We start from the raw sequence: 220,927 nt of genomic DNA, 5'->3' as shown, positions 1-220,927 counted from the left end.
TCAAATTAAACAGCGAAAAGCCTATTAAAGCTGTTATAAAAAATTCCCCAAAACACAGACCCTGAAGTTATCAAACAGGAGCTAATTAAAAAGGAACTCCCTGTTTTAAAAGTACGTCAACTTACTTCTGTAAGAAATGGAAGCATAGTTAAATTGCTGTTTTTCCAAGTAGAGTGCAAACGCTCCTTAGAATGGAAAAGAGTCTACAACGTCAAAAAACTTCGGGGTTTAGATGTATTCATTGCGACATACAAATCTAAATCGGGACTCGTGCAGTACCATAAATGTCAAAGATTTGAACACGCACGGGAACTTTGTCACTATACAGGGCGATGCATGAAGTGTGCAAAGCAACAGGAAACATACACCTGCACCCAGAAAAAAGAGGATCAAAAGCCTGCAGCTTGTGCGCTCTGTGGTGGAGATCCGTCTTTAACTCAGCATTTTCTTCCAACTTCCAAATCCTTTATCTTAAACAATAAATTAAAAGAAGATCTACTTAACCTCTGGAAACAGCAATGGACATTAGAAAACACAGGTAAAAGAACTTTCCTATTCCTACCTGTACCCTCAAGAAAATTATTATCCTCTAATAGAGCAATCACCATTGTTCTCACCTCACATGATCCTTTTCCAGAATATCTTAAGAGATTCAGTCTCCATCACTCAAACCTTTGCATCTGCAGACAGATTGGCACTTTTGATCACTACCTCTTTAACTACGAAATCACAAAGGATCTCCACCTCAAGCCATTTACCACATCAGCACAACTCTGGTTCATACAAACACTAAAAAGCAACTTCCTTCGCAATAAATTTCAAAATATCATAAACTATTTATCCATCAACTATGAAAATTTAAAAGTTCCATAAAAATGATTGAAAAAGGGGATTCTGATCTAATTAACAATATTGTTAAACTATGGACTTCTACATGTATAGAATTATACAAAATATGGACTTTTACAAGATATGGACTTTTACAAGATATGGACTTCTACAAGATATGGACTTCTACATATGGACATGCTACATATGGACATTGTTTCACTCTCTTCAAGACATGGATTTCTACATATAATTATATGGATTTCTACATAGACTTTATATTTTTATTTTATTACGTTATTAATTTTACTGCATATAAACATTCTATGTACGGAAATTCTACATATGAACATTCTTCTACATTCTACAAGATATGGACTTCTACATATATTTATATGTTGACTTCTACATAGACTTTATATTTATATTTTATTTCAATTTTTAGTTGAAAGTTATATTATGTATTCAACCCTTTTAATTACTTATACTTTGTACATTAACCAATTGTAACGTAATATGTACACTAAATTGTTTTAATAAATACTGCTCAGCTGCTGATGGTGGATAGTACCCATCAATAGAGCATACAAACCGAAAGTCCAAATGATGGTGCGGTTGCTCTATTGATGGTTTTCTATCTTCTGTGGTGATCATGCTGCTTCGTATAAGGGTTATACACCTAAGAATATTCTTAAAGCCATAGAAGCAGCCAAAGCTAAAAAAAGAAGCTTCGGAAAAAGCAAATTTTTGCCTTGCGGATCGGAATTTGAATTTCCTTCCTTACCAATACTAAAGAACAAATTATCCCATACACCTCATCAGCACGGTTTAAGAAAAAGACAGAAACGTAAAAAGAAATGATATATCCTTTTTTACCTGGATAAAAATAAAAGCCAAAGAATTTTTCGTTAAATTTAAAACTGCAAAGTCCATTACGGACAAATTCGAAGTCGAATAGCGAGATTTGATTAGTTTTCGAATCTCGACCTGGAATTCTAGTTTTACTAAAGTAAAAAATTCCACAAAAGGAATTTTAAAAAGTTTTCTCAGCTACTTATCCCACCTTACTCATCCTCATATAGCTTGTATATACTCATCGGAACTTGCAAACAACTTATTGTACATATTTTTACTATATTTAATCAAGAACTTATTTTATTTTACTCATATTATGATTTTTTGAACTTTATTTGTCAAAAATATGGACTTTGTTTATCTATTACTATTTTGAACTTATGTATTCAAGAGTAAGCTTTCATCGTATTGATCTTCACAAAGCCACGCTTACAAGTTCGTGTTTTTCATTTTTCATAATCTTAATTTAATGTGTACAAATCATTTATTATTTTAAAAACATTTTACTAATTTTACTCATCTTGCAAAGAATTAACTTTATTTAACACACTGGCAGAGCCAAAAAGGACTTAGTAAATTTGTGCTATTATTTTAACTTAATGTATTTTACTGTATTACTATTATTTTAACTTAGTGTATTTTACTGTATTACTATTATTTTAACTTAGTGTATTACTTTTAGTGTACTTTATTACCTAATGAACTTTCATCTTCATATTTCCGTCTTCGTGCGACGATGTAACGATGTACTAGTGTACATCATATTTTTCAGACACAGCAAATGTTAATATGCTATTAATATGTAATATACTGGTTAAAACTCTCTTTATAGTTGTGTACCAGAAGTCAATAAATGATTCTCGATTGTTTCTTTTTCTTTTAAGAATAAGTAATTAAACTTTACCACTAATAAACGCATCTCTCGTTTTTTATTACGTTAATTCTGCACATATAACCTTAATTTGCTCCGAAGTAGCATCGTAATTCAAATTATTAAACTGTAAAATAATTAGTTATTAACATTTAACGTAGTGTGAGATAAAGTGAATTTATTTATATTTTCTATTTTCCGAGAAGTCATGCGAGAACCTCAAAAGTATCACAACATTTTCTTCATATCGTTCTTTCTTTTGACAAGAGATTTAAACAATATTCGAAAGATTATATTTAAATTGCCCAGTCAGTTACGCTGCTAAACTCAAATTTAATCTATCTATCAAAAAAACCTTCACCGAGGTGAAAAGTCTTGAAGCAATATAATTCCAATCAATTTCTGTCTGAAAATGGAGCTTTTGTGACATCATGCTTATGTTTGGCTCACAGCCGATATTAGCAATGGATAGTGGCTATTTTAAAATAATAAAACTGAAGCATGCCTGCTGTATTTTTAGAAAGAATTAGGAGATCTGTTATCGGTGTGAAATACAAAAGCAGGATACTTCTTAGAGTATCCAGTCAGAATACGTGGCTGCCTAATATTTGGCAGTATAGATCTAATGTTATTTAAAATAATGTTTGTATGTTATTAAGCAATTAGCCTTTGTATTATTTGCAGCAAAGCATTTTCTGAGTAAAAAGATATTTAGGACTGGTCAGTGCGCAATGTCTGAGGATTCTTATCTCCAGCGCACGAGACTCTCTGTCAAAAATATGCTGTTTTTAAATATTTTATGACTGTTGTATCGTGTTTATGTGGCATAAGCGCCAAGAACGTGATATTTAAAAATAACAAAGAAAACGAACAAAACGTTTAAAAAAAGAAAAAAAAAAGGGGGGAGGGTTTGAAAAGCCATCTTAGTAAGAAAACTGAGTACTGATATGATTAGCTGAGAAAAAACTGAAAAGAAAGGAAAAATGTATGCCAACACTTGACGATGCATCGGGAATTTTAAAAGTATACTGCTATGCAGGTGTAAAATTGTTTTTTAATTTTGCAGTTGAACTCTATATGCCGTAAGTAGTAAGAAGAAAGCGATGCTTAATTATAAAGTAAAAAAGACAAAAAAAAAAAAAAAAAAGTTAGTAAGAATGAGTGTGACAGCGGTCTGGTAGACTGCAGAGTAAAAAACCTTAACAAACCCTTTTGGGCGACCGTTAAAATCTGAAACCTTTCAGATTTTTATTTTTATTTTTATTTTTATTTTCTTAATTATATTTTATTTTTAATTAAAGCATAACTTAATGACACTTTTTACAACGCCAGTTCTACTTGATTTAAATTAAGAAGTATTTTAGAAATGTTCTGTATACATAAATGAAAACAGTTCCATCCCATTTTCTTTTGGAAATATAAAGGTTCTTCTGATTAAAATTTTTTTAGAGATTAGGTGACGATATGCTAGATAGTCATTTATATACTTCTACAAGGAAAAACCCTTAAGTGACAGAAATGCAAACAAACAAACAGCTGAATAGAAACGAAGTATCATGTTAACAGCTTCCGGCATTAGAGAAAGCTTGGAGTTTTACCGCAACACGTCAGTCTCGTATAGCAGCATTTTTCATTGACACACCTCCAGCCCTTGACCTGAAAACACTGATTTAACAAAGCTTCAGTCGGAGTTTCCTTTTTCACCTTCGAGTTTCGATGCATGTACATTACATTACAAGTTTCATGAAGAATTAATTAACTTTCATACACATTCCTTTCAGAGGAATCAATTGTCCCGCTTTTCCAGTTCTTATTTTTAAGTGCCAACTTTTATGCTAGGCTCAGAGCCAATTATGAGTCTTTCAAGCGCGTGTGCTCTAAATCTTAGTAACTTAGGTCCATTAACCTAGTTTTGATGCAGATGGAATTGAAAAGTCCACCTACGGGATCTAATTATGTATTTCTTATGAGACAAATTAGGATAGATTTTTCAGTATAAAAATCTTGGTTATTGTAAAATTTTAAATTATATTATAATTATAATTACTATTACTTTGCTACATGTGAACGAAAGCTTACTACGCTATACTATAATCTGCAAATATAAATCTTAACCAGATTTGGTAATTCGCATTTTTTGATAAGCTATTTTACATAAAGTTAAAAAAAGGTACTTAATATTATAATTTTAAGCAGAATTTCGAGAAAAGAAAATTGAAGATATTATAAGATTTATTAAAAACTGGAAAAGTATTAAATCAAAATATAACTTATTTTTATCGGGTTGGGTTAATTTTACTGTTTTGATAGATTGCAGTGTATGAAGGGTAAAATACGAATATTAAAGATAGAGTTAAATTTACACGTAATTTTATCTCTGTTTGTATCTAATCTTTTTGTGAATTAGGGTAAAATACGGGATGTGTCAATTTATCTTTCTTTGTCTCTAATATTTAATTGTAAATTAATGTTGTAAGGTTTATCCTAAGTTTTTAACAGTTAATTTTTAGTTAAAGCCACTTCTTATCTTTCTTAATTTCAGCTTACAATTTCCTGCCTGAACGTGTATTCAGAATCGTGGAAAAATGCAAATGAAGGAAAAGCAAGTATTTAAAGTTGAAGTTCTACTGACTTCATTAGAGAGCCAGAGATTCTGACCAGCGCGCGTTCGCATTTCAGGTTAAAATTTTCTCTAAGCTATTTCTACGCTCAGCAGTATTTCAGACCCTTGATTGCTTTGCCGTTTAGTTAGCGTTAAGGGGCCGACTCCTGTAGAATTTTGATAGCTTCGGCTATATCTTTTTAGTTAAGTTTTATTTCTTAGCATTCTTGAGTTCAACCCAAGGAGAGGCTTTTCTGTATGTCCCTGAGAGAGGACCGTCTGTGAACTTTATTTTGAGCAATAAAGCGTAATTAACCCTTCCTGAGTATCTGTTCTCTGTCTACGAAACTAAAGCAATTATTCGCTTACCAGTTCTCAACGTTCCACACATTTAGCTGTAAATTATAGGTTAGAACATTACAACCTAATGTCTCTACAGTTAAACACAAACTCTCTACACTGGCGCCCGAACTAAAAAAGGTGGAGGATGATGATTCTCCACTATCAGGATTTGGCGATTGGGTCCCATAATCCCCACTCGCTCTTTAAAAGGGGAAGTATATAAGATATTTTTCCCGCCTTCTTAGCATACCTTCGCGGTGTAGTGGTCAACACGCTCGACGCGAATTCGAGAGGTCAGTGGTTCGAGTCCCGGTGAGGGCATTGTTCATTTACCCCATCTCCTGCTTTCAAAAACTCCTAATGTTTCTACAAGATAAAATACGGGATGTATAAATTTATCTTTCTTTGTGTCTAACCTTTAACTGTCTGTTTCTTATTTTCCGTATTTGTAAGTTTTAATTAAGTTCTTTCATTTTATTTCACTATGGTCAAAATTTTGTCATCGATTTTAAACCTATTTTCTGATAATCTATCTAGTTCAAATTTTGTTCACACACTGTTTGTAGATGGCTCGCAATTCGGTGAAGCAACTTTTCAAAATTCGATTTTTAATTTTTTTTATTTAATGTTTAAGTGACTTTCCGCACATATCTTCATGTAACGGACAAGCTAAAAATGTCGGAATTTTCCAGTTTGCAGCATCAAATACAGAGCAAAAAGGTCTTTTATGTGAAGTCATTCTTGGTCATATAATACTAAAATTAAAATCACCGGATACACTTATATACAAATTAGATTAGAACATTAACCAAACTACAAGAAAATACAACTAGTATTCAAATAATACATCTAAGAATTATTACTTTCAGTTCACTTAAATTTCGTCTTGGCGGTTTTGATTTAAAATATGCTATTTTTAGCAATCACTTTATCTTATATTCAATCATATATGATTATGAATATTACAATATTTAAAAAATCAGTTTTTATAGAGCTCTAACTGAAAGTGCATAGCACGAAAACCCTTTTTTTAAATATATATTTAATTTCAAGATAAATATAAATAAAATATCTAATACAAATAAAAAAAATGTAAAAAGTCTTAAAGGTTTCAGATTTTAAAGGGACGTTATTCAACATTTTGTGTGTTACCTTTATTTATTTAAATATCATGTCCTTTGCACTTAAACCATAATATTCAGTTCAAGAGCAATATCGTGAATTTCCGATACACAGTCCCACCCGTTAGGCATGAAAATGTTTTTTCTGTTATACAACGCTGCCATTGCTCGCTTTTAAATCCTTGAGTTTTTTAATCAAAAATTCGTTAAAGTTAATCAAAAATACGAAATCGATAATAAAACAAATTTCAAATTCCGAATTTGAGCTTCCAGATGCCCCTATTCGGTAGAAGATTACGTTATTCAAAATTTGATAGCTCTAGGTATCGCTGTTTTACCCAATGGGAGAAACATACATATATTTATGCAGATTCTTCATTATTTAATTTCTTTAAATATAACACATGGCGATGACATTTGGTGGCAACAATATGAAATGTGAAACAGCGCTTTTAGTGAATCAACGCAAATGCCAAAACGAAATTAGCTATCTTTCAGGGAAAAATGGCCCCTTTGGACTAATAAAATGAAATATCTAAGATAAAGTAAATACAAAATCTATAAAATCAATACGAAATATCTAACACAAAGAAATAATTCATAAAATAAAATATCTAATGCAGATTTGACTTAAAAAAGGTGTGTTAATAAATATTTCGTAAAGAGCTCAGGAAGTTAAGATTTTTGGGACAGTTAAAAACCATCGTTTCGGTGGAGCGTAAAGCTTGGCCTGCACACTGTCTAGTCACACATGTATATGCCTCTACCAAACACTAAATAAAAATTGAACTGAAAAATAATATTTTTATTACTTTTCTCTCTTTAAAACTGATCATTCAGTCGTAAAATACGAAAAGGAGGAATTCGTGTAATTCAAAAACAGTGTAACGAAACTTAGCCGTTACGGTCCTATTCTTTCATGAATCGTCATGCCTCCAGAGGAAATACTTGTAAGGGATGTCTCGTGTGAATGTAGGAAGCGCAGGTAGGTATCTATTAACTTCAAAGAAAGTAGTACAAGGAGATGAAAAGAACATCTGTTTTAGTGCTTTGAACATTATGTTTCTACATCATTTTTATTTTCCTTTTCGAACCAGATATATAATGTATTAGCTTCTATTGTGCTGCGCATTTCTGTTGAACGATTCTACAACTACGGACTCCTTTCTGAGGAAAATGTTTAATATTATAGCATACAAATTTATAGTGACGTAAAATACTCATTTACTTGTTAGAATAGAGTATATCTTCGATTCTAAAAAGTACCATTTTTAAAGCACAAATTACACTGCCTGTTAGAATAGAAGATATTTCTGACTAAGTAATTACGACGAAAAAATAATTTTTTTCCAAAATATTAATTTAAATAATTATACTATTGCTTCCTTAAAATCGCATAATCAAGAAAAACGTAAACAAAATTGCCTAATTTAATTCAAGGAAATTGTTTAAAAAACCAGTGTATGAACAATATATTTATCGATTTTTAATTTTTGGAGTTTTTTTTTTTTTTAGCTTGAAATAAAGAAAACATGTAAAATAAGAAATAAAAATGTTCCCGTGCATGATAAAGTGATTTTTTTAAATCATTGTGATGCGTTTCTTTTGAATATTCCAGCCTAGAAATATGACGGGCACAAGAAATAAAAACCGCAACCACACTCCGTAATTTTGACGGAGCGAGAAGAAAGGGGCCATCGAAGTCAGTTATTAGAAATATGTGCTAAATGTATTTAAATGTTTTCTTTCATTTCTTTTATTTGCTTAAAACCAAAGTAATTTTTTTCTCATTTTAGCAGTACTGAAATTGAGATATATCTCTGACAGTCAATGACCCTTTAGAGTAGGAGAAAGATTGGTAATGTTCATGATGCCGATTTGACAGTAAGAAAGCTTTCTATTAGATGTTTCTCCTGCTTTACGAAAATAAAGCGTTCTTGTGAAACCCTTTTTGAGCAGAAATAACGTGATATGAAGAGGAGATTAAATCAATACTGGTTTACAAAAAAACTTGTTTAACGGATTTCCAAGACGTTTAAAAATCCGTATCTTAAATTATACCAAATACCGCTTGAATACTACAAATAAAAATAGTAAAATAAATATACATATCGAATATGTAAATGACTTGTAGGTCACTCCCCTCCACACATACACAGTACAACCTGTGACGGTAGTGTGCGAAGCTGAGACATCGCAGATTAGATTATGGAAAATAGGGAGAATGATAGAAAGAGAATCGTTGTTTACACCCGACTTGTGTTACGTCAACTATGTCAAGCTCTTTGCCTTGCATGAAAGTGATGTGAGAAGCTCGAAAATACGAATGTTTGCTTTGCAGATTTGATTGACATTTTTCGGTCATAAAATAGGCATGCAAAAAGTTTTTAAGGGTATTTCATAATTAATATCATACTTTCCTTCTATCAATTCAGAAAATTAGTGCCGAGCGATACTTTAGTTTTTTAATAAACAAATAAATAAATAAATTGTGTTACCTTTATTTATTAAATATCATGTTCTTCGCACTTAAAATATAAATTTCAGTTCAATAGCAATGTCGCAAAATAATTTTAAAATGAGCCTATCTTTAGAATTTCCGATACACAGTTCCGCGTGCTGGAGATAAAAAGGTTCCCCTCCCCCCGTAGATTGTTGCCATTGCTCGTTTTCAAATTATTGTGTTTGTTACTCAAAAATTCGTAAAAGGTTTTCAAAATATGAAATCGATAATAAAACAAATTCCAAATTTCAAATTTGGGCTTCCACATGCCCATATTCGCAGTAGGATTACGTCATTCAAAATTCGATGCTCTTATGTACCGTTGTTTTATCACAATGCGAGAAATATAGTATATACTGTTGCGTTTTTCTTTTCGGACACCAGTTGTTATGTTATTTTCTTCCTTCACGTTCGTACGGGGTTCGCGAGAATTTGGAGTGAATAACTACCCGCGATACACTGCGAGACTCTTACGGCACACTCGAAGATCCACTCGGCACTCGCTGCCCGGCTGTCAACTCGATCGACTCCGCACGGACTGACTCGCTAGACGAGACACCAACTCGATACTAACTATCTCGCACTCTAGACGAGGCACACACTCTCACTCGAATTCGAATTTTATAATATTTTATTTTTACTTTTATTTTATTCGAGGAGAGATGTAATTTGTTTTCCAATCAAGCAATATGTTCGATGGCCAGTATAAATGAAATTAAAAAAAATTACTCATATCCAGATTAGAACTCTTAGACTGGAAGGTATAATTGCTAAGATGTAATTGTTCCTTTACAGAGTACATATGCAATATGTATTTGCATCTTGTAAGAGACATGATGAAAAATGGACAAGTACAATAATGCGTTTATGAACTACATATTGTTGCCTTTTTCTCTTTCTTCACGTTCGTACGGGGTTCGTAGATTTGGAGTGAATAACGACGACACTTGAAGTATCAAAACACACTTTATTTAGCGAATATTAATCAGGACAGCTCCAAAATCACGTAACAGTTGTCGAAGAACTGCTATAAACACGCTGGAACAATCAGCGATACATCCTTCAGGTTATCAGGTTATAACGGTGGAGACAGCTTCTCTGCAAAGCACCAGAGTACAGCTTCCGACTCTGCTTGGTCGTTCTCGGAACTCCACGTACTCTCAAGACTTTCCACGCTGCAACTCGCGATGCACTCGACGTACAGAGCACAGTTCCCGACTCTTCGGTTCAGTAGTTCGCGGAGCTCAACACGCTCTCTCGACATGATGCACTAACCGCGATACACTGCGAGACTCTTTCGGCGCACTCGAAGACCCACTCGGCACTCGTTGCCCGGCTGTCAACTCGATCGACTAAGCATGGACTGACTCGCTAGACGCGACACCAACTCAATACTAACTAACACGCACTCTTGATGAGGCGCTCCCTCTCGCCCTCTCGACGAGGTACACTCTCTGTCAGTTCGCTAGGCGAGACACGCACTAACTGACTGCGGAGCAGAAGGATTTATATAGCTTTCAACTTTTGTTCGAGAACATTCTGGGCTAAACCGGTAAGAATTCGTTTCAGAAGGTTCTCCATCTGTCCAGAAACCTAGTCGCCTAATCCTGGGTGCGGAGAATCATCATCCACGACCCTTTTTAGTTCGGGCGCCACTGTAGAGACATTAGGCTATTTTTAGGAAGCAGGTAAGAGGAAAAATTAGCAACCGCCTTCGCCGGGAATCGAACCACGAACCTCTGGAATACCGGCCTAGCGTGCGGAACCACTACACCACGAAGGCACGCCGATAAGGTGGGAGAAATACCTTATATACTCCCCCTTTTAAAGGGCGACTGAGATTTTTAGGGGGCGCAATCGCCAAATCCTAGGAAAGGAGAATCATCATGCAACACCCTTTTAGTTCGGGCGCTACTGTAGAGTCAACAGGATTTTTTTGGAGGCCACAGAGATGAAAAATTAGCAAAGCTTTCGCCGGGAATCGAACCCAGGACCTCTGGAATACCGGAGCACATTAAGAAGGTGGGAGAAATACCTTATAAGTTCATCAAGTACCATCCAATTGACAGCATTTTGCTGAAAAACAATTGGAGGGTGGGGTCTTCTGGGCTAAGAAGCTATTATTAGTTTCTTCACCATCACTTAAGTGTTGAAATTTATTTTCGTGGGTGACATCCATAGGTTCTGCGATCCCTGGACTTTTAGCAGTTTTCTTAGACGTAATCCCTTTTTCAGTAGTTTCCTGAAAATGTTCAAGCGTTTTCGTATCTGCTCGAATTTCCTTTTTCTTGGGAGTTTCCACACAAATTTCAGCATCTTTAACTTCGGAACTCTTCAATTTTTAACGGAACTCTTCAATTCTTCGATAACGTTATTAACTCCTTTACTCTGCACTAGTCTCACCAGTTCATCAAAAATGGAAGAGCTCGTAACTTCTCTCAGCTGCTCCACGCTTTTCTTTTCTGCGCTGGTAAGATGGCTGTGACAGCTGCTTGGCTTTTCCTTTTTTTTTTTTTTTTTTTTTTTACTTTTTTTTTAAACTCTTGGTGATTTTAGTAAATCTTCTCTTTTATCATTTACGTTATACTATAACGTTCAGATCCAACATAATCGCTTAGATCGCTCTCATCTTAGCCGGGAGACCTAAAAAAGAATATTTTTAATTAGTGAAACTCAAAGGTTACACTACAGCAATGTTAATCGCAATCTGGATCGGATAAGGCAAAAATTGCGTGCGTACACCAGCTCAGCTCAAATCGGAATCTGTTCGTGGGGCCCACAGTCAGGGCGTTTATATTCAAACGTTGCGCTCACGTCACCCATCTTAGGTTGACGTCATCGTTGATGCTTTCCAGATCAGTGAAAATCATACGAGCTGCTTTATAAAAAATAAATATTAATATTTCTGCACATTTTCAATTTTGAAATCACGTCACCGTTGTTGCGTTTCGGCTATCAGTTCTTACTAAAACTGTTAAATCGTGTCTTGTTTGTTTTTAGAAAAGTTTTGAACCTTCCAGAAAAGTGTAGAACCTTTAAAGCAGAATTTCAGTGCGCATTCTACCAGTTTTTCGTGACTCTTCCGAAGCTCTTTTTAGAAAAATGGCATAACCGGTAACGAAGAACCGGTACGAAGTCTTACTAAAACCGTTACATGGTGCTCTGTTAGTTCTACAACTTTATACGAACTTTGAAAAATTCTGCCTTGAACCGAAATAAAAGGAAAATATCACTGTCTACCTGAGATTTCGAAAAAACTATTCCATTCCCACATATGAAATCTATCCACCCTGCGCAAAAGAGCGGGCGGTGTCAAGTACTTCCGCTAGTAAATTTATATTTGTATTTTATGGTTGTTTTAAAGTCATGAATATTAATTGATACAATTTCGTGCAATCTGCACGTGTTGTATTTTAAAAAAGTTGACACAGTTTTGCATACTTAAAAACTGCTTTTTCTGCTTTTTGTAGGAAATTTGAGCATAAAATTTATATTTTCCACTGTTTTCAGTTCAATGGAATTAAAATGTTTCTTAAAAACACTGAGTTTAAAATGTATGCAAGTCGATTGTCCTTTTCTCAATGATTGCTCAAGCTGAACCATGATCCTGACTGAAATCTTTCTTTTTTTGCAGACAGATGATGAAGGGGAAAATGTCTTGCAATGACGTTTGATCTTAAGTAATCCGGTCTGTTTTTTTGATAACTCTGCCAAAGGCGAAGAACTAATGATTCATTTCTCTGATGTGTCGTACCAGTTTCTCTGATAATAACTTAGTTTATAAACTGGAATATAATCCTGGTTAGTAAATTCTGGAAAACACTTTATTTGGGCATATATATAAGAAAATTCCTTGTTCTTTCTCTCTATTTCTAAGAGATTGTGATTAGTAAATTTAATCCTGATATTTTTTTATTCGAAATAGAAACTATAATTAACTATATTTTAAAAAACTAACTTTAGTTCTATGCATTTATTGGCGTTTTCACCATAAGTAAAATAATCCCGTGAGCCATGACAGATTTTTAAATTTGAATTTTAATGCAAATTCTTTATCAGAGTCTTACAATTGGAAATAATTACACATATCACCTTTTAAAAATTTAAGTAAAATTTTAAAGATTGCAATCCGTAAACAGTTGATTGCGTATGCAACTCAAAAAGGATTTTACCATAAAAAATTTTTGAATATTGAAAAAGTAAAGAAATGTAAAATGTAATAAATAAGTTATAAGGATTTATGTTTATTTATCTAACAGTTAAATCTTGAGTTAAACTTTCTTTCCTGTCCTTTCTGAATTTCGCCTTACAACTTCCGGCCAGAATGTAATTTTTAGAATCACGTTTGAATGCAAATTTCAGAAGAGCCATTTTAACCGCGAAGTTCTACTGTCTTCGTCAGAGAGAACCAGAGATTCTGGCTAGCACGCGTCTGCCTTTTTAGGCTACTCTCTCTAAAGCTATTATTATACTCGGACGTACTTTAGGCCCTTGATAACTTCGAAGTAATTAGCGTTAACGCTGTTAGAAGCTCGATAGCTTCGACTATATCTTTTTAGTTAAGATTAGTTTAGTTCTTAGCCTCTTAAGTTCAAGCCCGAGTGTCGACTTATTGTACAACTCCAAGACGGAGTTCTGTTACACCTTATTGGAAGAATAAAGGGTTATTTCACCCTTCTTACTTGTTGTTTTCTATCCCACGAACTCAAGCGATTATTCGCTTATTAGTTCTTAAGATTCTTCACATTCAACCGTAACTTAGAAGTACACAGTACAGAATCTTACAAAGTAAATAATTCTTTGCTAGCTTCGTAACATACAGTGTTAGAAGTATCTGTCATTAATTACAACAAAGGTGAAAGTTCGTGAAAGTTTCAATATATCAATTAGGCATATTATCAAGAGATGTAAGATATGAACCGCCTAACGATTATAGTGGTTAGAGAAGCTGACTGCCGTACCGAAGGGTCCGGAGAAAGCATTGATGTTTGTAAATGCCTAGTATCTATGAGGCATGGGGGCACACTAAATATGCGGCGATCCGAAAGTACTCTGGAGAGGTTGATGGTACGGAAAGAGGACATTTCCCGCTGGGGTGCTATCCTTTAGAAAATTCGTACTGTCAGCTGTATGTGCCCAAGGCTCTCGCCAAAGAGGAGCAAACTTGCCTCATTGCCACGATGAATTTCTTTGGTCTGCTCTGACTTCGAACAAGCGAGATTAGTCACAACAACAATAACAACAATAAAGATATGAATTATTAGGATCTGCATTTATTGCTTTTAATTTTATCGGCTGTTAATTAGCAACAGCCTGACTGAATTTGGAAGAAAAAGACATTCTGATAACCGACTTTGAGAGACGGCTTGTTGAAGATAAATTAAAGGCCTTGTGTTTCGTAAGTTGGCAACATTCCTTAGGACTGCTTCTAAATTTTCTTCCGTAAGAATCCAAAGAATGATTATGTGCCTCGATTTTATTTTGATAGGACAAGATTTTGTATGTTATGGAAAGCTCGAAGGAGTTGTAACGATATTGTAATAAAAGTGGTCTATATAAAATAAGAAAATAATCATAATTGTAAAATCATAATTGTAAAATAAAATTTGCAGTATATAAAACTAGTTGAAAAGATTGCCTTCTAAATTAAATTTCTTGCTTTCTTGTTTGGGTCTTTGGAAGTGTTTCCGAAGGTAGAAAATTTAAGGGATTTAACGGTTTATGATGCATATTCTCAAGTACTGCAATGGGCAAAAAAAGATGAACAAACATATTATACAAAAGAAATCATAGATATTATTAGGTTTTTTGGAGAGAATAAATATAAGAAATCAACTATGAATTTGGCTATTTGAACTATTTGAAGCATGGATTTTCTACTTACCAAGTGAATATGTTAATCAATCGAAAAACCACACGTGGGATAATACAATAATGCTTTATAACCACGCTTTGAAGAGAAGAATAAAAGAAAAGCAGAAGGAACATGGAAAGAATTAAAGAAAAACTATGGTGAGAGTAAAACCCTTGAAACAAATTAATTTCTAAGGAAATTATATACAGTTAAAATTTTTAAAAAATCTAATAAGCTGTAAAAATCAGCAAACAGAAGTTTTGAAACTGTAGATAAATTAAAAGAAATCTGTGAAACAGATAATAGATGCTGCACTGTAGCATAAACATTAACGAATTTGTCGAAAAGCTATTAAAATCCTTTAGTAAAATCCCATACTTGCCCAGGAGAGGAATTAAAGCTCAAATATTCAAAAACGAAGCTAATTTGTGACTTAAAAAATTAAGAAAGTGCAGAAATAAAGTTACAGCAGCTTTGGCAACAAATCTGAGCACAAAACTTAGAAATTAAGATTGTAAACCGGAAATGCCTAGATGAAACTATACTGAAGTCCCATTATTCGTGATAATTAATGTGTTATGTATGATTGTGCAAGAATAATCAGAAAACATGGTCTTTAAAGTGCAATTACAAACACATAAAAATTAATTCTCGAAAGTTCCGACATTAAATAGGATTTAATTAATGTAACGCAGTATGCTAATAATGTAATTCGTGTAAACTCTCTTTTGACCATTGGCACATCGATTGTAAAATTCTGCATCGAGAAGGATTTCTGTAAAAATGACTACATATATTTTGAGCTTTCTTTCGAAAAAAAATCTATTGCACAATTCTGTTTGAAAAGTTCTCGGGAAAATGTGACACACAAGAAATTTGCTATATCTGAAGTCGATTGTCAGATGGAGTTAGCATATATTCTTTCTGGAAGAAATGCGTGCAGTTACATCCTCTCAAATCGCCGTACTTCGTAATGTGGTGCAAATAAAATAAGTATTTCAGCATATCTGCTCAAAACGTGATTTTCAGACTGCCCTCCCCCCCGCCAGGTATCAGATCTCAGGTTGTTTGCTGTTATCATGACGGCTCTACGGAATCACCGTTTTCAAGCAGATCAGACTATTCCAAACGATGCAACAGCTAGTCTATGGCAACTAGCTATCTCTCTAGTGGCCAGCCTATGGCAACGGTTAATAAACTAAACGATGCAACGGCAGATGCCAAAGTACATACGTATATACGATCTGTTAATGCTTTCAAGGATGTCCGAAGTGCTAGAGCATTTGTGTTATTTCGATGGATGCTATTTTCGTAGACAACTAAAAAGTAATTTGCTATATTTAGATGGGAATGAACGTTTTCCTCAATCGTTTTTAGTACAGGGATATTTCTTATTTGAGAGCCGTGTTGATGTTTTTTCCTACAACATAGCAATTACTATCCAACACATTATGCCATTAAATTCGATGTCGATTAATTCACATTTGCTACCATCAAGTCGATATGTTCTAGATATTCTTTCTGTTTCCCTTTCATCTTCACTTACTTCTTCATACTTTTTTATTCGTTCCTCTTGGAACAGTACATAACATTGCTTTATCTCATAAAAATCCTGTAATCTTCGTCGTTCTTTTCTTTCTGCATTCATAGTGCTGCATTTTCTTCACTTACATTTTCAAACGATTAAACAACAGCAATAATTTCAACGAAGCTTGATATTATTAACTCTTTTATACGAAGAACTTACGATACTAGAACTAATATTTTTAATAACGTGAATTAGCGTCAAGCTTTTAATTTCGTTCGCAGCCTTAACAATGAGATTCGTGTATAAAAAATTTTCAATTTCTCCTAAAAATCAAGAATTTTCAACTTCTAATAAAAGTTTGAGAATAATTTTTGAATAAATTTGTAAAATGGATAATCTGTACCACATATATAGCGCAATGTAGAAAAGCAGGAGACATTGAAAAATCCTTCTAGATTAGAAAGAATTATAAATAAAGAGGAAAAATCGAAAATAATTACAAATTCAAGTATGATAAAATCTTGAATAATGTACACTGCACAAAAAAGGGGGGACAGTTCTATATCTTTCCTTCTGGATCGATTGACGAAATTCAAATTGCGTTTTTCATGTCTCGAAAGCGCGACTTATATATATCAGATTTATTATATAGCATTATTCTAATATAGGTATTATGACACAAAATCGGACTTTTTCTGAAATGTCATGTTTCTCCATATTTCGATTCTACTGCTCAAATTATGCGTAAATATTAAATTTTGTAAATTTTGGTGCGAAATTTACGGAAAAATTAAAATTTATTTTGGCGTGTTTTTTTTTTTTTTTTTAATTCTTTTTAGTTTTGGGCAAGAATAATTTACTTGGCGAACTTCTTAATTTATAACAACCTATTTTCCTTTTCTTTTTGTGATTGTAAACAAGCAGAAGAAAGTCATCGTTCATAACTTTCAAATAATTTTAACACGTATTATCGTTTGGCGTTATTATCGCTCAAAAAAGATGTCAAATTTCAAAACTCTCCAATATGTAAATTCATGCTATGCAACGTAGCAACGCCTGGCGACGCCCCTAGTGGGTCTTATGAAGTGCAATTATCCGGATATATTAGTGCGACTGGACAATACCCACATTGCCCTGTGGTTAAACAATGTGTGTCCATTACACTTCATTATATGTATACCCATATTTATTCATTGCCGATAGTTAGAGTGTTAAAGAAAAGAAAGAAATATCCGATTCAAGTGGATGGCAGGATCAATCAAATTAATAACAGATAAAGTTTTTGATTAAATCTTTTTTATTACGTTAAAAAATGTGAATGTGTCATCATGTTAGTGAATCCAGAGCCTAAAACAGAGTCTTTATTTTGAATAATGAAATGGATCTGATTCAAACAAATTTAAAGGGAGACATTGACACCTAAATTTCCGCATTTGGGAAATGAAATCTTAGAAGTCTTGTTTTAAGATATTTTAATGCTTTCTCAACTGGAACGTAAATAAGCAGTGATTTAGAATATAAATAAATTAAAAGCTGCTTTTTCTCTCAAGTTTCTGTTACGCTGAAGCAGAAATTTTTTTGAAACTGTAATTCATTAAAATAGGTGATTACCTTATTACTTTTCCTTGTTTGAATTATCCAGCTTCATTGCGTTTAAATAGTAGGCGAAACGTCTGTTCAGATACGAAATTTGCTTTTTATTCTTTTATTTACAACTCTTTTAAACCGTCTTTAACACTCTTAAAACAGTTCGACTCTTGTCAAGAATGCTACTCATAAAATAGTATCAGATTCAAATATATTTAACAACATCATATTAAATTCATACATGAAAAAACATTTTTTCTGTCTACGATTTTTCAACTAGATTCTTTCTATATATTTTCGCTCAACGATAATTATGTGTAGACTTTAGTGATTTTAGCAACTATCCGAAGTGTCTAAACTTCTTGTAGACGTTAAGCGAATTACTGCTAAGTAACAACTGAAATTTGGGAAGGGTATAAAAAAAGCACACCTTTGCACACCTCAACTAATCACTTGTGGCGAAATAATAATGAAGTTGACAATAGGTGAAATGTAAAATTTAAATTAAAATAAAATAGTACCCAAAGACTACATAATCAATTTAACCCGAAGTTGGCTCAAAATTTGACCAACGTGGAATTCAACTATCGATAATTATAATGCAAGGCGGAAAACAGGAACTCTACTCTAAGACAACAACCTAGTAACATGGCCACTAGAGGCAGAAACGCTCTGTCTTACTCTCTAAAAACTTTACCTTAAATACACGCGAGCTAATTTGCATTCTTGTGGGAAAAAGGAAGGGAGAAGTGACAGTACAGATCCAAAACATAAAATAACTGCTTAATTAACATAATGGAACCTCATACTTAACACTTACTTCATTTCTACAAAAGAAAAATTGTTTACTAGTTTGCCTTCATGTTTTCTTGTTCGTTATTGTCCCATATCATGATTCGTCTTACCCTGTTGATTATAAGAAAAGAACAGAAAAAAAGACAGCTTTTTTTTCCATGCAGTGCATGAGAATTGTACTCAAAAGGCGGAAAACTATATACGTATGCAGATCATATTGTGATACATTGGGTGTTGAAATCAACAAATAATAATATATTAAGCTGTATGTTTAACATACTTACACGCGCTTCGGATGCCATTTAGATGCATATTAAAAGACTTCCTGCTTATTGAAATTCTCTGCATGTTGATGAAATCAATCAGAGCGGTAAATCTTTGAATCCTGCACGTACACTCCTAATGAATTGTTTTTAACTGTGAAAGCTTTCTAGTAGTAAATACTTTCTTTTTACTTTCCTTTCTACTAACAGGTTTTTGTTCTTTCCAGAAGCGAAGCAAAGCTGTTTCTCCTAACATGAAAATACAATAAGATGATGCTATGATATTCATCTTCCTCTGTTTTCTTACTGTATTCTGCACTGCTTTAAATTGTATTCTTGAAGTATGTAAGCTTCTCTAATATTATAAAACTCAAAGATTTTGTATTAAAAACCATCAGCAAGCATCGTAAAAAGAGTTAGAGATTCAGTAGCCCACATGGTTACATTATGAGCCATTTTTATTTCTATTCTAAAAAAGAAGTTGTTTCAATGAATAATAAAAATGAAGTGCTGATGTTACAACAAACAAAAACTTAATTGTCATTGCCTGTCAAATAAACTATCAAGATTTTATTATTTAACTTTTCCCTTCCGAGAAAAGTCTCGATTGACTTTGTACTCAAATTCAAATGGTCGTAATATGAAAATGTTCTATATACATACAACTGTACAAAAATACAGTGAAAATTTTCAGATCTTTAAATTAATTGAGAGAATCCCAAAATCAAGAACGGAAATAACTCAAAAGACAAAAGAAGGAGATTCTGCATTATTATTATTATTCAGTATTGCCAAGATAATATGTTAAATCAGTATCATTTTGCGATAAATTAAATCAATCCATTGTGCAAAACAAGGCTTCACTCTTACTGGCAAATACGTTCGTAAAAATTCTTAACATTGCCTCATAAGATCTTATTTTATGCTGTCTGAAATTTAAACTTAATCCAGCTGAAGTTCTACGTAGTGTAAATGTAAGACAGTTTCCCTTAGAAAGTCCTTCACGAAAGCATCCTTTTCTTTAATTAGATACCCTGGATGCATTGCCATATTTTAGTAAAAAACTAAAAAATAAGCATCTGCTGTTCCTCCAGGAATTCGAGCTTGGAGAACATCTCTTCCAATATGCAGACTCCCACATACTCATCACATACTCATCCCACATACTCATCTCGCTTACATATGTATATGGTGAATGTGCTAGCCAGGGCATGCCTTACTTTATTCGAGGCCCTGGGAGAAATTATTTTTCGACGGTCTCTTCTAAAAACCAAAAATAAAGAAATCTTGATAGAATATTTCGTAAAAGAATTTTTTGGTTATCTTGAAAAATTTTAATTAGTAGTCAAAGCGTCCCACTGCATTTAGTGGCCTGGACAATTGTCTAACATCCCTTCCCCCTTAAAGCCACTACTGTTATCAGTTAGGGAAACTGTTTAATTGTCTGCAAAACACTTTACTCTGGTTATATGTAGAACAGCATTACAGTATTTTATTGAAATAACTCATTTTTACAAGGTGCAGAAAGAGCAATAACTCGAGTGGATGAAAGAGATTAATGTATGCATTGTTCATCAAGATGTCTAGACCAGGGGTTCTCAACCGGTGGTACGCAAGAGAAAAATGGGTGGTACGCACAAAGAAGCAAAGTATTTTTAACTATTAAATTCAAAAATTAAAACCCCAACATCCTGTTTGAGTTTCTTCTCTAACACTTGTAAATGTACGCGATCTGAGCTTTGTACAAGGGTTGTGGTTCGTAGTAGCACTTTGTAGTGGTGATACTAAAGATTTTCAACTTTTGTTTAGATGACATGCGTTAGTCAAAAGATTGAGAACCGCTGGTCTGGACAATTACCATGCTTGATTGTGAATTGTAATTTATGCACCCTGTGTAAAAAGCTTTGTGCAGATCGTGCAAGATGCTTGCAAGTTTAGTGATGGAAATTAACCCTGACCATTTCTATTTTGGACATCTTAAAAATATAGCCACTATATCTAAGCATATTAGAATCTCAGCACAGAACATTATAGCGAAACTTTGCTCATTCAGTGAAATTATATTGGCATTTCTATTGTAACTAGCCTTAACACTGTAAAGATAAGAAGAGCAAATTAATTAAAGGGAAATATGATCTTAATATCGCTTCCAGAATGAAGCTCACATTGTTATTACACTGTTAATTATTCTTGGATTCGAAACTTTGCAACCCTAGTTGCTGCCGAATGGTGAAAATCGCCACACACTTATAGAGACATTAGGTATATTTTTGGAAGCAAGAAAAATGGAAAATAGCAACCGCCTTCTCTGGGAATCGAACCACGGACTTTTGGAATACCGGCCCTAAGTGCAGAACCACTACACCACGAAGGCACACTAGAAAAGCGGGAGAAATACCCCTTTTTATAGGACGACTAGGGTTTTTAGGGAACCTAGTCGCCTAATCCTGGGTGCGGAGAATCATCATCCACAACCCTGTTTAGTTCGGGCGCCACTGTAGAGACATTAGATTATATTTAGGAAGCAGGTAAGATGAAAAATTAGCAACCGCCTTCGCCGGGAATCGAACCACGGACCTCTGGAATACCGGTCCAGCATGCAGAACCACTACACCACGAAGGCACGCCAAGAATGTCGGAGAAATACCTTATACACTGACTGTTCAAACGAGCTGACTACTTGTGACTTTCCGTGGTTTTTCCAAGTGTAATACCAATATGAGCTAAATTCCTGTTGGAAGCCTAAAAGTAAGAACCCTTCGCTTGAGCAGACAGCCCTTGTGTTTACATTGACCATAATGTAAATAACCCAATCTAACCGTATACTACACGCATTCTAACAACCAGTACTTTAATTTTTAAAATAGCGTTACAGGTATAACAGTTTCAAAATGTGCTCTTGTGTGTTAGTCATCTAAGCAAAAAAATTAAATTATCTTTCCGCGGCTTATTGCAATGATGATGTATTTTCAAAACAAGTGGGTATCTAGACATAAAAAAGATGATTAACCTACAACCTTGTAAAGACATTAGGATTTTTTGGAAGCAAGAGAGATGAAAAAATAGCAAACGCCTTCGCCGGGAATTGAACCACGTACCTCTGGAACATCGGCCCAGCGTGCAGAACCACTACACCACGAAAGCACGCTAGAAAGGCGGAAGAAATGTCTTATAACCTTAATGATACAACAATAGACTTAGAATTTTATAGAGCGATGATATGTGTAACTGTAAATTCCACAGAAAAAAGTGTCTAATGATCTACTTTTTATTTAATGAATTAATTAAATGATTTAAAATTAATGATTTAATTATATGATTAAATAAAATTTCATTAGTTAGTTAGAACTCATATTACTTGAGTGTAGAAAGCATAAGGCTTGTTAGTTTGGTTTGGTTTGATAGAATATAACGAAGCACACTAGGGCATTCTGCCTGAGGGGCAGGATGCCTTCATGGAGAACGTTCTATGGGAAACTGATTCGTATGCATGTTACACATGGGGAAAACCACTGAAACGGCCATGTAGTAAGCCCGTTCGGCTGGAATGGAACCCAAGTCGGAACTCCCAGTGTTCAACGCTTTTACCGCTCGGTCACCTGGTGGGCCACCATAAGTTGAGAGTTTATTTTAAAACAGTTTATTTATGCCTTCTGCTATTTCTCTGAAAGCGCAGAGTCCTATCATCTTTATTTGTTTCTTTTTAGAGGAACGCTCTTAAGCTATGAGTAAATTATTTATGGTTCAGTTTTGGAAATTGTGTTAATCATTCGAATGAAAAACTTTTGCATTATTATGAAAACCAATATGATTCCTTCGAATTTCAATACATTATTGTTAAAATCAGTTTGGTATAGTTATAATAATAAATAAAAATCGGAAGAGATTCCTTGTTTTTTCTGACTGAACAATTAAATAAAATGAGGTAAAAAAAGGTGCTTTTATAAAACAAGCTTTTATTTAAAATTCATAACTTACTTACTTTAATTACTTTATAATTTATATTATTAAAGTAAGTTATTACTCATAACTTACTTTAATTATTTTTTTCTCTGAGTGAACTAAGAAAAAAATAATTTATTGTACAGTTTCTTTGTTTGGAACAAGAGATTAAATTGTGGGGTTTTATTTTATTTTCCTATCAATTAAGGTTTAGTTTAGAAACAGCCTTTCCTTTACTCTCTCATTTTCCTGCTTATGCATGTGAAATGAGTTGGTAAAAGCTCTCAAGGGTCGAAGAACTCTTCCATGATGAATGATGATCCACAAACCACGACCCACTACAAAGCGTGTTCTGCCTTTCTGCCACATTGTTGGTTACTAGTTAAAGCGTGCTAGCGAATAGTCGCTTTATAGTTTTAGTAGTTTCTAGCATTAAAGTAAATTTTAATTTAACTAGAACACTATAAAATATTTAATCTATTTACAAAATTAATCTTATATCACGAATATTAAAACAGTGAGTACCCTTGATAAATTTGTAACCGTAATGGCTTTTTTGACAACGTATTTCTGTTAATAAATCTCTTATTTAAGCTTCCTTAATTACAAAGCGATATTTTTGATAGACCTAAGTAACTATTAGAAACATTTTTCTGTTGAAATGTTAGAGTAACGTATCAAAAAGGAAATTTTAAATTTTTATTTGTCGAATTTTTAATATAAATTACAGATCTCTAAAATTTTCAAAATTTCACTCTTTCCAACACGATAACAGCGCCAAATTTTCCTTATACAGTAAATACGCTTCCTTTGCATTAGCTTTTCATAATAATTTTCAGTTCAGATTTTTAAAAATCTGTTTTTATAAATCATTAGAACTGAAAACCTTTCATCAAAATGGAATACGTGTGATATTTGATAAATTTTACATATTTCGCTTTGATTATATTAAAATTTTATCAAAATATGTTTGCATTATTGAATTTGCAACGGGGTGTATAGTGAAAAGTTTTTTTATATTAATTCTTTGCAGGTTTATGACATTCATTACATTAAAATTTAAATTACGAGAAGTAAAATTGCAAAGAAAATGTTCCATTTACTACAATATACTTTCTACGTTATTTTTACCGCAATGAATAATTTTCACTCACACTTTTGAGAGTGTTACAGTTTTCTGAGAGGCTACTATTTTCGCCCCTGGGAGCTCGGATCGAACTACCAGCATTTAGCGTTCTTATCCAATCGACAACTGGCGGTCTAATCATTAAAGAGATCTTATATGTTAAAATTACAAAAAAAACTTATTATTAACATTGATATTTTATACAGATTTCAAAGATTATTTTAAGATTATTTTTACTTCTTGTTCCTAAGTTCCTGAAATATCTTAAACGAAAAACTACCCTTTTCTTATCTTTAGTCTTTTCGTAACGCGATCGATCAGTGATTTAATGGTTTTTTTAAACATTAATAATTCATTTTAATTTTTATTTTTCAATTGCTGAGAAGGTTTCGAGGGTTCTTTTTTTCCATTTGGAATGTAAGCATGAGCCAGTTCACTTTATTAGATAGTCCTTTAAATTAGTCCTCTATAAAGACTTTCTTCCCATGATATGGCTTAGTATTCTTTCTCATAAACAAATACTTCAATACCTTATAGCAGCAGTTCTCAGCCTTTCGACTAACGCGTACCATTTTAAACAAACATTGAAAAACTTACAAAGTTGTACTACCACTACTACCAAAATACTACTTTGTAGTACTACCACTACAAAGTACTACTACCACCACCACTCTTGAACAAAGATCAGATTGCATAAATTTACGAGTGTTAGAGAAAAAACTCAATCAGAATATTGGGGTTTTAATTTTTGAATTTAATAGTTAAAAATACTTTGCTTCTTTGCGTACCACCTACTTTTCTCTTGCGTACCATCAGTGGTACGCGTACCACCGGTTAAACTCCTGCCATATAGTGATCAAATAATGTTTGACTGGATCTTTTAAATTATGGTAAAACTCACTAGAGCTATATGTGTAAGAACAGAGATGCCTTTGTGAAGGACATTCTAAGAAAAATTGTCTCGAATTTATATTACACACAAGGAGAAACAAGAAAAAATTATGCAACTAGCCATTTCACCAGGAAGCCTGGGTCAAACTATCAGTGTTCAAGAAGTCTTATCTTGTTGGCTGCAAGTGGGCTAGTCATGGTATGCGTTATTTAATGCTGGAATTATAGACTCTGCAAAATATCCTTAGAAAAGCAGAAACAGCATAGAAATGTCTATTTCATAATGTTACACGTTCAGTATATTCCTAATCTCATAACGGCAGCAATCTGTCACGCATATGCATTACTTGCTTTCATGATTTGACTAGATGAAAATCAAATCCGTAAGAAGTAAAGCCGATCAAGAAAAAAAATTTCTCTAATTACAACCTGTCTTCGAATGATATGTGACATTCGATATCCCCATAATGCGTAAGAGAAAAACTGATGTCATTGGACGAGAACTGAACTTCAGGTACGCCAGCACTTTTCTAAGTAAGAACAGAATGGGCATGGCTTCCAAGAAATAGGGTGTAACAATCTAGGTCATCCTTTCAAGGCTAGATAGTTTCAAATTTGCGTACCAGTTCCCAAGCCCTGAACTTTGACAGCGGCCAACTAAAGCCAGTTTTTCCCAAATACCATGCTTTCATTTCATTCATAAATATTATTTACAATAAAAAATAACAATAAGTAATAATATAAATGAAAGAAATTATGAACTGAGCGCTTCTTAAATAATTTATCACAGAGATTTTTATTAGCTATATTATAAGCGATTGCTGAGGAAATGTATTTAAATTATTTCTGGGTATTAGTCCAAAGGGGCAATTTGCCCTCAAGGACTACACATTTTCGTTTTGGCCTTTTGCGTTGATTCACTATAAATGTCCGATTCACTTTTCAAATCGTTGCCACCAAATATATTTATTAATTCAAATTGTTGCCCTTTGTTATATTTAAAGAAATTAAATAATGAAGAATCTGCTTAAATGTATGTACGTTCTCGCATTGTGATAAAACACAGGTACCTAGAGCTGCCCAATTTTGAATAACGTACGTTTCCACCCGAATATATAGCATCTGGAAGCCCGAATTTGGAATTTGTATTATTATTGATTTCATATTTTGTAAAACTTAACGAATTTTTGACTAACAAGCTCAACGATTTAAAAGCGAGCAATGGCAAAATTCTACGGGGGGGGGGAATTCTTTTTATCTCCAGCGCGCGAAACTGTTTATAGGAAATTCTAAAGATATGCTCATTTTAAAATTATTTTGCGATATTACAGTTGAACTGAATTTTATGGTTGAAGGGCGAAGAACATGATATATAATAAAGGTAACACACATAACGTTAAAAAACGCCCCTTTGGACGTAATTTAGAATCGGAAACCATTCAGATTTTTTTTTTTTATTATTATTAATATTTCTTTGCATTTCAAGGTTTTTCGAAGTATTTTATACTATAAAATGTTTTCCAGAGTACGTCATCAATGTATGAAGTCTTCTATTCGAAATGTTTGTAGAAAAATCATGTAATTTGTCAACAAGTAAATTTTGGCTGTTAGAAGGCATTAGTGTACTTTTTGTAGAAGTGGCGTCATCCGACACACCGTTCTTTATACTGTTTTTCAAGCCATTTTCAAGCTTTTAATTTACATTCAGGTAGAGATAAAACTATTTATGAAACTTGGCGCAATATCACAATATTAAAAGAAGGGTGTTGGCAAACAACTATCTTGTTTTCCAAATTTCTCACGTTGTGACCCACCGATCTCATTTATGAATATAATTATACAGAATCAACGCTTAAGATAATTCAGCGCACCCAAAACTTCTAGACGTCCAGATATAAGATGTATGAATATAAGTTGGCGACCCAGTATACAGAAAGAGTATACTTGATCCGTTCTACTTCTAGGAAAGAATAACTCTTAAGATAACAATTTTTTATATTTCCCAAACTGAACTGGCCTACTACTATTTGTCATGGATTTTTAAAATAAAAAAGTATAACAATCAAAGACTTTAGAAGAAGAAGGAGGAGGATTTCATATAGTGTAAATAAAATTATTTATTTTCAGTTTTATAGTGTTAAGACTTATGTAACGCATAAAAATTATTTTTAGCATTTATGAGAATAATTATTAAAATATAACGTTGTTCATAAATAAGATAAAGTATTCTTCCTTTGAAGCATTAAATGACAGCAAATTAAACTGATAATTTTAGTAAAAATCTTGGCGACAAAATTTAAATTGTTGTGTTCTACAAATTCTTATTCGAGTCGAAAAACATGTCAAAAATAAATCAAAAAGTATGTAATCTGCTATAATAGATGTCTCTTTTGAAAATAAGAAAAATAAAATTTAGTATATGTTAAAGCACATGCGCGCTATTTGCCTGAGGATAATGATAATGATGCCTTTGTGATGGACATTTCTTCATTTTTTGTGACGGACATTTTCTGGTTCATATTCACCTTAAACAAATGGAAAAATTTCGAAAACGATTGTCAAAGAGAATCAAGATTTAAACAATTAGTTTAAATCTTGATTTAAACTAATTGTTTACAGGTTGATCTTGATTTAAACTAATTGTTACAGGACTGTACACAGGTTTTTTTCTTTCGGTACAAATTCACATATAATGTAAGCTAAACAAATAATTGCAGTTTTATATATTTATTACATACATTTATTTAAAAAGTTTGATGTGGATAGCTCATGACTTGTACTTACTCAACTGAATTTTACGACCTATTAAATTATACACAATTTTTGCTGCACTTCATTTTAACTTGTTTCCTCGAATTATTCTAATTTAATTAAAGGATCCCTCAAGGCAAGTTGAAAATGACATAACATATTGCAAATTTTGAAATTAAATATCTCGGTCAATTTTCGGAAAGGGAGATCAAACTTCTTATAATTTTATTTTTTCGTAACGAGTATAAAACATTCCCAAATATACGTATATGAACTGGGAGACTGCATTAAAAGTTAGACTTCCCTATTGGTTGAGAATTATTATTTTCTTAAATTTTAAATTGCCAAAACATGAATATTTCCGTCATTTAAAACAATTCTGTGATTAGAAGTATATGACCACCATCAACGCTTACGAAAATAAAGACCAAGTAAGAACTTTCAGATCAGGTAAGAAGATGGATACACACACACACATATATATACTCTTAAGACATACACATCATAACAACAACAACAAAAAAAAAAAAAAAAAAAAAAAAAAAAAAAAAAAAAGAGGCACCAAGAAGGAGTTATTCGAATGGGACGAAAATCGGTAGAAGTGATGTACATGTACAGAAAAACAAATGATTACAGTTTTAAAAAAATTGGATGATTTATTGAAGTGATAGAGCTTCACAAAGTGAAAAAGTCAGTAACGCGTTTATCCACCTCTGGCCCTTATGCAAGCAGTTATTCGGCTTGGCATCGATTGCTAGAGGCTGCGGATGTCATCCTGAGAAATATAGTGCCAAATTCTGTCCAACTGGCTCGTTAGATCGTCAACATCACGGGATGGTTGGAGGGCCCTGACCAAAATGCTCCAAACGTGCTCAATAGGAGAGAGATCCGTTGACCTTGCTGGCCTGGCGTGACATGAAGGGAAACATAACTGGCCTTAGAACTTTGTCGACGTACCGCTGTGCTGTAAGGTTGCGACGGATGACAACCAAAGGAGTCCTACTATGAAATGAAATGGCACCCCAGACCATCACTCCTGGTTGTCGGCCTGTCTGCCGGAAGACAGTCAAGTTGGTATCACACCGCTGTCCGGGATGTCTCCAGGCTCGCCTTCGCTGGTCATCGAGGCTTAGTTCAAAGCGGGACTCAATCACTGAAGACTATTCTACTCCAGTCAGTGACATTCCAGTGCGAATGAGCCCGACACTACTGCAAACGGGCTTCACGTTGTACAGAGGTCAATGGTAGTTGGCGCAAGAGCACCGTGACCTCAGCCCCCTTTCTGTGAGCCGTCTATGAGTGGTCTTTGCGGTCACTGAAGCACTAGTTGCACGTACAGTCGATGATAATGATGCATCTGGGGCTGTGAGTGCCGCTCTGACGATTGCTCGGCCTTCACGTTCTGTTGTTTCTCTAGGTCTACCGCTTCTTTCTTGACGCTGTATGCGGCCATGGTTCACCCATTCCTATCAACATCGTCTAATAGTGGCATCGCTCCTGCGCTGATAAGACCAAACGGCTTTTTTGAGCCCAACAACCTCTCTCAAATTCTGACACCTGCGCATATCGCTCGCGCACCAGTATGCGAGGCATAATTACTCTCTACCAGAGTACACGGAATTAAAATTCTTGAAGAATTTATGACCTGGAATCGTAATTTCTCCTTTTAAATATCCTACCAGTTGCGCAGATCAGATGCGCTGTAGCGACAACCGTTCATTCATTGGCAGCCAAAATGTAAAATTTTGCACCGTCGAAACCTGTATGCATATCAATCTGTGTCTAGTTTGCTTTATATCTTCTCGGTGCGTCGTTTTTTTTTTTTTTTTTTCCTTTTTTTTTTTTTTCTAAGAGTGTATATATACATTGTTGTACCTTAAATGTTGTGATAAACTTCTGGGGAAGGAACGGGACATCGTAAGGATTAAGAATTACATAGGAACCCATGCCCAGAAACGTCATTGTACGCCGCCAAGGGCTGCTATACAGGAGAGTGCTAGTGGAAAGTGAGGATTGCCTCATTCGAGCGATAGGAACCATATGAAGAGCATGGGACGCTATACTAACGGAAAGCTTGTAGACATGCACTTAGTGTATGGAATAGTTGAGGGTAATGTACTATTCCATTCCTCAATTATATCCTCAACTATCCCATACATGCGTCTAGCGGTATGGAATAGTTGAGCTATACGCTGTACGCATTTGAACGCTTCCCCGACAGACATCCACCACACCACAGTTTGTTTGCAAGTTTGCATCAAAATGTGTTAGACTACGGGAGTTTTTATGCCGGGGAGCTATTAAAAGTGCAGTGTATCATGCTCCTGTTTTGTCTGAAATAGATCTCGTGGCAAGTCTTGCCTACGCAGCTGCTACAATCAAAGAAACTCCCGGTGTGTTTGAACATGTCCGGCAATCAATGGTCCGTCAGTGTCACCCGTCTTTGACATCTGATAGTACAAACTTCGAGCATCTGTTGTAACATTCAAGCTGTCGAAACACCATTTGTATTCAAATCCAATAAATGTTTCAAATTAATCACTATCTTGTTTTCTTTAGCATCTTCTACCTCTGCTACTACTTACCCCTGACATTTCCGGGCATGAGTTCTTATGCAATTCTTAATCTTTATGATGTGCCCTACCTCCCCCAGAAGTTTGTCGCAACATTTACGGGACACCCTGTATATATATGTGTAATGATTTAATGCGTAGGTGGAATCAGCTTACAGTCGTCATGTTCGGGGGTTGAATGCATACTGACGAAGGTAACAAAACTGGATTTTTGTAAATCACCAATCTTTATTTTCGTACATCAGTGAATCTTTTCTTAGTAGATACGATAGTTAGACAATTTTTCTTCCAGCACACCCCTGATCATTTTATTGAACCTTTAAGCATAGGGTTGAGAACCCGGGTTCTCAACCCTATGCCCGCGGGCACCACGGCGCCCGCCGATCGTTTAACGTGTGCCCGCCGCTGTGCGATCTCAATAAAAATGTTTTAGTTTTTAATAAAATTCTATGCGAAAGTTTTCTCATTTTTAATGAAATAGAAATTGCGTGCAACACAGATACCAGCACAAAGCGAAATGCGACTGATCTCTTTTTTTTAATTTTTCTGCATGTATTATTAACTCTATCCAACTAAAAATTCACATTGAAAACGTAAATGGTGCCCACCGTCCAACACAGATTCTAGAATGTGCTCTTAGTGACAAAAAGGTTGGGAACCCCTGTTCTAGTAGATCATAAGCAACTATAATAATTTTTATACAAGTTATATCATCTTAGAATAAGAACAAAGGAGGGCATAGCGAGGGAGAGACATTTGCATGGCGGAAGCTAGGAAAAGGAATGGCGTAGTTATTGTGCCACGAGTATTTATACTAAATCTGATGTATAAGAACAGCTAATCTGTGATTGGCTAATTTTAGGTTGTTATATAACATGGAAGGATCTCGAATTTGGGAGAACAGATGAATTTAGGGGAAGAGCACCAAATCTAGAATGATTAATTTTGAAGTCGCCAATTATTTTTAAAGCAGCTATCGTATTTTGTTGTATCTTACATATATATATGCAGTAAAAAGGAATATGTACAACTAGATGTTATAGCAGTCTCATGCTCAAAATTTCAATGCTCTACGGCTAATAATTTTTAAGTTATACGAGATACATATATACGTACAGACATCATGAAAGAAATCCCTTTTGAATCTATTTTGAAAAAAAAAAGAGTCATTTATTCTGTGTATACATACAGATGTCACGTAAAAAAAAATCGTCTAACTAGATTTTGAGAACAGTCAAAATGGATATTTCCGTTGAAATACGATGTCTAAAATATTTTCGGGATTACGATATTTCTTTTACTTCGTACGAGGAAATAAAATGATAAATAAAACGTTTGCTCAGAAAATTTCGGACTCTTTCTCTTTGTTTTCATACTTTGTTTACATCCTCTTTTAAAATTTTCTTCATACTCTGTTACTGTTTCTAGCATTCTCTCTGTTCTCATTAGTGAAGATTTAACCGTTTTATCTTTTTCCATTGGTGTGCTGGAAAAAAATTGTCTTCGTTTTCTATCATCAATGAAATAAGACAATGTATTGAATATTCAGAGTTTAAATTCATTGGATGCTCTATTTATTAGCTTTTCAGTGAAACTGTAATTAATTCCAGCCAGACCCGCAAATAAAACGAAATTAAATATTTTATTTTATTCTTTAACACTATTTATCCTTTATTAAATAATTTATTAAATTTATAAATCTCAAAATTAGCCAAAACAGCAATCTTATTGCAGCTCAAACAGCAGAATACTTGTTCCTCCTGATGTCTGATTTGCTATTCGATCGCTCTTGAAATCGATTGATTTTATTCAAAAATCTACGCCAAAATAGGGTTACTGTTTTGCCTCATTTTGAGTTTTACACTGACGTGCTTCTCTTCTAATTTTTATGTATCTCTTTACATTTTACTGAATTTGTGAATGAAGTCGTTTGCCAGATTCGTTGAGGTGGCCGGCAATCGGATGGATGGAAATGGGGATGCCGTAAGCTCATGCTGCTAGGTGTCTCAGTGTCTCTCGTAGTGTGGTTTACAGACTATGGAATCAGTTTGAATCCGAGGATTCAGTGTCTAATGTGTCTAATGACGTGTTCCAGACAGACCTAGAGTTACACTTGCGGGGAGACCATTATTTAGCTCTTTCAGACAGAAGGAGGAGTAACATTACTGTGACTCAGCTGATGGCAGATGATTTAGTGGCAACAAGAACCTGAGGACAAGAACCCCTTGACCTGAGGACACAGTGGTGCCCTTTTATGTTGGGCAAGAGAATACGTCTCCTGGACCTGTCGACAATGGCCGTCTTTTCTCTTCACAGACAAATCCAGGTTCACATTGGAGAGGGATTCAGGTCATCAGCTGATCTAGAGGGAACAACGCACCAGAAACAATCAATCACTCTGTGGAAATACGCAGTTACAGAGGTGGTGGAATAATGTTTTGGGCTGGGATCTCTCTCGGTAATCACACGGACTTGCAGGTGTTCCATGGAGGAATTTTGACCGGTGTGAGATATTGAGACGAGATCCTTAACCAATATTGCCTGCGCATATGCTGCTGCTATTGGGCCTGGATTTCTTTTGATGGATGACAATGCTCGACCGCACCGAGCTTGGGTTGCTGAAGAATTTTTGAGGTTCACTGTATGGAACGGATGGAATGGTCAGCTCAATCCTGAGACTTGAATCGGACAAAGCATCTTTGGGACCACCTTGGGGAACAGGTTACTATATTAAATCCTATTCCAAGGTCGTTAGATGAGCTTGAACAAGGATTATATGAGGTTTCTGGTCGTTACTTCTCATTTCACTAACCGACAACTTAATAGGCAGCACAGAACATAGCTGCCGCCAATGTATTGCAGCTAGGGGTGGACACATGTTTTATTAGAACTCAGATTTGTAATGTTACCGCCACATTTTTCTTCATAAAACTGTAATGTACTGTTTCTCCAAGACTGGTTTTCTCTGTCAAGAATACAATATTTTGTTGTAATCATGTTTATGTTGAATTTTAGGAACATCCTATGCCGCATTTATTAAAGAACTATTTACTGAACATTTCTTGTTTCTATGTTTTTCATTCTCAAATTAGACACAAAAAAACATGCTATTCGTTAACTTTTGGAGGGCAGTGTACTTCATCAAGGTGAGCAAGGGCGATAGCGCTATCAAGAAGTCGGAAAAATTCTCTGGACACCGGTGCTCGTGACGCTGCTTTGTTACCTGATATCACTGGCTTAAAAACATGAAACTTCTGTATGATCATGTATAGAGTCTCGTTCTTTTTGGTAGCATAAACTAAGGAGCTCTAAAAGACTGTATGAGAAATTATGCCCAGGTCTTAATAGAAAGTTAGAAGAAGAGTGTAAACCCTTTATTCATTCAAGATAATTGCATAGTTGGCCTCATTCGGGCGTACATAAAACCAACACTTCGGGCTTAACTGAAAACACATAACGTTGAATTTGAAATAAAAATGTATTAAACTTAGCCTTACGGCTCCCAGGATAAATGAGCAGGAAGACTCTGACTCGTAGAAGTCGGCGGAAGAAAACTTAATGGCTAGAAGCACGCAACGCCACATAATTAGTTCGCTAATAATTCAAAATAGCAACCGTAGCCTTCAAGCAGGCATAACACAGTCTAAAATCACTTTCCCAAACTTTCCCTTAAATAGAAACTTCTTTCTACCTCATCTGAATACGCACGCACTAGCTTATTAGCTTTCTAGAAAACGTGGGTGAAAACGAGACTGAAAGGGAAGTTGCTTTAACTACAAATTTTAACTGTTAGTAAAACTAAATAAATTCTCACACTTGCATTTTCAAAATTTAACATACGTGACTTTCTTTCTCATCGGTTTAAAAATAGCTTCTAAATTATCTTCTTGATCCCAAAGAATTTGACAAATAGCATTGCATAATCATATCTCAATGCAACTAGTTCTATAATAATTGCTATCTATACATGCCAGAGATTTTCCGTAAGTAAAAGACAATTCTTTCTGTATCTCAAATCCTGAAATCTGTCCTTAAAAATATTGTGAACAACTAAATAACTGAAAACTATATAATTTTCTGGAAGAACAGTTCCCTTTTTTTTCCTTTCGAGAACTGTGAATTTTTATGTGCTACCCGAAAGGATAGCTCATAAAAATGTGCTGGACCACATGCGGTTCACGGGCTACGGGATTGAGAATGGATACAATAGATAGTGATTCTCTTCGATATTATTGTTGGGTGTTTTTCTATAGTTTGAAAAGTTGACTTTACACTGCCTCTCAGCCTTAATCATTTTACAGATGCGAAGAATTGGTAACAGTATTTCTGATAATCTGTTCCATGAAATAGTAATTGATGACACATATTTTCTCAAATTTTATAGATAGGGAAAACCTTTTGCTGTATGGAGTAAATTTTAATGCCAATGATGAAACCATTTTTATAAAATTCTTTATCATATTTTGAGGCATTTTGTAAATGGAAATGCATTTCTATGTTCAGTAATTGAGGAAATAAGCCTCTAGCCTCTTTTTCGAACGCCATTCATACACTAGTCTTAATAGCTTCATATTCAAAATCATAATTTTTAACACTATTTTTATTAACGATATTTATCAATCTTCATTTTCTAAATGTACAATGCAAAGGTTTCCAGGATCTATGACTAAATAATGTAATAAACTCGAAAAATTTCTTAACTTTGAGAATGTAAACAAGATGAACTAGTCATATAAGATACTATTTTTACATTTTAACACGACTCGGGATGATGTTCTTGCTTCCATTTTTCATGAAGCATATGCAATGTCACTGATTTAAACATAAAAAATCTGTTGAATAATATATGCTTATCTTATGGAATTATGTTTGTAACTTGCTCATCACCTGTACGCTTTTAAGATAGGAATCCACAGAACAATAAGGTACATATTTTTTGAACGTTTAATAAGGAAGGAAAATTTAAAAAAAATAGGAAGTTCTTGCTTTTAGATAGTTTTGAAAGAGACAAATAATCGAAGTCCACTTTATTGCATTTCTTGCAAAAGTATTGTAAATTGTAATTAATAATTTACAAAGATTTTCAAGAAAAAATAATTTATATGAAAGGAGTTATTATGAATAATTACAACTTACTTTAAAATAATTTTCAAATTTGGATTGCAATTTCTTTTACAGAGCGACTAGCCTGTCACAAATTTGACGTAAAATTTTGATATGTTTGCTTTCGGTTTCTATTTTCAGTTTGTGATAATATCCTGCCCGTTTTTAATGTCATCCGATTCACATGCATTTTTACTTATGCTGCATATTATGCTTCTCAGATCTTTTTTACTTCCTTGTACGAAGTAAAAAGGAAGTATTGTAATCGCGAAAAGTTTCAGGCAGCATATTTCACCGAAAATATCCACTTTGACCGTTTTCGAATGCAATTTAACGATGTTTTTGCGTGATATCTGTACGTAAGGACAGAATAAAATACTCTTTTCCTTCCAAAAAATTATAAAACTGCTTTAAAATTAATTCTGAAGAGAATTTTTCGTGGCGACTGTACGAACGTATGTACGTACGTGCGTGCGTACGTACGTATCTCGCATAACTCAAAAACGAGCAGCCTCAGGACGTTGAAATTTTGTATATAGGACTGCTATAACATGTAGATGTGCACCTTGTATTTTGGTTGCAATCGGCCGCACCAAACGTATATAAATATATTTATATATATATCCACTCTATTACTCGGCTCAGTGATCTCAGTTTCTTTACTCTTATATGTTTGTAAATTGTACACTTTTTGCTTTAAAAATGATTGAATTATGTTGTTTTTATTTTCCGGTTAAGGATTTATTATTTATTTAGTAAATCTGTATGCAATATTTTTAGAATTATCAGCAATTTTAAAGTTGTTTAATTGTCGCTAAGCCTGTTTTTAATGGCGGCCATTGATGTTTACATTTGAAACAGGAGACTAGTGGATTTGTTGCCAATTAGAGAAACTTAGCTTCGCAACAACAAAGATAACGCCTTCATTTATTATTGCCAATTAAATCATGCTTAATTCTTTCTGGAATTTTTTCGAGGAAATAAGCGTTTGAGATTTACTTCGTAATTTTTAATATAGATATTTTGAGTTTTTATGTATTTTTGCCTTCTCGCGAAGTGAGAACTGAATTAATTAAATGAGAAATACTCAATCGTCTGTGAAAATCTGTTTCTTTTTTGCTTTGTTTGCTTAATTTCTTTTATACATAGTTCTAGCTCTATTATAGTATTTGAATAGAACATGTGGCAACGATTAGATAATTCTTTAAATTATATACATTTTGTGCATTCTGAGTTATAATATGAATGAAATATAATACTGTTAATTAAACCTAGCGCCAGAGTGTCGCTATGGTAAACAAAGTGAATTTTAAAGAATGCATTTATTCTATTGTGGTTTATGCGCTGTCGGCGAAGTAGGTTTAATTCAATCTAACAAGTTTAAATAAAATGCAAGAAAAAATGCGTATAATTTAATATTCCGTACAAGGAAGTCATGTGGTGTACACATCAGATTTTTTTACTATATTAAAGTGCTCTTTCTGCTAAAGCTATGATCTAGTATTTGAATGTAAAATACGAAATTTCAGTTTGTTTTTGAAGAGAAGTCATCCACCTCAGTTTTTATTTCCTCACAACACAGCAAAATCTGCACCCGACTTCTTTACACTTTCTATCAAATTTTTGGCTTACACTGAGAAATTACTACTGCGCTGCACCTAAATCTCAGCGTCGAACCTAGAACCACAACAGAGCTGCAAGATTGGGTTAAGATAGCATTTTAAATCAGGCCTTCGAGATAATCATTGCAGTTATACACTGTACGTTTGCTTTTTTCGAGAATAAAAGCATCATTTCACTACACTGACCTTGTCCGCAATCGCGGTATTGTTGTTTCTAATTCTTTTCTTCTTGAATCTGACTCCAAATCAGGTCAACGAATGTTATCATGCCAAGCGGGAAAGGATATTTGCACTGTGCCATACGGACGAGACTTAAGTGACTGAGCCCCATGTATAGTAATCAAGAAACGTAAAATTATAAAATAAAAATCTGAAAGTTTTTAGATTTTAAATTACATCCAAAAGGGCGTTTTTTTAACATTTTGTGTGTTACATTTATTTATTAAATCTTACGATCTTCGCACTTGAACCAGAAAATTCAGTTCAACAGCAATATCGCAAAATAGTTTTAAAATGGAGCATATCTTTAACATTTCCGATACGGCAGTCTCACACGCCTGGAGATAAAAATGTTTTTTTCTGTATAACGTTGCTATTGCTCGCTTTGAAATTCTTAAGCTTGTTCATCAAAAATTCATTGAAGATTTACAAAATATGAAATCGATAATAAAACAAATTACAAATTTCAAATTTGAGTTTCCACATGCCCATATTCGCAGTAGGATTACGTCATTCAAAATTCGATGGCTCTAGGTACCACTGTTTTAGCGCAATGTGAGAAATATACATGCATTTATGCAGATTTTTCATTTTTTAATTTCTTCAAATATAATGCAGGACTCTAATATTTGGTGGCAACAGTTTGAAAAGTGAAATGGACATTTTCAGTGAACCAACGCAAAATTGCAATAGTCTTTTAGGGACAAAGCCCCTTTGGACTAATAATGTACACTAAAATAAAATTAAATGAACGAAATTTTAAACATATATAAACTAAATTAAAACTATAGTTAAGTAAAAAATTAAAACAGTTAATTTGTCTGAAGAAGAATGTCCAAAGAAGTTAGTTTGTCTTGGGGTTATTGGCCGAATTATGATGTTATTCAAAGAGTGAAAAATATCGGAGCCAAACTCTGAAGGACTCCGCTTGATTTTAAGCCTTGCATACGTATTCTGACCTCCCCCCTCCTCCAAAAAATTCCGTGATACTTGAAAGAAATGAAATTTCACATATTGTTATTTGAAGCCACGAGCTAGAGTTTGTGATAATTTAAAATACATATAATCTTTATTATATGCGGCTTAAGTGTCTGTTTATCGCCGATAGTTTATTGGTTGCTTGCGTAACTGTACTAGCCGATGGGGTGAAGTTGCCACGGCATTCAAATAGTCCATATACACTGATACCATGCATGCAATTATCATTGTTTTAATTAAATTATCATGGTATTTAAGAACATTTAAATGTTTTTAATTCATACAATTGTTGCTTGTTATTCGTTTAACCATATTTACGTATGAATTATCTAGAAACTTGCAAACGTTGAGAAATTAAAGAAGACGAAACCAACTAACAATTTGTGCGTAGTACATCTCATCAGGTAGGTTTACCCAAACTCCTCTGCTAAATATCCTTTCGCGTAAAGAGTTTAAAATTTTGCCCGATTTTATTCCGACATTGTATTTTAAACTGAATTTTCAGCTGAACGCAAACTGAGCGTGCCAGGGAGAACGTGAACATTTCTTTGCATTAGCAATCATTTGTTTTTGAAATGGTTTACAACTGAAAACAAATTGAGCGTGTAAGGGGGTACGTGAACATTTGTTTGCATTAGCAATCATCTGTTTATAATCAATTTATAATCTTCAATTTATAATATCTAGAACAGTGATCATTTCGTATGACCACTGGGCTTTCTAGTTTGTGATAATACAGCTCTCACGGTTAAGAATTCAGTGAAACAATTTCAGAATTTTCGAATAGCAGCACCTACCTTTTCCCTACCTAGATTAATACATAAATAGCGTTGAAATGGTACAAATAAGACGAAAATTGCTGGCGAAAACATTTGCAAAGAAGAGCACTGTAAAGAACCGATGACAATAAGACAAGTAACAACCATTGCAAAACAAGTCATCTGTCTACTTTGTCTGTCTGTCATCACAGTCTCCAGCGCATACTTTCAATTATAATATGTGAAATTTCATTTCCATTGGTTAAGAGGATAGGCCGCTAGGGGCTTATAATATCGGGCAAATATTTTTGGCTAGTACCGAACATTTCATCTGCTTACAAAGGCACATAGCTCCACGCACCTTAATACTTTTCTATAAATTGTGAAAACTGTGTTTCTGAATCTTGAAATTATTAACTAGGAATGAATTTTAGTTAACGAATTTAATTATTTAATTCTCTGTTTACTTCAAAATCCATTTTTTAATATTCACTTAATAATCAGATATTCCTCTTCTCGTCTGTTTTTACATGTTATCTTCTGTCTTCCAATTTAATCACTAGAGGGCGCTACATAATAGCAATGCAAGTTGTTAAAGTGACTTTTTGGCAAAGTAGACGTTAGTGCAGTGTAGTAACAAACAGCCATAGTGGCTGTCGATGAACACGAAAGGAAAATATCAGATGGTACGTGGAGGGTAATATGTAACAAGAAATCCCCCTGTTTCCTGGCAAAATATTGTTATTTTCAAATAGCAGAAAATTGGATTGACGTTTCTGAGTATATCTGCTTATGGCCAAAGAGAGACAAATAAAAAATAAACAAGTAAAAAAACAAAGCAAAAATTTCTCATTTAGAAAAGAATGTATGCAAAATTATGCGCTTGTAATTTAAAGAATGCCAAAGAGAAACAAAGCCCATTAATGAGCTGGTGCCATCTGGTGGTAAAATAAGGATTTATATTAATGTTAATATTCTAAACGAATTCGCATTGAGCTTGCATGGAAAACTGTTGTTTGTTTATATACGTAGTTCTCATGTCCGGTCCAAAAAAATGCGAGGTCTAGTAGAAGGCTTTCGTATAAGAACTTCACATACATGAAAAGAAAAAAATATTAAAAAAAATCAGTATTTTATTTGGAGATATTGTGCTTTTTAAATACATTGAGTATAACGAAACACGTGAAATTTAAACCAATGAAACAAAAAAATGGTAATTTAAATACAAACTACATGAAAATAAGAATATTGCTTTGGCACCAACTGATAACGTAAATTTTTAAAGTGTATTACAAAAAAAATTTTCAACGATTTTTTTTTTTTTTTTTTTTTTAGTTGAGAATTCATTAATAATATCATGATAATTTAATGATAATTTAATTGGCTATATTTTTTCCTCTAAATTCTGATCCAAAGGATGCAATAAAAAGATACGTTCTTAACTTTTTTTTTCATAGAATTTTTTATTATGTTCCCACTAGAAAAGGATTTTTCTGCAAATGAAACGTCAATGCAGTTTTGAAAACTATAATTACATTTAGACGCAATTAGTTGATTTTTTTTTTTTTTACGTAAATTTTGCATAAGTTTCAAAATTGTATTTCTGAGAGACAATACTTGGCGATAAACTTTGATTTCGTTAAATCTGTAGACGAAATCCATATAATCTATCAAGAATACATTTTATAATACTCAAACTGTCATCATTTCATTTTTGAATGTTGTAAAAATTATATAAAAACCAAATAAAGTGTGATGCTCATGAGAAATTTCGAATTCTTTCTTTTTTAAAAGATGTAATTAACTATTAATTATAACTAAAAATCACTGAAAACAGAAATATTCATTTTTAGGTGAAATTAATAGATTAATTTCTTCCTAAGAAATGGCTTTGTTTTTTCCTTGTTCGGCTACTTGTGATGCTATTCAATTCCTGCAGCAATTTTTTTTTGGTCTAAAAGAAAAATTTTTTTTTGGTTTGTTTTTTTAAATCACAATTTACTATAGACTTCATTTTTTAATAGTATTAATTTTTTTAAAAAAAGTTAATAGGCTTTTAAGCGTGAATTTGTAGCATTTATTAGAACTTTAAAATAATTATTGATTTATTCATTCTATCCTGCCTCCCATTAATCTGAACTGTAACACTTACTGCAGTTTCCATTGTAAGAAATTCCACTAAAGCTCGTAGTGATTCATTTTCCTTTGCCGCAATAAGCTTTCCAAAATCTATAAACTCAGTTTGGAAGGCCAAGTGCTTGCCTAGAATTAGTTTCAGTTGATCTAATGCAAAATGGTATCAAGAGATGAAGAAAAAGATATTTGAAAATGAAATATATCGTATTATTAGTTTTTGTTCATTTTTCTTGTAAAGCTTGTCTTGATCTGATTTTAATTATACAGTTTACCTTTCAGCTGTCTTCAAAACACTATACCACATATAACCCATTCCACATATAACCATTCAAATTTTGTCCTGTTATATCTAAATTTAATTTCCCTCAGATAGTATATATGATTTCTTTCACAATTATTAATGACATAGCTTAGTTATTGCTAGACAAATTAAAGAACTAGCACCTTGATTTAATTTTCTATCAAGACTGGAATGTGACGACATTTGGTACCGTATAACTTTACCTAAGTTGTTTTTGAATTATTCTACGTTAAAGAAATAAAAAAGACGGTTTAAAATTTTGAATTTTATTACGGAAGCATCAAGAGAAATCCCTCTTCCTTCTGGCAAAACCTAAGGTAATAGACATTAGAGATTCCAGAAACACTGATTTTCACCACTACCCAATACAAGACGAAGGGGAAAAAAAAGCATAAACAACCCCCCTCAAAATAAAACACCATTGCCGTCAATATAATAAACACCGATAGTAAATTAATATAATTTCGAAAATCCACTTGTAATAAATATTAAATAATTTTTTTTTAAAGTAGAAACTAAATATTTAAAAAATTGGCAATACTCAGTAATAATTACGGTTATTAAGGAAAAAAATTACAATTAAAGACTTACTTGCCCACTTAGAGTCGAATAGATAAAACTGCTGAACTTCTGTAGCTCGAGTTTGGTTTAAATCCAGCCTTTGTGGGCCAAATGTGCATTTAACTGTTTTTCCAAGACTTATTTTCTCTTATAAATATTTCATAAGCCAGGTTTTCCGGAAGTAGATATTGCCTTATTTAGGTTATATGAGTATGACAAAGCCTCGAGGATGATCTGCTTAAGAGTAACGATGCCATCGTGGAGGACTTTCTCATGGAAGTTGGTTTGCACTCACGTTACACATGAAAAAAACTACGAAAACCAACCATGCAGCCAGCCCGTTCGGCTGGGTCTGAACACAGCCAGGTCAAACTACCGGTATTCAGCGGTCTTGATCACTCAGTCACCGGGAAGCCCTTTAAGCAGATAACATTTACATGATTTTCCTTTAAGAGTGAGCCAACCAAAATAAAAACTTAGTTAAATATCAGCGATTTAATGTAAAACAAATAAATAATTTATTGTATACTTTATATAATTTTTAACTCGTTACTACAGCTTAGTATTTATATATGACATAGAATGATAAATAATAGCAATAGGCTGAAACTAATAGCCTCTTGAAACAAGTCAGTGTAAAATTTTATATATGGTATCTGCGTAGAATTTGAAGTTGCCAGAAGAAAAAAAGATAAATAAAACTTTGCAATCAAAAATTGTAACTATACACACGAAACTGAGTTAAAAAGAGCTACGAAACTGAGTTAACTCAATTTCGAATCCCTGAGAATGTGCTGCCTGTATAGCTTTGTTAACCCAAAGCACAGCTCTTTCCAAGCCAAACTGCGTGCTGATAAACAGAAAATTGCGGCAATTATTTGCTCGCATGCTACTTTAAACGCTGTATTTCGTGTCCGATTATTCTTTTCTATTTTGTCAATCATATTTTATAATTTTACATTTTTTTCCTGTTTTATACATTGTTATATTCAATGCTTGTAAACGATTTCTTATGTTTCATGATATCTTAACCTAGAGTTTAAATGTTCCATCTCGCTAAATTTGTTTATATCAATAGTCTTCAAAATTCAGTATTTAGAAAGTTCCTGGAGTTCAAAGCAATTTTTGTAGAGGTTTCTTAAGCTAAAACCAAAGTTCGGAAGAACATTTGAGTACATGGGCCTCAAAAACTAAACATAGATAATAATTACTTAAATAATATTTTGGTACTTTCTTACTAAAGCGGCCACCTACGTAAAATTATTATGGAATTATTGCTTTTATGTATTTTGTTTTTTCCACACAAAGCAATGTTTATATAAATTTCCAATGCTTTTCCAACATTTACTTTTCTGAGGAGCGCAATGGTCATCCCTTCTCCTGAAAAAAAAAAAAAAAAAATGTGTAGTTTTATAGGTTTTATGATGAAACGCAATTTACAAACCCCTAATTTAAATATAAAAAAAAAGCGGCTGAAGTGAAGACTTTGCAAGCACGACTCAGTGTTACCATTTTTTTCTTATGAATGTAAACGATCTTCTGTTTTGATATTCCTCGTCTGTTACTTTCTTTTGGCAATGACTTTTAAAAAATTCCTGTAATCTACATTTCACAAAACTGTAGTAGTATTTTGTCAAACCAGTTTGCGCTAGAGCATTCTAACTTTCAATTACAATTTCGACAAAAGCCTGGATTATTAATGCTGAAATTTTAATTTTACTTATTTGAGGCCCTCTAGACTCAGAGTTATTATGATCGTTGAATACAAGTAGTCTGCCCCGGGTTCAAGCCCAGGCAAATGGGATAGTAGCATAGTTGGTTTTCATGTTTTTCCCCATGTGTAACATGAATAGGAACTAGTTTTCCTTAACCACTTGCGCTACGACTAAACTTCACTGTTGCGGTGCCGTGCGCTACAATATAACAAGCGGTAAAGTGTCTCATTTACGCCGCTCCGCGCCTGCCAGTGCAATCCAGAGCTGTAACTCGAGAAATAAACAATTTCGTTGTTAGGCGACGTGTGCACCACGTTATTTTCATTTTTGCGATACATGCCTATCGACGTGGTGTTCAAGTCGCTCGCGGTTTGAGACAAAAGCATCTCGACGTGCGTGGCACGTCCTCTTAGGGCAAGTGGTTAAAGAGTCCTTCATAAAGGCATGTCTTCGTTAGGCAGATAATTCTAGTTTACTTTACCTTATTCAAATAACCTAATGTTTTTCTTGTTTGCTAAACAAAACAGATTTTCACTAGTTTCCCTATTTTCAGGAATCTATGGTTGTTCATATAAAGAAGCAGTTACTTGCTGTTCAATAGAACGGGAATCATCTTGATTTCGATTCTTTCTTTCTTATCTTCAAATAACTGAAATTAGAGTTAATTAGAACATAAGTAGCAACCTCTTACTTCCAATCAGACCAGAGCTTGCTCTTTGACGGTCACTGATGTTGAAAGAAATAGTTTCATTTATAACTGCGAGTGTTGCAGTTCCCCACATTGTAGTATTAAAAAAAAAAAAAAAAAAAAAAAAAAAAAAAAAAATTCACAATAGCTTTCCCTGCTTTTCATTTATCTTTCTTTTCAATGTATCCCGAAAGCGGCTGAGTGGTTGAAATCGCTTAATACTGGAAGTTCCAATTTGTAACGTGTATACGATCCACGATACGATATACGATCGTGGATACGATCAAGTTTATACGATCCAGTTTCCTTTAGAAAGTCCTTCACGAAGGCATCCCTTCCCTTAGGCAGGTAACTTTAGTGTGCTTTGCTGATATCAAATAAACCAAACCAAGCCAAACTGGGAACTCGGCATGGGTTCAATACCAGGCGAACCAGCTGCTTGAATGGTTAATTTTCATGGTTTTCCCCATGTGTAACATTTAATGTGAGTCAGTTTTCCTCAGAAAGGCCCTGCACGGAAGCCTCCTTCCTCCTAGGCAGATACATTTACTTTGCCATATTTAAATAATTTAAAAATTTTTCATAATCACTCAAAAAAATTTTTTTTCTGTATCTATCTTTATTAGTGGTTTTATTTTAATCTTTATTGGTGGTTTTACTGAATGTTTAAAAAATATTTAAAAAAATATTACTACTATCTAAATAAAAAAATAAAAAAGATTTCTAATAAAAAGGAAATGACATATAGACATCTTTATTACTTTTTATCCGGACTAAACGTTTTTATTAGCTCATTATTTTATACCACAACTAAGAAAAATAGCCTTATACCTTATACATATGCGAAAATGCATTTGTGAGCTGTCACGACTGCGACGGCGTGCGTAGCATTTTAACATATGCAATGTCCAAGGAGTTTGCAGAGTAAAAATTTCGGACAAGAGGAGGTCAGATTAACCAATGATGAAATGATTCATTTTTGAATTTCGCAAATGACATAGATCTTACATAGCTACCTGATCTTGATGAACGTGTAGCCATATGCCACTCGCATCATTTGCAACAGTTTTTAGGCCGCCCTGCAGTTCCCCAGGGCTACTGCTCTACTTCCTCCTTCTCAGTTCATGACAGAATGCCATTTCAACAGAGAAATTTATTTTACTTATTAATATTTGATTTTAAATACTGCATTTCAAATAATAAATAAAACTGAAAATGAAATCCTTTTTTTTTTTTTTTTTTGGTGCCATAGATATCTATAAAATTTTAATCACATTTAAAAAGTAAGTAACGTTGGCACGCTTATTAATATATAAATTATTACTATATTTAACTAATATGATTATGGAAACGTTTCTGATAATTTCGTATCACTTACATTATGCCTAAATTTCAGTCCGTTTTAAGCATTTTTTACAGCGTTAGTCTACCGACCTCTGACTTCGAACAATTCCCTTCGAAGACCGTAGAACCTCTCTTTCTGTCTATCTATCTCAGCGGGGGTATTCTTAAGTGCTTGAGAATGAAATTCTACAAGAAAGAGATATTTCAGAATGAATAAAATTCAAGAAATAATCTCGCCTTGTATATGTTCATCCTAAGAATCGATTATCAAGGGGTTCTGAAAAAGCACTTCGAAATTTTGGAAAATCGCAAAACAGACATTCATGGCCAAATACCTTCCTTTCTTAACACATTTTTATCTGTCAATCTACAGAAGATGTTTACGTATTTTTAGAACGATTTCGGGGACGCTTAATTAATGTTTAAAATGTAAAGCGTATTTTTAGTGCATAGTGATTTCGATGATAGAAGGACTTAACGTAAACTTTTCCAGAACTATTGACTTCTATTCATTTTTCACCATTTTCCAGACTCCTTCAATCGTGGTGGGTTTGCACTTAGAAAGAGCTCTTTTCAAGGCACAATAGTCGAAAGGTGAAACTTCAGGAAACTTCTTGGGAATATGTTGAAAATGTATGCATGCAATACTTGTTTCAGTCTTCATTTTTCAAGGAATGCAGTGGTACTTTTCAAAGTATGACTTAATGTTTGATCTTGATGAAGCTTCAAACTTTGAAAGTCACTGGGATGAAGAAATTGAATTTCTCAATAAATAGCGGACATAAAACTTTCTCTTGATAACATGTTAAGTTGACTTAACATTTTTTCACACTCTTCTTGGTTTTAATTTCCCATTGTAAGAGAATCGTACGATAATCTTAAACCACTTACTGAAACTTTCTTTACATTGAGGGAAGCAAGTTTGTATAATATGTTTTCTTCGTTTTCGACAATTAAACAGACCTTTTTCTGTTGCAGTCATTTACATCCATGCTTCTTACAGTTCACCCATGTAGTCGATACACCCATGCTTCTTAAAGCGTAACAACGTATTTCCATTTATCTCCTGTTAAATACTTTTCGCCCAGGTTGTTTCTATACACTTTTCTGCGTTGTTCTGACGTCGCATGCTTTGACAAAAGTAGGTGAACATTATGTTCTTTAGCTTTTCTAAGTTGTAAATCTATTATTATTATTATTTTAGTTATTACTGCTACATATGTATTTAAAGACTCTGCAATTAATTTCTACATCAGCGAATTTTATGTTATTAACAGTGATGTAACTTTAGAAACTTTAGAAGCAATACGTTCCTTTTTTGGGTATTCATTGGAGTCTTCTATCTAGTATGTAGACGTAATGTTTGATATTTTTTTCCCTCTCCTAATTATAATGTTGCTTATTTCGCACTCAGAAGTTTTAATACCATGAATTTCACTACCTTTTCGAATTACGAAATAGGAATATTTCTCTTTGGAAAGCGCAATAACATAGCTTTCAATCCCCAGTTTATTTACATGCGACATTTTGAAAGGAGAATAAATTTAAAAGTAGTGACGATATTTTTCATTTCATATAATAAGCTGTTATCAGAAAATTTTATTCCAAAACATTTGCTTTCTTCAATTCTTTATCCAAATCATTCTAAAACTGTGTAAATACCTTCTGTACGACGTTTCCGTAGCTAATTTTTCTGTCAGTGTGTTTCTTTATGTAGGCAGATTCCTGCATTATGTTTTAGAAACTTCAAGATTTTAACATTGAAAGACATTACTTGTTAGATCAAAGCAAAAGGGCTCAAGAAATTGGCTTCCTACAATGATGAATAGCGGCAATAACAATTTTTTTGTGACTTAAATAAACTTTGGAAGCACGCAGACAGAGATCAAGCGGCTATTGTAACTGAGGATCACCAGAGACCTCAAGTTTCAGAGGGCATCTAACCTTACTATCATCCGATGATACAAGATTTTAATTATAAAATCTTAAGAAAGTTAATAAATGTAATTCCTTTTTACGAGCGGTGGAAACCGATAAAGTTAGATACTAAAATAGATAATAAATTCGTTAATTTGTTGTACAAAAAAGAAACAAATCAAGAAAAAAAATTATATTTAAAAATTTTCACGTTCCCTTTTACTTTCCTTACTCTTGAAAATTACCTCTTGAAATTGTCTTAAAGTGGCCGTCTCGTGACTCCACATCATTTTGGGCTTCTGTAAAAGTGATCATGTTCGAGAATATCTTTACTTAATTATCTTCTGGAAAACTCGTGCCAGCGCGATAACCGATGTAAAAGATTTCTAGCATGTTTTGCACATTTGTGAGCGCCGTTGAAGATCACGTGTTGACAATTCTAGAGACATAATAGTAGCAAGTAATTTGCAGTATTGGAAGAAATTATATATATCACAATTCTGCTTACATGGTTTTTAAATCTTGAGGGGCATTTTCTTAATATGGTGAGCAGTTTTGTTTTATGTATTTTAAGAATTTTTCATCTGAGGACTTCTCTAATTCATTAATGCTCTATATTTGCGATAACGTTCGCTGATAAATATCGGATGGCCCACGATAAACCGAACCAAAGCAAATGAAGCTTTCCATATTCGGATCAATTTATCTTGAGCCGCTCGATATAAACATTTCTAATTTGTTTGAATGCCTTCCAGTATGAGATACCTTTTCTGTTTAATTACAATTTGCAAAACGTACCAAGTTACGAAGCTGTTTGTTTCAGGGAAATAATTTCCAGATATCATATTAATATAGCTATTATAATTTAGCTTCCTTTAATAATAGCTGAAAGACATCTTCATTCAGTTTGTGATAAATACAGCTCGGGAAAATAAATGAAACTATCATCTATTTACTCTCCATATGATTTTTCATTTGTCTTCCGTATTACAACAACGCAATTCTTTTTAAAGTAATACATACCAAGTGTTTCAGAATTATTATTTAGAAATGTGCATGGAGGTCCTGAACACCATAAGAGGTCACAAACATACAGGAACATAGGATCGCAAAGGCAATCCCTACTTGCAGGATTGCGCTGTACGTCGGAAGAAAGTCTGGCTAAAATGAAGCGACAAAAAACGTTTATGGAGTTACATGAAAAGCCAATTCACAGAAATACAGGCATTATTAACACGAAGTTTTTTAACGTATTTTACTTTCAAGTATTTTGTATTTCATGTTACCTAAAAAATCCTACAGCAAAGTTTAGGAATGAAATTATTAAATCACTTATAACAATATTTAAACTAAGCAGTTATTCAATGAGACGAAAATCGATGGAACCGTAAGTGTGTGTGTGTGTGTGTGTATTGTGAATACGGCAAAGCACACTAGGGCTATCTGCCTAAGGGGGGGGATGCCTTCGTGGAGGACTTTCTAAGGGAAACTGGCTCATATACATGGGGAAAAACACGAAAACGCCCATTCAGTCAGCACGTTCGCGGGATTCGAACCTCGGACCAAACTACCAGTGTTCAGCGATTTTACCGCTCGGCCGCTGGTGGGCAATGGAACAGTGAGCTTTACATTTTTGGCTTCACTCAACATGTGAGTAACTAGGAAAGAGAAATTGAAATTAAGCCTAGTAGTTGCTTAAAATATTAAGATTATGTTTCAAAGTGTTTTTCCTTTCGAACAAATTATCTTGTTCCGCAAAGCTTCAGCAAAATCTTTAGATTAACAGTTACAGTAAAGTAAGCTCATAAAAAATTATTATCTTTCTAAAAAAGCTCAGATTTTCCTTAAAATGTATTTCAAAAATGGAAAATATTAAGTAGCGAAGAATAATTTAATTTGATTAATTAAATTAGTTACCGGATAAAATGTAGTGTATAGTGAAGGTACGAGCTTTGTCAACTGAGTACTCATCTAATACCTTGTCGGTTACATTATAAGGTATTTTTTACCTACTTAACTCGGGCCTTCGTAGTGTAGCAGGGTAGCACATTCGACAATTCGACAAGTAATCGGGAGGTCCAGAGATCGAATCCTGACTAGGGCATTGCACATTTTTCAGTCTCCAGCATCGAGGAACCTTATGACTCTACAACTCGTTCAGTTAGCTGCAATTCTCTTCGTCTAAATACAAGGAATGTTAGGTGAGGAGTCAACTTATTTGCGATTAAAACACTAGTTTCTTAACTAGAAAACTCAGCAAAAATGCTACTGAGTTCATTATCAAGTACTTACTTGGAGAATCCTTAGGTTATATTAATGTCAGGAAAGTGAAGAAATCCGCAGTGTCCACCTTGGGATTCGAAATCCGGACCTTATAAATAAGCGTCAAGCGTGCTTCTACTTATACCACGAAAACATGCGGGAAGGAGGGAGAAAATACTTCTCCGAGGACTATTCGAAAATTACGGATTCATAGTTTATTTTTAAATTATACTTATACTTACTAAATCCGAGTTATGCTGAAAGTGGCGTGTTCCTCATCGAAAAATTGAACAAAGTGTCATTCTAAACAACTTCCTCCACAAAAATATCGGTGATTTTATAGTATTCTATTCGTAGAGTCATTAGTCATTTTTGAAGCAGGAGACGGGAAAAATGTGCAGTGCACTCGCCGGAACTCGACCCTGAAACTCTCGAATACGCGTCGAGTATGCTTCCAATTACACACCACAAAGGCATGCGAAAAAGAGGCAGTAAATACCTTATAAACTGAGTTGACAACAGAAATGACTGATTTAACAAAATATATACCTTATATGTTAATCAGATTAATCACATCACAGATTAATAAAGTAATTAATCATCACGGCTATACTATCACAGAGGATCATTACGATGTTATATTGCATGAAATCAACCTCAGGTTTTTCTCAGGCATCCAAAACTTATGAAGAGACATGTTGAATGACTATTTCAGCTCACATGCTGTTCAAAAGATGGCAGACTTTCAGTGAACTGCAGTATGAAATCCTTTTCGCATCTGCCATTGTAGAATCATCAAAATTTTTAAAGTAGGAAACACGAAAAATGAGCAATGTCCAGGCCGGGACTCGAACCTGAACCTCTCGAATACTCGCCCTGTGTGCTACCGTTACACCACGAAGGCATGCAGAAAGGAGAGAAAAAATGCCTTATATACTCCCACTTTTAAAGGGCGACTGGGGATTAGGGGACCCAATCCTCAAATCCTGGTGGTGAAGAATCATCTACCACCTTTTATTTCGGGCGTCACAGTAGAGTAATTAGCACTTTTATAGTAGGAAACGCGAAAAATGAGCAGTACCCTCGCCGGGACAAGGACTTCTCGAATACGCGCGAGTGCGATACCGTTACACCACGAAAGCATGCAAAAAGATGAGAGAAAATACCTTATATCATAATTCATTTCCCATTTGTTGTCACGTATTCCACCATCTTAATCGCTTCTTAGACACAAAAGTACTTGCTGATGAGAAAAAGGTCCAGCATACAGTTTACAACTTCTTCGCATCACAGACTTCTGACTTCTTTCCCCAAATAATCTACTAATTGGCAAAATAACGACAAAAGTGTGTGATGCCGAGGCAGATAACATTTGGAAAACCAATTACTGTTCATTTCATTTAAGTGAATCAAAAAGGAAAGGAAAAATCCAATAATTAAGAACCTGTAAACAACACCACGATGCAGGTTTCACAGAAATGCACAGAAAGGCAAGGGATTATGAAATAATTTACTACCGTAACATTTACGTTTTTCATCAGGTTGTCTTAAGTTGTGTCATAAATTTCCTACAGTGACGCAGCATAGTTCGGAATTTAAGTGATTTTAAATGCAGAACTAGATTTTAAAATTTGAAATCTTCAATGTGAAAGGCTATCATTCACGAAAATGGCCCTCAAAAGCAGCACGAACTATGCCCCTCATCGAAGAGGATTCAGTTGTAAGTCTTGTATGTGATAGAGAATAACGTTTTTTCAGTATGAGAAATAACTTCAACCGATTTTTTTACACATGTGACTTCAAGTAGCCTCACGACGCAAAGTCACAAGATGTAAGGTATGGAGACCTTGATGCCCATTCGTGCGGGAAACGAGGACCTTATACGATCATCGTCAAATTTCAATGTTAGCAGGTGCAGAGTTTACCATGGAGCACTTATCTTTCTTGGAAGGAGAAAATAACGCTTCCTCTTAAAAGCTTAACCTTCCATGATATGATCATGGGTTAGGGTTCGAATGCACGGGTGTTTGTAAGTGTATAGTGTTTGTGTGGCATAAAGTCACTCAAAATATTGTCGAGCTGAAAGTCCTGTCGAGTGTTTGATGGTTGGGGAACAGGATTGAAAGACCTTCAGATTGGTAGAGTGGGCTCCATCAAAACTGGAACAAGAAACTGTACAGTTAGTGAGGTGGGACTATTGTTATGAGACCATTTGGTTAAATTCTGGTGTCTCACCTACTTCTTTCTGCTCTGTTGCGCAGCATAACGCTCAACTGCGATAGAAACAGTTTTAAATGTACTTCTGCAGACTTCCCTCAAAAAAGAAAAGAGTGAATGACACAGAGAATTGCATCAAGATTTCACATTTAGATGAAGCAAAGGTTTTTCCAGAATTACCTGTTGGTTTTTTTTCACCCACGTGCTATAGATGTATACATTTACAATTCCATTCAGCAAAAAATGTATTTCATCAGTCCGCAGAACGTTTGATCACCAATCCGCATTGTTTTCTAACTGTTCAAAATCTCAATTTGCCAATTCATGATGTATCTGGAAATAGATTGGTTTCAGTTCCTGCACTAGTTTGATTTTGTAAGCATTATCTTGAGGATGGTCCTTATCTTTCATCATACAGTTCCGTTGGAAATGCCACTTTTTGGGACCACCAAAATGCCGCTTGTCAGTGAAAAAATGTTCAAATGTTAATGTTTGGCAATAAAACGTTTTCATTATTAAAAAAAAGAAAGAATGCATCGCTATGTTTTCTGTAAAATCCACATCATACTGCTGTTTATAACAGGGGCTCTCAGGGGTCTAACAGGGATTCAAACTTTCTGCCTCAATCATTTATTTCGCCATTGCTAAAAAATAATTCCCTCTTCTTTTCCAAAACTCGAGAAATAAATATATACATTTATCTAGATTTAAACATTTCTTTAACATGTTACATAAATTAAACAACAAAAAGTTTAGAAAATGCTAATAAAGAACAAAACGTAAATAAAAATAGTTTTTTAAATTCATAAACTAAACTAAATGCTTAAAAATCTGTAGACATTTATATCTTTTTTAATTAACCAATTTTATTTAATTTTACGTTCTTTCCTATAAGCCTTCATTCCTTAATTGTCAGTGGCAGAATATTTAAATTTGATAGCGCTCGTGAAGAAATGCAAATTCTAGCTTGAGGAGAAAAAGTTAAAATATCGAGTTGTAGAAGAGAGAGTTGGGCTATTGCCGTCACCTCTGTAGCGTGACCTTCTTATTTCCGCAGTTATTGCTGGTTTAACGCTTTTACTCTGCTGCCACTAGATTTCGACGTGGTTTTAAATAACATGAGTTTCTGAGTCCTGTAGCTTAAGTTCTACTACTTGTTAATGTCTTCGGATTTTCAGTTTAGTTCTTGTTATTTCAGTTGCAGCGCGAGTGAGGCATAGTGTGTTAGCATCAAGTTGACACATTGTGAATTTTAAAGAGTTTAATAAAGGGTGCTTTTAAGCCTTCTTCAGTGTTGTTCCTACACTCACTACACGTACAGTTGTCACTTGGAAGATAAGCAAGTGGTTTCTGCAAGTTAAATAAAACCTTGATGCAAGCTTCCCTAAAACTATGAAATTACTCCCAGGAGAGCAATTCGCTCTGGTTGAGAAGCCCTGGTCTGTACTGTAACTAATAATAAAAAAAACAATTTTATTTACAGCCACGTATTTTATAATGTAAATACCATTAGGCTCTAAGAAATTACTGCGATCATATCATTTACTAAGACAAAACCTGTAGCGTGAATCAGTGCAACTCAGGTTTTCAAGCTGAGTTTCTTGCCTTAAAAGCATCGATCCAGCCTTTTTCCCAGGCTCACTGTTTTTACTGTTAATGGTTGTTTCAGGCATTCACTGCAAGCTCTATGTTGCTCCTCTGCATTAAGAAAATGCTTTGCACTTTTATGTCGGATGACATAAATGTTTTTTATATTGGGTTCAAGTACGTACTGGTTTCCAGATCAAGAGATCAGCTTGTTCAACTTGTAACAACTTCTTTCACATGTTCTTTTTTTTTTTTTTTTTTCTTTCCCTCTTCTCAAAGGAGGAGGCTTGCCATCTTTTTCTCTCCAAATAACAAGAAAGATACTATTCCTCAGACATTGGCAGAAGTCTTCATATACTGAGGCCAAAAATCTGAGAACTCGAGTTCCTCCCTCATTCTGTTCTTAACAGTGCTGGTCCATTTACAACAAGTCTAAAGCGCTTCGAATTTCAAGATTCTTGCAAGTACGGTAAGATTTGAGGAATCTTACTATTATATCTTCGACTGCCCACTTACTTTCTGTGTCCATCTATGGAAAACAAGTAATGTTTGCTGCAGTAACTAGGCCATAAACGACTTTAATAATAAAGAACTTAGCACGATTAAAATAAATGCTGAACGATGAGAAAAAATGCTCATCGTTCAGATTTGTTTAAGACCTAATAGTGTTTCTTCGCTTACGTTTACATACGCGAATATTAATGTATTGCAGGTTTTTAACCATAGCTTATAACTTTTGTAATTGTATTTATAGGTCATATACATATTATAGTAGTTAGATATATCCTATTACAGTAGATGCCGTTTGACGTGACAACGTTCGTCTACGGCTATTTTTATGATATTTATCGAATGATAAGATTAAAAAATAAGAAAAAATACCCTTCAATACAGCAATGAAATTTAACTAATTTAATATCAGTTCAGCAAGAAACATATAATTAAATAGTTTCGCAGAAACTTAATTAGGAAAATGCGAAATTTTTTTTATGATCTGTTCATAATAACTTTAAAGCAATAGTTCATTTATGAATTGCTCACAACATTTCTGGAAATGATTTGATGCGAACGTAAAATTTTAAGCAGGCCAAAAAAAGTCTTAATTTGGCTTATACGTTTTAAGGAGCTATATGTTTTTTTTTAAAGAGTAAGAGGGGAGAAACAATCTACAGAATATTTTTTTCTCTTGGAGAAGAGAGACCTGTGTCTGATTATTTTCAAAATCAGTAGAACCGTTAAAAATCTAAGCCAGAATTATTTGACAACATTTTGCTGAGGTCTGTCAATTTTTCTAGTCCATTTTGAGACTGTGCTCAAGTTAAAAAATTATTCGATGATAATTTGATAATATGAACCAACTTGTTGATAAGCCTCATACTTTCCATCTACAAACGGAAGGGACTTCGGCAATTTGTTGGCAATATCCGAATGTTAACATAACCGAGATCATATTAAGCAGCATCTACGGTACATACTATACTGCAATTATCTTTCCTTTTTATGTTTCGCTATTATATCTTGTGTTATATGCCGCCAGATCTGTCTTGTGTTGGACATACAATATTCTTGCTATATGTACAAACAGAAACACAAATAATGCTGTAGAATCGTACTCTCTTTGGCCATATAAATTCTAAGAGATCTTACTAAGGAACCTGAGGACATCTAGCACATGTATAAATGATAATAACACAGAAGAGTAAAAATAACCCTTTGTTATTATCAACTATGAACAAAAAGGCAAGTACCTCGTGCTTTACAATAACACCGACCATTTGCGGTGGAACTTAAGAATCGTTATACAATAAATTCAACTCTAAACAGCAGTGCTGGACTAGCACTTTAAGTTAAGGTATAAGGTTTTTTTCCCACTTTCCAAGCGTCCTTCGTGGTGTAGTGGTTCTGCACACAGAGCCGGTATTCCAGAGGTCCGTGGTTCGATTCCCGGCGAAGGCGTTGTTAATGTTTCATCTCTCCGGCCTCCAAAAAATATCCTAAGGCTCTACAAAGGGTAACTAGGTTTGTTCGACAACCTACCCGTGGTGATAATTATTTAAATGGCCAAAAAAAGGCGTCTCAGCGACACCCCGTAGCAACAAGGACAGTGTGATACTTCTTTGGCGAAATGAAGCAACTCCAATGATGGAACACAGCAATAACTTTTATTTAACACTCAAAAATGGCGACATACAAACAAGAAGAGAAAACATATTCTATAAACTTATTAAAAAAATAATTACATGCTTCGTGCGAGAAAATGCATGCAGCTCTCGAGCCTGCATTTCAATATTGCCAGTAATCTGTACATTATTTATTATTCATCTATTTCAAATGCACGAGAGATTAATAACGATATTAAAGCTGTTACAACAGACTCGTAACGTGCGCTGGCTAGCGAAAACACGCTTTGAATAAACTCTAAGATTCACCCATTTAAATACTCATTTTACATAACTTTAAATTATCATCCTGGGGAGGAAATGCAAGGGTAAGTTGAGGAGTTCAGAAAAGATAACAAAAATTTGAGTAATTGGTTAATTGAACTAAGGGAAACCCTACAACGCATTGTCTTATATCTGACTTATTTCTTAAATCGTCTTCATATTTTAAATTATATTCTGATATCTCTGTCATACTACTGCTCTTGTTCCTGTATTTGTTAAACACAGTGGTGATTATCGTCTGATATGCCAATTGCAATCAGATATAATTCTGCATTCTGCCGGTTAAGCTTTCTTTCAGTAAACCTTTTTTATTGCACTTATTTATGTTATGAATATATGTGACCATCAGCTTTATATTGTATTATATCAGCTTTGTACTGCATTATACTACTGTGTTGCATAGTATACTGCCACAAATGTTGGTATTTCACAAAAACATTTTATACAAAAATATCTTATCTCCTGATGTATAAAGACTTGTGTTTGATCGCCCTTGAAATCAACGAAGTTGCATTCGAAGTCCATGCGAAACTAAAGTGTTTCTTAGTCAAATTCTATTTTGTTTTACATTAACGTGTTTTCTTTCCAGTTTGATCTTTACATCTGCTTCCATATGCCTATTACACGGTCAGCTCTGTAATAGTTTTCTCATTGAGTCTACGCATTCTCCCCATTGTCTAGATATAGAATCATACACGCTCAAAAACATGGCAGCTATCTAGTCAGAGACAAGATGAATAGTATACTGCTCCAAGTGAACAAATTTGCTATTAAATGATAGGCAGCCTGTACATGGCTCTATACTGATTCTTAGCAATGCGTTTCTCTAAAATTAAAAATTAAACATTGTGGATTGTTATGCAAACTAAATCCATATTTTAAATTTCCAATCTCTTATATAACGTATCTGTACCTTCCAAAGGCAGATTGAAGATGTAGTTTTTTACTTCCTTGTACGAAGTAAAAATGAAGTATTGTAATCGCAAAAAGTTTCAGGCAGCATATTTCAACGAAATCCCATTTTGACCTCTTTCAAATGCAATTTAACGATGTATTTCCGTGATATCTGCATGTAAGGACAGAATAAAACACTCTTTTCCTCCAAAATAATTATAAAACTGCTTTAAAATGAATTCTGATGAGAAGTTTTCGTGTCTTCTGTACGAACGTATGTACGTACGTACGTACGTATCTCGCATAACTCAAAAACGAGTAGCCTCAGAACGTTGAAATTTTGTATATAGGACTGCTATAACATGTAGATGTGCACCTCGTATTTTGTTTGAAATCGGCCGCACCAAACGTATATAAATATATTTATATATATATACACTCTGTTACCCGGATCAGTGATCTCAGTTTCTTTACTCTTATATGTTTGTAAATTGTACAGTTTTTGCTTTAAAAATGATTGAATTATGTTTTTCTTATCTTCCGGTTAAGGTTTTTATGCCTTTAGTAAATCTGTATGCAGTATTTTTAGAATTATCAACAATTTTAAAATTGTTTAAGTGCCGCTAAGCCTAATTTGATGGCGGCCATTGCTCTTGTTTATATTTGAAACAGCAGGATAGCGGATTTGTTGCCAATCTAGAGAAACTTAGCTTCGCAACAACAAAGATAACGACTTCATTTATTATTTAAATCATGCTTAATCCTTTCTGGAATTTTTTTGAGGAAATAAGCGTTTAAGATTTACTTCCTAATTTTTAATACAGATATTTTGCGTTTTTATGTATGTTTAAATTAGCATCCTGGGGAGGAAATGCAAGGGTAAGTTGAGGAGTTCAGAAAAGTGCGCTGGCTAGCGAAAACACGCTTTGAATAAACTCTAAGATTTAAGCTTGTTTTGCCTTGTCGCGAAGTGAAAACTGAATTAATTAAATGAGAAATACTCAATCGTCTGTGAAAAACTGTTTGTTTTTTGTTTTGTTTGCTTAATTTCTTTTATACGTAGTTCTAGCTTTATTATAGTATTTGAATAGAACATGTGGCAACGATTAGATAATTCTTTAAATGATATAAATTTTGTGCATTCTGAGTTATAATATAAACGAAATATAATACTGTTAAGTAAACCTAGCGCCAGAGTGTCGCTATGGTAAACAAAGTGAATTTTAAAGAATGCATTTATTCTATTGTGGTTTATGCGCTGTCGGCGAAGTAGGTTTAATTCAGTCTAATAAGTTTAAATGGAATGCAAGAAAAAATGCGTATAATTTAATATTCTGTACAAGGAAGTCATGTGGTGTACACATCAGAATTTTTTACTACGTTATCTTGCTTTTCGTCAACGAAGCATTTTAATTCTTCAACCCTCCGTTCTACAATTCAGTTTTTACCGATACGCTGCTATGCCGCAAAACCTCCTGAGTATCACGTTTCTTTTGGATTACAACTTCTATTTTAAATATACTCTCATCTTCAGCATTATAATATCAGCATTTTGTGCAATAAAAATTGCGCACCATCAAGAAGGAATGGCTCGTGCATCATAAAGAATTTTTTGTCTTAGAGATGAAGTAAGATGCGTCTTAGTCTGTCAAGTATAGTCAAAACTGTCAATATAATGTCTTATTTAACGATGCAAGACGTCGTCTTGTAAACCCTGAGAAAAATTCCAGGTACACGTTTTTGGATATATTGTTTCTTACTTGCAGCATAGTATCAGCAATTAAGTTTGTTATTTATTATTTAAATATCAGTAAGAAAGTAGATCACTATGCCGTAGTATTATGCGGGTTCAGATTTCAGTGCCGTCAATAGGAAAAGGTTGGAAGATTCTTCACTAATTATCAACTGAGCTTACGTTTTATTCAAACTTACCTTTTCACGCTATCGGTATTTTAGTTTATCTTGTACTTGGTTAAGATAGTGAAATGAATTTTTTTGTGATGTACTTGCCATTTGTCAGAGCACAACACCCATAAAGCGGAAAAACGGTTTTCCTTGCCTCCAATCCTTCCTCCCCCTCCCCCTTTTTTTTTTTTTTTTTTTTGAAAAGAGAGACAAAACTAGACTCAAAGGCAGGAAAGTAGATGGGAGATACGTCGGGAATATTCAGATTCTTAATGACTTCAATTCGGAATAATTTCATCATGCTTTGTTATTTCAGGAGAGATTTAGTAAAGAAGAGAAATTTGGAGGAATCATTCTTCCATAGCTAGGTGCATTATTCTGTGCGATTTAAATGTGATTTTTAAGCATTACCTACAAAATATCTGACGCTGAGACAGAGCAACACTTTAACAGAGAAATAATGCATTCGCTTTGAATTACCTCACTGAAAATTATTTTAGTTATTTTTGTTTTAGTCGATACTTTTCCTTATGCAAAGACACGTGTAGGTACAGCTTCCGTGCACAAATTTAGATTATTTAGCAATAGGAAAAAGAATATTTGTATTATTTCCCTGCGTAATTCTTTGAACATTCTCATCATTCCTAAACCGCACCTGTAAACTGGGTAAAACTGGTTCGATGAGTTTTCAAAGGCAACTGGCGATTGAAATCTTTAATCGAACTAATGCTTAATGAGACAAACTGAAGGTGAATACTAATCATAAACTATATTCACTTTTGCTTATTTGATGCCATTTCTGATGTCTAAAGAGTGTTTATGGCTGGAAATAGGTCATTAAGATAATGGTGTCAGGATCTCTTAAGGCAATAAATTAGTGGTTAACGACATTGAGCCATTTAATTTATAATCAAAACATGAAGACTTAGTATTGTGTCGTAATGTCGTTGAGAATTGTGTACTGCCGTGAAGATGCTTGTTTCTGGAGATGATGTGACCGCATGTTGATGTTAACGAAAGAGTTTTGAAATAAGTATGTAGAATTTATTTCATCGTGTAAGTAAAGATACAAAAAGTTTCTAAATTGTTAGAGTCCATTCCACACAAAACTTTTTATTTTAAACAAAAATTATGAAAAATAACTGTTCACCTATAATTAATTTCTCTCCTCTTAAAAACTATTTGAATCCGAGATTACATTTCAGGGTTTAATATTCAAATTCCATAACCGTTGGATAGAAAAACCAAGGTTTCCATCGAATGGTTTTGGCAAAATAGAAACCCGAAATAAATAATTAGCTATTTATTATCCTTTCAATATAATAGCCAGCTTCCAGAGTTTCTTCAAGATATTTTTAAAACTATTTCATTTTACGTCTATACAAAGTATATGGAACGAATTCATCAATCATTTTTTCTAATTTGATTTTTTTTTTTTATTTCGTTGGTAGACTCCATATCTCTGTTTCTCTGCAATATTTTCAGCTAATTTACAGTGTGAAGGTAATAGACCCTTTGCTTACATTGCTTACCTGAAAATATTGTTACGGATTTTGTATTTATTTAGCTATTTTTAGTAGAATTGTAATTAAATTGTTTTATTTCCTCGTGCAATGCAGCGCATGACGAGTTTCAAGAGAGAGCTACGCCGAAAAAGTAAAAATACAGTAGCAAGCAAGTTTAATAAATAGATATCTCGTAATTTATATTTAAATTGAATAAATGCAATTGTGTGTTAGCTGTAAATGTAATTCTTTTCTTTTGCTTTCCAGAAATCTCGATAAAATAAAAATCACCAGAATGTTCTCGTTCATGATTAAAAAGTTTTAAAAAGCCGGAGGGAAACACCTCAGTTCAGTTGTTTATTTATTGCTGTTATTGGTTGTAGCTAATTCGCGCTGAGATCGGATTAGCTTTCTCTGAGATTTGAATTGAGTTCTATTTAATGTTTTAGTAGTTTAAAATATAACTACTGCGTGATATTGTACGAATATCTTCGAGGAAAATTTCAGCAATTTATTTTGTTTCTTGTGATAAGAATAAATGTTATTGACTTTTATCGGACTTGTGCATTCTATTTATTACGAACCCATAAGCACACAACAATATTATATGTCGAGTTTGTTAGCCTTTTTTTATTCAAAAAGAAAATGATTCAATGCAGGGAATGTCATAAATCTCGTATCATAGGAATTAATCGTCAGCCTATTCAAAGACTCTAGAAAACTCATCAAGAAGCTGTTGAGTTGCTGCCATGAGTCCAAGACATGACACCGTTTGATTTTTATCGTTGAAGTCACTTTAAAGTCATGGTTTATGCCGAGAAGACTGCTAATTTAAAGAACTTAGGAGGGGAAAAATATCTGATCTGGAAGAACTTGGGAGAAAGGATCTCTTTTGCTAATCATCGGAGTGATCCAACATGAGTTGCAGAACATGTGTTATTTGAGTGAAAGCATCAGCCTGTTCTAAGTGTGGAGTGAAAGATGGAGATTCAGTGAAACTTAACATGACATGTGGACTTACGCAAATCCTGTCGTATAATAGCTTTCTGAAGATCTTCCTAAGGAAACTGGCTTTTATTTACGTTGCACGTAACAAGAGTGACGAAAACCTCATGCACCCAACCCATAGAATAGCACTGAGTGGGACGGGCAAATTTTGTTTCAGTTATTGCTTGTAAATGGCATTAACTCTCAGGTGTAGGTCATCTTTTCATCAACTATGGGCAGCTATCAGTGCTTTCAGAAAACAGTAAACACCAAATATTTTAAATTTTATTTATTTCAAATAATTGAATGAAATAATTTCGAACGGTGTTAAGATACTCTTTGAAAATCCAATGAAGTGAATATCGAAACGAAATAATTAAAGTGATGTGGTCCCTCGCATGAGTTTATTATTTTATTTATTTTCATTTTTAGTTCAATGGAGCAATTTGCCCAGAAGGACTATTAATTTCATTCTGGCATTTCGATTCACAACAAGCATTGTTTCAATTTTTAAATTGTTGGCACCCAATATTATCGATCTGCATTATGTTTAAAGAAATTCAATAATGAAGAATCTGCATCAATGTATATATGTTTCTCGCACTGTCATTAAACAAGGGTACCTGGAGCCATCCGATTTTGAATGACGTAATCCTACTGCGGATATGGGTATCTGGAAGACCAAATTTTAAATTTGGGATTGGTTTTATTATGGATATAATATTGTAAAACTTTAACGAATTTTGTAAAACTTCAAAGCGAGCAATGGCAATGTTGTACAGAAAAAAAATTTTTATCTCCAGCGCGAGAGACTGTGTATCAGAAATTCTAAAGATATGTTCATTTTAAAATTACTTTGCGATATTGCTCTTGAACTGAATTTTATGGTTTACGTGCGAAGAACCTGATATTTGATAAATAAAGGTAATACACAAAATGTTAACAAAACGCCTCTTTGGACATAATATTTTTTTTTATTTATATTTTCTAATTATTCTACAAAACAGGGAAAAAACAAATGTGGCCATAAAAAGAGTCACTAGCCACGTGCGTCTTTCGCAGGCAAGTGTGCGGCTCTTATGCAGATAAAATACATGTACGGAATGTGGTCAATTAAAAGTGCACGATGTCCACAAGAATGTAATTCATTTATTTCATTTCTTTTTACAAAGTTATCAGGCATCTCTTTCCATTAGAAACCTGTTTCATTGCTTTTAAAATGATATACATATGGACTTGTGGCTTTTGAAAAATCTATTTGCGGCTCTGGAACATTCTTGAGTTCCAACACGCGGCTTTACTGACATGGAGTTTGTCCGCTCCGCTCCTGGTTTATAACATGTATTTTAAAATTTGTTTAAAGATGAAATACGTAAATTGCATCAATTATTTTAAAGATTTAATGTAATTTACAAGGGGTTTATAATATTCATTTATAATGTAGGCTTTTGTTGGTTTTACAACGTGGAGAAATTTATTACGACTGTAATAATGCCCAATTGAGTTGACGATTTTTTGTTTGCTGATCAGAGTGTTCTACTGTTGTCAAATATTCCAATAATAACGAATTTAAATTTTTTGAAACGAAATAGTGAATGCAATTCTTTTCCGAAAGGACCACAAATAAGATATACTTGTAAGAATTATGTTAATTTTATTAACAGTTAAATTTTTATTAACAGTTAAAAAAGTTATTTAAAAGTTAACAGTTTAAAACAGTTAAATTAAAAGTTAAAGTTCCTTTCCTGTCAAATTCTTAACTTCAACTTACTACTTTCGGCCAGAACGTATTTTTGGAATCTTGTTGAATATTTAATGAGGAGGAGCGGTATAAACCACGAAGTTACTTACTGAGTCAGAGAGAATCAGAGTTTCTGATTTACGCGCGTCTGCCTTTTTGGCCACTCTCTCTCTCAAAGCTGTTATTACACTCGGCCGTACTTAGGCCCTTGCTAAGCTTCGTAGTCAAATAAGTTAAGGGGGCCAACTCGTTTTGAACCTTGATAGCTTCGGCTATACTTCTTTAGTTAATCTTAGTTTTAGTTTAATTCTCAGTCTTTTAAGTTCAAGTCCAAGTGCGGGCTTTGCTTGTACACTCCCAGGCGGAGTTTTGTTGAATCTTATTGGAATAATAAAGGGTTAGTTACCCTTCTATCTTATTATTTCTTGTCATCGAACTAAAGCGATTATTCGCTTATCAATTCTTAGATTCTTCACTTCCAACATTAACTTAGAATTCCAAAGTGAGGAACTCTACATACTATTTAAACACATTCTAATAATTTCTCTTCAAACATTTTTTAACATAAGCATAAATTATTTTTTAACATTTTAATGTAAACCATAACATAATAAAAAACCTCTTATTTAATTATATACTGTTTCATAAGTTAGTTTAATATTTTCTTCAATTCTGAAATATACAGGGATAAACTGTAGTTAAAACTATTACTACCTATTTATAAGTTATTGATAGGCCTTAATAGTACATCAAAGTAATTTCTGACTTTGCTGTTACACATTTTTCTAGTATATCATTACTTCTTTCGGATTTTTAAGAAAATGTTATAGTGTTGGACTAGTTCAGCAAATGGCCTTAGAGTTTGGAAATGATGTGAAATTTTATAAAGATGCATAATTTCTCAATAACCAAAGAATTGAAGCATTTCTTCCAAGAAATGTATTAATGTAACTTGCAAAGTTTATGCATTAAAAACTACAGTCACTGTGGCTTATACAGATGATGCATTTATAACAAGCTATGTAGCTATGTATATTCTACAAGTTAACTGATAAGCTAATAAGATTTTACTTTTATTCATTTGGAGAAGGAGTTTGTTTTGTGACGCTTCATAGACAAATACTGAAAGAAAGAAAGTGTGCTCGGAAATAAGGGTTTCGATGAAGATGAAACGCATGTGTTCTGGGAAACAGACATAGCAATGGAAATTTTTAGGTTAAAAGATAGACTATATCTTCATAAATGACATTTAAATTTAAGAAGAAAAATGAGAAATATAAAAACACTAGAGGAATAACTACAGGAAAACGAAGTATGTTTATGCAGAGATGATATTAGTTAACACAGAACAGCTTTCTAGATCATTATGTCATTCACATCACAAGAGTGATTAATCTCTTCAGGAAAGAAAAAATGCCAAAGAAAATCAAGTTAACGGAGGCTGAAAGCATCAAGGGCAAAGAAACGTTGGGTTCATCGTAATTTTAAAATTGTTTTCTTAGCCAAAAAAACTGTCATACAGCTTAATTTATTATCGCTATGTCATGTATTATCTCACCATCATGATGTCATGCATTATCTCACCATCGTACATTATTAAAGGGAAAATTAATTTAAGTCTAAGACTATTTAGAAGGTTATTCTGTAAGTCCTCGCAAATTACTAAACTAGATCAAAACGTACTAAACAAGCATTGCCCAAATGATATTCTGCAGAATTCAGGGATTCTTTGCAGCCAAAAATGCGGTTTTCAAAAAATAAAAATTAAAAATTACATATTGAAAGTTAAAAGAAATGTAAAGTTATTTTATACATGACAGCTGAGAACATATTTCAGACATATTGGTTTTACTTCTCAACTTTTATACTCGAATATCATTGTAACAGGAATCGAAAACTTTTATATTACATCATGATCGTATATTACCGCATCCTCCTATCTAAATATGCATAAATTGATTCAAGCATTATCAGGATAGATAGAGAAGTTAATTTTGGCAATGCAAAGTTGCGCTTTTAGCAGCTTTCCATTTAAGAAGCTATACCGATATAATAAACGCCATACACGAGTATTGTTACAAAACTAGTTCAAAAAACTGCTTTCAAGATTTTGCATCTACGGCATATTTAACTTTTCTGCATGCATCTAGGAGCCCTATTTGCTAGTAAGATTACAAAATGCGGCGATATGCTGTCTCTGTCTTTGGAATAATAAATTACCAATGGAGGTGTCGAACTATGGACCGCGGCGTAGAAGTCATACCGTAAGGCAAATGAAAAAGATGTATCTGTGCATTCGTTGCCGATTTGAATCTGTTTCCTGGTGCAAGTGCTGACTGGTTACCGAGGTCGCTCCATCATAATCCATTAATATGATGGGAATGGAAATGTTGTAGCCTTCGTTGACCTTGTTTAAGTCTCGTAACGTCATTTGTATTTGGTAAAAAGAATAACCTGTTGTAAGCGAAGGTGGTTTCGGATTTGTTATTAGCGATGTTAACCGATATATGGCACAGTGAAAGTCGATGTTCTTTGCTGCTCAGCTAGTATCGAAGTTCGAACTAGGACCTTTTCGACCTTGACATGAGTACTTAAATGATCAAGTAAAAAGTGCACTTAGGCCTCAAGCAAAACGGAAGTTTTTTTTTTCTTTCCGGAAAGTGAAGTTGCCTCAACTATATTAGTAGTGTTCATGAGTATTTACCTTATAAGTCGCAATATAAAGGCCGAAGTCAAACAGTGTAGCCATTAAAAAGTATGAGATGGCATCCACTGATATCATAAAAGCAACAACGTTCCTAACAGTGTGTTACCATTTGGAATTATAAAATTTATTTCACGACTAGTAACAGAAGATTTTAGCGATCTAATATGTTAGCTGTTCGATTTCAGAATGATCATCCACCAATCATTCCTGTAGCTTCTCTGATATCGTCTTCAACCACAATGAATCAAAATACTTAAAATACAAAGAAATTAAAAGCCATGTTTATTCAGTTTCTTAAAATGTATGAGTCATAGCAAATACACAGAACGCTGTGAAGGAATTGTAAAATGCTTCTTGCTAGCAAGAACTGTACCTTCGCTCAGAGGAGAGAATTAATTGTTCTTTTAGAGTGCTTTGAAAGCCCACTAGCTAACCTCAGCTTCTTTGCATTTGATACTTGATTTTTAATTTGTTGCTGATATTAGTAATGTTGTTAATTATTATAAAGCTTTTCGTAAAGTATTAATAAATGCAATGAGTTCAATATTGTATTTGTTCATAAGCTAGAACACACTACACAAACAGCTATCCCAGCGGTGATCTGATGGGACATGGACCCTCAGCTCCATCCACCTGGGGTAAACAACGTTAGACGCCACATGCACGCCATACCCTACCGTGCAACAAAAATACCAACTTGGCATGTCTAAGAATTGGGGCCGCAGCTCTCCAACGCAAAGATCAACCTCAACAAAGCACAGAGCTCACAGAGACACCCACAATGCGGTCAGTCGCGATGACCAGTTGCATCTTTTAGTATTGCATTAAAAATACTGTCAAGGAGCTGAGGAGCCTTTTCAATGACCAATCAGCGCTTGCAATAGAAAAACGCATTCGGATGTTGGCAGCATAGATGCTTTTTTACATCTGACATACGATGTTTGACTTTCCGCTTCAAGATCAGTGACCAATCCTAAGGATTGCGAGGAAGCTTATCGTTGAACTTACCTAATGAATGACGTCTTGACACAGCAAAGTGACTAACGTCAGATATAGTATAACTATTTCAATGGTTACTGCTCATATATCAACAGCCGAGAGACAAGTAGAGGATTATGGAAATCTTATGCAAGATGACGAATTTCTTCTTGGCGTTAGAAGTATCCCTCTGACTGAAGACACCAAACTAGCTCCATGGGAATTCTCGAAAAGCTGGATTAATTGGTTCTATATTTTTATCAATTTTTTGCATTTGAGCTATCCGCTTTGTAAGTACTTCAGGGATTCCTCTATCTCAAACAAACTATGAAAGAGCTTCATGTCTGATTGATAAACGATGTACCGAACTAAAGTTAGATATCGCTGCTATAGGCGTGTTTTTGCCTGTAAAGAAATTAACTTTTCTTAACATAAATCTATGATAAAATATCAAGTGTCTATGACACAATAGATAAAATAGTTATTAAAGCCTACGTTTCGTAATTGTAATATGCAAAATTAAGGTGTGGAGTAGAAATGAATTCTGGAACCTCTATGGACAAAAACATTAATTACAATTTCAGTAATAAAAGATCATTAAATTTTTAAGTTTTCAGATCTCAGTCAAAGGGTAACTACATTAAACGGTTTTACAAAGCATTAATGCACAATTTAGTTCAAACGTGAAAAATAAGACTGCCCGCTTCAGACTAAGCCAAATGACATCGGGAAGCCAAATTTGGAATTTGGAATTAGTTTTATTACCTATTGCATATTTTGTAAAACTTTTGTAAACGAATTTTTGATTAACAAACACAAAGACTTCAAAGTGAGCAATGCCAATACTGTATGAAAAGAAAAATTTTTAATCTCCAGCATGCCAGACTGTGTATCGGAAATTCTAAAGATATGGTAGCGCAAAGGGCGTTAGCCCAGAAGGGCTATTAATTTCGTTTTGGCATTTTGTGTTGAAAACTTTAAATGCCCGTTTCACTTTCAAATTATCGAATTCATATTATCGCTCTGTGTTACATTTAAAGAAATTAAATAATGAAGAATCTGCATAACTGTATGCATGTTTCTCGCATTGTGATAAAACCACGATATCTAGAGTCTTCACATTTTGAATAACGTAATCATCCACCGAATATGGGCGTCTGGAAGCCCTAATTTGTAATCTGGAATTTGTTTTATTATCGATTTCGTATTATGTAATACTTTAGTGAATTTTTGATTAAGAAACTCAACGATTTCAAAGCGAGAACATGGCAGCATTGTACGGAAAAAAAAAAAAAAAAAAAAAAACATTTTATCTCCAGCGCGCAAGACTGTGTATCGGAAATTCTAAAGACATGCTCATTTAAAAATTATTTTGTGATATTTCTATTGAATTGAATTTTATGATTTAAGTGCGAAGAACATGATATTTAATAAATAAAGGTAACACACAAAACGTTAAAAAATGCCCCTTTGGGCGTTATATAACATCTGAAAGCTTTCAGGTCCCCCCTCCTAATTTTTTAAAACTATTCTTTTTTAAATATGTTTGTGTATCTATCTGTTCTCCATCTGTTGTTCTCCCTGCTGGAATATTTTTTTCCCCTTTTTAACTTTATTATTAGCATCAGTTTCTCCGAACTTACGCAAAATAAAATGCAACAAAAAAATCACATTTTTTTAAACATATTTTTAGAATTCCTGATACTGTGTTAAGTATTGCCATACATTTTTTAGCCTAATCAATGTTAAACTCTCAAACCTCACTTATGCGTCGATTTATTGTTGCCAGCTTCACTTTTAAAATAAGTAGTCGCTTGAGCTATCTGCTGCTCAAAATAGTTTACTGAAAACAAAAAAATCTAATATGCTTTTAATGGCTTCTGCTGGTGTTCATTTTACTGGCCCATCTGGTAATTAGTAAGAGAGATAAAGAACTGCGTTTGTTGCTTTTAAATCGTTTTTTTTTCTGATTAATAAATAGAAGATTAAATTTCAAAGAAAAACTATATTTCTTCCGCTTTATCAAATGGCAACAAACAGGTGTGTGAAAGTTAAAAATATTTTCTGTCGACTTCGGTTTGGAATGGTATACTTCCCGGGTTGCCTGAGCGCGAAGCACTATCCCTGTCGAATAAATTGTTTTTTACAAATTATATCAGTTTAAAGAATATTAATCATGATAAATCCTGAATCCAAAAAAGAAATTAGAAGTTTCATAAAGTTAACGTTTTGAGAATAGATATAAATAATAAAAGCAAGCAAAGCAGTTAACAATTGCTGCCCTTAAGATCATATTTACATTACGGATCCCCCTGGAGTGTTTTAGATTACGAGCACCATATATATCATAATCGTAATTGTTAATACTTTCCTTATTAATTAAAGAAGATTTCTCAAGAAATTTCTTGACTAGCTTATGGTATCTACATCTAAGCTGCACAGTGTTTAATTCTTATTTTGTTGTTAGGAATATACCAAGGTGCATGTCATATTTGTCGGAGACAATATTTTGTGAAATCTGTAATTGTTTTCCATTAGAGCGGCTTGAATATATGCCTAGGAAGGACAGCCATAACATAACATGGGATGCGTAAAGGTTTTGTAAATGAGTAGTTTGTTATCAGGAGAAAGAACGCTATTTCGAACAATAAAGATGAAGAGTCTAGCTTTACGCGCTCGAAACTTCTGCATTTTGTATCCGATATCTCTAAAACTCCAAATAAATTGTTAAATATTGAATGAACGCTTCTAATATTCGCTCTATTAGCTCTTTAAAAAATAGTACATGATGATAACATTTGGTCGCTGCATTTGAAATGTGATGCGGGCAAAAAGTGAGGTTTGAATGTTTTTCGCATTGACGGTACCTAGAGCTATCGAATTTTGAATAACGTAATCCTCCAGCCAAACATGGGCACCTGGAAGCCCAAATTTTGAATTTCGAATTTATTTTATTATCTATTTCATATTTTATAAAACTTGAAAATAATTTTGATCAACAAACTCAACGATTTCAAAGCGAGCACACGGAAAAAAAAAAAAAAAAAAAAAAAAACATTTGTATCTCCATCGCGCGAGTCTGTCTACCGAAAATTCTAAAGATATGCTGTTTTTAAATATTTTATGATATCGCTGTTGAATCAAGTTTTATGTGGTTAAGTGCGAAGAAAATCATATTTAATAAATAAAAGTAACAAACAAAACGTTAAAAAAGCACTCCTTTGGGTGCAATATAAAATCTGAACTCTTTCAGATTTTTTAAAAAATTCTTGTTATTTATTTTTCTTCCTTGAGAAGGTAAATTAAATTTTCCTAAAATCTGAACATTTAAGCATGGTATTTTGGAAAGCTTAAATAGTCCTAGCATAATTTTCTTAGTTTAAACTTCATGTTTACTTATAATTTAAATTTGACTGAAAAACAATAACGTGTTAAATTTGATATAGCTGAATTCAAAGATAATGCATTCGAATTGTCTAAAGTGTTATAACAGCAGAGACTTAATAGGTTTGTGAAATATTCAGCAGACAACGAATAATTGATTAAGATTTAAATAGTTCTGGAACTATGGGCCACGTAAACATAACTGATTTCAGCTGCTTGCCAAATAAAAGAACTATAAATAACATTTTAAATACAGGAAGAACTGGGCTCTTGATATTACAATTCGCTTTCAATGATAGTGCAAGACACTTGGAAGAACTTAACGCTACCACCGCACTGTCCTTGGATGCTAAAATAAGGCGTGGTTAATAAGTGTTGCTACTTGATTCTATTTTTGAGTGTTATATCACTTAAGGGTTCTTCAGTTCTTAAAAGTGTTCGGTGGAATATCAAATAAAGTGTGATAAAAGGCAGAAGTGACAAAATATTAAGGCTGTTGCTTAAAATACAAAGTTAAACTAGAATGTGCTATCTTTAGTCAATTTTTAATGGATCAGAGTGATATCTCTAAGTTTTTAAAAAACGTTCTTTATGCAGTTTCATTTACGGATATCTCCTCTTTCTGTGGGAGCAGTTATTCTAGTTTAACTTCAGTTTTATTTTACTCTCTTATTTCCATAAAAGATTAGATAGGAATGTTTAGTGAAAAAAAGGCTCAGTTAGGAAAGTTTACGCAAATAATGTGTTTTGCAGTAGTTTGTATATCTGCATACTTTAATGAACATACTAGCCTTTAAAATTGGGGAACAAAAAGGAAAAAATATCTTCTACTGTCGTAGATTTCAAATAAAGTTGAACTAAGTTTGAAAGTAAAGTGACATAAATTTGATTCTGTAGCAGCATGCAATTTTGGATTAATCTAAATAGAATTTTTTTTTGCTTAATTTTACATTTTACATTGAAGTATTTCCCATCTATATGCCCTGCTAACCATTACAATTGTTATACTATGAGGTAAGCACACAGCAAACCTAAAATTTGCATTAAAAGCAAAAAATTTCTAGGATATACAAATGATTGGCAGTTCACGGTACAGACAATAAATCACATTACAAACACGAATAATGGCATCTCAAAATAGTATAGAAAGACGGTTTGAAAAGAAGATTTTTAAATTATGAAAAGCAGCATTTACTGCTTGTTTGTTTGTGTTGGAAGTCATGTTATACCTTACGTAAAAAGAAGGAACTCGCAGTGCTTCAGAGTTCGATTATTAGAGAATCGCAACCTACCGAAACTTCGAATCATTATACAGTTGCCACTGCTATGCTCGTTGACATGTAAGCAAGAATAATGAGCTGTGGTATCATCGGGATTCGAGCCATGGGTCTTGCAAACTAGCGGGCACCAACGTTCTAAATTTTTGCAAATGCGAACGTTACCAACTGAAAAACATTTTTTAAGATACTCGCCGGATCCTTGTGCGGCCTTCCGGCGTGTTGCGATCTAAATAGTTGATGTAGTTGGACTATATCCACATTACCTACGATTAATCATTGGATATCCACTGTTCTTTAGTCTGCCCCTCTTCGGGGGTTGACTCAGGCGAAAGCCTAGGAAGTACTGGTTAGGATCTGTACTTAGGCAGTCTCAACCACGGGGGCATAATAACAGACTTCACAGAAGGCCTGAGGGCTCTCGGGACAGAGTAAGGCTCGGCAGGGACCGTACTGGTACTGCCTTGTGTCTGCCCTTGCTCTGTGAGTTCGCAACATTATAGACTGATCAAGTGGCGGAGCAGCACTAAATTCCGATTGGCTCCTATTAGGCAGCATTAGGACGGAAGCTGTCCCCCGTTTCATCAGCGTTGTACCTGACCTTATTACTCACACCACAAGAGTATGCAAGAGAGAATGCGATAATTTCTTACAAAAAAAAATCTGAATTTGAAAAGAAAACGCAGGGAAAAGAAAAGATTTTTACAATGAGATACATTCTGCAAGAAAAGGAAAGGAAGATTGCCTTTCTTTGTTTACATTAATTATACATGAGTCACGTGATCTCTGAGGTCATCTATCTTATTTGCTTACATTAGTTGTACATAAGTAACGTGATCTGTGAGGTCATCGGAATGTATCTCATTGGAATATGTTTAAAGTTGAGTTTCAGTTTTATTGAACAGCAAAAGTTTGATTTTTATGAGTTCGCAAAAGAAGTGATGTGTTCATTTAAGGAGTAAAATGCTTATGTTAATTTTTTATTTATTTAATTATTTTTCTCTTTTTTTCCTTTCCTGCTCTTTTTTTAGCCCAAAAGGGACGTTAGTCCAGAACGGGATATTAGTCTCGAAGCGGCATTTTACTTCGGACCATTTAACTGCCTTGTGTCACTTTTCAAGTTGTTGCCACCAAATATTATCACTCTGTGTTATATTTAAATAATGAAGAATCTGCATGAATGTATATATGTTTCTCTCATTGTAAAAAAACTACGGTACCAAGAGCTATCAAATTTTGAATAACCCGAATATGGGCAACTGGAAGCCCATATTTTAATTTCGAATTTTTTTATAATTTTTTAAATTTTTTTTTTTTTGTAAAATTTTAACGAATTTTTGATTAAAAAACTCACCGTTTTAAAGCCAGAGGAAACACTGTTATACCAGAGGAAACACTGTACGAAATGAAGCATTTTTATGTCTAGCGTGCGAGACTGTCTGTCGTAAATTCTTAAGATATGCTGTTTTAAATATTTTAAGCTTAAAGGGGCATTAGCCCAAATTCTCAAAATGTGCATGTGTGTGTAACTGAATAAAAGGCGACTTTGGATGTAAAATTAAATTTAAAAGCTTTCAGATTTTTTAACTATATTGACACTGCAATTTATTTAAAATTATTTTAACAATTTATTTTTAATCTTCTTTCGCAGTGTATGTTTACACTCGCACATATTTGCCGAAGTTTTGGATCTCGCGGTTTATAATAAAATGTTGTATATTAACTTAATTATTTTTTATGCTTTTCCATAGTTCATTTAAACAAACAATAAATAGTATAGTCCGTATAACACACCACGTGTCCGGACTTTTTGTCAAACTAGAAAATAAACACATTAACTTTTAAAAAGAAAACCTCCTGTAATATAAGTACTGTGTACAGGACAGAGAAAACTATTTAAGAGATTTATATATATATATTTTACACTTTGTGTTCAGTTATAACGTATTTAAATATTTCATGTTGTTCTGTGCTCAAAACATATTATAAAAATATTTAATAACAATGAATCTTAATATACTTACAAAATAAATGAATCTTACGACTAAATGAAAACTATCAAATATATTATTTTCATTTCCAATAACTGAAGTTCTCAAATGATCGTGACCTGAAGACTGTAAAACGTTTAACTCACATTCATGCATGTGTAGCATTCGTAAAATGATTCACAAATTACATGAAAACGATTACTTTATCGTCATTTCTTCCTTTTAATTATAGTACATGCGTCCCATTTACAGTGATTTCTTGGAAGTTATGTTTATTCATCTCGAGAGTTGTCGGACATGAAAGATTTATGTGATCCTTTGACCGGCAAACGAGAACGAAACGATTTGACCAGTTTCGAAATTTATATTAATGGATCATTTAAAGTTATAATAAGTAACGAATGAAGAAGATGGCTGATTATGTATCTATGGTTTAAAGAACAAGATAAGTAGCGCGGTGGAATTAATTTTTCGTTTGTTTATTAGGTCAGTATTACAAAGGCAGGTCAAGAATTCTTAATGCTAGTAAGTGATGTAATGTTATACATGGCTGTAAAGAATAACTGAGAGCAAGAGATGGTTCAGAAAAAATGCGTAGTCATGGTTAAGAATGAAAACTGATGCAGCGATATTCCATTGATTGTGTAATGTAGGTGACATATTTGAAAGGAGTTATTTGTACTCTCATTTAATAAAGAAATTTGTTAATTTTTCAACACGTAGTTGGGTATTTATTTCTGTGGATTGCTTGTGTATGAGCTTGGATCAAATATTCTCTCAAATGAAAGGTTTTTGGCTTTGCTAGCGCGCGAAATACGCTAATCGAAAATTAAAAATACCTGAGAGAAATTTCTTTCCAAGCGTTTTGTACAAATTAAATTTTAATTGCCTTACATGGTGTTATAATATTTTTGCCCACCAACGGCCGGTCGGTAAAGTTGCTGAACACTGGTAGTTCGATCCGATTTTTGAATCCCGCGAACGGGCTGCCTAGCATGGACGGTTTCGTGGTTTTTTCCATGTGTAACATTTATACCAGCCAATTTCCTTTAGAAAGTCCTCCACGAAGGCATTCCCTCCCCTTAGGCAGAGAGCCGTCGAGACTTTGCTATAATCACATAAACCATACGAAGCCATTAATTTTCTGATGTTCCATGCAATAAAGCTGTAAATAAGAAAGTTACAAGTCGTTATAATATCAGGATATGTTGATAGACTACCTATGCTAATATTCAAAAGGAGAATAACGTTTGAAGAAAAGTTTTCGGTGAAATTTTATACTCATATGCCAAAGAGGTAGTGGAGGAAAAGAAAAAGGAACTGTAAAAAATTTTGTTGTTTAAATATTCTAAAGGTTTGCAGAAAAAAATTTCCTTAAGCATTTGTATCAGAATTATTCGTTCGATGTTAGAAACACAGCAGTGATCCCCTCCCTATCAAGCCCCTTCGACGTGATATAAAATCTGAAAGATTTCAGATTCCCCCCTTCTCTCACGTTAGCTCATTCTCCAGGAAGTTCTAAGGCCGAGACATGATTTTTTAAAATGAGGTTTAGGATCAAATATTCTTAAATGTTTTCCACTTAAGGAGATTGTCATTAAATCTGGAATATATTGCGTAGTCAATTAAGGTCTTGTTTCCTTCACCCTCCAAAAGAAAACTAAATAACCGGATTTCATCCCATCGTCGTGATGTTAAAAAGTTTGATCGCCAACAGTTTATTTGTTGAAAACAGGGGGTATATAGCATCTATCTAAATTTTAGGCTATCTACGTCGTGTCTGACCTAACTTTACTTTAATGAAACCAAATGAGACCTTAATTCTCATAAAGAAAACGACTGGCGTAAGTCAAAACATATTTATGACACGAAAAGAATTTGTTTCTGTTGGAATAAATAAACAAGCAAACAAGGCGTAAAAGGAGTTGTAATTTAGAGATAAATTTTAAAAAGGGGCCTACGTGAACCCTTGAGAGCTTACTACAGCTCACCACTGGAAGATAAAAAAATTCCATACACAACGAGGGATCCTTGTAGCATACAGTTTCTCTCTAACGGGTTTGAACTATTAAACATATTTCAAGACTCCCAGCCTTTTTGATCTTCTAAGGTATATTTAAATTGAACTTTCAAGGATATATATTTACAAGAAATTTTTTTAATGTTAATGATTCTTCTTCTCTTTTTTGCACAGCGTGTGTGTATGAATGAGTTCATTTTGTAATTTTGAATTATTATATTTGATGAAAGTGAAAAATGTATTCCGTATATTTTAAGAGATATTTAATTTATTAATTTTTTGAAAAAACAAAGTTTAAACTACATGAAATGAAAAAAAGAAGCATTATACAGTGGAGAAGATTTTTAAATTTAAATGAAACGTAACAGAACAATAAAAAGGAAAAGAACATTAAGGGCTCGGTAGCCGCACGTTGCTCCATATAATCAAATGAGATTTCTCTTCCTTAACAACTAGTAATAGAAAAGATCCGAAAGACTCTGTCGTTGGATGGGTGACAGCTGTTTTCGCAAAGAATTATGATCCACTCATTTCCATCCAATCATAATCCATCACAAAGCCAAAATTTTACATTAAAACCATGTAGAAGAGTTTTACATACGCTCATTCAGTAGAAATTGTTTTCTAGAGGAAAATATTTAAAAAGAGCTTTAAGGAGTTCTGTAAATTATTAGTTCCATATTACACTATTTATTAAGATTTATAAAGTAAAAATAAGCAAATATAAATTGCAGATTTGTAATTAAAAAAATGAAAGAAAAGAAGAAAAATCTGAAGGCGTTCAGATTTTATATCACGCCCAAAAGGTCGTTTTTGTAACGTTTTGTGTATTACCTTTATTTATTAAATATTATGTTCTTCGAACTTAAAACACATAAAATTCAATTCAACAGCAGTATCACAAAATACTTAAAAACAACATATCTTTAGAATTTCCGATACACAGGAGATAAAAATATTTTTTCCCGTACAGTGATGCCATTACTCGCTTTGAAATCGTTGAGTTCTTTAATCAAAAATTCGCTAAACTTTTACAAAATTAAAAATAGATAATAAAACAAATTCGGGGTCCCAAGAGCCCATGTTCGCTTGGAGGACTACGTTATTTGATTGGCTGTAGGCACTGTTGTTTTTTAACAATTCGAGAAACATTCATGCATTCATGCATGCATGCAGATTCTTCATTATTTAGTTTCTTTAAATATAATACATGGCGCTAATATTTGGTAGCAACAGTTTGAAAAGTAAATGAAAGCAAAATGCCGTTTTGAAATTAATAAACCTTCTGGGCTAACGCCGTTTGGGCTGAAAAGCATTAAATCTAAATCAGGGGTTTCTAGTCACAGATGTCTATGGTACGGAGGTTTGCGAGATGGAGCTTTGAAAGTCATGAAGGATAAATGTTTTGTATTTTTGAAAGAAATGTCATGGAACGAAAGAAACAGGTAATCTTAAAAGTATGTATTTTAGTATTATTTCAAATAAACCCTATTATAAATGGCATATTATCTGCTGTTCCTTAAAATATTTTGAACTTATTTTTTTTAACTATACAAAAGGCATTTTTGGATTATTTGCGTTTTGCAGTAGCCATTCTTAGCACGGAAAATCAGTAGATCATTTGAGGCATATTGCTCTTTAAGTAACAATGTTTTCACTAAGAATAATTATAATAAAGGTATTAATTAAAATTAATATAATAATTTTATTTTATAAAGATAAATGTCTAGGCAAACTTATGTTTATTAATTTACTTATCAGTTTAAACTATTCATGGGTCAAGTTTCAAAATTTTGGTAAATATAATCTGTAAAAAGATTCATCACTACTGATATCTTTTAATTCTTTTTTAATAATCGATAACGTATCGAAATAGTAATTCATTCACATTATGAGAATTTAACCTTTAAACCATACTCTAAAAGATGATAAAATGCAAAATGCACTTCGTAAAATAAATAAATAATAAAAGTCAAAAGATTTAAATTCTAAAATAAAAAAAAAGTAAAATAATAATAATAATAATAATAATAAAAGTAAACAAACGTTTTTCTGAATAAAGTTCATTTAATCAAATTCATCAAAAGTAGCTTCGCGATTTTCGAAATCAGCTGGAAACTGATAAATCAGAGAAAGCTTCATTCAAACCAATATCTGATCTTTCAGCGACGTTCGTACACTGGAGATAAAAAAGACTTCCCTGGTGTTTCTTTTATCACAACAATCAACGCAGTTCAGCTTCCTCATTTACACGTCCCGGCTTTTTTTTATAAAATTCTCCATTCATTCTTGTAAAATAAGGCGGCAAAGCAGAAGTAATTCCGCAAACCGCCGGTAGAGGGCCTGGCTATAAGGAATTCATTCTTCCATCCGCTGGGAATAGCATGGAGAAGCATATGGTTTCTTACGTTAAAACTTCTTTTGGATGAGAAAGGCATAAAGCGTTCCCTTCGGGTCCTTTAAGAAATTATATTTTATATTTGATTTGAAATTTTAATAATTTCCTATATCTTTGCAAATTTATTATTCTTTCTGAAGAAGAGTAATTTTATTGAGGGAAAATCACTACAAACACACTTTAGAGGAAATGTGAAAACAACTGAATAAAATCATAACAGATTTTCTGTATAGTGCTATTTACGACTTATAAAAGGTAAGAAAATTTTATATTTTATTTGGACTTTTTTTTCAACTGTTTATCATTATTCAATTATTGCTATGCAATAGATCTGTTTTCTAGTTTGCTTCATCTTGAGGCAAGTAACTTAAGGCTGTTCATTTATTTACAAAATTTTAATCTCTTTATAAATTAAAGTAATATGAAAAATAAAACTTTGTTTAACATCATTTGTACGAAATTAGGTTATGCCTTTTATTTTACACAAATAAAAAATAATTCGTTTATTTAATTTAATACGATAAAAAATTAAAGCAAGATTTAACTTTTGAATCTCCTTAAGAATAATTTATGGGTAAATAATATATTAAAATAAATAATAATAGTAAAAAATAATTTTACTGCTTTACTTTTATGCAAATAACTTCATTGTTTAATTTTATCAAAAAATGTTTTAGATAATATTATTAATTAAGTTGATTAGTTTAATTATTATAATAATTAATTATTTTAATTTATTTAAAGTAAGTAATTATTTTAATTAGTTGATATTCTGATTATCCGGATGAGCTAGGATGCCTATTTATTATTCCTGTTATCTGGAGTTTTACTGCATTTGTAGATTTTCGTTGACAGCTTTTGAGCCTAGTCTTTAGCATTTACTTAGCAGAAGGTTCTTGCCATGATTAATGGTAAGCTGTGCTAGACTAGTTTGTTTACCTTTCTTTAAAACGCGCTTATCGTGAGCTTTTTATATGTCAGTATACAACAAATGTGTAAAAAAGTATAAAAGATCTGTTGGCCACTATTCTTTAACTGTGGTTCGGTAAATTACTTTATAATAAGAATTATCATTTGCTTAAATTAAAACGTATGGTATGGATAGGCATATGGCCAAAGTGAAGATTTTATTTATTAAGAATGCGCATTTACATGCTCCTGACGCAATCACACTTCTCGAAGAATAGTTCAATTTCCGTATGATAAATAAAATTAACAAAAACCACTGAAATAATCTTTGCGATTTCACCTTCCAGTTAAAATAATAATGTGAATTTATAATTGTTTCTTTCATTTGATTTAATGTCTGTATACATGCTGAATACATCCTCTATACATATTTCATTTGATTTAATTTCTGTATACTTATTGAATACATTATGTTTACATATTTCATTTGATTTAATTTCTGTATACATTTTACTTACGCGCTATAGTCAGTATGCAAGCTGTAAATCAGTTACTGTATATATCTATACTTGTATTTCGCAATATGATAGTCACTGGCATCATCATCGATATTTCATCAATATCTCAGTTATATACGAACGAGAGAAAGAAGTTATTTCGTAACAGTTTACGAAGTTCTCGTGAAAACTTGTTTTGATGATGGCATTTTTAATTTTATGAGCTATTATGCTTAGTTTTCAAGAATGCGCGTGTACTATCTACATGCCTAGTGGATATACAATGTTTCGAATCTCCCGCGCTGTGGCGCTATTATAGAGTGATGTTTTTGGTAGAGAATCACTACCATATATACCTTTTTAACGATTAAAAATTCTGAAATTAAATGTCTGTTGTTAATTAAAAAAGTCATAAGTAGATGAATTAAAACTTAAGTAATAAAATAAATTAAAGTAAATTAAATTATTTTTTGAATTAGTTTTGATTCGCATCCAGATACTTTTCGGAATGTGGCTCTGTTGGTAATTCCTTCGTCTGCACCTCGAAAAAGACCAAGACGTTTCAAATATTTTTAATTATTATTACTAATTATTTATTTAATATTTTAAGGATATTGTTTTATTGATTTGATTTTGTTTTTAATTCTGTAGGTAAGTTTGCTACTAAAAGATCTAGTTTATGTTTATTACCTCTTAATTATTTAATTAATTTCGCTGAAGTTTGCGCGACTTTGATAATAATAATTTTTTTTTTCAATTTCAAACCTATAATATATATATATATATATATATATATATATATAAGTAATTAGTAGATGTTTCTCAGACACTCATTTAGAAAACAAGTAATGAATCAATGAAAGATGAAGTTTCTGTGTTATGACTTATTTCACTTGTCTGACAATAACATCAGAAAAAGTCCACGAAATTCATTGTGGCGAGGAGTGAAAGATTGCGTCTATCGTTGGTAAGTGCCTTGAGCACCATTTTGGTGACAGCACAACTTCGCGCAGCTGCCCCCCCCCCAATTTTGATGGAGAACAACCCTAGGGAGGGACGGCTCCGAGGGTTACCCACATATTTTCCCTTACCCTCAACCTCTCAAAAGAACATTCGGCTCACCGCATATTTAGTGTGCCCCCAATGCCGCACGGATATTATAAATTTACAGACATCGATCCCTTCTCCAGGATTCGAATCCGGGCTCATTGGTACCGCAGTAGGCTCCCCTAACCGCTATGAAATTTCTAAAATTAAAAAATGAAATTTTTGGAATTTTATGTTTACTTGCTTTTACCCTACATATATGAAATATTTTAGTTCTTGACAAATGCGAATAACTTGCACGAACATAAATAAAAGCAAATTGTAGGTTGTTAAATAATATATAAATGTAGCATAGGTTGTTAATATAGTAAATGTTCTTTATGCTAGTAGAATAATGCTGCGCACTAATTTAAACCAAGATACACGACAGAGATAATGGAGCAATGCTAGTCTAACATGCTTGTTCTAAAGTTACACATACACACTTATACACATAAGTAATGATTTGTGATAATGAAGAAGATAAATGTTGAAGTCATGTAGAGATGGGACTAGAAACTTGCAGTTGTGGCAAATTTAAATATTCCAATTTTATTGCAGCTGACATTTACAGCCGCAATAAATTTGGCAAAATAAATACCTGATCTTGGAGAACAATGTAAGTGCTTAGATGTAATTTTGAAGACAGCATGCAGCGGAAGTGCTAACCTGCTAAAGAAGACGAAAACAAGTGCGATAAGTAGATCAGAATGATTCAATTCCTATTTCTATATTTTTAAATTTTCTAATTAATTACTCTTTAAAATTATTTTTGGCTGTCAGAGTTTCAGTTTTTCAAAGTCCATCTACATCGCTAGCCTTATGTAAAAGTTATATCATGGCTATTACTTTTGAATAACTTGACGCAATTTAAAGAAGTTATATGGTCTGGCCTTCTTAGATTGCATAAAATTAGACCAGAACCCTAAAAGATAAATGGTGAATAGCCACTATGTCTTGTAAGTGTCACAGAGATTGAGAAAGGGTGTAAGAGACCTTTTACTTTACTTAAATAAAGTTTAACAGTCGGCACAAACTCGTGCCTACAGAAACTGACTTCAGCTTTAAATCAGAGATGATGGATGAATTAAAACTAATGACATTAAGTATAGCCTAGCGGCTTCACAATACGACTAGCGCGCAAGCTGGCTCTGACCGAAGTTGGCGTAAACAAGCGTAATGAAAAGAATAACTCAACGCCGCAGAATGATAAACGAGAGAATAAAAGTTCAGCGACGTGGCCTTCAAGCAGGCAGAACACACTCTGATTTAACCCTTCAGAACCTTCCTTTAAATATCTTCTTGTTTCTACATAATTTGAATAACGCGTGAGCTAGAAATTTACATTCTGACAACGAAATTGAAACAAGGCTGATAGAAAAGGCATTAACATAAAATAACGTATAAATATAAATATTAAATGATACTCTATAAAATTTTTAATAAGCAATTACTATTATTAAGATAGGAAGGAAAAATATCGAAATTAAAGTAGAGCTTAAGAGACTATTTAAAATAAAATTGGTATTTTGTTTTACATACTTTTATTTTACATATATATATGTATGTTTGTCGTAAAGTGGGAACACTGAGACGTAGAAAAATAGAAATAGTGATTGCACATTATAAAATTATGAGGGTACACTTTTATGTTTTAGAAACTATTTATTTACAATCTTAGAATGTATAATCACAGAGAACTGCAATACCAGCATAGTTCTATTTTTATATCTGTATCCAAAGTGTTGCCAATTACAAGTTACTAAATATTAAATGTTACCATTTACAAATTATTAAATATTACATCTTCCGTTTTTAAAAGAGTTCAAAAGTTTTAACAGTCTAAAATCAGTCCAAATACCTGGCCGGCTTTCTAATCAGTCTCCCATTTCTAGTTCTTAGCTCACCGTTCCTTGTTTCTGAGTTAGCAGAGTTTGGTAGTTGATCTTCTAAACTTTGCCCTTGAGAATATCTGGAATCATATCCTTTTACATCTATTTTCTGTGTATTAACTCCTTGTTCTGTTCCTCTGATATTCTCATCAACAGCTGAACTGTTTTCTCTAATATCTTTTCTATTTCTTCTCAATGATGATCCACCTGATCTAAGTATATATGATCTAGGCGTCTTATGCACTTCTTCTACAACTGCTGGTTTCCAGCGATTATCTTGATATACCCGAACACAATCTCCTTTATTTAGCAATGGTAATGTTTTTGTATGACGATCATAATATGACTTCTGTTTAGTTCTTTCTTGGTTGATTTTTTCTTTTACATTTCTCACAACTTGAGGTTTAAGTAATTCTTCAGATGTAGGAAGAATCGTTCTTTTTCTTCTACTCATAAGTCGTTGAGCTGGTGATCCTAGCATCTCATTTGTTGGAGTGTTCCTATGAGCTAACAAAGCTAAATAAGGGTCAGCATGATCTGCTTGAGCTTTCTTTAACAATTTCTTCGCCATTTGTACTGAACGCTCTGCTAATCCGTTCGACTGTGGATGGTATGGACTGCTTGTTATATGTTTAAATTGGTATTTCTTTTCAAATTCTGAAGATTCTTTACTTGCAAACTGAGGTCCATTATCAGATATCACTATCAATGATATACCGTATCTTGCAAAATGAGATTTCATGTAACTGATCACTGTCTGACTTCGAGTATCCGGTAGTTTGGAGATTTCAAAAAAGTTGGAATAGTAATCTACAATTAATAAATATACATCTTTGTTAATCTCAAATAAATCTGTCGCAACTTTATACCAAGGTAAATTGGGAATTTCATGTGGTATCATAGGCTCTCTTATGTTTTTGTTCTGGTATTCATTACATATAGAACATTTTGAAATTTTATCTTCTATCTGCTTGTTCATAAGTGGCCAAAACAAAACATCTCTAGCTCTTTTCTTACTTTTTCTATACCAAAATGACCCTCATGAATTAAATTTAACATTTCCTTTTGCATAGATAAAGGAATAATTACCCTTCCTCCTTTGAAAAATAAGTCATTTTCCATTGTCAACTCATCTCTGTAGTCCCAAAATACTTTGACTTCAGGTTCTACCTGATGTTTCCTTTCTGGCCACCCTCTCAGAATATATTTCTTTAAGCACTGTAGTGTAGCATCACATTCACTTTCTTTCTTCAATTCATAAATTTTGTCATCAGATGCTGGAATCAGTGTACAAATTTCTGTATCTTCATCATTATCTTCTTCTGTTGTATTCAAATATGCTCTACTCAAAGTGTCTGCTATTAATAAGTCTTTCCCCTTTTTGTATCGTACATCTAGATCATATTTTTGTAAATTTAACAGCATTCTTTGCAATCACTGTGGTGCTTTAAAAAGAGGTTTCTTAGTTATGCTTTCTAATGGTCGATGATCAGTTTCAACTGTAATACGTTTGCCATATATATATTGATGAAATTTAGAACATCCAAAAGTAATAGCTAAAAGCTCTTTTTCTATCTGAGCATAATTTTTCTGACTTTTTGTTAGAGCTCTGGAAGCATAAGCAATTGGTTGGTTTTCTTGTAGTAAAACAGCACCTAATCCTTCAGAACTTGCATCTACTGAAAGAGTTACATCCTTATTAACATCATAGAATTTTAATACGGGTGCTTTTGCAATCAGTTCTTTAAGTGTTTCGAAAGCTTTTTGATGCTTTTCAGTCCAGTGCCAGAGGACATTTTTCTCAAGTAACTGTCTTAATGGTGCAGTAATAGTAGTTAAGTTAGGAATAAATTTGGCTAAATAATTAATCATTCCCAAAAATCTTTGTAGCGAAGGCACATCTGTAGGTTCTGGCATTTTAACAATTGCTTCCACTTTAGAAAAATCAGGTTTTAGTCCATTTTCACTTAACTCGTGCCCTATATAATTCACACGATGAACTTTTATTTTACATTTAGCCTTATTGAACTTCAAATTATTTTCTCGTGCTCTCTGGAGTACTTTTTTAAGTCGTAGCTCATGTTCCTTTTCATTAGATCCCCATATTAAGATATCATCTATAATACATTCAACGCCTTCTAGACCTTCTATTATTTGGCTTAATTTTCTTTAGCAAATTTCTGGAGCTGAACATATGCCAAAAGGTAATCTTTTAAATTTGTATCTGCCAAAAGGTGTATTGAATGTACACAAATTACTACTTTCTTCGTCAAGCTGGATTTGCCAAAAAGCACTATTAGCATCTAAAACAGAAAATATTTTTGCGTTAGGCATTCTAGTGACAACTTCGTCAATGGTTAAAATCGGATAATGTTCTCGTTTTATAGCTTTATTTAAATCTCTAGGATCTAAACATATTCTTATTTTGTTCGGTTTGACAACTGTGACCATTGAATTTACCCATTCAGTTGGTTCTCTTACTTTCTCAATAACATTTAAATTTTCCATTCTTTGTAATTCTTTCTTAACTTTATCACGTATAGTTATGGGTATTTTTCTTGGAGGATGAATGACTGGTGTTACATCTTGTTTTAACTGGATTTTATATTCTCCATTCAAACAACCTAATCCTTCAAATACATCTTTGTATTCCTCCAGTACGTCTTCAGTGTAAACAGACATTACTTTCTGAATCAAACCTAGTTGCAAACATGATTTTAATCCTAATATAGAAGGTACTTGTCTGCATATGTCAATAACTTGGAATTCCACAAGATAATTATTTTTTCCATATTGCCAGTTAAGTACTATTTTTCCTAAAGTATCCATTTTATTCCCAGAAAATGTAACTAATCTTTTAATTTCAGACTTCTGTATCGGAACATTTAGCAATTTCAGTTTGCTTTTAGAAATAACATTGCACATTGCTCCAGTATCTAACTGCAAATTTAGTTCACTTTTATTTACATTAACGTCAACAGTCCATTTCTCTTCCTTGTTATCTGCATTAAGGTTTAATGTGCCAACATAAAATTCTAACTCTTTCTCAGAGTCATGATTTATTAATTTAATTTGTCTATCTTTTTTGTTTACTTTGACTGCTTCATTTTTTATTATATAGCTTTTACACTGACTCGCGAAATAATTTGCCTTTTTACATTTATGACAGATTTTTCCATATGCTGGACACATTCGATACTCATGAGATGTTCCACATTTAGAACAAACTTTTGTCTTTTGTTTATTGGTATTTACCTCTTTGGAGGTATTCTTATTATATTTACTTAGTTTCTTTTTCACTAAGTTTACAGCAGTTTCCTCATCCTTTATGATTTTCATTTGATGTGCACTTATTTCAGAAGATCTGCATATATCAAGAGCTTTTTCTAATGTTAATTCTGTTTCATGTAACAATCTTGCTCTCACTATATCATCTTTAATACCACAAACAATTTTATCCTTTATTAAACTATCCGTTAATTGTGCAAACTCGCATGTTCTAGCTTTATTTCGAAGATCAGTTACGTATTCATCTATGGTTTCTGACGCGGTTTGATTTCTAGTAAAGAATAAATGTCTTTCATATGTAATATTTTTCTTAGGAATACAATATTCTGTAAATTTTGTTTTAATTTCACTTAATTTAATTTCTTTACCCTCTTCTATAGGAAATATATTATATATTTCAAGACCACGAATTCCTATTACATGAAGAAAAGTATTAACTCTTACCTTCTCTTCTTGATTATGTAATCCACTAGCTACTTCATATATTTCAAATGATTGCAGCCATCTCTGCCAATTCGAAGCTAGATTTCCATCAAATTTCATCGGCTCTGGTGGTTTTAAATTTTCCATTTTGAAAGCAAAACACTCCTGACACCATATAAAATTATGAGGTACACTTTTATTTTTTAGAAACTATTTATTTACAATCTTAGAATGTATAATCACAGAGAACTGCAATACCAGCATAGTTCTATTTTTATATCTGTATCCAAAGTGTTGCCAATTACAAGTTACTAAATATTAAATGTTACCATTTACAAATTATTAAATATTACACACATCACATAGACAGGGCAGATTGCAGATTCCTATTGAAGAGGAAGAATTTTGATTGCGTAGAATGATAATCCATAATGAATAGGCAACTTGGCAGTCGAGGCTGATTAAACCTTTATTTCAATTGACATTTGTGGCCACGATTTACTTGGCACTCTAATCCTGCCTATTTCCATATCATTTACATTTTTGATACTATTGCGATTGCGAAATAACGTCCAAGCAGCACAGAAGTTGAAGCTAAAAATGCGCATGTATCCAATATGGTAGTCTGTTAAAAGAAAGGTTTCGGTTTAGATGAGAAAGTTTCAATTCTCAGAGTTTAGGCTCCTAGTTAGTTACGTCGTCAGCGTTACGCAAGCAATACAACATTCATTGATCTAGAAATGACGCAATCCAGAAATGTTGTTAATTTTTTTAGAATAAAGAGAAAACAACCAAACTAAAAAATAGGAATTAAAAAACTATTACTAAATTAAGTTATAAAGCTGATTTACATATGTTTATCTTACACGCACGCTCGCACACACACATACATATATATAAATCACGGCAATGCCAAAATACATAAAAACTCAAAATATCTTTATTAAAAATTGAAAAAAATAGAAAAATATAAAACACCAAATATAGTTAAAACAATTAAAAAAATTTTACAATTAAAATTAGTTTCTACGCAAAAAAGCAATGCGGCCAGCGGGCAAATTCTTCGCTGCACAAAACTGAACGTTTACTTATATACGTTTCTTGTTATATATACAGAAATAATGTATTTAAATCCATTTTTTTTCTGCTCTGAACAATATTTCATTATGTTCCTTTCTTGATATATTCGTATAGAGACATTTTATTAATAAATCCTGGTAATAAATTTAGAGAAACAGTATATGTTTTATTTTCAGTTATTCCTCGTAAGCTGCGGGAAGATTATTATAACTCATGTGCCTTTGACTTCAACTGCTATATAACGAGAAAATTATAAAAAGGAAATTTGCACCTAAATGTTTTCCTAGGAGAATATCCATTTCACGTGATAAACGAGCTCAAATTCACCATATGATACTAGAAAGCATCAAGTCGTATCCTGAAACCGTTACTTGGGCATATCTTTGTGAATTATGGTTACCAAACAATTATGTGACATCCGGTTGGCATAGCAACCGAAAATTGTTCAAATGCTAGTAATAGTGGTAATAGAGTATTGTAATATTAAAATGCCTTAGTACAGTAAGATTTCATTTTTCCGGAATTCAAGCTTTTCTGATTGCTCATTTTTCTTTCAAAGCCAAATAAAACTAAACTTATTGTCCATTTTTTTATCTGCTTCTTTATTATTTTATCTAAATAAAATGAAAGGTCAAAACCGAGCAACATATAGTATATTTCTAAGAAGATGTTGAGTTAATTTAGGTCTATATGTGTTATATGGTTATTGTTTTACAACATAAAATAATTTATTGGGAAGCAATATGCCACTTGCTTTCTTACCATTTTATTAAGCAACATATTTCCATCAACATACACCGTTTAGTAAGCCTTATAACTGTATAAAATAGAAAACAAGTTGCATTATATGTACGCCTATTGTTCATTTTAGCACAAAGGAGCTTTAACCCAGAAGGGCTATTTGTCTCGAAACGGCATTTTGCGTCGAATCACTAAAAGCGTTGAATCACTTTTCAAATTGTTGCCATCAAATATTATCGTCCTGTATTACATATAGAAATTAAAAAAGGAAAATCTGCTTAAATGTACTTTTATTATGTTTAAATATTGAAGAAATAGCATCATAATAATTAACAAAAAATTAATTCGGATAAGGTGCCACATTCTGCTTGAATTATGAATGCATATTGTGCATGTACACTGCAAAAAAAAGGGGGGACTGTTCTATATCTCTCGTTCTACTGGACCGATTGACGAAATTCAAATTGCGTTTTTCGTATCTCGAAAGCGCGACTTAGGATATGTATTAGATTTAGGAATTTTGACACAAAATCGGAATTTTCCTGAAATGAGATGCCATTTTTTTTTCCATATTTCGATTCTACGACTAAAATTATGCCAAACTGCCAAGTAATATAAAAATCGCACGGGCAGTTTTTAAAAAATTAGCTCTTAAAATTTTAGCTCCTCCATGTTATTTGAATTTGATACATATTTATTAATATCTCTTTTTTTTATTAAACTTACTTGATTCCTTCTTCCAGAATTCGAAATTTACGCTTAATCCAAATATAATTCGCAAATTTTTTATGATTTATTTTTTAAATTTGTAATTTTAAATATTTTTTTATAAATTTTTCGAATAACATTTTGGATTATGACCTATACAATTTTTAACATCAAAATTAAATGTATTTCTAGGCACACCTGCAAAGAATTGGAGTTTTTCTAAGAGATATGTGAATTTACATATTGGAGAGTTTTGAAATTTGGCATCTTTTTTTGAGCGATAATAAAGATATTATAATTCATAATTTCAAATAATTTTAACAAAGTACCTATTAACGATAATAGGTACTTTGTTAAAATTATTTGAAATTATGAATGATGACTTTTTTCCCTCTCGTCTACGAGGAAAAAAAGAAAAGGAAACTGGATTGCTATAAATTAAGAAATTCGCCAAATAAATTATTCTTGGCGAAAACTGAAAAAATACGCCGAGATAAATTTTTTAATTTCTCCGTAAGATTTTACAAAATTTAATTTTTAGGTATATTTTGAGTCACTGATTCGAAATATGGGGAAAAAAGGGCATGTCATTTCAGAAAAAGTCCGATTGTGTCAAAATACTTATTTTAGAACAATGCTATATATAAATCTTATACACATCTTAAGTCGCGCTTTCGAGGCATGAAAAACGCAATTTGAATATCGTCAATCGGCCCACATTCAGTCTTCATCAAAATTGCACTTAACAAATGATAAATTGTTTCTCATCACATATTTACTGCCCTCTCCTTTTTTTCCCGCAATGTACATTCCCTAAACACTCTTCGTTGCAACTACAGTTACTTTTGTAACACGTAAGGTATGTTTTATTTTTTATCAGAACTCAGTGAATACCAAATATAGCAATGAGATATAAACATATTCTCAGTCGGCTTTGATTATTTGCATTTTACAAAATAATACATAAATTAAGACCACATCGAAAATTATTATTTCATCAAAACTCCAAATATGACTTTAAAAAAATGTTCGATAAACTGCGATAGCTATTTTGACTTATTTAAAATTTGCTTTAATATAAATTCGACAAATGAACTTTTTTGGAGCCAGGTTAAATTTAGAGTTTTATTTTAAATTCAAATAAATCTAGAAAGACTTCTATGATTTTTTTTACAAAATTTGGTATTTAGTAGGGATTACAAAGTGTAAAGAAAATCGCAGGTTATAAAAATACGTAAGTTAGAACAATGTAATATGTAAAATTAATCTCTATATATAGTGTACACCGCTCTCTCGAAGCATGAAAACTGCAAGTTCTTAATCGGTGCCTAGAGAGAGATATGGAATTGTCTCAATGTTTTGCTTGCTGTGCATGTACGTAATCGATAAAGTAAAGTAAAAGAATTTTTATTCATTACATACGGTTTATTATTTTAACAGAATTCCACACGATACTATATTCAAGCTATCAAAATATAAGTGAGAATTTTAAAAGCGAAAACAAAAGCAGGAAAAAGGGTAAGAAAAGTTATCACAAAAAATGTAAAGGCATATCAGCGTCAATAAGTGAAGAGAAAAGAAATGGCTGAACATCTGGATCATGTATAATAGAAGAGAAACTAGAAAAATAAAAGTAAAAATGAAGATCAACAAAACTCAACTAAAATGAACAGTTAAAATTCGTGTATCATGCAAAAGAAATAGCAATACCTTCAACAACATCTATCAATACTTGAAAAAAAAAAGGGGGGAACTGTAGATCAGACTACAATAGAAATGAAAAAAGAAAGCAAAAATGATACCAAACAACAGCAATTAAAAAAAAAAACTCTGAAATCTTCATATATCTATGTGGCCAAAACATTTTCCTCCATTATACAAGAATTCATAATTAAAAACAAACCACTACAAACTATTAAAATATATTTTATGGTACAAAAGCTGTAGAGACATTAGGATTTTTTTGGAGACCGGAGAGATGAAAAATTAGCAACCACCTTCGCCGGGAATCGAACCACGTACCTCTGAAATACCGAATCAGTTTTCTGACCACTACACCACGAAGGCATGCTAGGAAGGCGGGGAGAAGTACCTTATATACTCCCCCTTTTATAGGAAGACGAGTTTTTAGGGGACCCAGTCGCAAAATCCTGGGTGAGGAGAATCATCATCCAACACCCTTTTAGTTCGGGCGCCACTGTAGAGACATTAGGATTTTTTTGGAGGCCGGAGAGATGAAAAATTAGCAACCGCCTTCGCCGGGAATCGAACCTCGGACCTCTGAAATACCGGCTTATTGTGCTGACCACTACACCATGAAGGCATGCTAGGAAGGCGGGAGAAATACCTTACAAAGAAAACGGTGAAAAAATTGAAAGTGAATGACTGGTAAATAATGAATAACGTAAATATTTTTTTAAATAAAAGTTATGAAAATTTTTAATATTTAAGTAAATATTTTTTTTTTTTTTCATTTAGATACAGTATTTCATTGAAGCTACTGAGATTGGAAAGCTAATTCAACAAAGGGACTGCTCAGTGGAATATAAGAACCCCATAGCAACATTCTAATAATATAAGAAGTTCTATACACGACCATGTTGATAGAAATACTGAAATTCTTTATTTGAAAGAAAAATATATACATATTTATATTGGATAAAGATGTTTCAAAACATGATTACAACTGTAAAATTTTAAGGGAAACATTCACTTACATTTCATGGTGATAGATATTCTTTCGATTTATCAACTGAATCTTGTAGGGGCTGCATTGGAGTATTAAAGTTTTTAGCTGAATTCTGATGAATTTTTATCATCTCGTACAAACCGCATCTCAAAAGGGAAAGAAAATATGAATAATTTATAATTGACGATATGTGATGAGAAATGTCATGATAAATTGAAATTATTAACAAAAAAAAAATTCTGACCATTTTAAAAATATTTGTTAAGAAGTCAAAGTATTGCTCCATAATAGCTTATTTCACTGCTGATATAATGCATTTATTATCATATTGCGTTATAATTTAGAGAATGATCAATGCCTGGAAAGTTTCTTTGGCATCTTATCAATGTATTCCCATAATGATGTTGTAGAGACATTAGGTATTTTTGGAAGCAGGCAAGATGAAAAATTAGCAACGCCTTCGCCGGGAATCGAACCGCGCACTCACGCGCTGAGCGTGCAGAGCACTACACCACGAAGGCTCGTTAAGAAGACGAGAGAAATACCTTATAACGCATCACTAAAAGCAGTAGTAGATGAGCTAGGGATTAGTTGCAACGATTTTTGGAAGAATGTTTATACTTTTAAATGTTTTTACGATTGCTTGATTATAAATGCTGTTTTTTTCACAGCATAACTAATCATATGCATAAAATAAAGGTGTGGCAAATTTGTCGATTTTTAGCACAAGAAATATTTATCAGAACCATTCGTCTGTTACAATGTGCCCTGTACATAGGGCTAAGAATAACAGTAACAATAAAAATGACATTATTTCAATTATTACTTAGTGTAGTTGTAGTTTATGGTAAAAGAAAGATAAAATTATTTAACATAAATAACATTCAGTCTTCATCAAAATTCCAACTAACAAAAACAAATGATAAATTGTGTCGTGAAAGTGTCAGTTTCCTTTTGCGTCGCCCTTTGTTAGACAGTTTCCGAGATGAAGCCTTACGAACAAGTCTAATCTTTGATGGTGAAAATATGATTTTTCTCTTTTGGGGAAAAACTAGACAGAATAAAGTAATCTGCATGTTAACATTTAAAGAAGAAGGTCTATTTACGTGAATCAAAATTTCGGGGCATGTTGTAATATGTTACAACTTTCTCTATCGTATGATTTTGGACGTTTTTGTTGATTTATAAAAAAATATTCCGATTAGTAAAAATATTACAGCAGCATTTTAAAACTTACTACATAGAGAAAATAAACAAGTTAAACGATTTCTAAAAAGGTCAGTTAACTTACTTTATATCAAGATTTACGAAATATGCCTTCCCCCATTAACTGGTTAAGACGAAGCATGTGCATATAACCTCTTACTACCCGTTTCATAGGGATATACTACCCGTTTCATAGGGTCTGCGCTTACGTAATAATGCCCGTCATAAAAATCATGCTTAGCGAAAATTATGATAAAAAATTTTAAAAACCGCTGCGTAACGTACGGGTTACTACTTATCCCTGTTAACAACTTGTCCCTAGCTTCCCTACTGCACCAGTTAAATTTATGAGATATATATACTGCAGAGGTCTAAATTACTTTCATGCAAGAAACATAGTTGGACAATATAAATGTCGGCAAACTAGAATTAAAGAATGTAATGAAATAATCCATGCATTTTGTGCTTTGCGCAGCGCATCCATTTAATTTGGCTGGAAACACCACTGCTCAGTGGTAACGGCAAACTATATTTCAATTTAGTTGAAAAAAATATTACATACTTTTTTCTGCTCCGCAATGTGCAGATGTATTAAAAGAATTCCGAAATAAATCTAGTGAAATTCAAAATGCCTTGTGTCTTTGTTCTCAAGATGAATCACAAAACCCGTCCTTTAAGCTGAAGCAAAAAAAAAAAAAAAAAAAAAAAAAAAAAATTAGTTTGCTTTGATGATTATTTCCCATCCCAACGGCCATACACTTTTCTGTTGAGCATTCATGAAAAAAGCAGAATCTATATTCCATATATCATTTAGTTGTCTCCATGACTGACACCATTGTCCAAACTGTGTCACAGAAGTTCCCCGATTTTATACACTCAAGAACAGGGGTGTTCTGTTCAAATGAGATAGGGAACATCCCTAGAGATGGATTCGACGGTCTCTCATCTATCTTCTTATGTCAACAACCCTCTCAAAAGGGCTTTCTGCTCTTCGATATTTTGAGTGCTTTCATGCGGCAAAGACACTACACATGTACAAGGATTCATGTCTTCTCCAAGATTCGTGCCCAAGCCCAACGATACAGCATCCAGCAGCGCTAACCACTACGGGGGAAAATGCTGACAAAGATAAATGCAACCAACAAATTCAAACGAGATCTGTTTGCTCTCCCTGAAGGTCGAGGGGGGCCAGCAACCCTCGGCGTTCTCGCTAAGGCCTGGCAGCTCCTTTTGGTACATGGATTGTCTTCACAAGACCAGACTATTCGAAGGTCCGTTCAAGCTCGGCAGGAGCCATACGTGTACTGCCAATTCTGTCTCTGCTTGTGTGATCGCTACATATTTGATTTTCAAAGACTCTTCTCGGTAGTTTCGTCTCCGCTGGCCAGCTCAGGGGACTGACTTTGTTTGAAGTTGTCTTAGTTTCATTTGGTGACCAGTTTCGGCTTGGTCACCAAACTCTTGCGTTCATATAACCTGGCCGTGTTTATTGTCACCCAGACCTGACCAGGTTTTAACGTTCATATAACCAGAAGTGTTCATTGTAGCCACCATGGATCGCCTCTAGATGTTGAGGCGTCACTCCAAGTTAAGGGCTGTTCTGCAGCTAGGTCAAGAAGTCTATACCTTTTTTGTACTGTGTAAGTTTGTTACAAAAGGCATTGCAATACGTACATGATTTAAAGAGTAAATAACTGAATATGAATAAAACTGAAAATGAGTTACTTCCGACATCAAATTTTACTCTAATACTGAAGAAAGACCTAAAAAATGGAAACCATTTCTTAATGAAAATTTAATTGCTGAAACAAATAAATACATTCTGTATATTATTTGTGACAAAATTTGTAGTAAAACTTATACAAAATACAAAAAATATCAAAAAATTAACAAAATAATTCACGATTTTTTTATAGAATTTTAAGTTTTGTGTAATCCGATATATTTCTAATCAATAGATTATACAAATGAAATAAAAAAGTTTACTTCAATGACAATAATGTTGAAGAGTTGAATACTGGGCTGCCACAATTTATTTTAATGGGGAGAAAACAAAATCTGCGAAGTCCATACGATATGTATCACTTCATTAAAATAAAGCCCTGCATCTTTCTTCTTTTTTCGCTCACCAACGGCCGAGCGGTAAAGTCGCTGAACACTGATAGTTCGGTCCGAGGTTCGAATCCCGCGAACGGGCTGGCTGCATGGGTGTTTTCGTAGTTTTCCCCATGTGTAACGTGTATACGAGCCAGTTTCCCTTAGAAAGCCCTCCACGAAGACATCCCTGCCCTTAGGCAGATAGCCCTAGTGTGCTTTGCCATAATTAAATACACCACACCACACCTTTCTTTTTTCCTAATATTGAAATATTTTTAAGAATTCACTTAAATATGTCTAAGCAATACAACAAGAAAAGATGAATTAAAAGTTATATAAGAGATTCAATAATAAGGGAGAAAAGTCTAATGTCCGAATAATATTTGCTATATAAAAAGATACTCTCAAACAAATACATTACGAAGATTTAACGATCATTTCTCTGAATTAAAATTTCGGAAATGAAAATATATTATTAATCAAACTTCTGATCTTATTAATCAAATTTATAAAACGAAAATCGGCAAATATAAATTTTTTAAAGATTGATTAATGGCTAATTATATTCTATAATTCTCTTATTATGTATTGAGTACAACAAAGGTTTCTGGTATAAAATGTATACCAGAAATTCTTGACAATGAGTATAATAAAAGCACTTATAACACTAATACAATAGAAATCTTTTATAAATTATTGTACAGTAAAGTCTTTAATCCGGACGTCCATAATCCAGAATGATCTATAATCCGGACCTCAAAGTTACAAACTTTCTGCGCATGCGTAGATTTTACGCATGCGCATACCTTTACGCATGCACATAATACTGTTATACATGCGCATATGCGTTTACGCATGCGCGTTTAATGTATAATGGAGGTATAAGCTAGGCTAAAATTATCTAATTATCTATTTCAGTTAATGTTGCAGATTGCGTTGTATCCGGCTTATTATTTTTTGCAGACTGTTAGAGCAATTTTATAATAAGTAAGCTTGAACTTTCGATTATGTCAGAAAGAGTTTTCGATTCTGGAGCTGCCACAGGATCTACAAAGCGAAAGCATGTTTCGATGTACCGCTTCTGATAGTGAAGAAAGTGACAGAGAGGTTATCGAAATTCCGGAAGCGGTACATCGAAACATGCTTTCGCTTTGTTTATTTTGATTGACAAGTTAGTCGGTATTCTCGACACAGCAATTACGGGACTTGAACAGTGGAACTGAACAAGAAATTATATCTGTTTATAGAATTAAAGAGAAAGTATTAGCACAAAAAACGAAGCAACTTAAACAACTTACATTGAAAGAAATGTTTAATAAAGTAAACAAATAAATATTAAGCTTTTTTATGTAAGTTTTGATACCCTTTAGATCATAATTGCTCTTTATTTCATAAATTACGTTTTCATATTTTTAATTTTATAATATCTGCATGCCATCCTACCAGATTTAAATTGATGATCTATAATCCGGAATCGCCGAAGTCCCGACGAGTCCGGAGTAAAGACTTTGTAATGTATTAGTTATTAATGATGCTATATATTCAATTCTACGACTTCTTGTTGCAATAGTAGGTTTCAGTTTTTCATCAGTTCTAGCTGTTGAAGAATTAAAAGCAAGGATCGTATTTAGTTTATTATCGACGTGAATTTCATTTTATTCACAGAGATACAGCTTTCATATTATCTTAAGTTTAAACGTAGCGATTTTTGTTGTGTCTTTAAATTTTCTTTTGAGGCTCAGTATACGACTAATTTAAAGGTAATTTTACTTGGTTGTGGATTTGTGAAGAAATACGTAAGTGATGGATTGGAAAATCAGTTGAACGAAAATAACATTTCTGCCATGTGTAGATGCGACAAAAGGACTGAGTGTTCTAATTCGGCTTTGCAGTTCTGCCATAAATGTTGAACAGGATGATTGATTATTTAAGGATCATAGCATCAACATATCAACGGTTTGATTATTTAAGGATCGTAGCATCAACATATCAACGGTCATACTAATTGACTTGACATAAACTGATTCAGCAGATGAATTAATAATGACAGATGTCAGAAATGTATGATGTCAGAAATGAGTTAAAACAAAACAGTTTTAAGTCATTTCTGACAGTTATAAAAATAAGAAGTAACTAAACAGAAATAAGTCTGTCTAGTTGCTATTTTAATGTTCTGTTAACTGTCGGAACAGCGCGACCATTTTCATCAGTCAAGTGCTGTGTTCCTACTTTGTCTGTATTACATTAGGTTTGTTAGGTTAATTGATTAAAGCAAAACAGCTCGACAGCTATCTGCCTGTAGGATGGAATGCCTTCGCGTAGGACGTTTTAAGGTAAATTGACTCTTATGCACGTTACGCTATAAGGTATTTCTCCCTACTTCTTGGCATGCCTTCGTGGTGTGATGGTCTGCACACTCAGCGCGTATTTGAGAAGTCCGTGGTTCGATTCCCGGTGAAGGCGTTTGCTCATTTTTCATCCTTCCGGCCTCGAAATAATCTAATGTCTCTACAACGCATGGAGAAAATCAATCATGCAACTGGCCCTTTCGCCAGGATTTGATCCTAAGTTGAACTACTAGTATTCAACGACTTTACCTCTCGCTGCTGACGGGCGTATGCATTGCCTATGCGTGTTTGTATCCATTACGTATTTTTATATAAAATACAGCTTTGGTCAAAAGTATTAGACACATAACATTGCATTTCATTTGGAATAATTCTGAGATAAATAAAAACCGGGCATCTATCATTCAATATAAGACTTATTTATTGACATATTTAACATTTAATGTTCCACTTTTCGCTTTGTGTGCAGCAGCAGTTTTGCTCGGCATACTAGCCACTAGTTTACGACTCTCTTTCACATTCATGCCATTCCAAACTTTCTCAGCAGTTTGAAGGGTAACTTTGGATGTTACTGTATATTGGCGTATCTTTCACTTTAAAACAATCATCATTTGATTTAAAAAATCGTTTATTTCCCTCACCTTTGTAATATCGAGTTAAGATCAGGGGACCAGTTTAAAGTATCCCTATTACTAAGAAGATCATGAAAAATCCAGTGCATTGGAATCGCCGATTTGTGGTGTGGTGCGTTACCATGCTGAAATTTAACGCAGTGCACGTTTGCTTTACCGAGTAATTTACAGAAATATGATTTTATGGTCGTTTCAAGAACACTGATGCATTTTTAGCTATACATATGGCCTTCAAAAATGGTCATTTTTGTTACAGATCTGATCCAATACATTCCTAGATCATAATACTGCTTTCTACATGTTTACAGTGGGAACTGCATTCTATGTATTCTTCACCCTTTTATTCGTCTCACATAAAACTCACTCGGTGTACCAGCAGCACCTGAAAATCAAAGAGAAAATGATACTATTTGAGAAATTAGTTTATAACCAAAAACATTTTGGCCATGCTTGAAAGATTATTTTTATGTGAAACAGAATTAAAACAAAGCTTACCTGAATGATCAGTTCAACAGAAAATGTAATATTTGACCATTCTTTCTGCATGTAAAATGGAGGAAAGACATTAAGATAGAAGAAAGGAAAATTTAACGAAGATTAAATGAAAAGAATATTGAAGGAAAGAGAGTAACGAAGAAAAGAAGAACCAAAGAGAAGAACTTCTTGAAGAAGAACGAGGGAATAAGTTTCAAACGTTTTTTACTAAGGACAAATTTCGACATTTCATAAAGAATTACTTACAAAGATACACTTCATGAAGGACTATAAAGTACTACTTTAAGATTTTTATTTTTACTAATTTTTTTATATGGCACTATATGGCAATGTAAAAACCTTTGATTTATTAATAAATACTAGATAAGGGCGGACGTGGGCAGAACCGATTAACCGTAATGGTAGAGGGAATGGTGCCCACGTCCTCCGTTACTAATAGTATCATTCTTCTTGCAAAAAATTCTGGTGAATTAATTAGATTGATTCCGTTATTATCTGTTAAAAATAATTATAATGAACTTTCTAGTGACGATTGTCTCCATAAGACGAACACGTTAAGAAACAGTCAGTGTTTTTGAAAGCATACATAAAAATAACTATCGTTGAACATCATGTTTTAGTAACGACCAAAATATTATGGAAGGGTGGGTAGCCTGTTAGAGAAGATTCACTATAATTTTATTAAAACACTTATGTTAAACTTTACTAGTCATTTGTTGTATATTTTTGGTATTAAAATAGGGGAGCCGCAGTTTCGTTGCTTTGAAAATAAGTGAAACTAAAAATAAGCATTGTGTAAAAAATACAATTAAGATATTGCTATGTGAATTTTGTCTCTTCCTGAAATTCAATATTCTACGTAAAATTAAATTGATTAACTTATCAAAAACATAGTTTAGAAATATTAAAAATCATCAGCTAAGCAAAATGAAAACTCATCTAAACAATTTTAACTCAAGAAAGACAGTGCTTTTCATCTAAAAAAATGACTTTCCGAGCAGAAGATGAAAGAGGAAATCGAAGGGAGAAAGCAGAAGGACAAATCGGCACGATTTCGAGCTGAGGATGAAAGGTGAAAAAATGAATCGGTATGAAGCAGCTAACTATTACCATTATAAAATATTGCAGATAGAAGCTAAATAAATATTTTTTCTCCAAAAATACTTATAGAAAGATTCATTTGAAAGAGTAAAGTGCCCGACCGCAACACTGTCTGAAGATTTAGAAGTAGTCAGCTATAAACAACTAGTGTTAGTAGCATGCAACATTGTTAGCAAGTAATTCTGAAGCATTGTTAGCAACTTAACAATACATCAGAGTTTAATTCCAGTTTCCGCCTTTTATTGGGCCGAATTCCTGTAATTCAGATTACAGGAAAAATGAATCATTACTTCAGAAATATTTGCTTCATAAAGAATTCAACCACGCCCGATATGATTGTATGCAGATGACTTTGAGATCAAACATTTATATGCTTATACTGCATCTGTGCATTTAATTTGAAAGCGTAGATGATTGATATCGAGGACCAGTGCTTAAATTAAATTTATCCTTAATAGATTTATTATGTTTTTTTTTATCTCAGTGCTTTTAACTTTCCTTCTGAAGGTATTCATATTCATTAAGTGGCTTACAAAATCGCTGTGAACAAGTAGAAGCACATAAAATGCCCTTTAAAAAAATCGTATAAATTGAACAAGTGGCTGGGTGATTGGTTTTTGCCTTTTGTGTATGCATATGTATGAGTGTGTGAGTGCAGTAAAGAGAGAGTCCCCCCCTTTTAACGCTACCACTACACTGTGTTCTATCCTTTGTGAAATTTACACACGTTATATTGAATTCCGAGTTTCACCCTTTTAACGCTACCACTACACTATGTCCTATCCTTTGTGAAATTTACACACGTTATATTGAATTCCGAGTTTCACGGATGTTTAATTCGCACTTAAAGAAAATGGCATACTTGTTCTTTGGGACAGGTGGAATCCATTTTTCTGCATTAATTGGAGGAAAACATGGAATTTACTTGTAAATTCAACCATTTTCGTTTCTTCCTTACCGTAGAGATTAAGAAATCTGATGACGAATATCATACAGACGCTTTTCGTAAACCATTTCATGTCTCGCCCACCAGCGGCCGAGCGGTAAAATCGCTGAACACTGGTAGTTCGGTCCGAGGTTCGAATCGCGCGAACGGGCTGGCTGCATGGGCGTTTTCGTGGTTTTCCCCATGTGTAACGTGTATACGAGCCAGTTTCCCTTAGAAAGTCCTCCACGAAAGGCATCCCTCCCCTTAGGCAGATAGCCCTAGTGTGCTTTGCCGTATTCTCAATACACCAACACCCAACACCATTTCATGTCTCACTGTTCCCACACGCAGGTATTGCTCATCCATACCGATAAAAAATTGCGACCTATTACGCATTTGCTTGCTGTGCTGCCTTTATGCTCCATTCTGGCCACTTTATCAGAAGAATTTAATATTCTGAAAGGTATTACTGTTTCTTTTAGATTTATTGCAGACCATCTTAAAATCCCTTGTACCAATACACAAGCCTTCTGCAAGTTTATTTAAAACAGCGTCATATGGTGGCATGAATCGCACAGATTGTCACCAAGGTTGCAGAACTTGGACAAAGCATAGCCGACCTATGCCTCGTTACATAATTTTTTTAACATTTCTTTTCTTTTTTTTCAGATGGTTTAATAGGATTATTGCCTAGAGTTTATATTCACTCAGTTTGTTTTTAGAAGCTTAACACTTTGTATTACTATTCTGCCTCGATGTCTCGCAATATACGTTTGTAAATTTCTGTAAGTTTGTAAAGTGTACTATTGTAAGTGTATGTTCTGCTGTAAAATAATTTGAGTATCAGAAATAATGTAATAACTGTGTAAGTTATGTAATTATGTCCTGAGGCACAACGGCAACAAAATCTTATAATGTTATCTGACGCATCTTCTAACTCTAAATATGCGGAGAACTCTAGAAAATATTACCTAGCCTCTTGTTAGAATGATGGCGTCTCCGTCTTCTATTAACTTAGTTTTCTTTCTACTGTCAGTGAATGACATTGCATATAATAAATTTTCTAATCCTTCATCATCCCATTTAATACTTCAAATTAAAGTCCAGCTCCTTTCATTTGTTTCCCAGTCGCTCCTAAACTCAATCTTCTTTGGACTAAAAAGACAAAGCTGTAACTAACCTAATTACAATAACAATATCTACAACAAAGCTGGAAAAGGAAATAACATATGACTGACTACATTAAGAATAAAAGTTTTTTAATTTAGTTGCTGGATGCCGATTGCATTAACTGTCTAGCCTGCCAATATCGACTGTATAGGTTTTCTTCCTTCAACGAGGGACATTTTAGCAAATAATCTCTGTCCATCTCAAAATTCTGGTTGCTCAAAGGGACTGTCATATATAATTCGGTACTGATGTTTAGCGAGACAATCATGTCCTATCTGGAAACGGAACGCCGAAACTGCGATGGATCCAGAAGAGTGCGGGATATTGTAAAGTGAATCTCCTCTTTTCATTCATAACTTCTTCAAGTAATTTAACATCAAAATTTTTCGTCAGTTTATTTTTTACTCTTCTTTTCTTCGATATAAATGGTACCTCATTATTATTTGATTGCAAAATTTCGGTTCCCTTTTCCATAAAATTCATTCCTAGTTATTTCAACATGAGCCATGATCCACTATAAGACAACAGTCATCCCTTTTGAGGAGAGAAGAAAAAGAATCTTCTGCAAGATTAAATAATTTTTGATTCTGCAACATTATATACAAAAATCGTTTGAATGGCTGAAAGTTTGAAGCGACCTAGAAGTAAGGAATTTATTTCAATGAAGCCCCACTGGCTCAAAATGTTCCGAGAATGGGTACCATATGTAGACGCTGCGTTCGTTTTTTTTTTTTTTTTTTTTTTTTTTTTTTCTTTGGTTGTATAAACGACCATGCAGCTTATTTGTTTATGTTTTATTCCAAAACTGTCAGCTCATGTTGCAGTGCCTTACAAATTTTGGTGTAGTGCTAAGTTAACAACGACGGATTTTTTCCAACTTTTATCTAAATTAAGAAAAACTTACATTACTCCCTCCCTGAATTTAAAATATGTGGTGTACAGAAAGACTTCATAAATAAATTTCTGTGCTAACTTAATGTATAAATTCATTTCAGTTCGGAATATTTATGTTTACATATTTCAATTTTGCATGTATGGGTTCTTCAATAAATTAATGCAGTCTTCATTTAGTTTAGAAGAAAAGATTTCTACTAAACTAAATTAAAATTGCATATTACATTTTGCCTTGCTTGGCTAAGGAAATATTTGTGATTTTTAACAGTATTACTCCCTCCCTGAATTTAAAATATGTGTTGTGCAGAAAGAATTCATAAATAAATTTCTGTGCTACCTTAATGTATAAATTCATTTCAATTCGGAATATTTATATTTACATATTTCAATTTTGCATCAATAAATTAATGCAGTCTTAATTTAGTTTAGAAGAAAAGGTTTCTACTAAACTAACTTAAAATTGCATATTACATTTTGCCTTGTTTGGATAAGGAAATATTTGTGATTTTTAACAGTATTTGTCAAGTAATTTTCTGAAAATTTCTAGTTACATTTTTTTATCTTGAACTAGAGAAGCAGTAACTAACCTCAAGTCAATATTTGACTTAGTTGAACATATTTTAATCTTTTTATTTATTTTTTTTTTAGTTTTAAAAAGTGTCGTATTGAATTATGCTTTAAAAAACTGCAACAGAAACCACGATATGTAGTAAAATTTATGGGACTGATTATTTGTGAAACAAGATACGAGCTATTAAAATGGGACGCTGTGATGTATGATTAAGGATTAAAAAACCATTTGCGAGCGGAAATCACTGCAACATTGCGTCACAGAATGAGTCTCATGAGTCTAAAGATTAGTTGAGAGGTTTAACCACTCAGGCCATGTCTAATTCTCACATTCCTTAACGATAACTGATTGTAAAAAATGGCAAACCAGTCCTTAAATTGTTAGCCTGCCATCTTAGTACTCTTATGGTTGCGAATCCAAGTACAATTCTTGAAACTGGGAATTTCATCTAAACATTTTACATAAAATGTAGCCAGAAAATGCTTTTCCTGTAGGTTATAAGATGTCCTTGTGGGAATTTTAAAAACAAATGTGTGAATTAATTGTATTTTGTAAATAAGATAAAAATAGAGAACGCAGTGTCAGCTTATTTTGACTCCCAAACTGAAAGGTAAATGAGCTCACCAGTGGCCTACGACAAAAACGTTTAAACACTGATGATTTCTGGAGAATCTAGATGTTATATAACATTTTCATGGCATTCTGTCATATATCAGATAAATACTAACCAGTTTCTTTCAGCAAGGCATGAAAGTATTCCTTCCTTTAAGCTGTTGAGGCTTCCAGGCTTTCTCTAATTAATTATTTTTTACGGAAATTAAAGCAGCGTTTGTGTTATCCAAGCATGTGATGTCAGTTAAATGTGCTTAAATCATAAATTAATTACGTTTTAATGCAATAATAATAAATTTATTTGAATATGTATAATTAGTCCAAAGGGCCTTTGTCCCTGAAGGACTATTGTTTTCGTTTTGCGATTTTGCGTTGAAGCACTATAAATGACCGTTTCACTTTTCAAACTGTTGCCACCAAATGTTAGAATCCTGCATTACATTCGAAGAAATTAAATAATGAAAAATCTGCATAAATGTAGGTATCTTTCTCACATGTGATAAAATAACGGTACATAGAGACATCGAATTTTTAATGACGTAATCTTATTGCCAATATGGGCATGTGGAAGCCCAAATTTGAAACTTGGAATTTGTTTTATGATCGATTTCATATTTTGTAAAACTTTAATGAATTTTTGGGTAATGAACTCAACGATTTGAAAGCGAGCAATGGCAACAATCTACGGGTGGGGGGAACCTTTTTATCTCCAGCGCAAGGAACTGTGTATCGGAAATTCTAAAGATAGGCTCGTCTTAAAATTATTTTGCGACATTGCCATTGAACTGAAATTTATGGTTTAAGTGCGAAGAACATGATATTTAATAAATAAAGGTAACACACGAAACGTTAAAAAAACGCCCCTTTTGAACATAATTTAAAATCTGAAACCTTTCATATTTTTTTTAATTTGTGTTTTTTTTTTATTTTTTTAATAAAAGAAACGAAAAAGAATTTATACCTGAATATTTCTTTCTGGATAGTCCTCTACTAGTTGTCTACCTATATCTTTGATAAACGTTAAAAAAAGTCCCCTTGGACGTAATTTAAAATCTGAAACCTTTCAGATTTTTTTAAATGATGTATTCCTTTTTTTATTTTTTTAAATTATTTTGTTAGTACGTAATTAACGTCGCAGAAAATTTTTAAATGAAATACTAAATGGTTGATACTGTTTTTGTAGCATTAAACCATTGGATTAAAGCTAATTAAGGAAAATACTTCAGTCATATTCTATAATACATTTTTCCACAGATGTAAATAGAAATCCAGGAAAAAAAAAAAACCCACAACGCCGTCGTATAAATACTAAAGGCTCCTTGTCCGGAATCGAGAGCACTGTCTACCCGGTACGAAACTGTTGAACAATCCTCTTTAATTCCTATTTAAATTTAGAAACATGGGATATTTAAAACGCTTGAATAATTCCAAATAGAAATGTTTCTTTATTTGTATTTATTAGCTATGCAGTTGTTTATTAAACGGGCTCGAGTGTATGCCAGGCTGTCCAAATCCTATACTTAAGAGAGTTAATTTATATTATTGCATCCATTTTATTAATTTTAATATAAAATTTAATTTGGAATTCAAAATTACCTCTTGCTTATTCCTGACCCCTTATTCCAGAATTATGCAGTATTTATATAGTAGTACATAGTAGCAGAATTTAAAAATACCATAGCATTTATAGTAGCCGAATTTATAATTATGTAGTAGTTATAAAGTAATATATGGTCGCAGAATACTTTAGAATTATATAGTAGTGTATAGTAACAGATTACATTAGAATTACCAAGTTGTTATATAGTATTATATACTATCAGAATACATTATAATTATATATCAGTTATATAATAGTATATAGTAGCAAATTACTTTACAACTATATTGTAGTTATATAGTAGTATATAGTAGCAGAATACTTTAGAATTATACTGTAGTTATATAGTAGCTAGATAGAAGTTATATGATAGTAGAATTACATTGCAATTACTATGTAATAAAATATAATTACTATGTAATAGAATAATGTAATATAATAATTACTACGTAATAGACTAAAAATAGTAGTAGAATTACATAGTAATTCCGCTACTGCATTCTATTACATAGTAATTCTATAATAAATAGTATTATATGGTATTTATTTTAATGGGCGGAAACATTATATGCTAACTATATTGAAATTTTTAAATGCCAGTCATTGCAATAATTAATGTTGGCATATCCTCTGAATAATGATCTGGACATCAATTCCTAATACTACATAGATAATTTGTGTTTGTGCTTGGCGTATTCGAGCAAACTAGAAATGAATTTGAAGAACTAATCTGCTGTTATTATATCGTGCAATCAGTACTTCAAAGCGTAAGAAAACGAACGTTTCCTCCATCCTCATGCCTTAAATAGAAACTACATTCTTGCGTTCCTTGTAAACTTGCGTTTGCTGCCCTGGTGATCCCAGTCGAAGCTTTCGTAAGATGATATTTGATCCGGTTTACAATTCATTCAGTTTGATTAATTTGTCTATTTTTCATGAATATTTCAAGCTCATATACATACGTCGCAGTACATTTTTAGCGTTTTATACATAGCAATAAAACGTAGCCATTAAAATTTACAGTAGTGAAACAATCTTCATAAAAATTCAGAACAAAGGAGAAAGGGAACTTTTAAATTTTGCCTAAATTTCTAAACAGAGGAACTTCTGTATAAAATTTAGAAATAAAAAAGAATAAAATTAATACAGTATAAAAAATTCTGAAAGGCTTTCAGATATTACCCCCAAATGGATGTTTTATTCCTTTACAAACATATACACGTTCTGAGAGCTAACGTCACACTCGGCTAAAAATATTTAAAATCAGCATATCTTTAGAATTTTCGATCGATTCACAAGAAGTCTCGCGCGCTAAAGGTTAAAAAGTTTTATTCCCTACAGTGTTTCCACTACTCGCTTTGAAATTGTTGAGTTTGTTAATATGCAAAATATGAAATAGACCCTCCAATAAGACAAATTCCAGATTCGGGCTTCCAGGTCCCCACGTTCGGGTGAAGGACTGTGTTATTGAAAATTTGATGACTCTAGGTACTATTGGTGGTGGTGGTGGTGGTGGTGTATTTAATTATGGCAAAGCACACTAGGGCTATCTGCCTAAGGGGAGGGATGCCTTTCGTGGAGGACTTTCTAAGGGAAACTGGCTCGTATACACGTTACACATGGGGAAAACCACGAAAACACCCATGCAGCCAGCCCGTTCGCGGGATTCGAACCTCGGACCGAACTACCAGTGTTCAGCGACATTACCGCTCGGCCGCTGGTGGGCCTAGGTACTATTGTTTTTTCACAATGGGAGAAATATACATACTTCCATGTAGATTCTTCATTACTTAGTTTCTTTAAATATAATACAGGCCGTTAATATTTGGCGGCAACAATTTGAAAAGAGATTCAGACATTTAAAGTGATTCAAAGCAAAATGTCGTTTAGAGACTAATAGCCCTTCTAGACTAACGCCCATTTGGGCTAAAACTTTGGTTTCATATTAGTCCTATGTGATTCAAAGTATGCCTTGACTTGTCCACTACGCCTACAGTGGGCCCGGGAACATAGAGATTGGATCATAGATAAATTTCTGGTCGGATAAATCACAATTTGTCATTCAATCATATCCACGGTCGTGTAAGGGTACGCCATCTTCCAGACGAACAGTTAAATATTTGAATTTCTTTAGTGCCAACTATAGCCTAAAGTCCTGCTTCAGTACTAAGTTATACCTTAGTACCGAATTACCGCTATAAGGAATTAACAAATTCCTCTGCGTACTGTCACTTTGTAAATGGCTATCATATTACCGTTCAGCTGGAAGACCTGAATTCAAATCCTGTCGAGGATACAATTAATTTAAGAAAGTTAAAACTCCTAAAAAACCCAATGGTCAATAAAATGACGCTCGAGTGGTAAGCTGTAGAACATCTGGATTTGATATAATGAGTCTCTTGCCTCTCTCCAGTTGGCTTTTAAATAAGAGAAGGTGTAAGGAATTCTTACGGCACGCATTCTCTGTGCATGCTCTCGTGATTAAATGGTCAGCTAGTGATTAGAAAATACGTGAATCAAATCTCAGCAAGGGCACATACGGCATTTCTCGTTTTTTGCTCAAAAAATTGTAAAAGTCTCTGTATCGCTATAAAAATTATTTATTTTATATTTGAATAATTTAATGTGTTAAGGGGATCAAAGCAGTTGCTACGACAAAGCATTAGAGTTGTTTATAATTTAAGGAAAATCTTCATGGAACACTTTCTAATATTTATAAAGAAAAGAAGGTCGGATGAATCACGATTTGTCATTCATCATATCCATGGTCGTGTCAGGATACGCCATCTTCCAGGCGAACAGTTGCTTCCTCCTGTACAACAGGACATACACAGGCTGGTGGTGGCAATATTATGCTTTAGGGGACGTTTTTCATGTGTGGCTCTCTGACCATTAATTGTGGTAGAACAGACTAAAGCTGTGGGCTATCTGAACATAACTGCGGATCAGTTGCACCCTTACATGGCGTCTGTCTTCCCAACTGGAAATGGAATCATCCAACAGGCTAACTTCCCATGTTACAAGCCTCGAATTATGTTGGAATGGTTCGAGGAGCATAAGAATGAATTCCAAGTAATGTTCTGGCCACCTAATGCGCCGGATCGTAACTCGATAGAGTACATTTGGGATGTCATGGAGCAGCAGCTTAGAGGCCAAATACCGCCATGTCGGAATATCTGTGTGATCGCTGCTTAGACATTTGGTACAATCTTTCTCCAGTCATCTACCAAGAACCTGTGGCATCCATGCCAAGGCGAGTTGCAGCTGTTTTGCAGGCCAAGGTTCTCAGTTTGTTTGGTCAAAAACTGAAACTGAGAATCTCAGTTTGTTTCACCAAAAACTGAAAAGATTCGAATGATTCTAAAAGATTAAAAAATGAGAATATGCAGTTAATTTAATTACGGCTGTATGGTGTAATATTTCTTGAAAAACGAGTCAACTCCTACGGTCTCGGGGTATACAGTAGCCTCAGTGTCTCGGTAATATTGAAATACTTGTGAAATTTCGATTCCTTGATAATATTGCAAATACGGGCAATATTTTAACCATAATTATCGTCTCACCAGATTAATAACATCTATTTTAAAGCATTCATATTTCTATGCTAAAATGTTTTCAAAGGATGCAACTGGGAGTTTACCTTAAATAATTGTATTGCCGATGACTAACGCATCAAATGTTATAGTTTGAGTGACAAAATCTAATCAATTAGTAATTCAATCTCAAGGTTCCAAACCTTTAATTGAAAGATTGATTTTTATATATACTTGCGTCGCTACTTTTGTAGCAACTTTTGGTCAAGTAATCGGTAATATCAGAATAGTAGGTTTATTTGAAAAATAGTATTGTATTAAAATATTAATTAGTTTGCAGCCCATGCTGAAATAATGTAAAATTCAATAGACTGTGGTCAGATTTTTCGAAGTTGAGAAATTTTGAAATATTAGATTAATATTTAATTAAAATAGTTTAAAATAAAAGAGAAACGCCTAATTTGCATTCTCTTGCTATATATATAATATTAGCTTATTTTTTTGAGGCAAAAGGTAAGCACATAACCATTGAAATTTTTTGAACCATTGAAATTGAGATCCACTGAAATTTTAATAGTGGTTAGTGTAAGTTGCCTCATCCATTTTCAGTTTATTCAAGGTTACTGACGTGTTCCGCAGACTTTAATGCTTATTTAATAATACATTCACATTTGGAATGTGTTTCTAATACTATACCTAAAAAAAGATTCTTATGAGCAATTTAAAACTGCTTTCACTTCTTATATTACTTTTCATTTTTCTTCTCATTATAAACCAATTTTGGGGAATTTCGAGAATATTTCATAACAGCTCTTTGCTTGAAGAGTCTATTGTGCCTTACTGATTTTAATAAGCAATCTCACAGTGGAGGAAAACCCTGACATACAAGTGAAATTAATAATCTTGCAAAGCCTTTAAATTTTTGTAAGCAGTTTACATTTCTTTGAGCAATTTTGTCTCTCTTTCATTTCTTTTGTGCCATCTCATTTTAGAAAAACCCGAGATTACTCACTGAGAATCGCTCACTAAATAAGTATGCATTATGAGGAAGAGTGGGTGTAATTTTATTTTATTAACTGCTTTAACAACACAGAATTTAGTGCTTGACGATCGCCTACTCCCATTCTGTTTGATAAGAGAGATATTTCTCAAGGGATTTAATTCACCTGCAGTGAAAAGTACCAAACAAAATTGAAGATCTGGAAATCGTAAGTTTTTTATGAAGTTGATTCATATTAAGATAAATTTATTATGAAGCATGAATTTTAAAAAATCAAACGCTTTCAGTCTGACCAGTTTTAAAAGTCAAACCTTTTCGCTATCAAAATCAAGTTATGTTTTGTATTATTAAAAAAATTCTTCATACTTTAACAAAGCAGTAAGCTATAACACCGTGTTGCACAAATGCCGTTCACGCTTGATTCCCAGAGAGCTTCCCCTCCCCCAAGCAGTCCGATATACGGAACTCTGATCTACTGAGTAACTGAGCTTACCCATTCAAACTGGCTTGAACTCTCGACAAGCGTCAGCTCTTGATAGCCATAATAATAATTGAATAAGCCATAATAATAATAATCTTGAAGCCATAATAATAATAACGTCTCCTGCATCATGAAAACCTATTAAATCTACATATTTAATAGACATGTTTAATTGACTTTTAACGTTACTTTTTTACATTGACTTTTTAAATTTAAAATGCCTTAACGTGCATGCGCTTTTTATTGAAAACATTTTTTGGAACTGGAAGTATATATATATATACAAGACCAACGACTAGAAATATTTCTTAAAGACATTTCTACTTTTAAATTCAATAAAAATGCATTAATATTAAAAATATCCCTCATCCGTTTTCTTACAAATAATAACCATCTTAATTTTATGCTGTTTATTTTGATTATTTCTTGTGAGAAAAATAACTTCGAGAAGTGCAAATTAAAAATTTCCATCTGTGTACTGATGTCTAAAAACATCCCCAGGAATAGGTGAATGAAGTTTTGATGCCTAAATAAAATATCAAATCATTCATACGATTTTTATAGTGTTTACAATAATCATATCGAAAATTACGAGCAAAAGTACTTTTTAAGAAAAATATTACCACTCTAAATTTCGTCACATATGCATTTGGTATTTTCGTTCGTTACCAAATTCGTACTGTTTGTATTCTTATGCCACCAAATGCTATTTTTCTCAGTAAACACTTTAATCATGTTTCTAGGTTATGTTTGAGATAATTCATTTCCAACTGCTTTGTTTACGCTAATCTTGTTTGCGAGATGTTTCTTTAAGAAGAGCTGAAGAATTAAACATGTTGACGTATACAGCGGGAAGAATACAGTTTGGGTGCAGTGCAGACAGAAAATTTTAATTTCCAACATTCAGATCACAGTTTTACGCTATGTATCGGTAGAAAAAAAAGGGATCTGAAGTTAATTATTTTGTTTTATAATTTGTTAGTAAGAACCACATTTTAAAGTAAGAAATGCAATGATTACTACCTTTTCGATTTTGAATTTTTCTTTCAAAACTTAGAGCAAAATAAATTTCAGTGTTTTTTGAATCGCTTATTAAACATCATGTATCAAAGTAAAAGAAATATTTTGATAATTTGTTAAATTAATGATTTTTATCTTTTATTATTAATAAAATTGTTTCTTTGATTCTCCTTAGACGGATATCTTCCGTGCAGAGATCTATCTCCAGGATGCTGATATTTTTCTTCTGGACACTTTTGATGACGTCATCTAGTCATATTCTTCTAATTAATGGTTAGTAATTTTTACATATAATTAAAATAAAATAAATATAATTAAAAAAATCTAAGAATTTTTAAATTTGCGCAACATTTCTTTAAACACCGTTATAATAGAAATTCAAACAAATTATGCTCACCGTATGATTGAATAGTTTAATATTTGAACCAGCATGTTAATTCATCAAGACATTTCACTTGCTTAGGAAAGCAGATACTGAAAGAAATTTATCCATTGTATAGAATTTTTTATGTAAAAGCTTTTAATTGTATTGATAATATTTTTTTTAAATAATTATTTTGATTTTAAAATTTAATTTGATTTATTTAAGTAAAATATTCTTTGTTCGTATTACAATCAATTTCTTACAGAAATTGTGTAATATAAATAGTCTGTTTCAGAATTTCAACGAAATTTATATCCTGTAACTTAAAATATAGGGTAAAGTGCTGGTTAAATTTTCAAGCAGTAATTAATTAATGTATCTTAGAAAACTAAATCTTTAGTGTTATTTCAATCTAATACACATAACAACTTTTCTTCCATTGTACAAATAAAAATTTAAGCTTTCATTTTCTGAAAATTAATTAATTTTTAAAAAATAAATAAAATTTAATGTATTTTATACTTTTCAAGCATTTTATAAAACAGCAAATCGCATACTATTTTTAACTTATCCTCAGTATTTAAACGAAAACATCTTTCTTTAAGGAAATTTTAAATCATTAAGATCTATGAATCTTCTAAACCAATTTACTTTTTGTTTAAGAATAATTACAATGTTTTTAAAGGAAACTTTTCAAGCACATTAAGTTTTTTTTTTTATCTATTATGTAAACTATAGGTGCACGCGTAACGGAAGATAGCATCGTTACAAGAAAATTATTTTAAATGCATTCTAATTTTATTAATTTCCTTCTATAAAAAGCACACAGAAATACTGACGTTAATAACAGTAATAATCAAAGTATTACAATTCGGCTTACAGTTCATCATTTGAATGTCTATACCCGATAGTATTTTTAGTTTTATACGTAGCATTTATTTTCAAATATCCTGATGTGGACAGCACATGACTTCCTTGTACGGCCTATTAAATTACACGCATTTTTTGCTGCACTTCATTTAAACTTATTTCCTCGAATTTCATTAAAGATATATTTTTCATACAATCGATTCATTTTTCAATTCGCGGCAAGGCAAAAATACATAACAACTCAAAACATCTTTATTAAAAACTGTAAAATACAGAAAAACCTAAAACACTAAGTTCAGTAAAAACAGTTTAAAAAACAATTTTTGCACAAAAACAAAAATTTTGCCAACGGCAGAAAGATGAAATTTTCGATGCACAAAAAGATAACTTTTGGTCCTACTGGGCAAAAGATACTGAAGTAGTGCACCAACTGACTTAATTAACTTACTAATAAAAGTTTCAAATGTAAACAAAAGCCATAGCCGCCATGTTAGGCTTAGCGTCATTTACACTAATTCTACATTTATTGCATGTTAACCAAAGCCTTAAAAACCTTAACTAGAATATAAGAAAAACATAATTCAATCCCATTTAATTGGTAATTCTACATTTATTGCATGTTAACCAAAGCCTTAAAACCTTAAGTAGAATATAAGAAAAACATAATTCAATCCCATTTAAAGCAAAAAGTGCACGATTTACCAACATATAAAAATAAAAAAACAGAGCTTTCCAAGCAAGGTGGTTATGCATATATATATATATATATATATATATATACATGCGTTTAGTGGGGCTATTGCAACAAAAGAGGGAGGTGTACAACTAGATATTATAGCAGTTCCATATGCAAAATTTCATAGTTCTATGACTAGTTTTTGAGTTATGCGAGATATATATACATACATACTCACAGTTGTCATGAAAAAAAATCCCTTCTGAATCCATTACAAATCCATTTTGCAATTCTTTCTGCCCATACGTACAGATGTCACACAACAGAAATCGTTCAAATGAAATCGATGGCATTAAAAATGGATGTTTTCGTTGAAATGTGATACCTGAACCTTTTTGCGATTGCAATACTTTCTGTACTTCGTATAAGGCAGTACCAAGGGAAATGTGCCGCCGTTGTTAAAGCTATAGATTGTATTATGAGATAGTGATAAACAGGGTCGTCAAAAAAATTTCAGGTTTTGAAAAGATATTTTAATATTTTAGATATTAAAATGCTTGGAAATACCCGAAATTTAAATTTAACATCTAAAGATCTTTGCTTCATTCGTCGCTCTTTATATCCAGAAATGTACTCGCTTTCGTCCGCGATTTGCAAAGTTTTAAGATTGTTAATAGCTGCAGCTGATATGGCGTTTTTGCTTATTGTGAGGGCAAGACTTTTTCCTCCTTCTGTAAGAGAAGATAAAATACAGGAAATCAGGTGAATTGAAAGGGTTACAGCCGAAAACATCGCGGACGAAAACGTCGTGGAGAAAACAACGCAAAGCAAAAACATCGTGCTACAAAACATCGTGGGAGAAAAAATCGCAAAGAGAAAACATAGCAGTTCTGAAACATCGTGGTACAAAACATCGTCTTCGAAAATAAAGCGGTTCAAAAACTTCGCAGTTTAAAAACATCGTCATCGAAAATATCGTGGTAAAAAATAAAGTATCTTCAAATCATCGCATGACGATAACATCGCAGACATGCTTTTTTTAGGCTTTAATAACTGTAAATGGATATTCTCATAATGATTTGTGAGCGCAAAATGGAAAAAAGATAATTTTTACTTTAATATTTTTATTAACTAATAAATGTTTGCTGAGAAAATAAAAAGAAAACTTAAGCATAGAAAATTAATGCAACTTATAGCACTTAATAGAATTTTAAACCGACATAGTTAACTAACAAAGGCCATTAATAAATAATTTTTTATAAAGTTTTTACTGGTAAATTTTCATGAAAAGTATAATCTATAAGTTGCATTTAATTTTCTATGCTTAAGTTTCCTTCTGACGTTTTCGGCAAAAATTTATTACTTAATAAAAGAATGTGAAAGTAAAAATTATCCTTCTTCACATCTTGCGCTCACAAATCATTATGGGAATATCCATTTATTAAAACCTGAAAAAAGCATGTCTGCAATGTTATCGTCATTCGATGATTTGTAGACACTTTATTTTTTACCACGATATTTTCGACGACGATGTATTTAAACTGCGAAGTTTTTGAACCGCTTTATTTTCGACGACGATGTTTTGTACCACAATGTTTTAGAACTGCGATGTTTTCTCCCACGATATTTTGTAGCACGACGTTTTTGCCTTACATTGTTTTCTCCGCGACGTTTTCGTCCGCGATGTTTTTGCCGCGATGTTATCGGCGGACACCAATTGAAAGTTAATAATACGGCAGAAGGACGACTATAGAACCATTTATAAATAAAACGTATTACTAGTAACCTAATTAATATTACTAATAAGCTAAATGAAATTTACTTGTTAATAATTATAGGGTTAATTTTGATATTTTTAAAATTACCCTACCTGAAATAAACAATAATTATTGCATAATAGGTAAAGACTGATGCAAATTAACTCACTCACATGCTACTTTGCAAGAAAGTGAAAACTCTGCTCTGTTAAACTGCATTCCAACTTCATTTGACCGCCTCTAAATAACACTCGTGGCATGTGGTGAGATGTTTTACAAATTTGCTATTTTCAAAAAATTGTGCAACTAAAATTTTTGTCTATGGGATTTTTCGAAATTTCCTTGTGCTACTTTTTGCGACTTTAAAATTTATTAATATGTCATAAAACGTTTATATTTTAAAATAATGTATCAACTAAAAATAATTATAATAAGTAAATAAACAATTTATTTAAGCTTAAATAGAAGCTGAGATAATCAAAATCTGATTAAGTTAAATAAGTCAGTTAAGCAGAACGCACAATTCAATGAAAATAATTAACAATTAAAATGAAACAAAAAATAATGAATTAGAAAACGAACCTGCCAATTCAAAAAATTAGTACAAAACCGCTGACAATCCAAATTTTAGGAAGCATTTAACAATGGCTATGAAAAAAATTAATTTAAAAATAAAAATCTAAGCTAAGAATAATTAAAAGTAAAAAATGAATGTTTAAAAAATGATAATTAGCTCTGTAATTTTTAAATTATGGTCAAAATTAAGATACGTAATTAAAATGACCAAAAATGGAATTACAGCTCGTAACTTTCGAAACCAATGAAGACTGAATTTGTGATGACGGCAGAGGTCATATGAACATACGTAACTATGACGTCACCAAAATCATGTGATATCTGACGTCATGTGCTAGTTTTTTGCGACTCTTCGATTATTCTTCTGCTACTTTAGCTGAAACATTTATGGCAACAAAACTGCAAAAGTCCATAGAATGAGTATATGATGAAAAGAAAACTTCTTTTTTTAAGAACTAAACATTTTTACTTATATTGTTTAGGTTAGGTTTTGTTTTAGACATATTAAACTCTTAAGTTTGTTACCAGAGGCGGTTTGAATGAATAACGCATTTTCTATTAATAGTTAGATTTTCTGTAGTTCTAGAACGTGCAGAGACTCACCTTCTTTGAAGCATAAGCAAAGTCGAGACCCAAGATGGATCTAAGCGACAAAGACAGCGTAAGAAAAGAAACGTAAGAACAAACGTAAAACCGTAAAAACAAAGAAACGTAAGAAGGGTGTAAAAGATTTTTTTATTAAGCACTCAAAGAATTTAACAGTAGGTACTTCTTGTGCTTACAAACCAGCCAGCATTTATGGCATAACTCAAAAGTAAGAAATTTCAAATTAAACTAAGTTAAATCTTAAGATAGCCCAAAGGCTACACAGAATGGATTATCGCGCAGGTTAACTCAAACCTATACTGGCGTGGCGAGCACTGTTGTCAAGAATAAAGCAACACCGAAGACAGACTGCTATAATAGAAATTCAGTTAGTAACGTGGCTTTCAGCAGGCGGAACACGTTGTGACTAAACAATCTAGAACCTTACTTTAAATATTATCTCTTTCTACATCATTTGAATACGCGCAAAGTAAAATTAGCGTTCTGGCAGCAAAACAGAAAAGGAGAATGACAGTAAATATGCTCATAAAATAACTGTTATATAAAAATAAATAAACCCTTTTAAACTCATTAGTTAAAAGTTAAAAAAAAAATTACATAAAGAATTGAGATGAAACTCAATTCTACAATTTTTATACAATAATTTATGACTGAACACAGCGAAGTTGAAAAATGAATTTTAATTGTGACTAGAATTCTCTAGATATTTTTAAATTGCGACCATACTGACTGTGCTTCATTCGATAAATAATATTAATACTTTGTGAGATTTTGTGAGACTTAAAAATGTTTCACGATTTTTCACGTGTAATCCCAGACAAGAAGTTTATTTTTAAATAGCGCACCATAAGGGCACATCATGAAACTTGTATAGCTCTACAAACTGAAAGTAGATCAAAACTAAATGTGGAAATACAAACAAATTTACTCGTAGTACTAAATCTCTCTTTGTTTCAGCCGATTATAACATTTGCGTCTTCTGTGTGGGTAGCTGAAATCCAGATTAATAGTAATCAGTTGCAAATTTTACACAATAAAGCGAACCAACCAGACTCACATGCCTCTTGTTTGCGCTGATAAGTCAGCTCAAAGTAGATCTAAAAATCCAACACATTGATAATGACTTACTTATGCAAATAAATGTTAAGAATTTATTAAAATTACGAGACTGACGCCTGTCTAATTATCATTACCATCGATAAATGTTGTATAATTCTTAATTTCAACAACGCAAACCCTTTCTGCCATTTTTAACTATGGAAGATGATATTCATCGTTTTGCCTAAAACCAATGTTTTAAATGTATTTGATATCACCTCAAGAGTTTCCTAAGAGGCTAGTTAATGGTATGCGAAAGAGGCTTTTAAACTTTTAGATCTTGGGCCGACAAAGACCTTCAGACCTATCGAAACAAATTTTTTGTTGATACACACACTTAGCTATTATGCTGCTTCTTTCTTCAAACGTTCTGTCTGAAGTGGCATCTTTTTCCATGTACAATTACAATTTAATAATTTTGAAAACATCATCTTAAATATATTTTAGCTCAGCTGTTGCCTCGGGCTAAAATAATCATTCATTTTTGTAACATATACAGTATTACAAATAGTATTACGATATTAAAATAATTTGAATCAAAATATATGCTACATAGTTAAGTAACAATTTCTAAATAATTTCTTTCTTTGAAATTAATAACAGAAACCTTTGCTATCAGCGAAATGAAATTCTTTCGTTGGAATATATTTTCTAGATAAATATTTTCTAGATAAATATTTTCTAGATAAATATTTTCTAGATAAATACTGTAACTTTATGACTGTTGTGTAAGAGAAGTTAAAGGGAAATTAAATGCATTATTATTTAATAACAAAATAAACGATGCATTACAAATAATAAAATAAATTCAATATCTTTAATTTCAATAAAAGTTAGTTTAAATAATTTGCAAGTTCTATGTTTTCCTTGGGTATTCTAGATCAAAATTTGGATTAAAATGCACAACGCTGTAATTATTAGCACTCAATGTCTATAACTAATGACCGAATGCACCCTTACCCCAGGGTTATTAGCAATGATAACAATATTTCAGTTTACTATACAGGGTGTTTCATATAGAATGGGGCAAAAAGAAAGCATACTTATGAATGCCATAATTACTTTATTTTGATAAATCAAATTTACAGTGAAACTGTAGTTATCCAAGTTTCCGTAAATGTCCTATGTGTGCCTGTCCAGTGACACAGCAAGTTTATATGTGGTATTTCAGTTCCCGGACAGCAAAGCAATGGCATATCGTTTGATTCAGCACGACCAATCCGGCAATGGGATAAACTATCATTTAGATACTGGTGTAAGTTTTGATGCCAATATTGTGAGCACCATCTTGCTGGAGAATGAGACTAGGAACCGCTTCCTCCAACTGAGGGAAGAACAACTCTGATAGCACATCTTGCTAAATGCAACCCGCTAATCGATTTTTCTATGAAGAAATAAAAGACCAAAAACACAGCTGTTGGAAATGGCGCAGACAACGTTTACCTTTGGAGAATTACGTTTATGTTCCATTACACCTTGTGAATTTTCCGTGCCCTAGACCGTAAATTATAGCGATTAAGTTTGCCAGAAACGTGAACAACGTCTTCATATGTAAAAATAAGCATATTCGCGAAACCATATATCTCCAGCCCTTCTTGGAAATTCGCACACGAAACTTTACGCAACGGTTTGTCGGAAGGTTTTTAACGCTTGCACCATCATAGCATAGCCGAAAGTTGCATAGCCAAAATGGTAGGCGTTTTCGTTTCCAACGCCACACCTTTACACTGAATTTAAAACTCGCCCAGGGCGTTGATTTTGTGGGACTTAAAAATGCTTCACGATTTTTTTTCAACTACTTTGGTTTGGGCTGCTGTTCGTCCTGGCCTTTCTTATACAAGCAGTTCGTGTCCTGAAACTGCTTCACCCATCGTTCGATGTTGTGACGATGCGGTGGTTCTTAACCAAATCTCTTGCGAAAATGTCTTTGAACTACCATAAAAGATGATATTTTGGCGTATTACAAATCATAATACGCTTTCGCTTGCATGGATGGCGCCATTTTGATTGCCTTCAGTGGAGATTTCTTAATCGGAAGATATTTTCTTGTTGCCAAATAAAACTTGTATAATTGCAGCTTCAAAATTAATTTATTCCGCTAAGTAAATCAATTACAGAATTGTAGTATACTATTCTATTTTTTGCCTCATTCAATATGAGTTACCCTGTATTTTACCCTGAGCTCTTAAAATCCACACATTTCGTTTATACTACAGATACCTTACTATATACATTCTACAGTAATATAACAAGTCTCAGTATAGTACCTCCTTTTAATATAACATATCTCTTTTTAGAAATACAAATTGTCCACATGACCTCGACACGGTTTCTGCATAGCTGAATGTGACGCCAAGTTCGTTTATTCTTGTTATTTAGCAGTCATAAAGCCATTTTCTGGAAGGCTTTGCAAAACAGTATTTTTGAATTCATGGTTTATTAAACAGCCGTGCCAATGTGCAGATTTTTTGTTGAAACTAACCTAAAGGAAAGAATATTTATTTTCGTTAATATTACTCGTTTTGAAGACTTGTTATATACGATGTTAATAATTAAAAAAACAAGTGCAACTAAATAGCAGAAGTATTCAGGGCCAATGCCAAAACCGGTGCTTCTCGTTGCTGCTGCGCCAGACGCAAAGTATTAGAAATTAGAGAGGCAAAGAGCGGCAGGGTTTAGAAACCGTAAGGACAACAACAACAGCCCCCAAAAACAAACACACTGCTCCCCCCAAAAAAAAACTTTTGAAGTTCACTGGTTTCTAAAAATTAAGCAATAAATTGAAAAATCACAATAAATCGACTAAAAATAATTCGAAATTCATGACATTTGGATATGTTACAAATAAAAGAAAGCCACATCGAGTAGCATTATACCAAGAAGTTGCGCTACCATTGCTTTGCATAATTGCGATATAGCTTAAAACCAGTAGTTTAGCCTATAATCTCCAGTCAACGAACGACGGTATATTCAACAAATTCGAGACAGTCAAAAGTGTTAAAATGAGTTCGAGGCGACATTTGTCAGTAGAATTGCGATATACAGCCATAAGCTGATTAGGAGCAAGTCATCGACCGTCTGACGTTGCAAGATGGCTAAATGTCGAACGTTCCGTGTAAGCTCCTTATGTAACTAATTTCTAACTCTCGAAGTCCTATCGAAGGTAGGCCCAGAGTTATCGTTTCTGCTGGTGACCCATATTTGCGAATTAGTAGAATATCGCAACAGTACTGCAACTCCATTCTCAGCTTAGATCCGTGCTTGTTTTTGGTACAGGAAGGGCAGTATCAGTCTCGACAGTACCCAAAAGGCTACATGGAAGAGGTATGTATGGTAGACGATCGGCATTGTTCGTCCCACCTACCTCCTGCTGGCGAAGGGTGCGTTTGAATTTGCCACGTAGTGGTATAAACTGGACTGAAAATCAGTGGTGCTCTGTTCCATTCACTGATGATTTCCCGCTTTTCTTTACAGAGTGATTTTCGATGTATTTATATATGGAGAGAAGCAAACAATCGATATCTTCCGCTTAAGATAACGGAAAAAGGATACCTATTCAGGAGGTAATGTTCTTGTATGAGGAGGAGTATCTTTAGATGAGAGCACAGACCTGTATGCTATCGCATGAAATTATTAATGCTCAGAGGTACAGAAATGACATAGTGAATTTTATTGTTCGTTCGTATGCTACTGCAATTGGCAATACCTTCACTTGGCAAGCAGATGATGGCCGCCCTTACCTGCTCGCCTCGAAAACGAATTTATTGAAGAAAGAATTGGAAATGGAACGGCCAACACGTTTTCCTGACCTTAATCGCACTGAGTATGTGTGAACATTCTTAAGAAGCGTGCTAGAGTTTAGTGAGAAAACTATGAGAATCGTTGTCAGAACTGCATTGCTGTTTGGGTGATTATACTCACTAAATGAGAAATTATTTTGTATTTAATTTTTTTTGTGTGTGTCCGAATTTATTATATTTTATGCTCCTGTTGATATCACAAAATGCAGATCTGTATAACATTTTCTAGTGTTTTTAAATTACGAATAGTATAATAAATATTATCATCAGGTTTTCTCCAATTTGTTTGGACTTTTTGAGTTAACATTAGTTTTCCTTTTCGTTCTTAACTCTTGAAAACTGGCGTATTATAGGTTTGGTTGTAGCATGCAATATTTGTCCCATTTGAAGGAAGAGAAGATTGTTGCAATAAGCGGCATTTTTTCATGATTCAGTTTCTTCGTAGAATATTAAAATTTTAATTTTCTCAGTTACGTAACAAAACGGAATGGAACTCGTTTGTCACTTTATCAACTGATTACTTCAGTACTCCTAAGTTAAAAAAATTCGCGGATGAAGTTTATGGGCTGTTTGAATTATAAAAGCATATAACCTAGCCATCTTCAAAGTATCATGAATCAGAGCACACATACATACCCCAGCGCTTCTGATATTTCTGGTATGAAACATAGAATGTTTCTTTCGAAATCTCTGATAAACTAAACATTGCTTTGTTTTGTATAGCGTAAATTGATTAAAAATGTTGAGCATTTTGACAATAGTGAGCAATGGGATCAGATGATGAAAAAATCATGACAGGTATCTGTTTAAGATCAAAATCATCCAGCTTGTTTATTCTAAAGCCCTTTGCTCAAAAGGCGACATCATGCCGAGTGCTCGAAAGATGGTTCACCTTTGCTTATAATAGAGCACGAACTGTTGCTAACCCGAATGATACACATTTACCCCACAAAGCGAATGTTAGTGGCAAAACACTCTGCAGGAAAAAAGAACATTTAAATGTATACAATAGCTTTGTAAAGATGAATTTAGCTCAAATCCTCGAATAAACCGGTATAAAACGGGACATGTCTCTTTCCCCACATGCTTTTTTAAAAGGAATATCTTTTAATTAGGCACCTGCGGATGTGGGTTAGAGGCGACCCTGAACATTATTTGTTTGAGATTCCAACAACAAAATTGTTCCGCTTTAAAAAGCAAATCAAAACATAGAAAGTTTGCTAAGATATGCAATAAAATTCACCATTCAATTAAAGAAAATTCAAATATCACAATACAAAAAAAATTTTTTAAATAATTGAAAAATTAGCTTTGAAAGTAGAAGAATCATGCCCAACACAGTAATATTACTAAATGTAAAATGTATTATGGAAAATAGCAAACACTCTACACTACACAGTTATTTTTAATTCAAATATGTAATACTATGAAATATTCTGTGTATAGCGAACTATGAAAAAAACCACTAACTTACCAATGAACTACATCTGCCAACATCTACAATCTGAATTTATAAGAATCAACTATATGAACTGCTTTATGAACCAGTAATTAAAACGAATTATTAACGAAGAATGGACTATTAATTAGAATGATACTAAAGCAAAATATAATATAATTAATGAAAAATAAAGTACGTAATGCAAAATGTGCTTTAAAATACGATTATAAATTAGTGTAAATACAAAATTAAGTACAGAACTGTAGTGACTACACATGCTGTGTATGTAAAATATATGTAATGTAAATTATATATGTTATTATGTAAAAGCACAGCGTCGTCACTGCAATTTTTGCAAAGTACCAAGAAAATTTTGAGCCAGATAATAATGTTACAATGTTATGTATACAGTGCTAAATGCAAATTTATGTAATAATATATCAAGATACCAATACACCACACGGACTAAGGAATGGGATTCCAAATGTGCCGCTGGCTGTGAGGGGGCCGGCAGTGGGGAATGGATCAAGCGTTTATTCTTTGGAGACTGTTAAGAGATCGTCTGGAATTTTGGCTTGCTGGCGTTCCTTGACAGTTAATATATGCGACAGTAATTGCTTCACCCTTTCAGTAAATACCTGGTGTCCCTATACTTCTACTAGTGCATTCTGCACACACACAAAAAAAGGAAAGACAGTTCTATATTTCCCGTTCTACTGAACCGATTGACGAAATTTAATTTGCTTTTTTATGTCTCAAAAGCGCGAATTAGGATATATATTAGATTTATATACAGCATTCTTCTAACATAGCAATTTTGATCCAAAATCAAACTTTTTCTGAAAGGACATAATGTTTTTTTTCTGTTTTCCCATTCTACGATTCAAATTATGCCTAAATATTAAATTTTGTAATATTTGTTGAGAAATTTACTGAGAAATTAAAAACTTTATCTTGATGCACTTTATTTTTTTTCAGTCTACGTCAAGAAAATTTCACTTGGCGAAATTCTTAATTTGTGGTAATCTATTTTCCTTTCCCTTTTATTGTGCACGAACGGAAAGAAAGGTGCATCGTTCCATAGCCAACTCTATTCCAGTCGGCTATGATCATTCATCCTTTCAAATAATATTAGCAAAATGCATAAGCCACATTTGTCGTTATTATCGCTTATAATAAGTATGCCAAATTTCAGGACGCACCAATATTTAAATTCATGTATATTTTGGGAAATTTTGAATGAAAAACTCTACTCTAATGTTTTGCAGGTATGCGAAGAAATACTTCGATTTCAAGGCGATGGCACATAGATGTTATAATTCAAAATTTGTTTTGAGAATAAAAATTACTGAAAAATAATAATTTTAAAAATAAACCAGAAAATATCTGCGAATTTTATTTGAACCTAAATTTCGAAATGGGAAAGAAGTAATCAGTTAAGTTTAATAAAAAAGAGATATTAACAAACACATAGCAAATTCAATGAACATTGAAGAAGTGCTAATTTTGATAGCTAATTTTCTAAAAACTACTAGAGCGACTTTTACAAAACTTGACGTTTTGGCATAATGTGAGTCGTAGAATTGAAATGTGGAAAAAATAGGTACGACATTTCAAAATAAGTCCGATTTTGTATCAAAATACATATGTTAGGATAATGATGTGTATAAATTGAATATATATCTTAAGTTGCGTTTTCGAGGTATGAAAAACAGAAGTTAAATTTTGTCAATCGGCTCAGTAGAACGGGAGATATAAAACGGGTCCTCCCCCTTTTTTATGTGTGTGCAGAATGTACCTATAGAAAGAGCATGCTAATATTTTCTACAGCCAAATTTATAGCAGATTTTTATACGCGTGACCTGACTTTTGGAAAGGAATATAGACTAAATTTATCTCCATGTCTGGCGGACATAGTCGTTTGCCGTATCCGCTAATTCAGTATTTGATATTTCAGTTAAAAATCCCCTGTTTAGAGTTGTTTATCTGCTGAGCAACCAAAGTAAATTCTCGTATATCAAACGGATGAATTGTTAATATTCACTGATAAGAACGGAATGTAATAGGTCGAAGTACATCAAACCAAGTGCCGTCAGTATTGTCTTTTCAGGGCATTCTCAATCATAATAATAAATGCACTTGCCCGATGTTTCACTGCTTTGATGCTAAAGGTAGGTTTTTTTTCGATGCCATTTATTAGGACTATACGTTATGTTTGTACATTATAATAAAAAGGACACATTTAGCGCTTCGATCGTTGAAGCAATTCTTTAAGTACAGCCTAAAATGGCATAATTTCACATGTTAATGAGAGAGAAAGTACACTATAAATGTACAATTTCGCGTAAGGTCCACTTTGTTACTACTTTTTTTTTAAATGTGGACAAGAGCTTAATGTAATTTTCTATAAAGAATACAAAGAAGATATTTAAAAAGTGTTTTTCTTAAAACAATTGGAGCAGTTTTTTAAAGGAACTTGAAAACATTGAAACGTACATAAAGCTTTCCCTTTTTAATACGCATTAGTTTTGTTTGCAGCATTTTTAGTTTACTAAACTACTTCTTCTAGCGCGAAATACTTTGTATTATCGACTTAAATGGTCATTGCTTGAGAAACAAATGTCCATCCTTTTCGGGTCTTCTCTGCATAGCGTTCGGTATCATCCATGGTTTTCACGTATCCATGAGATGTTTCAGAATATATTACCTACGGACACGAAGAACTACTATATATTTTCATGAGTAAAATATCTAGCAATGAACTCCAGTCCCGCGTTTTCAGGAAAGCGTGATAAGTTTTAGACCGTTTTACACGCGGATACGAAGCACTATTCAGCATACATAAAATTCAAATATTTTGATTTTTCGCCTGATTCTTACATTTGATTGTTGCTTTTATGGATGTTACAGCCGAAAACATCGCGGCAAAAACATCGCTGACGAAAACGTCGAAAAGAAGCCAACGCAAGGCGAAAACGTCGTGGTACAAAACATCGTGGGAGAAAATAAAGCAAAGAGAAAACATCGCAGCTCTAAAACGTCGTGGTACAAAATATCGGAGTCAAATCGGTTAAAAAACTTAGCAGTTTAAAAACATCGGCGTTGAAAATATCGTGGCAAAAAATAAATTACCTGTAAATCATCGCATGACGATAACATCGCTGACGTGCGTTTTTGAGGCTTTAATAATTGTAAAAGGATGCTCGCATAATGATTTGTGAGCGCTTCCATCTTGTTTCCATGATTTGTAGGTACTTTATTTTTTACCACGATATTTTTGACAACGATATTTTTAAACTGCGAAGTTTTTGAACTCCTTTAGTTTTGAAGACGATATTTTGTTCCACGATGTTTTAGAATTGCGATATTTTCTCTTCGCTTTATTTTCTCCGACGATGTTTTGTCCCACGACGTTTTCGCCTTGCGTTGTTTTCTCTGCGACGTTTTCGTCCTCGATGTTTTTGCAGCGGTGTTTTCGGCGGACACCTTTTATGGATGTATAACTAGTGTCGCTTTTATGGAAAAGCAATGATTATGTTTCGATATCCCAAAATAGGAGTATAAGGACAGGAAAACTGTAGAATTTGTTCCTGGCTCAGGAAAGATGAGAAGACATCATTAGTAATAACTTAGTGTCCACATGTCTGAGTTAATTTTTTTTTTAGATATATATACTTCGTTTTTTGTATTTAGCGCGTCATAATTTTTAAAGCTTTCGTAAATTTATGTTCTAATTAAAATCTAAGGTTTTAATTAATTATTTTCTTATCTTTTATATATGCATTCTGAATAATAAACGAAAATCAGTTTCCTGGAATAGGTACTTTTCACATATTTTGTCTCTACGTTTGTAAAAAATCATGCCTTTAAATAGTCAAAATGACTGTGTTAACAGATAACAACAGATAAGCAACATGTAATACTGCTGCAGTCTGCTTGATACAGTTACAGAAACTGCATGCAGTCTGCTTTCAGTATCAGAGAATCGAGAAAATATAAACATAATATTTTTGGGAGCTACTAAGTACTTGACTACAGATGGAAATGGGTTACCATTATCTCAGATGAAGCATTAATATCGAGTTATATTTATAAATTTTTTTGTTTTCACTCGAATGTTTGAGGTAGGGGAATATTTAAACAAAGCAAAAGTTAAAAATTTATAAAATAGAAATACAATTTTCTGATTACATCTTACTTTAATATAAGCAATTTTATCTTTTTCTAAATCGTTGCTTTGTATGTGTTAAATTCATACTGAATATATATCTGTGCAATAAACAGAACCTTTGAACTTGTTGGGAATAAGCTATTTTTAAAAACATTTAAAAAGTTTTAACTTAGCAGGTTTTTTTTATTGTTGTTGTTGTTTTTAGTCCAAAGGGATTTTAGTCCCTGAAGGACTATTGTTTCGTTTTGCGGTTTTGCGTTGGTTCACTATAAATGTCCGTTTCAACAACGGTACCTAGAGCCATCGAATTTTGAATGACGTAATCCTACTCCGAATATGGGCATGTGGAAGCCCAAATTTGAAATTTGGAATTTGTTTTATTATCGATTTCATTTTTCGTAAAACTTTAGCGAATTTTTGATCAACAAACTCAAAGATTTCAAATCGAGCAATGACAACGTTGTACAGAAAAAAAAAAAACAAAACATTTTTATCTCCAGCGCGCGAGACTCTGTATCGGAAATTCTAAAGATGTGCTCAATTTAAAACTATTTTGCGATATTGCTCTTGAGCTGAATTTTATGGTTTAAGTGCGAAGAACGTGATATTTGTTAAATAAACGCCCCCCTTTGGATGTAATTTAAAATCTGAAACCTTTCAGATTTTATTTATTTATTTATTTATTTTTATTTTTTTTTTTTTTGGACACCTCCTTTTTTTTTTAGTATGAACTGGTTTTAATGCTGCTTAAGTACTTCAGATTATTTCTGTAGCGTCTTGAGTTTTCAGTTGTATTTATAGCTTTGTTGCGATCCCCGTCTGGGTTTCTTTCTCACGAGAGTATCTACACATCATAGAAGCCTTTTGTGCTTAAAATGTCTACACTTATTGAACTTGAAGATTTTTATTTAAATGTCAGATATACTTCAAACTCTAAATCTTTATTTTAAAATTTTTAATATTGCCAATTTTTTAGATGCACCAACTGGAATTAACTGGTGCCAAGTAAAGTACGTCCTATCACCGGTATATAACACTCACCAAGATCTGTCCCAATAAGATGACCTCATTCAGAACAGAGTACTCACTCTTGAGTATTGCTTTGTCGGTATGATGTTAAAATGTACCATCAAGATCCACTCAACCCCCTATGCTAAGAGGCCATCCCCAGTGTTAGCTCTTTAACTGCTCCTCGCCCGCGGAACGCGCCGCCCCTGCACAGCACCAAGATGACCCACAGACGGATCAGATTCGTCTCAAGTCTGGAAGTACACTTCCTAGAAATACACTGCTTTATAAAGCCTTCATTAATTTCTTTCCTGCCAAAAACAGAAAAATAAATGTCTTATAGTTTTCACTGTATGGAGTGATAAAGTTGTATGTATTATTTGTCGTCAATTTAAAGAGGTTTTACGTTAAACGAAACAAATTCTTGAGGAAAGTCGAGATATTTCAAATATCGACTTGTCCGAAAGTCGAGATAGCGGAGCTTCATGCGATTTAAAAATCAGTTTAATTTGAGAAATATTCGAAAAGAAAAGTTATTACGTAAAATACAGGGTGGCTATAATTAAAGTGACCCTATTCAGTCCCCTCTAGAACCTGTTCTACTTATTGAATTTCGATGAGATTTGGTATATATGTTATATGGACCATGGGGAAACGAATTCTGTAATAAAGAAACAGTTCAAATTGACCACCAGGGGGAATTGTGGCGCTTAAAAAAGGACACAAAATCTGTCTGAATCATTAAGATTTATTCAATTACAGAATGCGCTCAATGTGTACTTTTTTAACATAAATTACGTATTGAAAGCGCATTGCAGCGTGTTCAATGGCAGCGGGAAACAACTATCGAGGGATTTCAGGAATATGGCTTGTAATGCAGGCCTTCAACTCAGGAAAAGTCCTAATTCCTCCTCCATAAACACGACCTTTTAGGAATCCCCACAACCAGAAATCACAGAGATTTGAGTTGGGTGAACGAGAAGGCTAGGCATCCGGAAAAGCTCTGGATATTACACGATTATCGCCAAAGTTAGCATGAAACAGTTCTTTGACTTGGCGTTCAAAGTGGGGAGTTGCTCCCTCTTCCATGGAAATAGTGGTCTGCAAACATCGTCATTCCTGTCAGGGCTGTGGAGTCGGAGTCATGGAGTCGGAATCAGAGTCGGGCAGATTTTGGGGAAAACGAGTCGGAGCTGGAGTCGCTAAAAACAGGTCGACTTCGACTCCGACTCCAGTTTTCGTTGGACAGTTTGAATTTGAAATGAAATTAAAATGAATTGAAAAAAATAATGACAAGCTGAGTTATTATTTTTATTTATGAGCTGTATACATTAATAAATAGTTATTTTCTATGTTATTGACCTATTAATAAATAAATATAAGGAAGGAGGAGGGATGTGATATTTGCCATTAGTGATTAAAATGATTCATTTAGTTACTTCATTGAGTTACAAATCTCGCTGATAAATTTAGTTAAGCAGCAATAGCAGCAAGAACTTCTAAAATTTATGTCATTCTTAGGAAGCGAACAGAAAAAGGAGCAATTATCGATCAAGCAGTGCGATAAGGAAGTACATATTTGATGATAAAGAGGTTTTTAGAATTAAGAACTTTTTTAGGAGATATAGATACCCCTAATGTTTCTATAACAGAAAGACTGTGGAATGATCTTGCAGAATCGGAAACTCTTCTTTCTATACCGTATATAGCCACAAAAAAGCTGCAATCTGAAGAATTGACAAGAGGCGGAAAGGAGATGTTTTTTCTTTCTGAAATGGAGGGTTTATTGCAGAAGGAATCATTTCTTCAATGAAGAAAAGAGAAACTAGTTTGCTAGACAATGAGATCTTGCTGGGTTTAATATATGGAGATCCGAAACACCGAATTTTCTTGGATAACGAACAAATTAAAAAAGCAAAGAAAGTCATCTATGAACTTTCATTAAGAATGAAATTATTCTCAGAACAATTGGAGAATTTGAATCAGGACAGTCAAACTGCAAACATTGCAATAGAGTCTCTATCATTCTTTTCCACTAATGAATTAGATTTTGAGAAATATTTTTGGATAATATAGAAAAGGCTAAAGCAACGCGAATGAAAATAAAAAACAAGAGCCTTTAGATATAAAAATGAAAAAATTTCTACACAGCCTTTGAAGAAATAGAGAAATATGATTGCGTTTGCAAGACACCTCTTTTAAAACTTCTAAAAATCTATACTGAAAAGTTAAAAGAACTATCAAGTAGCCCTAACAGTAACAGCTTTTCCTCCTACTCAAGTTAGTGTGGAAAGACTCTTCTCAGCTCTGAAGTTTATCAAATTGGATCTATGGCCAACCAACAAAGAAAATCTTGCCGAAGCTATACTGTTTTTTAGAAATAACTAATGCCAATTTTTCCAGTTCATAATAAATGCTATTAATATAAATAATTTGCTATGCCATCAATTTTTTTCTGTAGCATCTATTACTTCTTTTATATTAAAATATAAGCTGTAACCCATGTGTATATGTTTACATATATATATATATATCGGAGTCCGGAGTCAGAGTCATTAAAATTCTAGGAGTCGGAGTCGGTCATTTTTCCTACCGACTCCACAGCCCTGATTCCTGTAAAGCAGTTTCACCAGTAAAGCTCGATCTTTGGCATGATTAACGATGACAAAGGCACGCAGAATGATTTTCTGGTTCTGACTGCAAGTCTTTTTATAGGTTTGACTAATTTGCATTTTATTGCAGAAATCTTTACACAATAGTCCATATAACGTATAGCCAAGTTTCATCAAAATCCGATAGACAGAACGGGTTCTACAGAGGTCTGAATAGGGTCATTTTAATTATATTCACCCTGTATAAAAATAATTAATTTAAATAATTTTAGAATTATTCTCAGCTGGAAAGGACCTAGGAAGGAAAATTGGAAAACAATCACTTCCGAAGATTTCAATTGTAATGTTTCTGTTAGAGCTAAAACAAAAAAAATGAAAAATTGGGATGAGCAAAAGTTATGGTTTCAGAATAACATTGAAAGACCAAACTTATTTAGTGGTAAAATTCATGAAAAAATAGTTTTTTTCCTCCTTACACAATCTGTCAAAAAAATTACAAAAATAATAATTAGTTAATAACAAAGAAAATAATTACACAATTACCAAAGAAAAAGAATTTTTTCTTAAACAATTATGTATATGTGATCCTATGCCGAGTTAGTTAAACATGAGAGGGGATAATGTTTGGTCAAAATATACACATTTCATTAACTTTTCAGTTTAAAAGCTATTAAAAACGCAAAGAAAAATGGCTCATAACTCTTGCTTGAAATTTTATCCTGGCCATTTAACGAATTGTAACCTAGTAATAGTAAATATGTATGTACATTTGTCACTCACGCGACCTTAAACAGACAATCAAATTGAAGAAATAGCGTTGTTGTTGAAACGAACATGGTTTTGAAGGCGAAGTATTCCTTTTGTTTACGTTCTGAAGAGCTTTATTTTAAAAGACGAGTTCACCGTTTGACCCAGAACATATACAACGTATTTGACCCTGTTTTAAACTTTTGGCGGAGAAACGTGAATAAATTACAGCTTCCCTTTTAAAAAAAAAAAAAAAAAAAAAAAAAAAAAAAAAAGCAGTCTTGAACTTATTTAGTATTGAAAGTGTATGTTGAGTATTGGCCTAAATTCACTCCTTTTTGCGTTCATGACATTCTTAGTCTAGACAAACTTCGTTCTTTTAAAATTAAATTACATTTTTAAGGAGATCTGAATCTTTATAAATTACTTTTCTCTCTGTTCTTTTGTTTATATTACATTAGCCATGGTATAAGTTATATATTTTAAATCTTGGTTATTGTCACTTGCTTGAGTGTTTGCAAGGATACTTGGACTAATTTTATTTTATCGCGTGCCAAATAACGTTGTTATTATTCGAGGTGGGACGAATTTAAAATTTTTTTCGTATCTGTATTCAAACTGTAAAAAGTACTTTAATTTCAAGGTCTTTCGAAAAATAAAAAATTCTTTTACTCAGCATTTTAAAGTTTCCAGTTAAAGCTATATTTGAAGTTTGTAGCTAACGTAAAATAAATTTAAGAATGCAGTTCTTAAAAATACACCCGTGTTTATGAAAAATATAAATGGTATTTAGTAAATTAAGCAAATGATGAAAATAATTTAACCTTGCAGTTCATTTTTTCGATATAATTTGGGAAAAAATATTTGAGTAAGAATTCAAATTATTTTACCTTTCGCTCTCGAATCTAAATCAAAACAAATGTTGTTGTTGTTGTGCCTAATCTCTCTCGTTTGAAATCAGAACAATCTCACGAAATTCATCGTGGCAAGGAGTAAAGATTACGCTGTTGTTGGCAGCAACCTTGTGCACCATACAGATAACAGTTCACTACAGCTCCCCCCACTTTTGAATCAGAGTACCCGCGGGGGGGGAGAGACGTGTCCGAAGGTCTCCCACCCCTCTTCCCTTGCCATCAATCTCTCGAGAGGACTTCCCCGGATCGCCGCATGTTTTGAGTGCCCCATGACACGGAGACACTACATTCACAAACATTCATGCCTTCTCGGGGAATCGAACCCGGGGCCTTCCGTTGGGTAGCCACACTAATCACTATGCCGGTTGGAGAAGGAAAGCAAGCGTAGAAGGGGATTACTTAAAGAGTTAAACTAGATAAACACTAAATGTGGAACATTTAATTTCCCACCCCCCAAAACGTTAAGAATATTGCATTCAGGATCACAACAAAGTGACATTAGTGATCCAGATCTTTTGAAATTGTGAAAATAATGTTCTTTTCTTGAACGCTTCTGTTCGTCGTCAATCAAACTAATTTTTTCAAATTAACCTTTTTCAAAAATATTTAACCTTTCTAAAAAACCTTAAACTTTCTAAAAAAAGATTAAATGTTTTAAACTGAAATGTTTAAGTTTTTGTTGTTCTTAAGGATTAGAGTTTGAAATATTCGAACGACGGGAAAAAAATTTGTGATTGTTGATCTCGAAACTTTTTCGAGATTCGCTGGATTCGTAATTTCGAATGTCTCTCCCTAATTAAAACCTGTTCTGAGTTTTTTTTATGATCACTCGAATGTATGAGTGCAATGGTAGTATCACTGACCATAATCCCACATAGCACAAAAACATCCTTGGGATATCCCAAGGATGTTTCTCGGGGGATATGCGCACATCCTCAGGATATCCCGGAATATCCCGCGAACCTCCTAAACACCTCCTCCCGAGTGCTTAATGTCACATCCCGGGATATCCTCAGGACATCCTAACCAAGTCCCATCGACAGCGTGCGGGATGTTATTAGGATATGAACTCCTACTTACTACATCCTCAGGACATCCCGGGATATCCCACAAACCTCCTAAGCACATCCCATTATATCCTAAAAACATCCTATCTATGTCCCATCGACAGCATATGGGATGTTATTAGGATTTAAAGTCCTACTTACTACATCCTCAGGACATCCCGTAATATCCCAATTTCCTCCTAAACTCATCCTCCTGAGCGCTTAATGTCACATCCCAGTATATCCTTAGGACATCCTATCTATGTCCCACCGACAGCGTATGGGATGTTATCAGGATTTGAAACACTAGTTACAATATCCATTTAACCTCTTAAATACATACTCTCAACTGCTTAGTGTCACATCCCAGTATATATACAGAGGAAAATTCCAGTGAAAGTATGTGAAGGTGTGATGATCTAAAACCTACTTTTTTTTACACAGATAGTCTCAAATCGTTCTCCTATGGTTACTATGGAAAAATCAGAAATGTTGAAAATATTTATACAACTTATTTTGTTTTTAAATCTGAATTTGTGAATATATTAAAACTAAGCAAGGAAATTAAAATGAATTATTAATACAAAATATTAAAACTGAAAATTTTGCTTTTATTTTTAAGATATTAAAAATCTTTTGATCATTTTTAAACATCCAATAGCCCCCAAATTGAATTATTCATAATTAAATTATTTTACAAAATCAGTTTCTAATTTCAGTTAATTTTTATTAAAAATTGAATAATAAAATTACCCATTTAATAATCTTTACATAAATGAATCATCTTTCTTTAAAACATGTAAGGAATTTATAGTGTTTTCATGACACTGTTGGGAAATTGTTAAAAGGAATAAATTGTATTTTTAAAACTAAATCAATTCCTAGCCTCAGAATAAATAAATGTGTTTTCGTAACATGAGAATGCTGCAGGCTTTTTTATATATTTAATATTTAGTTGTAAAAATTTGACATTATGTTAACAATTCTTTATATCATTCAAAAGGTAACTCAAGAAGCTCTTCTAAAATTCTATCTTTCTGCTCACACAATTAAAAAAAAATCTGAAAGGCCTCAGATTTTAGCAGTCACTCAAAGAGGCTAAAAGTTTATGAATGCATAGATTATCAATACAGATGGGGCAGTGGAAACAGCAAAACATTTTATAAGATACTGACACCAGAAAGTTATATATCTTCTATATATTGGAAAAATGAAGAAATATATCATGTAATTATGTAGAAATATTAAAATGTTTTCAATTAGATATATCATGAATTAAATGCATTTTAAATCAATCAGATTAAAAATTAAAAAAAGCATTGTTAAGAACTGTGTGTAATGCTTTTAAATAGCTTGGCTTGTTAGTCAATAATATATTAGATTTTAAAAGTAAATATGTTAAATTTTGCCAAATGGCAAGACTTGAATGAAAAGCGAAACAAGTTTACGACTGACGATATGAAGTCGCATTTCAAAACTAATAGCCCTTTTAGATTAAAAAAAAAAAGTTCTGAAAATAATTTGCAATGGTTCATTGGTATTATTTTACGCAAAATTCAGTAAAATGAAATTTACCCGTTGAAATCAGCACCAAATTAAACTTTGTAAATTCTAGCGCATGTTAAAGGTTGTCTCATCCAGAATTTTATTACTAACCATTCATTTCAGAGCAAAATAAAACAGTAATTGCCATTTATATGACAATCAATATCAAAAATTTAAATCTGCATTTTACCCAACATAGAAAAACTTCAAAAGATCTACTGTTTACCATGCAATTAAGGCATTTTATTCTGCTATCAACTCTACCAATTATTAATTCCATTAAGTATATTCAGTTTACTCTTTCTGCTCAATAGATGCAATGTAAAATTTTCCATAAATTTATTAATTCATTTTATTTTGAGGTGAGCTTTTATTCAACTCTCAATGTCAACGAGAATGTTTAGTTCATTTTTTATTCGGTCTCAAAAGAGAAATCAAAATACATGGATTTATGTACGTGTATTTATGAATCAAAATACATCAGAAATCACAGTGAGAAAAGCACTGCTACCTTAAACTGTGATTATATATAACAAATGCAGTGAATTATAGTTAAAAAATAGTGAAAATATTTATATTTCTGAACTATTTCATATATAACATTTTCAGTTTCGCATATGTGGCAGTTTAAGAACTTTTTTACGTATACAAATTTTTTGAAATATCTGCAAATTTTTTTATCTTCAAGGAAAGCTTATTCTTTCACCTTTAGTATATAAGTAATGGTAATTTACCAGATAAAATTACTTAATGGAGAATACAGAAAAATATCTAACCACTTACCTTTGTGACTTCACCTGCAAAGAGACTAAAAAAGTAGTTCAGCTAAATCTGCTATAATAAATATTTATAATAATGCTAAATTATGCAATATCTATTAATATGACAAATTTTTGTAAAGCTATTTATTTGGATGAAAAATAAACACATTCAGAAATTTATGACACTATATCATGATTAACAGAGGATAAACACTTTTCAAAATTCAAAATAGTTTTTATTAATCCAATTTATCACATTTTATTTGAATTCATGAAAAACAATCTTATATCCATGTATTCTTATGTATATAAGAACTCTTGATAAATTGGATCTCTGTCATTGCCTTTCACAGCACCTAAAATAAAAAAAAACACTCACAATTACTATATGTGAATATAATTCATAATTAAATTTAAACAAATGACTATTAGAATGCAAATTAAAGGAAGCATTTAAAATATTTTAACATTTAGTACCTATAAACAGAGTAGCAATTATTTGATTTTTCGATTATAGTAAAATAAACATGGGGGATGCCTTTTAAAATTTTTTATGTCAGAAAATAAACTCAAACCACAAGCTGAACATATGAACAGTTTTATCAATCAGCCACTGGTAGGTAACCTGGATACTGAATCAACATATAAAGTTGCCAAGATAAAGAGAGAAACAAAATTATGATAATCACATCTTACCTATTCATAAAACTATTTTAAATTTAATGTGTAGGCAAGTCCAAAAAGAGTGAGAATGAATTTATTTTGCAACACAAAGTAAAGTCTTGCAGGAGCAAAAAAAAACTTGTCTCATGAGATTGGCAAGTAAAAAATAATTAACTGCATCTGGTAACATTTATCTGACAACACATAAGTAATTGTTAGCTACGTGCAGAAAATAAAATCTGATCAGAGGCGTAGCTAGAGGGGGGCAAGGGGCATCTGTCCCCGGGTACAGAATCCAAGGGGCGCCAAACTGATGTTAGAACATTTTAGAATTAAATGTTTTCCATCCTTGGCAAGCAGTAGGGGGCGCGAAATCTTCAGTTGTCCCTGAGTGCTGAAAACCCTAGCTATGACTCTGAATCTGATCATGTTAATGCAATTTTAAACTTTTGAATTTAACCGCAGAAATTTACCAAAGAAGTACTTGTAACAGTAGTAAATGAAGATGTGGCTAATCTTTACTGTATGGTACACCTTGGTTTCTGTCTGAAAAAAAAATTGCAAAGTGGTATTGGTTGTTTGTGAAATGTGGAAGCCCACTACGTCAAATAAGTTTTTCGGTAACCCTAATGTTGATAATGTTGGCAAAAGTAGCCTTTGGGGGGGGGGGAAAACTTTTTTTTGTCAATAAAAAGGAGTTATTTCTGCAAATATTGCCAACGTGCTGTGATAAATTTAGTTTTGGGCTACTTTTTTTAATAGTAAACCTTTTGTACAGTCCCAGGTTTTTGGTTCTTATTATTCTTTTCAATTGCTGTGGTTGGTTGCACGGAAGTGGTATGGTCTTGTATTTTGAACATGCTATTTATTATTTTGGTGTGGGTACCATCGTTTGAGTATGTCTGAGGTGACTAAGAGACGAAAAATTTAATTGAATTGCTTACCTGGAGGATGGTGGTGGGAAGCCTAAACATATGCATGTGAAAAAAAAGGTATGTTAAAAAAATGACGTTTCATTTATTGTTTTGTCTCTGTGTGTTAATTTTTGTTGGAAGATTTGTTGTTTAATGTTTTTATGTTAGAAAATATGTATTTTTGGTAACTTATTCCTCTCTGTTTGTGTATTTTTGGTTGTCTGTGTGTTAAGACAGAGGCAAATTTTTTCTGGTAACTATGATATTTTTAACTTTCTGGTTTTCTTAAAGTGAAAATAGATCAATGTGTACATGGACAAAGTTAAGGCAGTGCACAAGTTTTTGCAGTTTGTGCAGTTCTCTGTTTTAATAGGTCGATGTGTACATGGACACAGAGTTTGTGTATGTCTTTGACTTATTTTGGTTTTGTGTAGCGGCCACCTTGAAATTGGTGCTGATCCTCTCAGGTGACGATCTTGATATAAAAAAAAATAAATGATTCGCCAAGGGTTACAGTAGAGTAAATTTTTACTAAAGATGTTCTACCATAATCATCATTTCAGTGGTTTAAACACTAGTGGAGCAGTATGCAGAGATGAAGATTTGAGTTTTGTTTACACAGCATGATGGTTTAGGCACTCCAACCATTACAGTGAACAAAATTATAATAAACATAGCCACAATAATTGTCTATAAATACTGATGTATAACACTGCATTAACTAATATATTTCTTACGCTAGTATATACAGAATCCTTAATCAAAGGGAAAATCAGAAGACTGTGCATGCATTTTCCTTTAACTGAAACATGGATTTGACCATACAAATCTGTCTTACGGGACATGCCACACTATGCAGATAGACAGTAAAAAGTGCTTGTGTTGTTTTTATTTGTTAGAGGTATGAAATAAATATACTTCTAGATTTTAATTTTTTCTTTTCTTGTTTTACATTTGGATTACCTATCAAAAAGTAAGGAATTTTGATATTATTACAATATTGGAGTTAAAATAACAATTATTGCACATGTTAAAGTAATGAAAATTTTAAATTAGGTTAAAAAGTAACCCTTAATGTGGCATATTTTTGAATTAAACTCTATTGACATTAAAAACAACAAAACGGCTCTCTTTATTAAGGACTTTAATTAACCAATTTTAAATACGGAGCTATGAATGAATTTTTTCCCTTGCATATTATAATAACTGAAACAAAATTACTCTGATACAGTCAAATTCCTAAATGCAAGTACATAAAATTTACTTTAGCAATTTAAAGAGACGAGACACACTGAACACATGAATAAATTTCTATCAAAGAATAATTTATTAAATTTGGCCCGTTCCATAGTAAACTTTAACCATTAGATTACATTATTACACCATGTTATCAGTTTGAAAAGCAAGTCATATGCCAGATCTTGGATGTAAAAGAAATGCACAAAATAATATACAGATTATTGAAAAATGATGTATACCAATGTTTATAGATATGATTAAATGTAACAGAAAATTTACTGTCACAACTACATTTTTAAGTGAAATGTATTATTTTAACATTTTACAATATTTAAGGTATGGCATTAAATGCAACATTATGTGCCTGGATATAAGTTAGTAAATTAAAAAAAAATAATAATAATAAAAGAATGAATCTCATGAAAAATTTCAAAAACAAGCAGAATTTAATTTAGAAGACCTTTAGACACTTATGATAAATAAATTTGAGAATTCTTCAAAATTAAATTATAATTAACTAAAACCAGTTTGACCTACCTTCTACAAAATCCTTCAGCTGCAATTTTTTCTAGGTTGAAAACCAAATTCTTCTCCACATGGTAATAACATCTTAACCAGTTGAAATTCCTGCAGAAAGTTTGATAACACAGTAATAGAATTAATAGAATAGAAAAATTAACACAAAAGTATAGAACATCATTTAAACTTAACATTATTACAAATTTTGGTGCTTTCTGACTATCTGCAAAGCTGTGAAAATTGGCAAAATGGTTAGTTTATGGTTCATATCTACTGCTCTGTTCACAAGTAGTAATTCAAATAAGCACTTTATAAGAAACAAATTTTAGGTTGCACACACACAAAAATATATACATTGGGTCAATATTCACATATTTTTCATCCAATGGAATACTATTCAGAAACAAAGATTAAATATAAAGCATGTAAATACATGTGTGTGGTATGCATATTCATAGTTTGCTATTATCGTGTGCATACTCTTGCTGTTTTAGCATAAGTTGAAGCTGTGAGGGCACATGATAAGAAAGTATCAGAATTTTTCATGTATAAGAAAAGATTGCCCTGACAATAGCATCTCAATTGTTTAGCACTGACATTTACATAGCGCATTAGAAATATATAGTAATATATGTATAATAAAAAGATAATTGCATATTATTAATTCATTTTTTTAAATGCCAAACTTTAACAATTCTTTCACATATAATTAAACAGAATTCTTTCACGTGAACATCTAAAATCCATTCTTAACTAAAGAATAAATAATAAAACCATGTAAATTTCTTATCAAGCCCATCATTTCCGAAATGCCTACTTCTGAAAGTTCCCAGCATTTCTCTTATATTATTAAATTATTTAATTAATTAGTTTCTCAATATATTATTAAATTACTAAACTAAGCATCAATGATCGTCATGTTCGCTAATGTGGCAATATCTTTCACACTTCTTTGTTACCACAAGTAACAAGTAGGCTTCAATAAATCTTTAACTGTTACATGCTACTTTTGTCTAAAATTTGTACAAATAATAAAATTAAATGAGCTCTTTATAATATGCTCAAAGAAATAATTTTGTATGAAAATTTGTATGTTATATATTGGCCTGATTAATGATTCAGGAAATAATTCGGGTTTTCAAAGTGATTCCAATAATTCAAATTTCAGCTTGTGTCAAAATAAAATCTATAACACAAAGATAAGCAAATTTCATTATGAACAATGCATTTTAACATTATTCAATCACTGGCAATCACACAGTACTGATTGCTTCAATAAACATTACTGTAACTGTGTTATTTAAAAGACAGTAATGTTTTAATTATTTCCTTAATTAAAACATTACAGTCTTTTCCTCCTTCTAACACCAAAAGAAAACCCAGATAAGAAATATAAAAATATCAGTAAAAATAAATTATATTATTGAATGACACTTTACATTAATTACACTTATGCATATATTATTTTATTATAAATTATTTCAAAATCAAAGAAAAGAGGAGGAGAAACTTTAATATTGACATTTCTAAAATGATATAAACATTAATCATTTAGTACAGTTTGTTATTTCAGGCAAAAAGAATTCACTTTTCTGGATAGCATTTATATTTCCATCTCACTTTCAATGAAACATTAAGAGAAATGCATATAACTTAAACACCAGTTTATTTTATTTATCAGACAGATTATGTCATTTCGAAATATAAAGTAAAATTCAGTAAAATCGGTAGTAATAATTCTGAATGTTATCGGTAGTAATAATTCTGAATGTTATCAGTAAAATTCGGTAGTAATAATTCTGAATGTTAGGTAACTTGCAAGATTCAACAAAAATTATCAATACTTTTATTATAATGACAATACTACAGTAACATGAACATAAATTTAAACTGCATATAACTATAAAATAAGCCAGCATATAATAATGGTGCATTGGTTTCTAAAACAATGGGCTCTATGAAAAAATACATGTATTATGGTAGCTATTCCTATTCTTCAGCTTTCCTAATATAAAAATGCAAACAATATTTATGAGAAAATGTTAAAAGCAATCATAAGCATTTGATTGAATGACCATATTTTGTCTTCTTGCAAGTCGAATCTTAAAATGATATGCAGTTTGAAAAATGCTTAATCCTTTTATAAAATATTCAAAAAAGATTAAGGTACTGTTCTGTTATCAGGACCGGGTTCAAAATTGTATTTATGTATGCTTGTACATTTGTATGTTTGTGTGTCTACATATACACATCTATGCACATACTTACGAACACAGGTTCATACATTTCCGATTCTGGTCCCAATAACAGAACAGTACCCCCAAAAAAACTTAAATTACAAACTAGATTAAGATAATGTTTCAACCATACATATTTTGGACAAAACAATGCAAACTCTTATTTTTATACAATTGTTCAAACTATTTAACATAAATTTATTGCTGCAATAAAATAATAAGCAATCTGATCACACATATTATTTTGAAACTGAATGCATAAACTAGACTAAAAAAAATTCAGTCATAAACATTTGGATAGCAGGGCAAATTAGATATTTGAAAAGACAGCCAGCCATTGAGATACACGTAATTCACGACAGAATGGTAACAATTCATAAAGCTGTGAAACATTTAACTGTCAAAATGACATAAATTCGAAAAGCAAAAAAAGTAAACATACAAGTATTGCAATTGAACTTACCTTTCATGCAACAAAAAATATCCATACAAGTTAACCTCATGGCGCAGCCATTTTGGATTTCGTTTCAAATCAGACAGATGTTTACGGATTTGCGGAAGAATACGAGGAACTAGTAGTTTGCCGGATACAATGTGCAATGACGCGAAAGAATATAGTTCTGTAGAACTTCCTACATTATTCCGTAATAAACAGTACTATTTCCTAACTTTTTCTTTATCTAATTAATTAATTAATAGGGAAATAGTTAAATAATGCCGAATTCATTTTTAATGAAATGTAAAATTTTGCATGTATGGGACGACCACCTTCCGTCCAATATTTCTGAGAATATAAACAAATTTTGGAATCTGAGAGTATCGGTAAATAAATATATAGAATATCGCCTCTCAAACGACCACTTCTGAAAGTGACCAATAGTTCTGAGATTATAAATAAATATTGATATTAAGCTTTATTTATATAAGACGACCATCTCTATATAAGACCAAAGTTTTTAGAATCTTGGATAGTCATCAGAGATGTATCTTTACTGCGAAATTATCGCACGACTGTAATTCAATATCAATAACAGATCGCGCGATTGAAAAACATTTTCTGTCCTGTAATTAGAGGAAAAAAATTTTCCTTATGAGGTATTTCTCCCGCTTTCCTAGCGTGCCTTCGTGGTGTAATAGTTCTGCACGCTGGGCCGGTATTTCAGAGGTCCGTGGTTCGATTCACGGCGAAGGCGGTTGCTAATTTTTCATCTCTACGGCTTCCCAAAAAAATCCTAATGTCTCTACAGTGGCGCCCGAACTAAAAAGGTGTTGGATGAGGTATATCCACACCCAGGATTTAGTGATTGGATCCCCTTAAAAAAAGTCGGCCTTTAAAAAGAGAAGTAATATAAGGTATTTCTCCCGCTTTCCTAGCGTGTCTTCGGCCCACCAGTGGGCCGAGCGGTAAAGTCGCTGAACCCTGGTAGTGCGATCCGAGGTTCGAATCCCGCGAACGGGCTGGCTGCATGGGTGTTTTTGTGGTTTTCCCCACGTGTAACGTGTATACGCCAGTTTCCCTTAGAAAGTCCTCCACGAAGACATCCCTCCCCTTAGGCAGATAGCCCTAGTGTGCTTTGCCATAATTAAATACACCACAACCACACCTAGCGTGTCTTCGTGGTGTAGTGGTTCTGCACACTGGGCCGGTATTCCAGAGGTCCGTCCTTCTATTCCCGTCTTCTATGTTTGGTGCTATGGGGGAACGGGGACTATTGGTAACGGTCCACTATGATCAGTGATACTATCAAAGAATGTTCCCGAGAACAAGCACTTTTTTATAATATCACAAAAAAAAGCAATACAAGTAAAGATTTCTGAGAATAAAAATATTCCAAAACACTCGTCAAAAAAGAAAGAAATACCTGTATAACATCTCCTACTCAATATAATAAATTCACGCTAGACTGAGACTGACTATATTAAAACTTAACTGTCAACTCTAACATCCTTATACAGGACAGAAGCGAAGGAGGCTTTAAATATTTCGAAACCTCGTTTTCCCTTTGCGGTATTAAGTAACTATCAAAGATTTACAGTCACTAATTATAAATGTATTTCTCCAAATTATAAAATTTGTATTTTAATTATATTAGAGCTATGTAAAATAATTTATATTTTTCGAAGCTTTTACTTTTCTTAGCTCTTAGAACAAAGCATGAATTTTGATTCTGAATTCGCATTTTCAGTGAAAATATATAGCCAAATTGTCATTTTATTTTTTACAATAAAACAATGCATTAAAACTACTCTCTATAAATGTTTTATAACATTTCGATGTAATACACTAACAGCTGTTTATCAAAATAAAAATAATTAATTAAAAAATTTACGTGTGTTTTGTTTGTTTTAAAAAAAGGCCTAAAAAGAAAGTGAATGAAGATAATATTGTCTAATTATCAATGCGTTATACATGTAGACTAAAAAGTTAATTTGTTTTGGAATGTTGCTTTCTAATTGTATGTCAAAAGAACATAAAAACATTATAAGTTCAAAATAAAACCTGCTGAAATAAATAAGTCTGTGTAGGAAAGAAGATGTTTTGATAATTAACAAGAATAATGTGCAAAATCATTCTTGGGTGAGAGCCACGTACTAGTTACGAACCAGCGATATTATTCTAAAGAAAAACATACATGACTGCTGATGAAATATAGAGAAAAGCATGCACGATAATTCTAGTTATAATAACAGTCAGATAACATTTCCGAAGAAACAATTATATAATTTCACAATTTCCTTTTTGGTAACTTTCATTTTATTCTTTCCTTGAGGCGACAGCAGACTCTGAAATAGTTAAAAATCGGCCGAAATTTCGAGGTTTTTTTTTTAGTCCAAAGGGACCCTGTTTTCGTTTTGTGATTTTGCGTCGAATCACTCTGAATGTCCGTTTTACTTTTCAAACGCTTGCCACCAAATATTATCGCCCTGTATTATATTTGAAGAAATTAAATAGTGAAGAATCTGCATATATGTATGTATGTTTCTCGCATTGTGATAAAACAACGGTATCTAGAGCCATCCGATTTTGAAGGACGTGATCCTGATGTGATTATGGGCATCTGGAAGCCCAAATTTGAAATTCGGAATTTGGTTTACTATCGATTTTATATTTTGTAAACCTTTAATTAATTTTGATTAACAAATTCAAGGATTTCAAAGCGAGCAATGGCAACGTTATAGAGGAAAAACATTTTTATCTCCAGCGCGTTGAGACTGTGTATCGGAAATTCTAAAGATATGCTCAATTTAAAATTATTTTAAGATGTTGCTCTTTGAACTGAATTTTATGGTTTAAGTGCAAAGAACACGATATTTGATAAATAAAGGTAACACACAAAATATTAAAATTTGCCCCTTTGGACGTAATTTAAAATCTGAAGCCGTTCAAATTTTCTTTTATATTTTTTTTTCGCCTAAAATACTTGACGTACTTAACTACACCATATGCATAAAACCGTATTAAAATATTCTAATTTTTAAAGATGTTATAAGCATTTGTGTCAACAATGCAACCATTCCCCTTTAAATTTCAGAGAAAATATAAACGAATACATATTAAAGATATCTACTGGTGCTACAACTAATAAATGTAATTCTTTATTATTCTGGCTAGAAATGTCAGTATAACTAACCGTTAATGAATTTAAATTTGGAGATGTAAATGCTATAAGCATACAGCAAGACTAAGCAAACAGCCTCTTCCTAGCCACTGGAGGAAAACTCGGTCAAAGTCGCTTGAAGAAGAGCAAAAAGAAAAGGTTTTCCTGCTGGAAGAAAAATATAAAGCAGTAAAATGTTGTTAAGTACTAAAAGATAATTTTAATGTTACAAAGAAAGGTAAAACAAACACTGCAGGTGAATTATAATATTTTATACATTAATAATAACTATATTTAACATTAGAAGTAATCAATAAAATGGATTCTATCTATGCTTTTGAATCATATAGCAAGTTGTGATATTTTGTTTATTTCCATTATATTCAATACTATAAGGTTACAAATGCATAAACGAGAAGAAAATAATACTTAATACATACTGTAAGGATCTTAAGTTTTACTAACATTTATTTTATTTTAAATCTTTACTATCATTTCTTATTTTCTACTTCCGGCCAGAATTATAAGCGTTAAGGTTTTTATGCAAAGTTTGTCTGGCGAACGCCAAGTATTTAAGTTGTGGCTTTTTGCCAAGCGAGAGAGAGGAAGCAGTGAGTCGAAGCAGTCGAAGGCGCTTACCTTAGAAGTTACGCAGTTGCTTGTTGCCTTCCAGGCCAGAGGTTTTAATTCTCTTGATAAATTTTAAATGTATTGTAGTGTTCACAGTTCTCTGTACTACATACGCTTCCTGTTAATATAAGGCCAATCTTCCACGTGTATTATTTTAAAGTTAAATTAGAGTTTAGTTTTATTTTTATACTTTTACGTTTTGACCCCAAGTGGTGGGTCATTGTATTCCGAAGTACGGAAGTTATTGTTAATAGAGAAAAATAAAGGGTTTTGTATACCCTTCTTGTGTATCCTGTTTACTTCCCACAGTTTTGAACATAGCTTTAGTAAGCTCTCTGTTCCGAGTCAGGTCCTTGCATGTTCCCGAAGAAGGTTAGAAGGAACATTGAACCTGATAGTGGCGCCCAATGAAGAAGAATTAACCATGGCCGAGTTTCAAGAAGAACCTGTGCTGCCTGCAGAAACGGCTCAGAATCCAGAAATGCCAGCTGCCGCCCTGGAAGGATTTGGTTACATCGTCCAGACCATGCGCGCTTCGATGAAACCAGAAGCAACATTTAATGGAAACTCACCGGTAACCAGTTTTTTGGAAAGATTGGATGACCACTTCATGCTCTACCCCGTGCACGAGTTTCAAAAAGTTACCTTAGCTACCAGCGCTTTGAGGGGCCAAGCGCTTAACTGGTTCAAATGTATAGGCAGAAGTCTCTTGGGTCAAGCAGGAAGTCCCACCTATACTTACGAGAATTTCAAGACTGCCCTACTAAAAGCCTTCCCTGTTGTAAGGGATCGTGCGAAATTAGAAACGGAACTTTTCAGTATATATCAACAAAGAATCGAAAACCTCTCAAGCTTTATTTTAAGAAAAATTCACGTCTTCAAACTCTTGTATGGAAACCGTCCGGATCCTGAAATAATTCAAGTGATTTTGCCGAGGTTACTGCCCCAAGTGCAAGACTTTATTGAATTAAGAAATCCGACTACACTGGAAAAGTTATTTGAGCTAGCAATCCAGTTTGAAAGTAGAAGAACGGCAGACGTCGAAAGAAGACGCCAATATCAACAGCGAAACCAATTTGGTACGCCAAGACTACAGCAAACTCAAGCACACGGCTACGGAGGCAAAGCGAATCAGTGGGCAAGGAAACTCGAGCATTCAAAAACAGCCGGCGAATGTCGACAGTTCAATAGCAACCCAGGAAAAAAGTCTCAAGGCCAGGGGAAAAAGAAGGAAAGCACGGAAATGAAAAATAATTTAAACTAAAACGGATTTCTGCTGACGGGAGGGTGCGGAAATCCGAAGGCCAAGAAAACCCCTCTTCCTACAAGTTAAATACAGTAATGGTGAAAAATTTGACTCTTCCGAAGATTGAAGTGTTGGTGAATAATATCCCAGCCACCGCACTCCTGGATACAGGCGCGCAGTGTTCCTGTGTGGCAGAAGATTTTTTTAGGAAGTATTTTCGTAAATATCGCATATATAATTCGGATAATACGACAGTGTTAGCTGCGCAAGGAGAAAAATGTAAGTGCATAGGTAAAGTTCCTTTGTATATCCGTATCAAGGACGAACAAGTAAAGGTGATGTTTTTTATAGTAAAGAATCTGCAAGCACATTTAATCTTAGGAATAGATTTTCTTTCAGACGCACAAGCAACACTGGATTTTAATGAAGCGTCCTTTAAGCTAACAATGAAACCAGTTCTTGCAGAAAAGGCTGAACCGCCGATGTTAAAACTTGACCACCTCCCTAATGACGAGCAAGGAAGAATCCGACAAGTGGTAAGTGAATTTGCTTCGTTATTTAGTGATATTCCAGGATTTACTCAGGTTACTAACCATAGTAGTGACACCGGAGATGCAATGCCAGTTCGCCAAAAACCATACCGGTATGATAAGAATAAGGAAAAAATTATAGAATGGCATATTACCGATATGCTACGTAAAAAGATCGTAACGCCCATCTCAAGTAGTTATGCTAGCCCGGTGGTTTTATGTAAGAAATATAATGACTATCCTTTGACGCATCTAAAAAGGTGGAGATTCGCTATTGATTACCGTAAATTAAACTCCATAACTAAATATCCGGTATATCCGTTACCGATCATTGAAGAAATTCTAAGGAACATAAAATCAACCAAATTTATGACGACTTAACGACTGGTTATTTTCAAATAGGGGTTAGACCTGAGGACGTGCCTAAGACTGCTTTTATAACCAAGTCTGGCACTTATGCATTTTTGCGTATGCCGTTTGGCCTATCAGGGGCCCCGGCAACATTTCAGCGATGCATGGACATTGTGTTAAGACCTGTTCTTGGAAACTCCACATTTATCTATTTAGACGATATCATTATTACTAGTGATAATCTCGACCAACATGTACAGGATTTAAGACAGGTGTTTTCTTTATTAGATGAGGCCGGTCTAAAAGTTAATGTCGAAAAGTGCAAATTTGCAGCCCCTGAATTAAAATATTTAGGTTACAAGATATCTCAGAAAGGAATAGAGACAGACGAATCAAAAATAATCGCTGTACAAAAGTATCCGACTCCAAACACGGCAAAGAAGCTCTCTTCTTTTCTAGGACTTTGTTCATATTATAGGTCCTTTATAAAAGATTTTGCAGCTATCGCGGAGCCATTGTTAAAATTAAAAAGAAAAAAGGCAAGATTCTCGTGGACGGCCGAAGCCAATAGTGCTTTCGAAAAATTAAAACAAGCATTAACGCAAGCCCCTGTGTTGAAATTTCCTGAAAAGGATGAGAATTTAGAAATTTCAGCGGATGCTTCGGATTATGCGGTAGGAGCGGTACTTTCGCAAAATCAGCAGCCCGTGGCATTTTTTAGCCGAACTTTAAATCAAACACAAAGAAACTATTCCGCGACCGAGAGAGAGGCACTTGCAGTTCTGTTAGCAGTGCAAAAGTTCCGAGTCTATTTTGGAAAGGCGCCGATAACAGTGTACTCTGATCATGCGGCGGTAACTAGATTGTACTCAGGGAAAAATTTATCCCCAAGGTTAATAAGATGGGCACTCAAGCTGCAAGAATATAATCTGGTAATCAAGCATACCCCCGGAAAGGAAAATATCGTAGCAGATGCCCTATCAAGAATTAAAATAGATGAACAAGGTAATACCGTAAAGGTGGCAATGCTCACAGCATGTACAATAAATTCCCGAGAAACTGTAATAACCGAACTGGGTAAGGATCCTGAGTTTGGAAGTATTTATGAGTATTTAAAGGATCCTGAAAATTTTACCCACCAAGATATTGTGGCGATAAGAAATAGGGCGGCCCATTACGAACAAATAGATGGTCTATTATTCTATACAAAAACTACGAATTCCAACAACGAATTTCGACCTGTTATTCCAGCTAGTCTTAGATTAAATATCCTGCAGAAGCTCCATGACAGCCCTTTAGCTTCTCATGCTGGTATTCGAAAAACTATCCAACGCGTACGCGAGGCAGTCTACTTTCCTGAACTGCAAAAGTTAACAAGGGCGTATGTCCAGTCCTGCCCAACATGTCAAGCAGTTAATTATATTAATTTCCGCCCGGCCGGGTTTCTAAATAGTATTAAATCCGAATTTCCAAATGAAATAATTGGCATCGATTTATTGGGTCCTTTCCCAAAAAGTCAGTTAAATAAAAGTCGGTATCTCCTTGTTAAGGTTGATCATTTCAGTAAATGGACCGAAATTGTTCCCTTAAAACGAGCCTCCGCGAAATTAGTTACTGATTCTATTTTAAATAAATATATTTTAAAATACGGGGCGCCCCTAAAAGTTATATCGGATAATGGTCCTCAATTTGTAAGTAATATATTTGAAGACATGTGCCAAAAACTGGGCATACGTCATTTAAAAATGGTCCCGTATCGGCCGCAATCAAATATAGCGGAACGGGTCAATAGAAATATAGTGAAAATTATCCGTAGTTATGTTAAAAATTTTCATAAAAGCTGGGATAACTATGTCAATGAATTTGCTTTCGCCCTTAGGACCGCAAAACATGATACAACGGGCAAAACTCCTGCTGAGTTATTTTTAGGCAGAAAGATTATAACGCCGTTAGATAAATTATTTTATGTGCAACAAAGAGCCCCAGAATTTAAAATGGGTGATATAGAAAAACTCATTAAGGAAGCAAAGAAGAATACGGAAGTAGCACAAAGAAAACAGAAGCTCTATTATGATTTGAAACGACGGGGAGTAACTTATAAAGTAGGGGATGAATTTTTAAAAATTAAGCATTCACTTTCTTCAGCACCAGAAGATAAAACTGCCAAATTTTTTCCACGATTTGAAGGACCATATGTTATAGAAAAAATAACTCACGCTGTAGTAGTGTTAAAAGCCAGAAATGGTGAAACCTGCTCCGCAAACATTGATCAAATCAAACCCTACTTTGATCGTAATAAAATGCAAACATTTTCAGATCTTTTGCAGGATCCGGCACGGCAGACACCGCAGGCACAAGCTCCAGAGGTGGAAAAACGACAAGTACAAGGGCAAGCCATTAAGAGGCAGGAGCAAGTGAAAAGAAAATTTCCCCGCGGAAAAATTGAAGGTAGCAAGAAAAAGAAGCCGTTCCACCGTCCAGAAAAGAGAGTTCACGAACACCCCCAGAATGAAGAAGGGAGAAGGACGACGTATGTGAAGAGAACCAGGAGAAATGACGGCAACTATAACCCGGCTCTAAAACGGAAGATCTACTCATCCGACAGGACTCTCCGCAGCAAATGCCGCCGAACTGCGGAAGGGCCATCAGCGGCGGAGGAAAAGTTACAAGGAAAATTTGAACGGCCAGCAACGAGGTCCAAGCAGGAACACGACAGAAGTTTCCCGGTTCCGCCAAGACCAGCTGCCATCAAATGGCCAAGACCACAAGCAGAGGAGAAGAAGAAGGTATTCAAGGGTGACCGAACTGGTGAAAAAAGGAAGCTTCCAGAGGAAGGCACTGAAGGGCGAGCCCGTACAAGAAGGAGGATAAATCAAACTACTATCTGCAATACCTTTAAAGACTGGGCCCAGAAAAGGATGTCCGAATATCACAAAGATAAGTAAAATTTTACGTTACTTTGCAAACTTAAGTTAATCTTTCATTCTTACTGCAAGTGGCAGATTTCAAGAAGTTTTACCTCATGCGAGGTCTACCTTTATCGCCAAAAGGGCGAGAAATGAGTTGTTACCGATTTTGGTATTATGTTTTTCAATTACTCGCGCGTAAAACTAAAGTTGATGTATAATAGCGTTGTGTAAAGACTTAAATATTGTAAAAAGTTATTGTATAAATTTTATTTAAAACATTCTAGCAAGAAATAAGTTTTAGTTTGAAAGACTTTTTGAAATGTAGTATTTCAATGTAGAAAGAATTGGCACTTGCTTTGAAAAGAATAGAAGTTAACAATGTACTACTAATGTATGTTTTCAAATGTGTAAAATTAACGGCATGTTGATATGCTCTTATATACAATGTGAACTGTTATTTTAAATGTTAAGAAATACCGTGATATGGTAAAAGTGAATGTTAAAATTTTTTTTATTCGTGTGACTGTAAAAAGACTAAAGCATGGCGAATATGTGTTAAAGGTTGAATGATGTAGTTAGGCTCTCTGACGCTACACTTTAGAGTTAGCCACTTTTAGAATAGTACCTCAGGGTTTAGAGTTGAAATTAGGGTGTGTTAAGAGGTCTTGTTATGTTGAATTTTAACACGTTAGTGTTTTGATTGTAGGAGGAAGTGTGGAACACGTAGACAGAAACACATTCGTGTTTGGTGTTCTTTTACAACACATGTCAGAGAGCACGGGGAGAGATAATTAAAATAGTCATGAATGAAATAAGAATGTTAAGTAAAATATAATTATACATGTTACTTGCCATTTCATTGTGTAACATTTCATTAAACTAGTTTTCCTTCCAGATCTCTGGAAGGAACCAGATTTGAATAAGAGCTCCTGTTTAGATGCAGTACAGATGGAAAAAAAATTGTGTATCCTGGGAGCTGCTATTGTAAAAACAAATTTCTTTCTTTTAAATTTTTAGTTTCTAGCGAAAAATATTTGTAAAAGATTGGCCTCGCGTTAGATTCTAGAGCTAAAAGTTTTCAACAAGGTCGTTTTAGACCTCAGTTTCAAACTAATTAACTCTGGCGGGAAGTATGTAAGGATCTTAAGTTTTACTAACGTTTATTTTATTTTAAATCTTTACTATCACTTCTTATTTTCTACTTCCGGCCAGAATTATAAGCGTTAAGGTTTTTATGCAAAGTTTGTCTGGCGAACGCCAAGTATTTAAGTTGTGGCTTTTTGCCAAGCGAGAGAGAGGAAGCAGTGAGTCGAAGCAGGCCGCTTACCTTAGAAGTTACGCAGTTGCTTGTTGCCTTCCAGGCCAGAGGTTTTAATCCTCTTGATAAATTTTAAACGTATTGTAGTGTTCACAGTTCTCTGTACTACATACGCTTCCTGTTAATATAAGGCCAATTAGTTGCCTTGAACTAAAAAGCATCAGCTTTGTATAATAAACTTTATTGTTACTCTAAAACATAAAATTCTTTAAGAGAAATATTGCCTGCAGCGCAGTGCGGCTAAGAACGCTATTCTACTGAAACATAAACATGAACAACTGTTGCCACTCACACAAACTTAATAGTAAAATAAAGCACGTTGCCAGTAACAAGATTATTGCAAAAATCATAACATAAAATTAAGCAGTGAGGAAATAAAATATACAAAGAAAAAAAGAAATGCAAATATTAAATATGCATCCAACATTAACTCCCACCCTTGCCATTGCATTAACAATAGATCATTCCCGATGCAATGGCAATGGTAAAAGTTTTACTATAGGTCTTTTAAAATAACCATTAACAGTTTTTACTGTAACAACTCTAACATTGCCATCCTTTCCTGGATGGATTTCAACAATGCGACCTAAAGGCCAAACACCAGGAGGCATGTTGTCCTCCTTAATTAATACAATATCACCTACAGACAAATTTGGAAGTTGTTGCTTCCATTTGTATCTTTGTTGTAAGGAATTTAAATACTCCTTATAATATCTCTTCCAAAAGCCTTGTTTCATTTGCTGTAATAATTCCCATCGTTTTAATAAAGTGGGTTTGGGAATATTAGAAAAATCTTGTTCTGGGATGCTAGTAAGAACATCCCCAGTTAAAAAATGTGATGGAGTCAAAGCATCTAAATTATCTACATCATTGTGATTAGTTTTAAATAAGGGGCGTGAATTTAACACAGCTTCAATTTGAGTTAGTAAAGTAGTTAATTCTTCAAATGTTAACTTTGTCTCTCCTATCATTCTTTTCAAATGAAATTTTATGATCCCTGATGCCCACAAACCACCAAAGTGGGGAGAAGCAGGTGGAATCATTTTCCATTCCATAGTATTTTCAGCCAAATAATTTAAAATCAATTCATTGCTGTTAAGTGAAAGTAGCAGAGTTTGCAATTCGGACAATTTTCTTTTTGCGCCAACAAAGTTCGTACCATTATCCGAAAATAAGTATCGAGGTATACCACACCTCGATACAAATCGCCTAAGAGCAGCAATGAAAGAATCTGCAGTTAAGTCGCTAACTACCTCAATATGGTAAGCTTTGGTAGCTAGACATACAAACAAAGCTATATAACCTTTAGTGGTCTTAAAGCAACGACCTTTGTAACATTTCAAAATTACAGGACCGGCATAATCAATACCTGTGCTAAAAAATGGTCTCTCAAGTGTTACTCTTTGTTTTGGCAAGTTTCCCATTAACTGATTATTAGATGACAATTTATATCTGTGACAAACAATACATTTATGGATAAAAGACTGAATAAGTTTCTTACCATTTACAATCCAATAGCTTTGCTTTAAAATGTTAGCTAGTAAACTGGGCCCTGCATGCATATAAGTTACATGATATTGTTTAACAAGCAACAAAGCAATCCTGTGTTGACCTGGTATAATTATGGGATGCTTAGCATTGAATGACAAGTCAGAATTTTGCAGCCTACCTCCCACCCGTAAAACACCATCATCATCTAGAAAAGGAAAAAGTGAGCTTAAAACACTTTTAGGACTTAAAGATGAATTATTTTTGAGATCCTTTATATCTTTATGGAAGTGCACAAACTGGATCCATTTAATGATCAACTTCATAGCTTCTTGCCTTTCATTAGATGAAGGTACTACTGCAAGACTTTTTAACCTATTATCTTCAGAACCAAAGACCCGTTCTTTGCACCTAGAAATAAATCTTAAACAAAAAGAAATTACATTAACTATTTTAGATAAAGAAGAACAGTTCTGAAATAAATTGTCCAGAGTGTCATTAGTCAAATAAGCTGTTGTACAAAAAATTGATTTTGTCCTTTGTTCAGTTAAGACAGTTGCATCACTGTTAGTCTCATTACTGACAGAACATTGTAGAGGCCACTTTGAACTGTCGAACGCTAAGAATGATGGCCCATGCCACCATAGGGATATGTTCGGTAGAACTTTAGGATCGATTCCTCTAGAAGGAAGATCGGCAGGATTCTGTTTCGACGAAATATAGCTCCACTGTTGATAGGGAATAGCATCTAATATTTCTGAAGTCCTGTTTGCCACAAAAGGCTTCCATTTTCGAGGATGAGCTGCTAACCAACAGAGAACTACCAACCTTAGAGTCAGTCCAAGCGTGAAAGGAAATTTCAGTACTGGAGAAGGCTTTACGGACAGCTTTGATTAATCTGGCAAGGAGCAATGCACCTAGGAGTTCCACTCTAGATATGGACACTTGTTTAATGGAAGCAACTTTGGTTTTAGCAACCACCAAATTGACTTCATTTCTGTCGTGAGATGTTGGTTGAACACAGTAGATAACAGCAGCGTAAGCAGATTCTGAAGCGTCACAAAAACCATGCAGATAGATGTGGTTAGACGCAGTTTGAAGCCACCTTGAAATTTTAACATTTTTGAGAGCCTTAAGATCTTCTTGAAGTCGCTGCAACTTCTCTTCCCATTCTTTAGGCAGTGGGGCATCCCAGTCAAGTTTTAAAAACCACAATTGCTGATAAAATATTTTCAACTTGACTGTACATGGTGATAGTAAGCCAAGAGGATCAAAGATTTTAGAAGATTGAGAAATGAACCTTCTTTTAGTAATTTCAGTCCCAAAATCCATAGAAATGTTAAATAAAAATACGTCTTCTGTAAAGTTCCGAAACAGCCCTAAAGTCTTGGCACATTCATCTGAGTGAACTTCCAGGTCATCTTCTTCATGATTATCAATGGATAATTCATGATTTTCGAGAAGCTTTGAGCAGTTTGATCTCCATTTCCTTAAATTAAATCCACGTTTCTCTAATAGCTGTGAAAGCTTAGAACATAGGTCAACTGCTTCCTCTAAATTGTTTGCTCCAGATAAACAATCATCTACATAGAAATCATTTTTAAGAACGGAAGATACATGAGGATGATCCTGTTCTGCATCCAAAGCAATTTGCCACAAACAGCGTGTTGCTAAAAATGGTGCAGATGCAGTGCCATATGTAACTGTACATAATTTATATGTCTGCATTTTTGAATTAACAGATTCTCTCCAAACAATTCTTTGTAAATGTTGATCCTCATTATCTACTAAAATCTGGCGGTACATTTTTTCTATGTCAGCAGAAAAAGCTATTTTATGTATACAAAAGTTGAGCAATATTGAAAATATATCTCGTTGTAGTGTTGCACCTACCCCTAAAACAGAGTTCAAAGAAACTGAATTTTTAGGTTTACATGAACCGTCAAATACTACACGAAGTTTAGTGGTAGAGCTAGTCGGTTTAACAACAGCATGATGCGGTATATAATATACTTGCTTATTTTCCTCATTCTCAACAACTGGAACCATATGATTTAAAGTTTCGTATTCTTGCATGAACTCCTTGTATTGCCTACCAAGTTCTTTATCTAAATCAAATTTTCTTTCCATGGATAGAAGACGAGAAATAGCCAAAGGTTTGGAGTCGCCTAACTCTTCAGCATTACTGAAAATGGGCAGTCGGACAACAAATCTGCCATTTCCGTTTACTCGATAATTTTCTTTAAAATGCTTCTCACAAAACTCTTCTTCAATCGTTGATTTCTGATTTTGGAACGTTAATTCTTCCAACTCCCAAAAACGCTTAAGTGTTGCATCGACGTTATCCTCAATATGTAAACTAATGCGATTAACACTAATGGGATGCGGAGTATTGCCTTCTGTTTTAATTCTGCCTGATACAACCCAACCAAAAATAGTATTTTGCGCAATTACATTTTTATAGCCAACAATCTGCCCTGGCTGAAGCAGAGAAAAGAAATAGTCAGCTCCAATTATCATGTCTATTTGTTTGGGCGTACTGAAATTCGGATCTGCAAGATTAATTGAATTCAAATAATCAAGGTCCTTGCTATCAATCTTTACTGAAGGCAAATGCGAAGTTAATTTTTTAAGAATATATGCTTGTATTAAAACACCATTTTTTTTCAACTCAGATTTGGGAAACAATTTTACATTTACATAACCACGAGTCAAAGCTGCTTCAGAATCACCAAGTCCCTTTACGCAAATACGGGCATTTTGTCTGCGTATATTTAATTGTCGAATAAATGATTCACTGATGAAAGAAGCTTCACTTCCTCTGTCAAAAAGAATGATACATTCGTGACCTTGACCAGCAGAATCGTAAATTATTACTGCCGCCGTTGGTAAAAATGAAGTACTCTGACCCTGAATAGAAAAACTCGAAATATTATTTTGTTCGTCTGAATTAGAAATTTGTTCATCAGATGGAGATGAATTTGACACAACTACGTTATTACTTTTAATATCTTCATGCAGTAAAGTATGGTGTTTTGCTTTGCAAATAGAACACACATTCTGCGATGAACAAAATTTTAATTGATGATTTCCGAAACAATTGAAGCATAATAAATTCTTGCGAATGATATTTTTCCTAGTCGTAATATCTGCACCTTTAAATTTATAACACTTTGATAAAAAATGAGAACCATTGCAATGCTGACATTTTAGAACAGAATTTTTATTATTATGTGAAACATTCTTCGAAACAGAGCACTGATTTTTATGCGATACTCGCTTTTCATTATTATGAGTGTTTAACATTTCAAGTGAAACACATCTTGAGTTTAAGAATTCCAAAAAGCATTCTAAGGTAGGAAATTCTTCTTCACCATTTTTTTGTGACCATAAATGGCGCGTTTCCGGATCGACTTTTTCTAACAAAAAATAAATTAGCCAAACATCTCTAGACGAAGCCTTTTCGCCAAGAGATTTTAATCCACGGATAACTTCATCAGATGTATCAGATAGTTTTCTTAGATTAACAGAATCAGCGCTAGTAATTTTGGGTTGCTCAAGAAATGTTCTGACAAGCGACATTACAATTTGATTTTTTCTATCATAACGATTCATCAATTTGTCCCAAGCCTCATCGTATGTAGTTTCGGAAATCGGAATGTGCTTAATAATAGCAGCTGGTTCGTCTTTTAAAAGTCCTATCAAATATTGGAATTTCTGAATTTTCGTTAATGACTGATTGGTATGAACTGTCGCCATGTACAGATCTTTAAAATTAAGCCAATCGGTATATTTACCATTGAAACTCGGAATGTTTAAACGCGGAAGTTTAAAGCTAGCCTCAAATGCAGTGGGATTTGAAATCAAAACATTTCTGGCCGTTACGGATTCAATGGCGGATTGATACTTTCGTTTCAAAATATTTAGCTTCGAATTCAGCAATTTCAGAAGCTTCTTCGGGTAAAGCAGCATCATATTGATCAAATTCTTTAAATATTTGTTCAATTCTTTCTAATCGTGCTTTTAATTCCGTTAAACTTAACTGATTACTGAAACTATTGTGAAGCCGCGTTAGGGTAGATTTCGTTCGTCCTCTTAATCTTTTAAGATCAGATTCACTTAATTCTGTCATTATTACCATGAATAATGATTAATAAGCACAAATAACTTCAACAAGATACTTAAGCAGCAAAAAATATTTCCGCTTATCTTTCTGACGTCACGCAGACGATTCGCAGTACCAGTACTTAAAAGTTCGTTAAACACAGTTCTAAAGCATATAATAACACATTAAATAGCATTAAATGCCTCACCTGGGGAACCAAATAGTTGCCTTGAACTAAAAAGCATCAGCTTTGTATAATAAACTTTATTGTTACTCTAAAACATAAAACTCTTTAAGAGAAATATTGCCTACAGCGCAGTGCGGCTAAGAACGCTATTCTACTGAAACATAAACATGAACAACTGTTGCCACTCACACAAACTTAATAGTAAAATAAAGCACGTTGCCAGTAACAAGATTATTGCAAAAATCATAACATAAAATTAAGCAGTGAGGAAATAAAATATACAAAGAAAAAAAGAAATGCAAATATTAAATATGCATCCAACACCAATCTTCCACGTGTATTATTTTAAAGTTAAATTAGAGTTTAGTTTTATTTTTATACTTTTACGTTTTGACCCCAAGTGGTGGGTCATTGTATTCCGAAGTACGGAAGTTATTGTTAATAGAGAAAAATAAAGGGTTTTGTATACCCTTCTTGTGTATCCTGTTTACTTCCCACAGTTTTGAACATAGCTTTAGTAAGCTCTCTGTTCCGAGTCAGGTCCTTGCATGTTCCCGAAGAAGGTTAGAAGGAACATTGAACCTGATAATACAAACTCACTTGTAAATGTAATTTGGTGTTTCTCATTAACATGTATTCAAGGTATGTCTGAGGTAAAACTTTATATGCAATTTTCTCAATATACATTTTTTGTCTCGAAAATACTCCAGTTTGTCTCATTTTTTGCTACAAATGAACGATACTTGGAAGAAATTATCTTGTTATATGCTGTAGTAGGTGCGGATATGCATTTTTGAATTTAAGTACAGTAAAAAGTTTAAACTTGTGACAACATTAAACAAAAAGTGAAACTTTGTTCAAAGCTGAAGTCACAAAAATAATTTTTAAAAATTCAAATTGTTAAATTCAAAAGAGGATACCCAATTGCTTTTATCAAAGTGTTTTAAAAATTTAATGCGAATGTTAAAATAAAGCATTAAAAATTAGAGCGCAAGAGAAATTTAAACTTTTCTGAAAAAGAATTCTATTTTTTAAGAAAATTTAATTTTTAAAAATACGAAATTTTTAACATAAATTTAATAAAATGATGTTATAAAACGTAAACGCATAAATTTTTTGTTTCATACGTAACAGTCTCTGACTGTTAATACCGTTGCCTAGTTTTCTTATTAGAATTATGGAAGTTTTTTTTTTTTTTTTCCATATTTACGCCGCGTTTTCGCAACCTATTTAACATATTAATGTTGTATATTTTAAGGTCTTAGATTACCTTGAAGTAATTCTGATCTTTCCTCTTCTTAGGCTAGGTTAACTGATTGAGGTGATGCAACTCGAGGGTTATCTGTCTGGGAATTTTTTAAGGTTACGGCCGAAAATATCGCGGCAAAAACATCGCGCATTAAAATGTCGCTGGGAAAACAACGCAAGGCGAAAACGTCGTGGTACAAAACATCGTTGGAGAAAACGCAGTTCTAAAGCATCGTGGTACAAAATATCGTGGTAAAAAATAAAGCAGTTCAAAAATTTCGCGGTTTAAAAATATCGTGGTAAAAAATAAAGCACCTACAAATTATCACATGATGATAACATCGCACACATGCGTTTTTGAAATCTCACACTGACATATTATGTAACTGACTTTCGTCATAACTAACAAATCGTCATCCAAAATATTTATTGCAAGCTATACAATAAAATCTTAGTCACTTTAAGAATAAACGGAAACAAAACAATATTTAATTTTCACTAAAACAATATCGGATTAACAAATGTGAACCTCATGCGGTTATTTATCTTCCTTATTCTAAGCATTTTTAGGCTGTATTTTTCATAAAAAAATTATCAGTAAAACTTTATAAAAAAGGTTAATTTATGAATGTTCTTTGTTAATTAAATATGTAAATTTAAAATTCTATTAAGTTATATAAGTTGTATTAATTTTTTACTCATTTTCAATTTTTGAATGCTTAAGTTTCCTGCTTATATTTATTAAAAATTTATTAGTTCTTTCAAAAATATAAAATATGGAAGTAAAAGAATCCCTCTTTCCTGCTTGCGCTCGCAAATCATTATACGAATATGCATTTAAAACTTTTAAAACCTGAAAACGTATGTGTGCTATGTTATCGTCATGCGATGATTTGTAGGTATTTTATTTTTTACCACAATATTGTTAAAGACGATATTTTCAAATTGCGAAGTTTTTAAACCGTTTTATTTTCGACCACGATATTTTATACCATGATGTTTTTTCTTTGCTTTCTTTTCTCCCACGATGTTTTGCGTTGTTTTCTCCGCAAGGTTTTCGTCCGCGATGTTTTTGCCGCAATGTTTTCGGTTGACGTCCTTTTTAAGGGGTTGGTTTGGTTTATGTGATTATGACAAAGCCTCGAGGGCTATCTGCCTAAGGGAGGGCTGCCTTCGTGGAGTACTTTCTAAGGAAAACTGGCTCGTATACACGTTACACATGCGGAAAACCACAAAAAGCCTATGCTGCCAGCACTTTCCCGGGATTCGAGCCTCGGACCGAACTACCAGTGTTCAGCGACTTAACAGTTCGGCCGCTGGTGGGCCCGACGTTTTAATGGAAACTAGCTCGTGTCCTCTTTTCCCACAGGAAAAACTATGAAACCCAACCATGCAGCCTATGGTCGAACTACCAGTGTTTAGCGACTTTACCGCTTGGTCGCTGGTATGCTCTTCTCTCTTCTTATTATGACCTTTTTTTTTAATTTTGTTTTTATTCATTACATGCTCCGCCATTAAGCACTACAGGTTAAGGGAGGGATGCTTCGAGGAGGAAGGGAAAAATGGCTCTCTGTCCTCAATATGCGTAGTATCCATGTTACACATGAGGAGAACGCCCATGCAGTCAGCCAGTTCGCAAACCCCAGATTGGACTACCGGTGTTCAGCGGCTTTTGATGCTCGCTTGCTGGTGGGCCTTATTATAACCTATTTGGCTGTAAGTTTTCTCATAGTTTTTTTTTTTTTTTGTTTGTTTGTTTCTATTTTTGATAGTTCGCTGAAGATATCTGTGATTGCGCAGTTAAATTGATTTGCTTTTTAAAATTTTTATTTGCATAATATCTTTAACGTTCTTGTAAAATATTCTGTAAAAGGTATAAATAAATATTTATACGCCTGCCATAAATTTTAAAAATATGCCGAGCTTAATTTTCACAATTAACTTTAGCATGATGTATATTTAGAATCCAATTCCTTTCAGATTCTGCTTATAAAAATTGTACTATAAAATGCCACGTGATAAATGTATTGTAAACAATAGAACAAAATGAAACAAAACTGCAGAACAGTGACGGGCTTTCTTATTTACTTGTAATAAATGTAGGATAGGAAGAATTAAGTAATGTTTTAAACATGTTTAATTTTTTTTAGGTGACAGAGACTTATTCAATGAAAAAGCTCAGACCATTTTAGAAAGGACGCTAAACAGGCAGCAGAATCATAATGTTGCCAAGAATATAATACTGATAGTTGGCGACGGAATGAGCCTGGCCACTGTTGCAGCTGCACGTGTTCTTAAAGGTCAGAAATCCGGAAGGAGCGGTGTCGGTGAGGAGATGCTCTATGAAACGTTCCCCAATGTTGGCTTAGCTAGAGTAAGATATATTCAATTTCTTTTTCAAAATTGCTTTGAATTTTCTATCGTTAATTATCCTGCTTTAATGATATATAACTCTAATATGATGGATTAGTCGCCTCCCTGTTAAATTTCCTGGGGTATTAGGAAATTTTAATGATGGGGTACTGAGATGAATTTTAAATATTTGTTTAGGATTCAAATTACATCAGATAAGTTTAATGAAATTTGGAAGTATTATTATTTAATTTATCTAACTGATTGTGAAAATCGGGGTTTCGTATTTATTTATTTGATGAAATAGTTAAAATGTATCTAAAGTCTCTTCTTCAACAAAAAAATTAATTGCCAAATTGACAGTAACTAAAATTCTTACCAAAATAGGGTTTATTCGCTGGAAACACAGGATCCCATCTTGCAGGAATTCCCATGCATCGATTATCCATGTATTATCGATCTTTTATTCCTAGGTATTCAAATATTTTTTTGGTATTTCCAGGAAACATTAAAGTGCCTTAAATTCATTCTTAATGTCACTGAAATACAATAATTCATAAAATAGAATACAAGTAACCGTAAAAAGCAGATCTGCGAATGAAGCCTAAAAATAAGTTTCCATTTTCGTAATCTAAAAAATGGCGATTCCGTATAGCAAGTTATTCGCTGGTTGTAACCATTTGTCTGAAGAAATGTTTAAGTGAAAGGTGGGTTGTTTATCACTTTTGTGTTGAAAGATATGCAGTGTGTGGGTAGGTTTGCTTTTTATGTCTTTCGTGCTCGAGCGATCATGATGGAACGTAAATTTTTCAGTAACAGTAAAGTAAATTTAACATTAAAGGAATTTAGTTTTATTCTTAAATGTGTCTAAATTTATCGTTTTATTTTTAACAAAAATTGCGTGTTATTGTAAAAAATTTAAGCCCTCATTATCAAGAGAAAAATCTATTAAAAAATAATAACTTTCTTAACGAAAATTGTTTGTTATTCTGAAAATTTAAGTGTTCTTTATAAAAAGAAAAATGTTTTCAAAACACGAATTGTATTAATTATTACCTATCACTTAGCTGGGTCTAAATTAATCTCAATAAGCTTAAGATTTTACCTGCGTATTACTTAAAACGTTCTTCTGTCGTTTTCTCCACTAACTTAACTAAACTCTTCAAGCAAACATATATGTATATTACTTTAAATTTAAATTCATTCTACCTATCACTTGTAAGTGTTAAACTAAAAGTATTACAACATAAAATTAATTACCAGTCGTCTGGACCTGACTATAAACACGAAACTCTCACATACGGTTACGAGCTATTCCTCTAACTTACTAAAGTTCTTGCTACTCTAATCTACGCAAATTCCAAAATGAGCGAGCTTAGTGGCGTAATAAGGCAAGAGGAAAGATGTAAATTAAACTTAACTTTGTTACTAAAACATAGTGCCACACTCGTCTCTTCCAGAAAAAATTGCTTGTTACTAAAACATAGTGCCATACTCTTCGACAAAAAATTGCTTTGAATTACAAGTCCTCAAACGGACTTTAAAGAAAAGCGTATAAGCCCTACATTTCTGTACCCTTGTAGCCCCTTAAAATTAGCTTGCGTATTTTTACATCAAATCTTTAACTTGCGTAAAGGTTTTAACTTGCAAATTTTTATCATTTATCTTTAAATTGCATTTGGACTATCCATTTGAACCTGGAATCCTTCCACCCTTCCATTTGGACCTGGAAAGATAAAAACATCTTAAGTAGTATTTATGCGGCAGTGATATATTTAATTTTACTATAGCACATTCATTTTACTATAATATATTCATTTTATCACATACTAATTATGTACAAGAGTCAGTAACTTTTCTCTACTGCCCGTTGTACTGAATTATCGCACTATAGATAGTTGAACAACATTTCCGCGTACAGCTGTTCACAAACCATTCTGCACAGCATGTTAGTAAGATCACGCACTGTCGAAAACAACTTAGCACTACAAATCTTATCCTACTATATAAAACAACACATTCTACGTTTGTAGGTTTGGCTGTTGATTTACTTTTCCTTACTTTCCTCATTATTTGTTCAGTTCCTCATAAATAGAATTTCAAAATAAGAGTCCTTGTCATACATTTCAACATATATTGCAATTTCGAAAACATTAACTTTTAACTCTTTCAAAAATTATAGGCTATCTTTAAAATAAAAATATTACATATAATTCAAGCCATTTGCATTTTATAAGAATTTTCTAGTACACATGTTCCATTGCCTTAATTTGGGAATAGCATTTCAGTTTAGAATAGTAAAAGAAAATTAGTTTTTTACCTTGGGCGTTGCTTTTCATGTGGCTCCAATCCGTCATTTCATTGCAGTCCTGAAACTCTGTTGCTCACAGACCATCCCTGAAATCCCGTCTTCCATCAATTCCTGTGTTGTTCCGGGTAGCGTTGTAATTAGCTATCCTACCCTTAATTCCTGTTTCATTTACTGCTTCAAAATTTTTGGATTCTTAAGCTATGCATAAATTTGTCCGAACTCCGTATCTCTCTCAAATTCTTTAATTATTGTTTCTTTCGAATCTAAAATGCTTGAATGTTATCATGTTACAGCAGACCTTATCCCCATTTTGGTCTATCTTGATTCTTAATAAGACACATACAATTTATTTTTCCTTCCACGGCTATGTCTGAATTTCAAATCATACTATTGGAAATTAAAGTCCTCCTTATCATTTTTGCTTTAACTTCAAAAATATTTAAAATTTTATGCCATGGGATGGGCAATGAACATGAAACGCTTTTGTTACATTACAAACTAACGCGGTTATCTAGAGGCAAAATTTTAATTCTTCCTTTTAAACTTTAATCAGAAATTCAAATTTTCCTCTGTAATTCAAACGTTGAATTGCACAATTTTTTATTTAGAGGATTATGTCTGGCGCGTTAGCATATTTATCTGATATTTTTGGAAAGTTATTTGAATTAAATTTAGGATTGCATGGGCAAAGTATTAATTTGTTTAACATTAGATGTAAAATAAATGCAATGATAAAAAATCTGATGTGTACACCACATGACTTCCTTGTACGGAATATTAAATTATACGCATTTTTTTCTTGAATTTCGTTTAAACTTATTGGATTTAATTAAATCTACTTCGCCGACAGCGCATAAACTACAATAGAATAAATGCATTCTTTAAAATTCACTCTATTTGTTTAACATAGCGACACTCTGGCGCTAGGTTCACTTAACAGTATTACATTTCATTCATATTATAATTCAGAATGCACAAAATATATATTATTTAAAGAATTATCTAATCGTTGCCACATGTTCTATTCAAATACTATAATAAAGCTAGAACGATGTATAAAAGAAATTAAGCAAACAAAACAAAAAAGAAACAGTTTTTTACAGACGATTGAGTATTTCTCATTCAATTAATTCAGTTCTAACTTACAAGGCAAAAATACATAAAAACTCAAAATACCTATATTAAAAATTACTAATTATTAAAAATTACTAATTATTAAAAATTAAGTAAATCTTAAACACTTATTTCCTCGAAAAAATTCCAGAAAGGATTAAGCATGATTTAATTCGCAATAATAAATGAAGGCGTTATCTTTGTTGTTGCGAAACTACGTTTCTCCATATTGGAAACAAATCCACTATTCTGCTGTTTCAAATGTAAACAAGCTATGGCCGCCATCAAAAAAATTATTAGTCTTAGTGGCACTTAAACAACTTTAAAATTGTTGATAATTCTAAAATATTGCATACAGATTTACTAAAGGCATAAAAACCTTAACCGGAAGACAAGAACAACATAATTCAATAATTTTTAAAGCAAAAAATGTACAATTTACAAACATATAAAAGTAAAGAAACTGAGATAACCGAGTCGGGTAACAGAGTGGATATATATATAAATATATTTATATACGTTTGGCGCGGCCGATTGCAACCAAAATACGAGGTGCACATCTACATGTTATAGTAGTCCTATATACAAAATTTTAACGTTTTGAGGCTACTCGTTTTTGAGTTATGCGAGATACGTACGTACGTACGTTCGTACGGACGCCACGAAAAATTATTTTCAGAATTTATTTTAAAGCAGTTTTATAATTTTTTTGGAGGAAAAGAGTCTTTTATTCTGTATTTACGTACAGATATCTAACAAAAACATCGTTAAATTGCATTCGAAAGCGGTCAAAATGGATATTTTCGTTGAAATATGCTGCCTGAAACTTTTCGCGATTACAATACTTCCTTTTTACTTCGTACAAGGAAGTAAAAACTTGAGTTAATAATCAAAGAATTGGATAATAATATTTTAAGCATTTTGCCACTTTTAGAAAGTTTTCTAATCGAAAATAATTTGAAAATAAAAGAATTATTATCCGACATTAAAAATTATTGTTATGCATTGATAAATAATTTCAGCATGTATTTCCCCGAGGATTATGAAAACGAAAATTGGATTAAAAATCCATTTTGTTCAAATGTACCTGAAATTTTTTCTTGTAAAGAAAAGGAACAATTGATAGAAATTTTCTTTGATTCCTTTGAACTGAAGATTTCAAAAATGTTAACTTTTGGCTGAACCGAAAAAAAGAATTTAAAGGCATTTCAAATAAAACTATTAAATTTTTATTAACTTTTTGTAGAACCTATTTGTGTGAACAAAGATATTCTTCCATGTTATATTTAAAAGATAAATACAGAACAAAATAAAAAGTGGACCTTAATTTGCGGTTAAAACGAAGTGAAATAAGATCGGAAATTAAATTATTTATCTCTTTTAAATAGGCCGAAATTTCAAACTAAATTTTAGAATTAAAATAGCATAATTTAAATTTTGATAATTAAAATATTAACCATTTTTAATGTGTGCATATTTAATACAAATACCAATGAGTAGTGCAAAGGGAAAAATATACATTTTTTAATACTCCTATTGGGAAAATGAAAATTAATCATTATAAAATATAGTAGTAGCACTAAAATTTTTCTATTTTTGTTTAGATGGTGCACGTTAGTCAAAAGCTTGAGAATCGCTGATCTAGATATATAAAACAATTTTTCTCCAGTACCGGATGCAGAATAACATCCATCACCCGCTGAAAAATCGTTGGGCTTATAGCACTGAAGCTAAACAGTAAGAATACGCACGTCAGAGATTTCTTTAGAAAGGCCGTTTTATTGACGTCTTTCAGACTTAATACTATTTAGAAATATGTCGGACGTAAGGTCTTAACGGTATCATACATCACGTACTTATCTTTCAGATTATTTCTTCTAGTAGGGGATACATCAGGGGAAAATGCGGTAAACTGGACAATTATTTCAAGATATGCTATCAAAAGCTTTTATTTTAGAACATAAAGTAGATCGGCATAGTATTTGTACATACCAAAGATTATTAGAAAGATTTATCATAAAAAATAAACATTTAATTCATTGGGATATTATTTCCAGATATTAAACTTTATCTGTAAAGTTTATAACTGAGATTGCTCTTAAGATATATTGGGAGAAAATTTTAGTATATCAAACATTGAGAGATAGTTTCATTATAGAGTACTTTGGAAAGTTAAATATGACATTAGTTCCCAGCTATAAAAATTATCCGAAAGTACTACAGAATGCTAAAAGATGTTATAGATTGCAATGAGTTTCTCAAGTATCCAATTCTTCCAACACCTTTTATAATTAAGTACATATATTGATAAAATAAAGAATTGCGATATCATTTTGAAAACGGTTCTATCTGAAGAATCTGTAACAGTTATATTCAAGAAAATTGTTTTGAAGTATTTAGCTAAAATGTGTTCAAAAATTTAATTTTTATTCTTACTTTTTACTACTATAAGCTTACACTCTCCTTATATTATGTTCAAGTTTTCAATCGTTAATAAAATGCATTTTAGTCATCCACTCAAATTCAAATACACTTTTTTAAAATTGTAGTGGATGACACTTGTTAATACAATTTTTCACATATTAACATTTTTTAAAACTTTTAATTTAAAAATGTATTTTTTAAATCCTTTTTTGTATTTTTAAAATTTTCTTTGTTGAGCTTAGTAGGAATTGTCAAATTGACTTAAAAAAATTTGTTTCTATGTTACTTGTTATATATAAATTTTCTGTCTAATGCTAGATTTGTAATTCATCTCACCATTTTAAGGACATGGACTGAGGAAACTCCTAATTATTTTGTTAAAATATTTTTTAATATAAATTAATTTCTTGTTCTTTTAAAAAGCGACTTCCTTTGTTCAAATATGCATCAGGCCATGTGTGGTTGGTTCTCTAAAAAAATTGCGCGTGCAAATAGAAAAATATTACTTCATTTCTCCATTGGGTATTATATCATTCTTCATTTGGCTACTTGGTTTATCTTCCTTACTTCCTGTTAGGAGTAAACAATCTAAAATCGAACTGGAATATAGAGACGAAATATTGTCTGCTTTCAAGGGCAAGTTAGAAAAATTAAATTTTCTTTTCGTTACCCTCAAGTTGTCCTAGCTTGATTATTTATGAACTATTATCAACATCCACCTAAACATACATCTCATCTCATCTTCACTAAATATTGTCTCAAAACTTCACACATCAAAGTTAAGTTCATCTTTGTATTCTAAATTTAGAAAATTCCTTGGTCCATTGGTTGGATAAGACTTATATTAAGTTAGGCGGCTATAGAATAATATAAATGCCTTCTGCATTAAAGTCTTCAGATTTTTAGACTAATATATATATTTTTTATTTTGGATTAAAGTTTCGACTTTCAGAAGTGCTGTCATTAATTCGGTATTGCGGGTTAATTAGGTGCCGGTTACGAGAGACTTTACTGTATTATTGTATGGAATATTTTAATAAAATCAAAACTAAATTGGTGTTACAGTGAATTTCAAATTTAATAGTGAATTCGAAAATTGCAGTATGAGCTAATAGTTTCTATTTTAAACTAATTTACTATAATGGCATTGTGTCACTTTTGATTTTTTTCTGACTTCTTTAGCTTGTGAGGAACTGATTCTATTAATACTCACCAAGCGTTTGAATCAATTTATGTTACTACGTTCTAATCTTTTGGCGCGCTTTAGCAGAAATACCGTTATTTTGTAATTATTCCTAATTATAATTCCGCAAGACTGGGTTCCAGTTTAAGATAGGATTTTTATCCGCGCTAGGGTAATTACATTAAATCGGCAGTCTGCATGCGCGATATGGCTTGTTAGTATGCTGATACAGCTTAAAGCAAGATGATTCTTTCATATTTTGCAAGTTTTTAGCCCAAAGGAGAGTTAGACCCAAAGGTCTAACTTCCTCTATTAGTCTCAAAATGGCATTTTGCGCCGTTTCACTTTCTGCGTTGGTTCACTTTTCAGACTGTTGCTACCAAATATTATTGCCAAGTATTATATTTAAAGAAACTGAATAATAAAGAATCTGCATGAATACATGAATGTTTCTGGCGTTGTGAAAAAACAACGGTACCTAGAGCCATAAAATTCTGAATAACGTAGTCCTCCAACCGAACATGGGCACTTGGAAGTCCGAATTTTGGATTTCGAATTTTTTTATTATCTATTTCAAATTTTGTAAAACTTTAACGAATTTTTTATTAACAAGCTTAACGATTTCAAAGCGAGCAATGGCAACACTGTACGAAAAAAAAAAAAAAAGCATTATTATCTGCAGCGTGCGCGGATATATAGGAAATACTGTTTTGCTGTTTTTAATTATTTTGTGACACTACTGTTAAATTTAATTTTATGGAGTTTAAGTGCGAATAACATGATGTTGAATTAATAAAGGTAACACATAAAGCGTTAAAAAATGCACTTTTGGGCATAATATATAATCTGAAAGCTTTCAGATTTTCCTTTTTAGTACAAAGGAACTTTATTCTCTGAGAGACTATTGTTTTCCTTTCGCAATTTTGCGTCGAATCACTCTGAATGTCCGTTTCACTTTTCAAACTGTTGCCACCAAGTATTATCGCCCTGTATCATATTTGAAGAAATTAAATAATGAAGAATCTGCATAAATGTATGTATGTTTCTCGTATTGTGATAAAACGACTGTACCTGGAGCCATCCAATTTTGAATGACGTAATCCTACTGCGAATATGGGCATCTGGAAGCCCAAATTTCAAATTTGGAATTTATCTTATTATCATTTCTGATTAACAAACTCAATGATTTCAAAGCGAGCAATGGCAACGTTGTACAGAAAAAACATTTTTATTTCTAGCGCGTGAGACTGTGTGATGGAAATTTTAAAGATATGCTCAATTTAAAGTTATTTTGTTCTTGAAGGGAATTTTATGGTTAAAGTGCGAAGAACATGAATTTGATAAATAAAGGTAACACACAAAATGTTAAAAGAAAAAAAAAACGCGCCTTTGGACGTAATTTAAAATCTGAAACCTTTCAGATTTTTTTAAAATTTTGTCTTAAAATTGTCTAAATAAGCGAACTTATCATGCAATCCTTGAATTGGGAGTAGTAAACTGTATCTTTATATGCACCCTTCCAACCATTTGACTGTCACCAGCATGTTTTACGGTGACGTAAAAATTTCTTGGCTGTTACTGAATACTTCGGCTTTACTGAACTGTTTTCTTCTCGTTTGAGGCAAAATCTTTAAATCTGCTTTCGTGAGCAAGAATTACTGATTTCCAAAATACCTTTGACTTGTTTATGTCTTTTAGTAAACTCCAGGTTTGTCTCATGTTTCCGTTACTTACGAAACACATTTTTGAAGCAACCGAGTCTTGGAATCCATGCTGCCTCAAAACATTCCTTACCTATTCTGGATATGAAGATTTACTAAAACATTTTTCATTTGCTATAGCTATCCAAGTTATTCAACTAGATTTTTAATATTTGAGTAAAATTTTGTTAATGGTTTACCTACATTTAAATCTTTTATAGTTTTTGCATTCATAGTTAATTTACTGCATTTTATTTTGTGTTTTTTCTCTTTTTTTGCCTGTGGAATTATCCTACATTTAGCACAACTCCGAGAACTAGTTTCAAGACTGAGAACTTAGTCTTCGGATTAAAAGTAATTTTTTTCGTAAATTCTTTAAAAAGCTCGTTAATTAAAAATTAATTCACAGCTTCTCCTTCTTTATCAAATATGCTTGCATTTTTTTCAAATCGAGACTTTTCTACAGCTCGAAATACATTTTACAAAATTTGTGATTTTTCACTTTAAATGTGTTTTATTCCAAATTAATATTTTTTCAATTAAATGCAGCCAGTTTCTATCAGAAATAGATTGGATTATGGGAAATCACATGACGGTTATCTGCCTAACGGACGTTGTAAAGAAAACTGGTAAGCATTCATGCCATACACGGGAAATTTACGAAAACTCTTGTGATTGCAAGTCGTCAAAATTTGAACCCGGGACGAATTACCAGTGTTCAATGGTTTCACTGTTCGGACACTTGTAGATAGTTTCCCTTAAGAAGTCTTTTATGAAAATACCTTTCAGAAACGCAACTTCTCATGTTATATATGTAACTATTTTATTGATATGTCATTCATGAAATATATACATTAATTGTGAAATACTACTTGCGTTTATACATACTACGAAGCACCGGAATCACCTTATGCTTGGTAAGAAGCAGAAAGAAGAAATGGGCGTAATTCTTATTTCCAATACACACGGAAGTTGAAATTCAGTTTCTTATTGCGGTTTTAATACAAGAATCATATTTAGTAAGAGCTTAAGTTACTTTCTATGATAACATTTAAAACCATTATCAGACTTGAAAGCTATCCGTTGTATCAAAAGAAACATTTCCGGGAGTTTTCACTTTTGGGATATCTGATTGGTTGACTTACGTGACACCAACTCTTTGGGAAAAACCTGCGCGATAAAGCTAAGTATTTCCGCCTAAATCGCAAAATGTCCCGCGTACTTACCCGGGTCATCGGTTCTAGGGATACTGTTTGGCTGGTAGGAGAAACTTGTATCTTAGGAAAGTTTCTTCTAGCGTCACGTGTGGATGCGATATAACTCAGACAGACAGACAGACAGACATATTTGAATAAACACAATTCAGTTTGGGATATCTTTTAATATATGCCATATAAAGTAGTAAATTTTCTAAAACTATACATTTTACTTTTTACTTGATATTGCTTGCATATTTATTTATAACTGAGTATGACTGTTCTGAAAAATTAATCTTTGCATTTTGTAGATGACAGAGTATTATACATTAATATGTGACTCAATAAAATTTCATGCTAGCTATTTGCCTTACACTGTATTGGACAGACTAGTACGTGTGATGCTACATCTGTGATGCACTAATGTTTGCCTCAAGTTCTTTCCATGGCCTTGAACTGCTAGTTGCTTGTTCCTCACAAAAAGCATCCCCCAGTGCGCATGTAGCCCTAGTGTGCTTAAGGGGGCTCATACACCTTAAACCCTTATGATCTTCGAATATGTGACTGTTGCAAGAATTAGGAAATTTTATTTAATTTAAAAGCAATTACTTCCAACTTTTTACAGCTGACTGCATAATATAGCTGCTTTGGAAACTAGTAACCAGAAGGTTTGTGTTTCTCCAATATTTTTGTAATTTAATCCGCTTTGTGACAAAATGTTTCGTCACGTTTCCACCTTGTGCGCATAATATTTTAAAAATGGCTAATGGTACACACTTTTGATGGAATTCTTGATATGGGCATTATTTTCTAACTGAACCAAAAATCTGATGAATATTTTAATATTATAGAAATTTATGCAAGAATGCATTACAGATTTTTTTTAATAAATAAATTTTATAAACTCAACTCCAAATAAAATAAAAATTTAACATGAAATTTCTAGAACTTTTGGTTCACAGTAGTTTCCAAATGTTATAAAAGCTATATATTAAATATGAAATTAAATTATGCAACAGAAAATGTTTTAAACTGTGCACGCAAGGTGGAAACATGACGAAAACGTTTGTCACAAAGCGGATTAAATTATAAAAATATTTGTGGCAACACAAACTTCCTGATTACAATTTCAGAAAGCAGCCATATTATGTAGTCAACTATAAAAAGTTGGAAGTAATTGCTTAAAAAATAGATAAGTTATCCCAATTCTTGCAACAGTCACATATTCGAAGATTTTATGGCTTTGAAGGTGTACGAGCCCCTTTAACCATAATCTAATGTTACGTAATTTACGTAATTTTATTTTAAATGTCATAATAATATGGCCCGCTTTGCTTCACTGAAACGAAACATCTCCATAAATAATTTAATCATTATAGTAACTCCCTTGATATCAAATCTCTTGACAAGAACACAGAGGATGCTCACAGCTGTGAAATGTTATCCTTTCGACAGAGTGGAAGATTTATGTAGATATATCACCCGTAACAACCTTGGCCTGCTTTGGAGGTCTTTTTTTAAAAAGAATCAGAGACAGTTAATGAATTACTACAAGCCACATAGTGTTTAAAAAATGCAACATTGGATCAAGCGGAATTACAACATGATTTAGAAGTCACCCAGGGGTAAACCTCACAGCACGAGAACATCGTAATTAAAATTATGCAATCATCAAATTACAGAAGTCGTATGAGTTCAATGCATTCTTCATCACATGTAAATGCAGTTGGAAGCGAATAAAATCAAATAAGTTTTACTCTTTTCCCTTTGGATACATTCATACATAAAAAGTCGAAGCTGAATACTTATAAAATACATTTTTGAAATTCAGAATGTTTCTTTCTGTATTTAGTGATTTATGTAAAAAAAAATTTCTATAGTAGTTGAAGTTTTGTTTGCAGTTCAAAATATACTCTTTAGTTTTTTAAAAATAATTTTTGCAGATATTTTTAGATGCATAAATCAGTTTTTATATAATTTTATTTTCCAATATGGACCACGTTTATCTGCCAAATGACTCATTCTTAAATAAAATCAAGCAATTCTAATATTGAGTATAAATGTTAAACACAGCATGTGTGAAAAAAGTTGAAATTGCTTGTGAATTTTCTTATCGAAACTTTATGCCATTCTAAATAAAAAAAAATTAGGATAACACCTTGCAATTTATTTTATAATGCTTTGTAAGCCACTCCACGTGCATTCTTTTTTCTAATACTATTAAGGCAGCATTGGTTAATTCTTTTAGAAAGAAAAATGGCTTGAAAGAAGTGTTGCTATATTTTTATAATTTAATCCTATGAAGCCTTAGTAGAATCTATCCTAGTTGAAAGCTTTAGAATGATAGCTGTTATATGGTCCGAACTATACGCAACAAAATATTTAAAATGTATATTTTATGTTGAATAAAAATATTATGTAAATTATTAATTCAGCTCTGTGACTATTTATCGTCAGTTCTTCAAATCAGATGCTTCTTCCAGGAGAAGTCAATTCATCTAGATCCTAAACTGTATACTTTTCGGTAGCTTGCTAAATGACGTTTACTGTACGTAAAGGGCCTACCAGTAGCCGAATTATAAGATCACTGAACACTGGTCACTGGTATCCAGCTAGAGTTCAAATTACAGCGAACAGGATGGCTGCTTGTGCAATTTCGTGGTTTTTCTTATGTGCAACGTGAATACGAAATAGTTTCGCTTAAAATGCCTATGAAGGCGTCAGCTTTAAAGCAGACAGACGTCGTAAATTCTGCCATAATCCAAATACCCTGTATATAAATGAAACTAAAGGCACAGGTAAAAGTTGAATACTATTTGTAAGGGAATAAGAAAAAGGTTTTCACTTAATTTTGGGAGTATTGCTCCTTGCTCAGCAATTTTGATTCCTACTTCTGCTTTTCTCCCTCTTATGAGTGCTAAGAATGAAGAAATGCGTTGGTTTATCTTGCAAATCAGAGTTTTCAACATTTTGAATGCTGTTCAAGAATATTGATAGATCATTGTCAGCACTTCTGATTCGTAATCACAAACTACTAAATGATCCACTTCAAAGAATCACTTCGATACGACCACTGTTATCAAATTTCTAACACTGGAGCAATAAACAGAGAGCAACGATGGGGGTTTGTCTACCGAAACAATTTTAACGATTGCAAAATTTAATGGTGATGTCGCTCATTGTCGTCCATACACAAAATTTGAAATGTAGCGTTAAATTACGACAGCACAGCTTCAGGATTAATTAATACACTTTTTAATTTTACGCTTAATCATTAATCTGTATTTTATAAAATATAAAATACAACTGTAATAAAATTTTGGCTGTGCGTAATTGCGTTAGAAACTGACTAGGTTCATTAAAGATCAAGGTACTATTGTTACAACGTTTCACAAGAAATTAATTTGCTACATATCTGGTATCATTACATCATAAGCCGGGAGATATATGAAATACTTCATGACAAGTCTGAGAATATATGAAATATAATAAACGATGCAGACCAAAAATGAACACTTACCAAACAAAATTTGAGAATACTTAAAGGTCTAAAAATTGCTGAATTATGTCATTTAAGTCCGAGTATCTCACATTATTCCACTACAGAAAGTTTACCTCAGACAGTTTTCATAGTTCTTCAAACCACTGTTGCAAACACAGCCTATAAGAATTGGAAGCACTCCTTATATGTTCAGCAACATAATTATGTTGCAGAAAAGATCTAGGTAAGGATATTCAGGTTAATAAAAATCCTTCTTTTTTTTCAATATAACGGATATTGAACCTTGTAGGAAAAAACAAAGCCAAATTTTCAGAATGAACAAAATACTTTTATTTGAATTTTAGAACAGAACCAAAAAAAAATAATAATAATAATTGCAGCAGCTCTTAACTATCAAAATTTTAAACTCTTAACTACTACAGTTAAAACTCTTTCAACTATTAAAAATACTAAAATTTTTAAACTCTCTAAACAAAATATATAAAAATTTTCCGAATCCTCTTCTTGTTGCCACACCGTAAAATGCAAGTTCTTGTCCTATTATTTATATTTCACGTTCTCTTTAAGTCACGATCTTCATAAGTCATGATCTTTATAAGTCACGATCTTTACGAGTCATGATCTTTACAAGTCACTATCTTTACAATGTTCGTTAATTTTTTTTTCAAATTTTTCATAATTTTGGATTTTTATTTAAAACTTTTTGGAATCATTTATGCAATTTATAGTATAATTGTTATAGATATTTATTCGTAAGTTACTCGAAATCATCACTGAAGTTATTTAAAAATTGCATTATATCTATCACATTTCTAACATACGATAAGCTTGAATATTGTTCACGTTTAAGGATTTTATTTTTTTTCCAATGGCGTTTTCATAACTTAGGCTAATTCACAAAAACTATCATCTTGATATATTTTGACATTGGATGAATAACATCTCAAGAACTTCATGAGTCTGTTCTACTCCTTATCAAACACATCAGCTTGAAGGTAATATTAATTGATTTTCGAGATAAATGCCAGTGACGACTAGAACCAGGAAAAAGTATATTTAGCCCAAATGTAGCTGCAGAATTATTGGCTGTGCAATTCACTAATAAATTTAATGGATATGAACTGCAGAATATTATAATTGCTGTTGGTTTGATATTTAGAATGCGCCTCTACTTATCGTCTGCATCATCTTTCATAGTATTACTAGTGCTGTAGTATCATTGATCGTATAGGTAATGAAGAATTTCCGAGAATTCCAAGTACTTCCTGTAATAAAAGTTTCTTGGTAGATTTTTCTGTCTTGAAATCCTTAGAACTGTTCTTTTACACAGGGCGGCTTTGCTAATGTCAATAAAATAAAATGCATTTCTCATTTGTCCCGAGGGGGCAATTTTCCCCCATACTCGATAATACAAGCAATAAATAGTAGAAAATATATGCAGCAGTGATAGACTGTGAAATTATATTTTTATTTCAATGATGAGCTTTTTTATTATCTCATTATGAATGCCCAAGTAATATGAATTTTCCAAGGTAATGTACGTATGTCTCTTTATCTTTTATATTTCTAAGATGTTCGTTGACTATCGAATTTGCTTAGAAATTCAAAATATTTTTAAAAACCTTTCCGGTCTTAGAGAAAAACAGTGTGTTATTTGTCCCTCGAAATCCTAAATTTTGAACAAAATCTACCTGAATTAAAATTCAGAGTAGTTCTAATACTTCAGAGCAATATTTCTTGTTGTATCGGTCAATTGCATTTACTAACAAGTTTAATTAGCATCTGTTAATCTGCGGTCAGTTTATGCATGAATCAAAATTGATTCTAAAGAACTTCATTTATTGCAGACATATGCAACCGATAAATACGTCCCTGATTCGGCTTCGACTGCTACTGCCTTTCTATGTGGTGCGAAGACGAAGTACGAGGGAGTTGGTGTTGACGATTCGATAACACATTCCGACTGCTCAAGTGTACCTGGTACGGAACTGCGATGCATCGGAGAATGGGCTCTTGCAGAAGGTAAATACCATCCTCTAAACGTTCCAAGAGTAAGAAATACTTTCAAGAGATATACATAGCTCATTACTGATGAGGTTCTTAATTTTAAGGTAATAATATGCACACCTATAGGGAATAATCGGAAATGATTTGTTAATACTCTACAGATGCATTTAGCTTTATCTTAGATAAATGATTTAGATTATTTAGATAAATGGTTGGGGTTAAGGCTCACCGAGCTGGTTGACTTCCGCCTTTATCAGATAATTTCACATTCAACAAAATTTTCTTCTAAATAGATCTTATATACACCATGTCCGTGAAATTCCTTATGCCACATTCATTTCTGTAATCAATGCTCACGGACATGATACTTCCATCTACAAAAATGTCACAAAAATTCATATTTTGGTAATTTAAATTTAACAAATCAATTTTGTAAGAATTACGAAATCTATTTATACCATCTCCCGGTCGCTGTATTTTGTAAAAGTTTATTCTTATTCTAAAAATTAAAAAATGAAACGTTTGACTGACTCCTGTAGGATAATAATGAACCAAGATATTTAGTTTCAAAATTTGGGAATTTTGCCATCTACTTCTGCTTGCCTCGAGCGGTTGGTCAAAAATAATTAGAATGATTCAAGGCTAATTCCTTTTCCCTCTAATGGCATTTAATGATAGTCGTTAAAGATTTACTAATATGTAACATTCTTTACTATGCAGTTTTGTTACATACAGTGTGTCGAAAACGCTTTTCACGCAGGTAATTGTTTCTAAGACCTAAAATTACGTTATTAATACTGTTGCTTGTGTAGGGGTTCGTAACGGATTGAATGCACACAGAACCGATGATAACTTGATAAAATTTATTTTGCAAAAAGAAACATTTTTCAGTTTAGGAACTTTCCAGAGAAGTACTCCAGCATGCCGGCTAGAGCTTTGAAGTATAACATGTGGTTTTCAGGCAGAGTTCGAAGGATATCTACTGCGTCTGCTCTCGGAGCAGCGGCGAGATGACAGGCCTCAGTTTCGGAATCCCATCCGTTCGTGTGTGCCATTATCGACCGCACTTGCCAGAAGGTGCTTTGATTAGAAATGGATTGCTTTAGAGATGGTCGAGAGACATAGCAGAAATTTAAAGGCGTCAGAATTTTCAGGACGTTAAACACAACCCAGTGCAATGCGCATCTCAAAAGCAAACCTCTCACGGAGATCTCTGAATACTCCGAAGCCATTTCCGAAGCAATCTCTTATCTAAAAACTGAGAACTAATTCTATCTCCGTTCTTTTATATTTTCCCTGCTGCTGGCAAGAATTTTCCCGTACCTTCTGTTTCTGGAAGGCATATATGGTTAAAGTTACATATAAGGATCGGATACGGTTACAATTACATGTTGGAATCAATTACAGTTATTCAAATACAGTACAAATTAAAGTTTTACAGGGACCTTAGCAAAATGAGCCAATCTTGGCGACATTTGACGATTTCTCATCAAATTTGGCGAGAGAGCAATTTACCTCAATGCCCCTGTAATGTTATATTTCCGGGGAGGGTTCATTTTTTCTGACGTTCATGCTATATTTTATAAAAGATGCTATAATTTCTCTAAAATTATTTACATACACTATATACAAAATTCGTAACAATACTGTTGTAGATTTCTGTAAATACTGTTCTTTGTTTTTGTGTATGGCTTTATTGTTATGTACTGTTTTATTTATTTCTTGTTTAATTAAGTTGCATTTTAATTTAATAATTTTAAGGTGCATTTTTATGTAATTAAATTTGTAATTCTAAAAATAGTAATCTCTCTCTACACTGCGTCATTTCGAAAAAAATCTATGTCATATGATTCTTACGTAATTATGATGATCTAAATGGAACTAAAACTCAACCAGCCAATAATAATTTTACAGCAATATTAACTGTCCAATCAGAATGATTTGAGAACCAAAACTAAATCACATTTTGACTTCAGATTTCATCCTAAGCATTACGCATTTGCTTTCCATGCTTTGGTCTAGCTACGATGCTCTCTGTCTGCTGCTGCTGCTTTCTTGCTACAAAGTATCAAAAATGTAAGCCTTTTGGAACAGGCACATTTAATGTGCCGACTTGTGTGTAGCCGTAAGATGCTCCTGAAAATAAAACTGAAGATTTAATCTGCATTCGCCTTCAATTTCCTAATCATTATAGATCAACACTGCTACGCTATCAAAAATCCTGCTCCTGGTTATTGCTTCCGAGTTTGAATTTATTACATATATAATTATATAAATTTATACTAATCATGGATTTTCACGACATTTTCCGCCGCCCAGACGGGAAAGTGGTTAGCGACTCTGACTGCAATACTGAAGTGACGGGGTTCGAATCCCGGAGAAGGCATAGACGTTAGTAAATGTGCGGCATGGGGGCACTCAAAATCTGCGGCGAGTCAAACGTCTTCTCGAGAAGTTGATGGTAGGGGAAGACGGATAGTAGACCCTGAGGCCATTCCCGCGGTGCTTTCCTTCAAAACTGGGGCCGAAATGAGCAAAGTCGGGCTGTCACCTGTATGATGTTCCAGGCTCTGACCAACGACAGACTTAGTGTAGTACTCCTTGCCACGATAATAATTCATGCGCTTGGTCTGATTACAGAAAAGTGAGATTAGTAACAACAACGACAACATTCTGCATAAGAGTGTTCTTTATTTAACATCAGAAACATTTTTACAAACTGAAAAGTCATGCTTAATAAATTGTGTAGAAATAAAATTACACAAAAAAGGGGAGAAAGAGAGAGAGAGAGGATACAAAGTAAGAGTCAAAGTGTCCTTGCGCCGCCATAAACACCGAATTTATATTCTTAAATCTCACTTTTAATTTATAGTGTTGTGGAGAGGATGTGTCTCCCAGACTCGTAAATCGTTAAGAGACCGTCACTTTTTTTAGCCTACCGCTTCCCAGAAGTGTTGTCTTTACGCTTTTTGCTAAGTAATAATGCATCTATCAAAGAGGTGAGTTTCCCTTTTGACCCGCATACTTGACCCCTTTTTTCCCTTAATGAATCGTCGCCTTTCTTTTTTATTTCCTTTTTTCAAAAGGAAATAATTTTTTTTTCTGCATTTTCTCTACTTGGGCGGGTGTTGATGCTTATCTATTTCTCTTCCGGCTAAACATGTTTTTATTTTAATAGAACATGCGTTTTTATTTACAGGAGTATCGGTTTGTTCCGAATATCAGAGTTGAACTCTCATATTACGCAAAGTTTGGGCGTTTTTAGGACCGATGTTTTTATTCGCATTCATTGCGTCAGACCTTAAAGAGTTACGCAGATGACTGGGATGAAAATAACATTCTTATTCAATTTCGAGGTCAAATTCAAAGCAAAGGCCAGAAATCTGAAAATACTTCACTAATTTGTTTTTATTTAAAACGTAAATAATTTCTCTTCGTTTCACTTCTTTTCATTTTCGAAATTTCATTATTTTTAAATTATGTGTAAAAAATTATTATTTTATATCATGTATAAAAATGTCTTTTATTTATTTCGTTTCGGAAACGATAAGGGCATTTAATGGACTAATAATAAGATGGTTACAATGAAATATATAAAAAGGAAACATTATGAGGTTAAATAGCATTGGAAATCTATGATGAGGTTTCGCATCTTCAAATTTCTTTATGAAAATGAATCATATCTTTTCAGAAAGCATTACAAAGATAAAGTTAATAGTAAAATGTCATGAATAAATATGATAGTTTTCAATTGCAGTGCCAAAGAATCAATTTAGAAAATGAGTCTGGTCATCACTTCAGGTAGACGAGATAGTGGGGAATCAAAATAAGACAAGATCTTATAGATAAACACCTTTTTCGTATTTATTTACGTTTCTTTGATTTTTGTCGAAGGGATAGAATGGTATTTTATTGAATATAAGTGCATTTGTTATACATCTGTTATATGTAACTTTTGCATTTTAGTTTCTAAAACTATTTGGAGAACTTTGTGACACTAATCTCAAACACTTTATGCCTGCAAGTTGTACTTTTGTTACATTTTTACCGCTCTTTAAAGAAGTAAACTGCACACACTGTTGACTGAACATAGTGTTAAACTTCATTACCTATCGATTTGGCAGAATTTCAACTGAAATAACCTTAGCAAATAGTTTAGGAAAGTTCATTTATATACGTTGCAGATTCGTGTAGCATGTTTTATAAATTTCAAACAAACCAGATTGGAAGAAAGGATTTTCCCAAGTAAACATCTAGAAATATGCTGTTGCAAGAGTTGTTTATTAAATAACCACTTTTTTGCGTATTAAAAATTCCATACATTTGATCTTCGAGACTTCCTCGTAATTTAATCTTCTTCAACATCTTGGTTCGTGTAACATATTTAAAAAATTAATAAATGTTTTTGGTTAAAACTAACTGCGCTACGAGTGTTGAAATGATTAGCTGTCATGTCATTTTTATCAAAAATACAGTCAACCAAGAAGTGTAATTCTTAGCACTACACATAAAAAACAATTATTTCATTTAAGACAGAAACTGAATAATGCTGTGTTGCAAATATAACGCAATGAAATAGAAATTCGAAGCAAGCGTGAAAAATAAAGCACTTAAAAGCATGACTCATTGCAGTTCAATCAAAATAAATCCCCATATAAATAATGATAATTGGCTAACAGCATTTTGGAAATAGAAGATGGTGAAGAATATGATACAGTACTTCATCATTTTATGACAGGTGTGATATATATTCATTTCTATTCAGATGTAAAGACGGTTTTTTCTTTTCGGTTCCGATGATTAAATTTCATTAAACTGTGCTTGAAGGGGAATTATGTGGCCTGTCCTAGACCTTTAATGAAAAGTATACTAAATTCATTTATTAAGTTAAAACACAGAATCAGAATTTGTCATAATATTCATTTTAAATAATCCATTGACTAATAAAAAAATCTGATGTATGCACCACATGACTTCCTTGTACAGAATATTAAATTATACCCATTTTTTCTTGCATTTCATTTAAACTTATTGGATTTAATTAAATCTACTTTGTCGATAGTATTATAGTATAAATGCACTCTTTAAAATTCACTATATTTGTTTACCATATCGACACTCTGGCGCTAGGTTCACTTAACAGCGTTATAGCATTATATTTCGTTCAATTTATAACTCAGAATGCACAAAATTTACATCATTTGAAGAATTATCTAATCGTTGCCACATGTTCTATTCAAATACTGTAATAAATCTAGAACGATGTACAAGAGAAATTAAGCAAGAAAAACAAAAAAGAAACAATTTTTCACAGACGATTCAGTATTTCTCGTTCAATAAATTCAGTTCTCACTTTGCGACAAGGCAAAAATACATTAAAACTCAAGGTGTCTGCATTGAAAAATATGAAGTAAATCTTAAACACTTATTTCCTTGAATAAATTCGAGAATGGATTAAGCATGATTTAATTCGCAATAATAAAAGATTACTTTTTCTAGATTGGCAACAAATCTACTATTCTGTTTCAAATGTAAACAAGCAATGGCCGCCATGGAAAAAATTATTAGGCTTACCGGCACTTAAACAACTTTTAAATTGTTGATAATTCTAAAATTATTGCATACAGATTTACTAAAGGCATAAAAATCTTAACTGGAAGATAAGAACAACGTAACTTCGTACAAGGAAGTAAAAATAATATTGGAAAATCATCATTACACTAATGATGGTGCATAAAAAAGCGACGTTGTAAAAATTCGCAATAATCGCACTTTTAAAAAAAAAGTATGATTAAATCTTGCATGCAATTCCTAAATGTGCAAGTTTTGCAAAACATAGGCACCTTTAAGTCTGTTCAGAACTCCCTTAAAAAGATATATTTTATGGTAAATTTTGTGAACTAAATTTTACAGCAGATGCAGCAAATCTTTAACAAGACAGTTTTTATTCTTATATATTACAAACTTAAACAAATAAATAGTAACACAACGTAAAATGTCACACAACGTAAGGTGTTAAGGAAATAATACAAGCTGCTAACAATCGCAAGAGATCGATTTAAATTTTCTAGAATTAAAAAATCTTCTGAGGTACGAATAAAAAAATCCGATTTCAGATTTTGAATCAGAGTTAAATTTATCATTCGAAGCAGAGTTAAATTTTGCTTACACGTACAATTTAAAAAAGGCATTAACTACCGTCTATTCTTTCTCTGGTAGTTCCATCTGTGTTTAATATTACAGAATGATTTATGAATGGTGTTGTAGTTGTTGCTGAAAACCTGTGCAACGAGTACAGTTGTATTCACAGGCTTCTTTCATACTTAACGTTCACATTCCCAGGGTTCATAGATCTGGTGCCTTTCTGGTCAGTTTTAAATCAAACTTACCAAAGAATAATACCGATGTCATTCGTGACAAGTAAATTGGCGTTCACTGCAGAGTTCTTTTCCACTGCCCTCTCATAGACAAAATAAGGCATCGCATGAAGCATGATACAGAATTTTTTTTTATTTAAAGATCATTACATAGTTCCCATTCTCAATATGTAAAACCTAAAAATGCGGTAATAAACATTATTCACGTGTTTATGAAACTTTGATTTTCCAGCGTGTAGTATGCTAGTAATGATAATAATAATCGCCTTAATAATTTCTTTTAGTATGTGTATATGTGTTAAAGAGTGAACAATATATTTTCTCTTAGTATTATCTAATAGCATGGGTATCAACAAATTACTGTAGTGCTTCGTTTCCATTCGGTCAATAAGTTCCAGATTCCGCCTTATTCGGAAACTGCGTATTTTCAAGACTGTAAACAAAAAAACTGCTTATGTAACTTTCCATTCTTCCATAATTTTTATATCATTTATTGCAGAACATAGTATAATGTAAATGTCATGCAGAAATAATACTAAATTTGTTATAACGTGTTTAAGAGAAAATGGCAAATTTAAAGCATTGTAGAATGCACGTGAATTTATTGCAGAAATAAGAATTATAATCCTAACAAAACTTATTAAACTACGTTGGTGGGCATTAAGATATTGCTAGACATAAAGATAGCAAGCAGATCATACTTCTTTTTAAAATATAATATAATAGAAGGGTAAAATAAATATGAAATTTTAAGTACTTTTGAAGTATAGAACATGCAAAAATCTGTAACTTGACCACCTGCCTCTGACAACAATAGTAAGGCATATTATACTGCTGAGTATAAACTTAGAATATAACCTTAAGCTTAACATTCTTTGAGATGTGAAGGCCAGGTTTTTGTTCGGTTTCAGTTCTATGCCAGAGTTCTTCTGTCGCATTCGCTGTTAAGTGTGATCAAACCAATCTCTCTGCAAGCAATGACCAAAGTCTTCAGTTTGTATCAGATCTTGGGAGTGCCTGTTTAAAGCAGCAGTCGATGTGCCTGTTAAAGTGGCTATCCGATCCTAATGAGGATCGGATAATCCTATTCGATGAGGAAAAGATATTTTTCATATCGATCATACAAGTGAGGTGGAAGCCTTCTACGAGACGTTCTGTTACGAGTTCCTTCTTTTAGCATAATGCGATTTTCAGTACCCCCCCCCAAAAAAAAAAAAAAAAATGCAATTTCCGAATGAAAAATCAGTATTTCATTCTGATTTTTTATATTGCTTCTAGATATTATTACTCTTGTCTGTAATGTGCGCTCATAAACCATGAAATGCTAGTCATTCGCATAATTCATATGAATTCAGGTTCAAACTCGAACTATTTAAAATTCGATATTAAGCTACTGTAAGCTTCAATTGATGCTGTCAGTACAGAAGTGATGTGCTCTTTTGATTTCTTCTTTGATTATGCTTAGTTTATTGCTATAGACCGTTTCTCTTAATATGCTTCATAAGAAATCTAGAAGGCTGAAATCCGATGATACTGTCGATTTGCGAAAGTGCCTTACATCTTTCGGAAACTTCACAAGGACTCTCTTTTCAGAAAATAGGTGAACACGAGACATATACTGGAATATTATCAAATACAGTTTTAACCAATCGTATGGAAGTTTGTTTACAACATGGTTTCTTCCAGCATGACAGGCTAATTTTTCTCCCTTCCGAAAAGCTGCTGTTAACAAGTATATTCACTACTTCCGAAAAGCAATCGTAAAACAACAACGTTCTTCGAAACAGATTGACTACGCTGTGGCTGTCACTATCTACAGATGTAGCTACCATGCACCAGCCAGCAACAGAACATTACAGCTGCAAATGAGGACATTAGCCTCACTCCGTTTAGCATCATATTGCCAGATACCACCAGAAGAGGTTGCGGTTCCTAGCATTTGTCCTAATGTGACCTGATGGACGACATTGCAGGTACGTACTGCAAAAATTTACATTGTGTTTTAAATGTATTATGTCTGCAAAGAGAGATAACTTATTTTTTGATTCTCCTACGTGTGAAATATTTTGTTTGAAATTGAGAAAGTACTAATACATCTGCATGTAACTGGAATTCTAAAACAGCAATAATAGGAGGGTTAGAAATTTAAAAATTATAAGTCTTTTTTGTTTAAACTTTGATGAAAATAGATTCACATTTTAGTTTTTTTTTCGTTTGGTACCCTTTTATTCTTTGAGTTGTTTACAGCATACGCCACGGGCAATATATTTTTTGTTGATAGTTCGAATGGAGCGATCTTCTTTCTGAAGAATCTTTAGAATCTTAAAGAATGTTGAATTTGTTCCTTCATCTTAAGAATCGATTCGAAATCATGAGGGTTTTAATACGGAGAATGCTGTGAATAGCAGACCACGTCTCAGCACCAACAACTGAAAACGTTGACTCCATCTTGCGCTGCTTGCATTCGAACATTAATGGGAAAAATGGTGGCTGGATTCTGCAGAATGTACTGCCATGTTTCATCAAAATGAGTTGCAGATTGTGTTGGAAAGTTGAAAAGTATTCTATGAATTGTCGGTAATCCCTGGGGTTGAGGTATACGTTACGATAGCATAAGAGTCGTACCCCAGAGCTACAATAACCTTCATACTGACGAGTTTCTGACAAACATCCGGTCTTTGTGATGCCACTAGTTAAACTGACGTTTTATTGAAATCTTTAACTAATATTTACATTTTTCTCTAAGGAAGTACAGATTCTCTGCAAACCTCCTGAAAAGTTTCGTGATACCGTCATGTTGAATGACCTTAGGAACATTAAAACTTAATCAAACTTTGGCGCTTGCGTTTCGGAAACACAGTGATTACGCTTGAGTACACTGCTTGTTAATGGGAGACTTTGTCATTGTGGAAGCGCATGAAGCAGAAAGAAACTCTATCTCCTATGCATAAAATTTAAGTATGTAACGTAATATGTGGTATAATTAATATTATTTCATTTCGTCGTAAAGCTTCTCTATAACAGGCATTCCTGCTGCCATTGTTAATATCCCAACCCTTATATTTCTCAAACATATTACAATGATAAAAAATAACGTATCAAACTTAGATCGGTTCTGAGAAGCAGGAAGCGAAGAGTTCTTTGCAACGTTTATAGAATAGAATAAGTCAAGATGAGATGCGCTTGCGATAGACAGAAATAGAAGCAGAATAGGTATCACGATTAATGCAAATCGACATTTCCCGTTATAAAAACCATGATTTCACGATTCTAGAGGATTCTGGATGACGAGGAACCACATTACGATGCATATTAAGAACGATGCATATAGAAAGAAAAACGAGAGATATTAATTTTCAAAGAACAAGACGACGTTACAGGAAAGATGATGAACAGCGGCGTGAGAAACAGGATAAGGTTAAGAGGAACTGTGTTATTGTAGCATTAATTATAGCTAGATGTTTAGATGTTACACATGTTTGCTACCGTCATCAGTTTTACAGTCTAAGGCAACAGTAGTACGATGACTACTAAACCGGAATAACTCGTTCTTTTTTTCGTGATACTTTTTTTTCACGCTTCTCTATATAATGGAATTATTAAGATAAACCTTTGCCTCCATACAAATGCAGAGCCAGAAATCTATCGATCTTAAATCGAAAGAGCGTGCAGAACGTAAAAATGAATACGATGGAAGATAATGCAATTACTGAAATGATCTTAAAACAATCATTTATGTCTCATATAGCTACACGGAATAGGTTTTCTCCATCTAAGCTTTGTAATCGCATGCTTGCCCAGTACTGATGCATATTTTATGGCTCTATAACACTGCACGGTAATTTTTCTAGAAAACAGAGATCCAAAAAGAATTCAACCATATCTCCAATTCCTACAGTCACTTTGGTACTGTACTGGCATTGGAGCATTAGAAAGAGTTTATGTGTAATTGTCTTATAAAGTTTAAATCTGATAAAATTTGCTCTAAGTTTTGACAGCATTGCGTTGTGCGTATAACGAAGTTTCACGAATTCATAACGTTTCTTTTGTCAAAAGTCTCATTATTCTTTCTCAGAAGCGCGTAATAAGTGCAGAAAATAGCAACATATGAGCTTTGTTCTGTCATTTATACTCCAGCTATGATACTGTTTCATCTTCAGACTGGGATATATTGTCCGTTTCATTTTATTTAAAGGACTGATATATCTGTTTTTTCCTCTCTACATTCGTTACAGCATCTAATGCTGTCAAGTTAAATTTTCTGCCATTGTGAAATGTCGCTGTTTTTAATGAAGAACTCTGAGATACCTTTACGTTAACATATATATACACCCCCTTCTTGTATATTACAAGTACTTGTGTCACCTCTGATATACAAGAAGCAATCTTAAGTGATCGAAACTTGTAATCCTAAGTACTAACCGAAACTAGCAACAGACTGCTTGCGTTCTGCTCTTCCGAGGTCGCCAGTGTTCGCTTACAAAGATGGCCAAAACATTTATTTTTTATTTATATTTCTATGTGTTTTAAATGCCATTTACTTGGTGCTTGATGTTGCTATCAGCGTCAAATGTTTTCCAGAGTATTTTTTTTCTATGAGCAATGTCTTAATATATGCCAATGTATTGTAAAAATATTATGTAACAATACAGCAGTTCGATAGCTTGTGATAGACTCAAAAACACGTTGAGATTGATAAATAAGACAGGCTTAGTCTCTATCATTCATTTGCAGTAACTGTAACATTATATCAAACCCGTTATTTTTGGAATCATCATTGTACTGTTCCTCTGTTTTTTCCCAAATGTTTAACACAGTAATTTTTATAAGGACTACAGATTTGTAGCATTATAATACCTTTATTGGATTTCGATTTAATAGGCTTATGTTTTAAGCGTTAGTATTTTCGTCAAAATTTTGTTTGGGGGCGAATAAATTTCCCATCGTCAGTTTTAATAAATACATACTATACGTTGCACTTAGACACAACGTACATTTCGCCCAGGAAATAAGGTCATTCCCACATTGTTTTGAAAGCCCAAGAGCATTTGCTTCAATTAGTCTTCCTGAATTCGAGTCGCTAAGTAAACATATTTCTTCCGTTGATTTTGCATTCTTTTTGTGTTAATTTTAAATAACAATTTCATGCAACATACAAATTGGAGAAACATATGTTGCCTATTGAAGTGAAATTAAAGACTCAAGAACGTATTGTTATGCGGAACTTATAAATCGGATGTGTAAGGAATATAATCTTGGAAAAAGCACTCTGAATGATAATCGAAAATTCATCCAGATTTCAGGAAAAACATTGAGATGCTTTCAGAAAAGAATATTCTGAATATACCCAAAACTTTAACTAACTGATAATGTGTCTTTGATACGTTTCATTAGAGAGCAACTGAGCGGGTTGAATTTGGATTAAAAGACAAAATAATTGCATGTAAGAGTATATAGTGAAGGAACTTTGATCAACTATGCATGACTTTTACCATAGAAATAGCTTTCGAGATTTTATTATCTAAATGTTTGCAGTGAGAATTTATCAACAAGTCGAAATGATGCAATATTTTCCCAATAATATTTAGACATTGTTCAGAATTAAAAAACTTAGTCCTGAAAAGTATAGCTTTGATAAAGAGGCTTAAATTTCGAATTTCTGCCAAAAACGGTAGCAAGATCACAAGCAACTTTCTGTATTTGTTTTCATAATACACTGGTTATCCTTAATTAAGGAAGAATCACAAAAACGACGCTTACTGAAAACGTTACTTGTAAAATTTACTGAAACTAACCTGCAGTTTACAACATATAGTAAGTCATTAAATAAGATGAAAAGAAATTACCGGGCAATGATGGTGTTATAGAAATTAACATATGTATAAAATGAACAAATCGTATGTGTCAGTTTAATGTAGGAAAATTACCTTTAATATGGAGTATGATCTCCTCTAGAAGCAATACAACACATGCGTATGAATTATGCAGTTTATCAGTTCCGTAAGAAATGAGAGCTATTACTCTTGCAAAGCAGTTGGAAGCGTGGCAAGGATCTGAAATGAAGGACTGACGGTATGGTTGGTATGCTTTAGGAAGACGCAGCTATACGTCTTCCTAAAGCATACCAAACATGCTCGATACTTTTCAGGTTAAGTGATCGAGCTGGCCATTCCATGCACTGAATTATTTGCTGCAGAACATAATTCATCCACGATGCGAGCCATGTTGGTCTAGCTCTAGCATTGTCGTTCTGTTGCTATAAGCCTGAGCATTCATGGTTCCACGTGGAAAGACATGGAGGGCTGTGTGTCCATCCAATGCCACCACGCCAAACATAGATATTGCCTCCAGTATGCATCTCTTTCTGGGATTAAATTGCTTCTCAAGTATTGCCATTACCATATAGCCAGAATTCTTAATATCGTTTGCTCAAAATAAAATTAAAACTTTAGGATACTGCTTTTATAGAAGCTTAGGTAGGGTAGTCTGAGACTACTTAAGCTGGTTCAAGTAATTAATGGCACATATTTAAACATCGATTAGCAAGATGATAAAGCCGGAATAAAACTTTGGCAGAAATGGCCATAGCACATAACTGGACGCAAGGCTCCCAGGAGCTCTAAAATATGTAAACCGTCGGCTTAAATACTCAACAACTAATTTGTTTTGATGAGGACTACGAAAGGCAGACGTTAAATTAATGGTTCAGATCATAATAACTGGTTAATTAATGTAGAGTCCTGCAAAACTACTTCTACTTCATTGGCTTTTTTTTTTCAGAAATATGATATTAAGATCCTAATCTGATAAAATTTCATATGAATATCGTTGACGAATATTTTGGAGTTTTGAAATTTCTAAATTATATGTATAAAATACTTCTGGCGTACCAAATTTAACAAAATCCCAGAGCGAAAAAGATTTACTTTTGCTGTCGAGAATTCTGCAAATAGCAAACATTTTAAAGTTAAAATTCTCGGTCAGTTTTTCTCAGTGAAAATTAAACTTTTTGTATTTTAGTTTTTAGAACGAGTATCAACTTTTATTAACTGTAACCACAGGGACTGGAGGTATCATATAAAAACGTTAGATTTTGCATTTGCAGTGTTTTTCAGTATTTATTTTTAAAAAACTTTTAGAAGCAAAAACAGAAATATTTGCTGTATTTAAAGCATTTCTGTGAATTTCTGTGATTGGAAATATATATTTACTATCAACGGTTTCAGTAATAAAGTCTGCATGAGAACACGCTGTGTACAAAAGTTTCCTTTTTTTTTTTTTTTTTCTTTATCAGGTAAATCTGTGGGATTAGTAACTAACATGCGAGTGACGCATGCAACACCAGCTCCCCTATATGCGCATAGTCCTGATCGTTGGTGGGAAAGAGATTCCAATATCAAAGACGAGAAAGATCGCAGTCTCTGCAAAGATATAGGTAGACAACTAGTAGAGGACTATCCAGGAAGAAATATTCAGGTATAAATTCTTTTTCGTTTCTTTTATTAAAAAAATAAATAAAAAAACATAACTTAAAAAAAATCTGAAAGATTTCAGATTTTAAATTATGTCCAAAAGGAGCGTTTTTTTAACGTTTCGTGTGTTACCTTTATTTATTAAATATCATGTTCTTTGCACTTAAACCATAAAATTCAGTTCAACAGCAATGTCGCAAAATAATTTTTAAATGAGCTTTAGAATTTCCGATACACAGTTCCCCGCGCTGGAGATAAAAAGGTTTTCCTCCCCCCGTAGAGTGTTGCCGTTGCTCGCTTTGAAATCCTTGAGTTTGTTAATCAAAAATTCGTTAAAGTTTTACAAAATACGAAATCGGTAATAAAACAAATTCCAAATTTCAAATTCGGTCTTCCAGATGCCCATATTCGTAGGAGGATTACGTCATTCAAAATTCGATGGCTTTATGTTCCGTTGTTTTATCACAATGCGAGAAATAAACATACATTTATGCAGATTTTTCATTATTTAATTTTTTCAAACATAATGCAGAACTCTAACATTTGGTGGCAACAGTTTGAAAAGTGAAACGGACATTTATAGTGATTCAACGCAAAATCGCAAAACGAAAATCATAGTCCTTCAGAGACAAAACCCCTTTGGACTAATAAATCGTATACACTTATCGTGCTTCTTAAAGAAATAAACATTTAATGAATTGCGTGTTACTTTTATTGTTTATTTTCTTTCTTTATCTTTTCTTTTATTGTTTATTTTGTTTCTTGCCACTCTGTTTCGCGAAGTAATTATAAAGAAGAAATTAGAGCGAAGCAAAACAAGAATCGTATGTCAGCTTTGCTTCATAAAAGAAATTTAAGCGGAAAAAAGGGGGAAATATAAAGTAAAGGAAAGTGACTCATTTAAGATAAAAGATAATTATAGAAAATAAACCGAAATAAAACCGAAATAAAATAAATATAATGAGGCATATATAGCATAAAATTAAAAATAACAATTGAGAAGACAAAATATAAACAAAAGATTTTTTTCCAACATTTTTCCGCTACTGAGGGAGATTTAAAAATTGCAAAATAGGTCAAAAATAATTCCTGGCTGTTACACAAAACATATGCTTAAAATAAGCAATAAAGGTCAAATAACCGAATAAGAAAAAGTCTTTTCTAGAAGCTGTTTTCTGAAAACATATTCCTATTCTTAAAACATATTCATTATTAACTTTTAGATTGCTAAACATCTGGTGAGCAATAAGTCTGAATGTATTCTGTGAGGATTTCTCTTTCAAACAAGAACCCTTCCAGTAAATACTCTTGCAGAGGTTCAATTTATTTATCTTCCGTCAGATTTCGTTATGATCTATACTAGCATGTGTAAAGCAGATAAAAGCAAGCAAAGTGTAATCGCTAAACAAACTCAAAAAAAGCTTCAGAATTTGAGGCCCTTCCAATGAAACATTTTCAAACGAAAATGAAATTTTGAAATATTTATTTTTCTCTTTGTCGTGCTTCCTAAACAGCTATGCATTTTTATCAACCTAAAACTCCATGATTAAAACCATGCGTATTAATCAAATAACTTTTGCTTTTATAACAATATTGTAGATTTTTGTGATGTGTGTTAGGATTTAGTAAGTTATAGTTCTGGCTTGGAACTCTCAAAGTTTCCTCATAAAAATCAACGAGAATTGCTTTCAGTGCTTTACACCCTTTCTGCTTACGAAAGACTTCATGTGAATGCTGGGAATTTCACAAAATGGGGGAGGGGACTGCATCAAGAGAACTTCTATATTTAAAAATATCTTATGATTGCCCAAACGTATGAAATATGCATTTATATACAATTTGGTACAGGGCAGTTCAATTACAACAGCCGTATAGTGTTCATTAGGTTGCGCAACATCATCCTTTAAATTAAAATAAAAATTTTACTTAAGTCTTCAGAAATTCCAGATATTTTAATTTAAAAACATTTACTGATATTTTAAGAAGTAGAAAATTTAGTATATTATCAGTAACATAAAAAGAGGTATTACAGCTGTCACCGAATATTCCTTAAGATCGTCATATTTTTAGTTAAAATCCAGTTTCAGCGCTAGAATTTCTTCATTCTTATGCTTTGTAACGATTTTGAGAAATACAAAATGTAAAAACTTTGTACATGGTTGCCGTTGACCTAACCTGATGGTTATATAACTTGTAACTGAAGTTTTATTTTTTAGGTTATTTTAGGCGGCGGAAGGGAGTCTTTGATGCCTAATACAACCTTTGATCCTGAGTATCCAGAAAAGCGGGGCAAGAGAGCTGATAATCGACAACTAATTGAAATGTGGAAGAAACACAAACAGTTAAATAAGTTTCGTTACAAATATGTATGGAATAAGAAAGAATTTGATAAAGTAGATCCAAAGAAGATCGACTATCTGCTTGGTAAAATTTCACATATCTTTTTGTTTCTTAAACGAATGTTGTTTTCTCTCAATTAAGTATTCAAACGTTACTTGGATCTGATGTCAATCCACAAATATTGATTGTTGGTTAAACGTTTGGTGACTATCTCGCTAATCTCCATCCTTTGAATGTAAAACCACCTGTAGATTGATTAGAATGCAAATGAGCAGGTTTTTGTATTTCAGTGTATATTTAATCTCTTTAAAATCCACATATCTGTTGGTTATGCAGCGTTGAGGTTTTCCTGTCATTGATTAATACATTGAACTTAAATGGCACGAAAAAAAATTAAAACAAATTAAGTAATTTATTTTATACAACTTTTCATTTTTTAAATGAAATATTCATCTTCATTTTCATGTAATGGCATATGTAAAATATTAATTGTTTTAATAAAAACTATCATTTTTATTTTGTTTAGAATTATTGAAAATTTTATTTTCATTTTAATGATACTGAAATATAGGCAACTTTATTAATATGTATAACAATTATTCACAATTTAAAAAGTCGAAAATAAACCTTTTGGTACATATCGAAAGCAGTCGTAATTATTTGTATCAGCTATTAGTATTACAGCAAAAACATTCTTTTTTAGAGTAACAATTAATTTAAAATGAGAATTTTCTGTAAAATTTTTATGATTGTAGGTATTTTTATTGTAATTTATTACTGTGAGGTATACTTGTTACTACAATGATAACTAAATAAGAATAAAACACAAGTGCAAAAAATATATACTAGCTGTATATATACTTAGAATTATTAAAATTAAAACTTTATAACTGACTAATTAAATTCAGATATTCAAATTATAAAGATAACAGTCAGTCTTATGAACGGCGAACACATTTCTTTATTTTGTAATTTTTTTCTGTGAGATGTACAGGATTATTTCAAGTATTTTATACACCAGGGCTTCTTAAACTTTTTTCAGTCGCGACCCCTTTTTATCACTGAGATTTTTTCGTGACGTCAGGACCCCATAATATTTACGAAAATTTTGTGGAACCCCCATATGCATTGCGCAAATCCGACGCACATGTTTTTTCACTTGTACTGTAATATACTATTGCAGTTTTAGGTCATTAAATTTAATTTTTAATTTTAAGACATAGAACAATATGAAATTTTTAAATAAGTAACAGACGAAATGAGAGTAACGTCACGTGCGAACAAGTAAAATGAAGGTTTATATTATAAAAAGAAATTCGTCGAAACGTTTTCGTTTTTTTCTTTGTCTGTATTTTCTTATCTTTATCTATTTTCAGATACACTGTGTAAATATGTTTGGTAATTGTAAAATTATTATAATAAGTTAAAGAAATATCAAAACTGCTAAAATTTTTGGTGATCTCTGCTGCAGGTCCCGTGACCCCATGGGAGTCGCGACCAACAGTTTAAGAAAACTCTGTTATACACTACTACTTTAAAATAAAAGTAAAGAATTAAACACTGCCAACTGTTTTTATAGTTTCGTGCGAAGTATTTAAAAGGTTTTGTATACATATTTAAAAATTCGCTGTTATTTAATAATGAAAAAAATATAATTTAGAGTAAGCGATACACTTAGAACATATTAAGTGGTGGCAAATGCATTATTTTACATAAAACTGCACATACACTATGTGTATTTAACGTTCATGTTCTTTCAAATGAAACGCCATCCTATTAAGATAATTTATACAAAACAGTTTTCAGAAAATTCGGTGTAACTGAGATTTCTCAACAATAAATTCTCTTATCTCAGTTAAACTTTTACGGTGTGACGTTATACATGGTGGGTAAACCTTCAAAATTAAAAGAAGATGCTAACGAAGCTATAATATTCTCTGCGTGTTTACAGCAAAATAGACCATAGGTTCCTTTCAATGAAATCCATTGTGCTTTTTAGGTGTCCTATCTTTATTTTCTGGTATGAGTTTTGCTTTTTGGAGCAGTAACAGTTTACCATCAATGCAGCACTGTTTGTGAAAGATGTTCTGTATGAAACACCCCATTCAAAAATCAATCTTTCAGCAAAATCATAAACTCAAGAACAGCGTGAAGAATAACCGCCTATTCACAGCATAAGATAAGCATGATTCGCATGATAAGATGACAGGAAAAAGACTTTAAGGTGCCTTATGTAAACAGAGCAGTAATCGTAAACGTATTTCAGATTTATTTGTAATACAGTCTTGTGTTGACGGGCTTCAACTTCTGAGCTAAATCTTAAAACTTTCTGCCCCATTACCTAGTTTTAGAATTTTCACATTACTGTTTAATTTGCTATTTTCTCTCTCCTTTCCTTCGATTTGTGACTGGAAGCACACTCGACGCATATTTAGGGTCCTCGTTAGGATCCAAGGTTTCGAGTCCCACTTACGGCACTGCACATTTTCACGTCCCCAGCAAAAGAAATCGTAATGTCTCTACAACTATATGTCTCATTTTTTTATCAAAGCCGATATCTAATTTATCCTAACTTTTGCAAGACTCTAACAGTAATGTTTAACAGTAATGTTAAGACTCTAACAGTAATGTACACTGCTCTGGGTGAGTAGGCTTTTCTTTCCTGAAAATTCACTATCCTATTTTCCGAGATTCCAGCTTAGGTATGTCTTTTTTTTTTAATTTCTGGGAATCAAAAGACTTCGAAAAAATATTAACATTGCCTTTATTTTAACAAAATCATAATTAGTAAATTCTCAAAAAGGAACGTAGTATAAGTCTCACAAACAAAATTGCGAAAAATACGCTGAAAGGAATTAAAATATAAACTCTTTCTGTTGGATATTAAATAGTTGATAAGGTTATACATTTTTAGAGACAAATATATAATAAAGAATTATAGTTTTCTTCAATATTCTTTGCGTTTTTCATTTTATAATATAAATCTCAAACTTTTATAAAAAATTGAATTTAATTCTTTGGAGCAAAATTATATTTTGTTGTAATTCGACTGCCTAGTATTCTTCAATCGGATCAAAATTAGAAGAATTACTAGTTAATATTAATCGTGTGCAGTTTAATTGTCAAGAAAGTTATATACTGCTCCTTCCTTTGTATTTTCTTGTAATATCAGAAGTTTTAGTGTTTGGACTCTCTGTATACGTGTTTTGAAATCTTCCATTGGTAGTATTTCATCTAGGAAAATAAACCGTGTAATAAATATTATGGCATTCATTTTGTGTATGCCATTTTGGTGCATACCCAGCTAGTAGTGTAAGACTCGTGTTTCGCTTCTCTGCAAAATCATAATTTCGCTTTTTGGAAACAACCTGTAAGAATTATGTTAATTTTATTAACAGTTAAATTTTAAGTTAAAATTCCTTTCCTGTCAAATTCTTACTTTCAACCTACTACTTCCGGCCAGAACGTACTTTTGGAATCTTGCTGAATATTTAATAAGGAAGAGCGGTATTTAAACCACGAAGTTACTTACTGAGTCAGAGAGAGAATCAGAGTTTCTGATTTACGCGCGTCTGCCTTTTTGGCCACTCTCTCTCTCAAAGCTGTTATTTCGCTCGGCCGTACTCAGGCCCTTGCTAAGCTTCGTAGTCAAATAAGTTAAGGGACCAACTCATATTGAATCTTGATAGCTTCTGCTATACTTCTTTTAGTTAATCTTAGTTTTAGTTTAATTCTTAGTCTTTTTAGTTCAAGTCCAAATGTGGGCTTTGCTTGTACACTCCCAGGCGGAGTTTGTTAAATCTTATTAGAATAATAAAGGGTTAGTTACCCTTCTATCTTGTTGTTTCTTGTCACCGAACGCAAGCGATTATTCGCTTATCAGTTCTTAGATTCCTCACTTCCAACATTAACTTAGAATTCCAAAGTGAGGTACTCTACATACCTAAAACAATATATGGTAAATACATTGTTTAAGGTGGATATATTGTAATTTTCAATTCGGTATATTCAATATACCGAATTGAAATAGGGTGGCCGATAACTCGTCACCACTCTAAATCAGTTTCCCTCGATCCTCTTCCCAATTGCTCTTTAAATGGGACGATGTAAGAAATAATATTATTACCCTGATGTAACCAAACTCCACAATAAAATAGATAAACACTTTCATCAAGAATCACCTCCTGTAGTCTGTAGTCTTATAGGTAAATTCTACACCATTCGGAAAAGACACATTAATCCAGAAGTTAAATTCTTTTCCAATGAACAGTCATTCCCTCTTTTGGAACACATAAAAGAATTTTTAAAGCTTTAAAAGAAAAAGAATTTTTAATATATAAATGGAAATAATGCATGCAGTTAGAAATAGTGAATATTCTTGAAATACCCCAATCTCAAATTCCGTAGCTGCTAGTTTTCAGCAACTCGAAATCCCAATGAGAAAAAGAAACCTAGTTTCTTCGATACAATGCTTCTTTTGGGATCTTCAGAGGGTGATATAGATGTTACAATCGTCATAGTCATTAGTCGTTAAATGAAAATAATGCATATAATTATAAATATTGAATATGCTTAAATACCCCCAAGTTCAAATTCCGTAACTAGTAGGAAGTGAAAGTTTTCAGCAACTCTAAATAATCCCAATGAAGAAAAGGAACCTAGTTTCTTAGATATGATGTTTCTTTGGGGATCTTCCAAAGGGCGGTATAGATGTCACAGTTGTCATAGTTATTAGGAATTAAATTCATTAGCTGCCTTCCGATCTGTGGAACGGGGTTTAAGCCGTTGCAAGTCAGGAAAGTAAAGTTACGTATGCGTTAAAATATGCAGCTGACGAAGTTTGAATCTGGCCGCATGCCTAGATGAGAAGAACGTGACTGAATGGAATAAAATGTGAATTTGAAGGTGCAGTTGAAATAACACAGATATTAGTTTCGGGATACGGAGGATGTGTCCTTGTGTTACCTTATCCATCTAGCAGCTAGAAGGTTTTGAGTTTAATTCTCGGTGAAAGCACAGTTGGTTTCCTATACTCCTTACTTGATGAAAATCTAACGAATTCCACATGTACAACAATTACTGCATTCTATGCATGTGGTGCCGTAGCTGGTTCAACTAATAATTTAATTTTATAATGAATTTGCTGGAAAGTATGGATAACAGGACTTCATCTTAAGATGTAAACGCTAGTTTGTTCAAACGGAAAACCGATATTATGAGTAAACTCTATGACAAACGGAAGAAAATGTTTCGAGGATAAAACTCTGGAAGGGAAAAAAATAGTAGTAGTAATCTAGAAGGACAAAAATTTCTTGCTTGTTGTGTGTTTCTAGCATTATTTTAAATATATTTATGTCTTTTTTCATTGCATATTTTCTAATCCATTTTAAATAAAAAAAACTTCTGTTCAAAAAGAATTTTAATATTTAATTCTTTTTCGCAAGCAAATTTATATTTGTTTTAGGAGAAAAATGTGTAGTCTTTTCTCATTTAGCAGTTCTATAATTTTTTCATTTATAAGAATACAAAGTCAATTTTTTTATGCACGCAATTAATCTTGAGATTCCACGAATTCGTAAACCTCCGGACAAATTTACAAAAATCTCGGGAAAATAATGAGAAAGGTTGTCACTAATTAAGTAAAGCTGTTAATTCTCCAAGCGGTTCTTTTACGTTTCAAGTAGGCAATTAATTCTGTCTTCGGCATTCAGTTTCACACGCCATCTGCATCAATGTAATTCATTCAGTTTTATGAATTCCCTTTGTATAAATCAATGTCTTTATGATATGGAATATTTTTATATATATGAATTTTCTTTATTATAATTATTAGCTTTAAAACGTTACATTTATTATAATTATATTATATTATACCGTATTATATTACAATATTTTATATATTATATTATAATTTCTTATTTATTATAATTATTAGCTTTAAAGGCTAGTATTTCAGAAATTATAAGGTAAAATAAAATTAGACTTGTGTGTATATTAATAAAAATTTTGTTACGTTTTAAATCTTCCACAAATAAAATTAATTTGAATGGCTCAAAAATTTATCCATTGGTTATATTTATATTAATTTATTATCGATAAATTCGTTTTGATTAATATTTTAAAATTCTTCTTAAAGGAATTAAATTAAAAAATATAAGCTGAGTTATTTCATTGATCTCCTCAGTATGCTGCATGTAATACATAAATAGCAACATAAAATTGAATTTTTTCAAGCAGACTGCATGATGTTTTTATGCTGTCGATGCATGCCTTTCCTTTCCTTTTTAGTACGAAATCCAACCGAATATCTCTATTCATAAAAATAATTATGGATAACAGCAAATAATAGTCACGCTTATTATAACGAAATTGTATGCATTTTTTTCAGGGCTTTTTGAGCCAGCCCATCTATATGACGTCACAGATCGAGATGAACAATCAAAACGTACAGACTACGATGAACCTACTCTTGCTGAAATGACAGATAAAGCCATCAGAATTTTATCTCGCAATTCTAAAGGCTATTTTCTGTTAGTGGAAGGTGGTCTCATAGACAAAATGCACCACAGTGGAAGGGCTGTTAGAGCAGTTTCTGAAGCTTTGGATTTAGAGAATGCTGTAAAAGTCGCCTTAGAAAGGAGTTCAAGAGAAGATACCTTGTTAATTGTCACATCTGACCATTCCCAAGGCATGAATTTTGCCGGATATGCTCCAGTTGGTCAAGATATTTTTGGTAAGTTTAAAACTTAATGAAAAACCTTTAATTATTTTCTTAATTGATCAATTACTTAGAACTATGGCAGTTCCTCCGGAAACACTATTATATGCCATTTCACATTTCCGTTGTGATATTAAATAACTGTCGTACACAAGAAAATCATCGTAATCAGTATTAATATTAAACACGATCTTCACTGATTTAATCAATTTATTAAGATATCCTGTTAAATAGTAGCAGTGATGTTTTTTGTTTTATTTAAATAGAAAAGACAATGTTTTGCATGCAGGTCAGTATGCAATGATTTCGAATATCATCTCATCATAATTCATCTAACTAAGAAATCACACAAAGTATTCATAAATTATATTTATCGTGGCTTGACTGTGATTCTTGGCTTCAGTATTTTTCAACAGTAGTTCAGCTCATCTCTTAAAATTCGCGATGGACTGCTCCATGAGTCTCAAACCAACATTTCCATTTTCGAGAGCCTGTAAAATACGATATTCGCTCTCTCGCAGAGATCTACTCCGGCGGTCTTCAAACCGAACCGTGGGGTTCTGTGAGTCAACTCCCAGAGTTTCATGAATCAAAATAAAAATTCGAAAAGAAAATTATAAAGCACTCATACTAGTTGACTAGTGTTATTACCTAAAAAATATAAAGATGCATTTAATTATTGATTAGTTTTAAAACTAAGCATGTGGTCAACATAAGTCAAAGAGAATGGCGTGCAATGTTCTGCAAAACGGAGCCGAAAACATCACGGAAGAAAACGTCGCGAAGAAGAAAGCGAAAACGTCGGGGTACAAAACATCGTGGGAGAAAACATCGCAAAGAGAAAAACATCGCAGTTCTAAAATATTGTGGTACAAAATATCGTAGTCGGAAATAAAGCGGTTCAAAAACTTCGCAGTTTAAAAACATCGTTGTCGAAAATATCGTGGTAAAAAATATAGCTACAAATTATTGCATGACTATAACATCGCATACATGCGTTTTTCAAATCGCATAGTGACATATTATGTAACTGACTTTCTTCATAACTGACAAATCGAATTCCAAAAAATTGTCTGCACGCCATACATGAAAATGTTAACGACACTTGAAGAATAAACGGAAACAAAACAATATGTAATTTTCATTAAAACATTATCAGATTAAAAAATGTGAAAGAAAATAATTTGATCATTAACTAAGCAATTTTCATGGAGGTAACCTCATGCAGTTATTTATCTTCCCTTTTTTAAGCATTTTTAGACTGTATTTTCCATGAAAAATTATGTTAAACTTTATAAAAAAAGCTTAATTTATTAATGACCTTTGTTAATTAACTATATAAATTTAAAATTATATTAAGCTTTCTAAGTTGCATTAATTTTCTACTCATTTTAAATTTTCAAATGCTTTAAGATTCCTTTTTATTTTTTCAGCAAATATTTATTAGGTCGTTCAAATGTATGAAGTATAGAAGTAAAAGAATCCCTTTGTTCTTCTTGCGCTCTATATGATCTTTATACGAACATGCATTTACAGCTATCAAATCCTGAAAACGTATGTGTGCGATGTTATCGTCATGCGATAACTTGTAGGTACTTTATTTTTACCACGATATTTTTGACAACGTATTAAACTACGAAGCTTTTACCCGATTTATTTTCGACCCCGATAATTTGTACCACAATGTTTTAGAACTGCGATGTTTTCTCTTACGATGTTTTATACCACGACGTTTTCTCCTTGCGTTGTTTTCTCCGCGACGTTTTCGACGGACACCCTGCAAAACTCAATAATTTGCTAATGAACAAATATTGAATTTAGACAACAGTGTTGAAAATTGTACAGTGGAGTACATTTTTCTGTTGAAGAAAACTATGAAAAAAGTATTTTCCAGCAAAAACTCAGTATAACTGAGTAAAAAATCCGTTCGAGTACAACGATAAGGGAAAGCTTGTCGGCATATCAACAGATTCGACGTTAAATTCCAAATTTATGCAAGAGTATCTCCTAAATGTGCTTGGTTGTAAATTCATAAAGTATACCTAGAAGTTTCTCACAGAGCTATAAACATTTTAATACCATTCGGAATAACATACTCAAGTGTAAAATCTTTCTCAACGGATGTGGCAGCAAAAAATATACAAACTGCGTATAACATCAACAGAACTACACTTCCATAGTCTTTGTTAAAAAAGTTCAGGCACAGGCCTGCTAATAATTCCCTTGCAAGAGAAATATAATGCAAGGGTAGGTTACAAACTGGAGCACATATTAGTGCTATTAATGAGCAAATTATACTAGTTTTCTGTTGAAATGTTTTAATAAAAAATGCAATGCTTTTCTTTAATTATCTTTACATAAAGTACCTGCAATATATTGATCTACTTTAAAAAATAGTTTATGATCTATTTTTCTAATGATGGGATGGTGTTTCCTGGAAAAAAACTTATAGTTCTAAGTGTTTCGTGAGTCGATCGATAAGTTTGAAATATCCCTTTCTCTTCGCTTCTCTTTTTTCTTCAGCTACCAGATTGTATAGCTAAATTTATTAAAGCAGCAGAGATTCACTTTACAAGGAACTACTCTGCGTGAAATACAAGACTTCAATAATTTTCTTTGGTTTGCTATAGCAGTCAATAATTTTATATTTGTGAATTACAAACCGAAAGCTTTCATAACTGTGTCCATATTAAGGCGACGGCACCTTTATGTATACGAGATACTGATGTCCTGCCATAAACCTAGGATATCCGAAATTAAGGTATCTGCACTCTAATGAAGGAAAGTTAACTTGGAAGAAAGCAACCTTTACAAAGAGGAGGGCAACTTTATGTCGGGTTATCATAATGCAGGTAGAAATTTAGTTTGCTTTATTAATTAAAATATAAAATTAGAACCTTATTTTCTCACTTCTTCTCCGCTCATTGCTTCCGATATAAATACAGTGGCTGCTGCGCTTTCGCAGAATTCGTTTTGCTCTTGAAAAGTATCTGATCGCCTTCGAAATCGAACTCTGTGCCGAAGTAAGGTCACTGTTTTGCTTACTTTTGATCGTTAAGAAATTATTTGGCGATTTCTGGTTTGCATGAACAGCCAACTAAGCTAATGGACTTTTCAATCCACTTACCATTTAAGGTCTCTTTACCAAAGGAATATGTTTGTCGACTGGCAATCTACGGCTGTCCGCCTTCCGGTTTCGGAAAAGTAGAGAAAGTTCTGGCACTAGCATTACCAAACTCTACGGGAGTCTATCTCAGAGAAAGAATAGTCACGAAAGTGTTCATTTTTAAATGCTGTATCGCTTGTCTTATGGGTAGTCCGGGAAATTTCACATAATGATAAGGTCTAATGTCACATAGTGATTGAAACTTGTCAGAAAAATCAGGCTCTGAATGTTAAGTTGATATGTAAATATCAAACGTTCAGAGGAATCAGATTTTAATTACTGTTACAGAAGGAAATGATGATTAACATTCTTAATAATAAATAAGTACAAATATGGGTAACTAATCCGATTCTATTAAAAATAAAATTATTTTAATGTTTCATTTTATTTATTTATTTTTTTTTACAATTAAAGTGCCTATTTCCCTGTTCTAATTAAAGTCAGCTTCTTATAATCAGTGGTAGTTCAGAATCTAAACGCATAGTTTTCACAGATGAAATCTAAATAACGCGTAGTTTTGACAGATGGAATGCATTGCTAATGAACCACGATAAGCATGTAGGGGATTTCAAATGAGATCCGTGATTAGTGTCTCTGTGAGATGCCTGTTTATTTTGTATCCAGCTGGTTATATTGCATTTTTAACTGTGACGAATATGTTCCTTAATGAATGCTAAATCAATATTTTGCTTTTCGATGTGACTTCATTAGAGAGCTATTTGTGGGAAGATGTGCGCATTTTACATACTGCTTACTTGCAACTTAAATTCAATTTAAGTGCGTTCGGTACTCCGTATTTAGTTTCAAAAGGAGGACCATGGATCCAAAATGAGGATTCGCTAAACAAAATATTTGATTGGCTTTTGCCCACAGGCCTTTTACATTTGAAACTTTAAAATAATTTGGTTTACAAATGTTTTATTTTTGGTTTTTTAAGAATTTATTAAATTCTCTAAAGAAATATAAACTTTTATATAATCCATCAATAAGTACAGAAAAATAATAAATTACGAATTTATTTTACAAGCAGTATTTAATACGTAAAAAGAAATTATTGAAGAATGGATTCAGTGGAGTCGTCAGAGAAAAATAAAAATTATTTGATCCTCATATACCAGTTCCTAGAAATACGAAAATATATAATGTTATTGTTTAAACCACATTTTTATCGATCATGGACGGTTTCCGGCATACTTAATTAGGCTTCACCTCCAGAGTTTTTATCTAAGAAAAGAGACAGTAAGTAAAAAGTAAAAACTGTAATAATTTTGGAGACAGCAAGGCACTCGTCGAGTTACGTTCCTTAAAGCAGAACGCAAGGGTCCTGATTTTGATGAAAATTTAGTCTCAAAATCTTATAAAAAGCTGTTACGTTTTCACAAGAAATTATGATATATAATAAGATGCTAATAGATATATATATAATAAGAAATGAGTTGTGAGTGAAACGTTTTGTTTTATCGATTCGGTCTAAAATCAGTTTTCTCAGTTCACATTACTTATCGGTTGGTGTGCATGTGTTTAGATCTAACTGTTAAAGGGGTTATCCCTTTCGATCTACTTTATGTGTTATTTTTGGTTATTTTAATTTGAACTTTTTTTTAACTACTCGCTTTTCGAATCCTGAGTTTTTAAAAATGTTTGGTTAATTAAATTTGAGATATTTTATAGCTCTTTAATTTCTATCATATGTATATAAGCATCGCTAGCCTCCTTTCACTGTAGCAGGGGCTTCACCCAATGCGACATTATGTCTGAAGATTAATTTGGTTAGATGGAGCAGGGCCTTGTCTTTAAATCAATTAAAATTATATCTACAAATATGTATTTTGACAAACTGAAAAAGATATAGTTCGGGAGAAACGCCGCAAATATGCCTCAGCGCTAGATGCCTAACGCGGCATCCTTGCGTTACGGCCAATCCTACGCAGAGGGGCAATTTGTAATTAGTTGTTTATAGTTTCAATTCTATTTTAAAATGGGATTTTATGAGAGAGATTCTAGCATGTATTTTATTTTTAGATTCATTTGTGTAGCCATGGCTAAAAGACCACGTTTTCTTTCTGAAAAGGAAATATCTAAAATCATGAATGATCCATCTATGATCTTTCCGACGATGACAGCGAAACAACTGTAAATTATTGGGAGTTCTTCATATAGTAGTTCTGAATCTTCAGATTCTGAATTAGAAGATGATAATAATAGACATGCCATGATTGAAATTATGCATGATAATAATGCAATGTCGGTCTCTGCATTGATCCGTGCTTTGAGATTTTTCATACGCCTTAAGTATTAATTATTACAATTTTCTTCAGGTATTTCAAAATGTTAAGTGTAAAATATTTTTAATTTTTTTTTTTTTATATATTTTGTATCAACATTTAGTGTTTAATTTAGGTACTTTTAGTTACAGTACAATGCAATATATTTATATTTTTATTGTTAAATATCAATTATTTTAATTAAATTTTTTTGTTATGATTAAAATTATGATATCTTTAATAAAATATTTAAAAATAGTTTTATTTCTACGTAAATTTTACATTTTATTCATTATTATGTAATGCGTACTTTCCGAAATTGCATATTAGGCTTAGCGGGAGAAAATGCCCCGGCCTGTAAGCACAGTTCAGCATGTAACAACTGAGGGAGCACTATCTTCCGCGGGCTGCCATCCCGAATGGGTTTTAAAGAACTATAATATCTATTACAATTTTTCAATAATTATTAAGGTACCAGGTTTTAAATATTCAAATTTACGTACACGAATTTAGATTTAAAATGAAATTAGAAAGCAATAAATTAGATTTTAACTGTAATTAAATCTAGAATTTCTCTTTAAAAATAAGTTCAGTATCCTATGTACTAATCTGTTATTACAAAAGTCGAGAAATATATGATCTTATTTCTTTAGTGGTTATCATTTATATTTTAGAAATTTTTATTCTTAAGTTCGTATCGAATGCCATTTAAAACTATTATAAAGTAGGTTCATTTTTGTCCTTATTAAATGAGAAGCAGTTTGTCTCGGTGTATAGGAATGTAAAACTTAGTGATTTTTTTTCGAAAAAGATAATTTATGTAAGATCTTTTTGTGTGATCATTAGTTATTAATTTTACTCATATAATTTGTAATAATTATTTTGTATCTAACTTTTGATGATATAACCGCCCAGACGGGTTTGTTTTAGATTTGGTTTAGTTGATTATGGCAAACACAGTAGGGCTAACTGGGCTATCTGCCTAAGGGGAGAGATGCCTTCGTGAAGTACTAAGGGAAACTGGCTCGTATACACGTTACACACAGAAAAACTACTAAAATGCCATGTAGCCAATCCGTTAGCCTGAAATCGAACCCAGGTCGGAATTACCAGTGTTAGCGATTTTAGGATTCAGGTTCGAATGGCATGGATATAAATTGTCTGTCCCTTCATACGAGACAACGGTGGCCCAACCTATTAGGTGTCTCCGTAATAAAGTGACCACCGCTTCCGTCCTTAGTAATAGCCAACGCCTATATGGGCTAGGGGAGAAAATTTGATTATAAATGAAAATGTGTTTAATTTTAGACTATAAATAATGTTTCAGTACGTTTAGTTACAGAATAAAAAAAATTGCTGATTTTTTTTCTTTTACCTCATATTCAAATTTTTAATTACTAATTCTATTACCTCTTATTTATTGAGCTGGTTGTGTAAGTTCGAGTTTTTCTCATCTTGGAGGAAGTAAGTTTCTCGTCGAAAATCCTCCACGAAAGCATCCTATTTAGATAAATATTGCTTAAGAACCGACTTTTAATAGTCATAATAATAGCTTTAAAAAAACTAAGTTTTAAAACTCATATTATATAGCGCCAGAAGCAATGAAGCCTGAGATGAAAATAGAAGTGAACTGAAAAGGATGCTTAATGAAATGCTAAAAATATAGTCTTAAAATGAATTGACTTTTATCTAATTGAAGCTTGGCGTTTCCTTAACTTAAGTATTTTAGAACAAGAAAACCAAATACCGTTGTTGGCTTACTAATTAATTAGGGAAGCGCAAACTTCGCGATGTTGCGAAATTTCCTGATCACAAAAAACTCTGAAAACCACGGAATCCTCATGTTCTCAACTCGCGCCTGATCCTGTTTGGCCGGTGACCTGATGCTTATAATATGCTGCCCATTCATATGACCTGTCACTAAAGAGGAAGTGTCCTTCACTTGGTGAACAGAAAATCTTTCGCTGACATCGAACAGTGGCGTAATTTTGCGTCTCAATTGCAGAAGTCATACATGTCCTTTTATCTTGTGTTTTATTTTTGCAAGGAAGACTCACGATAAAAGTGACTTCAGACAGCTCATATACATGATGTAATGCCATTTATGTCATCGCGTTTTGCAGAAATGTTTATTCATCAAAGTGGGAAAATACTACGGCATAATGTTTCGTATTAAGAATTAAATTAAAGAAGGCTGTATTTATATTTGCCTTCCAAAGTTGGCTGATTTTTATTTTAATGCAAAGGGGCTTTGTTCCTAAAGGACTGTTGTTTTCGTTTTTTTTGGGTTGAATCACTATAAACGGCGAATCACTTTTCAAACTGTTGCCACCAAATGTTAGAGTCCTGCATTATATTTCAAGAAATTAAATAATGAAAAATCTGCATGAATGTATGTATATTTCTCGCATTGTGATAAAACAACGGTCCATAGAGCCATCGCATTTTGAATGACGTAATCCTCCTACGAATATGGACATTTGGAAGACCAAATTTGGAATTTGGTTTATTATCGATTTCATATTTTGTAAAACTTTAACGAATTTTTGAGTAACACACTCAACGATTTAAAAGCGAGCAATGTCAACACTCTACGGGCAAAAAATACCTTTTTATTTCCAGCTCGCGGAACTGTGCATCGGAAATTCTAAAGATACGCTCATTTTAAAATTATTTTGCGACACTGCTGTTGAACTGAATTTTATGGTTTAAGTGCAAAGAACATAATATTTAATAAATAAAAGTAACCCAAAAATCGTTTTAAAAAAGACCCCTTTGGGACGTAGTTTAATATCTGAAACTTTCAGACTTTTCTTTATCATTTTAGGCTAATTTTGGATTTCTTTTTTGGCGGGGGGGGGTCGAAATTTATGATTAACCGTAAATTATACCGTAAATAATATGGTACCAAACACAGATCGTAAAACGTTTTCACAAGCTTCGTTTTACATTTCTTATACAGTTTGTTAGCAATCTATTAGTTGGAATGATATTTTCTCTGATATCTTCAACCGAAATTAAGACAAGAAATAAAATGTACCTAAATATTATCAATGCTATGGTAAGAATTCCAGCTGAGCTAGCTTAAACAAAACTCTCACACAAATGCTGCAGGCATTTTACTTTGCCTTCAAAAATGAAAAAAAATGAAATTGAATTTTAGACGATCAAAATTGATACCAAAAGTTATCCATTAAAGTAGGCATGACATACCTGAAATTTTTAAGATTTTAAAATTATCAGATCTAAAATTTTTAATATAACAATAGAAAACATTAATATTTTTCGGAAGTTTATTGCTTTTTTATTTTCTACTGTATCATTTTAAGTTACAATTTCATTATACGAAACTTGAATGTATTGAACTTGAATGTTTGTTATTTGTTTTGTAATATTGTTCTGCATTGCTAGCATTTAAGTAAACAATGACATACTCAAACGCTGAGATTGTAGGTAATAACGCTTAATAACCTTAATTTCTCTTAATAATAAATATGTAAGAATACAATTATGTCTAATACTTTAGAAATATTTTGCCATGTTAGATCGATTAGCGGCTGAGTTGATAAGCCTGCTGAGCACTGCTTTTTTCGAACTGAGTTTGAATTCCCTCGAAAAGAGTGGTTGTATGGGAATCAACAACATTTGTAATGCAACGTAATCACGCGTCACTTTTCCCTAGAAAATTTTCCACGAAGTCTTATATGACCTCTTGTATTTTGTTATAATCATTAAATAATTTTGTCATTTTTAGCATTTTGAATTTCAAAAAAAAATCTTATTTTATATGTCGCAAGCATTGCAACTGAAAAACCAGAAAGTAACATGATCAAAGCAAAAAACGATAGTTACGTGAACTTATTGCTATTAAACTGATATAGCTTTGTTCAACAGAATAATATATCAAAAGAGCCTAGGTATCATCAAAATAGAGCAAAATTAACTTTCTTTAATTTAAACTTACAGTAAAATTTGTAATTAATTTCATTAACATCAATGTATATTTTGCATATATAAAAAATAAATTGATACAGCGTTTGTATTTTTTTAATTTTCGCGCATAAAAATAATGAGAACTTTTTTAACGAAATAACTTAAAATAATTCTAATGTAATAAATGTAACTGCATTTTTACAAACCCATTCACCAGAATAAGAACTGCGGCTTCAAAATAATCGAAAACGTCATTATATCTAACTGTTAATATTGGAAAAAAAACTTTATTTTAGCTCTCAACCGAGATAGTGGTTAGTGATACTGACTGCTGTAACGAAGTGCCGGGTTCGAATCCCAAAGAAGGCGTGGATGTTTGTAAATGTACCGTGTCATACTTTTTACCTTAAATAATGCAAATAAATTGATATTTCTTTTGAAAACCGATATTCTCATTTAGAGAAAAGAAAAGTATATTATTTTATTCCCTTTTCTCGAAAGAGGCTGTCCTAACGATTTCGAGCATTCAAAAGCAGTCGAGCTAACAAAAGTATTTGACTTGGAATGCATTCACAAATGAAAATTCTGTAATTATTTCCAGGCCTTGAAGCTGTCTGAAACGAATTGTATTTCTTTACACTACATTATTCATTAATGCATAATTTTTTACACCTCATCTTAAAGAAGGTTTATTCTGCAGCTGAAAAGCCAGTTAAACTGTTAATTTTGTAGATTACTTATTGAATAAATAATTACGACATTTTTGTGTCACTGTGGCTCTTATTTCATTTAAACATCATTCATTTCGAAAAAGTATAAGATATTGAGCTAAATATGAGTACTTTATTAAGCTTTCGCTTTAAGATTATTACGGGAATTTTGTGTGTGTAAGTTTTCAATATTTAAAGATGGTAAATTAATTTCAATTTGTTTTTGAGTATTTAAATAACAATACTACTGTAGAGTAGGAAGAGTTGTGAAACACCGTATCGATGGCAATATTTGAAGAGTTATCAACTTCATTACATTTTTTAGTTTTTATCATGCAAACTTTTTTTGTTTCATGTCCCAGTTTTTTTTTTTTTTTTTTTTTTTTTTTTTGTGTGTGTGTGTGTGTGCGTATGTGTGTAATTATTTAAGGAAATGGAAATGTAGATTTTCTGCCAAAGAAAGGAACGATCGTCCTCCAAAAACACAGAAATATGACCTGCTTTCATTCTGTTATGTAATTTAGCAAGATTTGTAATTCAAATGCAATTCAAATTTGTGCATAAATGCTAGAAGAGAAGCTTGTATGTCTCCTGAACAAGGGATATAGTATTCCTGATTATTCTTGTGCTTCTCTTGCATCTTTTCGTTTTTGACCAGACATGATTGCTCAGTGCTCATCTTTTTTGCATTACACTCAAGAGTTCACCCGCGTCTTCGCTTTTATGACTCTGGACAACCTATAATCAGAGAAAATTTAAATACTCGCTCATACAGTTTTAATTCTGCCACTCAGAAACTTTCTCCCTCCTTTCTGCATGGCTTCGTTGTGTGATTGGAAACATACTCGACGCGTATTCCGGAGGTCCATGTTCGAGTCTTATCTTTCATCTTTCGTGTTTCTTACTTCCGAAATCCTAATGACTCTACACTGGGTGCGAGCTATAAAAGGTGGTGGATGAGGATTCTTCAACCCCAAAAATTTGCGATTGGGTCATCTAATCCCCCATTCGCCCTTTAAAAGGCGGAGTATATAAGGTATCTTCTCTCTTCTTTCTGCATACCTTCGTGGTGTAACGGTAGCACGCTCGGCGCGTATTCGAGAGGTCCTGGTTCGAGTCCCGGTGACAGCATTTGCTCATTTTTCATGTCTCTTGCTTCAAAACAATCTAATGTCTCTAGAAGGTAAGAAGTCTTTGAAGTATAATTTTTTGTAGAGTCTTTCCGAATGACACAAGGAGGCAGACTACCGGTAAGAGGAAGGACGGATGGAGCCTTTATCTTTCTCCCGAACAGATGTTACCTCCGCAGTCCTGCTGTTAGCTAGAAGGTGATGTAGCCACCATCACATACGTATGGATATCAATAGAAAAGAATGGGATGATTTAAGTCTTGTTTTCATTATGACATTGTCAAGGTATTGAAGGAAATTTCGGTTCGTTTTGAAGTTTTATCTGAGTTGAAATTCGATTTTTAACAGTTAATTTAATGTTTTTCGCGATGTGTGCAAGAGTCAGCTGCATAGGCATCTTGCTTACAAGTCTTCTGAAGAGACGTTAATTAAATCCAGGGTAGACCTGAATGTTGCTTGGAAACTGGAAGCAAACACCTCTTGATAGAGGTCAATAATTCGATTAACTTTGGGACTGAACTGAGTGAAGTGGGATATGTTACAGATCTTTTCGCGTCTTCAGTTCTAAAAATGGAAGACATTGAATTGCAGATCTTTCAGCAAAGCAGAGCACCACCTCCACTTTGGGAATCATATGCTAGACAAGCTGAATTGTCGATTTCTACGGGAGTGAACTGGCATAGATGGGTTTATATCGTGACTGGCAATAGTTCTTGATTTTACCCCACAAAGAGTTAAAGCAACATACCAGATATCTGAACTAGAATATGGAGAAAAACTGCTATGAATTATGTTATGAGGTTAATGTGCTATTAATTATTTTGTGGTGTTAATGCTGTACGAAATGAAAAATATTAATTTTGTTCTGAATGTTTTTGAGAAAGTCCTTTCGATTCATTTCATATAGTACGCACTTCGTAGAAACCTCGTGAAATCCCACCATTCTCTTCGAATATGCTCTACTTTTTGCTCTCATTACTGATATTACAATGAGAGGTGCATAATAAATTGTCTTTAAAATTGTATTTTCAGTATTCATTGACTATGTGTCTTTTGCCGTGTTTAATCTTTTTCTTTTATACATTTAACAATAAATAATTCGTCATGTAATGTTAATGTTTTTAATTTTTTTCACCCTCAGGCATTGCTGAAATCTCCAATGTTGATAAAATGCCATATACTAGTCTGATGTATTCTTCAGGACCTGGATACAAAATAACAAGTAAAGGTAGAGAAAACATCACTGGAATAAACACAGGTTAGTACGTAAATTTTCAAATAAATTTACCCAAATAAATATTATTCTTTTTACCACATACTATCGTTAAAACTTGATAGCGCTTAAGTTTATAGAAAGAGACACAATACAGGCATAAAGTCTTAAAAACTTGAAGTGTAACAATTTCTAAGATAAGAATTATAAAATGTTCCTCCAAGGCAGTGGAGGCCAACCTTTAAATTGACGCGATCCAATTGACAACTTAAAAAATTTCGGACAGCCAGAATTATATATTGCTCTTTTAAAATTTTAAATGCACGTAATATATAATATATAAACTGTAAAAATGTTGGAGTATTAATATGTTAAAGAAAAAGTGTTATTATGTCTTTATATTATTATTTAATTGTAATCTGGTGTATACGATGTTATGGATAAATTCATGCAGTCATTCTGATGTACACTGGGGGGGGGAACTGGGACAGTTCTATATCTCCCGTTCTACTGGGCCATTTGACGAAATTCAACTTGCGTCTTAGGATATATATTAGACTTATATATAGCATTAATCTAACATAGGTATTTTGACACAAAATCGGACTTTTTCTGAAATAACATACCAATTTTTCTTTCATATTTCGATTCTACGACTCAATTTATGCCTAGATATTAAATTTTGTAAAACTTGGTGAGAAATTTACGGAGAAATTCAAAAATTTATCTTGGCGCAATTTTTTCTGTTTGCGCCAAGAATAAATTCACTTGGCGAACTTAAAAAAAAGGCACTTCGTTCCTATCTTTTTACATTGCGCATGATCGGAAAAAAATGTCACATACTTTCAAATAATTCTAGCAAAGTGTCTAAACCACATCTGATGTTTTATCGCTTTCAACAAATATGCCAAATTTCAAAACGCACTAGTATATAACTTCATATATATCTTCGGAAATTTTGAATAAAAAACTGTAATTTTTGCAAATGTGCTTAGAAATACGTCTACTTTAAGATGATGTCAAAAATATTTATAGATTATAATTTAAATTTTTTTGAAAAATTTATAAAATTATTTTAAAATACAAATTTTAAAAATAAATCATAAAAAATGGGTGAGTTTTATTTGGAATGAACTTGAATTTCGAAATGTGAAAAGAAGAATCAAATAAGTTTAATAAAAAAAGAGAGATTAATAAATATATACCAAACTCAATTAACATTGAGGAGCTAAAATTTTGAGAGCTATATTTTCAAAAACAACTCATGCGATTTTTACAAACCTTGGTAGTTTGGCGTAATTTGAGTCGTAGAATTGAAATATGGAACACAATTAGTGTGTTATTTCAGACATAGTCCGATCGGGCGTAAGTGATTTGCATAATATGCTTGGAAATTACATCGGTAACTGTTGCAGAAAGCTGTCTAGAGGCATACGAAGCACTATGCCAAGTAGCTTTCTCTCAGGAAACAATATTACATTTTTTCGAGAGTACTTTTGCAAATTCTGAAACTTTTTAGTCTTTATTTCCCCTTTCAGAAGCTTTAGAATGTGAATTTTAATTATATACATCTAGTGTATTCTAATTTTAGTGCAGTCGTTTTCAATTTTACTTTTCACATACCCCTTAAAAATATGTATATAGTTACTATACCACTTCTGCAGAGAAATAAAACCACATATTAATAAGAGCTAAAATTTTGCTAAGATTCAAACTATAATTTTGTTTCTTTTCTTTAGTTTTATATGGAGTCACTGGATGAATACAAATAACAAGTTATTTGGTTAATACTGCTGTGTACAATACTAAATTTTTTAACAATGATAACATCACTACATATTTTAGGTCATTGTCTTAAAACCAATTCTTACTGGCATTCGTTGTCGTTTGTTAGGCCTTGTTTGTGTCATTAATCTAGTTCCTTAAAGATCGTTGAACCGTTTGATGAAATATGCTAAAGCACTGCTGCTAGGCTAAAATCTTTTCATTGTGGAAAGATCTAAGTAAACGCTTGTATTTCTGAACTTCGAATGTTACTAAGAAGTTATCGGTATTTCATAATTACCATTTTCTTAAATGATCGCAAATCTACGAGTTTCGTAGTTACTATGGAAGCGTGAAATTAAAGCGAGTAGATCACAGTCAACTTTAAAATCCGCATGTAAAATAGATGTCATATAAGAAGTGCGCACGAACCACGCAGAATTCTTGGTACGACCGGGAGTCCCTTTTCTTTGTTTCCGTGACAACTGCTCGAACTGGAGCTTCATATGTAGGGTGTTTCCAGGAATTTATGTTCTAGGAATTGATCTCTAATTCAATTCCTAGAACTTACAAGCAATGCCTATCCACCAGAAAAAAGTCTTGACATGTTTATGCAGCTATCCGGTGCAGCACTGTTTAGTACAATGTAATTTTTGACTGATACAGGCGCATTTTTGTAATTATGGAAGATGCAAAGAGCAGTCCTTTTTACTTCCTTGTACGAAGTAAAAAGGAAGTATTGTAATCGCGAAAAGTTTCAGGCAGCATATTTCAACGAAAATATCCATTTTGATCGCTATAGAATGCAATTTAACGATGTTTTTGCATAATATCTGTACGTAAGGACAGAATAAAAGACTCGTTTCCTCCAAAAAAAAATTATAAAACTGCTTTAAAATTAATTCTGAAGAGAATTTTTCGTGGCGTCTGTACGAACGTATGTACGTACGTGCGTACGTACGTAAGTATCTCGCATAACTCAAAAACGAGCAGCCTCAGAACGTTGAAATTTTGTATATAGGACTGCTATAACATGTAGATGTGCACCTCGTATTTTGGTTGCAATCGGCCGCATCAAACGTATATAAATATATTTTTATATATATCCACTCTGTTACCCGGCTCAGTGATCTCAGTTTCTTTATTCTTATATGTTTGTAAATTGTACATTTTTTGCTTTAAAAATGATTGAATTATGTAGTTCTTGTCTTCCGGTTAAGGTTTTTATGCCTTTAGTAAATCTGTATGCAATATTTTTAGAGTTATCAACAATTTTAAAGTTGTTTAAGTGCCGCTACGCCTTTTTTTTATGGCGGCCATTGATTGTTTACATTTGAAACAGCAGACTAGTGGATTTGTTGCCAATCTAGAGAAACTTAGCTTCTCAACAACAAAGATAACGCCTTCATTTATTATTGCCAATTAAATCATGCTTAATTCTTTTTGGAATTTTTTCGAGGAAATAAGTGTTTAAGATTTACTGCGTAATTTTGAATATAGATATTTTGAGTTTTTATGTATTTTTGCCTTCTCGCGAAGTGAGAACTGAATTAATTGAATGAGAAATACTCAATCGTCTGTGAAAAAATGTTTCTTTTTTGTTTTGTTTCCTTAATTTCTTTTATACATCATTCTAGCATTATTATAGTATTTGAATAGAACATGCGGCAACGATTAGATAATTCTATTCTTTAAATGATATAAATTTTGTGCATTATGAGTTATAATATGAACGAAATATAATACTGTTAAGTGAATCTAGGACCAGAGTGTCGCTATGGTAAACAAATACTAGGGTTAATTTTAAAAAATGCCTTTATTTTATTGTGGTTTATGCGCTGTCGGCGAAGTAGATTTAATTCAATCCAATAAGTTTAAAAGAAATGCAAGAAAAAATGCGTATAATTTAATATTCCGTACAAGGAAGTCATGTGGTATACACATCAAATTTTTTCTTTTTGTAGAAGGAGTGTAGGAAATCTTTAGAAATCGTTCAACCTCTGCGAGGAGTATTCTGTTCTCATAATTCGCTTACCACATGTGTTCTTATATCAAAAAAAAAAAAAAAAAAAAAAATTACTTTGTGTTCTATTAGAAAGTGTAACCATGCCATAAACAGGCAGTTTGAGGAGACACCAAAATTGTTCTTAGAGAACATCTTAAATAATTAGCTTTTCGTTGGGATACGTGTATTGAATTAAATACGGATTATGTTGAAACCTTCATTGTAATATCGATGAAAATTCATAAAATAAATTATTGTGCCTAAATTCCTAGAACTTCATTTCAAAACATCCTTCATACCTCATTATTGACTTCGTCATAATTAGATACTCAACTTCTTTGGTCTCTCGACATTGTACTCGTATTTTGAGCATTGTATTTTTATGTTAAAACAAAAGTACTGTACGCTCTATAACGTAAGTACTCATTTTAAAAAAGTAACTTTTTCATTCAGTACTATCCCAAGTATTTTGTTATGGAATTATGCGGTATGACAGTGTCATCAAATGCGATGTCACCAACAGGATTTCGTATCCTGTATCTTGAGAACATTACCAAAAAAGCTTTTCGAAATATTGATAGTAAGTTTCTATTATTTGAACAAACCACTAAGGAGATGTTCTGCTGTCTGCTGCTTGGTCCTTGAATGATCCCCGCAAAAGTGTACTGTGTATGATTTTTTCAATTTAGTATGTTTCTGCATGTAAAGCTGACATTAATTGTTCGTGTTTAAAATTTTTTAATCTTCGATACAGTCCAAAATTGGGTCACTGGATTAAAGAAAGTTTTAACGTTTTTTGCAAAGGAAAATTTCATGTTTTTGTATATTTTCAGTTTCCGGTATCAGAATTTCTCTTTTGTTAATTTGTGCTTAACGTTTTTTGTTAATTGTGTTGTGTAATTTTATAACCCACTGTGAAATTTGTTCATACATTTCTCACATTACATTTTGCAATTTATTAATGTATAATTCACATTACTAGCATTTATTTTAGAATGCCTTATCTATTTAAAAGCTATTGATTACTTAATTATTTATCTGTATTTCCAAAGAACAAATGTTTCTCATCTATTACCAAATTGAGAGATTTGAAGTGAAGCTCAATTAAAGATCTAACTTTGCTCTAAATTTTTACTAGTTCTAATTGCAACAAATTAATATTTTTGTATTTTCGAACAGTTCTCATTTAATCCCATCATCTCTTTTATACAGCTCACAAAGATTATGTTCAACAAGCAACAGTTCCTCGCTCCACAGCAACGCATGGTGGCGAAGATGTCGGAGTTTATGCTATTGGTCCCATGGCCCATCTTTTTGTTGGTGTCTATGACCAGCACTATATTGCACATGCCATGGGCTATGCTGCCTGTATTGGGGCCAACAAGGACCATTGTCAGGGAGGCAACTTATATCGAAGCACAGATGGTGCAAAACAGGTTGGTGGCTGGAAGTGGTGGGTACAGATAATGGTTGCTGTAGCAGTGATTATTGCCTACTGAAGATAGTAAATAAATACAAAAAGCGCCTTCATTGTAAATTACGAACTAAGACTAACATAATCCATGGATGTGGATTTACCAGAGTTGTCATGGAAGAAACGGGAAATGGAAAGTGATTTATACGAGACAATAGTGAAGAAGGAAGCAAAAATATTAATGTGAACATTAAAGGTCCTTAAAGCTTAACAGTCACCTGGGACAAAGAAAGTGACTTTGTATACTTAATTCTGTTTCACATGATAAAAATCACTAAATCTTTGTATACTTAATTCTGTTTTCACATGATAAATACGTTTATAAAGAATGCGTGTAAAAAAAAAAAGTCATTGTACCTACGGAAGAAAGGAAGATTACAAATCTGCATTTGAAAAAAAAAATTCTTCATGAACAAAACAGAGAAAAAAACAACTGTTTTACACAAAGATTTTATTCATTTTCACTTTCTGACAATAAACGGCAAATACCCTTGTATATAACTGGAATATCACTATAAAAGTTGTAGACATCGGTTTTTTTTTCCTTCTCTATTGATGAAATACCTTTGTGATCTCTTTGTGTGAATTGTGTGAGCGAAATCAGCATGAGTCTCCTCTACTTCACTAGCTGTTATGCAGTCTATTCGTGGGTGCCTGTTGTGCCACGAATAAAAATTATTTTTCTTAAAATTTAGGGAAAAGAACTTCGAAATTGGCTTGGTCCGCTTGTATTAAATCAAAATGAAACGCGTAAAAAGAGAAAGAAACATTTATTCTGAATTCGTGTAAAAACATATTTAGATATATATTATTTAAAATGTATCAGATTAAAAAACTAGGGTTTTTCTATTTAATATTTTCGGCCGTTTTGTTTTGAAGGTGAATATTGTTTGTTTATGTAAAGTAAGATGTAATTGTGAAACCGAATAGTGCTCTTAAAGGGGTGGAAGAGAGGCTTCTAAAGCATGATATGAAATATATGGCAGCCAATAATTTAGGAGCTAAAAATCGCTGAGCTCTTCGTCAGGAATTTGTACATTATATATCATATTTTATTAATATTTCACTTTGTAATTAGCAACATAATTTGTACATTATGCTTAATAAGCCAGTTTTTGTATTATAACTAATGGTTTCTTATTTTTTTAATTTGTAATTCATCTAAAAATGAATAAACAATTAAATTTCATTGAAAACATTGCTTTTGTATACATTTTCTTAATTTTTAAGTTAACGTGGTTTATAATTAATAGTTTTATAAGACTATAATTCGTTAAGTTTAAATTATATATATAGAGAGAGAGAGAGAGAAATTATAAATTTAGTACCAAAACCATAAAAACATGAAAGAAATGAAATACAAAATCATTACATTCGCGTAAGTCTCCCAATAAAAAGACCCCATAAACTCAGTGTTTTTAAACTAGAAAAAATCTCTAAAACAACAGAAATGCGTATAAATATATAAAAAAGAAAAGGAAAAGGAATACAAATTAAATCTTATCTGAAGTTATCAAGAGGAGGTAAATCAGATATTAATTAGAATCAGCCTTCTAGAAAAACCACCGTGTTTCTGTTCATCCAAAATTAGCTGTCAAACGATTTTAAATTATTTAATTATTATAGTTCATCCGAAAATTTCGAATGCCTACTCTACACAGCCGATTTCCTTTTAATAATACATAAAAGAATTAAATTAATTCAGTTTGCCTAATAAAGCAAAAGTAATATATACAACTGCTAATATTAATATTAAAGCGAAATAATTTACAAAATGTTAGAGAAAATACACAATTATATTTATAAAATTTTAATGCATATTGTTTGTAGGTTTAATACCTACAAATTTTATTTTCCAACCAACAGCTAATAACGTTCTTAAGAGTTTGCAGAACTAAACATAGCACACAGACTACTATAAAACGCGGACACTTAGCTGTTCTTGTTGTCCCTTTCACCAAATGCGCATGCGCCGTCTAACCAAAAACTAGCGTATTTGGTTTGTGGCAACAGTCTTTTGCTATGCTTTAATACTTTCTTATGCTCAAACATAAAAAACACAATAAAAACAAATATAAAATGATTATCACTAATAAATAAGACTAGCCGTGGTTAAATTGCACATGCGCATTTGATGACGATGCTACTACAGTCCAGACAGGCCATTAGATATACAACATCAGTACGCAGTACTGGAATAAACAACAAACAAGGTAAGCTGATGTGGCATACAATTTTATTTCTAATTTTTATATTATTCAAAAAGAAGATAAAACTCTTTTATAATTAATAGCATAACTTACTCTCAAAATTTAAAATTAAATCTGTACATATGAAATATCAAAAATGGATTCTCTAAGAAATTTATTAATTTACTTTTTAATTCATATTATTTATTATTATTATCAAATTATTATTAGTCCAGAAGAACTAATAATACTTTCGTTTTAGCATTTTGCATCGGACTCCTATTAAATGTCGGTTCACTTTTCAAACTGTTGCCACCATATGTTCCCTGCAATATATTTGAAGAAATTAAATAATGAAAATTCTGGATAAATGTATGTATATTTCTCGCATAGTGATAAAAGAACGGTATCTAGAGTCATCTGATTATGAATGACGTAATCCTACTGCGAATATGGGCATCTGAAATCACAAATTAGAAATTTGGAATTTGTTTTAGTATTGATTCCATATTTTGTAAAACTTTAACGAATTTTTGAGTAACAAACTCAACGATTTAAAAACGAGCAATGGCAACACTCTACGGAGGGGAAAAAAAAACCTTTTCATCTCCAGCGAGCGGAAACTGTGTATCAAAAATTCTGAAGATATGCTCAATTTAAAACTATTTTGCGATATTGATCTTGAACTGAATTTTATGGTTTAAGTGCAAAGAACATGATATTTAATAAATAACGGTAACACACAAAACGTTAAAAAAACGCCCCGTTGGACGTAATTTAAAATCTGAAACATTTCAGATTTTTTTTAAATTTATTATTTTATTTTTATACCTCAATCAAAAAGTAATGAACCTTCAAAACGCGTCAACCTTAGACATTGGGTAATCTACGTAGCTGAACTTTATATCATTATTACAATTATCATAAAAATCATTAACGTCATATAACATTACGCTTGCAAAACTTCCAAATCTGCTTCTTGCGATACATTGTTATCGGCATCATCTAATCTAACGGTATTGTTGTGTACCTACGGGTTCGTAACAGACTGAATGACGCAGAACCGATGATGGCCTGATAAAATTTATTTGACCAAACGAAACACTTCACAGTATCACAGAGTACAATCAGTAGCTACACTTCAAGCTACTAAGAACGTTAAACACAACGCAATGCAAAGCGCATCTAAAAGACGAATCTAACACAGAGATATCTCAGCACTCCCAACTGACGCTGAACTAAGCAAAACTGAGGAACTGATCCTTTCTCAGGTCTTATATATAGTTTTCCCCCGGCTACCAAGAAATTTCTAGAAACTTCCACTTCTGAAAATAACTGGAAGACACATGAAGCACGGATGCGGTTACAGTTACATATAGAAATCAATTACAGTTATTCAGTTATATTACCAATTACAGTTATATAGGGACAAGACCAGAATCGTGGCGATTTCTCGACGAATTTGGCGACAAAATGAATTGCCAAAACCTTCGCCATCTTGGCGATATCTCTCCAAATTAGCGAGAAAGCCATTTACTCAGTGTTAAATAGACTTGCCTCGTTTTTTCTTAATTTTCCGGCAGAGTATTGTCTCTTTTAAGCAACTCATGTTACATTATACCAAAAAATACTGCAATTTCACTAAAATTATTTACATACGTACAAAATTCGTAAAAGTATTAATGAAATTTTGTAATAACATGCATATTGCAATCCTGTATTTGTATTTAATTATTTTTTTTATTTATTCAGGTAGCTATATATTTTGATACTTTTCTGTTTACATTAACTTAGGTGCTTAAAAGGTAATACAGAAATAACAGATGGAGTTAACTTTTAAAACTCTCTCTAAGATCTTTTTAGGTTGAGTTCTTTTCAGTTGACATTTAATATTCTTCAGCAATAAATATTTAATTTTATTAGCTGACAGCAGAAGGTACTATTAAGAAGTAAATAAAACATGAAAAAGGAATAATACGGAAAGTATTATATAAGAATGCTACCGAAATATTTGAGTCGTATTTAGCATTTTATATTTCTTAATATTTTTTTATACTTCAGAAAAATTTTGATCAAATATTTCATTTCAATTTTTAGAGTGTAATCAGAACTTTTTAGTTTGGAAATTAATTTTTTT

General features: G+C 32.8%; 1 protein-coding gene across 3 annotated transcripts; it reads left to right on the top strand.

The window, feature by feature from the left end:
- Window positions 1-60,091: 60,091 nt before the first annotated feature.
- Window positions 60,092-217,797, top strand: LOC118186637 (alkaline phosphatase-like). 3 transcript variants are annotated; one of them, XM_085825588.1, is made up of 9 exons: window positions 60,092-60,116; window positions 111,248-111,345; window positions 160,398-160,621; window positions 175,876-176,050; window positions 189,707-189,888; window positions 192,101-192,308; window positions 198,613-198,957; window positions 211,287-211,403; window positions 216,340-217,797. In XM_085825588.1, the coding sequence occupies exons 2-9, from the start codon at window positions 111,282-111,284 to the stop codon at window positions 216,624-216,626; spliced, it is 1,602 nt and encodes a 533-aa protein (XP_085681714.1). In that variant the 5' UTR covers window positions 60,092-60,116; window positions 111,248-111,281; the 3' UTR covers window positions 216,627-217,797. The 3 variants fall into 3 exon arrangements, with proteins under 3 accessions (XP_085681714.1, XP_085681712.1, XP_085681713.1); XM_085825586.1 differs by lacking the exon at window positions 60,092-60,116 and adding an exon at window positions 78,026-78,326; XM_085825587.1 differs by lacking the exon at window positions 60,092-60,116 and adding an exon at window positions 110,915-111,052.
- Window positions 217,798-220,927: the final 3,130 nt, after the last annotated feature.

The sequence above is a fragment of the Stegodyphus dumicola genome, chromosome 10, assembly GCF_044657685.1.
Source record: "Stegodyphus dumicola isolate Sdum_Otavi_A_Nest chromosome 10, ASM4465768v1".
NCBI lineage: Eukaryota > Metazoa > Arthropoda > Arachnida > Araneae > Eresidae > Stegodyphus > Stegodyphus dumicola.
The sequence above is the reverse complement of the archived record's forward strand: the minus strand, read 5'-3'. Positions and strand labels throughout refer to the sequence as shown.

What these genes read in the sequence shown, in the direction of transcription:
- LOC118186637 (XM_085825588.1), top strand. Translation starts at nt 111,282, where the DNA reads ATGCTGATATTTTTCTTCTGGACACTTTTGATGACGTCATCTAGTCAT. An exon ending in AGAATGGGCTCTTGCAGAAG is followed by an intron (nt 176,051 to 189,706) that starts GTAAATACCATC and finishes TTTCTTTATCAG; the next exon opens with GTAAATCTGTGGGATTAGTA. An exon ending in ATCCAGGAAGAAATATTCAG is followed by an intron (nt 189,889 to 192,100) that starts GTATAAATTCTT and finishes TTTATTTTTTAG; the next exon opens with GTTATTTTAGGCGGCGGAAG.